Source organism: Ochotona curzoniae, unplaced genomic scaffold, assembly GCF_017591425.1.
Source record: "Ochotona curzoniae isolate NIBS_2020 unplaced genomic scaffold, NIBS_Ocur_1.0 contig_2294, whole genome shotgun sequence".
NCBI lineage: Eukaryota > Metazoa > Chordata > Mammalia > Lagomorpha > Ochotonidae > Ochotona > Ochotona curzoniae.
In genome coordinates this window covers 4730582-4963403 of record NW_024465405.1, presented here as the reverse complement: position 1 = coordinate 4963403, position 232822 = coordinate 4730582, and the positions used below count along the sequence as shown (strand labels likewise).

The window sequence follows — 232822 nt, the reverse complement described above, 5'->3', positions numbered from 1 at the left end:
TGGTCACTTAGCGAGATGAGTTCATGCTTTCAGGTAAAAAGTTCCAGCAGAGAACTTAGGGGTGTGTGCATGACGCTCTGTGGCTGTTGTATGAGAAACCATGGTTTCTGGAACCTGTGACTACGTGACTTTGCACAGCAAGACGGACTGCAAGGCTAACAGCAAGTGGAGTATCTCGAGATGAGACTGGTCCAGGTGATCCAGATAAGCCTGACTCACTCGTCTGGTGCTCGGCACGGACAGGCCGGTTGGTACCTCTGCAGGAGCTGCGAGGCTGGAGACAAAGGTGGGCTGATGTGGAGAAGGGGCCCGAGCCACAGGGTGCAGGTGGCCTGCCGCAGTGGAACACCAAGCACCCGGACGCTTACCTGAAGCTCTTGGGAGCGCGGCCTTGCCGTGTCGGGCTGAACCGTCTCCCCTTGAAGTGTGCATCTTCAGCTGTAAACCCAGCGACCTGTGTCAGCGGGTAGGGCCTTTGGAACGAAATGAGAGCACGATGAGCTTGTTAGGGGAAAGTTCCAACCCCATTGGATCCAGTGCCTTTACCAGAAAGAGTAAAGAGAAGGGGGACTCCCCGGGGACACAGGGCGAACTTGGCCGGCCAGAAACTGGGCAGGATTGGAGCTGGCTGTGCCCAAACCCGTAACGTCCAGCACAGAGTCCAGTTGAGCGGGTTTTTGGTCAAGGCAGCTCTGCAGTCAGATACCTCTTGATACCTTGCCTCAGTTCTGCTTAGAGAATGTGCTGTTTTAAGCAGCAGTTTCTTCAGCAGCCAAATGAGGCAAAGGCCCTGTGTGTCCCACAGAGCATCCCTGGTGAGCTGCGGCTGGGGGCTCCAGGGGCAGCCTAGGAGGCAGGGGAAGGCCCTGCACCTGCCATGGGCCCTCAGTAGGCGGCTGAGACCACCATTCCACGAGGCTCTGCCACCCAGGGTTTACACTCCGTACATTTCTAGGTTGTTTTTTTTTTTTTTTTTTTTTTTTTTTAAGATTTCTTTTTATTTGAAAGGCCAATTTTACAGGGGTGAGCTGATCTGAAGCCAGAAACCAGGAGCTTCTTCTGGGTCTCCCACGTGGATGCAGAGTCCCAGTGACTCTGCTGCTTTCCAGGCCAGAAGCAGGGAGCTGGACTGAAAGCATTTGTGACATGAGCCAGCACCCTAGGACAGAGGATTAGCATGCTGCACTGGACCCTTCTGGAATGTCCATTGGCCAGTGGTGGTCACCAGACTTGCCCACTCCAAGGGGACACTACAGGTAAAATGCCACAGGAAAGTTTTTCCCTTTGAAGTGCATGGCTGAAATTGCCGTCTGCTGGAGTTTCTGAGAACACTCCACCGAACAAGGCAGGCCCACAACTGGAGCACCCGGGGCCTAGCGGTGTCACCCGCTGCAGCCAGTTGACCCCTCCAGGCGACCTCCCTCTGGGTGACCTCCAGGGCTGCCCGTACATGCCCTCAGGCTGGCCTGCAGGGGCACCTGGACAAGGTGGCAGGTCCTGCTTGGGAAGGGAAGGGGCCTGGGCCTCTGCTTGCCGTGCTGGCAGCGACTGGCCTGGCACTCCCTCCTCAGCAGCGCAGCAGACACCCCAAAGCCATGGATTGTCCAGAAGTCTTCCAGACACAGAGCCCCTGCACACACCTCCACCGGCAGCAGGCGGTGTGGCGGGCACTCGAGTGGCACCGTGCTCCGCCGGGGGGATGGCTGCAGAGCCGTGGGTGTGCTCGTGGGCACATGATGCAGTGGGTGGCATCGTTCAGACTGTGTGGACTCAGCAACGGCTGCAGCTGACAAGGAGCCGGGCAGACTAGAAGCTGTGACACGGATCCGGGCCGGGGTGAGTCTGTGGGGTGAATGCTCTTCCGTTGACACTTTTGTTGACATGTGGTGCGCAGCAACACCAAGCTCTCTTTTGCAAACGTGACTGATCTGTGACCCAAGCGCAGGTCTCAGGTCGAAGGGGCGACTTCATGCAAGGGAGACTTCCAACAGCTCATGGGAAATGCTTTAAGTGCATGCATTTAGCCCAGTGCAAAGGAACACTTTTGGATTCCCTAGTTTTATTTTTTCCCAGTATTTTTTCCTTAAATTCACAAGAAAAAATGTACCAGAATAAACTCAAACTTCGAATTCCCCCACACAGGTGTTGAAGTACCTTCGTATATAACTGTCTGGAGAAGTGTGAGGCTCGCCTGGCTGATTAAAACAGGCCACTCAGTCTCGTGCTGTGGCTCGGCAACTCAGCCTCCATGTGATGCTTCCACCCTGGCTGGAGTGCCAGTTCGAGTCCTGGCTGCTCCATTTCTGATCTGGGAAGGCAGTGGAGGATGGCCTGTGCTTGGACCCTTCACCCAGATGGGAGACGTGGATGGGGCTCCTGGCTCCTGGCTTCATCCTGGCCCAGCAGACCCGGTTCTTGTGGCCACAGGGAAGTAAACCAGTGCATAGAAGATCGATCTCTCGCTCGCTCGCTCGCTCTGCCTTCAAATAAAGGAAAAGAGGCTATCCAAATCTCATTCGAAAGCCTTTTAAAATCCCAAGAAAGCAAAATCATTTTGAAACAAATGCCTCTAACCGATGATTTTGGAGATAGTGTATTCACTATGTGTGAGCAGAAGTGTGTGAAGAGGGGCTGAGTACAGAAAGATCCACCCAGCGAAACCCTGAGCATGCATCTCTCCGAGAAAGCAGCCTGCCTCTGGCACCCTCCCCACATTAACACAACCCTCGCCTGAGAGGCAGGAGAACCACCCTGTCGGGCACCGGGTCAGGTTTCCAGTGCGTCCTATAGAAACTTCTGGAAGTGACCCTGGGGGCATGTGTCAATACCCTGGCCATAGCCAGAGCGGCCCTTCTTCCCTGGCATACTGCGGATCTCCGCTCCTGCCCTCCTCTCGCCACCAGCCCTGCCTGAGTGGGCACCGCGGGCTCTGGTGCACGGGACGAAGTCCCCGCCCAGCGGTGTCGGCCAGCGGGACACTGGGTCGCCGGCTGTGGTGGAAGAGGTGTGCAGAGGGCGGCATCCCTTCCCGACTTCCCACAGGGGCGCGGCAGCCGAGCGAGACCAGGGCTCACCGGGAGGGGTGCGGCTGGTGCAAGGCCGGCCTCCAGAGGGCATCCCGGGCCGCGCAGAGTCCGGCCGTGGGCGGCGCGGACTGCGGGTGTCCGAGGAGCTGATGCGCGCAGCAAGCCGGGCTTCGGATACAGACCCGACAGTGACGCACAAAGCGCCAATAACTCGCTCCGGTGACTTTGAAACCGAGAGCGTCTCTGCGCCGGGCGACACCAGCTAGACGGGAGCACCAGTCGCGGGGCACGGAGGGATGCTCCCACTTCCCCCGGGTTTAAGTCCCACACCTCGGGGTCTGCAGCTCCGCAGCAAGGCTGGAGTTCCCACGCCCATCCTCTGGCAGGCTTTTCCCTGAAGACCTGCGGGGCGCGCCTCCTCGGCCAGCGGGAAGGACACGTGGAAGCGACAGCGTGGCTTCACTGCGCCCTGTCACGGAGGGGCAACGGGCAGAGGAGGGCGGGGGTGTGGGCTGGCCGCCGCTCTCACCATGACCGCCTTTCGGTGAAGGTTGGGACAACAGGGGTGTCCACTGACAGGGACAAATGTGGGCTTTCCAGCCACCGCACATTCCTGTCTGTCCCGTGCTCAGCGATGCCAGCTCCTGGCACCGGGCAGAGCTGCTTCTTGGGTGTGTGCGTTAAAGGACCCAGGCGACACACCAGCTCCCCCACTCGCTCACGTGCCCTTTCCACAAGCCCTGCCTGTGGTGCTGGGTCGGAACTGCGTGCTGCTCTGCTGCCTGTGTGTTGGTAGCAACCAGCTGACACCCACAAACATTTGCTCCCTTCCAACAGGCAGCTCCCACAGCTGGGGCACAGCCCGAAGGCCTCTGGCAGCAGACGCCACCTGGGCCCTGGGCAGCTCCTCCCTCAGACCCCCATCCCTACTCAATGCTGGCAGTGTCCACCTGTGCCCCGCTCCACACTGCTGTGGTTCCCTGCGTCTTCAGGAGAACGTGTTGGCAGAGGGACGGCTCTATCCACTCAGCACACCGAGCACAGGGCAGACGGCCCTAGGCTGGGCACTGCGTTGTTGAGAAGGGCGAGGTGGCCCCTGGCTGGGGCACCAGGGGACAGGCAAGTCTCGGACAGGAATCAGGACGAGACTGGCTGCACTGTAACTCCCCGCTCGGGGGTCCTGGTGGCCCGCCGTTACCAGCTGCTGCGGGCTTCATCTCTGAAGAGCTCATGGGCACCGTGCAGCCCTTTCAGAAACAGACACGACGAGGGGCAGTCGGAAGACGGAGAGCAGCCCGAGGTTCCGGCCCTTCTGAAAGGCAGTGAAAACCACTGAGGCCTGTATTCCTGGACCCCGGGAGTTAGCCCGCCGCGCCCTGAGTGGGAAGCACTTCTCAGGGCAGTCGGCTGCTGTAAGAACCGAGCATGCGTGCCGATGTCAAGCACCCTCGTGCCAGGCCTGCTCCATCCAGCTCGGTGACCGAAGGATGGTGCCCAGGCCACACGCAGCAGCAGCCCTGTGGCCTACAGCCTGCGGCCACCTGCCCAGCAGCCTGGCTCCTGAGGCCGGCCTGCAGCAAGCCAGGCTCTTGGGAAGCCACCCTGCTATCTGCACGCAAGCCAGCAGGGGACTCTCTCGTGGCCAGAGCTTGGGTGACAGTGGACGGGGCCCGCCCCTTCATCCCATCATAAACAGTGCATCGCGGATGGCAGATCCTACTCCATCACATTTTTGCTTCAGGAACTTGTTTGAATTAAACATGATGTTTGAACAGCATTATAGTAACATCTGCGCCCTCCCCCCCCAAAATTAAAAAAACTCAGAAAAACTGTTGATCTTAGAAGTTAAGGCCTGGGGCTGGCACATGGCTCAATGGCTAAATCCTCACCTTGTGAGCACTGGGATCCCATGTGGGCACTGGTTCGTGTCCTGACTGCTCCACTTCCCTTCCAGCTCACTGCTCATGACCTGGCAAAGCAATGGAGGATAGGTCAAAGCCTTGGGAGATCTGGAGGAGGCTCCTGGCTCCAGGCTGCAGCCTTGTCCAGCCATTTGGATAGCGACCCAGAAGATGTAGCCATCCGTATTTATATGAAGCTCAGCGTGCCTCTGTGCTAACGTTTAACTCATCACCGTGTTCATCCTTCTAGATCCTTCCTCTTGGCCTTTGGGGAAGCCCAACGACCTGCCATCCACACACGGAACTGTCTAATCTGATGCGATGCCGCCACTCCAGGGACTAGGGGTCTCTGAGAATTTCAGAGAACAGCTGGGAAACACCGGGTGCTGGGACCAAGTCCTGCCTCAGCAGCAGCAAGGCCTTGGGACATCCTCCACTGCTTTGCCAGGCCGTAATGGCAGCGCTGGAGAAGTGGCACAGCTGAGACATGAACCGACACCCAGATGGACGCTGGCACCGCGGGCTGGAGGATCAGCCTGTGGAGCCTCGTGCTGGCCCCAAGGACTACACATTTCCTTAGAAGCTCTATTTTTACTGCATCCAGATATTCTGATGAGCTCTATTTCATGTAATTGCGAGTATTTCTGGAATTACATGAGCCTTTTCTCTGAGGGCTTCTTCTCTGACCCGTGTGTTACTTGGACGTGTCCTGCTCCCCTTGGGATTCCCAAACTGGCGTGCTGGCCTCCAGTTTACTTCTGGGATCTGAGAGTCCGAGGCAGTTCAACTGGCCTTCATGAAACACCACGGCAGGGAGGGCGCGGGCTGGGCCGGCGGGGCTGGGCCGGCGGGGCTGGGCCGGGGAGACCCTCACACCGCGGGTCTGGAAGCTGAAGTCCCAGGCCATGGTGCTTCCTGCAGGGTCCTCCCGGCACACAGCCAGCCACCTGCCTGCAACCCGACACAGCAGTGAGACTCCTGGGGGTCTCTCTCTTTGAGGATGCCCAGCTGCCCCCACCTCATCTCTACTTGGTCACCAGATGCTAGCACCCAGGGGCAGGGCTTCCTGTGCGCCTGTTGCCCCCGCCCCCAGCCTGCTGCGCAGAGCCCAGTTGGCACACCCGTGCTTTCTGTGTGTTTCACAGCCGGGAGCTGTCCGGCGCGGTGACTGCGGTGAGCATGGTGCTGCTCCTGGGGGATGGTTCTAGAAGCGCATGGCAGCTGCATCTCCTCACATAGTCCTTTGCAAGTGGAGTCTGTCGTCAGCTGCTCTGACGTCATCCTGTCAGAGGCTCTGTTTTTGCTGGGCTACGAGGTTTCCCTTCCAGAATCCACCCTGGACACATTTCACAATCGCCCTTGCTATGTTATCCTTGGCCATCACCGCTTGCTGACGCCTTCCACGCCCAGCTGTACAGCTCGAGAGCGGGCCGCCTATTTTGGAACCAAGTTTCTATTTAAGATGGATTTATTTTTGAAAGTCGCAGGCACAGAGAAAAGGAGAGGGGCGGGGGAGGGGGCTGTTTCATCCACTGGCTCAACCCGCAGATGGCTACAGTGGGCAGGGTTGGACCAGGCCAAAGCCAGGTGCCAAGCGCTTCCTCCAGGTTGCCCGCCTGGTTGTAGGGGCCCAAGCCCTTGGGCCATCCTCTGTTGCATTCCCAGGCACACCCAGGGAACTGGAATGGAAGTGGAGCAACAGGGACTCAAGCCAGTGCGCGTATGGGATGGCAGCTTGCAGGCAGTGGTTTAGCGTGCTACGCCATGGCACTCACTCCTGACATCAACCAAGTTGTAAGCCTTACCCATGGTTCCCAAAAAGTAAAAGTTCCAAAAAATTGAAAATGAAAACTGTATAGAGAACAATCATCCCAAAAATACACTGTTGGGGAACTTTTCTTCTTTTTTTAATTCTGGGAACTCGCCTCCTGGCCCTTGGGGTACTGAGTGATCGCTGAACAGGGAAGTGGCTGCATGAGAGGGGCACCTGGCTCAGTGTCTCCTGCTCCCCGCTGGAGTGCTGACTGAAAGGGGGCAGAGAAGCAGCAGGGCATCCCAAAGCGCCAGAGCCGAGAGCGTGTGGGCCTGTGGGCGTGTGGGCCTGTGGGTGTGTGGGCCTGTGGGCGTGAGTGTGGACGTGTGGGTGTGTGGGCCTGTGGGCGTGAGTGTGGACGTGTGGGCATGTGGGCCTGTGGGCGCGTGGGCCTATGGGCGCGTGAGCGTGTGGGCCTGTGGGCGTGAGTGTGGACATGTGGGCGTGTGGGCGCGTGAGCGTGGACGTGTGGTTAGTTATTTAAAAGAGGTTAGAGTTCTAGTTCATACGATATTACGATATTATTGCGCGCAGCTAATTCCCACAACCTGGTTCTTTACTGTGAGCCGAAAACACCAGACGCAACGGGGTATCTTGGGAGGTTTATTCCAGCAGGGCGGGAACGGGGTGGAGGTGGCGGAGAGAAGGGGAAGGGGAGGGAGGCCGGAGGGAGAAGAGAGAGCTGCACCTGGGCCTTTTTGTCTGCCAGGTGTGGGGGGTGGGGATTGGGGGCGGGGATTGAGGGCAGGCCCAGGGGACTGGTGCCTGCAGGTGAATGCCTAGGAATGATTGGTGAGTGGGCGGAGTTGGGGAAGGGGCTGGGAAATTGGGGCTGGGATTCTCAGGTGGAATGCCGGCTTACATCTGATTGGTGGACTGCTAGACCAGCACGAATTTCGTGAGCTGTGAGGAAGAGGAAATGGCCCCTCGGGAAGGGTGGAATATTCAAATAACTCCTTACAGTAACAAGTAACAATGAGTCAGGTGATTTAAAGATACAGCGTGGGGGTGGGGAGGTGCATTTCATAGGGTGGCTCAGACAGCATTCAGAGCGCCTTGTCTGGATCCAGCCCTGGCAGCTTTGCTTCTGATGCTAACGATGTGTTCCTGGGGTGGCAGGTGGCAGTCCAAGCTGCTGGGTGCCTCTCACGCACTGGAAGCCCCCTAGCCACAGCCTGGCCCGGGCCTGGCTGGCATGGCCGTTGGGATAGTGAGCCAGAAGATAGGAACTCGTCTGCCTCCCTCTCTCTCCCTCTCTCTGTCTTTCCTTCTCTCTGCCTTTCAAATCAACAACAGGGAAGGGCAGCATGCAGGAGGACACATACTTGCTTTCACAGCCTGTGAGGTACTAGAAGTGAGCATGCGTGTGCAGGCTGCCTGCGTGTGCTGACCGTGCAGAGCAGGGCCTTGAGCATCTCTGCTGGTGAAGGCAGTACCCTGCGGACGCTGGAGAATGACCGAGAGGGACACTGCTGTGAATCGCCCCTCCCCCAGCTGCTGTGTGCTTGCTTGTGGAAGCTGTGGTTCATGCACACCTGCAGGTGCCCTGGCTGCTTGCTCAGGGGAGGAGCCAGCTGGCCAGTGAGTGCTGGGGTCCGTGCAGTGGATGTGGGGGACACGAAGGTGTGAAGAGAACTGTCCCATTGCAGGCAGGGCCGCAAGGAATTTCCCGGTGCATGGCAGGGCCTGGCGGATGTCTCTACAACCACCTGAAAGCAGTTCCAGAGAATTCTGTAATCTACTTAGGGATTATCTGTCACTGCGGAGTTGGTTTTACTATCATTGTGAGCTTGGAAGTTGATCTTGCTGATGTTGTCTTGCAAAAGGGTCTTTTACAATTCATGCTGTCTCTGTCTCTGCTGCCCCCATTGACCACCCTTGATCTTTAGGACCCTCCTGTGATGCAGTTCCTCCTCTAACTGATTCATGAGGACTGTAGTAGGAATGTGTTACTGATTGGTATGCACTGTCTATTGAGAACTTCCTGACCACAGGGTCAGGATGGACAACATCCTGCTTTAAGGAGAAACAAACAGCAGAATTACCCTTGGAAACACCCACTTGACCATGACGTCAAAAGTCTGAGCCGGAGTTTGATGGCTTCTGTATAAATAAAGTGGACAACTTTCTTGTGTTGTCCGTTACGATCCTGATAGTGTAGGGGTCTGTTTCTTTTCTCTACGCCTACGCCACGCACGCTTCTCGAGTTCTGAACTCGGCTGGAGCTGGACTCTGGCATGTGAGGTCCTCGGGGCTGCTTCTCCCCCCACCCACGCTCCTAGAGGGCCAGAGACCCACGGCCTGCAGATGAGGTCGGCTCTGTGTCTGCCTGCCCAGGAGAGGCTGACACGCTTTGATCCCGAGTCGTGCCTTCACCGTCGGCCTCCGGCTGGCCTTTGCGCTTAGGAATTTGGGGTCCTGGGTCCCTCCTGATCCCTTCCCTTGCACCCCAACCAGGAAGAGCTCAGGTTGTCTCAGGCTGAGCTCCGGCAGCTGGGGCCAGTGCCACCTGCCCGGCCCGTCCTGGAACACAGAATCCACGGAGTGGCTGTGTGAAGACAGACAGCTCCATAGAGAACCTGCTGGAGATTTGCAGAAGGACATTGTGACCCTAGACGGTGAGCGAGCACAGGATTGCAATGGATTGGATATCATTCCTATGAGAATAACTGAGTGAGTACCTTTTGTGTAAGAACAGCTGAGTGTGCACCTTTCCTATAACCAAATGGCTGTCATGTGTATGAGAACAGCTGAGTGGACAGCATGTGAATGACAACGCTTGGTGGGATATACAAAACAAAAGGAGCTCCAAACACAGCAGTTGATGGTTTGTTGATGAGCTCGATTCCTCCTCCCTCATCTCATAGGACCCTCAGCGGATAAAGCCTGATGCCACTAATAAACTTCGGCTTTCGACCATCAGTTGGAGTCCATGAGTGTTGTTATCGGCTCCGTGCACCAAGTCCATCGCTGCAGGACAGCGAGAGACGCTCCCTCCCAGAGGACCCCTTTCGGACAGGGCCCTCCAGGGGACCCCTTTGGGACAGGCCCTCCAGGGGACCCCTTTGGGACAGGCCCTCCAGGGGACCCCTTTCAGACAGGGCCCTCCAGGGGACCCCTTTGGGACAGGCCCTCCAGGGCCTTTGGCATTCAGCTCCGACTTCCCACCTGGGCGCCTCTGCAGTCTCTCTGTGCCCTGTTGCTTTCCCTCGGCAGTGCGCAGGGGCGCTGACCCCGGAGCTGACGGCAGAGGGCCAGCTGGCTCTCGCCTTTGTAACATGACGTGCCGATCCTAGATGACCTTCAGATCTCCAGAGTGCCTACAGGGAGAGCACCCGCGAGCCCTGTCCCCGGCCCCTTATGTTAAAGGGTGTGTTACAGCAAGTCAGACAACGGTGCGACCCCATGTGATTGTCCTGTTCCCCGGTGCTCACTCCAAGCTCCCTCCTGCCTCACACTCCCTGAGCCGGCTCCCATCTTGGCCTTCCTTTGGGTTGGGCGGCCTGGACGGTTCTGTGGACAGAGCTCTGACGTTTGGCACTTTGCTGTTTCTCTCAGGGTTAGGCCAAGGGTGTGGATTTTGGGGACAAAGATGAACTACCCTTGTCCACGCACAATATTAAGAGGACACGCTGACAACACTCATTCCCCCACCTAACACTGACCGCTGACATCTGGCCGGACAAGTGTCTGCCGGGGCTGTCCACTGTCAGATTTTATTTTACCATCAGCCTTCGCCCCTGTTTTAAAAGTGGCATAACTTTCACCCTGTTAAGGTCTCCCCTTGAGCTGCTCAGGGCATGTTCCACTGCTGTGCAGCCGTCCTCACCGACTCGCCTGGCACCTGTCCATCGTCACGGCCACTGGCGAGCATCGCTCACTGCCCACCGTCTGCTTTCTGGGTCTTCCAGGTGTTTCTGGGAATGGAGCCGTATGCTAGGTGGCCTTCTTCCCTGGGCTTGGACCTTCCTGTCTGGGTGAGTAACCGCTTGCACAGACGGGTGACATGTCATGGCTCCGTCCATCTCCCGAGAGGCCGTCCAGCTGTCTCCCCTCTGGGGCTGGGACAAGCAGCGCCGTTGTGAACACGCGGGAGCCCAGGTGCCTCTGGACGAAAGCCCTTCTGCGGGAGCTGCCTCGGGGTGACTGTGTGCTGGGTCCTCCAACGGCCTGGTTGTTCCAAGCTGTAAAAATTCTCTATGGATTCTGGCTAGGAACCCAGTAACAGACGTAAGACGTGCAAGTATTTCTCCTGCTCTGTAGAGTGTCTTCACTTTCTTGACAGTCACCTTAGAGTTATCAAAGTTGTGATTTTGATGATGGTGTCAGCTTCATTCTGTCTCGAATGTCCGCCCAGTGGTTCCACCGACGCTCGCAAACTTCCCCCACTGGAACTTTCCTGCCTTTTTCTTGCTTTGGCCTGGCCCAGCCTTGGCTGTTGTGGCCATCTGGGAAGTGAACCAGTCAGGCGTGCTCTGCCTGACTTGCAAATAACAAACAAATCCAATCGAAACCAGTTGCGATCTAATTATAGCATGCCATGAGCGTGTTTCTCAAATCCTGCGCTTTTATTCGCCATCCTTCATTTTTGATGAAATAATTCTCATTATAAGAACTCCATCATACTGCAACACGTGATGTAAAATGCGGACTGACTTGCCAGTGCCCTGGCCTTGGATCTGGCCTCAAGGAGCCGTAATTTGCTCTAAGTCCTGCTCAGTCTGAGACACAAGGACATGGGCAGCCATTCCTTTGTTCTCGGGGTACTGGGTCCAGGAGCCCTCATAGGAAGTGGTAACCCTTACCCACTGTTTACCCAGAACTCAGAGCCATCCCTGTGTGTTTGAGGCATTTCCAGGTTTCCTGTTAACACCCAGTGCCATGTCAACGGTATGTAAATCGTTGCCATAGCATATCAACTAACAGTAAAAGACCGTGTTCAGCACAGATCCGGAACATGCCCTGGCTGTTTTCAGTCCAGGGTTGGTTGACTTCCGGAATGCAGAACCCACACGGCGGCGAGCTGGCTGCGTTCCCGTGGATCGGATCGAGGACAACTCGGCTCTCGCTCAGCATGGAAATCCTGCTATATATGGGCATGCAGGCAGTCTCGCTGTACGGCCGCGTCTCTGCCTTTGCGTGGCCGCGCTGCAGTGAGTCAGCCACCCGCTCTGGCTGGCGTCTTGGCTGGCTTCCAGCTTTTCCTCTGTTTCCATCAAGACTGCAGTGTCTGCGAGAGGAGGTCCTAGAGGAGGCTGGACTCGGGCCAGGTTAATGCGAAGTCCACAACTTCGTGGGCTCAGATCCGTTGCTCCTCCCAATGCGTAATTCTGTGTATGGATTTATTTATTTCTATTTGTTGGAGAGGCAGAGAGAGAGAAAGAGCGTGAGCTGAGAAATTTCCCGTCTCATGGCTTCCTCCCCAGATTTCCCAGAGAAGACACTGAGCCCTGTGGTGGCCAGCGGGAGTGGGGGACACGGGGCCCCGTGGCGAGCCGGTGGAGCCTGCAAGGCCGCAGTCACGGGGCCCGTGGCGAGCCGGTGGCCAGCGGGAGTGGGAGACACGGGCCCCGTGGCGAGCCGGTGGAGCCTGCAAGGCCGCAGTCACGGGGCCCCGTGGCGAGCCGAGGCCAGCGGGAGTGGGAGACACGGGCCCCGTGGCGAGCCGAGGCCAGCGGGAGTGGGAGACACGGGGCCCAGTGGCGAGCCGTGGCCAGCGGGAGTGGGGAGACACGGGGCCCCGTGGCGAGCCGGTGGAGCCTGCAAGGCCGCAGTCACGGGGCCCCATGGCGAGCCGTGGCCAGCGGGAGTGGGGGACACGGGCCCCGTGGCGAGCCGGTGGAGCCTGCAAGGCCGCAGTCACGGGGTGGGCACTGCTAATGGAGAGTTTAAGGATCTCCTTGACCCAGATGTCCTATTTGTAAACATTTGTTTTAAGGATCCGAGGAAGTGCACAAAGCAGCCCTGTTTATTAGCAGCGATAAACAAAGCGGGCAGGCCTGCTGCCCTCAGGGTGGGCACGCCATGCCCTTGGTGGGGGCCCGTGTCTGTTGTTCTAAATGAAAGCCTGGCACACAATGCCGACAGCTGTGCCAAAGCCTGTGTGTTAGCAATGAGGCTTTGTGCTTAGTTTGCTTTTGATTTTTTGAAAACAAATTTATTTTTATCTGAATGGCAGCGTTACGGAAAAACAGGGAGATCTTCCATCTGCTGGTTCACTTTTCACAGGACCACAGCGGCCAGAGCTGGGCCAGTCCAAAGCCAGGAGCCAGGAGCTTCTTCTGGGTCTCCCACGTGGGTGCAGGGTCCATAGCTCGGTGGCTTCTCAGCTGCCTCATCAAGAAGCTGGACTGGAAGCAGAGCAGCCGGGATTGAAATCAGCACTCCGATATAGTTGGCACGGTGAGCTGAGCTATAATCTACTGTGCCACAGCACCAGTCTCTCACCGACCTACTGGGGTGCATTTTGGACACCATAAACGAATTCAGGTGTGAGGGTCGGGGGACAGAAAGCCACTGGAAAGGCCAGTTCTGCCAGCAGCCCTGGCTTAGGGTGCGGTGTTATGGACAACAAGGGGCCTTGCCCTGGTGGCTCCCAACCCCGGGGTCAGCTGCTGCGGGAGCAGAGGTGTTTCTCCTAGGGATGCTGCAGAGTCCTCCATCAGCGGAGCGCTCCTCCTGGGTCAGGGTGGAGGTGCTGAGCCACTCGGACCTCCAGGGGCGCCCGGGGCAGAGGCAGCGAAGCGGTCAGTCGAGCAGGTGCAGGCGTCCACAGTGGGTGTCGCTGCTCGTAGCACAAGCTCTGCTGAGAGGCAGGGTGGGTTAAACAGGAAAACCTTCCCAATTCTTGTCTTAGCTACGAGTTGTACACCCTTGACCCTGCCAAGGTCAGCTGTGGGAGCCACTGTGCTGATGCCCCCAGAGCAGAGGTGACCCAGGAAAGCTTAGGCAGGAAGCACTTGGGTCCTACCGAGGGGAGTCCACTGGAACAAGAACCCCAAGTTCCTGACTGGACGGCAGGATGACTGCATGGGGAATCTTGGGTCAGACCCAACTTCAAATCCTGGTTCTTGCACCTATATCAGGAGATACCTGGGCTGCCTCTCTGTGCCTCAGTCTTCCAACCCATAAAATGGGCACAGCCTCTAGACTGAAGCCTAGAAGAGCAAGTCAAGGGAAGTGCTGGAGCCCTCTCTATTCCTTCATTGCAGTCTCTCCAGCCGGCGCAGGAGGCCCAGGGTCCCTGCCTGAGGTCAGGCTGCAGGAGGCCAGCCCAGGGTCCCTGCCTGAGGTCAGGCTGCAGGAGGCCAGCCCAGGGTCCCTGCCTTGAGGTCAGGCTGCAGGAGGCCAGCCCAGGGTCCCTGCCTGAGGTCAGGCTGCAGGAGGCCCAGGGTCCCTGCTTTGAGGTCAGGCTGCAGGAGGCCCAGGGTCCCTGCCTTGAGGTCAGGCTGCAGGAGGCCGGCCCAGGGTCACTCCATGCCTTGAGGTCAGGCCGCAGGAGGCCCAGGGTCCCTGTCTGCCTGAAGTCAGGTCTGGCCGTGTCTCTGCCCTGGCTGTCCCCTGCCTGCTGCCACTGAATCTGCAGTCTCGCACAGACAGCCTCCTCTCTGCCTTGCTCTCCCAGAGGTTGACCCAATTAGAACAAGAAAAATGTCTCTCATAGTCTCCCTTAGCTCTGGTTTCTGGATGAAGGAAAAAGGCGGAAGGCGGGAGGGGAACAAGCCCTGAGTTGGGGACAGAGCCCTTGGAGAGAGGCAAGCCGTCCATTTTCCCAAGAAAACAAGCCAAGATGAAAAGACTCTCAACTGGCAGTGCCCTAGAATGCACCAGCCTGGCATTGCGACCACTCTGCCCGCGTCACCCTGCACTGGCCGGCTTGGCCGCAGGGAGGGCGGGCATCTCCTGCTGCCACGTGCCCATCAGAACCAGCTGCCTGTGTCGCAATGTCTTGTGCCCCTGCTTGTGTGGTCAGCGGCCACACGGTAGCTCACGGCCAGCGGGGCCAGCTGCCCCCTGAGTGGCATTCGGGGGCTGCAGTGAGGGGCAGAGTGGTGGCAGACTGGCACAGGCCCTGCCCTGGGGCCCCGAGACCTGGGTTCATATGGGCACGTGAGGCCATCAGGCAGCCTGAGCTGATGTGACTGTCCTCGGGAGGAGGTCAGACACAGACAGGGTCAGGGGGATGAGGTGTGGGCACCTGGGGGTGGGGAGCCGGCCTTTCATGAGCGCAGGGGAGGTCCCCTCAGAGTCAGGGTGGACCCTGAAGGTCCAGGTCTGCCCAGCAAGGAATTCCCAGCTCTGTGCCTGGTCCTGGGCCCCGGAAGGAGGACTGCGTCCCCCTGCCGTCACCACAGAATGTCACCCCCCCTTGGGATTGTTCCCAGCCGTGACTCTGCCACCCCCTTGCCAGCTGCTCAGACAGAAACATCTGGCCATGTGTGCTCAGTTGTCACCTTGTGGTCGCCAGCGTGTTCACGATGTGCCAGGCACTGTGGCCCACAAAGATTTGCCGTTTGCAGGTGGCGAGATGACATCCGGCAGGTGGCACAGCTGCAGAGCTCACATCTGAGCTGGATCCAGGCCTGGGGCCTCCAGGAGCTGGGCTGTGTGTGAGCACGGGAAGGGAGCAGTGCCCCTGCCCTTGACCTTGTCCACAGGCTGCTGTCCGGGCTGGTTCTGGAGCTAACCCTGTCTGTCACCCTGGCCTGTTGCGCATCCCCAGGAAAGATGGGCAGCAGTCAGACCAAGTTCACTTCCGGAATCGCCTTGGAGAGAACGGCAGGGCGCTCTTAAGAATTCACTTATTTTTCTTGAAAGCTACAGAGAGGTTGGTCCTCCATCTGCTGGCTCCTGCCCTGAATGTCTGCAATGGCCAGAACTGGACTGGTCTGAACCGGAACCAGGAGCTCCTTGTGGGGGGTCTCACGTGGGTGAAGCCCCCGAGGCTTTGGGTCACTTTTCACTGCCTTTCCAGGCCACCAGCAGAGAGTCAGACTGCAAGTGGATCAGCCAGAACTAGAACCGACACCCATATGGGCTGCTGGTACTGCAGGCAGAGGAGAAGCCTACTTCGCACTACACAGGCCCCGAGGGCTCTCTTAAGAGTCAAGGGCAGCGCTGTTCAAAGTGTGGGCCAAACCGTCTCAACCCAGTGTCCGCAGCTCCTGCCTCTTGCCGAGCCTGCCGCCCCCATCCCGGACACGCAGAGCCCCTGGCTGCCGCCTGCGCCAAGGGAGGGCTGAGACATGGTCCTGGGGAAGGCTCCGGAGACAAGCAACAAGCACGGGAATGGTCAGAGAGGCGAGGGGGGCTTGGCCTGGGAGGTGAGTCCAGCTCCGAGCCTCCCACCCGGTGTCCGCTGGAGTCCCTGGGAAGTGACGGCTCACCGGGGACGGGGCTCGATCCCAAGTGCAGGGTCATGTGGTTGCTCTGCTTGGCTTGGTGTGCCCTTCCACCAGCTTGAGGTGGCCTGCGGATCACATCTCTCTCTCTCTCACACGCGCACATGAACACACACACACACATACACTCTGAATTCATCTCGCCCTCCTGTTGTGCAATCTGCCCTGCCTTCTCCAGACAGCCCTGTACCATGGGAAGCTTCCCGTGCACTTCATTTTAGGAAACCTTTTTCCTGTCCACAGGGCTTCAGCCACCAGACAGCCCCTCGTTAGTGTGGGCCTGGGGCCCCCGCTGGAGGCAGCCCACCGGGCCCTAGTGCTGCTCGTGTTAAGTCTGAGAAGGGAATTCACAAGAGGAAGCATTTGGCATTCAGTCTCGGTTTGTCTTTGCTGGACAAGTGGCAGACGCCGTGCCTGGGGCCTGGGGTCAGCACCCACGCGGCTGACACCTGCTCTAGTCAGTTTCCAAAAGGCAGATTCTCTCTAGCTCACCAGGGGTTTCGGTTCCCAGGGCAGTTTTACCTGAGGCTCGTGGACCCATCGCTTGGGACGCACAGCCTGCTGGCCAATCCGCCACTCAGGCAGCACTCTCCCCTCCTTCCCGGCTGCTTGGGAGTGTCTCCCTGGGCATTACCGAGACGAAGCCCCGGAGAGGGGCACTCAGGGCTCAGGGCGAGAGCAAGACCAGCCTTGCGGCTCAGCGTGGAGCTGGCCTTGGCTTCCCAGCTGAGCAGGGCAGGGAATCCAGCTGCCCCCGTGGTCCCTCACGTCCCGGCTGGCCCCGTGGGAGAGCGGCATTTCTGTGCAGACTTCCAGACCTGCTCAGCACCCATGGGAGCTGCAGACTCTGAGAGCCGGCACCGTGGAAGCAGGGCCAGTTGGCAGGTTCCAGTGCCCGTCTTCACCGCCGGAAGGACTCCTGTGGAAACACCAGGGGCTGGTGACACTCCACGTCACCCCAACCCTGCCCCTTTCTGGGGTGCTGGGCCTGAGCTGTGGTCCTGGGTGAGGAGGGTCCCCCACTGCCAACCTCTGCCCCCCCCCAGTGGGCCGCAAGCTCCTTGGGCAACAGCGGCCTCTGCTTTCTGACCTGAGAGCGGGCCTGGGGCACTTGACATGATCAGATATGGCGCTGGCTGGTGCCTGCCTCACGTGATGACCACAGCTAGTCGGATCTGCAGGCTTTCTCCCGCCCCGCAGCTCCAGCAGGTGCGCCTGTGGCTGATGACTGGGTCATCAGATGAAGCTAGCTCCACAGAGAGGACAGCTTAGCACCTCATCGCCACTCCACTCCCCAGGGCCCCACCAGGGCAGCTTCAGATGCTGGGGTACAAAGCCAGCACCGGAAAGTTCTGATTCTGGACCCAGTGTGAAAGTCACTGCTCTGAGGTCAGCGGTACCGTGGTGGGAGGCACACTCCGCTCCAGGAAGCATGACCCACGTCACCCCCGTCCGCAGCCCGGCCGACTGCTGGTCAACCAGCAGGACTCACGGGCAACAGTCTGCCACAAACACAGGGCAGAATGGGAGTGACAACTGCTGTCTGCACGTGACTGCGTGCACACACACACACACGTGTACACTCACACAATATTGTGACGCAGCAATGTAAGAAGGTGAAGGGCCTGGTCCTGGGACACTGCCCAGCCCCGCGAGCATCTTAGGGGCCCAGGAACCGTGGGGCACTCTGGTGTTGGGGACAGCCTCTAGTCTCATGCCATGGCCTGGGAGGGCCTGGGCCTCCGAGGGTCTCCTTGATCACATGGGGAATGACCCGAGACACAGTGGCCCCCGTGGGCACCCAGGCTGCACCGGGTGAGATGATGTGTCATAAGCTGCCCACCGGGAGCTGGGCAGGACATAGCTGGGTGCCAGGACACAGCTGACCTCCTTAATGACGACCTCCATCCTCGGCCACAGGTGGACCTGCTGGAACTGCGGCCAGTGTGAGCCCTGCAGGGGCTGCCTGGGTGGTGGTCTGTCACCAGGCTCCAAGGCCCGTCCAGCCCACCTCAGCAAAATGGTGGTTGCACAAGCAGGCAGACAGGCGGCTCACCCAAGACAGCCTCGCTCACCCTCTGTGTCCCCAGAGAGGGCTGTGGTCCCTGCTCCACATCGCCCTCCCATGGCAGCTGTGGACACTGGGCAGGCCTAGAGTGGCCAGGCTGGGCAGTGGGTTAGGGGTCGTGCAGGGTGGGAGGTAATGGGAGCTTCAGCAACACGAGCCCCGGGCCCACGGGAAGCACCGTGTATGTCCCACTGTTACGTCTGCTTCCTTGTGACTGAAGCTTCTGGGGCCTGTGGCCTGTATTCCCTGGTGGACGCGTCCTGGAGCTAGGCCCTGGTGTGGCTGTGGCATTGTGTGGCTCCTGGACACGGATGCCGGAAGCTCCAGGGAGCAGAGGGCAGCCCGAGGTCATGGCCTGTTGGTCCCTGCCTGGCCACACCATTTGCGGCAAGGGCCCACCTATCTTGGGGATGCTGACTACCCATGGCTACCATTCCACAGAGAAGTCCAGATGGAATGTTCTAGCCCCTTCAGGCCAGGGATGTCTCTGACTGGGTGGGTTGAGGCAGGGGCACCGGTGGCTGTCCCAGGTGAGGCACAGGGAGGGTGGTCCTGGGGTGGCTGATGGGAAAAGCACCTGCTTCCAGGCAGGGACAAGGGGCAGAGGTCCCAGTGACCCTGGGGACCCGTGGGAGAGGCTGGTGAGGAGCGACCAAGTGGCAAGGACGGCCCTGTGCCCTGGCTGGACCGTGTCGTGGGACTGGGGGTTTCCTGCTCTCTCGGGGGGCACCTTCAGGGTGCTGAGGCTTCTGATGCCATCCCCGCCAGAGGTCCCGTCACAGGGCTGGCATCTGCAGGGTGTCTCAGGCCTTTGTCGTCCCAGTGGCAGACACTTAGGAATAAGGATGCAGCCCACACTCACGCACGCCCTTTTAATTGCACGCTGCTACCCTCCCTCCAGGTGGCTGTCGGTCCAAGCGAGCAGTCTGCAGGGGGGCCACGGGGCAAGTGCCCAGCAGGCCAGCAGCCAGCACGTGGGGCTGAGACACTGCCCCACGGAGGTCGGACTGGGCGTGGCTTCCCTGCCCAGCCAGGGGGCTTCGAGGCCCATGCCCCGTGAGTTCTTGGCTGCGGGAAGGGGGACTGAGGACCTGGGCCTGCTTTGCCTCTGGGAACTGTGCCAGGCTGGCTCGGCTGCACGCGACGGGCAGCCCAGGCCGCTGCCTACACGATACCCTCCGTGCGCTTGCTCCTCCAGACCACCAGGGCGGTCATGAGCAGGGTCACCACGGTGGGCAGCACGATGAAGGGGCAGAGGACGCTGCTGGGCGGGTCGTGCACGGTCCTGCCCGACACTGGGCAGCTCCGGAAGTAGTGCTGGTGGACAGCCACGAAGAACTTGTCCACCTCGGCGTTGGGCCAGAAACAGCCCAGATGCTTTGTCACCTGTTCAGTGCAGTTGGTAAGCTGGCCGTAGCTCCTAAGGAGGGAAAAAAGGGGCTCAGCAGGGCACTCTGCACCGTCCCCTCGCCTCCCGGGGCAGGGACCCCACCACAGAAATGAGGGCTTGGGCAGCAGCACCAGTGGCTGTGTGTGTCCCAGTGGACAGCAGGGCCTCTGGCCACAAGAGGAAGTGATTGGCCGGGCTGCTGGAGACACCCACTCCTCAGCTGCCACAAGGCCTAGCAGTGGGGTGACTGGGGGGTAGCGGGGGCAGGATGTGAGTGAATGCCAGCAGGGAGAGTGGGCGGTGTAAGGGGGCACTGGAGTTTAGGAGCCTGAAGGGAGGGCTTGCCTTCCGGGCATGACTGTGTGTGAGAGAGCAGGACTGTGTGTCTCTGTGACCTTGGGGGTGACCCTGTGTGATGGTGGCATCATTGCTGTCACAGGGTGGTGGTGGTGTCACTGCTGGCAGAGTCTGACACAACAGGCCACCTCCCTCTGGGGAAGGAGCACCCCAGTTTCTGAGTGGTGTTCTGCATGGCAGGTGGGTCACCCTCCGACACGCATCCTGCCCTGGTGGGCTCCCTGTTGGCGCCATTCCAGGGCTCCTGGCAGGCCGGGGTGCAGGAACACAGGGCTCAGGCTGCACGGCTCCTCCCATCCGCAGGAGCCGGGGAGTGTCTTAGGGGGCCCAGGCAGCCCCTCAGCACGGCTGCATTCCATGACAGCTCTCTGGAGCTCACGTGGGCCGGGCTCTGTGCAGGACCTTGAGCCCTTGGGTCCTTGCAACTTCACAGATGGGGAATGACTACAGCAGGTGCAGAAAGCCACTGGGCCACAAGGTCTGTGGGCCAACTGCACTCTAGCCCTGGGTGGGAGCAAGGGTCCTCCAGGGCGGCCAAGCCCCCTTCCCTGGCCCCCCAGTCCCTCAGCGTCTGCAATTTCCTGTTGGCCTTGCGTGCCTGGGGGAGCAGCACAGCTGTACCCAGAAGTTCCCAGTGGGCACGGGCCTAGGAGCAGCCGCCAACACGTGTCTCTCAGCTCAGCCCAGAGGCGGCACCCGCAGCCACAGCACGCTGTCGTCCACAGCCCAACGGAATCTGGGCGGCCAGGGCCCCAGGAACCCCAGGAAGCTTCCTGAGTCGCTGTGACTTCTGCTTAGCATGGGGAAGTGCTGGCTCTCGCCCCACCCACCAGGACGCTGGAGGGTCCTTGGCTGCTCAGGCTCTCTGCAGCGTCCCTGGGAATGGGGCTGCCATGCAACCAAGTCACCTGTGACACTCTGCCGGCCACGTGTGGGTCGGGGCTCCTATGGGATCCTGCCTGCACCCCCCACACACTGGCCTGTGACTCAACACTTTTTCTCCCCAGGCTCCCTGGGGGGGCTTGTTGTGAGAAAGACGGCAGCAGGCAGAAACCCCACGCATTTCCCAAGCCATCTTCTCAGAGGAAGCGCAACCTTGGCCCCCACTGGCGCAGCGAGTCCCCCTTCACTCTGGGCTGCCCCTGGAGCGGGTGGGACCAGGCCCCCAGCCTGTGCCCCCTGGGAACCAAGGCTTCCAGCTGCTGAGTCAAGGATAGCAATGCCTGTGGGTCACCCCAGGGAGATGGGCGGGGGGTGTGTGGGGAAGGCTGGCAGGGGCTCCCTGGGCACAAGATGCAGCAGGACCCAAAACAGAGGCCCCTGCCATGGACAGGGAGCAGCAATGTATGGGTGCAGGGCACCTGAAGTGAGACCCCCGACCCGGTGTAGGAGACCCGGATGAAACGCCTGGCTTTGTGCTGATGCAGCTGTGGCCGTGGTGGTCAACTGGGAGTGAACAGCCCTGGCTTCCCCCCCTCAGGCCCCCCGGGGGCTCCAAGGAGGGAGAGGAGCAGGCAGAGGCAGGGGAGGGTGTGCATCCAGCCCCACCACTCACTGGCACGGGGAAGGCGGGCTCCCCAAGTTTGAACAAGGATTGGGGCTTTAAACAGAAAAAGAAGCCCCAGGTAGTCACAACAGGGGGGCCTCGCCTGGAGACCCCCAGCTTGGGCCTGGGCCTGCAAGTGTCTGTGGACAGAGGGTCCTGAACTGAACCTGTGGCCCACTGTGGTCCACAGAGTGGAGCTGGGAACTGCTTGGACGGGGGTCCACGGGCAAGCTGGCAAGTCGGAGTGGGAGGGAGCCCCCTGCCCTGGGGGGGTGCGGCTGGGCACTGGTGCTATTCTGGGACAGGGCACTCTCTCCTTGATCTGCTGGTCTCCTAGCTCGCAGAGCTGCCTCTGGCTAAAAATAGTTCCAGTGTGCCCTGGCTGCCCACTTCATCCTGTTTATTATCCCGACGCGACAGCTGCAGCTCTGGATAAACGCCGCGCCCCCTCGGCCGTGCCCCCTCGGCCAGGCAGGGATGAGAGTCACGCCTCGGGGGCGGAGCCCCCTGCCCAGACACCACTGACCCACGAGAGGCTGAAATAGCCAGGGAGGAGCTCCACTCCCTCTCTCCCAGCCCTGGGGATCACGTCGCTGGCTTGCCACCCCTCAGGGCTGGCACCTTCTGTCCTGAACCTCTACGTGGACCCTGCAATGGTCCCCCGGCCCACCATGGCCGTTTCCAAAGCCCACCGACTCTGCATGATTCTCAGCTCTTGTGGGCAAGAATGGGTGCCCGCTGGTGCTTGCGGGAACCACCTGCTCTGGTTTCAAATGCCCTGACATGGAGAGTTGGATGGGAGCTGCTGGCATCCTGGGGTGCCGCGATGGTGGGGTGCCTGCCAGGCACAGTGACAGAGCCCTCTGAGGTGGCATCTGGAGAACAAATGACCAATACGCAGCTGAGCAAAAGTCTAGCCTTCATCTCAAGGGGAGAGAGAAAAGACAGCTCCATGGTGCCAGAGGCAGGTCAAGGGTGTGGGCATCTCCGGGGGGACACGGGGCACACTGCTCTTGAGCAGCAATGTGGGCAGCCCTGTGGAGCCCCCAGCCTAAGTCATAGATACCCCTGGTCCATGGGTTCCATTTTGAGAAGCAAGTCTGAGCCTTTTTGCCCACGCAAAGCAAGGTGGGGCTGGCACAGTGGCATAGCCGTCTAAGCCTCCGCCTGGGGCACCCACACTCCACATGGCCATCAGTTCGCTTACCGGCTGCTCCACTTCCCACCCAGCTCCTTGCTAATGCACCTAGAAAAGCAACGAAGGACAGTCCAAGTGCTTCGGCCCCTGCACCCACATGGGAGACCCGGAAGAAACCCCTGGCTCCTGGCTTCAGACCAGCTCAGTTCCTGCCACTGAGACCTTTCAGAGAGTGAACCAGAGGGTGGAAGACCCCTCTCTGTCTCTCTGTGAATCATTCAAGTAAAAACAAACCAATCTTAAAAAAAAAAAAAGGAATCCTGCAAGCACATTCAAAAACCAAGCAAGATGACAGTGCTGGCACAGCAGTGGGACATGACCCAGCAGAGGGTCAGGGAATGACTGAAGGGCGTTTAGGGTGACGTGGGGTAATGCTGGCTACCATGCTCAGAAGACCCAGAAGTGCCTACATCCACAGCCAACGTGGACTCCATGTGGAACGGCCTGCAGGAGGAGGGGGCACCTTAGGGCCTGCTGGGGCTTCCCCCCACAGAGCTGCAGCGCGTGCCCGGGTCTCTGGCAGTGAGCGTGCACTGTGTGATGGTCCAGCTAAAAGCACACCCTGGGAAGAAGGGCGGGGCAAGCCAGAGGCCAGTGGACTCCTTTTCGTGACCATGGGGGCCTCTCGTGAGGGGGTTCTGTGGCTGCTGTGCAGTGCTGGGGGCTTGGGCTCTCCACCAAGGGTGCCCAGGAGCTGGCCAGGAGCTGGGGGACAGGCTCCCCATTCCTGGCCCCAGGCGTGGGACAACATTCCAGGCCACCCAGATTGCAGGCAGCTTCCCTGGGGCCCTAACAGGGATGCAAGGCACTTTTCCCAGGGGAGCCCCACCTTGGGTGCAGAGCAGGGAGGTGCCCGAGGTGGAAGGGGATGCCAAGTGGGTTCCAGGGTCAGGACCCCCAGCCTGCTCACCCCTCTTCCTGGCCTAGGACTGAGGGGGAGGGAGAGGGTACCAGATGGTGTCCCCATACCTGGCACCTCCTTCCTGTGCCTCCTCCTCAGGCCAGCAGTCCCAGGAGATTTCCCCAAAAGCCTGCTCCTGCCCTGGACTGCATGGCTCACAGGGGTGTCCCCTCTCCTCCCCTGCCACCTCCTGACCCCCTGTCCCTCACCCCTGGGGCTTGGGTGCCTCCAAGGCCCACCAGGGTGCCTGGTGCAGGAAGGAGGGACCAGTCTCAGAGGTTATTACAGCCCTTACCCCAGCTTCTGCTTCTCAGCACCCCATTTCCCAGCTCCCCCGGCTTAGCTGGGAGTTAGCTCTCCCATTCCCCCTGTGTGCCTGAGCCAGACTCACCCTGGGCCCTCAGGCCACAGCTGGTGCCCAGGCCCACCGGGAGCCCAGGCTCTCCCTGGCCACACTTGGCTGCCCTGCCCAGGTGCCCATCTTGGGCTCCTTGCACACACGCCCCTCCCCGCTGACCAGTCTTCACAGGGTCAGCCTCTGTCCGCCCCCTCTGGTCACCTCCCTATTGCACTTGGCTCCTTGGTAAAGAGCGGTCCCTTCCCTGGAGTCTATAACTGTGAACCCCATGAGGGCAGGGAGAGCGGCAAGAGGAGACCCACCAAGCCTGTCTGGGCCAAGGGAAGCCCCAGCCGAAGGAAGGCGCTGGAGTGAACCAGAGGCTGTGGGCTCAGGCTTTGCGTTCGCAAAAAACAACCTTTCCTGAAGTCCCCCAATTCCTATTGGGCAGCAAAGAACTCACTGGATTCCCAAGTCATTAAAAACAAGAATTAGTAGAAAAAGTGTGTGTGTTTAAGTTCCCAGACATGAAGCAGCATAGACAATTTCAGAGTCACACAAGAATTTAAAAATCTCAGTTAAGGGTGGGGAGTCCGTCTGGCGGTTGGCAGGTTGGCATGCCTGTGCCCCACATGGGGGTGCCTGAGCCCATCTCGAGGTCCAGGGCCCCCTCCAGCTGCCTCCAGTGCAGACCCTCAGGCAGCTGGGCCCCCGAGTGTGGGAGCCGTGGGAGCCCTGCGTCACCTCCCAGACCGGTCCTGGCTTTGTCCTGGCCCAGCCCTAGGCTCTGGGGGGGCTCTGGTGAATGAATCCGACAGCTCTCTCTCTCCCTCAAAATCAAACGTAAACACTCAATTACAGGCTAACACAAAAATAATATTGACAACAGTAAAAGTTAATGGGATAGGACCAAAACTGGACTCCGACAAAACTCGCAGCTGTAAATGATCTTGCTGTCGGATAGAAAGAAATGAAAATAAGCATGCTAATTTACACTGTTTGTAAAGAACAAAATAAAGCAAGTAACTTTGAAATCCACGGCTAATTACTAAAAATCAGTACATCCTAATACAGAAAAGAACAGAATCGACCCACAGATTCAATAGCTTATGTTTAAAGAAAAAATTATTAGATCCATTTCTAGACAATTGAATCTAGAAACCAACTAGAACTGGGAGACCCTTGAATGGGGACGCGCTGGGGAGCTTTTAAATATTGCTTGAAAGTGGAAAACCTGCCAGGCGAGGCAGAAATGCTCTTGGAGAATCACTTTGACAGAAGGCACCAGGCACAAGCGCTGCTGGCAGCTTTTTATGCTTTATTTTTATTGGAAAGTCGGGTTTATAATGAAACAGAAAGAAAGATCTTCCACCCGATGGTTCATTCACCAAATGGCCACAATGGCTAAATCTGAGCCGATCTGAAGCCAGCAGCCAGGGGCGTCTCCTAGGTCCCAGGGCTTAGGACCGTCCTCTGCTGCCCTCCCAGGCCACAAGCAGGGAGCTGGACGGGAAGCAGAGCCGCTGGGACTTGAACTGGCGACTGTATGGGATGCTGGGACTTTCACATGGAGGATTAGCCAACTGAGCCATCATGCCAGTCCCTCTGGCAGCTTTTGTTTTTTTTTTTTTTTTAAAGATTTATTTACTTTTATTGCAAAGTCAGATATATAGAGAGGAGGAGAGACAGAGAGGAAGATCTTCTGTCCATTGATTCACTCCCCAAGTGGCTGCAACAGCCAGAGCAGAGCCAATCTGAAGCCAGGAGCCCAGAGCAGCTTCTGAGTCTCCCACATGGGTGCAGGATTCCAAGGCTTTGTGCCATCTTTGACTTGTGGCTTTTCCAGGCCACAAGCAGGGAGCTGGATGGGAAGCGAGGCCCCAGGGATTAGAACCAGGTCTCATATGGGATCATGGCACATTCAAGGTGAGGACTTTAGCTGCTATGTTACTGCGTAGGGCCCGGTGGCACAGTTATAAGATGGAGTAAGAGGATGAGTCATTAACCTTGGACCAGGCCCCTGGCCACAGGCCTGTGATGTGTCACACACAGGGACACTTACAGACTCCAAGCCCACGTAGGCCAGCAGATGGAAGATCTCTAACTGCCCCTCCAATTCATACATGAATCTTACACACACACAAAAGTACAACCTTGTTGACCGTGAAGAGGCTCTTTTCTTCAGGTGACTAAAAAAACCCAGCTGTCAGGGTGTAGGCCAGAGGTCTGCTCATTACCTTGGGAAGGGGCAGGGTGTGACCGTGGAGGGGGCAGGGTAGAGAGGGCAGGGTGGACGGCAGGGTGCAGGGGTGGAGGGTGCAGGGTGAAGGGGGCAGAGTGCAGGGGTGGAGGGGGCAGGGTGCAGCCGTGGAGGGGCAGGGTGGAGGGGGCGGGGTGGAGGGGGCAGGGTGGAAGAGCAGGGTGCAGGGGCAGGGTGGAGGGGGCAGGGTGGACAGTAGGGTGCAGCCATGGAGGGGCAAGTCTGCCTTCTGCCATGGTTTCCATTCCCACCAAAGATGCCACAGTCAGGCAGGCAGGACCCCTGAATAGCATTTGGGGCTAGCCACTCTTGGGCCTTTGTGCTCTGTTTACCAGAGCCCTGCAGCCGCCTGGCCTGGTAGCACTGGGCATGGAGCATGCGTGCCAGGGCCAGCTCATCTGCGCTGGGCCTCAGCCCAAATCCCAGGGGTGCGAAAGCGCACACAGCCATGTGTACATACAGACTGGAGCCTGGCTCCTTGAAGGGCGAGGGCGACTGCGTGACGAGGTGTCAGAATTCACTGCAGCCCGCCATTAGGGGCCGGGAGCTGTGCCAGCTGTGCACACCTGGATCTCGTGCCAGTGGCAGCTCCCTGGCTGGGGCTGCAGTGGGGGTGGGGAAGAAGGACCGTGTGCCAGCAAGCAGGGCAGAGCCCCCTCCCTGGTTCAGGACCATACAGAGCACCAGTGGGCTCTTGGGAGCTGCAGGAAGACACACGGAGAGGGCCCGGCTTTGCAAGGCTGTGTGAGGGCAGGCCCAGTGGGAACACTGCGGGGGGCTGGAGCAAGCTCATGGCTCTGTGCTGGCAGAGGCAGTCCCGTGCTTGGCACAGGAAAGGTCCCATGGGGCACCTGCCAGCAGCCAGACACGCACAGGTGCTCTCATCCTGAGGGACTGAGGGTGGTACCAGCCATCCTCCATGCAGGCTGCTAGCACACCTGTTCCTGGGCAGCCCCGTTGGGGGTGGGGATATGCGTCCCTCTGCCCCCCCAGACCTGGTCCCCTCTCCTCTTCCACACCCCCGGCTCTGGCAGCTCCAGGCTGGCAGGAAGTGGGAGGCTTCTAAATCCATCCCTGGCTCCACATGTAGGCAGCCCTGGCACAGAGCAGGCAGAGATCTGCCAAGCCAGGCTCCCCGTGGGGCAAGTGGGCACAGTGCCACCTCTGAGAACAGGCCCAGGGCTGTGGGGAGGGGCAGGCTTAACATTCAGCAGGCATCCACAGCAAGGTTAGACCATGCTGTGTTAGTGCCTGGGCCTGGGCGGGCATGCAGGGGCTGGCCATCGAGCTGTGCCCACTGCAGACATAGCATCCATGACCCTGGGTCCTCCGTGGCCAGTGCCCCAAGCTGTGCCCATTGTGGAGCCAGCACCCATGATTCCAGGGTCCTTCATAGCCAGCACCCCATGGCCACAGGCCCTTGGTGCCCAGACTCTGCAGCACCCTTCTCTAGTAGGCGTCCTGGGGGGCAGGGGGTGGCTGCTCCCGTCCCTGGCTTCTTGTGAGCACGTCCATTGGTCTCTGAAGGGGCCTGAGCATGCTGGGTGGCACCAGTACCCTCAGAGGAGAACAACTGAAAGCAAGCTGTCACTCAGAGTCAGCCCGGGACACAGAGCGCCTGCGACATGGAGCAGCCAGGACATGGAGCAGCCTAGGACATGGAACAGCCTGGGACATGGAGCAGCCTGGCGGCATGGAGCAGCCTGGGACATGGAGCAGCCTGGCACATGGAGCAGCCTGGGATACGGATCAGCCTGGGACACGGAGCAGCCTGGGACATGGAGCAGCCTGGGACTTGGAGCCTCAGGCCAATCTGATCTCCAGGCGTGGATGGCAATGAGGGGATGGAGTAGGGGGCCCCTACTTCTCTGTAGGGGTTGAGTCAGCCATGGCAGGTGAGGAAATCATTCGTGGTCCCCACTCAGTGGCCAGCCTTGGGGGTGGAGGGGCATCGTGTGCACAGCCCCTCCAGGAGCATGGCTGTGCCCTCCTGCCCCTTCCCCGTGGGGTCCTTGGCTCAGCAGTGTCCATAGGGAAGCCAAGTCCGGCTCCTCCTGCCCACCCTCGCTGGCCCCTCAGGTGTGGGGACGACCTGATCACCCTACTCCCTCTGTAGTCTCCTAACCAGGAACTGCCTGGAGGAAGAGCTGCAGGAGTTTGTCCCGGGGCCAGCACCCTGGCCCCCACCTGGGGGAGGTGGGCAGCTGGGTGCTCTGGTTCTGACACAGCTTCCTGCGGTCCTAGTTCAGGGCACCCAGCCGCCCAGGATGGAGGAGACGTGGGTGGGTGCGGCTCCTGGTTCCTGGCTCAGCCCGGCCTTGGCCCTGCTGCTGCTGCGGTCATTTGGAGAGTGAACCAGTGGATGAAATTTCTCTCTCTCCTTCTGCCTATCCAAAAAAGTAAAGCTTTAAAACAATGTTTCACAGCAGAGAATAGAACAGGCTATCTGGAAAGATGTGTGCACACAGGGCATGCGGCCAGAGGGGCGGTCTGACAGGATTGAGTGAGGGGACAGAATTGCCGCAGGGGACCCAGGCGCCCGGGGAAGGAGGCTGGGGTGCAGACTCCTTAGCTGATGGCGACACTAAAACATCCTGGCCCCTGGAAGATTGGAGGGGTAACCCCGGCACGCACTAACCCAATTCCCAAGTTCTCATCAGAAGCTTGGGTGAGAGGCGCCTTGCAAGCAGGTGCGCATTTCAAAAACACCTGCCTGTCCATCAGAATCACTTCTGCCTCCGCCCACACACCGCCCATACATGGAGACCGGAGGCCGCGGGAGCTCCAGGACCAAGCCTGTTCCCCACGGCCTTGTCATCCTGCCAAGCTGTCACTTGCCTGCAAAGGCAAGCTCCCGGGAGGATGGTGAATTCTCTGATTGTGTTAGTCACACTTTATTTCTAGGATCTACTGTAAATAACGACCTGATGATGTTAAGAAACAGAAAGACAGGCTTGAATTAGCAGCACATCGGAGCCAGCGTGATTGCTGAGGAAAGTATGCAGATGGGGGCGGCAGTTAGCTCAGGGACCAAACCGGAAGATGCAAGCGCGGGCCCTGTGCTGGAGTGCTGTGGCTCCCGGCACACACAGCCCACGCAGTCCCCAGGAGGCCGTGGCCACAGCCCAAGTAGCTGGGCTCCCACCACCCGTGTGCAAGATCCAGATGCAGCAGCTGGACTGCAGACATCTGAGGAGAGAACCCGAGAAGAGCTCTCTGTCTCCAATAAACAGGGCTGCCTTTAGAAGCAAGCAGGAGTGAGTAGGCGCGACGCAAGGGGAACCAAACGCAGGCAGAGAGGAATAAGCGCGGTTCAGAGCCAGCCGCCATCAACAGGGAGAGGGGAGGGGGGAGGGGAGGGGAAGGGGAGGGGAGAGGAGGGGGGGAGGGAGGGGGAGGGGGGAGGGGAGGGGAGGGGGAAGGGAAGAGGGAGGGGGAAGGGAAGAGGGAGGGAGGAAGGGGAGAGGGGAGGGAAGCGGGAGGGAAGCGGGAGGGAGAGGCGCACACCCAGAGACTCGGTTCTTTCAGGGGAGGCCAGTCTGTCCCCACACCCTGGACAAACACAGAAATAAGAACATGTTGTTGCACATTTTGTAGCTGGTTGAGAGAAAAGCCATCTGCCAATATTTCAACCTCATTTAACAAAGGAAAAGGCACTATATTTCAACAACGAGCAGTAAAGAAGCACAAAAAGAAAAATCAAGAAGGGGCTGGCTTTGTGGCAGCACAGGTTAAGCCACCACCTGGGATGCTCTGGTTCGAGTCCCAGCTGCTCCACTTCCCATCCTGCTTCTCACTAACGGCCTGGGAAGGCAGCACAGGAGGGCTCAAGCACGCGGGTTCCAGCCAGCAACGTGGCGGGATCACATGGAGTTTCCGGTTTCTGCCCGTGGCTTGGCCCAGTCTCGGCTACTGCAGCGTTAGAGGAGTGACCCAGCAGGGGGGGGTCTTCTTGCTCTGTAACTGCCTTTCAGATAAATAAATACATATTCTTTACAAAGAAGGCAAAAGATGGAGTACCTGAAGATAAAAAAGGGAACAAATGTGATGTAATTTCTCGTTAAAAGTCTTGTCATTCTTGAGATAAAAAAGTATCCTGCAGCAAGAAGCTGTTTGCAAGAGAGAGCACCAGAACAGAGACAGGAGACCCAAGCAGTTACCAGTGAGCCGCTAGGAGTCAAAACGCTGGGATTCCCACGTTCATTTGAGGCAAACAGTTATCTTAAGCAGAGGCCAGGCCAAGGGATAAGCAGGCGCAAGGAATGGCCGGGGGCTGCACACGGTGGCTCGCTGAATCTGGGCACTGCAAGATGGAAACCCCAGATGCAGACACCGGCTTGGCAGGTGAAGCAGGCGAACAGGAGCGAAGGGCCCGCGCCTTCCTGCTCCAGTGCACATCAAGACAAGAGGCTGAGCAAGACAGCAACGAAGACGCACTGCTGCTGAGGTGGGACTCAACAGAACGCAGACACACTGAACTGCATTTCCCAGTGTATGTTCCAAAGCAAATCTTCATTAAAAAACCGGCAAAAGCAGAGGTGGACACTGGGCACACGGGTAAGCCACCAGCTGAGACACCTGCGTGGATAGCCAGTGCTCCTGGGAGGTAGCAAGGGACGAAGGCTCAGGTGCTGGGTCCCTGATGCCCACGTGGGCAACCTGGCCCAGCCTGGCCGTGTGGGCATGTGAGGGGTCAATCAGCAGACGGATGACTCTCCCTCTCACTCTTTCAAACACAGTAAAAAGACAGCAGCCCTGACAACCCTCCCCAGGATGAAGAAGATACCTTGACTGTGGTTTTGAACGGTGAGAGGAAATCTGATGGGACAGGCTTCTAAATTGTATCACAGGAAAGAAGTGAGAGGAAAAGACCAGGAAAAGTGATGACAGAAGTTACAGCAAGATATCAGAAAAAGACACTGCTATACGATGCGTGTTAGGGCTGAAGGCTCCAACCGGGGCCACGTCCCATCCCGGCAAGTGGGCGCGTCACGCCCCTCTGGTGAATGCGGCAGGACTGGTAAAGCACAAAGAGCCTGAACACACACGGTGTGTGTAAAGATGACCGCACACCGTAGCTCCTCGAGACCTCGGGAGGATTCGAATCTGCTCATCCCAGGTGACGTGCAAACAGGAGAAAGGGAGGGAGACAGGAAATGCCCCAGCTACACCCATGAGACCTCTCCGGTCGCTTGCAGGGAGCCGTCCCCTCGCGGTCCCCCAGCCTGTACAAACGGCCCCACCGCGCAGCCAGGACACGGCCCCACCGCGCAGCCAGGACACGCCCAGGGAACCAAAGCGCCAAGGCAGTCCTGGGGGGCGGAGCCCACGGGGTCAGGTAGGCACCAGGCTGACAGGCTGTGTGCCCGAGGGAGGGTCCCACTCCAAGCTCCATTAGTCCTTCATGACTTGCTAGCCATTACTGAAAGATAATGTAGGCAGATAAGGTAATGACCCAAATAAAATCAGGCCAGCTACTGGAGCTGCCTGTCACCAGCCTCCCCTACAGGTGCGTGTTCAAGTCCTGGCTCCTCTGCTTCAGATCCAGATCCCTGCTAATTGGACTAGGAAAATTAGTGAAGGATGGTCCAGTTGCTTGGGCCCTGCACCAATGTGGGAGACCCAGAAGTGGCTCCTGGATCCTGCCTTCAGCCTGGCTTAGCAGTGGCTGTTTGTTTTAAGACTTTATTTATTTTTATTGGAAAGGCAGATACACAGAGAGGAGGAGAAACAGAGAGGAAGATCTTTTGTTCCGATGATTCACTCCCCAAGTGAACGCAACAGTTGGAGCCGATCTGATCCAAAGCCAGGAGCCAGGAGCCTCCTCCAGATCTCACACGCAGATTCAGGGTCCCAAGGCTTTGGACTGTCCTCGACTGCTTTCCCAGACCACAGGCAGGGAGCTGGATGGGAAGCAGGGCCTCCAGGATTAGAACCAGTGCCCATATGGGATCCCAGTGAGCGCAAGGTGAAGACTTTAGTGGCTAGGCTGCCACGCCGGGCCCTTAGCATTGGCTGTTTGTTACACAGTGGGTTAACATCTGGGTAGAGCCAGCCACCCAGCAGTGGCTGTTGTATAGCCAACCAGTGGGTAGAGGCTCGCTCTCTCTTTGTAACTCTGACTTGCAAGATAAATAAATACATACATAAATTGTGAAGCACAAAAGCAGAGAGCCAGGTGAGAACCAACACGTGGGATTCCCTCCGAGCTTGGACGGGCGGGGTGCTCGGTGACCCCAGCCAGCACCCAGGGACTCGGTCTGGAGTTTGGCAAAAATGGTTCTTAGGTTCTTCTGTTAAAATAGGCAGGAAATATATCAGGCAAAACAAAACACAACGCAAAATATGATGAAAGGGAGGCGCCATCAAAGGCCTTTCCACAGAAAATTCTAAAAAATTATGGAAGTTTAAATGGCTAAGTAAAAATGAATGGAAGTGGACTCTGACGCACACAGTGTTAGTCTGAAGCTACGCTGGACCAAGAGCACGTACAGGAAACATCAGCTAACAAATCAGGTTTGGAGAACAGAGGTAGGAAGGGAATACATTTCAATTTACGTCTTAACGTAACAACCCACTGGGTTAACAAGATGAATATTATTTCCAAACTGAGAACAACAAAGCAGAAATGGAGCACGATGCTGTGGCCACACCGAGCTCGTGAGACTGTGAGGACCACAGCCCGAGTCCTCTTCGCCTCCGGGGGCAGCCGGAGCACGCGCCTGTCTGTGACCCATCCCCTAAACCACAGGAGGCAGACACCACTGAAACCAACACAGTGAAATAGATCACGGTGACAGTAACATGCAGATTCCTCAGGAATTCATAACAAAAGATTCTGAAAGCCTTTAGTGGGTACATCGGAAGTCTCTGTGACTTCCTCTCCATTTTGCCAAGAATCTGAAAGTGCTCTAAAAAAAAAAAAATAAATAAAGCCTTAAAAGAAAGACGTGACTTGAAGGACAAACTGGAGAGGTCACTGGTGGAAGAATTTGCACTTGGCAAAAACCAAACCAGATGTAACTGGAGAGGACTAGCTCGGGCATGTTAGGAGCCCCAGGTGGGCAAACTGGAGAAGCAACCCCTCGGCACTTGCCAGCGTAACAGTGCAACAGCCCGACCCCTGGATCCGGGAGCAGCAGCTCTGTAGCGTGCTGGCACCAGGATGAATCAGGCGCTTCCAAACGGTGATGGGACACAGAGCCCTAAGGAAGCCTGTCTGCAGGAACTCTGACTGTGCCCGCACTATTCATTCTTTTAAAGCAAAGAAACTAATTTTATAAAAGGCAGGATGACTGGGGCTGCTGATGTGCACTGGGTGAACCTCTGCCTTCTGCTGACGTCCCACGGGGCGCTGGTCTGAATCCCACTGCTCTGCTTCCCATCCTGGCAAAGCAGCAGAGGCCGGCCGGACGGCTGGGGCCCCTGCCACCTGCAGGGGAGGCAGGGATGGAGCTCCTGGCTCGCGGCTTGGGTGTGGCTCAGCCCCAGCCCGTGAGGCCGTCTGGGGAGTGAACCAGTGGATGGAGAATCTGTTGTTATGTGTCATTCTGCCTTTCTAATAAATAAATCACAAAAAAAGAAAGAAAGCGGCAGATTTGGAACCACTGCCCCTGCTGCCCACCACGTACGATGTGCCACGTGCATGAGGTTGCACACAGCGTGGGGAGAGGGTTCCCACCTTCCCTCTGCCTGTGACCTTCTTGTCCCTGTCACTTACACAGCTGCAGGAGGGGCCAAGGCCCTGGAAGCCCGGGGCAGGCTGGCCTGGCGTGCCTCCCGGGACAGCCACTTCCTGTCTGCAGCAGCGGGGGCCGCAGCGAGCCCTTCCCCAGGACACATTCCTCCTGCCGTCCCGGCTCATCCTGGCTCTGGTCTGTGTCAAGCCTTGCTGACCCTCTGACACATGGGCTCGGTTCCACCCCAAACCGAGCAGCAGGAGAGCTCGGCACCTCGTGGTCCCCGTGGGTGCTGTGCCAGGGCCCTGGGCTGTCTGCTCCTCACATCCCACAGCAGTAGCGGGCGGGGGCGGGGGGGGGCACAGAAAGCTGTGCAGTGATCCCCTGCGAGCTTCCTGGTGAGGGAAATGGGGCTCCCCCTCCTCCGTCCCTCAGCGCTCCCCCGCAGGTTAACATCAGCAAGCCGGTGGCATGGGCCAGCTGCGGGGTGCCCCACCTTGGGAGGGCAGCAACAGGGTCCTGCGGCTGGCATGGGCTCTGTTCCCCGCCACAGCTCTCCCCACATGGGCCGGCCATGGGCTGCCTCTGGTTTGTGGTTAAGGGAGTGTCTTTCTAGATCCTTCTGCGCAGCTCAGCTCTGGGTGTGCAAACCTGCCTGTGACTTCCTCCTCTAGTGCTCCCTGCCCTAACTCCTGTGCCACCACTGCCCCAGGCCCTCGGTGCATCCCAACCCCTGCCCCCACCCTGGTCTCTGGGGGCTGGCAGGTGCCTCCCAGGTGGGACCTTGGGAAGGGCTCTTCAGAGGATGGGGAGGGACCTCGTGCCTCCTGCCCTCTGCCCGCCAGTGCCCCAGCACTGTGCTTTTGGCCTGGCTAGGGCTCCACCCCCATGCTCCTGGGGCTGGCTGCCCAGGGCTCTGGACCAGCTCAGTTCTACTGACCACTCTCAGCATGGCTCACCCAGGCTCACATACACCAGGGAGACTCAGGGCAGGAATGGAGGAGGAAGCCGAGAGAGCCCCAGGCAGGGCCACAGCAGGTACCCTCAGCACCAGGGTGCAGAGCAGGGGCCAGCGTCATGAGCAGGAATCCCTCTGGAGCCGAGGGAGCTGACACCCCCAGGCTCCCACCAAGCGTTTATAGAGGGACTCTGGCCACCTCCACAAATGCCAACCTGCCAAATCCACTGACCAGGTAAGTGGCTGGCAGGACGAGTAGCCCAGGGTCACTGCCCAGGGTAATGCATGCTGGCTGGCAGGGCAAGTGCTAACTGGCACCCAGAGAATGCAACGCTGAAGCAGCCGACCGGCTGAGGCCTAGCCCCTGGCCGGGGGAGGCCTCACTGGGACATCTGTCCTTGAGCAGGTGCCCAGAGCTGCCAGGAGGTCCAGGCCCTCAGCTGTGACCTCGTGGACACAGGCCTCACAAGTGTATCTTTGTAGAAACCAAAACCAAACACCCACATATACTTATTCAGATGGAAGGAGAGAGAGAGAGAGAGATGGGTCTTCCAATCACTCCCCGATTGGCCACAACGGCCTGGGTTAGGTCCGGCCGGAGCCAGGAGCCTCCTCAGGGCTCCCATGTGGGTGGCAGGCCCCGGGCACAAGGGCCACCCTCCAATGCCCTCCCAGTAGCAGGGAGACGGATCAGAAGGGGAGTGTCCAGGACTTGACCTGGTGCTGTGCAAGCAGCGGCTCATCCCCCGTGCCCTGATGCCAGCCCCAAGGGGTCCTTCTTACATCCACTCTGACATCAGAGGCAGACCAGCGGCCTGGGGCCCGGGAACCAGCTGGCAGGGGAGACGCCCAGTGCTGCCCATGTGCGCTGAACAGGCATCTGACCCCACCCAGCACATCGGTGGGGGCCAGGGCTGAGCGGGCACCCACCCAGCACACCAGTGGGGGCCAGGGCTGAGCAAGCACGCGTGGATCTTTCTCCTAGGTTCTGAATGATCTTAAAGAAAAGAGACGCCCAGCTCCTTGTTCACCACGGGGCCAAGGCAAGGGTGGTGGGCGGCCCTCTCTCCGGTGGATGAGCCTGGCTGGGGGTAGGGACGAGAGGCTTTCCTGTTTTAATTCCGAACCTGGCCATGCCACTCCCTGTTGTCTGGAACCCCCACCCGCTCCCAGCAACCCTCTACACTAATTAGCCACCCCTTACCCAGCCTCTCACCTGCCAGCTCTCCCATGCATACAAACGAGCCGGCTGCAGCAGGACAATTAGCTCAAGCAACTTTAGCTCCAGGGACTGGCTGTTCTGGATGTTATACCCTCTCCCCCTCCCTCATCCCCAACTCCTGACTCATTCCTGTTAGAAAGCCAGGCTTCCAAGTCTCAAAGTCAGCCTGAGAAGAGTGTGGGGAGGCGTGGGCGAGGAGAGCCCCAGGTCTGGGTTCTCTCAGGTGTCCCCCACAGAGGCCACTGCATCTCCCACTGAGGCCCCTGGGCCGGCAGGCACTGGCACAGTGGGATTCCCTGGCCAGCAGGCACAGTGTGGCTCCTCCAGGGCATGTGGCAAGAGCCCTGGGGCTGCACACCCCACCCTGTCTCCTATGGAACCATGGGGTCCCCAGGTGGACGCGGGCTGAGCAGAGTCTGCACAGAGCTGAGGAAGGGGAACCGGCCTCGGGTCTCATGTGGCTGGCACATAGAGGGAGCCAGCTGGCCAGGTGGCTTTGGGGAGACAGGCCTGAGCCCCCAGGGTCCACAGGAGCAGTCCCCACCTGGAGGACAGCGAGGACAGAAGATGTGGCCACTGTGTCCACCCAGAGCCAGCTCCCTCTGCTCTCTCAGGTCTGATGCTGCAGGGGCAGGGTAGGCACCAGGACTTGCAGACCTGCTGTGTCCTATACCAGCGTTGCCAGGAACCCACGCACAAGATTCCAGAGGGCAGGAGACCCAGGCCAGGAGGAGTGGCTCACAATGAGTGTCGACAGTGCCCAGCCCGTGATGCACCCAGGACACCCCTAAAGCTTGGTTGGATGAAGTGGAAACAAAACCCCGAACAGGACTGCACACAAGCAAGTTATGTCCACGGGCCAGGAGGTGGAGGAACCTGGGCAGGCGTTGGGAGGGGTGCCCCGGGCCCAAGAGGCAGAGGGAAGCAGGTGGCACTGAGCGCCAAGGGCTGGGAGGGAAGCAGGGGCTTGGCCCAACTGGCCGTCATGGTGGCCTGAGCCTGGGGACAGCCCACTGCCCAGTGTCATTCATGGTTTCCTTTGCTTCAAGGCGGTCATGCTAGACTATGGGAAAGCGCCCTTCTGGTGCCCCCAGCCCCTCCGTGGTCTCCCCTTCTCTCCCTGGCCTCCCTGGCCCCGCCCCCGACTCACCGCATGGTCTTTTCCCAGTCGCACCACACGGTCCTCCCGGCAGCCTCCATGTCCAGCTGGAAGGGGGCAAGGCAGTACTCTTGCAGCAGCGTGCTGTAGTCCACATCCTGGCAGGCTGTGACCACGAAGAGGTGGTGAGCTGCAACAGAGACGGGCATGTCACCTGCCAGCCACCCTACTCCCCCCATCCCAGCCCCCTCAGAGCACCCCAGGACAGCGTCTCTGGGGTGGCCAGGAGGCCTGTGCCCAGCTCCAGCCCTGTTCTATCTCCGTCGGCCATCGTGTCCATGAAGGTCGTCCCGAGTCCTACAGCAATGGGGTCACTGTCCACCCAGCTAGTGATGGCCACACAAGTGCCTGAGCTTCTGGAAGTAGGCTCTAGGGGTCCCTGCCACCTACCTCAGCCACCCAGGCTCCTGGCTTCAGCTGGTCAACCCTGGTTGCTGTGGGCATTTGGGGAGATCGCTCTGTCTGTCTGTGATACTCTCAAGAGGAAGGCTCACATTCACAGGGAACTCGGGAGGGCTCGACCACCCCAGGAGTTCTCCAGCTCCAGCATGCAGGGCCAGCTGTAAGCCTTTCCCTGGCAGAGCCCAGCACCTAGGGTGAGCTGCCTCCTCCATGCAACCCTGGCCCCCTGCCTCAGCTGCCCTACAGAAAACCACCCCGGCCCCTGGCGCCTGGCCTTTCTGGAATGTTTCTTCTCTCAGAACTGCTTGCAACACCTTCACCCCCACTTCCTCCTGACGGCTGTCCTGGCATCCCTGGCAGGCAGGCTGGCACCACAGGCTGGCATCTGCCAGAGGAGCGAACAAGTGGGTGAGGTGGCCGCACAGGTGTGCCCCCATCTGCTACACCCCCTTCCTGTTAAGGCGCTCCTCTTCATCCCACTCAGGCTTGCCTCCTCCCCGACCCTGACCCCACGCCGCCCAGCCTGCTGCCCTGCCAGCCCACCAGCTTGCTGCTCCAGGCATCTGTGAGACATCCTGTTCTGTGTGCTGCAGCGAGTTGGCATCAGGGCCTCAGTCACAGCTGGGCTCTGGGCTGCCCCCTCCCTTCTCTGCCTCCCATGGACGCACCTGCTATGGCCAGCCCTGTCTGGACCTCTGCTCTCACCCTGGGCAGCAGGAGACTCGGGGTCACGGGGTCAAATCTCAGCCATCCCGTTTTAGGCATGCACCTTCCTTAAAGGGTCACAATTTCTTATGCCAGTTAGGAGGGCAATATGACCATTTTGCCAATGAGAAAGAATGGCCCTAAGTCTCCAGGCCACTCAACTGGGGCCCAAGAGGTCCATGCACCCCAGCGACTGTTTCCCCTGTGGCTGCTGTTTCAGGTCCAGAGCAGAGAGAGGCAGTGGCACTGGGCCTGTGCCCCACAGTGCACATGGGGAGCCGTGAGCCCTGCAGAAGCAGCAGCTTCCCTAGGAGCACCAGCACCTTCAGGCCAAGCCACATTCAGCTTTCCACGAACCCTGGCTCAGCCTGGCAAGGGTGGGCTTGCCCAGGAGAGGAGGGGGAGTTCATCTTGCAAGTGATCCTGTTGTCCATGGCTGTTCACCCTTTAATGCTGGCATGGCGCAGCTCACTGTGGTCCTCTCGGCCAGCAGGGACCCCGGGACTGCGGCACCCCAAGCCTGTGGAGAAGGAGCAGTCCCCAGGGCGTCTCCCACCTGCTGGAGCAGCAGCTTCCATCCGTGACACGGGACGGGGCCTCTCCTGGGCTGGGGCGGCAAATAGGCCAGGTGTTGGGGGTCACCTGTAGGACCCACAGCCAGAGACCAACAGAAGGGGTGGGCCACAGGGCGTCCTGGAAAGTGTGCCAGTAGGGCGGTTGGGGCTTCAGGGTCAGTCACAAAAGCATAGGGTGGCTGACATGTCCTGGCCCACCCTGAACCTCTTCCTGCCCACCCTGCTCCCCAGAACCGGTGTGCCTCAGTGTCCTCAGCCGGCCTCAGCAGGGTCAGACTCACAATCCAGCAGTGCCCAGCGGGCACCCAGTCCTCTGTGACCCTGTGTGCATTCTTTCCAGTTTTTAGGATTAATTAATTTATTTGAAAGAGTTACAGCGATAAAGAGACACACACAGGAGAGAGAATCTCACATTCACTGATTCATTGCTCAAATGGCTACAATGCCAGAACTGAGTCAATCCAAAGTCAGGAGCCAAAAGCTTCCTTTGGGTCTCCCACGAGGGTGCAGGGTCCCAAGGGCTTGAGTCATCCTCCATTGCTGTCCCAGGCCACAAGCAGGGAGCGGATGGGAAGTGGAGCAGCTGGGACTTGAACCTGCGCCCATGGAAGATGCTGACATCATAGGTGGTGGCCTTACCTGCTACGTCTGCTCATGGACCCTCTTGCACATGTGCCGACGGCAGGGAGGAGCCCTCTGTGCAGCCCACACGACGCCTGTCCTCAAGGGTTCCCACCAGCTGAGAGCGCTCACTGCTACTAAGAAGCCTACCCACCCCTTTGGCGACAGCTGCCAACCTCCAGGACGGCTCTGCCTTCTGGAAGCTTCCAGGCTCTCCTCTCTCCCTTATAGATGTTGCCCATGTTGTCTGGCGCCCTGGGACCTGAGGCCATGCCGTGTTTTGGTGGGTTCCACACCCACACCTCCACCCATGGGTGGTGACCATGTTGCCCTGGGGAGCAGGATGAGGACAGATGGACACAGAGTGGACAGGGCTCCAGGTCAGCTGCTCATTCCTACCGGAAGACTTTCTGGCCCCCCTTCCACCAGGAGACCCTCTCCCCTGGCCCACACACCAGCCTACTGAATCCTTGCAATACAGCGGGAAAGTGGAGCCCAGAGGGTGGACCAGCCTGCCCAGAGCCAGCCAGCCCCAGAGGGGTAGGCCTGAGATTCAAGCCCAGGCGTGCTCATTGCAGAAGGCACGGCAGACCCCAGAGCCTCTGACAGCGCCATAGCCTGTCCCCAGTGGTCAGCCTCGGAGGGCTGCCTGGTCTACTCATCTGAGTGCCCAGTCACGAGGCCTCAGGATTGCCTGGCGTTTGCTAGGATGTGTGGCCCCTGGCGCCTCCCCTGTGCCATGCTTTCCATGAATACTTAGGACCTGATGACAGTCGCCACCCACCCAGGACCCCCTTCCCGCCTCTCCTCTCCTGGTCTCCTTTGGTTGCCTGCCACTCATGGGGATTCGGCCCATAGTTGATGGACGCCATCTCAAACTGACGACCCAGGTGATGGCCACGTGGGATTTCATAAGACACAACACAAGGCTCAATGGGAAACAGGACGGCAAGGAAAGGCCTCTCAAGAAAACCAGCACGCCTCCTAAGAAATCAAAAACAGGGCTAGCAGGTTAAGCTTCCGCCCCCAGTACCGACATCCCACACAGGCACTGGTCTGTGTCCAGCTGCTCCACTTCAGATCTAGCTCTCTACCAATGGCCCAGGATGGCAGCAGAGGGCAGCCCAAGTCCTCAGACCCCTGACCTGTGCGGGAGACCCAGAAGAAGCTCCTGGCCCCTGGTTTTGGCCTAGCTTAGACTCAGCCATTGCAGTCATTTGGGGAGTGAACCAGAAGATGGAAGATCTCTCTCTCTCTCTCCTTCTATGTAATTCTGGCTTTCAAATAAATAAACAGATCTTATAAAAACTGAAAATAAGATGTCAGCACCAACTGCAGTATATTTCCTCAACCACGCACGCAGAGCGCTGGCCTGTGCCAGATCCTGCACGTTGCCCAAGGGCCTCTCCAGGGCTCAGGGCTGGCCTGCAAGGTGCAGGTACCTAAGTGCCTCCCTCTCATAGGCCAGGAACCACAGACAGACGGCTGCCACTCGCCACAGATCACCAGGCCCCCAGGACAGCACCCAGTCGGAAGCCAGCAACACGAGCTTGCCCCCTCAACAGGGTCCCTCAGGAATATCTGCCAGGTGGGCAGCGAAGGTCAGAGTAAAGATAAAGAATGAGAGACCGCACACTGCTCCCGACGAGGCTGCACTCCACCAAAGACGCTGTCAACGGCCTCTCCCGGCAGCTGGCATGCCTCAGACCAAGCAAGTGAGAAATTGAACAGAGAAGGAAGTGGCATTGGTGAGGACGTGGGAGCAGTGGCCTTCTTGGGCACTCCTGGTGCCACGGTAAGCAGTACAAACGGCTCCAAAAGGGAAACCTACAATTGTGGGATCCTGCCCTTCTGGTCTGGATATGGAAACAGGGTCCCCAAGAGGTGCACCCCACCATCACAGCAGCCCAGGGGGGTGGCCGCCTGAGTGTCATCTGAAGACTGGAATCCGCACGCAGAGTAGGAGAGGAAAAGCACAAACAGAACATGTTAACATTAGGCCCGAGACAAAGGAATTTGGGTGACGGAGCCAAGACAGCGAGTAGAAGACTGGCTGAGCAAGCTTCATTCCTCAAGCAGAACGAGAACCAGCAGGCTCAGCATCCGGGAAGCAAGCCGCCAAAGGGAACCTGGGAGCTGCTTCCTGGAAAGGGCGTGGAGAGAGTCATGCCCCTCTGTCCAAGAACTGACACGAGGCTCCAAGTGCGGCCTGCAAAGGGCAAGCGGACACAGACACAAGGAATGGGAAACACGAGCCAACTGTCTGCACCCCTGCTCCTCCCCGCCACGCAGTCAGGCCCTGAAAACCCACTCCTGTGCGGAAAGTGGCTGCCACCATGGCGAGACAGGTAAGGCCAGGGCCTGCTCCCCACTGACAGCCAGGGGAAGCAGCAGGGGAGCACAAGTCCCTGGGCCCCTGCAGCCACATGGGAGACCCAGAGGAAGCTCCTGGCTCCTGACTGCTACCTGGCGCAGTGCTAGCTGCTGTGGCCACCTGGGGGGTGAACCAGAGGGGAGAAGGTTTCTGTCTCCCTGTAACTCTGCCTTTCAAAGAAATAAATCTTCTTCTTCTTCTTCTTCAGAAAACCTTGTAAGTGGGATAGTGGACATACACCCTAACCTGCAGGACTTCCTGGCCCCGTGGCACCTTGGGGGGCTCCCCTGTGACCATGGGGGTGATAGAGCTGTGCCCCCTGCCTCTGCCTACAGCAGCAGATGATGGCACAACACAGCCCGACCTGGAACAGACCCAACCGCAAAAGGCCAGTCGCACTTCCCCCTGAGCAGAGCCCTGGGGGTCACAGGTGAGCGCCGAGTCCCCTCAGAGCTTCCGGAAATGGCTCCCTCGCACCGGCACGCCCCCCTGGATGGAAGGAGAGAACACCCACACCTCTGGGAGAAGGAAACATCACAGGGCCGGCAAGTGCCAGGTGACCCTGCTTAGCAACAGCAGGGCAGCCCCGAGATGGCTGCCAGGGCGCAGGGCGCAGGGCGCAGGGCAGGAGGGTGCGCACAACACACGCGTGCCCTGCCCTGGTCTCCCCAGCTAGGGCTGTGCCCACCATGTGGTGAGGCCTCCTCTGCTGGAAACAAAACAGAGTTTGAATGCGGCAGAGAGACGTGTCCCCACCTCTCTGCAAACCCTGTGGACACGAGACAAGGTGGACAGTGTTGGGGCTTGTGGTTGCCGGCCTGCAGCACGGGCAGCTGCTGTCACGCCCCCCCCCCCCGACATGGGGGAGCACGGTCTGCCAGGGGCACTCCTAGGCACACACAGCACACCATCACCATGTGGGTGTGGTTAGGGAGAGCATCTTGGGCCCCGGGCTGGACCTCATTGTGCCATCTGCACCTCAGCTGGAGCACCAGGTCCCAGTCCTGGCTCTGTTTCCCACCAGCTTCCTGGGAATGTGTGCTCTGCGGGATGGTGGCTAACAGCTGACCCACGCTGAGGCCCTGGCTACCTGCTTCGTCCTGACCGTCGTGGGCATGTGGGGAGATGACCAGGAACGAAACTTCTCTTTCTCTGCATGTCAATTAAGAAAAAAATTAAGAAAGAAAAAAGGGCCCTGCATAATGGCTCAATGATAAGCACTGGGATCCCTTATAGGAGCCAGTTTGTGACCCAGCTGCTTCACTTCCCATCCAGCTCCCTGCCTGTGGCCTGGGAGAGCAGTTGAGGACAGCCCAAAGCCATGGGACCCTGCACCTGTGTGCAAGACCTGGAAGAAACTCCTGGCTTCAGATTAGCTCAGCTCCGGCGGCCTTTGTGGCCACTTGGGGAGTGAACCAGCAGATGGAAGACCTTTCTGTCTCTCCTTTCTGTAAATCTGCTTTCCCAATAATAATAATAAATAAATGTTTAAAAAAGAGGAAGACCAGGAGCTCCAATGCCAGCAATGAGCAGGCAGAAGTAAACCAGCGGAAAAGACCACAGCTGGCAGAGCAGCACCAAAGCCCGCTGGGCAAGAGGACCCAGGGGACTGCAGGGCCAGGACGGGCAGTAGGGGCACTGGGGGAGGGACAGGGGCAGACGATGCGGTGGTGATCTGCGTCTTCCTGGGACAGTTAGCTGATGCAGTACCATCCGCACCGAAATTCCAAACAATGACAGCAACTGACAATGTCCACCTGGAAGCCAGGGAGGCCCAGGCCATTTCAGGTCCGAAGGGAAGGGCAGGGCCACGCCCTCCAGCTGGGCCGAGCCTCCAGGTGCATCTGCTGTGTCCAGGTGCCCAGTGACATGCAGCTGTGACTGTGCCACTTCTAGTCGCCCAACGCCACATGCACCTTCAGGCACCTTTTTCTGTGCCTCTCGCCGCCCTCATGGGCCCTGTTCCTCCGGCTGCTCCCAGGCTGTCCCTTCAGCACCCACGAGGGTCTGGGAACTGGGGGTAGGGGTGTCCTATCACCTGCTGTGGACGGGTCACCGGCCGCAGGCGCACACAGCATACCTTTCAGGGAAACAGCTCCTCTTGCTGTCCTGAAGGCTGCACCACGACAAACCGTGGCCTCTCCTGGACTCCGGCTTGGCTAGCCTTGGCCAGGCGGCCCCTTCCTGCTCCGTCCCCACGTGCTGCTGGGGCCCCTCAGAACCCTGTCACCACGCTCAGCGCGTGCGTGCTCCAGGGCTCTCTGAGCCCACACATCCAATCCTGCCATTCCATGCTCTTCCTCCCTCCAGCACCAGCCTCGGCTGGCTGTGCACTCTCATTCCCACCCAGTCTTAAAAGCTTCCAGCAAGTTTCAGGGACCAGGGCATTTTCACGGCCCTCCCAGGGCTCCAGCCCTGCCCCCAGTGCCACTCCTGTGGTCTCCTGCTGTCTCCTGTTTATTTCCTCTGCATAAACATCAGCCTTATCTTAGCCGGCAGAGCTTTGCTGTGTGCAACGGGACCAGCTGGGGCTGTGCAGCAGACAGAGGTCCCAGAGCCGAAGGCCTCACACAGAGGGGCGGCTGTGGTCAGCACCCTGGACACCCGGGAACCCGCCCGTCCGCTCTCCCTCTGCTGGCTCGTCCCACCTGCCCCCTGCCCGACCTGGACCAGGAGCCTGCCCTGCACAAACGCTCTGGTAACAGCATTCCTGCAGAACCCAGCAAGCCTAGTGTGCACTCAGTCTTCTCTCCCTCACATGACGCAGACAGGATGCCATCACCACGGCGTCACACTGTGGGGGCACAAAGGGATGACTACGGATGCTCGAAACAGATGAGCCTTTTTTAAGGCGGACCAAGGGAGAGGGAGGGGGAGGGCAGGGACAGAGAGGGAGGGGGAGGGCAGGGACAGAGAGGGAGGGGAGGGCAGGGACAGAGAGGGAGGGGAGGGCAGGGACAGAGAGGGAGGGGAGGGCAGGGACAGAGAGGGAGGGGAGGACCAGGGACAGAGAGGGAGGGGGAGGGCAGGGAAGGAGAGGGAGGGAAGGGCAGGGACAGAGAGGGAGGGGAGGGCAGGGACAGAGAGGGAGGGGAGGACCAGGGACAGAGAGGGAGGGGGAGGGCAGGGAAGGAGAGGGAGGGGAGGGCAGGGACAGAGAGGGAGGGGAGGGCAGGGACAGAGAGGGAGGGGAGGACCAGGGACAGAGAGGGAGGGGGAGGGCAGGGAAGGAGAGGGAGGGGAGGGCAGGGACAGAGAGGGAGGGGAGGGCAGGGACAGAGAGGGAGGGGAGGGCAGGGACAGAGAGGGAGGGGAGGGCCACCTGCTGAGCTGCAGGAAGACTGCTGGGGCCAGACTGAATGCAGGAGCCCAGAGCTCCACCCAGACTCCCTGCTGCCCTGGAGTGTGCCTTAGCAGGCAGCTGGAGCTGCAAGCAGATGCTCCTGGCATGCCGGCACCATCACACAGAATGTAGACACCGGCACCGCAGTGCCCCCACCCCTTGGCAATCGTAGGTCTGCCTTTGAGCCCAGCGTCCACCGCCTACACAAGCACCATGGCTCTGTCCTGTGCCAGTGCAGGGCAGCCTATGCAGGCAGCTCAGCCGCAGGCCTCCCCTCACCCAGCCATGGCCCTGTGTGACCACTTAGACGATGTGACATAGAAGGGACCAAGAACTACTGCATGATGTCCTCCCTTACCGGGTTCCCTGGGGCCAGCCACACTCCTGCCCCCCTACCACGCAGTGAGCACCGGCCTTGCATGTCGGTCCTAGTTTCTCACTCCAGGGTCCGTGCTGTCCAGCCGCTTCCTCTCAGCAGGTAACTGGTCAGGTGGGTGTTGACGCTCAGGGCTCCTGACACCTTGAGCTGGGCGGTCAGTCCCTGGTTGTGCCCTCCAGAGGGGACCTGGCTTGGGGTGATCCTTGCTGGGTGTGTGCATGTGGTGGTGAAGGGGTGTTGGCATGTCCCAAAGTTCCCTTGTAGCAATGGATTGGCCCCCTAAGTCTCGCGTGAATCATGAGTGGCTAATAGACAGATGTTAAAGGACCAAAGGCAGAGATCCGATCTCTTCGGGGGTGTGAGGGTGCCCGGGTCCCTGGGTCATTGGGAACACATCTTGCTCCGGAGACACACAGACACAGAAGCCAAGCTGGGCCTGGCTGTGATCCCTCCGCCCACTGGTGTGTCACAGGATCGATTCCTGGCACATGCCCTGCTATCCCCCAGCTGCACCAGAAGGCAGGGCAGACGGCCTTGTGAGGCCGAGACTGGGAGCCTCCAACTCTGAGGCCAAGTAGCAATGGAAAGCTGCGGGGACGGGGACGGAGCCTGGCTCCATGCTGGTACGGTTAGCACCCCATACCCTCCGTGGGAGTCAGCCAGCCCCCAGACCACGGCTGCTGCGTCCACTGCCGTGTCTGCTGACTTGGCATCTGGGACGCGGCCTGTGCACGGGTTCTAGTGGTAAAGGGTCCTGAGGCAGGGGCTCTGACAGGCGGCTCCCCAGGCCCCATGTACTCTCAGGGCCCAGTGTGGTCCCTGAAGTTCATACCATATCTGCCAGACACCAGTTTTAACTGATGAGAAACGAGACCAAGGAGTCACGAAGAGCCTGGCTAGTTATCTGATTGAAGCAAGGACTTCCTCCTGCCCCCCACCCCTACTCGTGGTGCTGCCCACAGGGGTGGGGCAGCTTCTCCAAGCCCTGGCTGCTCGCGGACAACACCCTTCCCTGGGCGCAAGAAGATATCTGGAAACTTCCCCCTGCAGCTACACATGCAGAGGATAAACAGACTTGATTAGCAGACACGAGGGACTCGGAGCTGGCCTCAGGCATCCGAACTCTCAGAGCCTGACGGCGCTAAGCTTTCCCGTGCTGCATATCCTGGAATGTTCCAGTAATTTCTAGTTCTTCCTTCTATTCCCGCAGAGTTGCACATTCCCGTAAATCTTCCAACTGTTCCAAAAGTCCCCAGCCCCAGGCTGGCGGCCATGGGAGGCTGCGTTCCCAGGACAGCCGGCTGCGGAGGCCACCTCACGCAGGACAGACTGGCAGCACGCCCGAGGGAGGGCAGTCCCGGTGGCCGGAGCCTGCACTGGGCAGCAGGCCTGGAAGGCTGCAATGCGATCTTCCAGCATCCGTGCAGCCCGGCAGGTCTTGGGGATACCCAGAGGGAAAGGACCTTCCAGCTCCATGGAGATTTTAACAACAACACGCAGAAGGTGAGCAGATGGAATAAGTCAAACGGCCTGGTGGTAAAGTTGTCACAGAGTTCTGAAACCTGTGGCTTGGCAGGGCCTCAAAACCTCCCAGGGGGCCCTTCTGGGCAGCACAGTGGGCATCGCCAGGGAGGTGTGGGCTGCTGCCATGGCCAGGCAACACAGCAGTGTGTGTGTGTGTGCAGTTATTCCCACGCAGCGGCTCCAAGCTCATCAACACGCCCATAAGCTCTCAGGCCGTGTCTGCTCTTCCTAACGTTAGCCAGACCGCTGGCGATGAGGCTCACACCACAGGACTTTGGACTTGCAGCTGAACATGAAATGTTCTCTTGGTAAACAAGGGGAGTTCTTACATGTGGCTGAGACAGCATGCTTTATTTATACGGGCGCCAGCGGGTGCCGGTCCCCCTTCGCCCCAGCTCCCGCCGGCTGCACAGACCGCTCAGCTGTGCAAGGAAGGCAGGATGCCGTCCTTCTGCCTGGCTCACAGGTCTCTTAGGAAACTGAAACAGCAAATTCCACGACAACCCGGAGGGATCCCGAGGCAGGAGGGGGAACTGGCACTACTACACGCAGCTTCTCACACGATGGCAGGCAGAGCACCTGCTGGGCAGCCAGATCCGCTCAGACCAGGACGCTGGCGACCACCCAAGAAAGCTCATGTCCACCCGCTGCCCCTCGCAGGCTCCAGCGCCCAGCCTGCCCGGGGAGCCTCCACGAGTGGCCACTCCGCCAGCAGCTGCTTCTTGGCGACAGTAACAGCACGGGCAGCACGGCCATGTACAGCAGGTGCCGGCAGCCACGCCCCGCTCTGGGAAGTGGCCAGCAGGGCCGGCAGCACCCACAGGGTGCAGAGAACAGGACGGGCTCCTCCCACCCGAGGAACCTGCTTAGGCACCTTCAGCAAAGGTCAGCGGCACAGGAAGCAATCCACAAGCTCACGGTTGACACAGTCTTGACGCAGCATCGTGGGAAAACATGACAACAGGCCGGCGATAGCGATCGCTTCTTGCTAAACCTGCCGCGGGTCCCTAAGACCACAGGGTCTCTCCAAGCACAAAGCAAATTCTGCTTTGCCAAGTCTCTGCCTCTCCGGCTTCCCCAGCAAGCAAACAAAGAAGAACTTGTAGCCCTACCCTCTTCCCTCTGTGCCCTTCCCACCTCCCACTCCCCCCGCCCCCAGGAGACAGCTGGGCTAATTCTTGCAAGGACACCAGTTAGCAAACAAGAAACAGCTCAGAGCAACAGTCAGACACTCCTGAGCCACTAAGCACCCAAGGTGCTCGCTCAGATCCTGCCTGCACACCGTGGCCTCGGGAAGCAAGCATGGCTGGGGCACCTGGTGTTCCTGGCCGCGGGGGACAAAGTTGCACTGCCCTTCGTAAGCACTCTGCCCCAGCTCTCCTTCCTCTGGGGAGGGTGCAGTCCGCTTCCCCCTCCCCTCGCCTCCTCCTGGAGGCTTGAGATCTCCTGCCCAAACCCCGACTCCCCACGCACGGACTGCTCGCACCCTGTGGGGGGACCCTTGCGCACGGACGCAGCGTGGGAAGGCGGCCCCCGGTGTTCGCAAGCAGGAGGGAGGGCGCGCTTGCAGTCTCCCACCGCCTCCTCTGCCTCTGAGCACGGCGCGCAGTCGATCTGGACCCCCGCGCCTACTCACCTAGCAGTAGCCAGAGGCCCTGGCAAGGGAGGCCACGCAGGTCCCGAGCCATGGCGCGCAGCGAGCCGAGTGGAGTCCGCCCGCCCGCCGCGCGCCCCGCCGAGTGCTGGGGACGTCGCAGCCCGCCCCGCGGAGACGCCGCCGGGGGCGGGAGCGCGGGGTGGGAACGCAGCGTTGCCCGAAGCACCGCGGCTGGGGGGCGGGGAGGCACTGGGCGGGCGGCACCTGCTGGGTGGAGGCTTGCCCAGAGCCGGGAAAACGCTGCAACCTTCAGAAAAGTTCGCCAAATTAACCATTTTAAAATTGGGGAGGTGGGGCAGGTCGAGGCCACACGCCAATCTTCACCTGGCTCCCTGCCCCCTCTGGTCCCTCCAGGGGCAAGTATGGGTGCGCCTGGGGTGGCGAAAGCTGGCGGGGGGCCCAGCGCACTGGAAGGGCTGGAAGGGTGGCAGTGTTGCAGGGCGAGACAAGGCAAGGCGCTGGGAAAGGACCTGGGACAGGAGGGGAGGGTCCTGTGAGCCTGAAGGTGGCATGGGAGGCCTAATGCTCAGGGTGGGGTGGGGGGGACTGGACAGTACCTCCTCGCCCCCATCAGTCCTGACTGCACGCGGGATGAGGAGCGTCCTCCTGGGGAGTGTGGCCACAGAGAGTACAGGTGCAGGAGGCTGAGCCTGGCCTGGAGGCACCAGTACCCAGCCCTCTCTGCACTTCCTTCTTTAGCCTCCTCTTCCAAGGACTCCAAGCAACTGGTAAGATCTGTTGATGTGCAGGAAGCAGTGCCGGCCTCTGTCCCGCAGCTCAGCACTGTGGTATTTGGGGGACACCCCAAGGACTCAGTTCTTTCCTGCAGGTGAACTGAGCCTCTGGCGGAGAGCCTGCTGCCACCTGCTGTAAGCTCCAGGAAGGCCACTGACAGCTGGGTCAGCATGCCTGGGCCTGTGGCAAGCGGCAGTGGTGGGGGTACATTTCCTGGACTTGATTAGACCCTCTTGAACCCATTCTGTGGCCCGACTTCCCCACTTTGTTCACCAAAGTCCTGTCTTCAGTTTAGCAGGACTCTAGTGTGGGTGACCTCAGCTGTAGGGTAAGACAATAAAGGAAACCTCTGGATGAATTTCAGCCGCAGCCCACCGGAAGCCTGGCTGAGAGGGGCCAAGCGCACACCCCGCAGGGCAGCCCCGGGACAGGTCACCCGAAGGGACCCACAGCTGCTGCCGGGTGCCCTGGGCTCAGGTCCCACCTGTGGCTTCACCTGGGGCACCTCTGCTTTCAGCAGGAGCCTTCCTTTCTGGCATTTTCTCTGCGGGGATGAACCGCAGGCTACAGGGAGGGAGGCCCGTTGCTCTGGCCTGCCCACTCCCCCGAGCAGACACGCTCCTCACAGCGCAGCCTCACCCTCAGGTTCGAGTGCCGCACACGCACTTGTGTCGAGAACCCCGAGGAGGGTTTGCACACCCACACTGCCACTCCCTCTCCCCACGACGCGTCTGTCTACGCCCTGGACCTGAGTGGGAGTCCCTCCAGGGGACACTATGGGCATCCTCTGCACAAGTGATCAGGTGGGACAAACTGCATCACAGGAGTGGAAGAAGGCACACCATGTGTTCCCCCTGACTGGCATCAGGAAGCAGGGACAATGCTGGGACCTCCGCCTGGAGGGATGAGGGAAGACAGAAGGCAAGGACACACGGCAGCAGGGCCCACAGTGCAGACAGGCCAAGGACACACGGCAGCAGGGCCCACAGTGCAGACAGGCCAAGGACACACGGCAGCAGGGCCCACAGTGCAGACAGGCCAAGGACACACGGCAGCAGGGCCCACAGTGCAGACAGGCCAAGGACACACGGCAGCAGGGCCCACAGTGCAGACAGGCCAGCACCACGTCGGCCACAGACTGCCCGGTTTCTCCTTCCCCAAACCCACGTGTGGACAAAACACGGCAGCCGACAGCTGCCCTCTCACTGCAGGCAGCGACACTGGGAGGGAGGGCAGTCCTCGAAGGCCGCGCTGCCTGGACCGCGCCTTGGGGCAGGACAGCCAGAGGAGCATTGCAGAGAACGCACAGGGAAAGAAGCTGGGGCAGGCGCAGGGTCCTCCGAGGCTCACGTGGGGGCCCAGGAACACACACCTGGCCAGGAAGGGCTCCCGTTCCCACACACCATAGCAAAAATCCTGGAAAATCACAGAACCGTCAGAGTAATCAGAAAAAATATGAAGTTTACTCTGGTGTTGTTTTTCAAAAAACCTTCAAAGAATTAATAAAGTCAAATAGTTTCCAAGTAGCTACTGTACCGCAGGACGGGCCCCAGCAAGGCTGCAGCCCGCGGCCTCCTCCAGGTGCAGCGGGCACAGGGGACACGCGAAGGAGCACTGAGGGACTTGCGGGCCGTGAGCCTTGCTGTAAGGGTCTCAGCAGAGGAGCCCACACTGAGGCAAGCACAGCCACACCGGCTTGTCCTACAGGAACACAGAGCAGGGCGCAAGTGTCTTCTCCCAAGACAGTGTCCACCAGAACACGCGGGGAACAGCCTCAACGCTGCAGACGGAAGCCCAGAGCACCAGGGCTGCTCCTCCCAGGCCTGGCCGCGACCTGCCCCAAACGCTAACACACCCTCAGCCAGCATGAGCTGAGTGCTGAGCAAGGGCACACACAGAGAACTTGCTGGAGCAGCCCAAGGGTGGTGGGGCAAGCAGCAGCTTCAACGTCAACACGGTGCACAGGAAGCCTGCAAAATGTCTCAGCAGCATCAACCATCGAGAGAACGGCCCGTGGGAGAGAAGCTGCTGCGGGAGACCAACAGGCGAGGCTCGCACACACGGCAGGCCTCCCCGAGAGCGCTCACGCGTAAGATGTAAGCTCAGTTCATTCAGAAAGTCAGACTTGGCCTAAAAACCACAGAGCAAGCGAGCGGATGCACTTCTCACAGGGCTGCAGTCTGCCGCTTCCTGGTGACCTCACACGGAAGGGAGACTCAACAAGTGTTTTGGGTAAATGTGAGCCTGGTCTCTCACCACTAAGAAATAAGGGACATGAATTCCAAACATCAGTGTGCGCACGAACATACAACGCCCAGCGACTCGTTTCAAAGAGAGAACCAACAGCTGAGAAGGCACGAGGATGACAGCGGGTACCCGACGCCTCAGCTGGACGCGGGATGGCAGGGACCGGCCCCACAAGCACACCTGAGCAATCTAGCTGCTGCTTTTTTTTTTTTTGATTGATTGATTTTTTTTTTATTAGGAAGTCAGATTTACAGAGAGGAGAGACAGAGAAACATCTTCCCCCTGCTAGTTCACTCCCCAAGTGGCTGCAATGCTGGAGCTGAGCCTATCTGAAGTCTGGTGCTTCTTCTGGGTCTCCCACAGGGGAGCAGGAGCCCAAGGCTTTGGACCCTGAAGTCCTCGACTGCTTTCCTAGACCGCAAGTAGGGAGCTGGATGGGAAGTGGAGCAGCCAGGACATTAACCAGCACCATACAGGATCCTGGTCCTTGCAAGGAGGTCTTCAGCCACTAGACTCCGGCACAGTGCCGGGCCCAGCTGCATTCCTAAGCATCACTCTGGGACTCATCAGCTGGAGAGGGGGTTGATGCCAGTGGGCTGGCACAGAGAGAGCCAAAGATAAACCAATGATAACCTGTGGAACCACAGAATAAAAGTTCTCAAGAAAGCATGTTGTTTTCAAGAGGCAACTGCCTAAAGAGCTTAAAGCTGGAGTGGCATGAGTAACAAAGTAACGTGGCAAGGTACTCTAGATCCAGATAAGAAAAACAGCAGGTTCCTGCCCTACAACAGAGCAAGTAAGCAGACAGGGAAGCTCTTCCTTGTTAGGACTCAATCCTCAAAAACACCCAGACTGGGGGGCGTGGGCCCTGGACAGGACTCTAATGACCAGGGGGGCATGGGCCCTGGACAGGACACTAATGACCGGGGGGCATGGGCCCTGGACAGGACACTAATGACCGGGGGGCGTGGGCCCTGGACAGGACTCTAATGACCGGGGGACGTGGGCCCTGGACAGGACACTAATGATGGGGGGGGAGGCATGGATGCTGGACAGCTCCCAGATTTCCCCGACCAGCAGAGCCAGTAACGTGGACAGGGAGAGGGTCTGGGGATGAAGCACAGACAGGAGACCAGTGATGGTGGAAGTCTCTGTGAAGTCTCTCTTTATCGCTCCTTCACCTCTCCTTATATACTCTTCCCCCACGTCCTCATTTAACCAGGAAGCTGGATACAGATGGGTCCAATTAGTCTAGGTATTTTTAGCCACAAGCCCAGTTCCTATTCCTGCCTATCCCAACCAGCGCTAATCAACTCCTTAGCCCACAACACCTGATGACCGGGGAGCCATGGGCCCCGAACAGGACTCGGACAGAGAGAACCCTAGGAAACTGCAGAGACTAGCAGGTCTGTGGTTAACCACCCCAGCCAGCCTGGCACCCTGGCCGGCTAATTTTACCAGGGGTGTGCATGTCGCTAACAATAGACAAGTGGAATGAAGACCACCATGACTATTCCAGATTCCCCCAATGTTTCTGTACATCAAATTGTTGCTGAGCACCAAGTACAGACAGCTGTGTAGCCAACACTGCCCTCTGCTGTGGGACTATTGCCCAGCTGTTTTAGTGAACAGGTAGGCATAGCCAGTCCTCGTTACCCAGGATGAGACTCCAGAAGGCTGACGACATGTTATGTTGAAAGAGCCTGACTGTTCCTGTATCGTATGTGGGTGTGGATGCAGAGCCCACATGCTTACAGACACGCACACAACTGCAGTCTCCAACGGAGAGGCTGTGTGCTCCTGGAGACGCCTCCCTCCTGCTCTGTGGCACCCTTTGTCTCGTGGCGTGTATCCACACGGCTGGGATGATCAAACAGCCCAGTCACAGTCCTCCCTGGCATGCCACACCACTTGTAAGGGCACTTCTTCCTTCTAGAACAGTCACAGTCCTCCCTGGGGCGCCACACCACTTGTAAGGGCACTTCTTCCTTCTAGAACAGTCACAGTCCTCCCTGGGGCGCCACGACACTTGTAAGGACACTTCTTCCTTCTAGAATAGTTACCTCTAGAAATCAGACAAATCACATCAACCTATCTAGGCCTGCCAGAAGATGATGGCCCAGACACGGTCTGTGTGCCCGTGCGGGGCAGCACGACGCGGCTTCAGCCGGCCCAGTCCCAACCACGGAGCCACTGTGGAGCTGACAGGGATGGTAGTCTCTCCTCCCCTTCACCCTGCGACTCCGCCTTACAAACAAATAGAATTTTACATGTGACATTCAGTCTCATGGCTACATCTGTTGGCACTGGCACCAGCAGAGTTCCAGTGTTGAGGCACGCGTTCTGCTGATGCTGTACTGGCAACACCCCCGATTTCTGGCTGTCCCCCCACACATGATCTTTGATGTCCTGGCATTGCAGCATGAAAGAGAAGCAGTTCTGAACAATACGTAAGCACACAGCGGCTGAGACTTTTCTACATATAATATTTGGAAACAGGCTATCTGCTCAGTTTTTAATTTGTGCAACTGCATACAGCTGTCAAATATTAAATCAGAGAATACGATAAAGATGGATTCTTCCCAGGGCAGTCTAGAAATACGAATGGACAAAGTTCACTTGGGAAGTTCAGTGACGGCTGACCCAGCTGACTGCCCCTCAGTGTTAGAAAGCTGCCTGATCTCTACTCAGGCTTTGGAAGAGAATTAGAAACACAACAAAACTGAAAGCTGTGAATTCAAAAGATGTTTTCTTATTTCTCAAATCAAAACAGTACAATTTTATGTCTATATTTACAGGGAATTACCACATCACCATTTCCTTTATAAATAGATGGCTGGAGGTACAATTCTTATTTCTGCTGGTATACTGAGAATAATGCATACTCCACACTCCAGTTTCACGTGGTGCTGGCAGCCAGGCGAGAAGACCTCCTGCCCACACGGTGGCTCAAGTGACTGAGCGTGAGCCGGCCATGCATGTGTGGGACCCACAGGTGCCGGCTCCGCTCCTTCCCTGGCCAGTACAGGCCTCTGGGGAGGGAGCCCCTGGGTGGGGCTTGTCATCCCTGCCTGTGTGTTTCTCTCTGGCTCTTATATTCAGAACAATTAAAATAACCCTATCATTTAACATACAGGGGACAAAAACCTCCATTATTTAGGAATCCACTAATGTGATATATGGCCCCAAATCTAATGATTCTCAAGTCCTATTTAATCGGATCCTTACTAATTTTTTCTACACTTAGAACCCAATGCTTGGTAAACACTTGGGGTGGATTTGGTAACAACTGGAGACAACATAAACATTGGTAGGTTGATTTGTACTTGGAAAATGTCATGGAGAGTGCAAAAAGTATTAATCTTATGCTGTTACTGTAGGTCAGCTGTTTTATTAAATACAAATGTTAAATGGATAACTTTTACTGCAATGACACCACCTAAAAGCTGATTAAGGATTTTAAACAATGGGACGTAATATTTAACTTCAATGTCAATCTATCAATAAACTTTTTAAAAAGTAAACAATTGGAGAAGTTTATACTCTATATTTTTCAGATAGGGCATAAAATATGACTTTGGAAATTATTCCAGTTCACTCTCTCACCTTACACAACGTACCAAAAAACAAAATCAGAGAACCAAGATGGCGGAACCGGTAAGGACACGATTAGCAGACAGAGAAGCATTTTCCAGGGTGAAGCAGAGTGGGCACATTCCAGGAAATAGGAGAGGACAGACAGCAGAGGGTACCTGGAGACTGACAGACACAGGAAAGCAGCAGACACAACGGCATGGTGTTGTAGTGACCGATACCCCACTGGCGTTCAGTGGACAGCCATCTGAAGTCTACCAGCAACAAGGTGGGAAGGGGCATTCACCAGGAGCTCAGGAGCTGAACCCAAAGAACTGCCCATCCTGCTGCTCTGTTTGCTTTACCCAAGAGCAGAGACAGCAGCAGGTCCCAGGAGGGTGGTGTAGAAACAGGGTGGATTTCACAGCCCAGTCTGCCCCCTAGAGGCAAATTGGGCGCCATTTTGTTTAAGGAGGCAGAGGCTATGGGAAAGGACTGAGCATACACTGAGCTGGGAGTAAACACATTTTTGGCTCAATGAACTGCAATAATGTGACATCCTACAGGTTCCACCAAGATAGATCTGGGAAGCCCTCAGACTAGATGGCCAGCAGATCAGAACTCTGGTTCTGCCACATCAACCACCACTTTGTACAATCTGAAAAAGGCTTTACGACTGCAGGGACAAGAGTGAGCTGCACATGCGCTGAGCTGGAAGTGAACTCACTGAGCGCAGTGCATTGCACTGGTCCCAGAGGAAAGTAATACCGACTTCAGCATCTTGCAAGTCAAAATAGGTGCGTGTGGTCCCTACACCTAACAGCCAACAGGTTACGCCAAGATCAGCTACCGCCAACCGAGCTACATCTGGTGTCTCCCTAATCCTGGGAACTGCTCTAAAAGGTTGCAGAGACAACAGTGCAGCCTCAGCACAGTTTCACAAGAGGTGGAGACTGGTGAACCAGGAGCTGAGACTACAAAGACCATGGTGGAAATCTAACATAAGAACCCATACATGGAACTTGCTGAAGGGAGTGGCACAGGTGACTACAAAGAACCTTGTACCAACTGCAACAAGTAAAATTGAATTGTAGACCTGTGGGTGACACAGCTTAGAAACTGCCCCAAGGAGAAGACTCTGCTAACCAGAAGTACAATGACCAAGAGCAAAAGAAGACACAAAGGCACAAAAAATATTACTGAAGACTCCCCTGCAAAGGAGCAAAACCCTATGCCAACCTCAGAGTTAACTGCGGAAGACATCGGGAAAATGGGGGACACAGCATTCAGAAAACTCATTATAAAGCTTCTTATCAACAATGAGAAGCACATAAAACAGAAGTTCAAGGAATTTAAGGAACATGTCACACAGGAAATGAATCAAATGAAAGCTGATGTATCAGAAATGAAGAACACAGTAGGGCCAATTAAAAGCACAGTGGAGTCTCCAAAGTAGAATGAAGGAGGAAGAAGAAAGAATCTCAGGATTGGAAGATATTTCCTGTCATTGGGGGAAGCAAACAAAAAGCTGGAAGCAGAGCTGGAGCAGGCAAAAAAAATATTCAAGAATTGAAAGACACTATTAAAAGGGCAACTGTGAGTTATGGGAGTCGTAGAAGGTGCAGAAAGAGAAGCTGAGTTTGCAAATGCATTTAATGAAATAATAAGAGAAAACTTCCCTAATCTAGAGAAAGAATTGGGAAACAAGATCCAGGAGGGGCACAGAATTCCCAACAGGCTTGACCAAACGTGATCTTCACCATGACACATGATAATCAAGCTCTCTCCAGTCAAACATGAGGAAAAGATCCTTAAATGTGCATGTGAAAAAATCCAACTGACATATAAAGGAAGGCCAATTAAACTCACAGGAGATCTCTCACAGGAAACTCTACAGTCAAGAAGAGAATGGAGTGACATATTCCAGATTCTAAAAGAAAAAAATTGTCGGCCCAGGATAACATATCCAGCAAAGCTTTCTTTTGTCTTTGAAAATGAAATAAAATCTTCCACAGTAAAGAAAAGTTAAAAGCATATGCCTCTTCCAAGCCTGCCCTACAAATGATACTTCAAGATGTTCTCTTGACAGAGAAGAGGAATAGCACCCACCAAAACCAAAGGCAAACGGGAAGAACATCCCAGTAAAATGACAACAGAAGACTATATCTCATAGATTTTGATTTTAGTTTTATCTTTTCAAAACACTTTCTCATTAAATTCTTTCTGACTCATAGGTTATAAAGTAGCCTCATTTTCTGCAAGAAGATTCTTGATTTTCTTTTTCACTTCTTCAGTGGCATATTAAGCATTCAGTGGCATGTTATTTAACTTCATGGCATTGTTAATTTCTTTTTTCTTCCTGTTGTTGATTATGAATTGTGGATTTTCATTTAAGGGGAAGTACAGTAACTGTGAAATGGAGACTGTCATATCCAGATGTGAGGATACAATGCAGTATGCGTCTCTACTTCCAGTCAAAGATGGACTCCCAATGAAACTGTTGGATATATCTTGACAGTAGGACGCTGGACTCTGCCATTGTCCATGCCCGCAATGATGGGCATAACTGTGCATGAAGAACTATACTATAGTAATGATATAGGGAAACTCAGTGGGGTGATGGGACTCGGGTATGGAGGAAGGGAAATCCCAGGGCCTAGAGAACTGAATCATAACATGATAATAACATAAAACAAGTTTTATACTTATAAAAGTTTTAAATTTTAAAAAGACTAATCATGAAAAACAAGCAAGCAAGCAAGCAACGTTGTGAGCACTGACGGTGACTTACCAAAGTGCTCGGTCCCCAGTCCCGTGAAAGCAGACCACAAGTCTGGATATTTCATAGAAAGGTACAAATGCACATTAAATGTAACAATAATTCACCTATGGGGAGGCATAAAATACTGAATTCCAAAATACTGCTCATCTCCAGACTCACTGTGTTTGTTATCCTACGGTCCACTCTTGAGATTCCTTAAGGCGACTGAAACTAAGCCACGGACTTCAGGTAAGCCACACGTTTTAATGTATGAAAATGCCTTCATACTAAGAGAACAGTACCAAACAGTATTTTAAAGACAGTGACTTAACAAGGGTTTAAAGTGGACATGGCCATTTTTTCTGACCTAGATTATGAAGTTTCAAGGGTCTAATAAGTTTGAAATATAAAGTTTATAAACTTATTAAAGTCATCTTTTTAATTTTAGGTGTAGTAGACCTTTAGAGAAGGCCACAGCGCCGGCCTCGCTGTAGTTTGTCGCCGTAGTTCGTCCCCGCTCTCCTCTGTGCTGTAGACCGTGGCATCCTACAGGGTCAAAGGAAAAGGAGACGTTACGTTGATTATGCCAAATCCACCAGTGCAGAAGTCGCCACACCACTTGCTCTGCTACCAGCCAAGCATTTCACCAGAACTGACTTAGACTCAAAGTCACCATGACACCTGCCCCTTGACCCATCGTATCACGCAGTCTTAATACTGGATTAGTTGCAGGCCACCAACGGCACACAAACAGAACGTTTTCCAGATTTTTAAAAAAATACTTATTTTTATTGGAAAGTCAGAAACAAAGAGAGAGGAAACAGAGAGGAAGATCTTCCGTCTGGTGATTAATTCCCAAAGTGGCTACAACACAATAGATGGAGCTGAGCCAATCTGAAGCCAGGAGCCAGGGACTTCCAGGTCTCCCACGCGGGTGCAGGGTCCCAAGGCCTTGGGCCGTCCTCCACTGCTTTCCCAGACCACACCAGGGAGCTGGATGGGAAGCAGGGCTGCCAGGATTAGAGCCGCCACCCATATGCAACCCCAGAGTGTTCAAGGTGAGGATTTTAGCCGCCAGGCCACCTTGCTGGGCTTCTTTTCCAGATTTTGATGCAACCAAAGGGAAAAAAACACAACAGCCTGAATTGCCATGTAGTGAAAATCGCCAAGAGGAATTACTTGAAAATTCAAGTATTAATGTGCTTCCCCCACTCCCTAGTTGAGGTCTGCCTACCTGCCGACAGCCCCTGGGGCAGGCAGCACTCAGCACCCACCCCGGGAGATGACCTGTCCTTTGTAGAAGCGCAGGCACCCAGCATCAACGAAGCCGCCAGCCCCTGGCAGGCAGTGTGGGGAAACGGGACAACTGACCAGGGCCAGAGCCACATTCTGTGCTGCTGGGACCTAACGCAGCCCAGGCTGAGGCACTGGGTGTGGACAACACGAAGGTGTGAAGAGAACAGCTCCCCTGCTTGGCAGGGCCCGGGGAGCTTCCCAGCCACGGCCACGCTGCTAAGAATTCTGTACTCTATTGAGGCATTGTTGTTTGTCCCTGCGAGATGGTTTTTACAGCTAATGTGAGCTTGGGAGTTGATGTTGCTGACGTCTTGTGAACCGGCCTTGGACAATGTGTGCTGTCTCGGGTGCTCTTACGGCCCTTTGGCTGGAAGAGCTCAAGAATGTGTGTACTAACATGACTTAGGGCTGCCGAGTGCGTAGTTGTAGTGTGAATTTGTTTGTAGTTTTTCTGTTTCTGATCTTTATCTTTTCCCCTCTGTGACATATTTTCTCTTCTGATAAGTTGTAGAATGAAAATTGTAATAGGAGTGTATTACTGATTAATATGTGTTTCCTGAGGAATTCCTGGCTGCAATGTCAGAATGGATAACGCCCTGCCTTAAGGTGAAACAATCTGCAGAATTACCTTTAGAAGTACCCATTTGCCCATTGTAGAGTTAAAATCAAAACGGAGTAAAATGGTCCATTGCTAACTGCAATTCTTTTCACCTTTATAACTCCTGCTTTACTTGCTTAGCTAACAAACTGTGTGAGCTTGCAGGCCTAGTGGCCAATTAGTGCCAATGGCCCCAATCCCCATAAACCAAGGCCCCGGCCCTATTAACCCATAGGGAATTCAAGGCAGGGTCTGGTTGTCACGGGTGGTGCCAAGGTTAGAGCCCAGACCCGGTGAGAGCAGGCAGCGGCTGGCAGGCCGAGATAAGCAAGGAAAGCGTAATCCTTCCTCACTCACCTGTTGTAATTGTGCCCCCCTTGAAGCTGTGTCAAACTGCCCCTAAAGAAAACCGTAATTACACTGCTCCGGGCCGCACTTTGCGGTCGAGTGGATGCAACCCCATGATGTAAGAAGTCCCTTGTGACTGCTCCTGTGTAAATGAAGCAGACAGTTTTCTCGCATGGTCCATTACGATCCTGGAATTGTACTGGTCTGTTTCTTTTCTCTCTATGCCTATCTCACACACCCTTCTCGAGTTCTGAACTTGGCTGGAGCTGGCCTCCAGACCCAGTGTGGAAAATCTCACTGTGCTGTGCAGTCAGGGGTAGTGTGCCCAGCTGTAACTCTCCCGTCCCTTAATTTAGAAGAATTAAGAATCCTATCAGCAATGCATCATGTTTCTGATTTCTTCCCATTCTTATCAGCACTGACTGTGTCTGGATAACAGCTGCTCTAACGTGTGGAGTGGTTTCTCACTGTGGTTTGGATTGCTTCCGCAAGGGCCAAGGAGGCTGAGCCTCTTCCTGTGCTCTCACTTGCACTTGTGTGTCTTCGGAGAATCGTCTACTCAAAGCCCGCAGCCATCTTCACTCAGCCTGCCTTGCTGCAGTGGAGCTGCAGTTCTTCATACGCTCTGGATTCTAACCTCTTGTCAGACATGATTTATAAATATTTTTCTCTCATTCCATGGATGACTTTTTAATTCTATTGCTAATGACTCAATACAAGCTTTTACTCTCAACCAACTTCCTTTTTCTTTTGTGTCTATGTCATATACAAGAAAAAATGCCAAGCCCAGCGTTGGGAAGGTCCCACAGGCTCCCCAGCCCAGCGTTGGGAATGTCCCACAGGCTCCCCAGCCCAGCGTTGGGAATGTCCCACAGGCTTCCTACAGCTTCAGCTCTTAGTGTGTTATGTCCTTGGTTAATTTTGAGATAGGGTTTGTATTAATTTATTTGGAAACGACAAAGAGGAGCAAGGGGAGAGATACATGTGCTGGTTCATGTCTCAAATGCAGCAGCTTGTGTGGGCCAGGCAAAAGCCAGCAGCCAGAGAACCAATCACAGCTCCCCGCACTTGAGCCTCCCCACTGCTTCCTTGGGTCTGCACTGGCCGCCAGCAGGAGTAGTCACTGAATTCTCTCCTACCCCCTAGGGGAAGCACCTGCTCCACTTCCCACAGTTCTGACACTTGCTTTTACTGCTGCTCCAATGACTGCAACAAAGTACGCTCTAGTTATCAAAGTCTGCTTTCTAATGCAACTGCAGAAACAAGAGTTAGTGTAGCATGTTTGAAATAGCTATTCTCCAGGCTGCTTGCAAAATTGGCCCCTCACTGGTGTTCTGGGAGGCTGGGCTTGGACAGGGTTTCCACAATCCCCCAAAGTATCAGTGCTTGGCTGGGCTAAAACTGTTAGCCCAAGCCTAGGGTATGTGCAGGCACGAAGATTCCACGTGAAAGACCCCAGCAACCTCAGGCTGAGTCTCCAGAGCACTTCTGGGCAACTCCCTGCCCTGCCGCGCTGCCCTGGGAAGGGGCCTTGGGCGCACACGCCGGGCTTTGCAGAGATGTCCCTCAAGTGTCATCCCCTTCACTAACTGTCCTTTCTACTCTACTGTTACAACAACCATGGCCATGAGTGCACTTACACACGGGATCATGCAAGTGCTGCAGGTAAATAACAAGCCTGGGTGGTCCTGGGACCCCTGCAAGGCAGCACTCAAGTATTATCATTACAGAATATGTTCCAATGACACCAGACCCTGTAGGACACTCTTTCTTGCAGTTAAATACTAGTCGAGACTTTGCATTTATTTACTTTGGGCCTTCATTTCTCCGGTACCTTTCAGCTGTCACTTGGAAAGCACTTCCCTACTTGTTAAAATATTCTGTCATGTCTAAATTCCTCAAAGTGAATCTCCCTAGAGTGACACACTTTCCTTTCGTATTGACACGGAGACAGATCTGTTCTACACGTCCTTCTGCGGAGTGGGGTGACATGCTGGCTTCTGTGTGAACTGAAGGCCAGGCGTACACTCTGCTCACAGGGAGGCTTCCCCACCTCTGCTCTTCACAGATTTTCAGCCTGGGTTTGGGTTTCCCGGCAGCTTCTCTCCAGTGCACGGAGTATTCTTTCTCGCCCTATTTTAGCTGTGAAAGGCTTCACTGAATTGATTTCAATAATTGTTTTTCATCTTTGAAAAACACTGCAACCACGATTTAGAAAGAATACTGTAAAAGGGCTAGTGTTGTGGCATAATACGTTAAACCACAGACTGCAATGCCAGCACCCAAGGGGCTGCCAGTTTGTGTCCCAGCACCCTGGCACCGGGCCTGGAAAACAGTGGAGAACAGCTCAGGCTGTGGGCACCTGCACCCAGGGCCGGATCAGGCTGTGCAGCCATTCAGGGAGTGAACCAGCACATGCAGGATTCATCCCAATCTCTGTAACTATTTATCAAATGAATACATCCTAATACATATTTATATAACTGTATATTATTTATATGTACTATACTACATACATATGTAATACATGTACTGTCTGCTCTATTTCCTTTCTCCTCTTTGGCCAAAACTCCAGTTGCAAATATTAGAGCTCCTGCCTGTATCTTCACAGTTGGCCTCAGGCCTGATCTCCACGCCCTCTGAATGCATCTTCCCGCCATCTGCCTGTATCTCTTCACGCCGTCTGGCTGTATCTTCACACTGTCTGCCTGTATCTTCACACCGTGTCCTGTATCTTCATGCAGTCTGCCTGTATCTTCCCGCCATCTGCCTGTATCTTCACACCGTCTGCCTGTATCTTCACGCAGTCTGGCTGTATCTTCACGCCATCTGCCTGTATCTTCACGCAGTCTGGCTGTATCTTCACGCCGTGTCCTGTATCTTCATGCAGTCTGCCTGTATCTTCACGCCGTGTCCTGTATCTTCATGCAGTTTGCCTGTATCTTCACGCAGTCTGGCTGTATCTTCACGCCATCTGGCTGTATCTTCACGCCGTCTGGCTGTATCTTCACGCACTCTGTCTGTATCTTCATGCAGTCTGTCTGTATCTTCACGCAGTCTGCCTCCCCTTGTACTATCTGTCCTTCCCCTCCCATATCCCCTCTGCACAGTGCTTTGACTACTTTCACTTCAACTAGCTATCACAAAACCAGAGTTTCCAATATTTACTTATTTTTTCTTTAATAGAACTTCATTTAAAAAAATTTTAACCCATCTACTGATATTCACAATCACATCTTTTGTGTCCTTGATCCAATATATCCGAGTCAGTTAGCTTTTCCTGAGGCAACAAATCACTTTCAAAACTTAGTAGCTTAGGATAGTAACCATCCCTGGGATCCTGATTCTGCTGGTTAGTGAAGGGCACCTGTGGCTGCTGGTCCGTGGGAAGGTGTGGGAAGGTGGATTCCTGGGTGTCTGGGCGGGGGCTGTCGGGGGAAAGGCCACGCATGTCCCTCAGGAGGCTGTGGGTGGGAAGGCCCTGTGTGTCTGCCAGGGAAGTGTCTGCTCTGCCTCATTAGGCCGCTGAGCTCTCTGCTTAGAAATGACAAAACTTCTCAAAACCACATTATGAAGAGCAGCCCAGCTCAAAGTGGGAGACCCCTGACCTGAAGAAGAAGTTGCAAAGAGGTCTGGATACAGAATAACTGCTGCTGTTTTTGCAAACAACCACAAGCAGGCCCGTGCTTTGCAGCAAAGTGGGCCTGGGAGACACGTGGACTCCAGTTTCTATTGTTAGTGCTTAAGCTGGGTTCCACTCATGAGACTGCACTATTTCTAATTACATACACAAATATAAAATAAACTAGCACATACAGAATTTCAGGCATAAATCATCTGAGGCCTAAAACGGCCCTCCTCCAGAGCACACTACCTGGCTGCACTGGTCCCTCATCAGCAGAGTGCAGGGCAGGGAGCCAGGCCTGACACTGGGGGACAGCCTCCGTGGGACTGTCTGTTTCTGGCTCAGCAGGACCCCCAGGGTGCAGCCCTCCGAGTCAGCACCGTGGCTGCCAGACGTCTGGCCTGGCCACAGCCCTCAGAAGGCCCTCCCCAGCTGCTGCCCCCCGCACGAGGCCCACATCTCGGGAATCTTCTCTGCCCTGGCCTCTCACTTCCTCCAAGCAGCCTGTTGCCATTTACTCAGTTGTTCTAGCTGTCTTGGTGGAAGGCTGGTTTCAATTCCCTCAAAATCTATAACTGAGAGCAGAAGTTGCTGTTGACTTTTTTTAGGAAGGGATTCTGTGGACACATGCGTGTGCACACACACACAGTCACAAATGTGCGCACGCACACACACAGATGCACACACACACACGCTCACACACGCACACACACACACCACTCCTAGCTGTGGATTACTTTCAGACATGGAGCCTACTCTTCTCTAAGCAGCAATGCTCATCTAATACAGCAGGTCCCGAAAGACCACAAAGCTCCCACCTTGTTTGCTCTGGTGAGCCACTAGCCACAAGCAGATGTTGAAGGACCCCTAAAAAAAGGCCCACAGAGTAAGGGATCTCTTGGCAGCCACGATGTAAATAAGTCATCTTAGGGGCAGAGCCACCAGTTCAAGTCCCCGCTGCTTCTCTTCCAACCCAGATGCCTGCTAACGCACTGGGAAAACAGACGAAGATGGTCCTAGTCTTTGGGCCTCAGCATCCCCAGGGGAGAACCAGACGGAGTCACAGGTCAATGTGTAGTCTGGGAGGTGGCCGATGATAGAGACCAACGTGTGAGACCCAGAGTTCCTGGCTCCTGGCTCTGGCCTGGAAAGCCCCACTGCTGTGGGCGTCAGGGAATAAATAGCAAACGGATCTTTCTGCTTCTGCCTCCCATCTTTCAAATGAAAGAGAAAAACCAAGACTGCAAAGCCCCCCTGGAGGCCCCTCCCAAATCCTGATGTGTGAGATGCCAGTCAGGTGTAAATTCTGCACTGACAGAAGAGATGCTCTACATTTTATAGCATTACCGTGTAAATTTAAACTTAACATTGCTTACATGAAAATAAAATAACAGGTTAACACTGGAAGCAATACTGAATGCATAGAATGGTCCACTCGCCTCCTCACTGCCTCCTGGGGGCCTCGCGGGAAGCCGAGCTCTGGAGCTTGGAGGAAGTCATCTCCACGATCGTGCTGATGGACAGGCCGTTGAGGAGGCCACAGCGGTCCGCGCGCACGGCCTGCAGCGCATCCAGGAGCTGGTCCCTGTGGAAGACACGCGTGACACATGGCCCACCCCAGACGACACACGTGACAGCCGGCCCACTCCAGACCACACATGTGACACCTGGCCCACCCCAGACGACACACGTGACAGCCGGCCCACTCCAGACCACACACGTGACACATGGACAGTTCCACACACATGTGACACCAGGCCCACTCCAGGCCACACATGTGACATGTGGACAGTTCCACATATGTGACACCCGGCCCACTCCAGACCACATATGTGACACCCGGCCCACCCCAGACCACACACGTGACACCCAGCCCACCCCAGACCACACACATGACACATGGACAGTTCCACACACATGTGACACCGGGCCCACTCTAGGCCACACACGTGACACCCGGCCCACTCCAGGCCACACACGTGACACCCGGCCCACTCCAGGCCACACACGTGACACCTGGCCCACTCCAGACCACACATGTGACAGCCGGCTCACTCCAGACCACACATGTGACAGCCGGCTCACTCCAGACCACACACGTGACACCCAGCCCACGCCAGACCACTCACGTGACACCCGGCCCACTCCAGACCACACATGTGACACCCGGCCCACTGCAGATCACACATGATACCCGGCCCACTCCAGATGACACGTGTGACACCTGGCCAAGTTACTCAACTAGACTTACACATATAAAGCTCACATGCAAGTAGCTATTACCTACTGACTTCTGGATGCAGCTCAGCCAACTTCCTCATGATCTTGGTAAAGCTGCGAAGGTTCAAGGTATTGGGAGGTATAAACTGCACGGGGATATGAGGAGCTGACTTAGCAGACTCAATCTGCCTGCAGTTCTTCTTGACCTGCTATGAACGAATGAACAGAGGAGTAAAGGTGGAGAAGCTGACAAACTGACAGATGATTCAAAGAACCTGAAGTTTAATAGAGAAGGTAAGGTAACAGGCCCTGTTCACACCGTCACTCCCAGGCAATGCCTGCCTTCCACGGCGCAGCACAGCCTCAACCCACGCCTTCCACGGTGCAGCATGGCCTCAACCCACACCTTCCCACGGTGCAGCACGGCCTCAACCCACGCCTTCCCACGGCGCAGCACGGCCTCAACCCACGCCTTCCCACGGTGCAGCACGGCCTCAACCCACGCCTTCCCACGGTGCGGCGCGGCCTCAACCCACGCCTTCCCACGGCGCAGCACGGCCTCAACCCACGCCTTCCCACGGTGCGGCGCGGCCTCAACCCACGCCTTCCCATGATGCAGTGTGCCCCCTTTATGTCACCCACCTGTCAAGGCCATGGCCATGGCCCCAACACACTGAATCATTGTCTGCTAAGCTAAAGAACATAAGCTGGCTCAGTTAGGTTTGCTATCTAAACGAAGTGCAACTATAACAAATGAATGGATCAAGTAATCACAGGTTCTTGAATTGAGAATAGTTAGAATTTTCAAAAACTGTACAATTTTTAAAATTATTATTATTTTATGATACAGTTCCATAGGCTCCTGGCATTTCCCATATCCCCTCTCCAACCCCCCTCCCACTTTCCCCTATATCACTACACAAGTACAGTTCTTCATACACAGTCATATGTCCATCACTGCAGACATGGACAATGGCAGAGTCCAGCATACTATTGTCAAGATATACTAAACAGTTTCATTGTAAGTCCACCTTTGTCTGGAAGTAGAGATGCATACTACATTGTATCCTCACATCTGGATATGTTAGTCTCCATTTCACAGTCTGTACATCCCTTAAATGAAAAGTCACAATACGAAATCAACAATAAGAATAAAAATAGGAATTTACAATGCCATGAAGTTGAGTAACATGACTACATATGACAGTCTCCATTACACAGCTACTATACATCCCCGTAAATGAAAAACCACAAAACAATATCAACAGGAAGAAAAAAGAAATTAACAATGCCATGAAGTTAAATAACGTGCTACTGACTGATTAATGTGTCGCTGAAGAAATGAAATAGAAAGTCAAGAACCTTCTTGAAGAAAATGATGCCACTGCATGATCTATGAGTCACTGAATGATTTAATCATAAGAAGCTGTTTTGAAACTAACAGAAACAAAACCATCAAAATCCGTGAGACATAGCTTTTGCTGATTTTTATTGGTGAAGTGTGTCTCTTCTAGAAAATAAATAGATGGGTTTTGTTTTTAATCCAATCTACTAATCTATGATGTTTGATTGAGCTTAAGCCATTTACATTCAGAGTTAAATATACATGGGTGGTACTTTGGTCCTGTCATTTTAGGAATGGGTTGTTCATTGATTTAGTCTTCTGTTGTCATTCTACTGGGATATTCTTCCCGTTTGCCTTTGGTTTTGGTGGGTGCTATTCCTCCTCTCTGTCAAGAGAACATCTTGAAGTATCATTTGTAGGGCAGGCTTGGAAGAGGCATATGCTTTTAACTTTTCTTTACTGTGGAAGATTTTATTTCATTTTCAAAGACAAAAGAAAGCTTTGCTGGATATGTTATCCTGGGCCGACAATTTTTTTCTTTTAGAATCTGGAATATGTCACTCCATTCTCTTCTTGACTGTAGAGTTTCCTGTGAGAGATCTCCTGTGAGTTTAATTGGCCTTCCTTTATATGTCAGTTGGATTTTTTCACATGCACATTTAAGGATCTTTTCCTCATGTTTGACTGGAGAGAGCTTGATTATCATGTGTCATGGTGAAGATCACGTTTGGTCAAGCCTGTTGGGAATTCTGTGCCCCTCCTGGATCTTGTTTCCCAATTCTTTCTCTAGATTAGGGAAGTTTTCTCTTATTATTTCATTAAATGCATTTGCAAACTCAGCTTCTCTTTCTGCACCTTCTACGACTCCCATAACTCACAGTTGCCCTTTTAATAGTGTCTTTCAATTCTTGAATATTTTTTTTGCCTGCTCCAGCTCTGCTTCCAGCTTTTTGTTTGCTTCCCCCAATGACAGGAAATATCTTCCAATCCTGAGATTCTTTCTTCTTCCTCCTTCATTCTACTTTGGAGACTCCACTGTGCTTTTAATTGGCCCTACTGTGTTCTTCATTTCTGATACATCAGCTTTCATTTGATTCATTTCCTGTGTGACATGTTCCTTAAATTCCTTGAACTTCTGTTTTATGTGCTTCTCATTGTTGATAAGAAGCTTTATAATGAGTTTTCTGAATGCTGTGTCCCCCATTTTCCCGATGTCTTCCGCAGTTAACTCTGAGGTTGGCATAGGGTTTTGCTCCTTTGCAGGGGAGTCTTCAGTAATATTTTTTGTGCCTTTGTGTCTTCTTTTGCTCTTGGTCATTGTACTTCTGGTTAGCAGAGTCTTCTCCTTGGGGCAGTTTCTAAGCTGTGTCACCCACAGGTCTACAATTCAATTTTACTTATTGCAGTTGGTACAAGGTTCTTTGTAGTCACCTGTGCCACTCCCTTCAGCAAGTTCCATGTATGGGTTCTTATGTTAGATTTCCACCATGGTCTTTGTAGTCTCAGCTCCTGGTTCACCAGTCTCCACCTCTTGTGAAACTGTGCTGAGGCTGCACTGTTGTCTCTGCAACCTTTCTCCCACTTCCAGTTGAAGCAGGGCCCCGGATTGTGGAGACACCGCGTATCCTATATTGCTAGGTTGCTGGTGGCACTGATCTTGCCAGAACCTGCTGGACATTTAGTCTGGGTGCCACACAGACCTATTTTGACCGGTATGATGCCACAGTAATATTTTCCTGTGGTACCAGCGCAATCCACTGAACTCAGTGAGTTCTCGTGAGCTCAGCATATGTTGTACACTGTTGTCCCCTGCGGACACATTTTGTACACTTTTGCCATAGTGTACAAAATGGCTCCTGACCTACCACTGCTAGAGCTCTTGATCTGCTGTCCGTCAGGTCTAAGGGCTACCCAGACCTGCCCCGGGTCGAACCTGTAGGAATATGCCACTGCTCCGTTCCCCGAGTCTGAAATGAGTTCACTCCCAGCTCAGCGCATGCTCAGTCTTTTCTCTTGCCTTTGCCACCTTAGGCAAAATGGGCGCATAATTTGGCTCTAGGCAGCTGACTGGGCTGCAAAATCCTCCCTGTTCTTACACTCTCTGGGATCTGCTGCTCTGTCTCTGCTCCTGGTCAAATCAAATGGACCAGCAGGAGGACAGTTCTTTGTCTGGGTTCACCTTCCAAACTCCCAGTGAAAGTCCCTTCCCTCCTGGTTGCTGGTGGAATTATGGCTGCTGATGGAGGTCAGATTGCCATTAGCTGAATGCTGCTGGAGTATCAGTCACTGCAACACCACACCATTGTTTTCGCTGCTTTCCCGCGTCTGTCAGTCTCCAGGTTCCCCTCTGCTGTTGTTCTGTCCTCTTCTATTATCCTGGAATGTTTCCCGGAATATTTCTCTTCCGGCCTCATCCTGATTAAATGTTTCTCCGTCCATTTAAACGTGTCCTTACCCTATTCCGCCGTCTTTATTCTCAAGAATAGTCAGAATTAAGCAAAACAAGCCAAACGGGAAGAGAGCAAGCAGAGGAAAGGCGGGCGCAGAGCTGAGGAGGGGAGAAGCTCGCAGGGCCACAGCGCTTCTGGGAGGCCGGTGCTGCGCTCTGTCCCTGCTCCTGGGATTAACCGAGTGTTACTCAGATGGAAAAATTCCAACATCAGCACAGTGACACGTGAGAACCTGAAGCAGTTACTTGGACCAGGATAAGCTGGCCTATGAACTGAGCTTCTCGGGCGGAACTCTGCCCTTGGGAAGTTAAAATACAGGACAAGTTAGAAATGAAAGATCAAGAGAAAATCTGTGCGGCTGCCATGGCAGCACATCGGGCTATGCCAGTGTTCCTGACTCTGGCATCCCATATAAAGTGCTGGCTCAATTCTATTTTTAAAAAGAAAACTGGGCCTGCTGCGGTAGCCTAGTGGCTAGATCCTCCCCTTGCTCGCTCTCGGATCCCATGTGGGACCAGTTAGTGTCCCAGCTACTCCACTTCCCATCCAGCTTCTTACATGTGGATTGCAAAAGCAGCAGAGGATGGGCCAAAGCCTTGGAACCCTGCACCTGCATGGAAGACCTGGAAGAGGCTCCTGGCTCCTGGCTCAGCTCAGCTCTGGCTACGGCAGCCACTTAGGGAGTGGATCAGTGGATGGAGGATCTTTCTCTGTCTCTCCTTCTCTCTGAAAATCTAACTTTCCAATAAAAATAATAAATAAACCTTAAGAAAAGAGAAAAACCTTTTTGTACACTGATTTGAAAGACACAGAGAGAGAAGCAGTGTTGTGTGTGTGGGTTCGCTGTGCAAACGGCTTCAGCAGCTGAAGCTGGGTCGGGGGAAGGCTGGGAGTCAGGAACTGTGCTGGGTCTACCACTCGGGTGACCCAAGCCCTCGGGCACCTTCGGGCTGCCTTCCCAGGCCCTGGAAGTTTAGGGTGATGGAACAGCTTTAACCCGGCGTGCCACGGTGCCTGCCCCTCAGAGAACAGGTGCAGGAGCAGGAGGCTCAGTGCTCGACTACGAGCAGGGAGAGGCCTGCACTGGACGCTGACGGCTTAGAGAAGGAACGTGACTAAACAGCCCTGGGGGCACTGTGGGGAGGACATGGCTACAAGCTCCCCTCGCAAGGCAACCTGCAGCTTCAGTTATTAAATAAACTCATATTCTCTCAGCTCTTATTTCAGGGGAATTAGGTTGATCTGTAGATTCAGAGTAATTCAAATAAAATTCTAAGCAGGATTCTTTTTTGGGTCTAAACAAGTTGAAGTATAACATTTAAACATAAAAGGTGGGGCCGGCATTGTGGTGTTGCGGGTGAAGCCCCCCGAGAGGTTTGCATCCCACCTGGCAACTGGGTCCCATCTGGCTGCTGCACCTTAGTTCCCTGCCTACAGCCCGGGGAAAGCAACAGAAAATGGCCCGACGCCTAGGCAGCCATCACCCTTGTGGGAGACCTGAAGAAACTGCCTTCAGCCTGGCCTAGCCCCGCCACTTCGGCTCTCCAAGGAGTGAATCAGAGGATGAAAGATCTTTCTCTCTGTGTGTGTACAATTCTGCCTTCCAAATAAAATTAAATAAATCTCAAAAATGTATACCAAAAATCAGAGAGACCAGAACAGCCAGAACAATGTTGATAAAGAACACGGCGGATGCCTTCCACCTCATCCTAAGACTTCCTCTGCAGTAACGACCAGGACTGCATGGACATGCAGAAGGACAGATAAACAGACCCCGAGACCCCACGGACACGGTCAGTGCAGCCACCTGGACCCCATGGACACGGTCAGTGCAGCCACCTGCAGCAGCCTGGACCCCACAGACACGGTCAGTGGAGCCACCTGGATCCCATGGACACGGTCAGTAAAGCCACCTGCTACATCCCAGGACCCCACGGACACGGTCAGTAGAGCCACCTGGACCCCATGGACACGGTCAGTGCAGCCACCTGCAGCAGCCTGGACCCCACAGACACGGTCAGTGCAGCCACCTGGACCCCACGAACACAGCCATTGGAGCCACCTGCTACATCCCAGGACCCCACAGACACAGCCAGTGGAACCATCTGCTACAACCAGGACCCCACAGACATGGTTAGTGGAGCCACCTGGATCCCACGGACACAGTCAGTGCAGCCACCTGCTACATCCCAGGACCCCATGGACACAGTCAGTAGAGCCACCTGGACCCCACGAACACAGCCATTGGAGCCACCTGGACCCCACAGACATGGCCAGTGGAGCCACCTGCTACAGCCTGATCCCCACGGACACAGTCAATGGAGCCACCTGCAGCAGCAGCCTGGGACCCCACGGACACGGTGAGTGAAGACACCTGGGCCCCATGGACATGGTCAGTGCAGCCACCTGCAGCAGCCTGGGACCCCACGGACACGGCCAGTGGAGCCATCTGCTGTAGCCTGGGACCCCATGGACATGGTCAGTGGTTCCTGACCAAAGCACAATGCACTTCAGTGTCAACAGGGCGGCCTCTTCTTCAGTGATACAGAAACAATCCAGAGGAAACACAGAGACATTGAAGCAAACAACTCAGAGACAACAGGCAGGAATGGACTGGAGCCTCAGTAACGGGCAGCGTCTGGCGCAGCGTTCAGGGTCACTCCCCACCGGAGCACCCAGGCTCTGGTTCCAGCTAGCCCAGCCTCAGTCGTCACAGGCACCTGGGGCATGAACTAGCAGGTGGGAACATTGTCTCTGAACTAAACACTTAAAACTCATTGTTACTCTGAGTTATTCAAAGATTTATTAGCAATATCACTACAATCTTAAGTTATAAAGAAAAAGTGATGTTATATCATTAAAGTTAAAAATTCCTGGGGTAGGTATGTAGCATGTAAGTCAGGATGCCATCTGCTGTAAGCCATGGCACTGCATTCCAGGCTGGGCACCTGGTCACGTCACAGCCGCCCTGCTGCTGCTCCAGGTGACAGGCCAGGCTGAGTGCCTGGTCACGTCACAGCCGCCCTGCTGCTGCTCCAGGTGACAGCTCAGGTTGGGTACCTGGTCACGTCACAGCCACCCTGCTGCTGCTCCAGGTGACAGGCCAGGCGGCAGATCAGCCTCCTGGCTGCTTGTTCTGCTCTAGCCTAGCCCTGGGTGCTGTTAGCATCTGGGAAAAGAAGTAGAAGATGGAAAATTGACAGACCACTCTCCTACTCTGCCTTTCAAATAAATCAAAACAAAAACTCCAGCTTTGAGAAAGGTACAAGCTGAGAAAAGCCATGCGGAGACCACATATTTTCTGATAAAGAAATCATTATCTGAAAAAATGTTTAATTTCAGTAATTATAAAGAAATGGAAAAAGGGACAAAATATGAACAGGTGACATGCTAACACACACAAAAGCAAGCGAGCCAGAGCAAGGGCTGCATGGGGCATGTAGGCAAGGAGACGAGGCTGACCACGACAGAGGCTGTGGGACACAGAACTGCTGGACCTTGGTTGTGGTGGTGGCTACTGCCTATATGCACTTGTTGGAGACACCCAACAGAATATTTTTTGCATTAAATTTTCAGGAGCCGTGTGGAATCCGAGGTAATCACTGGGCATTTTGCTGAGCACTGGGGTGAGAGTGAACAAGACTAACTACTTTTTACCAAGTGTTTAACGTCACTGAATTGAACTCGAAGGCATACGGATGCTAACAAATTTTTAAAATATATATTTATTTTTATTGGAAAGGCAGATATATAGAGAGGAAGAGAAACAAAGAGGAAGCTCTTCCGTCTGATGCTTCACGCCCCAAGTGACCACAATGGCCAGCGCTGCACCAATCCAAAGCCAAGAGCCTCTTCTGGGTCTCCCACGCGGGTGCAGGGTCCCAAGGCTTTGGGCTGTCCTTGACTGCTTTCCCAGGCCACAAGCAGGGAGCTGGACGGGAAGTGGAGCTGCCAGGATATGAGCCAGCGCCCTTATGAGATCCTGGCGCGTTCAAGGTGCCAAGCCCTGGTGCTAACACTCTGGTGACAAGCTGTGAAAGACAGTGACACGTCCCTTCCCCCTTATGGAGCACTGCTCTGCAAAGGACTGGTAAAGGAGGCGTCCCTGTCAGCTAGACCCATACAGACCTGGAGGTCTTCACCCCATCATCCTGGAGCAACTGGAGGTGTGTAAACAACCAGTCAGAGTGAGGATCCACAGTGGGATCACTTACTGCACAAAGCAACCTAGCAACAGGAGCACTCACCTGGGCCAGAGGGCAGCACTCGCTGTCCGGCTCGGCTCCCGTCGGCCGCGGCCTGCTTCTGGGCAGGCTGGAGGCACAGGGCACTGAACCAACTCCTCCGTTGGGATTTTTCTCTGAACTCGTCAAGCTGACTCTGTCCCCATGCTGGGAGGACAGTGGGGACGTGGGATCCCCGGGAGTTTTGACAAGCCGCACACTGACGAATTTGCCATTTATTTCCGTCCCGTTCATTTCCTTCACAGCCATCTTGGCATCATTGTTTTTCTTAAAAGCCAGAGATGCATATCTGCAATCAAAAGCAGAAAATCAACCAGCTCTTCGTGAACACATTCAAATTACTTCACACTAAATTTTGTAATTACTGGCTAAAATATCACAGGAGTATCTACTCTTAAAAATTAAAAAGGTTATTTTTACTAAGAAGCTTTAGGAAAATTAAAGCTAAACTAAACATAGGAAATAAGAGCTAGTACATATCTATGATTATTTAATAATCTCTTCAGTTTGTTTCTCAAGGCAGAGAAGGAGCAGGTGCAGAGTTGGGGAGGAGAGATGCTGTTCCTACTGCCTGGATGGCCGCAGTGGCTGGGCATCTGGAGCCCAGACCATGTCCCCACAGGAGGCGGGGACCTGCCACCTGCGCAGCCCACAGGAAGCACAAGTCCGGAGCGGGGGACATAAACCCAGCGACTCCCCTTGGAGTGCAGTTGCTCCTTGGCACTGCGATTCCTGGGCCAAACGCCTGTCCCGACTTCCCTTCACTCGCCCATCGGCAATGTTGAGCACATAGCCCTACAAAGGCCAGTGGGCTAGACGACTAGCTAGCTCCACAAACACTTAAAATGCATTCCTTTACACAAACGTGTATACTCCAAAGGACTAAATGTGAAAAGCAAATTTTAAGAACATACAGCATAACAGTATGCTGTTTTTATAACTTATAACAAGAAAACATTGACCAAGACCAAAGTTTGACTTTTAACCAAAAAACTGAGTTGGGCAAGAATTACTCTACAAACCACCAGTGCTAGACAGCTGAAGCGCATTTCCAAACAAACCATCACAGTTTCCTTGTATTTTATACTTCTAAATTTCCACATGGAATGTGCAACACTTCAGCAAGAAAAGAAGTTTCTAAGACAACCTTTCACATCAGGTAATGCTCCTGGGGCTGTAACGCTGCTTTAATATAGCTGAACCCGTCAATCTCACATAAAAAAACAAATAAAACAGTGATCAAAACTTGAGAGTAATAAAAACAAATACCTATTTATAACATATTCCAATACCAATGACAATTAGGGCTATTTAAAAAAAAAAAAACGTTTTACTGGAATGGGGAGGGAGAGAGGGAGGGGTCCTGGTGTCCCCATTTGCTGCCGCCAGGGTATGTATTAACATGCAGAGAAAGGCGAGTGGTCAGGACTCAGAACAGGTGCAAGTGAGACGGGAGGCCCATGCACCGAGGTCTGCGCACAGCTGTCGCTTTTAATGATATGGAAGTGCTGGCATTTTCACAACAGGATCGCCCTTGCTGTTTGATACTTTTGGATGAGCTGGCAATGTCAGCAAATCAGAAGTGACTATAAATGCTGCCACGAAACACTGAAAGCCAACCACTAACCAATAATTAAATGCCATGTTCAGGACCCAGCCCTGAAGGAGCGGGGAACGAGCCAGCCACTTGCGCAGGAGCCCACCCTCTGAACTGGCACACCCCACTCACTTCCCCTATGAAGTGATCTGTAATAAGTACCCAGCATGTCCTCACTATACCAGTAAGTTACAGCACCAGTTCCTGACTGTTCCCTGCCTGGCGGAGCGGCCCTGACGTGGGGGGCTAACACAGCCCCCGGCCCGCCACCCGACGCACACAGCGGGAGGCACACTTACGGAGCTTGGGATGCATACCTGTAATCAGAAGAGTCATCAATTGAAATTTCAGAAACTTGGTACTTCTGGAAATAAGACCTTAAATCAGCCTAAATGAAGACAAAGAAATGCTTGGAAAGGTTAGAAAAAGTAATAAGACAATTTTAATATTTAAAAATGAAGCTGAACAGAGGGACCCTGGCCTACCTCAGAGACTGAAGGGCAGAGACCTCCGACGTGTATTAGAAAACCTCTGTCTCTCCCAGCTGGCTCAGCAGCCTTCATTTCTGCTTACACAAATGCATAATACACAACATACATGGTCATAATTCTACACATTTTAGGGGAACGTGACAAGTATCATACATTCATTTTATTCAATCATGGCAAATCTTACTACAGTGATTACACTAAACACCAAGAGCCTGGAAGTTTTAGGATTTTTGCATTTTGGGCCTGGCATGGTAGCCTAATAATTAAAAGTCCCTGCTTTGCATGTGCCAGGATCCCATATGCGTGCCAGTTCCCATCCAGCAGCCCACTTTGCACCCTGCTCCCTGCTTGTGGCCCGGGAAGGCAGTAGAAGTTGGATCAAGGCCTTGGGACCCTGCACCCGTATGGGAGACCCAGAAGAGGCTCCTGGCTCCTGGCTTCGGATCGGCTCAGCTCTGGCCATTGCAGCCATTTGGGGAGTGAATCAGTGGATAGAAGATCTTCTTCTTTGTCTCTCCTTCTCTGTATATCTGACTTTCCAATAACAATAAATAAATCAAGACTTTTGGATCTTAATCATTTCATCTTGAAGAGGTTGACATTCAGTCTTTTTTTCCTTTAGGTTTATTTATTTTTATTGGAAAGGCAGATATATAGAGAGGAAGAGAAACAAAGAGGAAGCTCTTCCGTCTGATGCTTCATGCCCCAAGTGACCACAATGGCCAGCGCTGCACCAATCCAAAGCCAGGAGGCGGGAACTTCTTCTGGGTCTCCCACACAGGTGCAGGGTCCCAAGGCTTTGGGCCATCCTTGACTGCTTTCCCAGGCCACAAGCAGGGAGCTGGATGGGAAGTGGAGTAGCTGAGATTAGAACCGGTGCCCACATGGGATCTTGGAGCGTTTAAGGCGAGGACTTTAGCCGCTAGGCCACTGCTCTGGGCCTGATATTCAGTCTTCTAATGGATGCACAAATGCTTGCCCACAATTTCTTTTGGCTCAAACATACATCACGAGGCCTGCCAGAGCTGAGGCAGCCACCCCACTGTCTGAGAAGTACCACCCAGAACATGGGTGCCCAGAGGAAGAGGCAGCACCCAAGTCCCAGTGGCAACGCTAGCCAAAGCTCAGAGTCCGAGAGCTTTCTTTACCCCTTTCCCTGCTGGGAACACACACCGAGAAAACCTTCACACCAGGCCGCTCGCAGTGTGTCAGAAGTGTGTGTGAGGATGGTATGCTCATGTGCGCACAGGCGGGACGACCTGGCTTACACAGCACAACTTGGGAAACCACAATGCTAGGGCGACAGATACATGTTCCTTAGTGTTTATAAAAAGTCGTATAATGAGAAAGGTACAGTGTGAGAGAGAGAGCACACAAGCACACTTCCTTTCACTGGTTCATTCCCCAAGCAGCTGTAACTGCAAGGGCTGGCCAGGCCCGTCCGAGAGCCTGCAACTCCACCTGGGTCTCCCACATGGCCGCGGGCCCCAGCGTCCAGGCACAGCAACAGAGACGGACTGGAAGGGGAGCACTGGGCCTGAAACCAGGGCTGTATGAGCTGGCCGCACCACAGGTGGGGCTTCACCGGCGGCTGCACAGCTCTGGTCCTACAGATACATACTCTTTCTTACTTGTTAAAACAAACAAAACAAAACATTTTCCTGAAGACAAAACTTTTGTGAAGAGAAGCTAACCTAAAATTAGAAGGCATCCACTGAATAGAATTCCAATTATTACATAATTCTATACCTAGTACACATGGAGGGGTGGAAATGGATGGATAAAAATTGATCCGATGTAGTCTCTGTGTAAGTTCTGCTCATATGTTTCATCATTCTGCTAAACAACAGCGGAGCAGCTTCACAGTGGTGAATGCTTCTCGCGGCCAGGCGCGCACGCAGCAGCACGCCCCTCATCCAGGTCCTTCCCCCACGCACCCCACCCCGAGGCCGCGGGGCTCTGCTGGCTCATGAGGACGTGGACGCCTCAGGAGTTCAGGCCCAAGTCTGAGCAGTGGCAGCACAGCTCAGGCAAAGCCCTGCATCTCCAGGGAAGAACACTCATTTACTAGCATTCTGACTGGAACATATTCTATAGAAAAAACAATGAAATGATAGCTTCTATTTTTACACCAGAGTGAGGAAGGAGTAAAAAATGACATTGCATGAGGCGAAACCCACGCGGCTTTCCATGTGCATCTTGAAGACTCCTCGGATGCTTGGTTTTCAAATATTTTTGCACCAAAATAAAACCTTTAATTCCAGTTCCCATCAACTTTTTGAAGTAGCTTCCTAGCTAACACAGGGATAACAGGAAGCCATGCAACCCACCTGCTACCTCTTCCTTCACTAGTTCAACAGAGTACCTGCTAATCCCTCGGGGACTGGACACTGTACCCGGTCCTAAAGACAGGCAGTGCATAAAAACTGTGCACACTAAATCCTGACCCCACTGAGCCACCACTTGGGTGCAGGAGAACAATCCAGAGATAAAGTCAGGGCCCAGCACAGTAGCCTCGGGGCTAGTCTTCGCTTTGGATGCACCAGGATCCCATTGGGGGCTGGTTCATGTCCCAGCTGCCCCGCTTCCCATCCAGCTCCCTGCTTGTGGCCTGGGAAAGCAGTAAAGGATGGCTCAAAGCCTTAGGACCCTGCACCTATATGAGAGACCTGGACAAAGCTCCTGGCTTTTGATCAGCTCAGCTCTAGCCGCTGCAGCCACTTGGGGAGTGAACCATTGGATGGAAGATCTTTCTCTCTGTCTCTCCTTCTCTATGTATATATGACTTTCCAATAAAAAATTAAAATAAACAAATCATTTTTTAAAAGATAGAGATGAAGTCAGTAAAATATGCAGCATGAAGTGATATGGAAAAAATATTCCTGGAAAAAATATGACAAAAAATGATGTAACAATATTTATTTCAAATTCTATTTATGTGAAATATATCTTATAGAAACACACAAAAAATAGCATTAGCAATGTAGCTCAACAGACTAATTCTCCACCCTGTGGTGCCAGCATCCCAGATGGGTTCCACTTCTGATCCAGCTCCCTGCTCATGGCCTGGGAAAGTGACAGAGGATAGTCCAAGTCCTTTGGGAGTCCAGAAGAAGCTCCTGGCTCCTGGCTGCAGCTCAGATCTTGTAGCGGCTTCGGGAGTGAACCAGCAAATAGAAGACCTTCTCTCTATCTTGCCCTTTCATGTAAACCTAACTCTCAGATACAAATAAAAAAATTTAAAAAGCACATAAAAGAATGGTCAGTAAAATACTCATAGGTTATACAAACGTGGAGATACTTCAAATAATTTAGATTTTTGTATTTTCTACTTTACTTAAACTGTCTGTCCTGCTGGTCCATTTGATTTGACCAGGAGCAGAGACAGAGCAGCAGATCTCAGATGGCTTGTGCAAGAACAGGGTGGATTTTATAGCCCAGTCAGCCCCCTAGAGCCGAACTGGGCGCCATTTTGCATAAGGAGGCAAGGGCAAGGGAAAGGATTGAGCATGTGCTAAGCTGGGGGTGAGCTCATTTCTGACTCGGGAAACTGCAACAACATGGCATTCTACAGGTTCCACCCGGGGCAGGTCTGGGTAGATCTCGGATCTGAAGGCCAGCAGATCAAGAAGTGTAGGCCAAAAAAAGTATTCAAGAATTGAAAGACACTATTAAGAGGCCAAATATAAGAGTTATGGGAGTCCCAGAAGGTGCAGAAAGAGAAGCTGAGTTTGCAAATGTATTTAATGAAATAATCCAAGGAAAATTTCCCTAACCTGGAGAAAGAATTGGAAAGGAATATCCAGGTGGGGCACAGAACTCCCAACAGGCTTGATCAAAAGTGATCTTCACCACAGCATATGATAATCAAGCTCTCTCCAGTCAAACATGAGGAAAAGATCCTTAAATGTGCACGTGAAAAAAACCCAACTGACATATAAAGAAAGGCCAATTAAACTCACAGGAGATCTCTCACAGGAAACTCTACAATCAAGAAGAGAATGGAGTGATATATTCCAGATTCTAAAAGAAAAAAATTGTCGGCCCAGGATAACATATCCAGCAAAGCTTTCTTTTGTCTTTGAAAATGAAATAAAATCTTCCACAGTAAAGAAAAGTTAAAAGCATATGCCTCTTCCAAGCCTGCCCTACAAATGATACTTCAAGATGTTCTCTTGACAGAGAAGAGGAACAGCACCCACCAAAACCAAAGGCAAATTGGGAAGAATATCCCAGTAGAATGACAACAGAAGACTAAATCAATGAACAACCCATTCCTAAAATTACAGGACCAAAGTACCACCCATGTATATTTAACTCTGAATGTAAATGGCTTAAGCTCAATCAAACATCATAGATTAGTAGACTGGATTAAAAACAAAACCCATCTGTTTAGTGTCTGGTGGAGACACACTCCAACAAAGATCAGCGGAAACTACATCACATGGGTTTTGTTGTTTTCTGTTGGTTTCATCTCTTTAAACTTCTTCTGATTAAACACTTTCTTCTGATTAAATCATTCAATGGCGTGTAGATCATGCAGTGGCATCATTTTCTTCAAGAAGGTTCTTGATTTTCACTTCTTCAGCTACACATTAGACATTTAGTAGCATGTTATTTAACTTCACGGTGTTGTTAATTTCTTTTTTCTCCCTGATGTTGATTTTGTTTTGTGGCTTTTCATTTAAGGGGATGTATAGTAGCTGTGTAATGGAGACTGTCATATGTAGTCATGTTACTCAACTTCATGGCATTGTAAATTCTGATTTTTCTTTCTATTGTTGATTTTGTATCATGACTTTTCATTTAAGGGGATGTACAGTAGCTGTGAAATGGAGACTAACATCCAGATGTGAGGATGCAGTGTAGTATGCATTTCTGCTTCCAAAGCTGGACTTACAATGAAACTGTTTAGTATATCTTGACAATAGTATGCTGGACTCTCTGCCATTGTCCATGTCTGCAGTGATGAACATATGACTGAGTATGAAGAACTATATGTTAGTAATGATATAGGGGAACTTGAGGGGGGAGGTCTTTGGGGAGGGGATAAGGGAATATGGAACTGTATCATAAAATGACAGTAATAATAATAAAATGTAAAACAAATCTTAAAATAAATAAATAAATAAATTTCATGCTAACAGCCAAAAAAAAGAAAAGAAAAGAAATGACAGATCCACATAAGCACGGATTCCAAAGGGAATTCTGTATCAGCATTGAGGGCTGTGTACGGATGAGCGGATCCTGAAATGGGTCCCAGAGCAGGAAACACAGGCAGCAATTACTGGAACCCGCCTGGCTGGCACAGTGCGCCGGGCAGGGAAGGTGGCTGGCACACACACACAGTGCTTGGCAGGCAGAGGGAGAGGAGGGCCTGCAGGACTTGCTGCCTGCCTCCCGCAGGGGAGGGACTGCCAGGCCGCCACCTGCTGACTGAATCCTCCAGGTAAGTGGGAGAAAAGCGAGCATTCAGTGCTGGTTTTCTCTTCAAAAGCTTAGGCTCAACTGGCCAATTTTCTTGTTTTGTATTTATAAAGAAAAGCTATAAACAGGAAAAATATTACAACAGCTCAGTTCCTCCAAGCAACACACAATGGGAAAGTGCTTTTTGCAAGCTGGTAACCCCCGCCCCAGAACCAACCAGGTGTGCCCTCCGGAGCCCCCTGCTCAGGGTCCACTTGGCTGCCTCGTGTTCCTGAGGGGTCCACTCCCGTCAGGTTCTCTCGGGCATCAAACCAGCTGTCACCCATTTCTCGGTAATGTCTGCAGTCTAAAAGATTGAAGACAAAGAGGAGTTACTTATAATATTTAAGCTACTCCGGTAAGCTAGAATGAATTATGTCTGAACCACTTGATCGATATTAACAAAATACAATCAACGCAGAGCTTGTCTCTGAAGGCATTTTCACCAGTCCTTGAAACAGAAATTCTTCTCGGTCTAAGGGACTTGTGCCCTTTAATAAGACCTGTAACTCACTAGAAAGTTTACTTCTTTGATTACTGAATTGCTCGTTACTGAAGAAAAGACACTATTACTCTATACAAATGCAGTGAACATCTTCAAAGGGATTGAAGAGCTGCACTGGGCCACACTGTGGCATGGGGTTAAAGCTGCTGCCTGCAGTGCCAGCCTCCCATAGAGGCACCAGTCCACAACCTGGCTGCTCCACCTTCACCCAGCATCCCTTACGGGTGCCAGTCCACGTCCTGGCTGCCCCACCTTCAGTCCAGCTCCCTGCTCCTGGCTCTGACTCTGGCTTCAACCTGGCCCAGCCCTGCTCACTGGGCCATCCAAGGAATGAATCAGTGGGTGGAAGATCTCTCCCTCTGTGTAATTCTTCCAAATAAGTAAATGTTCTTTTATTTTTAAGGAATTACTGTATCTTTATTTCATTGATGACTTCTTTAATACTTTTGCATTGAGGGAAAAAGAGAAAAATATACACAATTTATAGACATACAGGTTATATGCAACAGACTTTTACATATTGGAAATGAGTGGAAGTATAAAGGTCGGTATTATAGCATGAGATTATCAGCTCTATGACTTTAAAGATGTCCAACACATAACCCAGGAATACACTTAATTGTGATCCCAAGAATGCCTTTCATCTGTGGGCTGGACATTTGGGAACGTGCTGAGGATACCCCATGGGTGCCACCCTGCAGTGCCTGGTTCAGGGCCTAGCTCTGCCTTGATGCCAGCGTCCTGCTGATGTGCACACTGGGAGGAGTGCTCAGGATTGAGTCCTACTGCTCCCAGGAGAGAATGAAATTGGGTCCCTGGGTGCTGTCCCTGGCTACTGCCCAGGACCTGTCTCGGCCCTGGCTGTCCCTGGCAGCTGGCCAGAACCTAGCTCAGCTCCAGCTGTCCCCAGTTGTCCCTGGCTGCTGGCCAGGACCCGGCTCAGCCCCGGCTGTCCCTGGCTACTGGAGGTATTTGGGGAGTGAAATAGAGCATTGATGTCTGCTGTTCAAGTAAGAACAGATGAAAAAACCATTTGAATTCCCTCCCCGCATGAAAGTTTATACGCATATTTACTTTGATTTAATGAGTTAACTGCACTGATTTTTGGTACTGACCTTCATCATCAAGTTTCAACTGACTAAATTCTACATTTATATCACCAGTTTCTAAACCATCTTTATTGGGTGATGTGTCTTGTTCAGCCAGTAAGGTCACCTGAGGAATAAAATAACAGAATAACCATAAGGACACACATTGCATAGACGACCAGGACTGAACCCTGCCCGCCCAGGCTAGACACAGCATGAGCATGGACCACCAGGAATGGGCTGTGCCCGCCCAGGCCAGCGCACGGCATGGCCATGGACAACCAGGACCAGGACTGAACTGTGCCCACCCAGGCCAGCACACACCATGAGTATGAACGACCAGGACCAACACTCAGCATGAGCATGGACCACCAGGAATGGGATGTGCCCGCCCAGGCCAACACACAGCACAGGCATGGGCGACCAGAACTGAGCCATGCCCCACCCCCCAGGCCGAAGCACAGCACAGGCATGGACAACCAGGACTGAGCCATGCCCCCCAGGCTGACGCACAGCACGAGCATGGATGACCAGGACTGAGCCATGCCCGCCCAGGGCCGACACACAGCATGGCCATGGATGACCAGGACCGAGCCATGCCCGCCCAGGGCCGACACACAGCATGGCCATGGATGACCAGGACCGAGCCATGCCCGCCCAGGGCTGACACACAGCATGGCCATGGATGACCAGGACCGAGCCATGCCTTCCCAGCCCAACACACAACGTGGGCATGGATAACCAGGACTGAGCCGTGCCTCGCCAAGGCCAAAGCACAGCGTGGCCATGGACGACCAGGACTAAACCTAAACTGACCCCTCTGCTCCCCTAACGAGTAAATGAGGGCACATCGCAAGCCAGCTGGGCAGACAGAACACACGTTTCTGACTATTACAATTCAGTTAAAATGAAAGATTTACACTAATGAGCTTTAAAATGTCTCACTTGTGAGAGTGTCTTTTTCAGGCTTGAGGGTACGTCACCTCCATGTGAATCCTGAGCACTTGGTGCCACGTCTGCCACTGGAGACCTAAACACATAAACATTCCATTAGACTAATGTTCTAAAACAGAACACTTGAAATAAACCAAAAGAATTAAGCATTTTTAAGACCCAACATATTTTAAGAGATGAAACCATAACTTACACCTGTGAGTCTTCTTTCATTAACTGAAAGAGAACAGAAACATCTTTGTTCAAAGGGTTTTACACCTGAGCGTGGTAAGCGTCCTTCCCGGGAGGTGCACATACCCTGGATGCAAAGGCCGAGAAGCCGGACAGCAGCTTGGACTCGATCGAGAGCGGCGGCAGCTCTTCCAGGGGAATGCCCTGCTCGACTTTGTCTTTCAAACACGCATATCTAACTTCCAAGGCTCCCAAAACAGACTGCAGGGCTGATCCGAGCTCCTTCCTAGCAGAACCACTTGGCAAATTCCTGTTCCAAAATTCAAAAGGCTAAGTTACTTAGGGACAAGCCAGCCATTTAACATTAACGCTTTATTATTATCCTTAGTTCTAATTCCATCGGTTCTTAAACTTTCAAAAAATCTTAAATGTTGAATAAAGGTGTTTTTCTAGAAGTACAATCATCCTTTCTATAAGCCGAGAATGCTGGAAATTTTCCGCAAAACCCTCTAATTTCTCCCTTAGCTGGAATTTAGAAACATCAAATCCCGTCTTTCTGCTAAACTCATCATGCCAACCCTGTGCTCATGTAGAACTTGTAAAACCCCATCATCCCTACTCCAGCTAAAACATAGCTACAACCTACCACTGATTTTGCCCTTCAAGAAAGAAAAATCGTGTTTAAGAACAAACCTAGGGGCCTACAACACGGTTCAACAGGCTAATCCTCCACCTGCAAGTGCTGGCATTCCCATACGGGCGGTGTTCCTGTCCTGACGGCTCCATTTTCAACCCAGCTCCTGCCTGCAGCCTGGGAAAGCAGTGGAAGATGGCCTAGAGTCTTGGGACCTCGCACCCACATAGGAGGCTCAGCCTTTGCAGCCATGTGGGGAATAAACCAGCAAATAGCATACCTTTCTCTCTCTATCCTTCTCTCTATAAATCTGCTTTTCAAATAAAAATTTTTTTTTCAAAACAAAGAAAACAAACAGTAAACAAAAGAAAACCATGAACAAACGTAAAGCCCTGGGAGGTCGTAACAACAGGCAGATGGCAGTGAGCCCGCACCGGCCGAGCGCTGCCCCCTTGTCGGTCAGCAGCCTCTGCAGCTCGCAGCAGTGGCGATGGCACAGCTGGTAATGGATGTCCAGGAGGTGCAGCTCAGCGCTCAGGGCTCGCTGCTTCATCTTCTCACAGCACACTGAGGGCAGAGTCCTCTTCGTGTCTTTACAGAGCTGAAAATCCCTTTACAACACAAGTCAGAATTAGGTCAGAGTCCAGAAAGTTTCTACAGAATTAACATATCTGCCAAAACAGATGTGAACTACTCCCTGCACTGGCTGGTACACACAGGAGTCAGGCCTGCGGGTCACCTCAGGTGAGGTTTCTTTCAGAACCTTAACTAAATCATTAGAAGCAAAACTCAACTATGGGGAGAACCCCAGAATCCGTGGTCTGACCGAGCACGTGTCAGAGCGGGCCTCCTTGCTTGCTGAAGACGGTGCAGTGGATGGCATGCCCAGACGCACGTGGGGGACATAACAGATCACTGGGGCTTGCAGAGGACAGCTAATACCATGGAAGGCTGAACAAACTGGGACAACTCTCCTGGTTGAGCTTCAACTGCAGGTGTCTGGCTGAGTGCAGACTGAGGTGAACTGTGTCAATGGACATGGGTGAGTGGAGGCTGAGGTGAACTGTCAATGGACCTGAGTGAGTGGAGGCTGAGGTGAACTGTGTCAATGGACCTGGGTGAGTGGAGGCTGAGGTGAACTGTCAGTCAATGGACCTGAGTGAGTGGAGGCTGATGTGAACTGTCAATGGACCTGGGTGAGTGGAGGCTGAGGTGAACTGTCAGCCAATGGACCTGGGTGAGTGGAGGCTGAGGTGAACTGTCAATGGACCTGGGTGAATGGAGGCTGAGGTGAACTGTCAGTCAATGGACATGGGTGAGTGGAGGCTGAGGTGAACTGTGTCAATGGACCTGGGTGAGTGGAGGCTGAGGTGAACTGTCAGCCAATGGACCTGGGTGAGTGGAGGCTGAGGTGAACTGTGTCAATGGACCTGGGTGAGTGGAGGCTGAGGTGAACTGTCAGTCAATGGACCTGGGTGAGTGGAGGCTGAGGTGAACTGTCAGTCAATGGACCTGGGTGAGTGGAGGCTGAGGTGAACTGTCAGCCAATGGACCTGGGTGAGTGGAGGCTGAGGTGAACTGTGTCAATGGACCTGGGTGAGTGGAGGCTGAGGTGAACTGTCAGCCAATGGACCTGGGTGAGTGGAGGCTGAGGTGAACTGTGTCAATGGACCTGGGTGAGTGGAGGCTGAGGTGAACTGTCAATGGACCTGGGTGAATGGAGGCTGAGGTGAACTGTCAGCCAATGGACATGGGTGAGTGGAGGCTGAGGTGAACTGTCAGTCAATGGACCTGGGTGAGTGGAGGCTGAGGTGAACTGTCAGCCAATGGACCTGGGTGAGTGGAGGCTGAGGTGAACTGTCAGCCAATGGACCTGGGTGAGTGGAGGCTGAGGTGAACTGTCAGCCAATGGACCTGGGTGAGTGGAGGCTGAGGTGAACTGTCAGCCAATGGACCTGGGTGAGTGGAGGCTGAGGTGAACTGTCAGCCAATGGACCTGGGTGAGTGGAGGCTGAGGTGAACTGTCAATGGACCTGGGTGAGTGGAGGCTGAGGTGAACTGTCAATGGAAGTGGGTGAATGGAGGCTGAGGTGAACAGTCAGCCAATGGACCTTGGAGGGGTTTCTGCAACCTTGGAGCAACAAAACCAACAGCATCCCAGAACTGACCCTGGGCTGACATCAAGCGGCCATCCCACACGCTTGGACACTAGTGCAGGTAGACTGCTGGGAGCAGCTCTCTCCCCCTCCTCCCTTCCCCCAGATACAGGAAGAACAGGAGATTGGAAGCAGTCATCTCATCCACTTGCCCCATTCCTGGGCCCTTCCCACCCTACTCAGTGGTCCACATGGGCACGCATCCTTCTCAACACGTAAACATCATCAAAAATCTATCATGAAAAACAACTCATTTTTTTGGGTCAAGTTTAAATTCTTACTAGGTAAAGCTATAGGAATAATAGCTTCTGAAAATAAAGACTTCAAAAGTCAGTTAAATGTATTTAATGAGCCAAAGAAATTTTTGAAAATCCTCAAATTCATATTTTAATAAAGATTTACTTATTTTTATTGGAAAAGCAGATGTATAGAGGAGGAAAATTTTGTGTCCACTGATTCACTCTACAAGAAGCCACAATGGCTGGAGCTGTGCCGATCCAAAGCCAGGAGCCTCCCCCTGGTTTCCCACATGAGTGCAGGGTCCCAAAGTCTTGGGCCATTCTCAACTGTGTTTCCAGGCCACAAACAGGGACTGGAAGCAGCAATGCTGGGACACAACCCAGCAGCCATATGGGATCCTGGCATGTGCAAAGTGAGGACTTTAGCCACTAGACTACCGCACTGGGTCCAAATTTATACTTTCTTTAACAGCAACAAAATCTTTCTAATTTAAGGCAGTAACTTCATTTATCCAGAATCAATGGATTTTTCAACCTAAACTAAGCTTTGGTCAAGAGCTTTTTTTAAAAAAAATTTTTTATTATTGATAGTGTTTACACAGTCAATGAGGGTGGGAAGGGTTGAGGATCAGGGGGCCGTGGGTGAGACCCCTGTTTACACATGTCCTTCCTGTAGCCAGGGGAGAGGGGAAACCACGCCCGGGCTCCTCACCGCTGCATTACCCCGGGGACTGGGGAACTGCCACCCGATGTCACCCCAGGGTCCCCACTGCGGAGCGTTTTCTGAGGGGTCTGTTCATGTGTTTCCCAGAGTTCTGAGATCCTGCTCATATCGCTGCTCCACGGATGAGAAAATCCTTCCGAGGTCGTCTCGCTGTCACACTCCACCTCCGAGTCTCCACTGGCCCAGAAATTTGCTGTCAAGTTTCACTGGGATAGTCGACCAATTTGTTTTACCCTCCAAGTCAATGGGTGCTGTGGTCCAGCCCAGCCCAGCCCTGCCCAACACGCACCTGGCCCTCATGTACCACGGGGGAGCTGCAGCCCAGCCAGAGTGACCCCCAATAACCCCCACTGGACCGGCCCCCCGCTCCTGTGCCTGCCAGCATGTGCAGTGGACTGGTCCAGTCTGCCCTAATCCCATGGAGATCTCGTGTCCATCACTGGACACTGAAGTCTAACTCAACCCAACTGACTCCACACTGCTTTAGTTAAAAATTGTTCTTAAATGTCTCATCACATATTGCTTACATCTTCCTTAGCAGCTGTTACATAAACAAACACTTTGCTGTGCCTCTTTGTTTCAAGGTCCTTCCTTATTGCTGGCTGCGACAGGTCACCTGCTTCTGGAACCCAACTCGGGGGATGCCACAGGGCAATGACTGGGGCTTTCCCTGTGCCCCTGCAAGCTGCTTTCCAACATACCTCTCCGGATGCTTCTCGAAGTCCGTGGTATCAAATGTATTCCTCAGTTCTTGAGAGTCCTGAAAGCAAGATTTACAATGATAGTGCCTCATAAGCAATTCATGTTCTCCTTGAAGCTCCAACCTTGTAAGATGTAGAACCCAACCCCAGTGAGCTCCGTGGGAACAGCTGCCAGCACATTGCTCTGCGAGCCACTTCTCACAGAAGCCAACTGCATTAACAGACACTCTATAAAAAGCCAAAGAAAATGTTATTAACCATATTTACTTTACCTTGTTTAGGACATTTCCATTAGGTTTTAAACTGCCCACTGAGGCCGATGTTCTGGGTCCTTCTGTGGCAGCCATGTGTGGCTCCTGACCGTACGACCACTCCGTATTGCACGCAACACTCCTTTGTGTCTCGCGGCGACATTCGCTAGGCCGCTTTTTGTTCATCATCGTGATGTCCGTGTTGCACGACGCTGACGCCACGCGAGGCCTGGCACTCGTGGCCCTGCTGGTTGTGAAGCAGGCCCTGAAGTCCGTGCTGACGTCCACTGTCTGGTCAACGGTGACCGTGTAGCTGACCACTCTTGGCCCAGCGAGGGGGCGTGCCCCTGCTGTGGCAGGACAGCAAGCTGTGCTGGTACTGCGGCTGCCAGCTTCTGGGGAGCTCGCCTCTCGCGCGGCCTGGCCGTGTCTGGCTGCACTCCTCGGCGCGCTGACAGAAACATCAGGGCCGCTCTGCACACTTCTGTACCGTGAATATTCACGGGCGGAAATGACCGACTCGTCCAACCTGAAGGTCCAGGAAGTCGGGTGCTCGTCATGCGGCTGGAGTGAGGCCTCTAAGGCTCTGGCCTGTGCCAGTGTGCTAGCATTTTCAAGGTGCTGTAAGAGTTTGTTTTCAGCAGTTGTGTTTCCACAAAAATTTATAATTTCAGTTATTTGGGCTTTCACTTTTTCAGCATAAATTTTCGTTTTTAATGTGTTTTGAGAGTTCAGAAAAGCAGTCTCAGATGCAGATGCGTGGTTTCCAAAGCTGCCTGCTGGTATGACGTCATCGCCCACCGCGTGCAACGCCGCACCAGTCTCCCGCGCCTGACACTGCTCATGCTTCTGTTCACGGCATCCTTTCGGCCTCGCAGCATCCTGAAAGGCGGAGCCACTCGGCGAGTCTTCCTGTTCGCAGACTTCTAGTGAATCTAAGGACAGGACAGAGCCTCTTCCCAGCCCAAGCACATGCTCTTCCAGAGGGCTGGCGCGCTGGGCCTCCCAACCGGAGTCCCCCGAGTTCAGCATGTGAGACCCGCACGGCCCTTTCGTCCTGTCGGGAGAGGCATGGTCGCTCACGCACTCTTCCACACTGTGGTACTCCTGCCGGGAGTCCTCCTCTGGGGCACGGCCCTGCCCGTCCTCGTAGGCTCTCTCTAAGCCGACCATTTCATCACCTTGATGTTCCAAAATATCAAAACATGCCTCCTTTCCTTTCTGCAGTCCAGGGTCTAATTGTAAATTCAACTGACGAGACCTTCCATTCTTTAGTTGTGAGTTTGAAAAACGTATAGAGTATGTTGCATTCAAGCAAATACACTCACTCTTGTCTTCAAACTCACTCAACTGAGAGCAAGTGCTTTCTGCGTCACTAACTTGACTCCCCAGAGAGGAGGGCTCTGACACACTGACTCTGTCTGCTCGCCTCATTTCTTTGTCGTCCCAGGCGTCACCAGGGCACGGCAATGTTGATGTGACTTCATTACAACCCCCAGAAGACAGTAACGCATCTCCTTTCTTTGTACAAGGAGCTCTGTCTGCTAAAGAAACAAAGAAATGTCCATAGCATTTTAAAATGTGGACACTAGGCAAGACCTGAGCCCTGGTTTGGTCCAAGCATCTCCCAGTGTCGGAGCACTCTGTACATTAGCCATGAAGCTACCCTTGCGGGAGCTCCAAACGGGGGTGAGGATCCCCACAACTCCCAAGTGGAAGCTCAAAGCCCCACAGTGTTGGTGCCTGGTGGCGGGGCCTCTGGTCAGACTGAGGCTGCCCACTTCCCCTAAGGTGAGGATACAGCAAGAAAACTGCCAGCCCCATGCACAGGATCTGATCCTGTGAGTATGGGGACCTCAGACTTCCATCGTCCCGCAGTGAGAAAAGCATCTCTTGTTGGAGCCATTTGGTCCACTGCATGCAGTGTGTCACGGAGACCACTGCAGGACACTGAGGCCCCGGCACAGCACACAGGTGGCAGGAAGACCACTGACAGCACGCTGAGTATCGTAACTATATGTCCAGATAGTCACATTTCACAATGGGGCTGGCATCCTGGCACAGTGTTCATACCAGCATCCCACACAGAGCTCTGGTTGGTCCCGGCGGACCTGCCTCCGACCCAGCCTCCTGTTCCTGCTACCAGGCATCCCACCCTGCTATGCTCTCTGTATCAGTCACAGGCTCTTACTCGTTTCTTCATTTGCCCAGTTTCAAGCCTTTCTGTTTAAGATGTGTCTCATGAACAACGCAGGGTGGGGTTTCTGTTCCAATCGAGGATATCTTAATAAAGTCACATGACTCACAACGGAAAAAGTGAGCAGCTTTCTATGTTCTGGTCATTTCTTATTTTCTCTTCTACAACCAGATTTGCAACAATCACAGCCTACATGTCTGTCTCTCACCACTGGCACCGGGAAGCTGTAGCTGCTGGCAGCCCTCAGCGGTGGCTGGGCAGGACCCTCTTCACTTCCTCTTCCCTGAAAGATCCTGTCCATTCCTTCCTATTCACTCATAAGCCTGCCAACTGGCCAATACTCCGAGTCTCAGCATATCACTGGGGGAGACGATCTAAGAGCAGCAACCCTGGAGAGAGAGCTGTCTACACCACCCACCTGGGCCTGCCTCCCGGGGGCTCCCCTCCTCCCACCTGGGCCTGCCTCCCGGGGGGCTCCCCTCCACCTACCTGGGCCCTGGCCTTCCCGGAGGTTCCCTCCACCACTGGGATGGTGTTTTCCAGAGATTGTCTCCATCACGGCCTTGGCCTGTTTGTTCAGGACTGTTATATAGTCTAGAAAAAGGTATAAACATAAAACTACTACAACACACATACAAGAAAAACTTGACCAAATAGTTAGAGATATCTAACATGAGATGGCTACTAAATAATGAATACAACGACCGAGTAACGTTTTTCAAAGCATAAATAACAGTTACACAAAGGGCAAGATGCAGTCTTTTTTTTAAGATTTAGTATTTATTTTATTTATGTAGAAGGCAGAGAAAGATTGATTTTATCCACTGGCTCACTCCCGAGATGGCCGCCACAGCTGTTGAGCCAGGCCCAAGCTGGCTCCCTTGTGTGTGGCAGCTGCCCAAGCACTTGGACCCTCTCTGGCCCCTCCCCAGGGGCACGGCGGGTAGGGGGGAAGCTCTGGCCCCTCCCCAGGGGCACGGTGGGGAGAGAAAGATCTTCCATCCACTGGTTTACCCCACAAGTGACCACAACTGCCAGAGCTAAGCTGATCCAAAGCCAGGAGCCAAAAGCTTCTTCCGGGTCTCCCAGGCAGGTGCAGGGTCCCAAGGCTTTGGGCCTTTCTCTACCACTTTCCCAGGCTACAAACAGGGACCTGGATGGAAAGTGGAGCAGCTGGGACACAAACTGGTACCCACGTAGGATGTCAGTGCATGCAAGGGGAGGATTTTAGCCACTGGGCTACTGTGCCAGGCCTTAACATTTTGTGGCTGACACAGAAACAAAACCCCAGGGAATTCCTGTAATCTGAGTGCTCTGGGAAACACCAGAGGCTGTGGGAAACAGGAGGCTCTAACTTAGGTTGTCAGGAAGGCCTTCCTGCCTCTTACAGGTAAGAACTGAAAGACTGACAAATGCAAAGGTACTTGAAAAATAGAATGAGAAGATGATTTTATTTTGGAACAAAAATGTGAAATTCAGGTATAGTATTTCATGTCACACGCTTTCATAAACTTAGAAAACATTTACTGGGTCCAGCTTGGTAGCCTGCTGGCTAAATCCTTGCCTTGCATGCACCGAGATCCCATATGGGCACCGGGTCATGTCCTGGTGGCCCTGCTTCCGAACATCCAGCTCCCTGCCTGTGGCCTGGGAAAGCAGTTGAGAATAGCCCAAAGCCTTGGGACCCTGCACCTGCGTGGGAGACCCCAAGGAAGTTCCTGGCTTCAGATTGGCTCAGCTCTGGCAGCTGTGGTCACTTGGGGAGTGAACCAGTGGATGGAAGATCTTCCTCTCTGTGTCTCCTTCTCTCTCTAATCTGCCTTTCCAAAAAAAAAATAAATAAATTAATAAATATTTTTTAAAAACTCATTTATTTCAGGCTGGTGCTGTTGCATAGTACGTTAAACCTCCATTTGTTGTGCTGACATCTCATATGGGCACCAGTTCAAGTCCCGCCTGTTCCACTTCCAATCCAGCTCCCTGCTGATGGCCTGGGAAAGTAGGAAAGGATGGTCTAAGTGCTTGGGCGAGGCAGAGTTCCATGTCGGGGCCATTTGCAGTGAGTCAGTAGATGCAGGTCTTGGCTCTCCCTCCCACCCGTGTGAGTATGGGGGGGCCTGGAACTTGAGCCACCTGCTGCTGTTCCACCCGCCCCCCCCCCAACTGGTACTTGTCTCGGAGGCTGGCGGCACAGGCAGCAGATCCACCCAGCGGGAACCTCTGAAAGCCCTTTGTGGGAGTTAGCCAAGGAGCAGTGACTCCCTTAACCCTGATCTTGACAGGAAACACACACTGCCACACACGATTGTTGAGTTTGAAGAGTCATTTTGAAAGCACGAGGCTGGCCTTGTGGCCCTGGGCAAAGCTGCCTCCTGCAAGGCCAGCACCCCCCAGGCGCACTGCCTCACCTCCAGTCCAGTGCCCCCAGCAGCCTGGGAGAGCAGAGGGTCCCAGTCACCCACCAGGGAGATCTGGGTGAGCCAGCAGGTGGGAGATCTGTCTCTCCCTCTTCACCTTCCTCTGTAACCCTTTCTGAATACACAAACAAACCTCAAACTACCAGTTTACAAAAACTGACATTAGATCAGTGGTTTTCTTACAGTATAGACTCAGAAATTCCAGACATTAAGAATATTCACCATTACAATGAACACTTGATTCAATCATGGACTCATTACTTAAAAGGCTTGTTATTTTCTTACTTGAATGCACAGCTAGGGAGAGGGAGTGAGAGAATGAATTCTGCACCTGGCAGTTCACTCTCTAGATGGAGTCACCACTGGGGCTGAGCCAGATGTAAGTCAGAGGCCTGGATTCCTCTGCACCCCCCACGGGCTGCTGCTGCTGCCCAGGCACGTGAGCAGGCACGGAACTGGAAGCAGGCACGGGAGCCGGAAGTGGGGCAGTGAGGCCTCAAAGCGGCGCCCACATGGCATGCTGCTGTCCAGGCACGTGAACCGGAAGCAGCCATGGGAACCGGAAGCAGCCACGGGAACCGGAAGTGGGGCAGCGAGGAACTCAAACTGGCACCCATGGGATGCTGCTGCAGGGCAGGTTTTTTTTTTTCCTAAGAGTATTTTTATTTAAAAGTCATAATTACAGAAAGAGGGACACACACAGTTTCCCGCCCTCTAGTTCACTCCCTAAATGGCTGCAACGGTCAGATCTGAGCTGGTTTGAAGCTGGGAGCCAGGAGCTCCTCACGCAACTGTCACATGGGCACAGGGGCCTAGGCCACTGGCAGGGCAGTCGGGACATGAACCGGTGCCCACCCGGTATGCTGGTCCCACCATGGGTGCAGGGGCCTAGGCCTGGCAGGGGGCAGTGCGCGCAGGGGCCTAGGCCACTGGCAGGGGGCAGTGCGCGCAGGGGCCTGGCCCACTGGCGGGGCAGTCGGGACGTGAACCGGTGTCCACACGGTATGCTGGTCCCACCATGGGCGCAGGGGCCTAGGCCACTGGCAGGGGGCAGTGCGCGCAGGGGCCTAGGCCATTGGTGGGGCAGTCGGGACGTGAACCGGTGTCCACACGGTATGCTGGTCCCACCATGGGCGCAGGGGCCTAGGCCACTGGCAGGGGGCAGTGCGCGCAGGGGCCTAGGCCATTGGTGGGGCAGTCGGGACGTGAACTGGTGCCCGCACGGCAGGCTGGCACCACAGGTCATGTGCAGCGTCACTGCGCTGGCCCCAGCAGGAAGCTGTTTATCATGATGCACCACAACACAGATCTCTAAACTCAGTATTTAAGTAACATTCTTTTAAAAGATGTATTTGTTTGAAGGGTAGAGGCACAGAGGTGACTTCCATCTGCTGGTTGCCTCTTGGGATGGCCACATCACTGGGTCTGGGCCAGGAGCTCCTCCTAGGTCTCCCACATGGGTGCAGTGGTTCGAGTGCCTGGGCCATCCTCCACTGCTTTCCCAGGAGCGTCAGCAGGGAGCCTGACTGGAAGTGAAGCAGTGGGGTTTTGAACCTGGCATCCATATGGGATGCTGACACTGCAGGCAGTGGTTTAACCTGTTACCACACAATGTCCATTCTTCAGCAACATCCTTAATTTAAAATGTTTTTTAAAAATTGGGCCCGGCACGATAGCCTATTGGCTAAAGTCCTCGCCTTGAATGCACCAGGATCCCACATGGGTGCCGATTCTAATCCTGGCAGCCCCACCTCCCATCCAGCTCCTTGCTTGTGGCCTGGGAGAGCAGTCGAGGACGGCCCAATGCCTTGGGACCCTGCATCTACGTGGGAGACCCGGAGGAGGTTCCTGGCTCCTGGCTTCGGACTGATGCAGCACCAGCCGTTGCGGTCACTTGGGGAGTGAACCACTGGATCCCTGGACAGATCTTCCTCTCTGTACATCCGAGTAGCACTCTGCTTCGCAGACGCGCTGAGTCTTTGCTTTCAGGTGTATTCTCACTCGTAACCGATTCTGTATTCAATGTGTGGCAAGCTGCACTTTGCAAAGCATATGTATGTAGGTACAGAGCTATTTGAAAGGCACTGTGCCAGGCAGGAGGGTACAGGGCCCTCAGCAGCCAGAGCCAGGGTGGGGTACACAGGCAGAGCACCCGATGGCCAGGGGGACACCACGGGAGAGAAGGCCAGCTTCCTTCTTCAACATGACACAAGGCAGACTGAGGGCTTAGAACGCCAGTACTGACAACCAACCCTACGAGGTGAGCAAAGGTGTGGAATAAACACACCCACACAGACGTTCTCATGCTCGGGAAGCTATCACTTCTAGGTCAATGCAAATCCAAACCACAGGGGCATCTTCAGACGCCCCACAAGTCAGCAAGTGAGTGCCCATCACCCAGGGTGGCAGCCTCAAGGTCACCTCGCCATGACCACGGCGCCCAGCACCTGCATCCCAAGCACCCATCGCCCTCCCTGCTTCTAAGTCGGCGAGGGGGAGGAGAGGAAGAGAAGTGGTGAGAGGTTAAGAGAGAGGAGAGAACTCCCGCTGCTCCACTCCCCGTTCTCCCCTAACGGCCTGCACTGTCCCCGCCGCCCGGCAGGTGCTCTCCTAGCTGATCCAGCACGGTGCTCCTCAGTGCCCAGGGCTGTCCTGCACGCTCTGCTGTGCCCAGCGGTGCCCGCGGGCATCACGCCCCGAGGCCCAGCACCCGCCGCGGGCTCGCGTGGCCAGGGCCCTGGAGGCCCTCCAAGAACCGCCCCCATCCCGCTCAGCCCCCCAGGACATGGCTGCGGTGGGAGGCCGGGCTGAGACTGGCCTTCCCCAGGCTTTCGTGGGGGACGGTGCTGGGGGCCTGTGAAGCCGGCCAGGCCCGCTGGTAACAGCGAGCCAAGGGCCCCAGGAACCCGCCACCGCGCGGCACCCGCTCACCGGGCCCCTCCGAGCCGAGGACACCGCGCCGTGGACGCCAGGCCGTGGACGCCTCACTGAGGATACCGAGGATACCGGGCCGCGGACACCGCGCCGTGGACGCCTCACTGAGGATACCGGGCCGAGGACACCGTGCCGTGGACACCAGGCCGTGGACACCAGGCCGTGGACACCACACTATGGACTCCGCGCTGAGGATGCCCCACCAAGGACACCACGCTGAGGATTCCGACCTGAGGACGCCGGGCCGAGGACGCCTCACCGAGGACTCCGGGCCCTGTACGCCTCACTGAGGACACCGTGCCGAGGACACCGTGCCGTGGACGCCGGGCCGAGGACGCCTTAGGACACCGTGCCGAGGACACCGTGCCGTGGACGCCGGGCCGAGGACGCTGGGCCGTGGACGCCGGGCCGAGGACGCTGGGCCGAGGACGCCGGGCCGAGGACACCGTGCCTGAGGACGCCTGAAGACACCGTGCCGAGGACGCCGGGCCGAGGACGCCTTAGGACACCGTGCCGAGGACACCGTGCCGTGGACGCCGGGCCGAGGACGCTGGGCCGAGGACACCGTGCCGTGGACGCCGGGCCGTGGACGCAGGCCCAGGACACCGTGCTCTGAGGCTCCCGGAAGAGCCCGCCCCTAACGGCTGCCAGGGGCCTGCCCTCTCGCTGACGTGCAAGGCTCCCATTGGACAGCACGAAGAGAGCTGCACTGTGATTGGGCGGTGTGAACCGCAAAAGCGCGGGACCGGCTCCTCCGCCGGTCAGGCGCCAGGGGCTGCGCGAGGTCAGCGCGGTGTCCTGCAGCGCGGCCTGGCCTCAGGCTGTGGGATGACTGCCCAGGGCACAGCATTCCTGATCCTGCGTTTATTCAGACTTCAGATTCTCTTGTTCTCTGAGGACTTATCTTGCATTCATTGTCAGGCTACCTTCTCCAGCTTCCTCAGGAACACTGGCAGGGAGCTGGGTCAGAAGGGGGCACTGGGACTAGAACCAGCGCTCACACGGGATGCCGTGTTGCACGCTGTGGTATAACTCACTGTGCTGGGAATAACCGGCACCTCCTGTGTCAGCTCTTCACGGCGGGCCTCGCTCCGCCAGCTCCCAATAGCCCGAATGGAATCAACAGGACCTGAATTGTAACACAGACCAACACAGAGAGCATGGATCCTGAAGATAAAACAATTCGTTTTCAATGAAGAGATGATGAAGAGATTTATTCTGGAAAAATCCTGTGAGAAAAATTATGAGGGAAAGACTAAAATGTGTTGCATACAGTGAAAAACGCTCAGTAAGGCCACCGATTGTCCGCGATGGAAGAACTTTTTAATAAAACCAAAGCTCAAGCAATTCAAATGTTTTAAAATGTCAAGCACTTCTCGAGTTTTAGAGGAGTTATGTAAGAATGACAGTTCACTTAATTCTTTAGGCATATTTTGTTCCAAAAAAACAAAACAAAACTTCTAAATGTACAAGGAAATTCCAGTTTGCAACATAAATATCTACGGCACAAATTCAGTTTAACAATTCTTTCCGTCAGTCAAGGCATTTTAGCCGAGTTTCTGCCGTGATCAGCGGCGATCGAGCTATGTCCGATGGACAGACCCGGGTCTCTTCCATCTGCTGGTGTCTCAGTCTCCGCCTCTATCGCTGCGCCCCACTCTCCCGAACCTGCACCCTGGGCAACAGCAGCTCCCATTGGCTCGGCCACGAAGAACTGGCACAGGGACTTGCTTCCTGCTTCACTGCAAGGCTCTCTGGAAGCCAAAGGAACGCTTGCTAACTATTCAGTAATGGTTCAGTGCTGGCAGGGACTCAGGGACCCCTGGAGAGAGAAGGGAGAAGCCTACGACTGAACCCTCCAGGGCCTTGAGGGAGGGATGCCGGAGGCCAGCTCCAGAAGGGGAGGTGGAGTTGGAGTTTTACAAGAGATAAAAGATGGACCCCCAGGATTTCAGGATCATAATGGACCATGCAAGAAAGCTGTCCCCTCGCACGGACTTTATGTCACGATCAAGTGGGTGTTTCCAAAGCTAATTCTGCCGTTTGTTTCACCTTAAGGCAGGACGTTATCCATTCTGACCGTCAGTCGGGGAGTTCTCAATAGATAATAGACAATATCAGTCAGAAACCCAGGCCTGCTACCTTCCTCATCCTACGACTTTATCTTATCCGCTAGAGGAGAAGACGCATCACAGAAGGAAACCTAAAGATCATAGACAACCTTAAATACAGATTCCCACCACAACCACGGGCCTAACAACCCTACATTAGTCAAAGCACGTTGTACAAATGTTAGCGTAAACATTCTATGGTCAAAGGGGGCGGTATGAGTTGTTAAAAGACTTTACCAAGCCCATATCAGCAACAACGCCCAAGCTCACATTGGTTGTGGAGACCAACTCGCAGGGGCAAACAGCAATGCCTAAATAGATTACAGAATTCTCAGCGGGCGGCCGGGTGTCCATGCAGAGTGTGAGTGGCTTGAGGTGGCTGGGCAGCCATCGCCCAGGCCTTGCCTTGCAGCAGGAAGCTCCTCAAGGCCTTGCCAGCAGGGGAGGCTGCTTCGCGCCTTCACGTCATTCACACCCACTGCACGGGCCCCAGCAGAGCGGAAGGTGAGAGAAGCACACACAGGGTAAGCTTCAGCTGTGGTTGAGTCTGCTGATTGGATCTGAGAACTCAAAACAGGTTGCTGCAATGTCAGTTCCCTGATTGGTTCGGGAAGCATGCCTCATTAGCATATACCTTCAGGGCTCTGGGTATTAATCTAGTCCTCTAGTCCTCCCTGATTGGTTAAATCTGGAGCCGGTTTTCAGAAACTGGCCAGGGGACTGATCTGAGAGTGAGCAGCTCCGTGGCCAGCCGCTCCCGTGGCGTCCCCTGCCCGGCTACTGACGCGGGGATTTCTCGCTTCAATAAATCTCGCTTTGCTCACTGTCCCTGTCTGCAGGGAAATTGTTTGGTGTGAAACAAGGTCACATTAGTCATCGTGCAACAGGCGACACTGTGACTCTGGTTTGACGCGGGTCAGCAGTGGACTGCCTTGTCAGGCCTTGAGACTCGGTCAGGCCTGCTCAGAAAGGCTGGATGAGTTGCCCTCAGCCAGCCAGCTTCAGGAATGCTGGGCCCGTTCTCAGGTTCCTTATGCGGGGACCTGCCCATCGCGTGGCACTGGGAGAAGGTGAGGCGGGGCAACAGTCTGGGGTTTTCACAGGCTGCTTGGCTGGCCCTCAGACCGACAGCATGAGGGTGCCACCTGAGAACTGCGCTGCCCTTCCCGTGGAGGTGGTCTGCCAATGAGCCCTGGAGGCCGTGGGCGCAGCACCCCATGCCTCCGTTCTGCACCCCACACCTGACATGATCCCCATCCCCGGGACACTGTGGCCTCTGGGCACCTCTATCCTGCCAGCTCTCCCTAACTTTAGGATCTTCATTCCTTGTCCCTCTGTTCATTATTGCTCACGGCATGCAAGCTCTTTTACTTATTTATTTTTTAATTGGAAAGACAATTACAGAGAAAGAAGGAGAAGCACAGATCTGCTGATTCACTCCTCAGTCACGAAGGCTGGTGCTGAGCCAGACCAAAACCAGGAGCTGGAAGCTTCCTCATGGTCTCTTGCAGAAGTCTATGGGTCCATGGGCCCGGCGCGGTGGCGCAGTGGTTAAGGTCCTCGCCTTGCACGCCCGGGATCCCATATGGGCGCCGGTTGGGAAAGCAGTCGAGGACGGCCCAAAGCTTTGGGACCCTGCACGCGCGTGGGAGACCTGGAAGAGGCTCCTGGCTTCGGATCAGCATAGCATCGTCTGTTGCGCTCACTTGGGGAGTGAATTATTGGACGGAAGATCTTCCTCTCTGTCTCTCCTCTCTGTATATCCGCCTTTTCAATAAAAAAATAATAAAAATAAATCTTTTTAAAAAAAGAAGTCTATGGGTCCAGTCACTTGGGCCGTCCTCTGCTTTCCCAGACACATTAGAAGAGAGCTGGGGTGGAAGTGGCACCATGGCACAGGAACTGGCACGCACAGGGCACAGACTGCTGGACCACAGCCCAGCCCCCTGCTTTCACCTTTTTTTCAGAGCATTTTTCATCATCCAAAATTGTATCCATTGTTTATAATATAATATAATATAATATAAGATAATAGATATAATATATAATTATTATATATTATTATATATTATATAATATACATTTTATATTATATTATTATTATTATATTATAATTATAATAGAACTGCTGCATCCCCAGGGCTTGAACAAGTGGATTCTAAAAAAGCCCAGATAGGCTGTCTTCCAGAAAATTTGACATTGTTCTTAATACATACACATGCATGCGTGTACACACACACACAGGTGTTTAGGGTATAAACAGAAGTATTACGTACCTTAAAAAGTAACAGCAGAGTCACCGGCTTCTAACATGGCAGGGATCCCTGGGTACTAAAAGCGTTTTCCAGCAATGACACACCTGCGCCCCAGCTGCTTCAAGTTGTTGCTGTTGAGCCAGCTCCTTCTGAGATGTAGCTTGGCACAAGTGTTGCAGCTGAACTGGGTACATTCTGTTTTCAAGGTGCCCTCACTACTGTGATAGTGTGTGTTTCTTTGCCCGTTTCAACTTTGCAAATGGTGGCACGTGGGATCTGGTCTTTTTTTTTTTCCGTAGTCAATGCAAAGAGAGAAATCACGTGCTTTCACGTTACCCCATACAAGGTCTGCACGGTCCTGCGGGGAGGGGGGGTCGTGGGAGTGGCCATTGTCTGGTTCTTTCACGGTCCCTGAACAGAACTGAATCTAGGTTATACAGAGCTATCGTCAGTGGTGTAAGGAGTTATTCCAATAGCCCACCCTGGACCCTCTTCCTCACAGCTCATGAAATTCGCCCAGTCCAGCCGATCACCAATCAGATGTAACCTGGCATTTCACCTGAGAATCCCACCCCAATCTCCCGGCCCTTCCCGCCACTCTGCCCACTTACCAATCATCCTTAGGCAATCACCTGTGACAGTCTCAGGCACCAATCCCCTGGGGCCTGCCCTCCATCCCTCCCAGTCCCTGCCCCCACACCTTGCGGCTCACCTGAGTGACATAACAGCCCCAGGTGCGGCTCTGGCGCTCTCTCTTCTCCTTCCTCCCCCTTGCCCTTGCTGCTCTGCCACCACCCAGTGCCGTTCCCACCCTGCTGGAATAAACCTCCTAAGATACCTCGCTGTGTCTGGTGTTTTCGGCTCACAGTAAAGAACCAGGCTGCGGGAATTAGCTGCGAGTAATAATATCGTAACAACTAGAACTTTAACTGTTTTAAATAACTAACAAGTGGCAACAGTTAAAAATTTTAAAGTGAATTTATTTGTGAAGCACGCAGAGGTCCCATCTGATTCACTGCAGACCCACAACAGCAGGGGCTGGAACAAGCCAGAGGCAGGATTGGGGAGCTCACTCCAGGTCTCGCAGGTGGCTGGCAGGGATCCAAGCACTGAGCCATCACGTCGCCTTCCAAGATGCGTTAGCAAGGGACCTATGTCTTCCTTTCTTCCCATTGTTTGTGACATGTCCTAAACCGTCGGGTACCGCAGGCACCAGGCTCCCTGTGAGGCATGTTCTGGTACTCCCTGTCTAACCTTCCCCTCTTCCCCAACACATCCCACCCTCCAGTGATTCTGGTTTTGTCTGCAGGAGAACGTGGGTCTTTGTCTTTCTGGGCCTGCCATACTCCACTGGACCCGTCCTCGGGCACCCACATCTCCATCCGGGGCTCTAACGCCTTTTACAGTCGCGATCTGGGGCGGACACTCTGGGATGAGACACTGGTACCCCAACAAGTGTCTTATCTTCTGTGCCCCATGTCTCATTTTTCAAAGCTTGTATATTTAGATCTCTTCACATTAAGATGTTTTAAGATGACAGTCAGCCACGGTGGGTAGAGAATGAGTGCGTAAGCCACCACCTTGTAGCCCAGTGGAGGCAGGCCAAGGAGAACCAAGGCAAGCAGCAGGTCTTGCGCAGCTGTTGGGCTGCATTTTGCCTGGCACACCTGCATTGCATCTCAGAGTGCCAGGTTGGAGTCTGCTTCCCTGCTTCCCTGCTTCCAGCTGCTGCGCACCCTGCAAGGCATCAGGTGATGGCCCAGGCACCTGCACCTCTGCTTGCCACGTGGGAGACCGCAAAAAAGCTCCAGGCTCTCATGGTTGAAAAAAAAAAAATGATGTATTTTTATTGGAAAGGCAGAATCACAGAGAGAAGGAATGGCGTGGGGAAGATTTTCCGTCTGCTGGTTCACTCCACAAATAGCCACAACTGCTGGAACTGAGCCAATCTGCAGCCAGGAGATTGTTCCAGGTCTTCCAGGTGGATATAGGGTCCCAAGGCTTTGGGTCGTCCTTGACTGCTTTCCCAGGCCACAAGCAGGGAGCTGGATAAGAAGCGGAGCAGCCAGGACATGAGCTGGCGCCCATATGGACTGTCAGCACTTGTGGGCCGATCATTGGCCAGTGGAGCCATCACGCAGGCCCCAGGCTCCGTGTCCCTGAGCGTGGGCTGCTTAGGCCTGGCTACTGTAGGCATTCAGAGGAGTGATCAGTAGAATGAAAGGTTTTGTCTTTTTTTGCATTTCAGAGCAAATGAAAGGAAATTAAAATTAAGAAAAGTAAATCCGGGTATGGAAATCCAAGCAGGCTGGAAGCTAGAGCTGAGGTGGCCTTCCCTGCGGTCAGCATGCTGGCTGCTAGGGAGAGACAGGGCCAGGCACAGAGCTGGAAGCAGGGAAAAGCAGGCACTAGTGGGAGTCGGACTTAGGGCTGTCCTCAGGGGCAGAGCTCAGGGGCGCCAAGCATGCCTGCTCCCCACTCCCCTTGGCTGTTGCTGCCCACATGGCAGTGGCAAGGAGCCCCTTGGTCTGAGAAGTGCCTATGTCACGCTTCAACTCTTGCTAGCCCTGTAGGTTTCCTGCCCAGGCTGTGATGTTCTTATGCCACGGAGCCATGCGCGAGGACTGGCATTTGTAAGAGGACTCGAGCTGGCCACAGGGTGACTTGGCTTGGACTGCAGCAGGCTGTGTGAGCCCAGGTTACCACAATCCAGGACCTATCCAGACATGACATTCCCTCAGTGGAACCTTAAGGCCTCGTGACAGGAACCCTGGCCCCTGTCCACAAGCCCTCTGGGGCTCATCTCTGAGCCAGAACTCCTGTCCTCCCTCCTGCGTCCTCGTGGTGTGGGGCTCAGTGACACTGCCCCAGCAGGACACAGAACTCAGCAGGCAGCTACACTGACCTCTGCCCGAAGTGTGCTCATGGTCTCTCGCCTCCGTTTACATTTTATCCCGAGTGCGCCAATTCTGTGAACTGACCCTTAAAACAAGCAAGGAAAGCAAACCGGAAGAGAGGGGCCAAGCACCCTGGCACGGGTAAAGCCGCGTGCCTGCCTGCGATGCTGATGCCCTAAGCGGGTGATGGATTCATCCCAGGCTGCCCCGTTTCTGAGCCGGCTCCCTGCTCACGCACCTGGGAAAGCTGTGAAGGATGGCCCAAGACCCCCAAAATCTCAGCTTTGGAGTGGCCCAGCCCTGGCCAGTATGGCCATTTGGGGAGGAAACCAGCAGGCGGAATAGTTCCTCTCATCTCCTCTCTGTGTTTCTTCTTCAGTGTAACTTATTCACATAAATGGATAAATCTTTAAGAAAAATAAAAAGGGTAAGAAGAAACAAACCGAACTGCTGTGCCTGAACGCAACTGGGTCGGGCGCACGCAGGAATTCGCAGGGAGTCAAGCTCTTTTTTCTCAGCAGAAGAAACAAGCCACGCTGCTCAAAATCTCCAACATTTTATTTTTTTTTTAAATTTGTCTAACAGTACGTTCTTCAAAAGAGGCCAACAACTTCAATTCCAAATAGAAGGATTAAATAATGCAAAAGAAAAGCAGTTGCTCTCAGTGACGCAAACGCCTAAATACCCTGGAAAAAAAGTATCTTTGTGACAGAAGTGATGCAAAAATTCCCTAGAAAAACGTCATTTGTTGCCCGACGAGAGTCATTTTAAGGTCACTTTTATGTCTAGACCATCTCGTTGTTTCTGGCGAAAGAGTTCGGTGTGGTAATGGCTTGTGGTTCCCCGGCTCTCGTGTAAAGAGTGTAGACTAAGAGACACTACTAAGGAAGTCCCATTTCACCTTCATCGTGAGCGCGACCCCTGGGCGCAAGACTCCAGTTCCCTTCATCTTCCCTGGCCTCCTCCTCCCACTGCCTAGGAGAGGTCGTGGTGCCTGCGAGGCTGGGCGGCTGCCGGGCCGTGTGCTGAGCGAGCCTGGCCGGGCAGGGTCTGCAGGCAGGCGCATGGCGGCAGAGGGGGCTCCCACAGGTGGGCCGGGGAGCAGCCAAGAGTGGCGAGTGCTCCCCGCCTGGTGCTCTGCTCCTGGAAGGCTGGGGAGGACAGAGAGCCGGCGGGCAACTGGCCGGCTGCCTGCACAGAGCCCATGCTTACTGCTGGGACAAGAGTGCACTTCGGTTGGCTTTCATTTTTTCTAGACGCTTCACTAAGTGGCCATTGCTGACCTCAAGCTCCTCTGTTTTATCCAAGGCAGATCGCAGCTGAAAACAAAGAGGAAAGGTTGTGAACTTGGGGGACTGTCTCTCCTCCGAACCTCACCCGAGATACGGTCCCTGCTAGGAATCCAGGCCTGCAAAAAGGCACTCAGCCCCACCGACCTCTGGGCAGCCAGAAGCTCTGAAGGCCAGGGAGGCCACACCTGGGGGTCAGGCCTCAGGCTGTGGGACAGGGCAGGAAACCATGTTGGCAGGAAGCCATGCTGGCAGGCAGCAGAGAGATGCAGGTGCCTTGGGTGGTGGGATGTTGTGGCCCTGTGGTCCTGAGGAAGTGCACCACAAAGAGGCTAAGGCTTCAAGCCGTCTGGGCAGGAAGTGTCAGGCCTGCAGGATTCCCGACCCACACATCCTTACAGACACCAACACAAAGCTCCCCAGCAGCCAGTGAGGCTGAGCGGGCAGTGAGGGCAGGCCCGGCAGGAAGCCTGGAGTGTGGGGGCGGAGCAGCAGGTGTCCACGAGCAGCTCCCTTCCCCAGGGTACTCACCCCGGCTGTCTCCACCCGGCTGGAGTCTACTTCTTCCCGGCCGTTCCCCGCCCCGGGCTCACCCTGCACAACCCAAACCACAGGGAGCTAAGAGGCCTCAGGAATTAGGATACGCATGGATGGGTCTAGACTGATGCCTGACCTGATGGCTCCCAGCAATGGTGCTGACCCTGCAGCCCTGGCTGGCTTTCCAGGTGGGTTTGCATGATCTGGCTGGGCACGCTGACTCCGGGGACATAGGTCATGCCCTCTCTCCCTAGAAACAGTTCCGGAATTTACCTCTCTTTGGAGTTTCCGCTTTTCAGCCTTAAGTTCATCTTCTATTTTTTCTGCATTTTCAGCAGCCGATTTATAACGTGATACTTGACTCTCTAGCCTTATTACCTGGAAGGGAGGGGAAAGCCAGGTGTAGGACGGTGCGGGGCGCGAGCCTGCGGCAGCAGGGACAGTTCTGCAGGCTTGGCTCCACGGGCTGTTTGTCCCTCTTAGCGACCTCACTCTGATGGGGTCAGGGACCCGCGGCCCCCTGAGCCTGCTCTGCCAGGGTGGTTTCCCTTTGTCCACACTCTGGCAGAGTGGGTCCCGAAGCGGCAGCCAGGAGCAGGGGCCCAGCCAGGCATGCGGTCCTGGGCATCAGAGCCTCAGGCCACGGAACAGCACCTGAGGGTACCACGCTCCTACTAGCTCCAGGAAAATTCATAAACATTCCTGTTGCCTACACTGCCTGCACAGCTGAAGTGGGTGCTGGGCATGGAGTCCCCATGAGAGAAGCAGGCTGGCGTTAGACGGGCCGTGGGCCTGGAGCCTGTCTGGGGACAAGGCTGAAATTCCTGTGGGAGAGGCATGGCCTGGCACGCAGGGCCTTCCAACCAACTGAATTCTTTTTAAAGAAACAACACATCTTCAAAACTCCCAGGCCACACCGGTTGTTCTCTACCAGGGCCAGCAGGAGCCAAGGGGAATGGCTCAGTCCTGTCCCTTGCCTCTCCTCCCTCGGGCTCCCTGCACTTCCCCTGCTGGGACACCATGGGTCTGAGCAGGGCCGCTCTCGGCGCAGCAGCGGGGCCGCTCTCGGCGCAGCAGCGGGGCCGCTCTCGGCGCAGTAGCAGGGCCGCTCTCGGCGCAGCAGCGGGGCCGCTCTCGGCGCACCAGCAGCAGCGGGGCCGCTCTCCGCGCAGCAGCAGGGCCGCACGGCCGGCTGAGAGCTTGGCACGTACGTTTTGTTCTAATGTAGTTATCTCTTGCTCGGATTTTGCAAGTTTAAATTTGAGGTCGCTGATCTGTCTGTTGGCGTCCCCTAAAGGTTGGGAAAGAAAGAGAACGTCAAGCTCTGGGGATTTTCCAATGTTCATACAATAATGATTCCTGGGAAATGAACCCTCACTTGGGAATCTCTGGCCAACCTGTCTGCTCCTGCCTGGGGCACCACGACGTGCCGGACCTGAGAAGGCACCGCCTTGCTGGGCAGCCAGTCGGGACAGGGTGTCCACACCCCTGCATGGGCACGGCAGCCGGCCACATGGTGTCTGAGTGCAAACCAAGGAACAGGAGGGGCAAGGGCCGCAGTGTACACTCATCTCCCTTAGGCTGGAGCTGTGCTGCAGTGAGGTCAAACCCGTTGCCCACACCAATCCGGCTACCCACAGGTGAGTCTGGGAAAAGTGCAAAAGGTGCCCCAGGTGTGGGGCATCTGTACCCACACGAGAGACCCAGATGGAGTTCCAGGCTCTCAGTGTCACCTGGTCCAGCCACCGCCCCAGCTTTGCGCCCATCTGGGGCGTGAACTAGCAGAGGTATGGTTGCTTTCTCTCTGTGGCTGTGCCTTCCAAAGAAATGCATAAGCAAATAAACACATCTTTAGAAAAATCAACTAATTTCCTTTAGGCCCTTTTCCATATTAGTGGTATTAATAATCATCTTAAGTCTTTTAATGCCATCAGATGCAAAGCCTGATGGTGCAGCAGCTGGCGAAGGTGATGTGGTTACTCCCAGGGCGGTGTCCGGAAGTGACTTAGGGACGCCTGGGTCTACTTCACAGCTTTGTGCATATATCCTCATGCTGTCCCTGCACATTCCTGTCATGGCCCTTCAGGGACATCTTTGTGGCATGGGGGCTGGACAGGTTCTGCCCTGTGGTCCCTGTCTCCTGGCACAGGAGAAGGAGTGCGCTCACGTCCCCTGGGGACTGGCCATGGGCTCCAGGGACTGGCATAGGAGTTGGACAGGTTCTGCCCTGTGGTCCCTGTCTCCTGGCTCAGGGGAAGGAGCTTGCGTCCACTGGGGGCTGGCCTTTACTTTGCAGATCTGCCACATGCAGGTCCATCCCATTCTCCAGGATGTCGCCTTCCGGCCGCAGAGTGTCCAGCAGCTTGCCGTTCTTCTGCTTCCCCTCCAGCTGCCCCTGGAGTTTCTTGATCTGAAAACGCCCGCAGGCAAAACAGGTGAATGTCCAGTCCGCCCGCTGGAAAGGCTGTGTGCACATCCGCTCACAGATTGCAGCAAGGAGCTGAAACCAGACCCTTTCTTACCCCAGGCTCATCAGCTACTGGGGCCAGGGCCTGGGTACCCGGTGGGGGGCACAGTTTGTTAGCACCAAAATTGTGGTAAAATCGTGGTACAAGGTCCCTCCCCACCACCTTCCACACGGGCAGTGCCTCTTCCTCCTAAGAAACACTGCGAGTACTAAAGCCCTCGGGCCCCCAGGGTCCCAGGAAAGAACCTGGGACATTTCCACCACCCCGGAGGTGCATTATCCTGCAACTCCATGGTAGGGCAGATATTTGTGCTGCGGAAGGACTTTGGGACTCACAGAGGTGATTCAAAGGCGGCTTGGATTCTCGGAGTTAGCAAGCCAGCCCCAGGCTGCCACCTGGAAGCCCACACCAGGAGGCTGCCAGGCCCAAGGCATCGGCTCCGGGGGGCGGCTTCATGGACAGGGAGTGCTGGAGGTGGTCTCCTGCCTAGGGAGCCCTGGGTCAGGAGCCTCCTGCAGGTGCTGCGTGGGCAGTACAGCGGTTGCTCGAAGACCATGGGGACCTGGAGGGCACTATCTCAGGGTGTTTAGTGCCTTTTCCATTTCTGAAAGGACTTTCAACCAAAGGGTTCAACTCGGGCAAATTCTGATTGGGCTTCTGAGGGCAGACCAGCAACAGTGTCACCCTCAGGGAGTGGCCATGGAAGGACTGACACCACACACCCAGTAGGACAGTTGTCTGCTGTCTCTTGAGGTAGGAGAGGAGAAGAAAGGCTATGGGGACAGCAACCCGGGGGTCAGGGGGCCAGGGGACACCTGCCAGACAGGGCTGCTGACAGCCGAGACAACACTGTGTCAACTCAGGGCACTGCACGGAAGACGAGAGGTGACCAGTGGCTCCTGCACGCCCTGCTCGGCCGACCCGTGGACGCCTCTACACGCTGCTGGAGGCAGGACCAGCACTGATGCTCCACACACCCCTCTGGCTTCCCTCACTGCACCTGCCAAGACCTCGGGCATTCTGCTGATCTGACAGCTACTTCCAGGCACCTGGTCTAGAGGCCTGGCGTCCTGGCCCAGAACCTGCAAAGTAACAAAAAGCTCGTTACCTGTTCCAATAAGCCTTCCCGTTCATCCATGAGCTTTTTCAACCTAGTGTCTGGAGAGAATCAGAGAGACACGGTATGTGAGGCTGTGCAGTTTACCCCTCCCACGTGGCCGAGCTGAGGGACGGGTGTGGGGTTAGTGAGATGGAGGATGAGGGGTGAGGCACGTACCGTGGATGAGGCCACAGACAGCACTGGGGGCGGCTCGGCCCCCCAGGCATGCTTCCGAGCAGGAGCAGCGTCCGGCTGCGTGCAAACAGCCTAGTCTTCTACCTTAGGCAGCATGCAAGAACGCTAGGGCCACAGCACACTGCAACACAAGAGCTCACAGCCTCACGGCTCAGCGTCGCCGGCCACCGACAGACCTGTCACAAGAGCGCCGGCCACCTGCGAGCTGCCCCTCTGGCCGGCACGTCTCTCACACACTCACAGGCGGCAAGGCTCAGACTGGACATCCACAGCGCTTAAGTCAGTCTGCACACAACACGTCTGCTACCTCAGCTACCAAAAGCTGTTGTTCTTTTGAGGAAAAAAGTGCAGGAAAAGTTGATTTCTCTGACGGCCATAGGCCCAGGCATTAAACTCTCCACCCACCCCCAAACGTCAGCGCCCGGGGCAGAGCAGACCGAGGTCTAGGGAAGGCTCAGGTGTCTGCGGGAATCCCACACCAGTCTGAAGGCAAAGGACACGTGATGGTGAGGATGCCGGGTCAGCCAGTGTCCTGGCAGCTCCCATGGCACGGGCTCCCATAAAGTGCTTCTATCAAGATGTGGTCCGGGGCCCAGGATGGTTAACCAATTTCCCTAGGGGCTTGTGGGGCTCAGGGCTGCTGGTTGATCACCCCTACATGCTGCTGACTTTCCAGGTCCGTGCCTGTACCTCAGAGTGGAAGCCAGCCAGGGCCCTCGCTCCCCCAGGAGCCCCGCACTTCTGCGGGCTGGCTCCACACTCCTGGTGGCCTAAAGATCCGCTCTGACTAGCCACAAGGAAAGAAAATCATTCCTAACAAATGTTTCTTGTTTGCACTTTAAAAATCTAGGTATGCTATAATCCAAGTCAACAATCCTTCCGCGGTCATTTTTGCAAAGACCCTAAGCTTGTCATTTTGTGAGGCTAATAAAAAAGTCGTACATAATATAAGCTTATGTGATTCCTTTAAATTCCATCTCAACTTGCATGGAGCTCAACAGCTTCTGACAGGCGCGCCGTTCCTTCCCCTCAAAGCTGGGGCAGAGGGCTCTTATCCAGTCCCACTTTCCGATTCATATGTTTTACACTTCAACACGCAAAAACTAAAGGCATCGTAGGAGACAGTAATCGCGAGGCTAGTGTGTGACTCCTTTATTCTTTTCCTCGGAAACATCCAACGTCCGAGATAACCAGCAGAAGATGCCCAGTGAAGTGACAGCCAAGGTCACCTGACCTTCGGTTTCAGGGCAGGAAGAGCAGGACAAGCAGAGAGGCAGGACTTGGAAAGGACGGAAGAAAAGGAACAGCTACACAGCTTTGAGCAAGTGGGAGACGGAAAAAGGCAATGCTGTTTGATGCGAAGACACAAAGAGGTTGTGTTTTACAGCCCCAAGAGTCAACACGTCTGACTGAATGCGGGGCAGCAGTGACACCATGGCACATCTGGCGGGAGGGCTGGAGGCCCAGGCTACGCCATGCTCACTCCATCAGCTGCGTCGGTCTCGAGCTCAATGTGTGAACAGGCATAACCCGTCCATTTAAAATGCCAACATGTCAGAGATCCTGACATGGGAAACAGACAAACATGGCCTTTCAGAAACACCCTGGGATGGCCAATCCCAGGCAAGGTAGCCCCTCGTCCTGGACTCCCACCACTGTCCAGGGAAGCGGCTGCACACTCACCAAGCCCGGCTTCTTCAAACACTTGTCCCTGAGCTGCAGTCCGCCCCGTCCTCGGATGGCCGGGTGAGGCATGGCGGGGTTAATCACGACTTCGTAGGTGGAGTTGGTCCTCTCCACCACCCAGGGCTATCACGGAGCCACCTGGGGAGGCTTCCCCATTCCCCACCCCCTGTAGCTGGGCAAGCTGAAGAAACCAACGGGGGGCTTGGGGGGGCTCCCAGCTGTGCCCAGGGACAGCCTGTCACCCTGCCGTCAGCTTTCCTCCTGCCCGCGGCCATGCTCTCTCCTGCCAAGCGCAGCCAGGGCCCAAAGGGATCTCGCTGCCACCAGCCGCTCACATGCTCACATCGTAATCCCAAGTGCAGGGTGGTGGGTGGGAGGAGGAGGAAGAGCAGGGCGAGGTGTTCTACAGGCACCCACGGTCCTCCAGGCAGCTCCTGGGAACCCAACTGGCAGCAAGGCACCGCTGCTGCCGAAGTTTTGAAATCACATTTAGGAGTGGCCTTCAAAACACTGTTTTGTGAAAATGTAAAAATGTATCATTTAATTCCATTTTCCGTGCAGTTTTGCAAGTACCAGGGCAAACCTCACTCTCAAACACCCGCCTGCTTTCCAACCTCGGGAATCTGAGCCCGTTACTGTGCTCTGTCCTGTGCACGCGCACACACACTGGCCCTGCTGGTGCAGCAGCCACGCTGGGGCCTGGACCTGACTCCAGGCAACAGCGGCCAGCATCTCAGTCTGTTACAGCGACATCGGAATGGTCTCGGTTCCCGGGGTGGGGGTGGGGGGCGAGCCTTTGATGCAGACTTTCTGAACGCCCGCATGTATCCGCATGTGACCTTAACCCCAGCCCCTCGCCCCTGCAACGATGGCCTCCTGGTAATTTACAGGCCTTTGCTGTGCTTGCTGGTCATCGTGTGGGCGTCTGTGTCACTGCCCCTAACAGGGAGACATGAACTGCTGAGGCTCACCAGGGAGGGTCTATACTCACCCAGCCACGCTCAGCCCACTGTTCTTTCTCAACACAGCTGTCTGCAGTCCTACTCTGACCACAGCCGATGCTGAGCGGTGTGGTGGGACTGTTGGGTGGCTGACATGAGCGCCTGGAGCAGCTGCGGGCCTCACCAAGTGCCTGGTGAGTGGCATCCCCAGAGGGCACGCAGCACAGGAGCGAGAATGGCTGTCTAGGGCACATCCCGGCAGAGGCAGGCTCTGCTAAGGACACGTGGACTAAGGCCCTTCAAGGTGCCGCAGAGACCTGGGCTGCAGTCTCCAGCAAAGCGTGTAGTTTTCTATTTACGTGGCAAAGAGGGGAGGGCTCTCACCCCATCCTCCCTGTCACTGCAGGACACCTTCACAGAAATGCCCAGCCTCTACCCGCCTGTCCCCTTGTACCCTTCAAACCACTCTAATGCTCAGTACAGCTTAGCACAGCTCCAGGACAAAGACCCCTCAACTGGGCTCCCCGGCTCTCGCGAGAGGACCAGGGATGGCCTGGCGGCTCCCTGGGGCAGCCCCGCCCACAGAAAAGCTGGAGGACCGAGCGAGCTGGGAGGCAGCACTACTTTCTGGTGGACCACAACCAAAGCTAGATTTCGCCCGAGCAGTCCAAAGACTGGAGCCACAGGCTTGTCAAATCACAAAACACGTTTATTTCATTTGCATCGGAACACAGGGCTCGCCTTCCATCTTCCTGAGGTACCAGCATTCTGCACCCCGTGACGCAACAGTGACCTGAGCTGGCATCACCCCCACGGTGCCCACACCACTCACAAAGCACGTTCCACGGTGCCCACACCACTCACAAGGCACGTTCCACGGTGGCTTTATATTTTACAATGATTTTTTTAAAATTTACCTTTACAATTATTTTTAAATGTTTCTTTATATAGAAAATATATGTATTTCCTGTAGGCAGTTCAAAACAATAGTTTTGCAATAAGAATACACTGAGAAGCAACAAATAAAAATATCTATGCCAAAATACCAGAAGTGATTCAACTTTTTCCAATGTCCTACAATGGACTCATGGGCAGACTGCGTGGGGCCGATACGCTGTGCCCGGCCTCTCGGACAGCAGACGTGGCTTCAAAGGTACAGCACAGCTTTAAGCAACTTAGCCCATCTCCACACCACAGTCACAAATGCAAGTTCGAGACATGTCGTTTCCACACAAAACTTAAAAGATTCTGTGTATAAAATAGATTTGGTCCAGCATCATAAAGTGAAGGCAAAAGCATCGTACCATCAAATGCGGGCAGGTACGCAAGCGCAGGGTGAGCCGTGACCGTGGGAGGGGGAGAGGCCAGCGCCGCCCCCCAGGTGCGTCTGGGCACGCGCCGCCCCAGAACGGTTCACTGCTGCTCTGAGGCGCACGGCCTAAGGACACGCGGCCTTCTCACCTTTACAGAAAACAACACACACACTGAAGTTAAGATGAACGCACACACGTTCCACTGAGACCTTTTTAAATACCCGTGATACCCAGGAATGTCGTTTGGCCATTTTAATATATTTGGTCAAGAACTTCCACACTCTCAGCATAAGGCGATCTTCCCATCTAAGCTGGAGGATGCGCGGAACACACTGCTGCTGGAATGTTCTCTGTCCGAGCGCGATGCCGAGTGCCGTACTGCTGCCTTTCTGACCTGGGTGACAGGAGCTCCCCGCAACAATGGGGAGTCAGGTGCTGATGGTCAGGCAAGGGGTTCTGCCATCGGAGGGACCAGGCCCAGCCTCCAGGGCATGCCTGCCTCTGCCAGCCTCTCAGCTCACGACAGAGTGCAGTCCTCCTTGGCGCGGCCCTTCTCACTGACCCCCTTCGCACCCACTCTGCTGTTCCCCTCCTCTCCTTCTGGGGCGGACAAGTTGCCGTCTTCCACACTGCCGTGGCCACCTGCAGCCTTCCCGGCCGTCTGACTCGGCTGATCACACATCGCTGGCGTGTCTGCACCTGCTGTGTGGGAGGTGTCGCGGAGCTCCTCCAAGGGACTCGCGTCTTCCAGCAGGGTGCTGCCAGCCCCATCCTTTTCAGTGTCGGCTTTCATGGCATTTCCGTTGAGTTCTTCGTCACTAGCTCTAGAGCCCGGGGCTTGCGCTGTGTCACTGGAGAGACCACGCGTGTCTCCCTCAGCTGTGATGCTCCCTGCTGTGGCTTCTGTGTCACCATCTTCTTGGTGAAGCTTTCCATCCGGCGTACTTTCGGGAGTTCCTGGACACTCGGGATTTTCGCTGCTTCCCGCTGTGGTCTCCTGCTCTGGGTCTCCCAGCGGCTCCTTCTGCACTTCCTCGGCTTGGTCTGGGTCAGCAGGTCCGGCCTGCTCGTCCCCAGCTTGACCGGGCTCCGCTTCCTCGCAGGCTAGCTCCTTCCTAGTGTCTGCCTGGGATTCTGCAGCAGTCGCTGCCTTCTTCTTCTTGTTCTTCTTCTTCTTGTTCTTGACCTTCTTCTGCGAAGGCTCCATGGCTTCTCCCTGCTGCTCGTTCTTGTCCTCGGGCTCCTTCGTGGTCACTGCGCTGCTCTCGGCACCTGTCGCTTGCTGCGCTTGCCGGTGGCTGTCCCCAGCTGCTGGAGAGGCAGCGACACCCTGGACCCTCTCAGCCTCCACTTCTGCCTCTCCGTCCTCCTCGGCACTGTTCTCCCTGCTGACGCCTCTGCCCTCCACGGGGCCTTCCTGGGTGGCAGGCTCTTTCCCTGGACCCTGCCCTGTGCTGGGGGCCGGTGCCTCAGGGCTGCCATCATGACTGGCCATATCTTCGCTATCCCTGGAGGAGCCTGTGGCCTCTGTGCCCCTGTGCCCAGCATGAGAGGCCCCTGCCTCCTCCATGGCCCCAGTGTGGTCTCTGCTCTGCTCCATGGGGTCCAGCCTGCTTGTCCTGTCACCTCCAGACGTCTCCATGGCAATGGGCTCTGGACACAGGTTGGGGTCAGCTCCACCAGAGCTGTTTTTCAGATCCTCTAGTTTCTCTTCCTCCTGCATGCCTGTAGAATCTGCACTGTGGTTTTTGATGTCTGGCCTATTCCCAGCACCTGGGACTTGATTCTCTGAAGCCCCTGCCCAGCTGGGCTCCTCTGAGGACGCTCCGGGCTCCTCCGGGGACGCTCCAGGCTCCTCCGGGGACGCTCCAGGCTCCTCCAGGGACGCTCCGGGCTCCTCCGGGGACGCTCCAGGCTCCTCCGGGGACGCTCCGGGCTCCTCCAGGGACGCTCCGGGCTCCTCCAGGGACGCTCCAGGCTCCTCCAGGGACGCTCCAGGCTCCTCCGGGGATGCTCCGGGCTCCTCCGGGGACGCTCCAGGCTCCTCCGGGGATGCTCCAGGCTCCTCCAGGGACGCTCCGGGCTCCCCCAGGGACGCTCCGGGCTCCTCTGGGGACGCTCCGGGCTCCTCCGGGGACGCTCCAGGCTCCTCCAGGGACGCTCCAGACCCCAAGGCTGACAAGGTCGTGGCCTCCCTCCTCTCGGCTGGCTCTGGACGTTCGGGGAAAGAAGTGTTATCTGGAATGTGGTTTTCTACCTGTTCCTCATCTCTGGCATTTCCTAACGACCCTGGGAATGGGGCACTGTCCCCCGAGGTTCTCTGGTCCTCCACACTGCCACCGGGCTGCAGCACCCCTCTGTCCACACCATCCTGTGCTGCGTCCTCTCTGGGCCGGGGTCGCTTGGGATCCTGCGCCATTCCGCTCTGCCCCACATTGTCCTGTCGCACCTCCACTCCACTGGTTCTCCCTAAAACACCATTGAGAGAATTGCAGCGATCCTGTCATGTGCTGACCCTTCAGTACACATTAAAACATAAACCCGGGCTCTGCTTCCTTCCCAACCCTGTTCCTGGAGGGACGCAGAAAGAGACAGAGAGAGTCTTCAAAGAGCCACAGGAGACAGGTGCCCTGGCCAGCGGCACGGCAAAACAGCGACCAGCGTGAGCCCCGTGTGCACTGGCACAGCTCCGAGGCAGGTGGGCTGGCTCCGGAAGTGCAGCTAGACAGAGGGGAAGCGAGGCCGGCTGGGAGAGCCCAACTTGGGGCTCGCTGCTGCAGGAACACCAACTGCTCACCCCTCCACAGGTGTCAGCCTCCCCGCCTCCCACACAGCCCCTTTCTTAAAAGGCTATTCCAGTTGGCTTTTAGGAACTCTACCTCAGGTCACCTACATGCCAGCAGGAGTCTCCCAACCCCGCTCCAGTCAAAGCAGCGGCCAGCAGCTTCTGAAAACCACTCAAGCCGCACGCTTTGTTAAAGCAGAGGTCACCCCCGTCACAGGGCACTGGTGGCTCTGGAGCGACTTCCTGCCAACAGCCCACCTGCAGGCTCAGTGCCTCCACTGGGGGCCACTGCCCACGGCGGAGGACATCTAACCCAGCCAAAACGGAGACAAGTGTTCCTAATCTTTGTAGGTCTTTGAAGTAGAGAGGTCTACTTCGCCCGTCACAGATTTCTAGCTATAACTGCATTTGTTTTAATGAAGCAGTATTCACTTGTCAATTGCACTACTACTGTGTTGGGAAGTCCCCAGTCTGTCACTGATGGAATGTGCATTAAAACACCCAGAGACCGCTTACAAAACCGGTTTCCGATTTCTGAGTGTCTCACGAGATATTTAACATGCATATTTGCATCACAGCACGGTCGGAAGAGTGTAACTGCCATGAATTCATTTATCCCTTCTCACCAGCTTCAACACAATAGCTAGAGCTAAGGTGATGCACTACCTCCCTGGGAGGCAGGCCCTAAGAAGCTGGGGCCTGCCGGTCGGAAATGCAGACACGGAAGCCCCTACAAAAGGTAGGACTTTGACCTTACTCCCAGCCTTGCAGGGGGTCACCCTAAAGTCAAGTCCTGTGACAGACATCAAGAACTTGTGTCCCATCACCGAAAACTACATTCCTGCCATCTAGCGGGCTCTTTGTTTTCTGTTCTTGCAGAAGCAAGAGTGGCAGAGGAAGAAGCACCATCCCCTGTGACAGGTGGGTGTGGTCTGTGACTGACAGGTAGGTGTGGTCTGTGACTGACTGACAGGTGGGTGTGGCCTGGCTCCCACTGGGAAGGCCCCCCACTAGCACTGAGGCTGCCCTGCCACCCTGACACGGCCAGGCCTGAGCACCAGGCTGGGGTGTGCACACCCCTGGCAGCTGGGACTGCGGGATACATCTGGGTAAGGTGAGCCCGCAACCGTCGGCTCACCTCCCTGACAGCTGCAGTTTACTCAGCTCTCTGGACAAGTCTGCGACAGGGCAGCTCAGACAGCCACAGTCGGCCACGCATCTCGGGAAGGCTAAAGGGGCTGGTGGGCGCTGAGGCTTGGGGCTAGTTTTGCTTGGCAGCTATGAAGAGCGAAGGAGACGTGTTCTCGAGCTGTCGGTGGTAAGCACTACATAGAGTTGCATGCCGGACGCTGCGTGGGTGACCACGTCAGTAGGCAAGAAAATGACCATGAAGTGACGGGACAGCAGCATGCTGTACGGCTGTTAATGGATGCATGGAAGGTGGGGTCAGTGCTGATGGGAGAGGGAGCACGCAGCCACAGCAAGACACTCACCTGGAGGCCCGTCCCCCGGGGACCTGAGGGCACTCAGCTGTTCCGTGGTCACCTTGGCAGGGCCCTGGTGGCCCGTGTTGTTGGGCAAGTCAGGAGTCTCTCCATTGGTAGCTGTTTCTGAGTTTATGATGATTCCATGTTTCTGGGAAGAAAAGCAGTGTGGCTGTCAGCAGTAAGATGCAAAAATGCTGACCCTGAAGTGACCAGGGACAACGAGCTGGCCCTACACCTGCTGATACCCCACGCACATCCACGCTTCGGGAAGCCTTCCTTCTCTTGGGGCCCTGTCTGTGGCTGAGATAGGCCGCATGACAGACTGATGACAGGTGCCTGGTTAAACCCGGGGTGCATCCTTCAGGCAGACAGGGCCGGGTGTGGCCCTCAAGTGGTAGGGGTTTCCAAATGCTGCCTGGCTTGTGCAGACTACACAGTGACAGACAGCGCTGTGCCCAGGCCCCCGGCTTGCTGTCTGTCACTGGCTCACCGCTGTGCCCAGGCCCCAGGCTTGCTGTCTATCACTGGCTCACTGCTGTGCCCAAGCCCCAGGTCTGCTGTCATTGGCTGACTGCCACCACTGTGCCCAGGCCCCAGGTCTGCTGTCTGTCACTGGCTCACCGTTGTGACCGAGCCCCAGGTCTGCTGTCACTGGCTCACCGCTGTGACCGAGCCCCAGGTCCGCTGTCATTGGCTCACTGCTGTAGCTGGCATGGCCCTGGCCTAAGCCTTCCCCAGTGCTGCTCTCACGGCCTTGGTGAGCAGCCTCACTGTGGACCTCAGCGCTGGGCCCTGCTTCCCGCTGCTCTCAGCTCAGGCTCTCAGAACACCAGGGTCACACGCTGAGATGTTTCTGGGGACCATTCGGGAATTCCTCCTGGTCCTGTGAGAGCCACTTGGGGTGCTGCTCTCTGTGGGGTCTGTGCTCTGGGTCACTCCCTAACAAGGCCCCCGTCCCTGTGATTTGGGTCATAGAGCATGTCTTGGTCTGTCCCCTCGGCCTTGTGCGCTCTGTGGCTGCGTGGGGACCTCCTGCAACAGGCTTTAAGATGTACACGCCAGGTCCCCAGCCCTGAGGAGCATCCTGGAGAACCTGCTAGTGCATGTAGAAAGAATGCAGGTAAACGAGCAAAAACATCCTTGGAACAGAGCTATTCTGCCACCTGTCACGTGTGCAGGCAGCTCAAGGTCGTGAGCGGATCCTGCTGAAGCCACACTGCCGACCCAGGACCTGTCAGCTGAGCCGGCTGAGGGAACTGACATGGATGATGCTAGCGCCAGGACGCTGTGCGTGCAGGGAGGCCCAGGACCTGCGCGGCCTCCGCAGCTGCTCCGCGGGGCCTCCGGCTCCATACCTTCAGTTCCTCTTTGAGTGCCACTGCTTCTTGTCTAAGATCATCGCGCTCGCTCCTTATGGAATCAAAGAACTCCTTCTGCCTCTCTAGCGCCTGGGCGGGCAGCAGCGGTGAGGGAGACAGAGAGGTCGGCAGAGGTGAGCAGGGCACTTGCAGCTGAGATACTGGCCGAGTCAAAGGGCTAGAGAGGCTGCGGTGAGATGTGGCATGCACGGATCCAGCTTGCCAAGGGAGCATGCGCCCTGAGCCCCTGCCTGTCTGCCCACCCGAAGACACGCCTCTCCAACCATGCACACTCCCAGGCTCTTCAGTCTCCTGCCCTGCTCTGCATGCAGACTCACACCACAGCGCTGGGGAGTTCAGGGAGCAGTGAGCACCCATTTCAGAGAAGGGTAAGTAAAGAATGGGCATGTCCACACAGGGGATTGGCTCTTGTCACAGAGCAGAGACACACCGGCACCCAGGCACTGCTGCTGGCAAGTGAGGGCTTGGTGTTACCCTGTGGCATCCACCAGCTCAGGACACACTCGCACGTCCCCTGTGGGGCTCTCTGTATGAGTTACAGGTTTCTTTGTCATTATGAAGCTCAGCAGCTCCTCCGGGTGGGCGTGGGGACCCCGTCCCTGGTCTGCACTCGCCTCCTTCTGCTATGCAGGGAGAGGGGGCCCAGGAGGTTTATGGGGAGTTCTCAGGGCAACGCGTGGGGCACAGCTCCTTCCACCTGCAGCCCCATCTAACCCTTCCAGGGAAGTGCAAAGGCCTGCCCCTGGTGCCTGCCAGCACAGTGCAGGCTGAGGGGCAGCCACAGACTTCCAGGTTGACATCACAGTCAAGGTAAGAGCAGTCTGGGCAAGCTAGCACATCCACCCGCTGTTACTTGGGTGTCCCGAGGGGCTTTTCCCGCAGGCCATGCACTCATGCGCGTGCCTTTGCCAAGAGGAGGCTCCGTGGGACGCACGGGCCAGGCGGCCCGCCCGCTGGCTCACGTGTCAAAGGCGTGCAAGTCCTACCCCTATCTTTTTGTCTTTCCACTCTATCGTTTCCTGAAGGTCAGAAATCTCCCTGACATAGCTCGCCTGCTTCTGCTGCAGCTGTCGGATTTCCTGAGGAGAGCAACAGGAGAGAAAGCAGACCGAGGGTTAAGCAGGGAGACTCCGAGAGCGCCACGGACTCCCCGACACAGCCTCGGGTCACCCCAGCACCCCAGCGTTGGGGAGGCTGTGTCCTGCTTCTCATAGGCGCCAGGGAAAGTGTGAAGAATGCCAAGCCAGCTGTGCAAGAGGGACCCGCGTGCACGGCAGGTGCAGAGGCTCAGAAACGCCACCACGAGGGGCCTGAAGTTCTGGGGGTCGGAAGTGCACGGTGAGTCCCGAGGTTAACATTGAGGCTTTCTGCAGGCTCCGAGGGAGCTCCAGGTGGAGGTCTTTCCCGGCAGCCTCTGGAACTCGGCTGTACCCCTGCCCCACGTCCCACACCCTGCTTGTGTGGTCACCTCTCCTGCCCCTCCTGCAGGTCCTTCCTCTTCCAAGGACCCTGGTGACCTCATCAGCCCACCTGAAGCCAGGAAGACCTCACCCCAAGGCCTGGAGCCCACTCACATCTCCCCAAGCCCCTCCCCCGGCGGTCATGTGGTCCAGGCTCCTGCGGCTGGGAGATGGACATACTCCCCAAACTCAACACCGCAGACAATGGGAATAGCCAGCCCTGAGAGGGTGGCCGGGGTGGGGCGGCCAGCCTAAGCCTGTGGGGAAGACAGGTGATGCCAGTAACCGCCACTCACTGACCCGGCCCCCTGTCCAGTGTGACTATTGAGAGGTGATCAGGGTTACTGGAGGTCGTAAACGTGGGGTCCTGGTCCCATGGGCAGGACACACCTGACAGCTGGCTGCCTCATGGGAACAAGGCCCCGACTCGGCATGCCCAGCTTCTGTTGCCGCCGCCCAGCAGCCCAGGGCACCTGCACGCGGCGGCCCAGAGACGGGGTACACGTACCTCCAGCATTTCCTCGCGTTGCCTCAGGGCCTCCTTCACCTCAGCAAACTGGAACTGCAGGATGCTGTGGGCGTGCTTCTCTCGCTCCAACTCCTGCAACGGGGAAAAGAGCGCAGGTGCTGGAGAGGGCCAGGACAGGAAGTGAGGGGCGGGCACACGGGGCAAAGCTGCTCTGGGGGGCCTGGGCTCTCTGTCCTGCTGGCTACCTAGTGATACGCTGGGACTCAACCAAGTGCCCGGAGCTCAGGGGAGGGACAGCAGGAAGCGCCGCTGGACCGTGCTACCTGCCCCCGCCGTCTCCCAGCAGAGACGGGCTTCCCTGCTGGCCTCAGCTCAGCCTGCCCCGCCCACTTAGTGCCCCTTGCAGCTCCTCTGCAGTGAGACCTGGGTGCCTGGTCTCTTAGTAATGTCCAAGTGACGCCCGTTACCCACCCAGGCCGGGCTGGGGAAGCAAGCTCTGCCTGCTCCCCGCAGCACCTCAATGCCGACCCCTCTTGGCTCTCCCGTTCAGTCCTGCCACTGCGCAGAAGCAGCCTTGAGCTGTGTGGTCACCTGGCTCTGAACGCCTGAGAGCTGCAAGATTTTTCCCGTGGTTTCTTAAAGGACAATGACACGTACTACGTTCTCCGTTATTTCAGAACCTTTCAAACACTGGAACAAGATTCTAGGGTTCATAGCTAGCTTCCCTAAGGATGAAAAGCCAGTGCCCGCTGCTCTGTAACTCCACAAGGATCATCTCCACACGGGATTGTGACTCCCGCCCACTGTCACCTCCTACGGATGAATCAGTCCAGGTGTTCTTAATGGAACCTGCACCAAGACTCCTTTCCTGGCGCTTAAGGAGCCTGCCCTGCTCCTTTTCTCAGTCAGCAGCAAGCAGGCCTGCTGTCCGATGGAGAATGCGTGTGCAGGTGTGTGCACACCGTGCACGGGGATGCCCACGTTTCTAGCCCCCCTGACCCAGGGCCCCGCCCTGCACGCCCCACACTGCACCTTGTTCTTCTCCTCGTACTGGCGCCGGGACTCGGCCAGCTGCTCCTCCAGCTCCAGCAGCACGTCCTTGAGCGTGTCCACCTGGTACATGAAGTTGGTCTTCTCGTTGTCCAGCTGCGCGTTGGAGACCATGGCCTTCTTGTACTTCTCCTCCACCTCGGCCAGGGAGTCCTGCGGGCGGAAGGCTGGAGGTTGCAAGAGGAAAGCCAGCACAGGGTTGTTGTCATGCTTGAGAACAACCCCCAGAGTAACTCAGGCTGGAAGGCGGGCCATGTTCCCTAGCACAGAGAAGTCACAGGACGGAGTGCACGGCCTGATCGCCCCGCTCCCGGCACTGAGGACGAGTTGCTGGCGATGTAGCAGTGAGAGCAGAGCAGGTCAGAGGAAACGGGGTCCGGGCTCCAGAGAGACCTTCCCCGCAGCAGGCCAGGGCTGCCGGACAGCCGCAGAAGCCACCACTCAAGGCAGGCAAGTAGTACTCGGCAGAGTGCCAGTGTGTGGCGGCAGATGTGACGAAACACCTGCCCAGCCTGCAGTGGGCCATGGACCACCTGGACAGCTCAGCAAGGCTGCCATTGGGCCTGGAAAGTCAGTGGTCATCCCTGTGAAAGGGCAGCCGAGCGCATCCTGCAGAGTAAGCATGGTTGAGCCCGGACAGGTCCCGAGACAGCCATCAAGGGGGACGAACCCTGGAGAACCCCCTCCAGGGCCCCAGCAGGAGGAGGCAGGGCCCTGGGACAACCTACCCCTCCTGTGGTCCAGCAGGAGGAGGAAGAGCCCTGAGACCACCCGCACCCCTCAGAGGCCAGCAGGAGGAGGCAGCTGCTTGGTGGGGGACAGGTCCACAGAGCAGCCTTCATGCAGGCCATGGCTGCCCTCGCCTTGCGCTTCCAAACCCTGGGGATGATTCTGAGTGCCATGTTGGCTCTCAGTGGGCTCCCGTTCCAGGAGAGGTGACCAATAAGAGAATGATGAATCCGTAAGGGACAAAGCCCCAACCCTGAATTCTATTTCTCTGGGAGTCTCTGGGGAATGGAAGAGGCAGTGAGCCATGGGTGCTGCAAGCTGTCACAGTCCGTCTCGGGTGGCACAGTGACACCACAGCATGCCCTGAAGGCATGAAAGCCAGACAGCACATTCAGATGCCATGTCAGTTAGGAACGTTTGGCAGGAGGCAAATCCTCTGCATATTTCCAAAGTGCAGTGTGTCACACACCCGCCTTCCTGGGGGGCAGCAGGCAGGCAGTGTGAGAAGTGGACAGGGGAGGGGCACCTGGACGCAGCCACTGCACATGCAGAGAGCCCTGCCCTGTCCTCAGGTGTCCGAGGGCTGGGGTGGGCAGTGAGCACAGGACATGCAATGGGGCTGTTAGTGACCACGCCCCCAGGAGGTGGGTGGAGAACTGCAGTGGGACTTCCTCCCTGCCCGCAGCCTCCGTGGAGTGGGCATGCACTCGCCACGGGGCTCCGGGGGCTCCTGGAAGGCCAGTCGGGTTAATAGCACGAGCCCACACTCTGGAAGCCGGTACCTTCATCTCTTTCAAGCCCTGTATGTATCTGCCTTCTACGTCCTGAATCTGGTCCTTTAACTCATTGAGCTCCTGGGAAACGGCACAGAACAGGGCAGAGGACGTCAAGGGAGGTGGCGATGGAGAACGTGTGTGCAGACACACACACAGCGGTTCATTCACGGCTCCCCAGCACCACACACTTCCTGCTGTGTGCACAGCTCAGGGAGAGGCCTGGGGCCACGTCACAGAGCCCCATGCCTCTCCCTCACTTGTCCAGTTCACTACAAACTCCTGGCACCCAGGTCAGCGTGTGGCATGAGCTGAACGCTCCAGCAACACACACACCAGAGCAGGGACACACACCAGGAGTCCTGCTTACACATGGCAGAGGAGCATGCCACGTGTGGGGAGCCACAGGTGGCTGGGACCTGGGTCTCCCAGCTGTTTGCCCTCACAGCACAGCAGCCCCTCCCCCGCAGCTGCCTAGCCCTTCCCTCGTCCCCTTCCCCTGGGGCAGAGGTTCCCCAGCTGCCCCCACTCCAGTGAGGCAGGATGGCTTGGCAACCAGCATCAAGCATCGGAAGACTGTGCAGAGATGATGCTGGGTGCCCGGGTTCCGGCTCCGCACTCTGGGGTCACAGGGTGCTGAGTGGGACCCCTCTAAGGCCTTGTCCCAGCTCCACACTCTGGGGTCACAGGGCCCTTCTGGGTGGGACCCCTCTAAGGCCTTGTCCCAGCTCCGCACTCTGTGTGGGTGCGACCTCAGGCTGCACCCTCTCTGGGTCAGGGCCTGGGGGACCCCTCTAAGCCCTTGTCCCAGCTCCGCACTCTGTGGTCACAGGGTGCTGGGTGGGACCCCTCTAAGGCCTTGCATCAGCCTCTACACTCTGGGGTCACAGGGCCCTTCTGGGTGGGACCCCTCTAAGGCCTTGTCCCAGCACTCTGGCACAGGTCTGGGGGGTCAGCTCACTCTGGGGTCACAGGGCCCTTCTGGGTGGGACCCCTCTAAGGCCTTGTCCCAGCTCTGCACTCTGGGGGTCACAGGGTGCTGGGTGGGACCCCTCTAAGGCCTTGTCCCAGCTTTGCACTCTGGGGGTCACAGGGTGCTGGGTAGGATCCCTCTAAGACCTTGCCCCAGCTCCGCACTCTGGGGTCACAGGGTGCTGAGTGGGACCCCTCTAAGGCCTTGTCCCAGCTCCACACTCTGGGGTCACAGGGTGGTGGGTGGGACTCCTCTAAGCCCTTGTCCCAGCTTTGCACTCTGGGGTCACAGGGCTCTGTCAGTGGAAAGGCCCTCCATTCTGATGCCAGATGTGCTATGGCCTAGGTTAGCTATTCTGTGCTTCGCACAGGGGATGAGCCTGAATGCCTGGTGCCATCCTGGAGACCAAGGATGTGACAAAAGGACAGACACCTGCAGGAGGAAGACAAGACACACGGACGGCCACAGGTGTGGCACCCCTAGAAGCAGAGTGCCTGTTCTCGGCCGAGGGGTCCAGGCACAGGGAGTAACCCCACATCTAAACATTCCCTGCCAGTCCCCAGCCCCTGCAGACTGCTTGTCTGCACGTGCCAGGCCTGTAGGCATGATGGCTTGGGTCAGCGCTCCCAGGGCGGGCCAGGGCACGGGGCAGCCAGCAGCAGGCACACACATAGGGCTTCTTGCGAGGTGGGGCCGGTGGGTCCATTTTCAGCAGGAGAAACTGAGCTGTGTTTTGGGGGGTGGGGGGCACTGAGCTGAAAGCTCTGGAATGTTAGGAACTGAAGCTCTCATGAGGACTGACGTTCACCTGGCACGGGAGTAAGCCTCTTACCTTGATCTCCCTGATGGAGGGCTCAGTGTCCAGCGAGATGGACGTATCTCCACTTCCCCTCCGGGAGGAAGTCCCGCCCAGGGAGGCCAGCGTGGCCGCGGACAGTCCCGGCATGTTTCGGGACCCCTGGAACGACATGAGGACGGAACGTGAGTGCAGACAGAGGCTCAACGTCTTCTGGGTCTCATGGTGCCCTGCCTCTGTGCTGATAGCTGGGGGCATCTTCAGGCGCTCCGGGGTCCCTTGTGGACAGCTGGGGTCAGCTGGGTTGACCTGAGGCTCCATGGCGGGCTGGTGCTTGATGTTGGCTCTGTCCTGCAGGGCCTCCCACTCCCCTCCCCCCGCTTGCCCGGGACAGAGGACGTGGCCCCTGGCGATGACCCTGTGCTGGGTCTGGCCAGCATATGAAAGGCACATCCTGGTGACCTCTGTCTGTAGCTGGGGACCTTGAAGGCTTTCATGTGGTGTCATACAAGCTTGTCAACAACTCCTACCTTCTCAGTGCAATCCTTCTCTGGCTTCTCTTCAACCTGTAGAGGAAAACAGACGCAAGGTCAATACCTCAGAGCACCACGGCGACAGGAAGAATCCAGGGGGCACGGGGCAAGAGAAACAAAACCCCGGGAAACGCGGGGCTCCGAGAGCTGGGCTTTCCTGATGTTCCCGTGCGGGGGTCTCCCTGAGCCTTCCCTCGTGCCAGGCTGCACCTGGAGAAACCTGATGGAGTGCTTTTGCAAACGCACAAACGGAGCATGATCGGGTCGGGGCAAGGAGGCCACCGGCTGCTGAGCGTGGGCGCGCAGGTGTCACACTCACGCTCAGCATGATGGGAAGGCTATGCATTGCTGCCCCTGACCGGAGGGCCGCCGAGCACCCTCCTCTCCAGTGGGAAGGCACAGCACAATGCAGCTACAGCTCCCTGGCTGAGGAAACCAAGCAAAGATCATTCAAAGAGTTCCACAAACAGGAACAGGCCGATTCCAAACCCAGCTTTATCTTAGGATGCCAGTCCAGGGCCTCCCATGGGACAGCTCCAAGTTCAACGCCATGATCTGATGCTTGCACCTGCTGCACCAACTCACCTACCTGCCTGAAGGTCAGGACTTACTCCCGTCTGTGTGTCCCTGGTGCCCTATGAGCAGCAGAGACACAACCTGGGCTCGCTCCCTGCTTTGCGCATGCCTGAGCCAAAATGGCCTTAACTAGGGCCCCAGGCAGGAACGCAGACGCCAACACGACTTCGCGTCCGCAGCCCTGGCACAGCCCCAGCTCCAGAGAGGCTGTCACACAGTTTCTCATCTCTGAAAATGATAAATGGAAAGAAGAAAGGATGGCTGAACCCTGCCCTAGTGGTACCTGCTGTTGGGACCACTGTCGGGGGACGGGGGCTGGTGGGGACTGTGGGATGCCAGGGAGGCCACGGCTGCTGGTGGCTTCAAGGCCTAGCCTCACCCGAGACCTGGGACACAGGGGGCTACTAGACCTTGCAGACACTGACAGGGACAGGCCAGCCACAACAGTCTCTGACTTTGCTACTCTGAGCGGGCAGAGACCTGAGCTTGCTGCCCAGGAATTCTCTGAATTGACACAGTGACACACGGAGCTGGACCGTACCCAGCACATTCCTGCCAGGGGCTTCACCCTTGGGGTGGCGTCCCTGGGTTTCCAGGCCGATCTGGGGACACGTGGGGACCCAGGGGTGCTGGCTTCCAGGTCCCAAGGAAACTCTCAGCCAACACACCCCTGCACTGACACTCTCCCATCCAGAGCTTCGCGTGACAGGTAACTCTCACTTAGAATGCCCAGGTCGGGGGCGGGGGCGGGACTCAGCAGCCAGGCTCCTGGGCGGGACTCTCACAGGCCACGTGTAGGTGCCTTCTTTGAGCCCTGGCCCTGCTCCCTGCTGCTGGGTTCCCAGCATCCAGATCCTGCGTTCCCAGCACCCGGCTCCTGGGCTCCTGCCACCCTGAGGCAGACTGGGACTGGGTTCCCAGCACTGCATACCACGGAGGGCAGCACACAATGGCTAGAGTAGCTGGGTTCCCAGCATCTTGAGACTGACTGGGACTGGGTTCCCAGCACCCGGCTCTGTCTTGCATTCCTTGCATTCGGGGAGACGCACCAGGCGGGCACTCTCTCTAGCTCCTTAGATAAACAAATAGCACTTTTTTTTTAAAGCTGTTTCCTCCCAATGCTCTTTAACATCTCACCCAGCTCAGCTGTGCTGCTCCGCCCGCGGGCTAGATGCTGGGTACGGACACAGACTTGAAGAAGACACAGCAGCCAGGGCGGGTCCCTGGGGATCCTTGGCTCACAGCTACCGCCCCTCCAAGATCTGTCTGACAGCAGAGAGCTCCGGCCAGGAGAAACTCCGGGCTTCTGTGCTCCTGGCTGCGGAGGCTGAGCCAGGCACGCCCTGGACCCATGTGCAGCTCATCCAAACCCGGGCCACACAGTGAGGGGTGGAGCTGGGCACCTGAGCTGGTGGCCACACGGTGGCAGCTAGAACTCCACACACCGAGGGACAGAGTAATCTTGTCTCTCATGCACCTGCCACAGGTCCTCAGGGGATGGGGACCAGTGAACACACACCGAGCCGAGCACCAGCAGAGGACAGATGAGGCAGGACTTGAAATACCACAGCATTTGCAGGCCCAGACTGTTCCCAGACTCTGGGTCTGGGGACAGGTGACACAAAAGCCAATCCTTCAAAAGCCACACCCCATGCACTGTGGCTCCATGTCTCCTCCTGTCGCACACAGTGTCCCACCCAGGGCCTGTCTCTAATTATGGTCAGCAGCGTCTTGTGTTTTGGGGAAACTCAGCAACACGAAGCCATCACCCCACAGTGCCAGTGCAAACATGCAATTCCCTCATCCCAGCCCCACTCTCACTTGGACCTGAAATAAAACATAAGGGGAACTCTTGGCAACCTGAGGGAGGATCACTCACAGGACAGGGGAGGAGCAGCCGGGCAGCGGCACCCCGAGGTTGACTTACCACTGGGCTGGCACGGGCTGAGCTGGCCCTGGAGGAGGCGCGGGAGCTGGAGGTAAGGTGGCCGCTGTGCTCTGAAGGCTGCCCACACAGCAGCCACCACCACCAGGAAGCACAGAGAGAAAACAGAACAGGGTCAGCAAGAGGTAGAGGAAGCAGGGCAGCCGAGAGCCCCCGGTCCATGCAGGGGGAGAAGCAGAGGGCACAGGGTAGCCGAGAGCCCCCGGTCCGTGCAGGGGGAGAAGCAGAGGGCACAGGGCAGCCGAGAGCCCCCGGTCAGTGCAGGGGGAGAAGCAGAGGGCACGGGGTAGCCGAGAGCCCCCGGTCAGTGCAGAGGCATCACACTCCCGTGAGGAACAGGGCCAGCATCAAGGAGCTCCATCAAGCATCAAAGGAGCCAAGAGAGCCTTGAGCTAACAGGAGGAAGGAGATACCATTGCCCATTCATCTGGGTGTGTTGGGAGGCCACCCGAGTGTCCACAGATGGCCCTGCGCCCCACGCATGCATGGACATTGGCTGCCTGTCCTGGCATCCGTCCACGCTCGCTCTGTGTGGCTGAAGGAAAGTGCCAAACGCCCACTCCCTGGAAGCCGTGCCCGCCTGCCTTGCCTGGCGCGCCCTTGGGCGCTGGTCATCGCTGGGTTTGTCCCTGTTGTGGGAAGCTTCACTTTCCTCTTGCAAGGCAGGGTGGGAGGAAAATGTGGACAGCATCCAGGGTGATGGGTGCTGGCGCACCTGCCGTGTCATCAAGAGAACATCTGGAGACCCCCGTCCCACACCCAGACCACCGCACTGTGTCGGAAGCTTGATGGAGACTTGGGACGCTGTTCTTGGCGCGAACCACAGGGAAGCCCAGCTCCCTCAGGGTGGCCACGGCTGTCACCCCAAGTGCCACTGGCAGACCTTCCCCTGCGCTCACTGGAGGTCTGTTCTGCTTCCTGAGGAATGCTCCATGGCCCGAGAAAACCGAGCCCACCCGGGAAACACACGCCCAGCGAACAGACCGCCGCCAGCCACCCAGCACTGAGCGCGGGGCACTCTCAGGGCTCCGCCAGACGGGCTGGGGTCAACGGGGTCAGAGGCAGGACAGAGGCAGGCTTCATCCCCTGGACAAGTCCTACCAGACTCTCCGTCCCTCGGGTGGTTCAAGCTAGCCGGTTGTGGGGGACTGCTGGCCCAACAGCCCGGGCCCCAAGAGCTCCCGGACCGCAGCACTCGGCAGGGAGTAAGTACTCAGTCTGTGGGCACCTCACATCCCGGAGTCACGTGGCCTAGGGGCCTGATTACTCTGTGTTGGTCATCACTCTGGACACCGCGATGGGCCTGCTTTCTCTGAGAAGGGATGGGGCCCACACGTGGGTGCCGGGGACACAGCCAGAGCATGCACACACGGCTTTTTCTGCAGAGGCCTCAAGCAGGCATAGACGTGACCCCATGCCAGAGGGCCTGTCCCTGTGCATGCCGAGGAAGGGCTGGTGTGGACCCTCAGGCTGCGGCCACCTGAAGCGGATGCCCGCAGGCTGGGGGCAGCTCCTCTCCTGGCCCCTTCCCCTGGTCTGAAGCAGCAGGTGCCGGAGCCACAGCCTCCACCTCAGCCTGTCCTGTCGGCAGCCACCCCACAGTGGCATGGGAGGCTGCTAGGTGAGGCTCTCTCTGCAGGCTCGCCCAGAAATGAGAGATATTCAGCATTCCCTCTGGGGGTGCCAGCAGGGTTCAGGGACGGTTCTGCTGGGGTGTGGGTGTCACCCAGGGGTCAAGGACACTTGTCCAGTCCAGGAACTTCCCTTGGAGCTCCCTGCTGCAGGGCCATGAAGCCCCCAACCCCCCGCGTATCCTGTTTCCGGCACCTTTGTGGCCTGGACCAGGCAATGCTTCCTTCCCTCACCTCCGGTGGCGGCGGGCCCTCCCTGGGGAGTCCCACAGAGGCTGAGAGCACAGAAACCACCAGTAACACCCTGCCCTCCCAGAGTGCGTGCACGGCGATCTTGACAGGGCATCCAGGAGACCCCTCCCAGGGACAGCAGGTACACCGGGGGCTGCCAACACCCTCTCCCCACTGAGCGCTGAGGAAAAGGCTCCTCTCCAGGCCCTATAAGCTCAGGCTTTCCTGATCAAACAGTTGCATCTTTTCCACCTGATGATGGATCAGGGCTGGCTTGGCCCTTGGCCTGGCTTATGAGTTTTCTAGGATTCTACAGCGGTATTTAAGGGCAGGGAAAAATACTTCATCCCACGGGCTTGTGTGACACAAAAACTCATCTAGGCTTACTTAGATGGCCATGACCGACTGACTTGGAAGGAACGTGTGGGCAGCTATGACACCAGAGAAATGGCAGAGCCAATCAGAAAACAAGTTACCAACTGGGTAGCTGATTCCAACAGCTGGCTCCTGGTCCACGGGAAAGTGCTGGCCAGCACAGGATACTGCACTGAGGCAGGACAGGTGGGCTCCCCTCTGGCTCCCACGGGCTCAGCCTTGGCTTGCTTACTGCCGGCCCCACTCACAAACCAACCAACACCGTACCCTGACTGCCCCTTGACTGCGATAACTGACGTCTATTAAACGTTTACTTATTTTCATTGGAAAGACAGATTTACAGAGAAAAGGAGAAAGATCTTCCATCTGCTGGTTCACTCCCCAAAAGGCTGCAGCAGCTGGAGTTGAGCCAATCCAAAGCCAGGAACCAGGGGCCTCCTCTGGGTCTCCCATGTGGGGGCAGGGTCCCAAGGCTTTGGGCCATCCTCCGCTGCCTTCTCAGACCACAATCAGGGAGTTGGATGGGAAATGGAGCAGCCAGGACTCAAACCAGTACCCATATGGGATCCTGGTGCTTGCAAGGCAAGGATTCAGCCAGAGCCCATCATGCCTGGCCCCGATTATCTTGTGTTAGAAGAAAGAAATGAGAAGACCACAATATTTTCAAAGGAAATGAAACATGTAATACTCTGAGTATTCAAATCTGTTCACTGTGGGGCCGGTGGTGTGGTGTAGGGGATTAGGCTTCTGACTGCAATACCAGCATCTCTGAGGGGAGCACTGGGTTCAGGCCTTCCTGATCTGCTTCTGATCCAGTTCCCTGTTGATGTGCCTCAGAGGGCAGAGCAGGACGGCCCGAGTCCACGGTCCTGTCGCCCACGAGGGACACTGGACAGAGTTCCTGGCTCCTGAGAAGGCAGAGCAGGACAGCCCGAGTCCACGGGTCCTGTCACCCACGAGGGACACTGGACAGAGTTCCTGGCTCCTGAGAAGGCAGAGCAGGACGGCCCGAGTCCACAGGTCCTGTCGCCCACGAGGGACACTGGACAGAGTTCCTGGCTCCTGTCGGTCCTCCCTGGCTCCTGTCAGTCCCCCCTGGCTGTCACTGCCATTTGGGGAATGAACTGATAAATGGAAGATCTTAAGACTCTGTTGCTTCCCTGTTCTTTCTTTCCAAAACAAATAATCTTTAAAAAAAACTTTTTAGCCTTCTTGCTTATCCAGAGGCAAAAATACTCGGTGGCCTGTTAAATTCTGTCTCCTTTTATTGTTTTATGAGTCCTCCACTACACGACTACCAGCGGATGCAGGGAGAGAGGAAGACTCAGTTAAGGTTATTGTCCCTCTGACCTGGATGCGAAATGACGCGTGAGGACGCTACCAACCAACAGTTCACATCACCCACAGCCTGCTGAAACGGACGGCCTCCACCCTGAGGCGGTCAGTCCCTGCCCTCGGCTGCAGCCCACCCGCGAGCATTCCCAGGGTCCCAGAACCGACAGGGTGGGGAGTGGGCATGACGGTGCTTACAGCGTACGAGCCGCAGCCGCTGCCCCGGCGCACCCTGGCCAGGCTGCTCTCATCCAACACGGACGCCTGCGACCAAAACAGAGCATCAGGAGGGGTGCCCTTCTCGTCTCCCAGAGCACACACCAGTTGCTGACCGTGCCAGCCATGCCCGCGTGCAGCAAGGCCCGAGGAGGCCACCATTCCCAGCTCCTTTCCAAAGAGCTGCCGAGCAGGCCAAAGCGAGAGAAGTTTTGGCGGCTGTTAAGCCCATGCGACAACCACTAGTGTGTGTGAATCCAAGACACTCGCACACACCCACGCCAAGTCCCACTTCGCGTTTCCAGGTTTAGTGGGTAACTGACACACACGTGGCATTCTTACACTTGATGTTTAAAGAATTCCCCTGTGTGATGCGGCTTCAAAGCAAAACGTTTAATTGTGTTAATGGTTTTAATACTTCAAAACTCTTCAAAAGTTAAGAAATCGAAGGCAGAGTAGTTGAGTAAGTAGCGAATGCTATTAATCTAGTTAGTCGTTACGGGTGATCAGGAGCTTACAGCACCACCAATGGCCATGTCAGACTGTTCAGTTGAAAGGAACTTGAGCCGTACTCCTTTCCCCTGAGAACACAGCAGTTCGCTCACCCGTGTGCCGATTCACCAGCCAGTGAGCTGATGGGAACCCCCAGTTCACAGCACGGCTCAGCTGGCTTTGAATACTCAGGTCAAGTTTCCTGCGCGGCATAAGCGTGTGAATTCACAACTGGAAATTTCCCAGGTTTAGACGGTGACAGGAGCGAGCAGAGTGCGGTGTGCCGCACACCCCAGCACACTGAAAGCCAGCTTGCCTACTAGTGCTGACCACCGCAAGCCTCACGGGCGTGGGGGCAGCGAGGTGCGGGAAGCCCACATCTGGCCTGAGGGGGCTGACAGCCGGTGGCTGGTGTAAGCTCCGTGGGACGTGCAATCCCCCGCGGGCTGGGAGGCACACGCACGCACCCTGTACCTCCCGGCGGACCAGGCAGCGCCGTACGCACAGAAAGGCTGCAGGATGGAAACAAACGGCAGGTTTTAAAAGCCTTGAACTGTGCCAGGGAGAGGGCCACCTGATGGCTTCAGTTCCCGTGAGAGCTGAGTCACGGTGCCATCGCAGGCAAAGCCGGCCGGCTCGCACCTCCCACTCCGAGCACCAGCGCAAGCGGCAAGCTCGCGGAACGGATCCCTGCGCAGCGCGCTGCCAGTGCTGGAGACATGGCTGTGCTCTACTCATTCCCTTCAAGGACCAAGGGCTTGGGGAACTGGCAGGTCAGCACTGTCGTCCGCAGCAGCAGACCCTGCTTCAGACAGCGCCCAGGAGGTCTCAACACAGACGTCCACACGGGGAGAGGACGGGGCCACTGCAGCACGGGCCCTGTGGAAGGGCAGCCTGGGAGCCCAGCAGGCGGGCAGTGCCACGTTCCACTGGAGCACCAGGCAGTTCACTGGGGGTGCAGAGGCCCTGTTGCTACGTGGTCAGGCTGGCACGGCTGAGCACGGCTGGGCACCGGTCACTTGGCCTTGCGAGTCGACACTCAGGGACAGGAGAGGGTGGGAGATTCAACCTCCAAAATATGAACCCCTCTGAACCTGGCCTTGTACAAACAGGAAATGAGCGAGAGCCAGGAATGGCTGTCCCTCCGCTTCTGCAGCACGGGGTGGCCAGAACTCCTCCAAATTGCTTCCTGCACACATTTGTGCAAGAAAAATATATTTAAAAAAACAAATCAAACCCCAAATGGAGAACAATTGCTGGAAAAGGCAGCAAGCCGCGAGAGACCAGCTTCTGGAGCTAAGTGTTTGGAAATACCCCTGTGGCCTCACACTCGCCGTGCCCCGTGGCTGTGCTGGGGCCTCAGCTGCTGAGAAGAGTCCAAGCCCACACAGGACAACGAGGCTGCTGAGATCCACGCAGGAGGCTGCTGCAGCCACAGAACGCCCTCACCAGCAACCCCGACAACACGTGGGCGGAATGAGAGACACAACACACCAGGAGGCCGAGGCTGCACACCAGCAAAGGCCACGCCCTTGCTGCAGCAGGGACAGGAGGAGGATGGCCCGAGGAAGCACAGGGGCCCGGGCAGTTACCTGCCATAGTCTACAGCCTGAGGAATGAGGCAGCACGAGGCCACGTCCAACAGGGCAGAGCACGGAACCCCCTGGCAGCAAGGCCCCGGGGCCTAGGAGGGGCCCTGTAAGGCGAGCTCTGACCTCTGAGCGTGGTGCGGAAAACGCATAAGAGACGGCAGGGACGTGGCCGCCATGTGGGGGACAGAGCACACGCATGGCTTCCTGGGGGGGTTCAGGCTGAGGCTCGGGTGGTGGGCAGAGTGGTGCTGTGCAGGAGCCAGCTGGAGGCAGTGTGTGGCTCCTGACAAATCTGAGGGTGCAGCCTTGGCAGGCGTGTGAGAGCAGGTGGGCCCTGAAGATGGGGCTGGCACAGGAATGGCACTTGGCACACCTGAAGGTGTCCCCTTCAGGGTGCCGCCACCCGAGCTCCCCTCCCAGGGCCCAGGATAAGCCACAGCACGGTGGGGAGGCAAATGGTAATGCGGGGTGCTGTGGAGATGCCACCACAGTGCAGAAATGCATTGTACAAGCTGGAGGGCCTGCCCTGTGTGGGTGCCACACGGCCGGGGCCGACGCTGTGGCATTGAGACTAAAACTGTTGTAACTGCTTTGAAAACAATAAAATAAACCTTGCAAAAAAAAAAAAAAAAGCAGCAGCAACTACGCCGGTCCCACTTGTATAGAGTCAGATAACAGCAGGGCAGGCAGCTGCTGCGCTGTGCTGTCCAGGGGCTGCTGACCACGCTGCACAGCCACAGCCTCTGCACCCCAGGCGACCTCTTTGGGATACAACTTGCACGACAGACCAAGACAAGGGGCTGGGCAGGAGTGGAGAGGAGAATGCTGAGGGTGGCCGGCCGAGGGGGTGTCAGGCAGCCTCACGGGGTACAATGGGCCGCGTGGCCTCCACTAGGCTCCCTGCATAGATCTAACTGTGACCTTTGACCCTTTGGACACAGGTTCTCTATTGCATTTAAGGGGGTCAGACCTAATCTGAGCATGGGTGGGTCATTCACGCGCGAGTGCTGCCCGCTCAGCTCCACCTTCTCGGTGTCTAGGAGAAGTCCAGTTCTCTGAATGACCGAGTGCCCCCTGCAACAGTGATCTGCCTCATGGATCAAGGAAATGGGCCAACTCCTCTCGTAGGTGCTGTGATCCACAATCCTCGGGCACGTACAGGGCAAGGAGTAGGGACAGCTACCCGAGGGGTGGGGCGCTCCAATCCAGTGCCCGGGGGCAGGACAGCAGGCGAAGCTGCAGGGGGGTGAGGGAGCTGGGTGCTGGGGCCCCCTTAAGGGGACATGGCATGGAGCGCGGGAAGGGAGGCCGGCCTCTGGCCCAGGAGAAAGCCAGGGCTGGAGGAGGGGCGGAGGTCCAGACTGGTCCGCTGGGCTTGCCCATGACGGCACCCTGTTGACCAGCTGCGGGGCCTGTCCCTGGAGGTGACCCTGGGCTCCTGGCCTTGGCTTGGCTCCATCTGGGCGGTTCTCACCAACTGTTCGTTGCCTTTTGAGTCAGTCTAAGAAAAACCAAAACCAAACAGAACAAAAGCCATGCAGACCTTTCTGCTACACAGTCGACACTACGAGAAGGGAGAGCAGCAGTCTCTCTCTGTCTCCCTCCGTCTCTCACACACACATTGCATGCTACAAAACCTGCAATTGCTGAAGAGAGGATGTGAAAGATTTAAATGGAAACCAACCAACTTGTCCTCCCTGGGTGAAGACACAGTGGGGAATCTGCCATCACCACCGTAGCTCGAGCTCTGGCACCGAAGGAGAGAAAGGTGTTAGCCGAGGGGCACCTTCTCCCCATCCCCGGGCGTGGCCGGGCCGAGGACCAGCACAGAGTCCCGCAACCCAGCGCAGACCCCGGGTGCGGCCGGGCCGAGGGCCAGCACGGAGTCCCGCAACCCAGCGCAGACCCCGGGTGCGGCAGGGGCCCGCGGCACGACCCTGGGGCACAGTGCGTTAGGCGGCTGTCTGGTGCCAGTGTCCTGTATCAGACTGGCAGCTGCTCCACATCTGATCCAGCTCCCTGCTGATATGACTGGGAGAACAGCGGAGAATGGTCCACCTGCTTGGGCCCTGCGCCCACGTGGGAGACCCGGAAGAAGCTCCAGCTTCGGTCTGGACCTGATCTCTCTCTCTCTCTCTCTAAGTCTGCCTTTCAAATAAGTAAATAAGAAACGTGTAAGTGTAGACATAAGGTGGAGACCACCTGATGAGGAAGCTCTCCTTGTGAGGAGCCCCGGAGCCCCCAGGAAGGGCATCTCCCCACAGCCCCGGGCTCTGGCCGGCACTGGCTCACTGCCTCACGCCCGGGAGCTCCTCTCTGCCTGGGGAGCTTCCCAACACACCGCTGACTTAAGGGAGGGGTGCAGCCCCACCCCAACACCACGGCTCCGGTCCTGAGCGGCTGAGCCCAGGGAGTGGGACTGTCACTCACCATGGCCTGCTGGAGGCTCCCACCCGGGGCTGCCCCCTTCACACACTCACAGCAAGTGTCAGCCTGAGAAGCACTACGGGGGCCGTGGGCTCTGAACCGCAGGCTTTGGAAAAGTTGCAATGAGCAGAGCGTGGGGGAAATGCAGTACAGTGGCTTCCGTGGTCCCGAATGGACAGATTTGGACAGCCGAGTCCACGCGCAGTCATCCATTTGCACCCTAAAAATATCCCTTAAGCGTACGTCTAATATATCAATATAATGGAGTTAAGGGAGATTCAAATACGTACTATTTTACACAATTAGTCAAAGAAAAAAGCCAGCGGCTTTTGGACCATTTAATACTGAGTAGTCCTGTATGAATGAGACCAGGAAGCCTAATCTCCCTGGGGTGCAGTCCAACCCCAGACACGGTGTGGGGCCCCGCCTGGCCCATCCCAAGGCCTGGACGGGTGGGTTGCATCCCCGCTCCTCACACAGACGGGCTCTGCTCTCCATGCAGCCTACCCCTCTGTGGTGGGCACCATTCTGGACAGCCCAGGCTCGCCTGCCATTCCCGAGTGTGAACATCCACATCTCGTGACGGAGCTGGGCAGCGTCAGATTTAAGCACGACTGTGAGCTCTGGGCACGCATGGTACACGTGTGCCTAGGACGAGGCAAGCACGAAGCAGCTTGAACTCCAGACCCTTTCCAACTAGTAGGGTGTTCTCCATGCGCTGTCCCCCAGGCAACTAACATGCGGAGGGCATGGTCCCTGCCCTCCCACCCCACGCCAGGGAGAGACAGATGCTGGGACACCAAGCAGCCAGCCATGGTTGAGGCTGTGGCCACTGCCTGTACTAACCCTGCCAGATCTTCTGCTCAGGGGCTGTGAGCTGCACAGGTCTCCATCGTAACCGTTGGTCTGTTTCAACAGGAGAGAGAGAGAGAGAGAGACATCAGTGTGAGCAGCAAGGGACAGGTGGGAATTGGCAAGCAACAGCAAGCTGGGGGTAGAGCATGCTTTCTTGGCAGAGCACGGCAGCAACAAGCACCCATGGCCATGAGCTCCTCGCTGTCGGTCGGCTGAACGTCCCCTGCAGCCCCGGGCCCCTCGGCTTTAACGTCCCTTGCCCCGGAGGTGTGCCAAGCGTGGCCCGGGCAGCTGCCTTCCTGGCGGTTTTCCTGTGCCTGGGTTGCTGGCAATGCTGTGAAAGTTCTAGCCTGCAAGGAGCCGAGTGCTAGGGCCAGTGTGGGCAGGAATCCAGCCTGGGCCGAAGCGGTTTCCTTCCCGGGTCAGGGCCAGGCCCTTGAAGACCATGGCCCGGTGGGAAGCCACCTCCAGGGAGCCAGAGATGGTCCCTGCTTGTTGCTCTAAGTAAATATTCAAGTTCCTTGGGGGGGGGGGAGGGGTGAAAGAAAGCTTCCCAGAGCTCTTTTGTATGAGGGTCGCACTCGCCCACTGCTGCCTGTTGGTTTTCAAAAGGAATTGCCAGGCACCTCCCAGCTTGTCTTCCAGGAGGGGACACGGGCTGGCTTGCCGCCCCCTCCTCAGCCCCAGCCCCAGGTCCTCCACATGGGGAGGGGGGCCTCCTTGCTGCGAAGGGTCCCTTGGATGTTTCTCACACCATTCGGGGGTCCCACAGACCGACCTGCTTAGAACAAGCCTGCCACTGATGCTGGGCTCCGAGTCCCGCCTGCAGCTACCAGATGAGCTCACGGGCCTTAGCGCTTTAAACAGGCTCTCGCTGAAAACGCTCTGCCCAGCGTGCATGGAAGTCAGTGATTCCAGGCAAAAACAGTCACCATGCGAGAGAGACTCAGCTCAGCCCGTGTCACACAGCCATCTGTTGCTACACGGGCGTTTGGAGCATGCCCAGACTGCTGCCCTCACGCAGCTCCTGCCAGCACTGCACAGTGGGGAGTGTCTGCACGGGGGCCAGTAGGTGCGGGGGGACGGCTGTGGGCCCCAGCTGGGACTAGTACAGGGGCTCTGGCACAGCTGTAGGTGCGGGGGCGGGCTGTGGGCCCCAGCTGGGACTGGGAGAGGGGCTTTGGCACAGCTGCAGGTGCGGGGGCGGGCTGTGGGCCCCAGCTGGGACTGGGAGAGGGGCTTTGGCACAGCTGTAACATCAACATGGAACAAATGGCTGAATGAATAGCTAGAGGAATTCTACGTCCGGATCCCTGAAACTCTGGCTACAGAACTAGATCAACTTTTATAATGACGTGAAAACTGGGACGGGGAGGACCACCGTGCGGGGGTCAGCTGCAGTCTCCCAGTAGAAGCCGCTGAGGTGGGCCCAGGGCATGTGCTTTAACTGGCATCCTGGCTGGACTTTCTGGTCAGGGACTCCGAGAAGACAGAGGATGTCCTGACGCTGGAATGTTCTAGCAGAGGGTAAACGTGGTGAAAGCGCAAACACCTCAGTGTGGCCAGGTGTGCTGCAGGCTCCAGTGGGCAGTGCCACCTGAGTGCAGGCCAAGGGCAGCCCACACCATGGCCAGGTGTGCTGCAGGCTCCAGTGGGCAGTGCCACCCGAGTGCAGGCCAAGGGCAGCCCACACCATGGCCAGGTGTGCTGCAGGCTCCAGTGGGCAGTGCCACCCGAGTGCAGGCCAAGGGCAGCCCACACCATGGCCAGGCGTGCTGCAGGCTCCAGTGGGCAGTGCCACCCGAGTGCAGGCCAAGGGCAGCCCACACCACTGCCAGCGTTCTCCCTATTCTCTACACGCATCAAGGGAGTGATGAGAAACCAGAAAGACAAACGTCTATTGAATTAGAAAGGAAAAGAATGAAAATAAAAATAAAATGTGCAATGCGACCATGGCTCTCCTGTCCGCTCTGATGCAAGTTCCCTGAAGGCTAGCACCTTGGTCCCTGACTGGCCGGCAGGTGGGGGCATCGACCCACACACACCCCACTTTGCAGAGCACACCTGGTGAAGCTACGCCCAGGAACATTGCTCCAACAGCAGCCTGCCCTCCTACCCTGCCAGCTCCCGGGTGAAGGCTAGCAGGTGCTGGGCACAGAGGTGCTGCCGGGTCGTCCCCGTGCAGTGGCGGCCCTGAGTCCAGCCGCTTGCTTCTCATCCAGCTTCTTGCTGAGGCACCCTGGGATGCAGCACATTACAGCCCAAAGCTGTGGGAGAGCCGGGCTACTGGGCTCCTGGCTTTGGCCTGGCTCTGTCCCAGTTGCTGTGGGCCAATGCAGACTGAACTGGCATCTCTGTCATTGCCTTTCAAATAAAACAAAAATTCAAAAAAAAAAAAAATCAAATTGGTAGGTGGACAAAGACGAATGCGGCTTCTGAGGAAAGCACCATGACCCTAGTGGGAATTCGTGGTTGCCACCTGCCACAGCACACAGTGGGGCCCACGGCAGCTCACCCAGACAGGGGCACGTCCGTACTCCACGTCAGGTTGTCACTGTCAGGGCATGTGACAAGCCGAGGAGGAATGAACAGCAAGGAGGGTTGCAGAAAGGCGATCAGAGAGCTATGCAAAACATACAAGCAAAAAGCACACTGTGGCATCTTGCAGAAGCACAGCCTTCACGCCTTCCGTGAGCCTCAAGTACAAACCCAGTGACACTAAATTAAACTCCTTGGCAACAGCCACCACCTGCATGAGCAAGGCCTCTGATGCTGTGAGATCTCCCCAAGTTATCATTCCAGTGGTGCCAGGGAAAAGGCACAGACGCTTCAGTGCCCATTCCTGCGCGAGGAGCCCTAAAACCCTGCGAAAACCCGAATCCTGCACACCCACGCCTCTGGGGTAGGGCTTCCCATCCTCACCAGCTGAGGGCAGGAGACCTGGGTGTTGGCAGCCGGTGATAAAGGCTGGGATGGTGACCACAAACAGTACTGAGTGATGGTGCTGCTGCGTGAGACCTGAGAGATGCCAAGTCCCTCCAGGGCAGTCTGGTCTGTACCAATCAGTAAGGGCCAGGATTACGGGCCAGTGTGTGGACGGCAGACAGCCTGGGCCCCTGCTGCGGGCCACTGTGTGGACGGCAGACAGTCCCGGTTCCTGCTACAGGCCAGTGCGTGGACTGCAGAAGGCCCCGGCACCGGCCCCTGCTACAGGTCAGTGCGTGGACGGCAGACAGCCCCGGCCCCTGCTGCGGGCCAGTGCACGGACGGCAGACAGCCCCGGCTCCTGCTGTGGGCCAGTGCATGGACGGCAGACAGCCCCGGCTCCTGCTACAGGCCAATGCATGGACTGCAGAAGGCCCCGGCCCCTGCTACAGATCAGTGCGTGGACGGCAGACAGCCCCAGCCCCTGCTATGGGTCAGTGCATGGACTGAAGAAGGCCCCGGCCCCTACTACAGATCAGTGCGTGGACGGCAGACAGCCCCAGCCCCTGCTATGGGTCAGTGCATGGACTGTAGAAGGCCCCGGCCCCTGCTACAGATCAGTGCGTGGACGGCAGACAGCCCCGGCCCCTGCTGCGGGCCAGTGCATGGACGGCAGACAGCCCCGGCCCCTGCTACGGGCCAGTGCGTGGACAGCAGACAGCCCTGGCCCCTGCTACGGGCCAGTGCGTGGACAGCAGACAGCCCTGGCCCCTGGCGGCCAGACTGGCCCGGTCACCAACAGCAGGGACCCTGGGCTTCCACAGAGAGGAGGAAGTGAGCATGTCATCTCCAGGCCCGCCTCCTCCAACAGAGATGGGAGAGCCCAGCACGCGCTCTGCAAACCCAGCTCTTCTCGCCCCTTCTTATCACAGAATTCCTCAAGTGCACTCAACGTTGCCTGGCCAAGCAAGGCCACTTGCTTCTGATTATGCTGACTGATAATGGAACGGCATGCCAACACCTCATTGTAAAGTACCAGGGCTGCAGAGGCTTCCAGCGCTCTGGGGTCAGGAACCCCTCTGGGAATGTTCCCCAGGAACCCCAGCTGAGAGCTCAGAGGATTCTGATGAGGCCGCATGTGGAGTCCGGCTCTGCATGGGTCCTCTGCTCTCTGCTCTCACCCTCTGCACACGAAGTGCTCTTGCTGTAGTCACCCACGTGGTCCCCACACGTCCCTGGCCGTCCCCACACGTCCCCCACCGCTCCCACATGCCCCCCACCGCCCACCCCCACATGTCCCCACCGTCTCCACACGTCCCCCACCATCCCCACACGTCCCCCACCATCCCCCACCGTCCCCACACGTCCCCCAGCATCCCCACACGTCCCCCGCTGTCCCCACACGCCCCCCACCGCTCCCACACGTCCCCCACCGTCCCCACACGTCCCCCAGCATCCCCACACGTCCCCACACGTCCCCCGCTGTCCCCACACGCCCCCCACCGCTCCCACACGTCCCAGAACAGGCCTGAGGTGTCGCTGTCGTGCGGAAGCTGCCGGAAGCTAGTGACCCATGTTTCCGGCAACGTCACCATGGTGATCCGGTCACAGAGCTAGTGACGAGAGATGGCGACGCAGGCGCCCTAACCTATGTCACAAATCTGCAAACTGCCCATTTCGTGCAGATAAAGAAGCCACGCAGGGGCAAGTGGCTTCACGGTCACAGAGTGGACAGGAGCCCGGCCCTCTGCGCTCCCTACAGACCAGCACGTCCCTGCCCTTGGCGACAGACTCACCACGCCCCACACACTTTCCAACACAAGATGCACAGCTTGGGAATGCTCAGGGCCAATGGCACGTGTATGGTCATCACCCACCATGCTGTCCGTGGGCAGATACCCCCAGAGCTGGTGCAAGGAGGGGCTACTGCGGGCAGACAGGTCTCAGCATCAACTCCTGGTCCCTCCCCATCCCCTAGGCAGCCCGGGGCAGCCCCACACCAGGTGGACAACCTCATTTTGTGGCCACCTTCACTGCCACTCCCACAGTTACTGTGGCACGCAGCGTGCTGGCACCTCCTGTCCATCACAGCCATGATGTTGAGACCCGTGGGATCAAAGCACAAACACAGAAAAGCCACCAGAGCCATTCTGGGAGGAGGGTGACACCATGATGCCTGGGACACCGTGGCCGGCCACCAGGAGCCAGCCCCTCCAGTCAGCTCTTAAACAAGCACTTTGATGGCAGGGGCCGTCAGAGCAGAGGGGCTGCGGGAGGGACCCGCAGGCAGGGGTAGAGGAGCAACCCCGTGCCCGGCGCTGCTTACTGACCCACAGGCTCCCGCGACTGCCCACGGACATGTGCTCATCTTCATCGGAAACCTACGGAGAGCAAAGGACGGAAGGAGTGGTGAAGTTTATGCCCGCAGGACAAGCGGTGGGGCCTCCTGCCTGCCCCCACCCGCCTGAGCGGACTGCATGAGGACGGTGTTATTCACACCCCAGGGCCACACACGTGAAGGTATTCACACCCCAGGGCCACACACGTGAAGGTATTCACACCCCAGGGCCACACACGTGAAGGTATTCACACCCCAGGGACACACACGTGAAGGTTACTGTGCAAATTATTGATGGGCACGGCACGGCAAACCAAATGTCCTCCCTGCATGCCACACACACCCCTTCACCGGAATTACAATAAAATCTTCAACAAACTGAGTCCAGGCTCTCTCTCGGCCACAAAGTTCACAGAGAGACACAGGGACAAGCCGTGCAGGCATCTCACACTTCCTTGTGCCCAAGCAAGCTCCGCTTTCATTCCACAGTTTGTCCGCAGTGTTTTAAAGCTCCCCCCGTGACCCAGTCTCCGAGGAGTGTTAACTGCACAAGCAGCAGGGGGGGTCTCAGCCGAGAGACACATGATGCACGCAGTACTGACCGAAGCTGTCCTCCTCGCTCTGCGAGAGCAGCGCTCACTGTCTTCCTGCCGGGGCAAGGAGGAGACAGCAGAGATTACACACCTGGGAAACGAGCCACGGAGATGCCCCGAGCTGGCCTAGCGACGCAGCAGCCAGAGCTGCTGGCTTTGGGTCCATGGCTTTGGCCGCACCTTGGAGAGGCGCCCCCAAGTCACTGTGGGGCAGGTGCTGGCTCCCTCTGTGGCATGGCCCATTCCAACCCACCTGTCCCTCCACCCCCTTACTCTCTTGCTGGGGGAGCTGGAGTGCCTGCTCCCAAAGGCCCAGCAAGCTTGTGGCTCAGCTACTCCGTCTTATAGCTGCCGAGGCACGTGTGGGTGCCTAGCTATGCGGCCCGCTGGTACACACCCAGGCTGTGGCTTTCACCTGTGTCTGGAGGTACCCGCTGTCTCAGGGGCCTCAGAGGACGGCTGTACCTCACCACCCACCACGCTCAGGTGCCTGAGGTTTGGGGGTCCCCTACAGCTCCCCAGCTCATCTTGGAAGGATGCCCAGGAGGCTACTGCAGGGAGGAGCACCTGCCACTGCCGGGCCTCCTAGAAAGGGCTAGAAGATCAGGAGCGTGGTCAGGTGGGCAAGCTTGCTGTCAGCCTGGAAAGGCTTTTCCACAGTCAGGAAGGCCAAGGAATTTTCTCATCAAAGAGCAGCGGAAGCAGCCCAAAAGGTGGAGCACAGCAGCAACGGTGGACGAAGGCTGGAAGGGGCCCGGCTGCTGAGGCAGCCAACAGAGTCGGTGTACCTTCTGGGTTCCAAGTGGAACCTGAGGGCTCTGGAAAGTTCCGGAGCCTGATGGTCTTCACCCGAGAACACAGGGAGGCTGTGGGGCTGCAGTTTTCTGCGGCTGGATGGCCAGAGGCCTGGCCAGCTCTGTTTCTAAGCAGGCTCCCCATAGGGACGTGCCAGACACAGGCATCTCTGGAGGAAGTCCTCCTGATATTAAATTATGGTGCCACAGAAGTCATGGCGCTCATTAAACCGTGCAGGAATCGCATTATAAACCAGTTAAGCCTGGAAATGGTAATCAGGGCCTACCATCCACTGCTCGATGTCGCCCCATTTCGTATCCAGCCCGTAATACTTCTACGGACAGAAGGGAGAAAGAGACAGTTAGGCAGGAAGTGAGGGAGGGCCACACAGGCACTGCAGGAACATGCATTTCTATGGGAAGGGGGCTCTGCGGGGGGGTGAGCCCTGCCCCCGCTGGTCCAGGCACCTGAGGACAGAGCACTCCCCGGGCAGCGGGCAGCATGGCTGGGTGAGCCAGCTGCAAGCTTGGCTATCAAGCTGTCACACATCTGCAAAGCTAGTGTGCCCAGGAACAAAAGTGCCGGCAAAGCTAAAGCTGACAGCCCTTTCTGTGTCCCGACGTCAGCAATGCGCAGACTCAGTGCACGGGGAGGCTGCCCCAGCCCCGGGCCCTGGACACCAGGGGGACCTGGGAACAGACCTCCTCCACAGGTCGACCCAGCCCATTACGCATGGTGGCAGGCAGAATGGATCCTGCATGGGACAAAACCATGCAGCCCTCCAGGTCGCTCAGGGGCTAAGCCCTGAAGCCCGTCCTTGCTCGGCTGGGCCACAGCAGTCCCAAGAGGAGCCAGAGGCAGGCTGGGGGCGGGGGCGGCAGTGGGCAGGGACCAGCGGGCAGGCACCCACAGGGTGTTCCGCAGCCCGGCGGTGGGCAGGGACCAGCCCTCCTTTTCCAATATCACAGAACCGACACGGGCTTTTCTCTTTACACACTGAACTCTTATCATCAGAAGGGGAAAGCAAGGCAACCTGGAAGCCAGAAGAACGAGAAAGCGTCCCAGGACCCAACCGTGCGCCTGCTGCCGAGATGGCTCTAACTTCACCCTGCCGGCAGGAAGTGGGGAACCGGAAGAGCAGGGAGGACTTAGCACTGAAGGGACCCACGCCGTGAGGTTCTCACGTTGCTTATTGCACTGTAAGTAGCACAGGCAGTGTCCCGTTCCTGCGCTGGGCAGCCTGGGCTCAGAGCCTGCTTCTGCCCTTACCGTCCACTTCCAGCTTTACCCTCTGGCATTTTATGGCTTAAACGGCAAACAATATCCTTATTTTAGAAAAAGGAGTGGAACCTGTGCTAACTGGAAATTCAGCGCTTCTGAAAGAACTCTGTAGCACCCCGGTTGTTTGCTTCTCTTCTTTTGCATGCCCCTTGGGCCCGACTCGAACCCTGCACGGCGTCCTCTGCTCTCTGCCTGACCTGACGGGAACCGGGCTTCGAGGGCTTTCACCCAGGGCACGGGGTGGTCTGACGAAGGCGTCCACAGGCCTGGCATCTCGCATCCCTCGGCAAACACACGTGCGATTAGCGAGCAGGCCCTGTGTTAGCAGCAGCGGTGCTGGGCACGTCCAGTGTCAACAGTGTAATTAGCCCGTGAGCCATGCAGGGGGAGCAGCACCACACCCCGGCGGGAGACGGCGGCCTGCAGAAACAGCGTTGAGTTCGGAGAAGCCATCATGATGGGCGGCCGAGGGGCTGGGGCCATTTCCTGCCTCCCTTTCCACCTCATAAACCACAGCTGGGGAGGCAAAGCTGCCCTGGATGTGCTGTCACTGCCCACTGCACCTCTGCCCTGCGTGGGGAAGACACTCCCGTACTGCCCACTGTGTCCAGTCCACACTGGACAACATCCTCTCACGGTGTGTCCTCATCACCAGTGGCAGGTGACGTGGTAGTGTGGCCAGGAAAGCCTGCATGGCACTGCACACTGCAGGGCAGGCGCAGCTCCCCGCTGTGTCCTGGGAAGGCAAGGGCAGGTGCAGCTCCCCGCTGTGTCCTGGGAAGGCAAGGGCAGGTGCAGCTCCCTGCTGTGTCCTGGGAAGGCAGCAGATGAAGGCACTGGGGCCCCACAGCCACGTGGGTAACCAGGATGGAGTTCAGGCTCATGGGCTTCTGGCTAGCCCAATCTGGCTGATGTAGCCATTTAGGGAATGAAGTGGGACTTTTACTGGAATTTTTTTTCTTAAAGAAATCATTTTTCCTTTTGGAGGACAGTGCAAAGAGGAGTGGGAGGTCGTGGGGACCTGTGAGCATGCATGCCGATCGGGACCCATTCCTGCAGCTCCCCAGCAAGTGCGCCCACGCGTCCGCAGTGCACCGGCCCTTCCCAAGGGAGCAGGAGCGCATGCGAGAGCGCCAGCCGACAAGAGCCTACCTTCTGCACCTGATAGATCTACCCAGGCGGACCGAGAAAAAGAGAGACAAGTCATTAGAGCAGCAGGGACATCAAGAAGGAAGGCCGAGGAGGGTGTCGTCACGTTCTAGAACTGCACCCATGAGCCACAGCGGATCCGTTCTCTTTGTGTTCATATCAGACTAACACACCCACGCAGCCCAGAACCAAGGCCTGCAGGCAACCAGGACTGAGATAAAAGCTGCTGCGCAGGTCAACAGCGAACAGTGGCGAAACAGGAGCGAGCATGTCCAAGCGATGTTGAAGAAGTGAGTGAGCCGTCAGGAACTCACGGGCAGGCCCAGGTGAGGAGACCCGGCCTGTCCACCTGCCTGCCGAGTGTGGCCCTCTGTCCTGCTGGTGGACACCTGCGCTGTCCTCATCATGTGCGGACAGCCAACGACAAAGGCCACAGTCAGGCTCACGACAGTGAGCACGGCGTCTCTAGCCAGCACGCTCACCAACTCGGCAGAAACGCTGGGGGTTGGACCAGGGCAATGGGCTGCGGCTGGGTCGGGGTCATGGTCAGCACCCTCCCCAAACCTGCTAACAGCTAAGCACCCCGAGGTGCCTCTCAGCACCTCTCCCCTACACACAGCCCTCAGGGATCCCCACCCTGTCACCAGCTTCCCCCCTCTTCAGCTCCTGAAGGTGCTCGCAGAACAACCCCTGCCCCTTCTCCAGGAGCCTCTGGCTTGCTCGGCCACACCTGTGTGCAGGTGGGTGGGCTCCCACCCCAGAGGGCAGGATGGGTCCTGCGGCCCCGCTCGGACCCCAGGGCACCAGTCCTCCAGGTCCAGCACGGGCCGTGTGCAGCATATTCATTTCCTCTGAATCAACAGTTTAAAATGCCAGCGCCCCAGGGACCTCAGATTGTATAACCTCAAATTGTGTTAGCTGCTTCTAAAAATAGCCAGGCCCAGAGACCTGATAGGCGAGCAGGAGTCAAGAGGCGAGCTCAGTGCACCTGCCGATCCCTCAGTGCAGGTCCAAGGTCATGGCCTCCACAAGGGTGTCCAGGAGGGCCCACCCACACCCTGCTCATGGCCCCATGCCCCGCCTTCCTGGCAGCCAGATGGATTGAGAGCAAAACCCTTGCTGAGAAATGTGTGCTTTGTGTCGGCATCCGTGCTGCGGTCCCAGCGTTCAGACAAACCTGCTTTTCAAGTTACTGCCCGGATTGGATCACATGTCTCACCTGCCCCCACTGGCAGCGCTCACCTAACTGCAACCCTGTGGTCAGGGTGCTGACACCACCCCACGGTGCGCACTGCTCCCAGGTCAGGGTGCTGACATCGCTGTGGTGTGCACTGCTCCCAGGTCAGGGTGCTGACACCACCCCGCGGTGCGCACTGCTCCCAGGTCAGGGTGCTGACACCACCCCGCGGTGCGCACTGCTCCCAGGTCAGGGTACTGACACCACCCCGTGGTGTGTACTGCTCCCAGGTCAGGGTGCTGACACCACCCCATTGTGTGCACGGCTCCCAGGTCAGGGTACTGACACCACCCCGTGGTGTGTACTGCTCCCAGGTCAGGGTGCTGGAAGGTCCCAGTGTGACCCACCAGCAGTCACCTTTCTGGATCTGGGAGCACGGATTCACTGAAGGGCTGTGCCTCCTGCCTGTAAGACTCAGTGGCCCTGCAGGCAGGGAGCTCTCTGGCCACCTTCCCTCACTGCCAGAATGTCATCTTTAGGTCATCTGAACCCTCCCAGCTCCCAGCAGAGCTGCGGTGCCTGTCTGCAGACCCGGAGGACGGCAGCAACAGAGCTGGGGAGTCTGCCGTCTCCAGCTGCCTCCCATCTCCCAGGATAGCTTCCTGCCCGCCTCTCAGCCCTCAGCCCCAGGAGCCGCTGTTCTCTCTCAGCCCCTGCCCCAGCACCTCCTGCCACGTGTCCAGCTGAGGCAAAGCAGGGCAGGGGAGCCTGGACCAGCACAGGTCCTGCTGTGACATCACAGCTGAGAGAGAGGCCGTGCCAGGTGCGCAGGTGGCAGGGGTCCACAGAGGGCAAGTGCCACACTCAACTTCTACACCTGCTCCTCCAGGTCCTCACCCCACATGCAGAAACAACACTCCCGTGGGCCGAGACAGCACCGGATCCCCAGAAATCGCCATCCCCCCGGCTTCTGGTCCCAGGATTTTAGTTTGAATGCCTTCCAGCAGGCAGCTGGACTGGCGGGTGTGGCCTGGGGAGGCCAGCTGCGGTGTCTGTGGCTCTCCCTGGACTTGCCGGGTAACCTCTGTGAGGCTGTGCTGGGCAACAGCAGGCCTGGAACTCCCCGGGTCAGGCTGCACAAGCCCCTGCTGCTCGCACCCTGGGTGTCTGCTGTGTGTGCAGTGGTGGTGGGGCATCCCTGGGCCTCCTGTGGCTGCTGGGAGGAGCCTGGAGAGCCAGCCAGGTCCCCGGGCCTCGCTCCCACCCACAGCTAACGCTCACTTGCAAGCTGTCAGAGTGAAGTGGCCCAGGCCCTTTCCCATCTTTGGTAGTAAGGGTGCTTTTCAATGGCTGACATGCCTGAGTTCAGACGCTCGCTTTTCTCACGCTGACCAATCCAAATGCAAAGCCGGGTTTCCCTGGACACCAGGCGGAGAAGGCCTGGTCAGCTCTGACCATTTCTTGGCTGAACTCCTCTGAGTTTTTATGGTCCAAAACAAAAACATTGGCCCAGGAACTCTGTGTTCCCATGGATATATTTCATGAATTCTGCCATTAACTGAGTAGGGTATGAGATTCACCAAAAGCGTGATTTGGAACACTTTTTGCACATGCGAGACGCCCGGCACAACCCTGCAGGACCGGGCATCTGTGCTCTGGTGGAAGTTACCTCTCTTTGCCCTGAGACGGGGCACTGTTGCAAACACCGCTGCTAAAGCTGGGGCAGTGGGCTCCGTGTGCAGCTCCACTGCCTCCCGTGCCTGATGCCCCGTAGCAGCCCTCATGGCAGAGCCACGGGCCACCAGGCCACTCGAGTCCCATCAGTGTGGCAAAGCTCAGCAGCGCCACAGAACGCTCCCTCACAGCCCCCGTGGGCTGCCCCCTCACAGACTGGAGGGCTGCTGAAGAAGCAAGGGAGGCGCTCCAGGCAGGGGTGATGGCTCCAGGCAGGGGTGCTGCTGGACATGCCCACATGGGCAGCTCCCGCCGAGCCCTGGGGAGTGGGCTGCCCACAGCCACTGGCACAAGCTGGTACCGCCTAACCAGCAGTGTTCTGATGCCAGCCAGAACAGGGTGGCCGCTGCCCACTGAGCAGCCCACTCGGCACCCCTGGGGTGTGCCAGCCACGCGAGTGCAGAGACCAGTCGTGACCGACATGCTGTGGGCTCTTAGTGTCTGCTGCATGGGCTGCAGTGTCTACAGTGGATCAACAGCCCGAAGCAGTGACTGGGCGCGGTCATCTTATAACACAAACACTTACTGGCCAGTCTGGAGTGAACGGGCAGCTGCTGTGTGTGGCGGAGTGGGAGCCTGCAGGGCTCAGGGCAGGGGTGGCGGGGCTCAGGGCAGGGGGCAGGCGGCGGGGTGCCAAGGGTCTTGGGGGGATTGCGGAGAAGTGTAGCATGAGAAGCTGTGTGGGTTTCATTTCCTGGCACCGACATAAACTGGCCTGAATGTTCCATTTTCCTGTGAGCGGCATGAAGCCCCCTGGTGTGGGGCAGAGGTCTGCTCCTCTCTCCGGGGGCTTCTCCTGACTCCAGACCCCTGGGCAGGGGACCCCTTGGCAGCAGAGCACTGCCCTACCAGAGTGTCCACCACCCCAACCGTGGGCAAGGAGCTCTCCGGTCAGGGTGGCGTCTGCCTTCTGCTCAAGGTGGAACGTCAGCAGCCAAGCGCACGCACAGGTGTGCAAACAAATCACCTCCCACTTTCTCACCCACGACGCTTGTCCTGTGCTCTGCCACATCTGGGCGCCAGGTGGCCTGACACCTGCTCAGTGCTGTGGAGACCACTGGGGAAGTACTTGTAAATGAAGCCGAGTCTGAAAGCTGTTAACCCATTCATCTTCCCTGTTTTGGTTCACAGTTCAACAGTCAGATCCGGCACCGTGGCACCAGGGGGAAGCTGGGCTGGGCGGATCCACGCAGGCCACCGGCCTACGCGCTGCACTTAGGGTTACGTGGGCCGGGCCCACTGCCCAGGCATGTGCGCTCGCTGCAGGACCCTAACCCACAGCCACAGGTGCGACATTAACGGGACAGGTGCGTCCACAGTGACAGGTCCTCTGTGCCTGCAGCCTGTGCCAGGAGTCGGAAGAGCTGCGCAAAGACCCCCTTCCCCAGTTCCCGTTACCTCCTTCTGCTGCCGCTCCAGCTCCTTCATGCGGATCTCGCGGGCCTCCGCTCGGGCTGCTCGCTTCGCGGCCAGCCTGGCCTCCGCCTGGAAAAGATGCAGAGGTGGCATGAGCACAGGCTGCTCAGCAGCTTCCCGAATCATGACTGATGGTGCTGGGAGAAACCCCCTGCAGCAGCACACAAATCACACCTGTACGTGTTGGGACGGTCGCAGGAGGGGCGGCCGGGTGCAGCATGCGGGCTAAGCCGCCATTTGCCAGGTCCCCACGGCAGAGCCAGTTCCCTACCCACATGGGAGTCCAGACGGGCCTCTAGGCTCCTGGCTTCGGCCTCCCAGACCCGGCTGTTGGGGGAGTGAAGCAGTGGGTGGAAGACGCCCGCCCTCGCCACTCTGCCTTTCTAACAGTCACAGGAGAAACGGCGTTCTGGTATAGAGGCGCCCCAGAGTCCACGGGAAAACGCTGCTGAAAGAGACGCTTATTTTGCCAGAAGAAACACTTGAAAGATGTGCAGTGCTTTTCCAAAAATTCATTTCCAAGAAAGTTTAAAAAGACTTTTTGAAAATTTATTTATTGGAAAGACAGATATACAGAGAGAAGGATTGAGAGGAGGATCTTCTGTCCACTGACTCACTCCCTAAGTGAGCGCAACAGCGGGAGCTGAGCCGATCTGCAGCGGGAGCCTCTTCGGGTCTCCCGCGTGGGTGCAGGTCCCAAGGCTTTGGGCCGTCCGCCACTGCTCTCCCAGGCCACAAACTGGGAGCTGGGTGAGAAATGGCAACTGGGATACAACCTGGTGCCCACATGGGATCCTGGTGGATGCAGGGCAAGGATTTAGCCGCTAGGCTACTGTGCCAGGCCTGTTCTTCACAAACTTTTTGAAGACCTCTGGTGTGCAGGGATGTCACCATGATGAGGTGGCACCAGCTTGCCAGGTTAACTGGCAGTGCACCCTTCCTACCTCTTCTCTCACTATTCAAGCTAATCAAATGTGCAGTGCCAGCTCTGGAGGCTCCTCAAGTGTGCCCGCCCCTCCTGTCTCCCTTGCTATTCAAGTTAATGGACAGTGTGGAAATGGCTGGAGATAGCTGAGTCCTACTGTGCTATGCTGCATTAATAAAAACTGCAGGGAAACTTTGGGCTCCTGCAGCTCTGTTTGCCCTGTATGGCTCTCAGTCTGATTGGAGGGTGAGAGCTTAAACACCCCCGACGTTGGCGGCTGGCGCAGTGGCTCCTGAGTGTCGCGGAGCTGCTGTCTCCAAGCTTGGGACGTGAAGACTCCTCCTCACATCCTACCCTGGGTCCAGCGCGATCTCTCTCGCACTGTGCAACATCAGAACTTTCTGCACCAGCACAATCACCTTTAATCCCCTTTTCCATGAGATGCTATGCACCCCTTCCAACAGCCCTGTTAGGTAGGCTCTATGCCCATACGGCTTATACACTGTGCCCACATTCACATGTCCTAGAAGGGCTGGGCTGTTCCCCTACTCAGCTGGCCCTGCAGAGGCACGGGTGGGGCCGGACCTGGACCCTGGACATGCTGTGGGCCCCTGCTCAGCTGGCCCTGCAGAGGCATGGGTGGGACCAGAACTGGACCCTGGATATGAATCCTGGACATGCTGCTGGCCATGGCACAGGCCCTCGCCTCTCAGTTACAGAACAGGAAGCAAAGGTTGCCAGACTCCAGCCTCTGACCCCAGTTTCTAGACTTCCCTTCCAGTCACTTCTCACCCCACCCTACTGCCCTCAGCTTCCTCCTGGGCACTGAGGAGAACATCTCCAGCAGAAGGTCATCAGTTGGCTGCAGGCCGTGCCCCCACCCTCGGGGAGTTACTATGCGCCCTGGGGACCCCGTGATCTCCTTGATACCAGGCCAGGCCTCTGCCCACGCATCCCCCAATGCTGCTCACTCAGTCACTGTTCAGGGAAGCAGACGGTACAGGGTCCATCCTTCTGCCAACAGACCCCTCCAGTCCACCCAAGGTTGTGGGGCATACGCCTGCCTCTCTACCCATGGTTCCCCAGATGGGGCCCGAGTGTGGGGACGGGGCCTGAGCACACGGGGGGGGGTGCACCCCAGTGGAGGATCTCAGCCGCTTCCCATGCTTACGCTGTATTCAGCTTCCTCCTTGCTTCTGTTTCCGAGGCTGGCCTGCTGATGGCCACAAAACAGCCTGGCCCCATGTCCGTCAAACCAGCACTCCGCCACCTCCTTGCCATTTCCCAGACGCACCACGCGGTGCAAGGAGCCTCTCAGGTCTCTAGAAGATTCCAAAGCTGGGTGGGGAGGGAGGCTCAGCAGACTGACACATGGTCTCACTCCCTCCCTTCAGGCTCGCCCTACTACGATGACTAATTCACAGAGCAAAGCTGTCTCCCCGCCCTGCCAGGGGCGCAAGAGGCGGGGTGGGTGCCTGCTGCGGTGTCTGAGCCAGGCCAGAGACTGGGCAGACTTCCTGCAGCTGCCCGAGCCCACCAGCATGGCTGAGGAGGAGTGCAGCAGGCTGGGCAAAGAGGAGAAAGGCCAGGGGAAGGGTGGGGTGCAGCAGAATGTGAGAAAGCGCGGGTGCCCTGATTCTGGGGGAGTTCCCAAGATTCTCCCCTCCTGGAGGACATGTGGTGAGGCTCCTGATGGGGCGCCTTCATCAGCTCATTTCATGATGAGGGGAAGGCTGAGCTGGGGGTCTGCAGGTGGAAGACCCTTGCTGGCCTAATGAGTGCACGCCGCTTTGCGGGAGCCGCCAGTGTGCTCAACAGGTGACAGCCAGCAGGGTCAGGGACCAAAGTCCACAACCACCACAGGTGAGTTTTACCAAGAGCCAGGAACACTCAAATTCCAGAAAGACTGTGGCCTGGCTGACATCTGGCCACGCCCCGTGAGAACCCAGCAGGGGATTCCCCACTCAGGCTGCCGTGCTGAGGTGAGAGTGTGCTTGTGTGTGTGGGTTATATCCCTACAGGAAGTTGTTTACAGCTCACGGGAGGCGGTGAGGGCCCAGGGCAGTCCCCGGCACCTGCCCGCCTAACCGCCCCAGCCCCTGGTGCAGCACCCCACCACATTCTGGTTTAGCTCTGCCTGGGACTTGCCCAAAGGCCCCACTGCACAGATAGCTCAGCTGACCAGGTAGTGCCTGCAGCCTGGGGTTCCCCAAGGTGGCCTCCCCAGACTGGAGCCCCTGTCAGGAGGTCCCCCCACACTGCAGCGCCCTGTCAGGTCTCCCCACACTGCAGTGCCCTGTCAGGAGGTCCCCCCACACTGCAGCGCCCTGTCAGGAGGTCCCCCCACACTGCAGCGCCCTGTCAGGAGGTCCCCCCACACTGCAGCGCCCTGTCAGGAGGTCTCCCCACACTGCAGCGCCCTGTCAGGAGGTCTCCCCACACTTCAGCGCCCTGTCAGGTCTCCCCACACTGCAGCGCCCTGTCAGACGGCTTCCTCAGGTACACTCTGGGTGACCCTAGCAACGAGGCCAGCTCTCTGCCCAGGAAAAGGCTGCCCTCATGGCCCCCACTGGCCCTGTCTGTCCTCCACCCAGGGCCCCCATCAGCCCCACCTGTCCCCACTGTCCCTGAAGACAGCAGTGCTAAATGAACTAAAACCGACAGCCTTCGTTTTATGGGTCATGGGCTGGGTGGGGCAAGGCAGCCATGTGACAGGATTAATTCCGTTTAAGGACACAAACCAGCCAACCTCCAAGACAGGCCAACACCCGGAGTTTAATACAATTTCCAACCCTCAGGAGCCCCCACCTCTGAAAGCGCCCATCTCAGCTATGACACCGGCCTGACCGAGCGAAACCAGCGAAGTGGCCGCTGTAACACAGGAAGCAACAACACTTGGTCCAGCTTTTGGAATCTGTCTGCCAAGCCACAGAAATGGGAGCCAACGCTGAGGCCCTGAGGCTGGGGCAGCACCCCCGAGGGCAGCACCTCAGCAGGACAGGGCTCTCCACCCCCCCACGGGCACCTGGTATGACCACGTGGGGCTCCCATGGGCACCTGGCATGACCACGTGGGGCTCCCAGGGGCCTCCTGGCTTGCCACTCACACGGGTCTCACCTCTCCCCTTCCTGCAGCAGCCCAACTGGAACTTGAGTTGAGAAGGACCTGGGCTTCAGGGCTCCAGGGAAGGGGGCATTTGGAGCCCACAGGCCCCTCGCTGCCCCATGCCATCTGGACAATTACGGAAGACATGCCTGAAGCCCCTAGGAGGACAGCTGTGGGGGCTGGGTGATGGGAGCGGGGGAGGCCAGCAGCCCAGAAAACCTGTTAGGCTGTGGTTCTCAACCCAGCCCTACACTCTGCCTCCCGGGGTGAGGACCCCTGCTGTGTCCCAGGGTGAGGACCTGGGCCCAGGGCGCTGACAGTGTTTGCACAACAAACACGGCAGGAGGAAGGAAGTGGAGTGGTCTGAAACCCGCAGCTCTCGGTGCCTGCAGACAGCTGGGGCTCAGCTGCAAACGCCTGGCTGCAGGCCAAGCCTCTTCCCACTGCTTCCCGGAGGGCTGCGTGGGGCTGAGAGGTGAGGGGAGAGCAGGCTTCTCCACGCCTCCCAAGGACGCGGAGTTTTACAGAGGGTGGGCACGGCCTGGAAGGAGGGTTCTCCCTCAACACTGTGAGTCCAGTAATTCCACAAAGTGGAGCCTTCACCACATCACTATACCATATGGAGATGTACGTATGTACCAGCTTGGATGCTGGTGTGATTGGACGATGTGCCCAAGTGGAGCCTGGGGTCTCCCGCCCCTGTCAAGCACACGGGGCCCAAGGCTGGGAGGCACCTCTCTGGGGGTGAACGTGAGGCCACAGGTCCTGTGTGTGGTGTCTCAGGGAACAGGGTGGGGAAAGAATGGTCCCAAGTTACAGACTAAGGCACTGCTCGGAGGTCACTGATGGCATGGGGTGCAAATACCCAGGGTGGGACCCAAGGATAGGGGCCCTGTCTGCCCTCCTAGCCCCCCCCCACACCCCACTCAGAGTGCCAGAGAGCACAGCCTGTGATGGCTACTCCTTGTCCACGGTCAGGTGGCTCGGGGACAGCTCAGCTGGCAGCGGCCCAGGCAGAGACGCAGGCACCCAGACACAGGGGGCAGGTCTCGGGGAGGCAGCGGCTTGGGCAGCACAGCGTCCCTGCCTGTGGAACAGGGACTGGGCAGGAGACACGGCCAGGGTGGGTGCAGCCTGGGACCTCGGGGTGTCAGGCTCTCACAGTCCCTCGCTGTGTCCCTGAAGTCCCCACTGGCTACAGGACACAAAGACCAGGCCTGCTTCCCCCCCGGGAGTGAGTACAGCCTCAGCTGCCACTGGGACTCTGCTGCACACACGACCAGTGTGTCTGCGGCGGCCACTGCAGACGCACTAGGACACCGGGGTGCCCTGACAAGGGCTGGAGAATGGGCGGAAAGGCCCCGAGGGGCCGTGCAGGGAGAGGCGGTTTATCAGCTGTGAAGTGGTCCCCAAGGGGGAAAGTTCCAGACCTGGACACACAGCCCTCATGGTCTCCCCGGTATAGACCCAAGCAGAACAGAAATCTCGTGAGATGTTACTCTGAAGAAAAGCTTTGAGGATGCCAAGTTCACTCTGGTGCTGGGACAGGGCCGGGCAGCACTGAAGCCGGGAGCAGCGATGAAGACAGCGGTGCAGAAAGTGGCAGAGCCTCGGTCCCTGTGTGGCTGGTCCCTGGGGTGCAGGGGGCTGCAGCCCCTGGCAAGGCAGCTCTCAAGTCCTGGACCCGCTGGAGCCACACACAGGGTGTGGCCCAGCTACATACAGGTGCCCGAGGGTGCCTCTCCTGCCTGGTGTGGGTGGTGGCTGGACTGGTCGCGGACGAGGACCGACCCTGGTCTCTGGCCTGAGCCACTGTGTATAGAAAGTGGCCACAGCTACCGACTTTTGTCTTCAACAGAAGCCCCCACCCCTCACGCAGGGACTCCAACAATAGTTTGCTATTCAAAGCTGCTGAGTGGAAGGGGTGACGTGGCCGGGAAGGGGTGAGCCGAGGCCGGCCACTCTTCCGCAGTGGATGTGCCAGTGGCAGGACCTACATGTCACTGTGGTCTCAGACTCCTAGGTCCCCCAGGAACCATGCGGGGGCCGTGCTCATCGGCCATGACTGAGTACTGCCACCCTTCGATGCTGGCTGCCATGGAGATGCACCAGCTCTCAGGGCAGAGGGCCGGGGAGAGCCCTGGAGATGGCGGAGGGTCTGGGGTCGGTAGTGAGCTGTGAAGTTTCCCATTGGCTACTCCATAAAGGTACTGCTGCAAGTGACTGTAACTCTATATTATGCCAATGAATACGGCGGGCTCAGGACGCACCGGCATGGAAACCAGGGCAGAGTCCACCTGGCTGGGACCCACACCTTCCCCAGCTAGTCACCGGCTCAGGCTGGCACATCACCGGCAGTGACGTGACGGGGTGGCGTGTGGGCCCCGGGCCAAGGCGCTGCCTCACTCTGTGCTCGCTCCTGGCACCACCTGTGGGCTCGTGCTTCTGCCTCACCTGGGCCCAGCACATACATGGCAAAACCCCTAAACTGTGATGGCAGCCCTCCCCGAGCTTACTGCTTCTCAGCGCTGCGGCCAAAGCCTCGTGCAGACCTGAGCTCACGGGTGCTGATGTGGGCAGCCAGGAAGATGTCAGGAAATGTGGGGCAGCCCTGGGCGGCAGTGCTGTCCCCCAGCTCATGATTGAGCTGGCATGTGGCCCAGCTGCATACAGCTGGAAACCGGCAGACAGGGGCACGGGCACTTGGGTCCCACCACCCACAGGGCAGACTCGGGCGGAGAGCCTAGTTTGGCCCTGGCACGGTCTCAGCTGCCTTCTGGAAGTAAGCAGGCAGACGGGAGAGTGTTCGTGTGTGCTCCCATTGCCCCATTCTCTCTGCTTTTCAGATAATAAATAACTAAACCAACACAGGGGGAGGTGGTGCAGTGGCCTGGCAGGGTGGGAACACAGCTTTAAACCTCTGAGTGGAAGAGGGGCGGTGCCCCTCTCTGTACGTGAAGACAGATGCCCGAGGCCTCCATGCCACACAGAGCACACTGAGCCAGCACACAGGAAAGCTGCAAAGACATGGAGCTGAATCACCCTGCAGCAGGTACACAGCGAGCAAGCACCTGCCTGAGGCGCTGCCCTCTGCGCCTGGGGCCTCACTGGGGGCTGTGGCTGCAGCATCCTTAGCTTTGTAGCAGACCGACCAGGGAGGACTCCTGAGGCCCTGCAGCCAGCCAGTTACGAGGGTCTGAATGGGTTACCCAGTGTCTGGGGGTGAGAGCCAGGCTGCGTGGCCTCCAGGATCCTCATCACCCTCTGTGTCCTGATGCAGGGGTGGACCACCTGCTGCTGAGATGGGCTGAGGTTCTCCCTCCCCACAGAACACTAAACATCTCTGTATGCCCCACGGCAAGCACACTGACCGGCACAAGTGGTGCTGCTCTGCTGAGTGGGGTGGCAGAGCCCGCCGCCTGCCCGCCTGCCCGCCGGCCCAGCACAGTCCAGCAGAGCACTGCCCAGAGACCGACACGCCAGGGAATTCTACTCTCACCCTTTACCCTTTGACCGAGATGAGGTCAGCTGTTACTAGCATGGGCCACGACCACCTCTGGTAACCATGTGCAGGGCAGTAGGGACAGCCAGGGCGTTGCCCCTCCAGGTGAGGGTCTCCTGCCTCTGGGCTTCACCCCTCCCTCGCCAGCCTGCAGCGCTCCCCAAAACACTCCAAGTGCTCCTTTGCGGTGACCTCTCCTACATCCAACCTCCACTCCAGCACCAGGAAGGAAGGGCCAGATGCCATCGCGTCCATCCTTGGTGGGCCTGCCTGTCTGGGTGGTGGCAGGCGAGGAGTTGCACAAAATGCAGCAAAAAAGAAAAAAAAAAAAAGCAAACCGCAGCAGTTGCTGGGTGTGCGCGGCTGACCTGCTAACTCGGATGCGAGCACAGGATGGCGGGGAGCACACCGCCTGCCGCCCTCCTCCCAGCTACTTTTCTCCTTATTTAGAAAAACAAAGTTGATGGCATGCTCTCCTGTCTGAAAGCCACCAGACGACAGCGTCTCCCTGTGCCTGCCAGGCAGGGCCTCCTGTCCTGGGCAGTGGCCTCAGACAGAGCTCCAAGCCCTTGGCTGACACCCTGCAGGTGGCAGCGGGACACTGGTTAGGTCAGCGGGCCCGGGTCTGAACGGCTCCCCTGCCTCCTAGGTGTGGGGGCCTGGAAAGTCCCCTGGCCTTTCTGAGGCTGCATTTCCTCTTTATCAGTAAAAAGGAGAAAGCAAACTGCCCACACCCCCTGCGGTCAGCGGGCGTCAAGAGGCATCCAGAAGGACACAAGGCCCCCGGCGCTCCAGCCAGTGTCCCACCCGCATCACTCGCACAGCCCCCTCCCCCGGCACTGCACACCCAGAGGGGGTCAGGTGGGAGGCACCGTGGGAAGATGTGGTTGTGAGGGACCCACACCCCGTGGGAGCAGCGGGGACCACTCCCAAGGTGGCTGGATGCATGCCCCAAGCCCACCCCAGTGTCTCCAGGAACTGACACACGCACTGGCCACAGACAGAAAAAGAAAAAGAAAAAGAAACAGCGATCAGACTCAGAAACATTGTTGCCGTAATAATTTCCACTCTACAAACACACAAGGGAAGCATTTCAGCTAAAATTAGGAGCCAACTCTCCTTGCGGTGACTTAATAAATTATCTTTCCACCGCAGAGCACCAATCCAACAGCCTGAACTGGGTTTAAGGGTGCCGCGTTACGGAGTCCAGGAGGAAGCACCCCAGTGTGCCCAGCCTCCAGGACACCCCTGGGCTGGGGGGCTGGGGGGCTGGTTCTGGCAACTGTGGGCTGCGCGCCCAGGCGGCGGACAAGCAGGAAATCCCGGATGTGTTCAAAATGACGCTTTGGTTCACTGACTCAACTTTACAGAGATCCTCTGGCAGTTCCAGTGAGCAAGTGGAAAATCCGGTGGCCTCCAGTAAAAACAGCAGTTAGGTAATAAAACCCCAGGATGTGGACGGTGGGCTGTGAGCTGCCTCCTGCCCGGGTGCCAAGCTGAACCCAGGGCCGCCGCGTGCTGAGAGGAACAGGCTTCCAGGAGACACCGGTGGGTAAGAGCCACCGACCATGTGGCTAGGTACCACCCCCCAGGGTCAGGGCATCCTCATGGCACACAGGCCCCTCCTCAGCTTGGCACGTGGAACCCCACGAGAGGCAGGTCTGCAGCTATAAACACCACAGCTTCCTGGCCTGGGCCTGAGGGGCCGCCAGGGCAGCAGGGTCCTCCGACAGGCACGCAGGAGGCTTCCGTTATGTGAGCTCAGGCTCAACAAACCAGTTCCGAATGAAAAGGGGAAACCCAGGCCCAGCCCCACTGCCTCAAAGAGCCAGCCGCTGTCCCGAGGGTGCCGGGGAAGGGACCAGAGGCACACGCCAGGCTGAGCCAGGGGCCAAGCACCTGCTGCTTCGCTCGCCAGCTGACCCGTGCGCACGGGGCCAGCGCCTCCCAGGGAGGACACTCCTGGGTACAGGATGGCCTACACCGGGGCAGGGTGCTGACCAGGAACTACCGACACCAGAGGTGACACAACGGGTGGCGAGCATGGGAAGTTACACAAGGCAGAGGGCACGGTTTCCACACCGTCAGCGCAGACGCTGCCCCCTCCCGCGGGCCTGCTGGGACCTGCTGAGGCTCAACCCCAACTAGGCCTCCTCTTCCCGGCCCAGCCCCCTGAGTCCCTGTTCTCCACCCGGGACCCTGGCACAGTGCATCGGAGACGCCTCCGTCCAGGGCGGCTGCCAGGTGACTGCCCACTCCACATCCTCCTCACCCTGGGCAGGGCCCATTTCCTTCCCATCCAGGGGCCACACTTCTGTCCTCCAAGTCCCCAGCTCACACAACGTTCTTGACTTTGGAAAAAACCCTGTAGGCTCACAATTTCTTACAGGAAGCCCCAGAGACCAAACGTGTCCCAGAGTTCACCATTTCCGGAGTATAGGGCCTCCCCCACAGCCCCCCAGACACGGCCTATAACAGCCCAAGGCAACACAGCCAGAAGCCCCGAATGCACCCCGCACTGTCAGGGGAGGCCCCGCTCGCTGCCCACCACCAGCTCCGCCCAAGCAGGACTGGGACCCAGGCGTGTGTGGCCACACTGGGCCCTCCCCTCTCGGCTTCCGGCAGCACTGAGTCAGGAGCTGCCCCCTCGGCCTGCACATGCAGGTGCATGGCTTGCATGGCGCCCCCTCTGCATCCTGCCTCAGTGGGGAGGTGTCCCGGCCAGGGCACTCTCAGCTGAGCCCCACGGGTGCCCAGGCACCCGAGCCTTGCCCGGGGTCAGCATCCGCTGGGGCCTGCCTTGTACAGCTTGCCAGGGCTGCTGACTTCCCAACACCCCTCTCCTGGATCCTGCCCTGACCACATTCCAGGGTCTCCCGGCAGGTTCCCAAGCCCGAGGGAGGAAGCAGCTGCCCAAGCCTGACGGCCCTCCGAGGGGCCGATCCCAGACACAGCATTAGAACACACACTAACCCCCCAACAAACCACCCCCAGCCAGACCCTGGGAACCCTCTACATCCACACCTCTCCCGCTGGCATTTCCTGGTCAACTTCTCCAAGGTCAGGGCACCCTTCCCTTTCCAGAACCTTCCACAAACGCCCACCTGGTGAAGGACCCCGCAAACACCCAGGGGCCTCGCCCTGCCGGGCCAAGTCCAAGGTTTCCCACGGGTCCCACTCCCCCAAGGGAGGTACAAGGCTGCCCCACCTCAGCCCCGCACACTTTTCCCGCCAGCCGCTGGCGGGGCACACCCCACGCGGGATCCTGTCCGGGTGTGGTCCGGATCACAGACCCCCGGGTGAGCCCTCTGCGCCCCGGTGACCGGGGGTCGCCCCTGGCCATCTCCCCCCACGCCGGGGACACCGGGGCCCGCACAGCCCGGGCGGAAGGCGCTCACCAGCTTCTGCGCCTCCGGGCTCAGGCAGTCCACTTCCTTCTTCGGGGCGGCCGCGGGGGCGCTCATCGTGCCGGCGCCGGCGGGACCTCCCGGCCTGCGGTGTCCAGGACCCGCGCTCTCAGCGCCGCCACATCCCAAGGAGCCTCGCCTCGCCCCGCCCAGGCCGGAGCCCTCTGCCCTCCCAGGGCGCGCGGTCCCCGGCGGGCGCGGCCGGCAGGGGCGGGGCGCAGGTGGCCAAGGCCGGGCGGGCCCGGGAGCGGACGGCGCTGGGGGAGCGGAGGAGTGGACACAGCCCGGCCCCGCCTACCCCGCTCGACCCCGCCCCCGGCCGCTCGGCCCCGCCCACCCCGCTCGACCCCGCCCCGGCCGCTCGGCCCCGCCCACCCCGCTCGACCCCGCCCCGGCCGCTCGGCCCCGCCCACCCCGCTCGACCCGCCCCCGGCCGCTCGGCCCCGCCTACCCCGCTCGACCCCGCCCCGGCCGCTCGGCCCCGCCCACCAACCCGCTTTAGCGGGCCCATCCCCAGGGCGGAGCCCCGCCCATCGGCGCGCCCATTCGGCCCCGCCCACCCCTCCGCTTGGCCCCGCCCTGGGCTGCACCCCGTCCTCCTGGTGCGCTTGGCCCCGCCCCCCAGTGCGCTTGGCCCCGCCCCACCCGCGGCGGCCCGGCCCCGCCCCGTTCTGCCGAGCGGGTGTCAATCACACCCCACCCGCCGGGCGCCCCGAAAGGCGAAAGGCGCTGCGAGACATGGCCGGCCCCGCCCGTCCTCTCGTCCTCCCGCAGGGCCCTGGGTCGGCGGGGCTGGGGGCTCACGGGGAGGCCTCGCGGGGACAAGCAGCGTGCGGCCGCCACAGGAACTCCTGAGCAACAACCTATGGGCTAGGGAGGAGGACCAGAGCCGTGTCCACTGCACCCCCAAGTGTGGACCACAGGCCCTGTGACAGGTGCATCTCCTGACACCTCTGAAACCACCGAGCAGAGAGGTGGGAAACTGGACTCTGGAGTTAACCCCCCTGGTTCACATCCTGGATCGACCACCCTCCTACCCCAGGCACCTGGGTCTCCTGTGTCGTCCACGAGCTGCCAGGGACAGGGACACAGGGACGGCACCCCGCCAGGTGAGGACCAGGGGCCCTGACACGTACCTGCATGGCCCAGGCAGGGCGAGCTGCCCAGTTTGCTGCCAGCCCTGTGCCAGGGGACGTCCTGGGAAAACCAGCTCAACGCCACAGTGCTGTGTGTGTCCCTTCCTCCTCTCTGGTGCCCAGGTGTCCACACACAGGTGCCCAGGCCCCTCCCTCCCTCCTCAACAGCAGGAAGGCAGCTGGACAGCAGGTTAAGATGGCTGAGAGCTGGGGGTCAGGGAGCCCGAGCCTAGGGAAGGGCGCTGCCCGTAGCCCCCCAGCTGCAAGGAGGCAGGGAGATAGGCCAGGTGGGACACTGGCTCAGAAGGACTACTGCTACTGGCGACAGAGCAGCTGTTAAAGCACAAGGGACCCCCAGTTCCACGCAGTGGCAGCACCTTAAGGAGATGGGCACCCTGGGTGGATCGCAGAGGGGCGGGGAGGCTGTCACAGCCTTCACCTTGCAGGGTGTGAGAAAGCCCGTGGATGCTACCCTCAAAAGGGTCACCGCCAGAGGCCCCAGGAGGGCACCTTGCAGATGCCCGAGAGTGGGCAGGGCCCGGGGTTCTTTAGAAAGAGCTGTGAGGTCCATGGCAAGGACGGAGGACCGAGGGACAACTGGGTGTTTCTGGCCATTGCCCGGTTGTTGGGTATACCGTGACCCTGCACCCATACCCCCACACCTGTGTGCCCCTTAGAAATTCTGCACCAAGCCAGCACTTGTGGAAGAACCCATGGTCTCCAGCTTGCTCTTTGAAAACCAATATTTTGAATGGACACACGACATTGTGCATATTCATGGTCTAATTTTATTCTAGGAACGCCAGAATCACAGCTCCCTGGCAAATGCCAGGGCGCTGACCAATGCAGGGCCGCACCCAGCGTGGGTTTACTTTGTCTCCATGGTGCTGGGTGGTTGCTAGGCTTCCTGGCTTTGTCTGCGTCTGTGGTTTGGGTCTGAGTGTGAGCGCGACAGGGACAAGCCCTCTGGCCCGCAGCACAGGGCAGACGGGAGGACCCCGCTCACTGCCATGACGTCATTCTATAAAAGCACGGCCAGGGTCTGCGGCTCTCCAGCACGAACGCCCGGGACACCCACTCCCTAACTGTGCAGGGAGTCCCGAGTGTGGCTGAGCTCTAGAACCTCTGCTGTTACAAATAGAGCTCAAGCATGGCTCTGTGGACACCCTCTGCTGTCTCCCTGAGCCTGAGCTATTAAGCCCCCTCCCAGCTGGGGGCGTTGGTGAGGCCCCGGGCACACCCAGGTCCTCCAGGAAGACTGGCATTTGGGGAACATCAGGACGGGGGTCAGACTGCCTGCTGTTTCAAAGTGGCCATCCCATGGACTTGGCGACTGGGCAGGGTCCTGACCGCCTCCACTGGCAGAGCGTAGGCAGCAGGAAAGCATCTGTGAGCTCCACTCGTGTGGCCTCGTGGACAAGAGGACACGTCCATGCTCTTGGCCGCCCACAGCCCGGGGCCACTTACACACCCCAGACGGGGAGGGGGATCCTTGGCAGTGGGGGCAGAGTCCTGTTGCTTGAATGTGGTGGGCACATACGTCAGTCAGTGACAGCTGGACGCACGGGTGGGTGGGTGGACATGGGAACAGATGGACAGACATGGACACAGAGGTGAGTAGGTACAGATGCATTGATGGACTGACGGATGTGTGCAGGATGTGAGGATGGGTGGGGCCACGAATGGATGGACAGACGCAGGAGTGAATGGATGGGCGTGTGGAAGGATGGTTGGATGGATCAATAGTTCTTCTAATTAAACGGAAGATTTTGTAGTTATCACTGAATCTTGTCATATTATGGGTTTTTATGGCAGTTGGGAATAGAGATTCTCTGTAAACACCATGTGTGTAGGCACTGCGTGTCAGCAGGTTAAGCAGCTTTTCCCGGACGACCGCAGAAGGTGGCCTGAACATCTGGGGCCCTCAGATGGAGTCCTGGCTCCTGGCTTCCGCCTGGCCCAGCCCTGGCTGTTGTGGCCGTTTGGGGGAGTGAATCAGTGCATGGAAAACATTTCTCTTTGTGTGTCACTCTGCCTTTCAAATAAATAATTTAAAAATGACATATATTGCCTAACTACATAGCACCCAGGTATTTATAAGGTTTCTTTTTAACTCTTTATTAAAGAGTTTTTTTTTTTTTATCTATTTCCATTTTCTAAGGAGGTGAAGTTTGATTCTTGGTTAAAGTTGAAGCAGTGGCAGAAAGGCTCCTGGGAGGTGTCACTGGCGGGGCTGGGTATCCGTGCAGTGTGATGAGGAGGCGGGGCGTGTCTGCAGGAGGTGGGCAGGGCCGCAGTGACGGAGCAGAGAAGGGGTGTTGGAGAAGCAGGGAGCAGAGGCCTGCCCCGGGAGCCTCCTGGCAAAGAGCAAGGTCTAGGAGACCTGCACTTTGCATCTGCAAGTGCAGCCCTGGTCTCCAGTGGGGGGCCCTGAGTGCTTGGGCAGAGTGCAGGATGAAACACCTGGATGTGATGGCAGGCAAGGCTGGCCAGGGCGCAGGCAGAGCTTCAGGAGGTGGCTCCCTCCTGAGCAGAACCGAGTGTCCAGGAGGGGGCGGCAGACAGAGGCTGGTGGGGCTGTGCCAGGCCTGAGCCGGCCAAGCCAAATGGAGTAGAAGTAGGGATGGTGTGGCCCAGGCTGGCATGGGCACCCCGAGGACCTGCTGGGCAGGGGCCCTTGCAGCAAAGCTGACCCACAGTGGGAATATTTTGTCCTCCATTCTGCTCTGTTATTAAATCCACCTCCCACAGAGTCCTCTCCAATCCGTGCTCACTTCCCCAGCCCACCCCTGGGCGTTGGTGGTCCTGCGGCCAGGCCAGAACCAACCCCCCCACCACCCTGGCACGGCCCCTGAGGTGATGGCTCCGGGCACATCCAGGAAGCCCACCGCTGACACGGCACTCAGAACCAACCCCCTCCCCACCACCCTGGCACGGCCCCTGAGGTGACGGCTCCGGGCATATCCAGGAAGCCCACCCCTGACAGGGCACTCAGAACCAACCCCCTCCCCACCACCCTGGCACAGCCCCTGAGGTGATGGCTCCGGGCACATCCAGGAACATCTGTGCCCAACACGGCACTCCACAAGCAGCAAATGACTTTGCCCTCAAAACGACTGAAGCCAGGACAAGCAGTTTGTCACCCACACGAGAGCAAAGCCCCCACAGCCCGAAGCCCACACCGAGACGGCTGTTTCTCCCTCTTGGAAGGCCCCTGAAAGGAGCTCTGCTCACATTTGCATTCTCCAGGAGACAGAAGACCTCACCGAGATGAAACATTGCAGCATATACTTGGGAACCGGAAATGGGAGCTTCAAGGTGAACAACACACAGACGCTGCTCTGGCTCAGTAATCCCACCAGCGGGTTAGGCTCCTCATCCTCACAGGCGTGCAGCAGGTGCCTCACTAGCCAGAGAGCCCAGAACCCAGCGAGGCTGTGCGCATGATCGACAGGTGTCCACACAGTCGGGGAGCGTGGGAGTTTATGATCTGAATGGCCGCAGCGTCCAGGGGAGACAGGGAGGCTTCAGAGTTCTTGGGGGGGTGGATTCTGAGAGATCTACACCCCCAGCCCTGCTGCGGCCGCCACTCTGATTTGCCATGAACCGACTAAAGCTTAGGAAAGCGTGCAGCTTCCCGGCCTCGGGTAGAGCAATGCCAAAAAACACAGCCCCCAGATCACCCCCCCAGGCAGCGACTTTCTCTAATGGAACACAAGGAGTAACAGTGCCACCAGCCGCCGCAGCTTCTGCTCACGTGGCGGGGACGGCAGGGTCAGGGCACCCTACACTCAGACCCCTGAACTGCAGTTCAGAGACAGTTCGCAAACCACCTGCCCTACAGAGGGTGCCGGATGCTGAGCGGCTCGGCTGCTGTCCCCACTGCACGAGACAGACACATCCACACACAACACAGCACGAAAGCCTCACCTTGGGGATCCGAGGCTTGGAGACGCACCTGCGGAGGAGCTGGCCGACCAGCGCGGTGCAGCACGGCAGCTGCCGGGAGAGACGTGTTTGGCACAAGAGTGGAAATTCTGGAATAACTAGACATCAAATAGCTACTCCTGACCACGTCACCCCTGTACCCCACTGCTCGCCCCACTGCTCGCCCCGCTGCTGCCGCCTTTGTGTAATGGGAAGGGCGTGGTTCCAGACCTGCCCGAGGCTATGGAAGGTCACCTGAAAGCCCCTTTCCCTTATGTCTGCAGGGGGAGACGTCAGGTGTTCTGGACAAACTCTTCATACAGAGTACAGAGCAGGGCTTCCCTCGGCATGCGGGACAAACGACTCTTTGCTGAAAGGGCTAGTGGCACTGCTGGCCTCTGCTCCACCCGCGCACTGACAGCTCACACTGACCCCCGGATGCTGCCAAAGGCCCCCAGCTGACCACCCCTGATCAAGAGAGGCTTGTGCCTGCGAGCAAGGCGCCCACATGTGCAAACACACACCCTTTCAGCCAATACACAGTCTCAGCAGAGACAGAGGGAGGCTAATGTGGGAACATGCCCTTCAGGCCTCCTGCCTCGGTGCTCCGTGACAGGGCTAAGTGGACCCTGGGAACATGGGGTGGGGGTGGGGAGGTGGGGGGATGGTGAGGCAGAAGGGGCTCGGAGGGGGATGGCGTGGCAGGGGGGACATGGAGGGGGATGGCAAGACGGGGCGGGGCACAGAGGGGGATGGTGAGGCGGGGGGCACGGAGGGGGATGGTGAGGCAGGGGGCACGGAGGGGGATGGTGAGGCGAGGGATGGCGAGCGGGGGTCAGGGGGATGGCGAGGCAGGGGGATGGTGAGGTGGGGGGATGGCGAGGCGGGGCGGGGCACAGAGGGGATAGGGATGGCGAGGCGGGGGGATGGTGAGGCCGAGGGGGCACAGAGGGGGATGGCGAGGCGGGGGGATGGTGAGGCAGGGGGATGGCGAGGCGGGGGGGCACGGAGGGGGCTGTTGGGAGCTGAGGTTTCAGACGGGCTCGGTGCTCCCAGGCAGAGCAGCGGATTGGCAGGGGTGTCAGGAACGAGGAGGAGAAGGTGCTTTCTGGCACCTCCAGGCCCAATGGCACGGGACAGGCTGGGCAGAGGGCATGGAGCCCCACAGAGACCCACGTGTAGAGTAACGTGGCGAGAGACACAGCCACCATCCAGGGCAGGCCTCACGGCTGCAGAGAGCAACCACAGCGTGGTGTGAGCACGTGCAATGGCCAAGAGCTTCCCTGAGAGGCCCTGGAATGACCATGTCGGCACAGGCGAAGGCCTGGTAGGGGGTTTGCGGGCCTCGGCTGGGAGCCAGGGTGTGGCGATGGTGCCAGCGTTCAGTTAAGCACCTGGAGACCCCTGCTGCCCTCTGCCCCGAGCTGGGCCCCTGCCCCAGAGCTGTGCACCAAGCCAGGCTTGCAGAGGGCTCCGGTTTTAGGCAAGCACATTAGAGCACGCTGTGTCAAAGAGGCACGCAGCCGGCCAAGCAGCTACAAACGTGATCCTGCGAAAACACCGGCAGGCGGGGCACCGGGGCAGGCAGAGAACAAAGTGCTGCTGATTCTGTGCTGGAACCGAGGAGTCTGGGGGCTTAGCGCACCCCTCCCCGTGTTGCTAGAATGTACTGCTCACAGTGATGGCCCAGGGAGCCCCGGCGGCACTGAACAGGTGGGTCCGCCGGAGGGGACGGAAGTGAAGACTAGCTGAACTACAGGAACTGGAGGCCACGAACAAGCTGAAAGGCACTCTGCTATCCATGTTCAGGAACTTCCTGGCTGGCTAATCTCGTTTATTTTTCCAGGTTAACGTCTGTCTACTTAGGGACTTTAAGGCAACCGTCACCACCCTGTCTCCCCTGCCAACGTCTTCCTGGAACTGGGTTCTGCCTATGAACTGCCTGGGCAGTCGGCATTCAGCTATCTCAGTCAGAAACAAGGGGTCCCTGGGGATTTGGGCTGCTCTGAGTACACAGATTTTATTCAACTGCAGCTTCAGGATTAGACGGACACCTCAATTCCAGGGAGTTACAATGTATCCAATTCCAGGGAGTTTCAATGTGTCCACTTGGTCCCTAGGTACAGGCATGCCATTGCCCTCCCTGCTAGGACGGCTGGCAGCCTAGCAATTTTCGTCTCCCAGGGTTGGATACTCCACAATTTGGCAGGTAACAAGGATTCGGCAGCTTTGTGAGGGAGCGTGGGTTTTGCCAGCTCTGTAATCACACGGTACGGATCGAGGCTTGTTGGACTTTAAACAGCATTTAAACATGCCCATGAGGGAAACAGAAGTTTTGTAAGGCCTTGACCGGGCGCTTGGATGGCAACGCCTCGCAGGTGTCACAAGACAGCCCGCTCCCAGGCTGCAGGCTGCAGCTGCCCGGACAGCAGCAGGACAGGCCCCCGCAGAAGGACAGATATGCTGACGGTGGCTGGTGGGTCAGGGCCAGGAGCCAGGACCCACACTGCCACGGGGGGATCCTCCCGCACCCCGTCCCCACCCAGCACCATGGTGGGTGCATGGGGGACCAGGAGCCAGGACCCACACTGCCACGGGGGGATCCTCCCGCACCCCGTCCCCACCCAGCACCATGGCGGGTGCATGGGGGACCAGGAGCCAGGACCCACACTGCCAGGGGTTGGGGGAGGAATCCCTCCCACACCACACCCCACCCTGCCTCAGGGCGAGCTTTGTGTCTTTGCTCACACCTCAGTTTATCTGAAATGGCAATAGAAATGCTACCTGGTTCACAGGGTTCATAAGACACAACAGGGCTTTTAGCCACAATCATGATTGAAACAGACACAATGTTAAGTCAATACCTGCTACAAGAGGTTGGCAGCACCTCGGAGCTGAAGCTAGGGCCCCAGGCAGGAGGTCAGCGACACAGTGCAACATCCGTCCCAGACAGCCTGCCCCTGCTTCCTGCCTCAGCCCAGCTTGGCCTCAGCCGGTGTGATGTCCCCTTGGCTCACAACCCCAGGCTGCTGAACGCTGCGAGGTGCGGGAACATGGGCGAGCTTGTGCGGATAACCACGCCACAGCCCCAGAGCAAGCCCTGAGCGGGTCAGCAGTTGTTTTCTGCAAGGCCTTGGTCACTTCCTGTTTGAGTTACTAGCTGGCTGGCTGGAGTTGACCGCAGTGAGTCCGACGGGAGGCATGACCGTGTTAGCGACAGGAGTTCATGGGCTTCAGCTCTGGGGTGAGGGCAGCATGCCTCCTCTCCTAGTGCAGGCTTTAGAAAGATGGGCAACCAGCCTGCACTCGACCCGCTCGGAGCGGAGACGCGCACTGCTTCAGCCGTCAGCTCTGAGGTCCCAGAGCTGTCTGAGGCACAGCACCCACCCTCCGGAGACAGCCAGAGGCTGCAGGCAGTGTTGAGAACTGGACTCCAAACACACACAGCCCGGAGGGGCTGTCCGAGTCGCAGTACGAGGCTTCATGGCTTTGTCATCTCCCATAAGGTAAGCAGCAGCAGGCCATGTTAAAATCTCAGGTAAAGCTCACGACACATAAAAGCGACTGAATCCATGCTCCCGCAGGCGGAAGCCTCAGGGCTGGGCACAGGGAGAAGCATTGTCCACGCAAGGACCAGCAAGCGGACCTGGAGCCTCGCTCCAGCACGGCTAGACCCAGGAGGCCTCACACGAAGTGAAGTGAGCCAGGGAGACAGCCCCCTCCGCAGGAGTCCACTAACCGTGGCCCCCAGAGGAGCCGGATATACGCTGAGGCTGGGGAGGAGGACCCGGAGCCAGTGGCTAACAGGGACGGAGTTCACTTCCCAAACAGCTATAAACGTGTTTACGGTGAGCACTGAACAGAATGCAAAATGCTCGTGACACAGGTGTGTGCACAAACACGCCCCAGTTACTTCTCTGGGAAAGTCACCAACTATAAAAGGGAGGAAGGAGCTATGGTACGGCAGGGCTACCGACGTCTGAGCCCAATCCCGGAAGCTCCTGATGTTTTCAGCTGTGTTTGGATGAGCAGGTACTATGTCCAAAAGAGGAGAAACGGCGCTGAGTTCAGCTCCTGCCCCAACTTCCCTGGAGAAGAGAATGGGCTGGGGACTGCAGGCAGCTGGAGCCCGGGGCCACCCCCAGGAGGTACGGGGACTGCAGGCAGCTGGAGCCCGGGGCCACCCCCAGGAGGTACGGGGACTGCAGGCAGCTGGAGCCCGGGGCCACCCCCAGGAGGCCCTGGTTGATGCACAGAACCCCAGGCACAACCCTGGGCCTTTCCAAACCCTGCTGCCACCGGACAGGGCACAGGTAGGGAGAAGGCCAACTCTGACTGCCATTCGCACAGGCATCCCAGAACCCGAGGGTGCAGAAGCAGGTGTCGGGGGCTGCACTGTCCTGGGACACAGAGGCAGAGCTGTCAGGAACCCTGAGGTGTGCTGCCCGGGCCCCATGACCTGGCCTCTGAGCAGGGGCCGGGCTGCGGGGGAGGGCGGTCAGCCGGGACTGCAGGCAGTGGTCCCTGAGAGCACGCAGAGCTCAGCAAAGGGGGCAGCAGGTGCAGCCAGGGCCCAGGCGGGTGCCGGGGTGACGGCCACAGAGACAGGAAGCTGCAGGAAGGGACAGGCTCCGGCTCTTCCTCCCGCCTCAGCAGTGGCCTCCAGGCCCTGCTACCACAGCTCAGTGGGCACAGAGCCCTGGCCCTCCAGGCCGGCTAAGGGAGGGAGCAGGGACACAGCTCAGTTACCGGATGGGCGTGCACTCCTTAAGAAGGCAGCCTGGGCGAGGGTACACTGAGGCATGCACGCACAGACGTCGCCACTTCCCCAGTGGCAGGGACACACCATGGTCCCTCCCTCCACTGCTGGCCTTGGCTGCCTGTGTCCACACCGTGGTCCCTCCCCCTGCTGCTGCCTGCCGTCCTGGGGGAAGGTACTGCTGACCTGAAGTCAAGTTCCCAAGACTCTTGGGGCACTTGGGCTTTCTGGGTCTCTCAGAGTGTCAAACATGTTTGTCTTCTTTAAGACAATTCTGCACAAACCAGGTTCCCGTGCCTTTGGCCAATGGGGACGCCACGTGGTGAACATAGCCTTACTGTTGGCCCCATGCCGACTTCCACACAACTGCGCCGACAGCCGGGCCCCCACTAATCCGAGGGACACAGGCAATGCCAGCTGCCGCCTGGGAGCCAGCCACTCTGGCCCTTCGTACCCCGGGCTTGGGCGGTACTGGCCTCCTCCCAGCTTCGGCCCCTGCCCCCCAGGGGTGCTGCAGGTCCTCGAGGTGGGCATCTCGAGGTGGGCATGTCCGTCATGGAGCTGCTGGGTTCAACCCCTGGGGTCCCAACCTGGGCAGGCAGAGATCTCATAGCAGGGCCCTGTGCCGTGAGGGTTACAGGGGACAGCACTCGTGGGCATCAGCTTGGGGAGCAGGGGGCACCCCCATACACTGTGCTCCTGGCCTCCGCTCAGGACACTCCATGGCAGCCGCTGTCTTTCATCGTCCCCTCAGGATGACTGAAATGGCCCCCGCCTGTGAGTGGGGGCTCTGGCACAGGCGGTCAGTCACGGCCGCAGCAGCCACAGCGAACAGCAAAGGGCAGCCCACCATGTCACAGCCCTAACAGGTGATGGCTGTCAGCTGGCGTGTGCCCCACCCTGGGTGTGCCAATAGACAGGAAAGCAGATGCTGGCCCAGGGCGGTAGCACGGATGGACCCTAGAAGGCTCTGCCCAGGGCGGCCCCAGAGCCCCTGGCACACATCCCAGCTCCTCAGGCCCACCCGGACCCGGCCTCTCCCAGCTGATGCCCGCAGCCGCAGGGCCCCCTGTGGAGGCTCAGGCTGTGGACAGTGTCCCCCTTTCCTCAGGGTGCAGAGTCGTCGGCGCCAGAGCTTGGTTTATGCAGACTTGGGATTTCCCTTCTCTGTCCTGAACTGAACGAGCCACAATGCGGCCTTGAGGACACACTTCACGTCGCGTTTGAACCCTCCGCGTGTGGGGAAACCCACCCAACTTTCTGAAGCATGGAGGAGCTGCAGCTGTGCACTAAGGGAACTGACATCCCGCGTTTTATTTCTTTTTAATATTTCTTTTTATTTTTTCTTGGAAAGGCAGATTTACAGAGAAGAGGCAAGGCAGAGAGAAAGATCTTTTTTTTTTTTAAAGATTAATTTTTATTATTTTTCATTGGAAAGGCGGATATACAGAGAGGAGAGACAGAGAGGAAGATCTTCCGTCCGATGATTCACTCCCCAAGTGAGCGCAACGGGCCGATACTATGCCGATCCGAAGCCAGGAGCCTCTTCCGGATCTCCCACACGGGTGCAGGGTCCCAAAGCTTTGGGCCGTCCTCGACTGCTTTCCCAGGCCACAGGCGGGGAGCTGGAAGGGAAGCGGGGCTGCCGGGATTAGAACCGGCGCCCATATGGGATCCCGGTGCAAGGCGAGGACCTTTAACCACTTGCGCCACCGCGCCGGGCCCAGAGAGAAAGATCTTCAGTCCAATGGTTCATTCCCCAAGTGGCTGCCACGGCAGGAGCTGGGCCGATCCGAAGCCAGGAGCCAGGAGCCTCTTCCAGGTCTCCCACGGCAGGTGGGTGCAGGGTCCCAAGGCTTTGGGCCATCCTCGACTGCTGTCCAGGCCACAGGCAGGGAGCTGGATGGGAAGTGGAGCAGCTGGGACAGGAACCAGCATTCATAGGACTTCAGCAGTTACAACAGGAGGATTTAACCACTAGGCCATTGCGTTGGGCCCCAGTGTTTTCTTATCAAAGCAAGATTTACTTATTTTTATTGGAAAAGCAGATTTATAGAGAGAAGGAGAGACAGAGAGGTCTTTCATCTGCTGGTTCACTCCCTAAGTGGCAGCAACAACCAGAGCTGAGCCAAGCTGAAGCCAGGAGCCAGGAGCTGGTCTCCCACACAGGTGCAGGGTCCCAAGGACTTGGGCCATCCTCTGCTTTCCAGGTAACAAGCAGGGAGCAGAGAGGACATGAACTAGCATCCATTTGGGATCCCGGCCTTTGAAAGGGGAGGATTAGCCAACTGAACCATCACGTCAGGCCCGAAATGCAGTGTTGTGTGGCTCATCTGTGACAGTTCCTGAAAACACAGGTGACTCGCACCCAGAGGAGATGCCCGGAGCTCCAGCCCAGGAGCAAGGTGCTGACCCAGATACCGCCTCTGGTCAGATCCTGTAAGGTCTGTGCGCACACACACACACACACACACACACACACACACACACACACACACAATGTTGGGAAGGAAACTGAACAGAGTGCAGAAAAGTTATCCAAGAAACAGACAGATCTTGTGTTACGGGAAAATCCCCTGCTTTCCATTTGCAACTTGAACTTCGGCCACAACAGATGGCTGAGAATGAAAAAATTATAATGAGGTTTAAAATACTACAGTCTCCTTGAATTCAAAGGTTGATCTCTTGTGTGGAACAGACACACTTCCTACTCTTTTAAGAGGTCTTCTAAAACAAAATCTTGTTTTGTTTGATAGACTAATGAGAGAGACCTTCCATCCGTTTGTTCCCGCCCCAGATGGCCACCATAGCTTGGGCTGGGCTGGTCCGAAGCCAGGCACCTGGAATTCCACCGAGGTCTCCCACGTGGGTGCAGGGTCCTTTGGGCCGTCCTCTGCTGCTTTCCCAGGCCATAAGTAGGGAGCTGGACGGGAAGTGGAGCGGCCGGGACCAGAACTAGTGCCCCCTAAGAGGTGCCAGTAGCCCAGGTGGTCCTTAACCTGAGGCATCAGGGTGTTGGCCAGAGATGTACTGCTAACACGTGGTGGCACGCACGCTCGCCGGCCATTGTCACTGACACAAAGGCAACTTGGGGCTTGACTCAAGTAATTAGAGGTCTCTGTGTCTCTGCAGAACTGTAGAGGGGATGAGAGGAGCGGGAGGGAGGGGGGCTGTCTGGTGCAGGCCGACGGGGGCAGGGACAGGGAGGGCGGAGTGGGGGCGGTGGCAGCCGTGGCGGGTCCGGCACAGCCCTGCCACGAGCCGGGCTCCCACGAGGAGAGGGTAAGCTTCTCAGACGAGAATCTTAACTCACAGGTGCTGCCTGCGTCCCAAACTGCTCCAGGCGTGAGCCAGAGGCCCTGCCGCGTGTGGACTCGCTGCTGAGTTTTAATGGCTCCGACTGCACACTGGGATGAAACCTGCACTGAGTCAACGCCAAGGGCATTTATAAGGTCCTGGCGGGCAGTTTCACAGGCGCGCACACGGGACAGACATCAGTGTGGTCACAGTGTTAGAATGAGAGCCTGCTCCACCCCACTTAACAAGCGCTGTGCTGACCACGGTCTCTGCAGCCATCCGGGCAGGCGGTTCCTCATCCAGAAGGTGGGAGACGCCCCAGGCACCTCTGGTAGAAGCTCTCTGTTTTATTATCAGTCTATTGGAAGCAGGCACTTGGAAAAGTCCCAAGGAGACTTCATATCTATATTTTAAACCATTTATTTCTACTGGAAAGGCAGATTTGTAGAGAGGAGAGACAAAGACCTTCCATTTAGTAGCTCACTCCCACATGGCTGCAATAGCCAGAACTGAGCTGATCCAAAGCCAGGGGCCAGGAGCTTCTTCCGGGTCACCCACATAGGAGTAGGGACCTGAGGCTTTGGGCCATCCTCTGCTGCTTTCCCAGGTCAGCAGGCACCTGAAAGCAAAGTGGAGCAGCTGGGACACAAATTGGTGCCCACATGGCATGCTGGCGCTTGTGGTGGAGGACTAGCCCACTGAGCCATCACGCCGGGACCATATTTTAGTTTGTTTTCATGTACTTGAAAGGCGGAGGGACAGAGACCCACAGAGATGTCTCCCTCTGCTGGCTGCTTCCCAGATGGCTGTAACAGTCAGGGCTGGGCATGTCGCCTGGCTGTCTGCAAGCGTGCTCACATGTACATGCTCACCAACACATACACACAGAGGCACAGCTGCCTGCATGCATGTTCTCTCACACACGTGCACACATGCGTGCAAAGCCAGCACTGACAGACTAAGCAGGTGCTGGTGGGTCTGCCCTGGCCAGTCTCTCCCTGTGAGCTCACTGCCAGCACCTGGAGACACGCAAGCCCCCTCCCCAGCCCCACCTCGGCCGGCTGGCACTCCTGCCCTCCCCACTGACCTGTCGGCTCTCAGCCCTGTCAGCTCGACTCCACCCCTCCAGTTCTCCTTAGTGGAGGCTACAACACGAACGACTCACGTGACAGCAAGTGTCACTGTTGTGGGTTTGTCTCTGCTATCAGAGTGTGTGAGTTCAGCAGGCTCACCAAGCAGGTGTGTCTGGTGCCATGGCTAAGATGCCATCTCACAGGGCGTGGGTTCAAGTCCTCGCCGTGCTCTGGTGCCATGGCTAAGATGCCATCTCACAGGGCGTGGGTTCAAGTCCCCACCATGCTCTGGTGCCATGGCTAAGATGCCATCTCACAGGGCGTGGGTTCAAGTCCCCACCATGCTCTGGTGCCATGGCTAAGATGCCATCTCACAGGGCGTGGGTTCAAGTCCCCACCATGCTCTGGTGCCATGGCTAAGATGCCATCTCACAGGGCGTGGGTTCAAGTCCTCGCCGTGCTCTGGTGCCATGGCTAAGATGCCATCTCACAGGGCGTGGGTTCAACTCCCTGCCGTGCTCTGGGGCCGTGGCTAAGATGCCATCTCACAGGGCGTGGGTTCAAGTCCCCACCATGCTCTGGTGCCATGCTAAGATGCCATCTCACAGGGTGTGGGTTCAAGTCCTCGCCGTGCTCTGGTGCCATGGCTAAGATGCCATCTCACAGGGCGTGGGTTCAACTCCCTGCTGTGCTCTGGGGCCGTGGCTAAGATGCCATGTCAAAGGGCGTGGGTTCAAGTCCCTGCCGTGCTCTGGTGCCATGGCTAAGATGCCATCTCACAGGGCGTGGGTTCAAGTCCTCGCTGTGCTCTGGTGTCGTGGCTAAGATGCCATGGTGACACCGCCATCTCACAGGGCGTGGGTTCAAGTCCTCGCTGTGCTCTGGTGCCATGGCTAATATGCCATCTCACAGGGCGTGGGTTCAAGTCCCTGCCGTGTTCCCGGTTCCAGCTTCGTGCTGTCTCGCACTCTGGAGGCACTTGGCTTTCTGCACTGTGGGAACCCTGGACGGCGTTTCTGGCTGTAGCCTGGCCCAGTCCCGGCCATGGCGAGCCTCTGCCAAGTAAACCGGCAGCTTGTAAGATCTCCTTCTGCCTCTCCGCCTTTGAAATCACAAAGATCAATAAAGAAATCTGGGAAAGTGCTGCCAGGATCCGTGAGCCAGTGAGCCTCCCAGTGTGCGTGTGTGTGCGTGTGTGTGCGTGTGTGTGTGTGTGTGTGTGAAAGTCTATTTACTGGGAAGCAGAGCCTAAGCCCTTGGCCACCACCGGCTGCCCTCCTGGGCACACTAGCAAGGAGCTGGGCAGAAGCAGAGCAGCCGGGACCTGAGCTTGTGCTCTGGGTGGGATGTTGGCGTTTCTCAGAGACCTGCATGGCACAAGTCGTCACGAGTCCAAGGATCAAACAAGAGCGGATGCTGCCTGACTGCCGCTCCTGCCTAGAGAGTGGACTCCTGGGGTCCCCAGCACCCACTGCCACCCATGCCCCACGGGGTGCTGCAAGGGCCTCTGCGGGGACCCAACAGAGGGTGGAACAGGATCTGCAGGTGAGGGCTGACCTCTGCTGGACGCTCATGGGAAGTACATCCAAGGGAGGAAGAGGCGGCAATGATCCTATGACCAATAGCGCCCGCCAGGGGTCGCTAAAATGGCAAGTCCGCTGCAGGAGGAACACTCAAGCCCTCAAACCTAGCAGGTGGAGGCCAACACTGCATGAACAGAGGGGCCACAGGTGGAGGCCAACGCTGCATGAGCAGAGGGGCCACAGGTGGAGGCCAACGCTGCACGAGCAGAGGGGCCACAGGTGGAGGCCAGGTCTGGGGTCTGGCCCCCATCATTACAGGCAGCTCATGGAACATTCTCTGGGCCTTCTTAGGTCTTGCCTGATGCCAGTACTGACAGCCTCAAAATCAGGAACTGCTGAGACTCAGGCATCTGTGTGGAAGTTGAAGCTCAGGGCTGAGAATTGCGTGAGGACCAACAGGCTCAAGAGGGCACGGCCCTCCCCTCCTGCCTCCTCCCGCCTCCTCCCTGTGCCCTTAGGGCCACAGATGGGCAGGGGCCTCTGTGCGGGACCTGGTCCGCTCATTACTGCCCAGCAGGTTAGCGTCCTTCTCCCATCCTGACAGGTGGCCCAGGAAAGGCCCAGCAGTCTCGGTGAGGAGGGGACTCCCTGGGGCAGGTGGCCTCCGGTTCCACCATGTCTGATGATGGCGATGGCCAGGAGATTTATTTTAAGATGTTTCAGGCACTTTCAGCTGCCAGATCACCCCTGGGGCCTGTGTTCTTCTTTCCCTTTCAAAGATGACTGTGCTCGCAAGTTCAAGGAGTCAGGGAAACCTCCTCCCCCTGGCTAGTCTCCACACGTTGGCCAGACCTCGGCCAGCTGCTGGCTGGACTGCTCTCTGCTTGGTGCCAGGCGGTGCTTTGGGTAAAGAGCACAGGGGCACACATGCACTCGTGTGGGCAAGCTGATGGGACCTGCAAGGTTCCTGCTGCCCAGCCATGACCTGGCCACAGTGGGAACACGGTGGCCTTGCAGGCAGGGAGGAGCCGCTGCAGCCCTGCCTGCCCGAGTGGGCCTGACCGTTCCGACTCTGCCACACTGTGGCTCTCACGCACCTGCTCGACACGCCGTGCCAGCTTCAGCAACAATGCCTGGCAGAGAAACCGACGCTAGGATTAACAGGCAGTGGCTGGTGGGGCATGGGGTGAGAGTGGGGACTTGAGAAGGTACTTAAGAAATAGGATTACAAGATAAGCTTATTACAGTGCAAAAAAGCTTTGGATTTCATGCATTTTCTCCCCCATAAAGCCCATTTTCCATGACTTTACTTATGAAGACTCATGTGTTTCCTTGTGGCCACAAGAAACACGTCCATCTGCTAATCTACATTAACGACAGACACACGCAGTGAACGTGAAAAGGCTCGCAAAGTTACTTGGAAATCACTTGTCTCGGAGCCACACACGGGGGTCAGGAGGCCCCTCTTGGGGCCACACTCAGAGGCCGGGGGTCCCTCTCGGAGCCACACTCGGGGGTCAGGAGGCCCCTCTCGGAGCCACACTCAGAGGCCGGGGGTCCCTCTCGGAGCCACACTCAGAGACCGGGGGTCCCTCTCGGAGCCACACTTGGGGCCTAGTAAAGGTTTTCACTAAGTGTTTATACAGGGCCATGCCGGTTTGTTTCCTTTGGAAAAGAGGATGAAAGATCCACGCAGCATTTCCAAAGCGGCAGGGCGAGCGGGCTCGGGAGCGTCACGGCTGTACGGCGCGGAGAGGAATCTAAGAGAATGCCAATGGGCCTGGCACTCCATCGCAGATGGGCAGTGCCCACTCTCCAGCATTCTCTGGGTTTTGCTTATCCTTGTTCTGCCATAACCGCATACCATGTGCACTATAACAAACAACCTTTCACCCACAACTGCTTGGTCAGCAATTGCTTCACTTCCTCAGAGACCTTGCTGTGACCCAAGCCTCGGACACCTGCTGAGGGGACTGTGTGCCCCCACCCCAGTCTGAGAGCCCAGAGGACTTCCTGGAGGAGAGGGGGAAAGAGCCAGGTGACACTGCTGTGTGGCTTAGCACGCAGCACGGCCAGTGCCCCAGGAGGGAGAGTGGTGGCCGGGACCCTGGCTTCTTTGACAAAGATGCCATGCTCGCTTTGGCCAGGTGGCCACGGCCTTGGGCCTGGGGTCCACTGTGGCAGGGTCTGGCTGTGGGCCTGAGGCTGGGGTGTCATCAGGTGGAGACGCACACATCACTGTGTGTATCCGAGGCCCCTGCACCAGCCCTAAGGGGCCCTGAGGCAGGACCCTTCTAGGTGCCACAGTGAGAGGCTAGGCAGGGCGGGGTGGGGACGGTGGGCAGAGAGGGGCGTGCAGCCAGCAGGCAGGGGTAGGTCGTGGGCCAAGTAGCGGGTGTGTAGAAAGGACATGCCACAAATATGACCAGGGTGGGGAGTAGAGCCTTGGCACAGAGTGCTAAGTCTCTGCCTGTGGAACTGGCACCTCATATGGGCACCAGTTTATGTCCCACTTCCCATCTAGCTCCCTGCTGGTGGCTTGGGAAAGCAGCAGCAATGTCCCAAGCACTTGGCTCCTGCACCCATGGGGGAGACCTGGAAGAGGCTCCTGGCTCCCAGCTTTGGACCAGCCCAGTTCTGGCTGTGATGGCCATTTGAGCAGTGAACAAGAAGCTGGGAGTTCTTTCTCTGTCTCTACTTCATAACTCTGTCTGGCAGATAAAACTAAAATAAAAATATGACCGAGGGGACAGGACAAAGAGAGACATAGCTGGTCCCCAGGGTGCCACTCTGGGACACACAGGAGCCCAGAACTGAGGGACTGTGGTGGGAGGAGCCAGGCCAGGACGGGGTCAGGAGGCTGGGCACTGGCTGGCGCTGAGCGGAGGAAGGCTGTGGCGTCTCAGCATGCCGAATGGCACCATAGAACCACCCGAGATGGCAGCAGTGATGGGAGGGACACCATGTGCCCCAGCCACAAAGCCGGGCAGTCATCTCTGCCTATGAGGCCCTGTGCTATGGCCGGCACCTGCTGGTTGAAGTCACTTATTTCCAAACAAAGTCCGTAGTCCCTTTTTATGAATGGGAGTCCTGGGCTGTGCTGGATTCTGTCGCATCATGGAAAACTAAATTAGGGAGGCAAGGAAAGTCGGCAGGCCTCAGAAGTCTTAGCAGATGGTCACGTTGCTGGAACCCAGCCAGGCCCTCCCGGAGAGGAGAGGAGAGGAGAGGAGAGGAGAGGAGAGGAGAGGAGGGGAGGGGAGGGGAGAGGAAGGGAGGGGAGGGGAAGGGAAGAAGACGAGGGAGGCCCCTTCTTCCTGGGGCACCTGCACCAGCCCCAGGCTCTGCTGTCACGGCCCCTGTCCCAAGGCCCAGCTCCCACTGCTGTCATGGCCCCTGCACCAGCCCCAAGGCCCAGCCCCCACTGCTGTCACGGCCCCTGGCCTGCCCCAAGGCCCAGCTCCCACTGCTGTCACGGCCCCTGGCCCCTGCCCCAAGGCCCAGCTCCCACTGCTGTCACGCCCCTGCCCCAAGGCCCAGCTCCCACTGCTGTCATGGCCCCTGCACCAGCTCCAAGGCCCAGCTCCCACTGCTGTCATGGCCCCTGCCCCAAGGCCCAGCTCCCACTGCTGTCACGGCCCCTGGCCTGCCCCAAGGCCCAGCTCCCACTGCTGTCATGGCCCCTGGCCAGCCCCAAGGCCCAGCTCCCACTGCTGTCACGGCCCCTGCACCAGCCCCAAGGCCCAGCTCCCACTGCTGTCACAGCCCCTGCCCCAAGGCCCAGCTCCCACTGCTGTCATGGCCCCTGGCCAGCCCCAAGGCCCAGCTCCCACTGCTGTCATGGCCCCTGCACCAGCCCCAAGGCCCAGCTCCCACTGCTGTCACGGCCCCAGCCCCAAGGCCCAGCCCCCACTGCTGTCACGGCCCCTGGCCAGCCCCAAGGCCCAGCTCCCACTGCCGTCACGGGGAATGGGCGAGGATTTCCGCACGGAAGCTGCCGGCAGCACACACGCCTTCGGTAGGGAACACGCATGAACATGATGAAGACTTTCCCAGTCCTGGTCGCTCTTCTTGCAAAGCCAGAATCTCAGACCCGCCCTGTGAACCCGCTGCAGGTTAACGCTGACCAATGCGTCCTCATCCAGGTAGAACAGGTTTCACTATGGGAGCAAACGCTGGCCCAGCTATGGTTCCATCTGAGGATCTGGCTACGGCAGAGCACGTGTTTTGGGTGGTTTATGTCACATTGTTGGATACCTTCAAACCCCAAGAGAAAGGGGAAAAAATACCCTGAACTTGGACTTGAGGGTAATGAGGTCCTGTCCTCCCTGTGAGCAGGCAGTGGGCAGTGTGGACATGACCTTCACCTGCACGTGTCCCTCAGGAGGGGGGCTGGGTCAGCGGGGGCACGGCCTCTGCATGGGGTTCCCTTGGCCCCAGGCAGAGACAGGGCAAGTCTAGAGTGGGCGTTGACTACACCTTCGTCAGGGTGTGCGGATCTGAGCTCTGGTCTGACTGCTGATCCAGCTGCTTGCCAGGGTGCACCCTGGGGTGGCTGGGTGATGGCCCGAGCACCTGGGTCCCTGCTCCCTGTGCGGGAGACAAGCATGGAGTCCTGGCTGCTGTGGGTCCCTGCTCCCTGCTAGAAACAAAACACAAAGACTGAAGCAGCCGAGTGGGCCTGGCTTCTCTCCACCCCACATGCCTGCGATGGTCGGGACCGGGCCAGGCTGGAGCCAGCAGTCACAGCTCATCCAGGTCTCGGTGTGGGCAGCAGGGCCCCAGGAAATGGGCCCTCGCCTGCTGGTTCCGGGGTGTGTGTGAGCAGGAAGGGGGGTCGAGAGCTGAGCCGCCTGGACTCCAAGGACTCTGACATGAAGTGTGGGTGTCCCAAGAGAATGAACCACCAGGCCAAACACACCCCACGTTCTTTTTCTGCTGTTACATGTGGGTTTTTGTTTCAAGATTTATTTTTTATTGGAAAGGCAGATTTACAGAGAGAAGGAGAGACAGAGAGAAAAATCCTCCACCTATTGGTTCACTCCCCAAGTGGCTGCAATGGCCAGGGCTGAGCCGATCTGAATTGAAGCCAGGAGCCTCTTCCAGGTCTCCCACGCGGGTGCAGGGTCCAAGGCTTTGGGCCGTCCTCCACTGCTTTCCCAGGCCACAAGCAGGGAGCTGGATGGGAAGTGGGGCTGCCAGGACATGAACCGGCGTCCACGTGGGATCCTGGCACATGCAAGGTGAGGTTTTAGCCCCTGAGCCGTCACGTGCCACCTACAAAGGTTTAAAGAGTAACAGTGTGTGCTGTGGAGGCGGTTCCGTTCTAGTTGGAGTCTCATCCGTCAAGGTGGGTGCTGCAGCCCAGAATCCTGACTTCTTACACCAGCCCCTCCGTAACCCTGTCTCTCACTACAAAGGCAGCAACCTCACGTCCTCAACCAAGAGACCTGGCGGTGCCAATGAGCTGCTTAGGCAAACTTGATTTTGCTTTGGTCTTAGACTTTTAAACCTAGAATATACATAACCCACCAGAAAGTGATCTGATTTTATTTCTACTTATTTTTAATTCTTTAGCTTTCTACATAATCTCCAAGGAGATCTCCCCAACCTCCCATTCCCCCATGCCCCACGCGAAAGCTACAGGGTCGGGGCGCTAAGGCCAATGGCGCCAGGGAAACCTCAGCAACAAACTGGCCGTTTGTCACAGGATCAAACATTTAGACTGGAAACCAGCCACATTCCAGAACACAGGAGAAGACCGGAAAGCAATGTGTACCCTGACTGTGGAAGGCTAGTCTTTTCCATAGGCAACCGATCGGAGAAGCGCAGGAATTCCTCCAGTGTTGGCCTTCAGCATCTTTATGGGGCATGCACAATTGTGGGCCTTCTCCCCTTTGCTGGTTTTCAGTCAACGCTGAATGGGCGTGTTGCCTCCTACAGTGACTCCAGCCTGCTTCCGTCCGTGTCGTGATGCGACATTAAGATGTTCTAAGCGTGTGAGGCAGGGAGGGGGGCCAGGCACCACCAACCCTAGTTCATGCCCCCAAACGCCCACAGTGGCTCAGGGGCCTGGAAGTACGTGCAGGTCTCCCATATGCTGGCAACCGCACACAACCAGTGAGCAAACTAGCTCTGTGTGGCTTCCCGGGTGGCCGACCTGGCCCATCCACCACAGACGGTGGACTGGTCGCTCCTCTGTCAGCACTACGAATTCAGTCTCTTAGAAACGGCGCACATGTCCAACTTCTATAAGCATATGACCCCTCTGCTAAAGAGTGAACAGTGGCCACCCATGGCCCATGCCTCACTCTGCTCCTGACCCCAGCACCCCGCTAGCATGGACACAGTCCTGCGGCCCAAGCTGGTGTGTCCCTGCACCTTCAGGAGAGCCGCACTGAGCCCCAGCTCCTGCGCAGAGGCCACTGTGGCCATCCGGCGAGTGAGCGAGCAGATGGGAATGTCTCGTGCTGCCTCTCAAATAACTGAAAAATTAAAAAAATAAAGTGAATGGTGTGGAGGGGACTTGCCTCAATAGGCTTCTTACGAGACAACCACAGCTCCGGTGTGTGGCCAGTGACAGGGCTTGCGATGTCGTGCCCGTCCAGCCCTCTGCGTGCAGGCAACATGCTTCTTGGGGAGAGGAGTGGGGGCAAGGGGCAGAACCCCAACACTCGGGAAAGCCTTCACCAATTCTGAAAACCCAGGGACAACACAGCACTCAACTACTGGGGTCAGGGATGCTTTATCCCAACTAGTGCCATGCAAGAAGGAAACTTCGGCTCCACTGGAAGGGGAGATGAGCCATTTCACAACTGATGGCCCCAAATCAGCCGGCCCGTGCCCTGAGATCTCTCAGAGCAGCCAGCCCTCCGCACCTCTCGGGCCCTGGCTGCTCCCAGCCTCCCTCGCAGGGCCAGGGAGCAGGCCTGGGCCCTACACTAAAGGGCTCCACAGGCCAGGGCTTACACACAGAGAAACGGGGGACAGACCCTTGGGACTCCTTCAGCCCGGGCATCCTGGGACTGCTCTGTCACATGCTGGCAGCTGTGGTTGTACAGCCTCTTCCCAGAGGTGGGCCCTGAGGCTGGGGTGAGGGGCAGCTGTTCTCCAGCCAGCGCCAGGCAGCCCCTGCCTCACACACACGGCCAGTTCTTGTGCCACTCTTGTGGAGGCCTGGGGAGTGACCAATTGCGAGAATGAGGTAACACACAAATGACGCTGAGACTAAATGTGTGCTCAGGTCTACTCCAGATGATGCATCATGAGGCTGTGGGGGGTGGTTTCATCGGGACTGGCGACCCACGTGGCCGCATGGCCCTCTGCGCACTCGTATGCCTGAGCATGGCCAGAAAACCTGGCCCCACTTGGAGGGCTGGGAGCCCCATCCTGGGCTTCCAGGGCCTCTCCTAACCGTGCCAGCCTGTGGCTGGACGTCCTCTGGCGGCCCCCACTGCAGGAGCCCCAGGCAGTACAGGCTCCTGGGCCCCCACGGAGTCACCCATCGCCAGATGAAAATGCTTTCACGTTCTAGAACTATCACAGGAGGGAACAGACAAGGCACCTTGCAGGCCCACAGCATGAAACATCGGCTCGCACCTCCAGCGTTGACATGGAGACAGCTGGCCCCGGCAGTGGCCTCTGTGCAAGGGCCGTTCACAGAGGGAAGGAGGCATGCGTGCACACGTGTGCAGGCACGGTGTGTATGTGTGTGTCCGTGTGTCTGTTGGGACAGCCGTGCCAGTTGTCATGTCCATGCCAGCAAACCCAGCTGACCAAGCGAGCAGTTCCAGGGCGTTTGCTGAGCCCCCCCACCGGGCCCCGTGTGGCTTCTCCTGACCACAGGTTTCTGCAACAGAGGCCATGTCCCCAAGTTTGCCCCCTCAGAGCCTCTGAGTCCTGGACTTTATCTCCAAGTAGCCGCAAACCATCCTTAGCTGCCTTAGTGTGATAAGCATCCCCATGCAGGCCCCATTTTCACTGGCTGCTCACTTGAACTTTTGACGGGCACCCCCTGTCTCCCCTCCCAGCCTCACCTCCCACTGGGCACCCCGCTCCTGCCCCCCACTGTATTCCACCTTATCCTGCTCTCCTCTTTCCTGGTCTTTGGAAATGTGGTATTCACCTAAGGCAAAAGCCAAACACACCTGCAACCGGCCGGCCCCGAGAATCCTGGCAGGGATTCAGCCTGCACCTGAGGCCGAGGAGCCGGACGCCATGCGTGCTGCTGAGAGGGGCTGATTTTACCTCCCGACCTCTTCAAGGCTCCCCGCTGCAGCCAGAGCATGCATCCATCCCCTTCCTCTCAGGCCGGAAACGTCCCACTGTCTGCATGGACCTCCCTCGACACCCCTCGCACTGTGGGCGGCACCCAGTCAGTCCCCTGGCTGTAAGCGCTGCCATGCAGGTATCCCGTCAACACCCTATTTCCCGTAATTTTTAAAGAACCTGTTGATTTAGGGGTTGGTGTCGTGGTGCAGCACGTTAGTATCCACATCGGAGTGCTGGTGCGCGTCCTGGCTGCTCTGTAATTCCAATCCAGCGGCCTGCTGTGTGTCCATGCAGGCAGCAGAGGGTGGCCCAGGGACCTGGGAGACCCAGAGGCAAGGCCAGGCTCCTGGTGCTGGCGCGGCCCAGCTCCGACAGCATGGTGTCTGGATACACCTACGCCATGGCATGTCTGAGCAAGTTCACAAACTGATACCTTCCCTCTCCTCTTGATTCTTCTGGGTGGTAAGATCAGTTAGAACTACTCCCCTGGGACTGGTGCAGTGCAGGGGGACTGCCGGGGCACTGACGCCTTGTATGGTGCTGGTTCGAGCCCCAGCTGCTCCATTTCCCATCCAGCTCCCTGCTTGTGGCCTGGGAAAGCAGTCGAGGACGGCCCAAGGTCTTGGGACCCTGCAGCCATGTGGGAGACCTGGAAGAAGTTCCTGGCTTTGGACTGGCTCGGTCATTGTGGCCCTTTTACAAGTGTGGCTGTTCTAGGCTCCACGGATTAAGCGAGACTGCTGGTGCCTACCATCCGTGCCTGGCCTGCCATTCACTGTAACAGCTTCCAGGTTCACTTACACGAACAGCAGCCTCTCCTTCTTTCTTCAAGATTTATTTATTTTTTTTTATTGGAAAGTCAGATATTCAGAGAGGAGGAAAGACAGAGAGGAGGAAAGACAGAGAGGAAGATCTGTCTGATGGCTCACTCCTCAAGTGATCACAGTGGCCAGACCTAAACCGATCTGAAGCCAGCAGCCTGGAGCTTCTTCCGGGTCTCCCACATGGCTGCAGGGTCCCATGGCTTTAGGCTGTCCTCCACTGCTCTCAATCAGGGAGCTGGATGGGAAGAAACTGCAAATAGGGCAGAGTGGCTGGACATCCCCCTGAGCTGCTCACCAGTGGCTTGTCTCCCCGAGGGGAAAGCCCACGTTTGAGAAGGCCCTGGGCGTCGGGCCTTTGCTGTCTGCTCCTGTACCTCCACTCCCTGAATCACCCTGTTCAGCGATGCCTTCCTCCTTGTCAGGACGGGGCAGGCCCATGTCATCCTGCTGTCCCTCAGCTGGAGGCAGCCCTCCTCGGCCCCCATCCCGCCCCATGCTTTCAGAGAGCTGTGCAGTGTGCTGTGTCTGGCTGGCAGAGGGCTGGATGACCTTGACACTGACCTGAGGGCCCCAAGCACCGAGGGAAGAGGACAACGTATTGCCACAGCTTGCCTGGTCCATGCCTGCACAGCCCAGAGCCACGTGCTTGAGCCCACACTTTACCTTACTAGGTCGACTGTCACCTGCAGGGGTGACACACCATCTGATCTCAGTAAGTGATGGATGGGGCACTGAGAACAATGGCTGCCAGGGCACCTGCGGGGCCAGGCACCACCAGCCCCTGTGGACATGCCCAGCCACAGCAGGCAGAGGAGGCAGCGGCCTGGGCAGGAAAGAGAAGGCATACGCTCTCTGCTGCTGACAGCAGCTGAACTAAATCTTCTCTTTAGGAAAATCAAGTCAAGAGGCTGGGCGGGGCACAGCAGCTCAGGCTGCCATGTCGGACACCTGAACCCCTCTGCCCCCTCTCTGAGGGCCCCCCTCTGCTTGCTAACACACCTCGAGCAGCTCACGGCTCCAGTACCTTGCTCCTCACCCAGGTCCACACAGGTGGCCGCTCTCCTGGCCACAGGCACGGGGTGCAAACAGAGGCTGCGTCCCGGGGGTCACTCCGAGAACTCTGCTAAGGAGCAGTGGGACGGAACTGTATGAGTGCAGCATCCAGGGAGACGCTGACATGGGCAAGGGACCCAGGCAACTCAGGGCATCCTCCTCCTCCTCGCAGCTGGGCCCCTGCGACCACCGTGGGGGACCTGGGTCCCTGTGACAGCTCCTTCAAGTACCTGGACCCCTGTGACCCCGTGGGGACCTGGGTCCCTGTGACAGCTCCTTCAAGTACCTGGACCCCTGTGACTCCCGTGTTGACCCATGTCTCAGCAGGTCATGAACAACAAAGATCCAGAACATTTCAGGCCAAAGTGTTATAATGACAGCATGAGAAGATGCAATGCAGGACCCTGGAACTCCAGACCTGTGGGGGATTCCTCCCAGAGACCGGCACGGTAGGGGAAACCCTTCTGAAGGCAGCAGTCAGCTGAGATGCCAGGCCTTCCTGCCTCCTCCAGCCCCCACCACACCAGCCTTCCACCCCCACATGCTGCAGTCATTCCAGGGGCACAGTGCTGCGCGACGCAGGGCATCCAGGCCCACAGGGCTGAGGTTAAGGTCAGGCAGACACTCCCGGGGCATGGTGCTGTGCGACGCAGGGCATCCAGGCCCACAGGGCCGAGGTTAAGGTCAGCAACACTGTGTGTTGCTATTTCTGGTGCCTGGCAGGGCATATTAACACACCTGCATTCCTGCTGTCCACACCTCTTCTTCCACAGGGAGGCCACCCTGGAATGTTCCACACATGAGCCGGTGACTTCAGCTCCTAGGCAGGCACCACCACCCACACAATTTTCCTGAACACAGACAATGCCTTTTTTGGGAACCGGCAGTGCCCACTGCAACCTGGCCAGCTCCCGACACCCAGCGGGGCCAGCGCCTCATGCCAGGACCATGCGAGAAAGAAAGAGTTTCCTTGTGGCTGTGTCCCCCGGAGCCAGAGGAGAACCCCCGAGGAAAAGGAGTGGAAGCAGGGCCTTGGAAAGCAAGAAGACCCCAGGGGCGCCCAGTCGGCTTCTGGCTCCTTGCTTTAACTCTCCTGTTGGATCCCATTACGTGAAAGGCGAGAAGGCCAAAGAGCAGCCTGGTCCAAGCACAAGGAAACCAAGACACCCATTTCCAGGAATCAGCCCACTGGACGCTCGCATCCCGCGCGCTGCGGGTCCCGTGTAACCCTTCGCTTCCAGCTCACACCTGCTGGTTCACGGCCCAATCACAGCACGAGGTGCAGCACAAAGTCCACTCATGCATTCACATGGTCAAGCGTGCGTTTGTTCAGCTGTCCGCTCTCTGCCTGCCCAGGAAGACTCCGGAGCTGTGCACCGAGGAAAGAAGTGTCTGGGGAGAGCGTTGCTTGTCAGCACGCCGCCCAGCAGGGGTTACGGCCACGCCGATGAAGACGGCTAGGCTCAGACCCTCCGCAAGGAGCTAGAGGCATCTGAGTATTTCAGAAGGCCTTTCCAACATCCTGACAATCCTCTTTTTTGAAAGTATTTATTTATTTGAAAGGCAAAGTGACAGAGAGGAAGCAGCGATCTTCCATTTACTGACTCGCTCCTCAAATGCCAGCAACCGACAGGGCTGGCCCAAGCCAAAGCCGGGGATCTGGACCTCTGTGTGGGTCTGCCATGGTCAGCGGGTGCCCCACCCACAAGTCCACGTGTGCTGGGGTTGGGTCTGTCCCGGATACCACACGGGCGCATTTTTGCCTCCATTCTACAGCTGGGAGCTTTGAGGCTCAGTGACACCTGTCATGTGTCCAAGGGCTCACAGGGTCTTTGAGCTGCACTCCCAGCTCCTCGGGACTGTCCCGTCTCCTGATCTCCTGGAGATGTCCCTGACCAGGGAGTGAGGGGCAAGGGACATCCACCAGGAGGAAGCCATCAGGCACCCAACACAGGCCTGGCTTGGGACACAGCCAGGTTGCCTCCCACTCTACCTCTGATGGCCACCCACCAGAGGACAGGGCAATCATACCCAGCTGGTCAGTGGTCAGCTGTCTGCCCAGCCTGTTCTGTAAACTCCTGCAGGAACCCCGAGTGGGTGCCTGAACCACCTGGAGGAAAAGCTACCACAGCCAAAGCCCCCAGAGGGAACAGGAGTCTGCAATGGCTGACACCCTGTACAGCAAGTGTCATGGAGCTGACAGGCAGCCCTCGACTGACCGCTGTGTGCCAGGCCCTGGGGACCTGCCAGCAGCATGGTCAAGCAGGCCCCAGAGAGCACCGTGTTCACAGAGAGGGAGCGAGGACACCCATGGAAAGCCACCTGTCACTGAAGAACTGGGCAGGTGCAGGCCAGGCTGGGGGACAGCAGCAGGCTAGCCTCAGGGACAGTGCCACCTACTGAGACCACAGGTAGGACAACCAGGTGAAGTGAGCACCTGCTGAGGGGGCCTCGACCTGGGCAGTGGCCTCCACAATGCTCCAAGCATCCTCATGGCTCTGTCTTCACTCCAGGATGAGACTGACCGAGGACCCGTGCCACACACACAACGAGCAGCAGCGGGAGGCTCTAAGAACTGGTCACCCTGAACCTGCAGGGGCCCGAGGGAGGAAGCCCAGGCCCTCACAGGGCAGGTGGGTCCCCAGCTAGAGCAACTGCGAATGTCACGAAGCAAGACACAGACCACCCTGTCCCCCTCCACAGTGTACCCCAAACACTAGGACTTCCATCTGCCCAGAAGCCACATGAAGGCAGGCTCCTGGGCAGTGCAGCGCAGCCCGCTGAGGGGCAGGGCTGCCCTCTCACCATTTGTCACATGCATTGTGTGTGCCACCCGTGGGCTCTGTGTGCACAGATGGAGGCAGGCAGGGAAGTTGAATCGAGAGGCAAATAAAAAGAACAGCAACACGCCAAGACCTCCCTCCACAGGAATACGAGATCTGAACGTGCAGTTAACGAGAGGGCCTTGGTGCCCGTTTTCCATTACCAATCGTGCTTGAAACAGAAGCAGGAGGGCCAAGCCAGAACTCCAACCTGGCCATTAGCCCCTGGGGTGTCTGAAGGGGGGCGTCCATGCCCAGGGCAGAGAGAACAGAGGGTGAGCAGGGCGAGTGAGGTTGCCAGGCCAACATGCTGACTTCCTCGTTTGGTCCACCCAGCAGGGGGTGGGCATAGAGCATGCCCAGGAAGATGGATCTGTAGAAGAATGGGGTGGTGGCAGGGCAGGTGGCAGGCTGAGCTGCTGCAGGGACCCAGGCCAGCTCGGGAGGGAGGGGAACCTGCCCCGGGCAGTGACCCAGCATCTATTTCGAGAAGCACAGCTGCCTGCCTTTGTGGGAGACACGGGGACGGTTTTAATCCTGTGGAGATGTGGCCTTGACTGGTCTTCGTGCTGTCCCATGTCCCTTTTCTTCTCCCCGCAACAGGGAGACGGAAGTGGGCGGGAGCCTCCCTGTCCTCCCTCCACGGGCGCGCCTGGCGTTCCCGTGAGCGGCTGCTGAGGACTGATCAAAGTGTCACATTCATGGTTGACAGCTCCAACTCCCGGGCTGGCAGCTGACCCCAATGAGGCTCCCCCAGACTGCCCGCAGGAGGCTTCCCAGGAGGAGGGAGCCCCAGAAGTGCAGGCTGGCATGGCTGGTGCCTACTGCTCCTCCTCCACAGAGCAGAGCTGGGCACCAAGGGCTTTTGTTTGGGGCTCAGGATACAGTGCATGCAGTGTGGCTGGGAAAGCCCAGAACCAGGATTCCTAGCAGGTTGTTTGTCCCCAGAGGGCATGTGTCAATGCTGGACACAGCTCTGGCCACCGTGGCTGGGCCATGGGGACCTCCGGTACCTCCTGGGTACATGGCGGCATGATGGTGGCAGGTGTCCACCACCGTGCACCGCAGCAGGGACCCCCGTGCCTAGGCTGAGCAGGCCCCACCTGAACAAATGAGAAAAACCAGAGACAGCACAAGGAGTCGTGATGCTGTGGGCCCGTTGCCTCACTGCATGCAGCCACTGCCCCAGAGCTGGCTCCAGGCAGGGGTAAAAATAGGTCAGTAACTCAGTAGCCTCTGGGAGGTCAGAGAAGCCACAGATAGGCAGTGCAGGGGGGCCCGGTCTCTGGGAAGCTGACCTGGCCCCCAGCGCTGGCAGCCTGGGCACATGCAGCTTCAGGACCCTGCTGGCACCACACTGCTGGTTCTTCTTGGTAAAGGTCTGCTTGACTTGAAAGGCGGAGTGAGAGACGTGGACCTTCCACCAGCTGGCCCACTCCCCAAATGGCAGCAGTGGCTAGAGCTGGGCCATGCAGAAGGAAGCAGGCCAGCAGTCCATCCGAGTCTCTCGCATGAGGGCCAAGGGCTCAAGTACCTGCCCAACATCCCACACCTTCCCAGGCACGCTAGCAGGGAGCTGCATCGGAAGCACAGTGGCTTGGACTCCAACCAGCACACACACCTGTATGTGGTGCCGGCATCACAGGGGATGACTAAATGTACTGTGCCACGGTGCTATGCACCACACTGCCCAGTGCTGTCCCCGCAGGGCTGTCCCCACACTGCCCAGGGCTGTCCCCGCAGGGCTGTCCCCGCAGGGCTGTCACCACACTGCCCAGTGCTGTCCCCGCAGGGCTGTCCCCACACTGCCCAGTGCTGTCCCCGCAGGGCTGTCCCCGCAGGGCTGTCACCACACTGCCCAGTGCTGTCCCCGCAGGGCTGTCCCACACTGCCCAGTGCTGTCCCCGCAGGGCTGTCCCCGCAGGGCTGTCACCACACTGCCCAGTGCTGTCCCCGCAGGGCTGTCCCCACAGGGCTGTCCCCACAGGGCTGTCACCACACTGACAGTGCTTTCCCCGCAGGGCTGTCCCCACAGGGCTGTCACCACACTGCCCCAGTGCTGTCCCGCAGGGCTGTCCCCACAGGGCTGTCCCCACAGGGCTGTCCCGCAGGGCTGTCCCCACAGGGCTGTCACCACACTGCCCAGTGCTGTCCCCACAGGGCTGTCCCCACAGCGTACTGCTTAAACACAGACCATAAGCATAATTGGCAGTGAGCACGGAGGGTTCTTTCTGTCTCCAATGTGACAGCCATTAGCGCCTTTGTTCCATGCTCCACTTAGCCAGTCCCAAGGGCCATCTGCGTCCTCTCTGTGGGTGGATGATGGTCCTTCTCCTAGTTTCTTCCCACCTTTCCTCTCCCCAGCCCCAGCCTCGAGCCAGGGTTCCCGCCCAGCCCTGGGACTCAGCCTCTGGAGGTCAGGAAGCAGCTCTGCCTCCTGCTCGGGAAGACGCCGAGGTGGCACCGATGGAGAAGCTGACCCCTGCCCTGCACGGAGCCCCTGCTGGGTACCTGCTGGCACACTCTGCTGCTGCTGGGCCCTGCCATCACCACAGCTACCCTGGGATGCCAACGCTCTCACGGAGGAAACACAGCAGGCTTGGGGCCCGTAGCGTGCTGAGGTTACACCCCTGAAGGCTGGCCATGCTCCTCCATGGGCCTGCACATTTTTGTCATGTTAGCCCCAGGCTGTGACCCCATGCAGGTGCCCAAGCTTGCCACAGGGCCACTGCTCTGTTCCTCCCCTCTGCCCATCACACGTGACTGACAGCCCCCTGGAAGTCTGTGAGCACCCACATTAGAGCACGTGCCTACATTGCAAAGCGCTTCTGCAGCTGCACCCCAACGGACGAGGCAGCTACCACCACAGCCATGTAGCCATTTCAATTTCAATCAACTGAAAGAACACTTACAATGCAGTTCAAGGAGTGTGTGGCAGCCCCTGGGGCAGCGGCTTGTGTAACACACGCATGGATTTGCCACCTGGGAGACGTGGCTGGGGCCACGCCAGGGTGTGTCTCAGATCACCCACAGCAACACCCTGGGACAGGCAGGGGGCTGAGTCAACACAGAACCCCCCCTCCAGGAGCTGTGGCCTGTAGCAGGGGCCTCATGGACCTGCTAACGCAGGCGCAAAGTCAGCCTGACAGGTGTCAGGGTCAGGGGGCAGCAGGGATGGACGGAAGGGCAGGCTGGCGGCTGGAGGAGGCAGCAGCTTGGATCTCCTGGAGGTGTGTCTGGCCAGGACCCCACCTCTGTTGGCCGCTCTGTTCCTGCCAGGACCAGGAGGCAGTGCCAGCCCTGGTGGCTGGGCTGCTGAGCTATTTGCTGACCCCGCGGTGACCGGCTGCCAAGACCATATCACATTCTGCCTACCCGGGCTCCAGGTATGCTGCACTGGGGTTAGGGAAAGGAGCTCTCAGACCTGGCAGAACCTCCAAGCAAACGCACGCGTATTCGTGACGCCCGAGGCTCTGAAAACGTTGCCTCTCACAGACGCGTCTGCTCCCTAGTTTGGACATTTTGTTCAGCCCGTTTGGGCTGGATGCATGGGGAGGTTCATTCATTTTCCCTGGCAGACGTCTGAGATTAAATTTGAACCTTCCTCTTTATTCCCACCACTGCTTTAATCAGAAGCAAAGCCCTGGCCGTTGGCATCACCCGAGAAGCCTGGCTTGTGAGCAGTGGGCACTGGTTCCTCCTGGCACTGGTGCCATGGCTGAGGAGTACCCTGCTACCTGCCATGCCTGGGAAGGTGTCTTGCTCACACCTGGGACACCTCCCCTCCTGGCCCCTGCACACATCACCGTCACCTCACTCTGACACAAACGCCTGCCCCCACAGCTGGGAAAGGTGGCTGCCAAGCTGAGGGGCGTGGTGGGTCATGAAGAGGGCACACCAACCCACAGGGCCTTTCCAGGAGAGGCAGAGAACCCCAGGAAATGTCCTCAGAGCAGCCGGGAAAGGCACTGAGTGAGCGAATCGGAAACAGGCTCTGAGAAAGGCAGCGCCACCCATGGGACTCCAGCAACTAAACTCAGAGGTGGCCAAGCTGGCGGAAGAAGTGAAGACACCTGGGAACCCCAAAAGCCAGGACTCAGGAAGTGAGCCCAGGAGGCCTGCAGGATGTCAGCATCGTGTCCCTGGCCCAGGGAACCAGATGGACACACCACAAACACAGTCGAGAACCTGGAGAACAAGGCCCCGCCACGGTCTTCCGATCGCAGACCCTGGGGACACAAGGCACCAACTGCTCCAGCAGCCCCGAGAGCTGGAACAAAATGGGGGACACAGCCAAAATTGTTGGCAATTTTATGTTATCTGAACTTCCTAGGTTCTTCATTATTGAATACATAATACAGCCACAGGGCTCAAATATGAGGAGCACAAAATGTGACAGAAAATGGACATAGCTGCTTCTGCCTGGCCCCGAGCTTCCTGTGTGCTCTGCTGCTGGGCCTTTCCACACAGCACAGGCTTGACTGAGCCAACGCTACATTCTGCTTTCCCTTTCTGCATAGCTGCTCACCTGATTAACATCACACTGGACACAAGGCCCGCGCACACGCAGGAATCTTCCACTCTTTGGAAAGCTGGTTTTACCCAACCATCAGGTGCACGAGGGGGTGGGAGAAACATCACTAGACACGTGGACTCCCGGATGAGGCATTGTTGCTCAGACAGTGACAGGGATGTGCTCCAGCTCAACGAGACAGCAATCCAAGAGAGAAGTCAGCAGGAATCCAGGACACACAGATTATGGATCCAACTCCCACCCCGGCCCCCAAAAGGCAGAGGGATTACCAGAACAGTGGCCAAGGGTGAGGCAGCCACAGCAAGCCCTAGAGCTCCCAGCCCCGGAGGCATCTCTGGGCAGAGAGTTCCGGGAGCACCAAAATGGAATTATATTGAATCTGACTTGCTGCATGATGCCATAGAAAAGTGGCATTGTGGAGACCCAGAGATGACAGTCAAGTAAACAGACTGGCAAGCAAATGCTGCACAAGGCCAGAGGGGTGTTGGCCACGCACTGCTCACCCTCAAACGTGCTGCTGGCCACGCATTATTCACCTGAGGGCTGCTGGCCATGCACTGCTCACTCCTAAGGGCTGCTGGCCACACACTGCTCACCCCTGAGGGCTGCTGGCCATATACTGCTCACCCGAGGGCTGCTGACCATGCACTGCTCGCCCCTGGGGGCTGCTGGCCACACACTGTTCACCGAGGGCTGCTGGCCACACACTGTTCACCCAAGGGCTGCTGGTCACACACTGCTCACCCCTGAGGGCTCTGGTCATGCATTGCTCACCTCTGAGGGCTGCTGGCCACACACTGCTCACCTGAGGGCTGCTGGCCATGCACTGCTTGCCCCTGAGGGCTGCTGGCCACACACTGTTCACCTGAGGGCTGCTGGTCACACACTGCTCACTCCTGAGGACTGCTGTCCATGCACTGCTCACACCTGAGGGCTGCTGGCCACACACTGCTCACACCTGAGGGCTGCTGTCCATGCACTGCTTGCCCCTGAGGGCTGCTGTCCATGCACTGTTTGCCCATGAAGGCTGCAAACGCCCCATCAACTTCACTGGCTGCAAGTTGCCCTTACTGGCACTGCTTGCTCTTCTGAGACCTTGTCATCAAATGCCTCAACTACCCTCACAACGATACTGCCAAAAACCCTCTTTTAAAAAAAATTGTTTCAAAAGTAGAGCCATGGAGATAAGAGAAGGATATCTTCCATTCACTATTTCACATTTGAAATGGCCACAACAGCCTGAGCTGGACATTATCTGCAGCCTTGAGCCTGGAGCTGCTTCTGGGCCTCCCACATGGGTATAGGAGCCCAAGGACTCGAGTAGTCCTCTGCTGCTTTCCCATGTGCATCACCAGGGAGCTGGATGGGAAGTGGAGCAGCTGGGACATGAACTGGCATCTCTATGGGGTTTTAGCATCACAGGCAGAAGCTTAGCCTACTATGCCATTATGTCAGGCCCTGAGCCACACATTATTGGCGTTTTCCCATGTTATATGTGGGAGTTCTAAGGCACAAGTGGGCATAATCATGGAACAAGGGGCAGAGGAAGAGGCATTCCTGGGCAAGCTGACTCCGACCCGTCCCATGTTCCTCGGGAAATGCTTCCTTGACTCAGAACAACCAGGCTGTCGCTGGAGCGTGATGGTCACCCGCAAGCACCAATCCTCACCCCACAGGCCGGGAAGTCAAGAGACAACACCTGGAACCACTACACCGGTGAGCAGCAGGTGAGCATGCCATCTGTAAACATGGAGACCCCGCCAGGACAGTGGGGAGCTTGGGCACCCATCAGTGCTGGGCTCTGCTGAACCCAACCAGGGGCCACTGCAGCCCAGTCCCCAAGGACAAGAGCTGACTTCTAAAACAATATTTTCATTTTCTTTGCAAGGCAGAGCGACAGGGAGATCTTCTAACCACTGGTTCACCTCTCAAGCACCCACAACAGCCAAGGCTGAGTCAGGAGGAGGCCAGGAGCCCAGAACTCAGCCGGGGTCTCCCCTGTGGGCAGCAAGGATCACGTACTGAGCCATCCTCACCATTGGCCTGCCAGCTGCCCAGCAGCCCGAAGCTGGAATTGGATTTGCAGCTGGGGCTCAAACCCAGGCACTCAGATCTGGCAGGCGGATGTTCCAACGGGCACTGCACTGTGGGAACAGCGGGAAGTGTGGGGAGAGAGCTGCACTTAGGCTAAGAACATGGGTTGATCGCACAAGAGGCCATGCCCCAAGGCCTGGAGGTGAGCTGGGGACCAAAGCCTCAGGGTTGGACAGGGAGTGAGGTGAGGGTGGTGTGGTCCCCTGCAGAGCACTGCCTGGTGTTCGCTTCCGTGGCAGCCCAGGAGCAGATCCAGGAAGCCATGTGCACCGTGGAGTCACACCCGAGTCACAGGGTGGCCTTTGTGTCCCTGAGCCTTTTGCTACACTACCAGTCCTCCGGGAATTCAGGGCAGTGCAACCCCCACAGGCAACCTGCTTCCCAGCTCTCCTTTCTTCCCTGACAGAGCTCCCGGGTGCCGGGCACCAAGGGGCCAGCTGCCCTGCTGCCTATCACATCACGAAACCGCCCCACAATGCCTCACGGCATCCACTGGCAGCACTGGACTGAGGAATCCCTGAAGACCCTCTCCAGGCCCCACTCACAGGAGAAGGAAAGGCAGCCAGACAGCTGGCTGGGACAGAAATAGCCAGGGTGGGGACGCAGGCCAGCAGAGACCCGCGGCATCGTCCCCTGCCTTCTGCCCCAAGAGACATATTCTGGGAAAGACATAAATAGCCTAAGCTTACGGACACAGGATTTGCTCAGACTTGATGAAACCCCATGGGGGACCCCAGCCTCGTCCCAATCCTGATCTACCCAGATGTGGGTCTGTCTTGAGCATGGAAGGTTGGTGGGGGCAGGCCCTTGGGGACCCCTGGCAGTTGGGCTGGGCAGCTCCTTGCACCAGACATCCCCATGTCCTGCTGGGTGGTTGGGATGGGTGGGCGGCTCTTCACACTGGACAGTGCTGTGTCCTGCTGGGCACTCAGCATGCCCCTAACTTATCCTCCCCGACACCAGGTGTCTGAAATAACTCCTGATGCCAACCATAGGCAACACCACTCAGCCAGGGACTGGCCTGGGAGATGCCCGTACACGGTGAGGAAGGGGCAGGAAGGACCCAGTGGAGGTCCAAGGGGACAGGCTGGAGCCCTCGGCAGGAAGATGCCGCCCCTGGCTCTCACCCAAGGGCAGGGCCGCAGCTGGAGCCGGAAGTGTGCATCCTCGACGCTCACCAAGGTTCCGGGCTGAACCACACTTCCAGGGCTGACCTGGAAAGCCCCTGCACATGCCATCCAGCTTGACAGCCCTGACCGGCCTTGGGGCTGGGCAGCAGGGGCCCAGGGCCCTCCATGGGCAGAGGGCTAGGCAGTGCATGGGGGTAGTTCATCCACTCTGAGGGCCTGCCAGAAGGGGTGGGGCTGGGGTGAGACCAGGAGTGGGCACCGCCCATGGGGCTGTCACAGACATTCTGTGCCCGCTCCCGGCTCGGCCAAAGACTCAGGTTGCCCCTTCCTCCAGGAGGCCATAGGCCTTGGTCCAGCAAAAGGGGTGGGAGCCCCGGACAGCACATGCTCACAGGCCAGGCCAGGACACGGGCAGCAAGTGGGGTTTGTGTTGCTGCAGGCGCGTTCGCAGCCCACGCTCCTGCCCCAGCCTCCAGGCCCAGGGACCCCTCCACCTCTCAGCTGGACTCTCTCGTTCCCTTTAGGAGGCACATTCCTGGCCACCTGGCCCGACTTCTACCCTACTCCCTGCCACATTCCTCAGGGCTCATCCCTCTGGTTCCTGCAGGGAAGGCTGGCTCTCCTGGCTCCAGGCTGGGCCTGCCACCGGGTCAAGTGTCCTGGTCCCTGGATGTGGCCGGGGAACTGCCAGGGACACATGGGTGGGTGTAGCAGGAAGAGCTTCTGGGCCCCCCGGAGCTTCCAAAATAGGCTCAGGGTGGCTCCTGGAGGGCAGCCAGGGGGAGGAGGCAACCCCACCGACAGGAGGGCCTGGGCGGGTGGGCGGGCCGTGGCGGATGGACCCCTGTGGGCCCAAACGCTCATCAGGCAGCCGAAGCACCCTATCACAAAGGCTGCTTTGCTTCTTCCAGCAAGCGCCTGTGAGCCCCCTGGCTGGCTGTGTGAGCCCCTGGCTGGCGGTGTGAGCCCCCGGCTGGCTGTGTGAGCCCCTGGCTGGCTGTGTGAGCCCCCGGCTGGCTGTAATGAACCCCTGTGATGGCTGTGTGAGCCCCTGGCTGGCTGTAATGAACCCCTGTGATGGCTGTGTGAGCCCCTGGCTGGCTGTGTGAGCCCCCGGCTGGCTGTAATGAACCCCTGTGATGGCTGTGTGAGCCCCTGGCTGGCTGTAATTCTCTTCCATCTGCAAGCCCCCAGGGCCCTGTACCACTCCACCAGGTCACCTCCCGTCATCCAGGGCCCCTCCCTCCCTTGGGACAGAGCCCTGCGGGAGGGTGCCTCCCTGACTCCATGTCCAGTGGACACAGACACAGGCATGGGACTGGCATCTCTCCGCCAGCAGAGCGTGAGAAAGGCCTGGGCTCTGGGCGGTCGGGCTCACTGTCGTCAACACGGCAACTGCTTTATTTTTGTGAATTGTTGGGACCTGCACGAGTGGATATTTGCCTCCTGAGCAGCAATGCTCACGTCCTCAGCTGGCAGCCACGACATCGTGCACTCCAGAACGTGGACAGCACCGCTGCCACCGCGACAGGCCGCCTCCACGGGGGTCTCACCCTCGCCCTCTCCAGCCCTGCCGCCCCGTTCTCTTCTCCCTCCGGCGGGAGCACACGTGCAGAGGAGGCAGGGGCTCGCTCCCGGGACTGCGGGGCCGGGTCTGACTCAGGTCGGCCTCGGCCACAGCCAGCTGTGTCTCCCCGGCTGGGGCGGCACCGTGGCCTGGGGAGCGTTCCTCCGCCTGCCCTTACATCTATTTTTGTAAAAACAGGCTGATAAGAGGCAGGCAGACTGGGGAGATTCTCATTCCTCTCGTTCCTGCGTCCCACAGCCGCCAATCGGAAGCCAAGGCCCAGTTCCCCAGGCAGGGATCTTTGGCTGGGGGTCGCTGCACAGATGGCTGTGGGATGTGGGGTCCAGGGTGTCACACTCAGGCAGCTGCCCTCGGCAAGCGTCAGCAGGCAGCCCAAGGGTCTCTAAGTGCTTACAGCTTAAGAATCCGTCATGCACCTGCAGTGCCCGGCTCATTGCTGAGCACAAACATGACGGGCTCACCTGCTATCACCTTCTGCAGGTGAGCACATGATGGCCCCGGCAGGTGTTAGGAGCTGTGGGAGGCAAGGATGCATGGCGCCGGGGGCGGGGGGAGCGGCTGGCCGCGGAGTTTCAGTGTCCACAGACACAGTCTTCCATCAGGTCATACTGACCAGCAACGGGAGGTCGGGGACTGACAGCAAGAGACACCCAAGAATGGGCGGAAAGTCCGTGGCACCGCGTCCCGCTGCAACCTGACCTGCGGCCTGGGCTGCCAGGAAGTTTTTCCAGGTGAGATACGACTGGAGCAGGGACAAGGGTGCACGTGGTTGCCCACTCCTTAGTTAACCGGCATACCTGGCACCTAACTCCAACAGTGTAACGGAAAAAGCAGGCCTCCTTTGTTCACCCTGGCCCCCAGCCACCCACTCCCCGTCCCCAACGCTGCTGCTCTCACCCTCGCACCCTGCTGCCTGAGGCTGACTCCTTGTGAGCCCAGAGAAGGAAGGGGGCGTTGCAACCCACATGCACAGCCGGGCGCCTGGCTTCGTCACGGGTGAACTTCATAACTGAGCAAGCCCTTTGCTAAACTGCCCAGCTCTTGTGGACACCTGAAGACCCTCAGCAGGGACCCCCACAAATCCAGCACGCACGTCAAACCTTGCATGACAATCACTGCCAACAGTCACTGACCACCCGGGGTTCTTGGGCAGGGCCACGTGGTCTCCGGGACTGTCCACCAGACCTCCGGGTCAGCTCAACACCCCCAGTCCCACGCAGTGCACAAAGCTCTCCCTGACAGCCAGCCGCCCCGCCCCGCGCAACCTCGCCCGCTGGCGCACCGCCCTGTCCGGGGCTGGGGAGGTGCGGGGTCCCGCAGGCCGCCGGCCACGAGCAGGGGCGCCGGGGGACCCAGGCCCAGCCCGACGCGCGTCGCCTCACCTCGCGCGCGATCTGGTTGAGCGCGTCGTCCTCGGCCGTCAGCCGCTCCCGGTTGGGGAGCCGCTTGCGCCCCGAGCCCTGGGTGCCCATGTCCGCGGCCGCGCCGACCGCAGCTGCCCGGCGCCCGGCGCTCGCCGCCCCGCGCCGCCCCTCCCTCCGCCGCGGCGTCATGGCGTCAGCGGGCGCGGGGACGCGGGCGCGGGGGACGCGGGGACCGGGGGCCGGCGCGGGGACGCGGGGACCGGGGGAGGGGCTCGCCGGGACCCCGCGGGAGGGGCTCGCCGGCGCGGAGACGCTGGGGTCCGAGATGGCCGGGGCGCGGGGGGCGCTCGGGGACCACAGGCACGGATGGGGGGACCAGAGCTGGTGGAAAGCCACCCCTGGGGAGGTGTGGTGGCTGAGCGGCCAGCACCAGGGAGGTGGCACAGTCTGGAGGGCTCCCGGAGTCTCGGGCTGCAGAGGAGCCGTGGGTACTGCGGGGTGGCATGGGCGCAGGCGTGGGCCAATTTGTGCACCTATCCGCCCCACCTAGGCGCTTGGGGGGCACGCTGCCGAGCTGGGTGACCTGAGGCCAAGCCCTAGGAATTTTGGAGTCTGTGTGCCCCTGGCCTCAGGGGTGACCGCAGGTGCCTTCCTGGCCCTTGTATGGAGCTGTCAGGAAGGCATTGTGGACATGAGCCCAGTGTGGGAACTCAGGAGGTGGTGGGCTTAGGAGAACTCGGGGGAGGGGGCTTGGTTTGTAAAGCCCCGCCTGTGTTGCCCAGCGCTGTCCATCCTGGAGGCAGCACTGCAGCGGGGGACCTTGGGAGTGATGGGGATGGAGGGCCGACTGGGGTGTCTGGCCCTGGGGGAGCCGTGCTGGCAGAGGGGAGGGGCGGACTACTGAAGTCCCAGAGGGTTCCCTGCAGAGATAAGGGTGCTTAATGTTTGGGCGTAGTTCCAGCTGACCAGGTCGGTGGAGGTTCTTGGGAAGGTGACCTGGGAGCTGAATGCAGGAGGGAACAAGGGGACCCCCCTGCGGTGACAGGGGAAAGCTGAGTGATGGGGTGTGGGGGAGATGCAGGGCGTGCTGCCCAGGGCGCCCATGGGGACTGAGCTGGGGTGGGTGGCTAGGTGGTAGATGCTGCCCCTGACACGTGGTGGTGCCTCTCCTTCAACTGGAAGCAGCATGGCGCCATGGTGTGGCATCGAAGGGGCAGCCCCTCCTTCCTCCTCCCCCTCCCTGCCCACCTGTTGGGCACATAAGGGGCCTCAGGGAGTGACCCGGGGTGTTGAGCCCCCAGGGGAGGAGGCCCGGCACCCTTGGGCCTCTCTGCTGATTTATTTATTTAGTTAAGAGGCAGAGAAAGAATGCGCTCTCACCAGCTATCCTAGGGTTCGGTGCACAGCCAATCAACAGTCCCTTAGCTCCTGCCCGCAAAGGCCCTGGTCTACAAAGAGTGTGCGTGCCGGGTGTGGGGGCAGTGGGCAGGGGCATCAGGCAGCTTTGTGGGATGGCCCTTAGGGGGACACACACCTGCAGGAGTGCACCGCTGTGCCAGCCTCTCCTGAGGGGCCCTGGCTCAGTCAGCCACGGTGCTGCCACGCTCCTCCGGAGGTCTGTCCGGAGAAGGTGCTGGAGAAGGCCTGTCACAGGGCGTGGAGTCCAGGGCTGGATGCCCAGCTCATCTCCACGCTCCTCCGGAGGTCTGTCTGGAGAAGGTGCTGGAGAAGGCCTGTCACAGGGCGTGGAGTCCAGGGCTGGATGCTCAGCTCATCTCCACGCCAGGTGCTGCCACCTTCAGGAGGGGTGTGTGTGTGTGTGAGAGAGAGAGAGACAGAGAGAGAGAGAGAAAGAGACAGAGAGAGAGAGACAGAGAGAGAGAGAGAGAGAATGGGAACCCCTGCACGGGGACTAGGATGTGGGGCCGGCATGGTGGCATATCAGATTAGGCTTCTGTCTGCGGTGCCGTATTCCATTGGGTGCTGGTTCGTGTCCCGGCTGCTCCCCTTCCCACCCAGCTCCCTGCTGATGGCCTGGGCGAGCAGCAGAGGGTGGCCCAGTGACGGCCCAGCAGATGTGAAGAACTCGACCTCTCCAACTCTGACTGGAAAGTAACTGGATCTTTGCAGAAAGACGGATGTCTGTGAATGTGTGTGAAACCAAGAAGTTGGATGACGTTTCCCGTAAGGTCCCTGTCATCTCCGGGGAAGCCGCGCTGCTGTGAGGGCTGCGCTAGGCTTGTCATTAGAGCATTTCCAGCCTATTTTGATGTGTTTGCATGGCTCAGGTTGATTTATGGGTAACCTAATTTTCACTAAAACTGAGAGTCATTACCCCTAAAAGCTAGTTTCCCCAAGTGAAAAGCCGTCAGGAACACGCGAGGCCGCCTCCTCCCGCTGGAGGCTCTCAGTTGACCCCGAACCGGGTCATGGCGTAGTGGATGGTAGTAGATGTCACCAAAGTTCTCTGAGCTGGGAGTGTGTACTTCCCGTCCCAACGACCAACTCATGCTGAGTGGATTAAGCCCTGATGGCAGGGTGCGCCTAAGTCACACATAAGTCGGCACAGTTGTGGTGGGGGCCTTTCGCCGTGTGTATCGGTGTGTGACTTAACGATGAAGACGCCGTGTCTCATTCCAGGGTTCCTGGGTTGGAGTCCCAGTTCTGGCTTCTGCTCACGCAGTCTGCAAGGTGGCAGGCGATGGCCTGGGGTGCTGCCACCGCAGGAGACACTTGGACTTGGTTCCTAAGTCCCCAGCTTTGGCCTGGCCTGGGTCCTGCCAGGAGAGTGAATCAGCAGGTGGACCAAAGCCCTGGCTCTTTCAAATGAAATTTAAAGAGGCAAAAGCTTGAGTATATATTCACTAATTGTATTCATCATGAAGAACATTTGGGTGGTGAACCAGGGTTTCTTTAATTCTTGGATCAGGGTGATTTAAGATCATCTGCTCCGTTCATCAGATCCTCAAGGCAATACGGAACAAGCGTGTTGTCACAGCTGCTCTGCACACGAGCAGGGAGACCAGTTTTCTTTCAACCAGGAGGGAGATGGGCTGCAAATGCATACTGACCAGTGGGAGAGTCTGTCTCCCTCTAGCTTGGGGTTAGTAGCTCTGAGTTCAGTTGCTTTTTAAAAACCAAGTGGCAGAGAAGAAGTGGGCATCAAGCTAACCATCCCACCAAGTACACGGAAGAGCCGGCAAGTATGAACAGGTGTGTGAAGGGGGGGTGTCGTGCATGGCTAGGGATGGCAGTGGACGGCAGTGGACGGCAGTGGACGGCAGTGGACACAACCTCTAGATGAGGCAAGCCGGGTGACGTCAGCTGGCCAGGTGATGAGTCGCTGTCTCCATGGTGCCTTGAGAGCCAGTTTCTACCTGTACTGGCCTGAGGAGTTAGCTGTCACATCTGGGAATTTGCACAGTAACTCGTTCAGAAGCCGTTGCTACGTCCAGAACATTGTGAGTGTGTCGGGGGGAGGTGAAGCGCCAGAGCTAGTGTCTGCAACACTGAGCTGGAGTGCAGGACCTTGGCAATGTCACTGTCTCCCAAGACCCACGCTGATGCTCCTCAGCAGAAGTTAGCCGGGTCCAGATCTCTGCCAAGTGTTGCCCAGCACGTCGATGCAGACAAGCGCAAAGCCAAGGCAGATGACTCGGGGTCAAGGTTCGTGAACTTAGAGCAACCAGTGGGAGTGGGCAGGCAGGGAGCGTGAAGTACTGGGAGAGTGGGTGTGGGTGGTGGAAAGACAGGGAATTTCAGCAAAGATGTACGAATTCCAGAATGAGCCGCCTAGGTGTTATAAGACACTATTTATAACTAAGGCTTCCTGGAGACGCAGATGCCACCTGCTCACTGAGACACCTTGGCCCCACATCAGAGCCTCCAGGCTCAGTCCCTCTGGCTCCCTGCTCCTGCCGGCCCCAGGAGGCAGCAGGGGACGCTCGGACCCTGGCCTGCTGCTGCCAGCCCCGGGAGGCGTGGGACGCTCAAGGAGTTGGGCTGCCGTCCCCAAGGGAGACCTGGGCTCACTTCTACCTCTCAGCTTTGGCTGGTCTGGTCCCAGCTGGTTTGGGCATTGGAGGAATGCACTACCCCCTCGTGGCTCTCAAGTAAAGTGATTTGTAAGGAGATAAATGAATTAAATAGTATCAGATCAGACTGCACCACGTGGGCCAAGTGGCAGACTGTGCCAAGCGGAGGGAGACGCCAGGCAGTGTGCACACTGAACAGCTGTGCTCATGGGAAGTGCTGGAGGCTGACAATGAAGTCAGAAGAAGGAATCTTCCGGCAAGGAGGGGGTGGGGCGCTGCAGAGAGGCTGGGGAATCTAGCAGGTGACTGAGATGTTCTGTATCTGTGAGGTGGTTATCACATAAGATGAGAGAGAGACAGAGTGGGAGAGAGAGGAAGGGAGAGAGAAGGAGAGAGAGGAGAGAGAGACAAGGAAAGAGAGGGAGAAGGAGAGAGAGGGAGAGAGAGGAAGGGAGGGAGAGAGGAAGGGAGGGAGAGAGTGGGAGAGAGAGGGAGAGAGAGGAAGGGAGGGAGAGAGAGGGAGAGAGAGGAAGGGAGGGAGAGAGAGGAAGGGAGGGAGAGAGAGGGAGAGAGAGGAAGGGAGGGAGAGAGAGGAAGGGAGGGAGAGAGAGGGAGAGAGAGAGAGAGAGAGGAAGAGAGAGGAAGAGAGAGGAAGGGAGGGAGAGAGAGGGAGAGAGGTCTTGAGTTCATTAGCTCGGCTCCTCAGTCCCCAGGGCTGGGTTTAAGCTAGGGTCTAGGAAGGCAGTCTGGGGACGCCACGTGGGTGGCAGGGACGTACCTGGAGTCACCTTTTGCTGCCCAGGGTCTGCTTTAGCAGAGAGGAGCCGAGACTCCATGCTGGGCACCCACGTGGCGGCTCAGCTGTGAACCAAGCACTGTGCCCAGTCTTGAAGACCTTGTGTTGACACTGGATGGGTGCATCCTGTTCTGTGTAAATTGTGCTTCTGTGAGAAAGACCTGCTCTCGGGCAAAACAGCCAAGCCTGGGAACACAGGGAGGCGGGAAGGAACCTGTCTGCCTTACGGCACCATACTGAACCCACAGTCTATGGTGACAGTTTTGGGAAGGGCCGTCACTGAGGACGGCATCCGACATACCACTTCCTCCAGGAGGTGTAGCCCTCAGTCGGGAGGATGGGTACCGAGAGCGCGTGTCTGGCGTCTAGCATATTTGCCACCTGTTTTTTCAGAGTTGAAGTTGTTCCACCAGTCAGCACCCCTATCTTTTGTTGCCTCAGATACATGGGTGCTGGTTTTCCACAGAGAAACCACAGGCTGCATGAGTCACAGAGATGGGGGTCGCTGACCCTCATGCCCACCAGTGCCAGGCTGGCTAGATACCCGTGCAGGAGAGGAATCACGAAGCTCTCTGCTTAGATTTCCACTGTCACTCTCCACTATTCTGGCCCTCTGTAACGTTTCTGCTGCCCAAGTGTCTGTGACCTGCAGGGTGGAGCCAGTTGTTCTGGGCTGCCCTGGCCACTGGGCACCTGCTGGCAGGCTGGAGCCTCTGCAGCCAGTGGTCAGGCAGGCCAGGTGAGGACCCAACGGTCTCCCCAGAGCAGTGCTGTCCTCACCTGGCGCTCCGCCCTGGTCCTCTGGAGTGGAAAGGGGACACACATGTTTCTCATCTCTTGGGGTTCTGGGAAGATGTGAGCGTATTTTTGGCTGTGGCTTTGAAGAGCATAGCATGTCCTTGATTCGCCGGTTTTAAAATAGCACGAATGTGTCATCAAATCCTTTGTTGAGCTGAGTCATGATTGCAAGATTTTCTGTGAGAAAAATCACTCGAAATTTCTACGTTAAGTGAATGGACACTGGATAAGCCGCCGTTTGAGACACCAGCATGCTGCAGGAGCGTTACTGGTTCGATCCTGGCTGCGCTGCTTCTCCAGTTCCCTGCTGGTGCCCCTGGGAAGCCTGTGGGAGATGGCCCAAGCGCTTGGGTCCAGCCAGCCAGGCGGGAGACCGGAAGGGAGTCCCAGGCTCCTGGCTTCAGGCTGGCCCAGTGGTCACCGCAGCCTGGTGGGGAGTGAAACAGCATGCGAAGATCTCCCTCTCTAACTCTTGCTAATACTAAAACTAAAACTAAAATTAATACTAATACTAATACTAACACAAGTACAAAGAAGAACCCCTTGCCACGGTCTTACCTGCACCCTGTGTCAAGCTGAAGCCTTTCTATCTGCGCGCCCAGCCACAGAGCGTATAACGCGGGGTGTGGAGCCACGCAGTGTGTGAGCAGATGGCCGTGTAACGCGGGGTGTGGAGCCACGTGATGTGCACGGGCAGACGGCCATGTAACGCGGGGTGTGGAGCCACGCAGTGTGTGCGGGCAGATGGCCGTGTAACGCGGGGTGTGGAGCCACGCGGTGTGTGAGCAGATGGCCGTGTAACGCGGGGTGTGGAGCCACGCGGTGTGTGAGCAGATGGCCGTGTAACGCGGGGTGTGGAGCCACGCGGGGTGTGCGGGCAGAGGGCCGTGTAACGCGGGGTGTGGAGCCACGCAGTGCGGGCAGACGGCCGTGTAACGCGGGGTGTGGAGCCACGCAGTGTGTGAGCAGATGGCCGTGTAACGCGGGGTGTGGAGCCACACGGTGTGTGCGCGGGCAGACGGCCCTGTAACGTGGGGTGTGGAGCCACGCGGTGTGTGCGGGCAGACGGCCGTGTAACGCGGGGTGTGGAGCCACACGGTGTGTGCGGGCAGACGGCCGTGTAACGCGGGGTGTGGAGCCACGCGGTGTGTGCGGGCAGACGGCCCTGTAACGTGGGGTGTGGAGCCACGCGGTGTGTGCGGGCAGACGGCCGTGTAACGCGGGGTGTGGAGCCACGCAGTGCGGGCAGACCGCCATGTAATGCGGGGTGTGGAGCCACGCGGTGTGTGCGCGGGCAGACGGCCCTGTAACGTGGGGTGTGGAGCCACGCGGTGTGTGCGGGCAGACGGCCGTGTAACGCGGGGTGTGGAGCCACGCGGTGCGGGCAGACGGCCGTGTAACGCGGGGTGTGGAGCCACGCGGTGTGTGCGGGCAGACAGCCGTGTAACGCGGGGTGTGGAGCCACGCAGTGCGGGCAGACGGCCGTGTAACGCGGGGTGTGGAGCCACGCGGTGTGTGCGGGCAGACGGCCGTGTAACGCGGGGTGTGGAGCCACGCAGTGCGGGCAGACGGCCGTGTAACGCGGGGTGTGGAGCCACGCAGTGTGTGCGCGGGCAGGCGGCCGTGTGGCGCACGTTTCCCTTGGAAGATTGTTGTCTGTTGCAGTCAAGTGTGATCACGATGAAGTTAGGATGCCCGAAAGGATCAAGTGCCTGGTCCCAGTGCTCGTGGTGTGTGAGTGTGAGTGTGTGTGTGTGTGAGTGTATGCGTGAGTGTGAGTGCGTGTGTGTATGTGTGTGTATATGAGTGTATGTGGTGTGTGTATGTGTGTGAGTGTATGTGTGTGTGAGTGTATGTGTGTGTGAGTGTATGTGGTGTGTGAGTGTGAGTGTGGCGTGTGTATGTGTGTATGTGAGTATGTGTGTGTATGTGTGTGGTGTGTGTGTGAGTGTGTGTGTATGTGTGTGAGTATGTGAGTATGTGTGTATGTGTGTGTGAGTGTGTGTGGTGTGTGTGTGTATGTGAGTGTGAGTATGTGTGTGTGAGTGTATGTGGTGTGTGTGTGGTGTGTGTGAGTGTATGTGTGTGTGGTGTGTGAGTGTGTGTGGTGTATGTCGTGTGTGTATGTGTGTGTGAGTGTGTGTGTGGCGTATGTGTGTATGTGAGTGTGTGTATGTGTGTGTATGTGTGTGGTGTGTGTGTGAGTGTGTGTGTGTATGTGAGTGTGTGTATGTGTGTGTATGTGTGTATCTGTGTGCTGTATGTGTGAGTCCCAGCAGGAGTGTACAAGGAGCCCAGCCTCCCCCTGTTTACCTTTGGCCTCCCCGTGCTGGGTGAACAGCGCGTGGGACAAGCCCTGCGACGGCTTCGCTTCCTGGGGAAGGTGTCACTCCCGATGTCCTCGGCTGGCTGCTGGAGTCTGTGCCACGCTTGCACCCCGGGGGAAAGCGGCTTCCTGCCTCCGCCCACTCACCCACAAACTCAACAAATAGCCGCTGAGGGTCGCTGGGGACAGGGTCCAAGTGCCCATCACCAATCAGTGCCCAAATGGGAAGAAGGGCCTGGATCGTGTCATAATAAACGTTTGCCTTCTTGGCCCTGCTTTCTGTGGGCTGTGATCTGCGTGGCTGGCATGGCCATTTTCTTTTTTAAGTTTTTGTTTCAGTTGGCGATGCTTCCTTTGGCCTCCTCAGTTATTCTGCGCCTCCCGCAGCCCCAGCCCCGAGGCCTGGACATTTCACAGGGGAAGGTGCCCAGCTGCCAGGACAGGTGCAGTTGGAAGCTGAAGCTTGGCACTTGCCATGTTGCTTCTACTCTCCAGTCCCAGGAAGCCGAGGCTACATCACGAGCAAGCACCCTGAGTTTCCTGTGGGGAGGCACCAGCTGTAAGAGCTGCGGGATGGGCTAGCCCAGGGGCGCCTTGTCTCCTCATAACAGAGAAACTTGGAGGAGAAGCACACGCCTAGGCCAGGAAGGCGTGGAAGGTGATGAGCAGCTCGATAGAACCCCAAATGCCCCGTGTGTGCCCAGGGCATGCAGGGGCAAGGCCTCCGGGGAGTGGGATTCCTCCTGGGGGTGCGAACTGAGCAATGTTACAGGGCACAGGCCTCCCTGGGGATGCTTGAGAGGCAGGGGTGGGCGCGGGACCCTCTGGCCTGGAGAACACTTGGACACCCTGGTGGGCAGCACCTCTGATAGGCAAATATTAGGTTGTTCTAAGACAGCTTAAGCCCCTTTCCACACCAGCTTCCGTTCTCTCTTGGTTTTTCTTGGTTTCTGTCCTGTCTCCTGGGTCACACAGCCAGCCTGGGGCAGAGAGGGCTCCGCTCCACGGCTGCGAGCTGGGACTGTGTTCACTGAGCATCCTTGCTTTCACAGGATGGCAAAGTCAGGGAGGAAGTTGCTCGTCTGTTCTCGGGGCCACACCTGCAGGGGTGACAGAGAGCTCACCATCGCTTCAAGGGCTCCCCGGACCCCACTTGTCAGGAGAGCTGGGAGGCTGCAGGGAGAGGACCCCATCGCCCCAGGGACCCTTGCAGAGCCAGCTCAGCCCCTCCCACCCCAGCTGTAGCCTCCTTGGTCCCTGCCCAGTCAGCAGGGACAAGGCCACCAGGCTGTCACCTTGCAGCTGGGAAGGAGGGGTGGGGCGTGGGTGTCAAGGGATTCTGGCCACATCATGTCACGGTCAGTCTCTTGGGACAGAATACCGGGTGCGTGGTGCATATACATTTGTGTTGTGCCCGTTCTCCCTGCATGGCTGGGAGCTGGGGTCATCACCCACACAGTCCCAGACAGCAGCTGTTCTGCGCTGACCGAGTCATGGCCTCCTGGTGCCACCCTAGGAACCACCACAAACTGTAGCTTCAGTCAGAGAAACAGAGTCTCCCAGCCCCCATGCCAGAGGTCAGGGGTCGTGGGACAAAGACCCAGGAGTGGCATTGGAGAGACTGGGGGTGCCCTGCTCCAGCTGCAGCTTGAGGGGTGCCAGGCAGGCACTGAGGGCAGAGGGCCGTGGGTCACCCGCAGCTGATGAAGTGGGGGTGGAGGTGGCAGGCCACGTAGCCATTCCAAGCACCTATGGTCCGGCTGGCCGCTGCCATGAAGCTTTGCGAACTTACCGGTGCGTGGTGTTAGCCGCAGGATGTGCGAGGGGAGGGGAGGTCTGGGGTGTGTGTGTGTGGGGGGGGGGGTTCCTGCGGGAGTGGGGCCCAGAGCTGCGGGGGCCCAGAGCTGCGGCAGCCCAGGCAGGACATGGCTTTGCCCAGCCTGGCAGGGAGCCACAACCAAGATTGCTGAGCCGTGGAATTTAACTTGGCCGGTAGAAACCCCCACTGGAATTTTCCATGGAGATAAGCCGGGGTGAAGGTTTCAGCTTATCTGGGAAGTGGTGGGAGATAAGGTTGTGTCTGCTGGGGGCTCAGCTAACCATCCTGCTCTAAGCCCCGCACCCAGCAAGTCCCCTAGGAACTTGGCCTGCTGCGGGCTCATGGCTGCTGCTTCGGGAGGGGATGTGGAAGCCCTAACAGCCCGAGCCCTGCTGGTCGCTGCGTGTGGGCAGGCAGCCCTCTCTGCAGAAGCAGGGTTATCAGCCGGCAGACCCTGGGGGAGCCAAGGGCTCGGAGAGGCCCCTGTGGACGGGGAAGACAAGCAGCCATCCCTGGTCGCTGTAGATGCTCCAACTGAGAGGGGAAGTGGGCTGGCAGAGGCTGGAGGAGCTGGCTGGGGTTGCAGAGTCGGTCTCTGGACACTAGGTGGGTGTCCAGGCTGGAAAATCCCTACAGTACCTCTGGTTCCTCAGCTCCGGGCTGCTTGCCCCAGGGAGTGCCGTCCAGTGTGGCATGGTTAGGGGGCAGTGTGCACCACCCACCCCAACGCTGCACTGTTAGGGGCCACAGTACTGGGTGTCACTGACCCTGCTGACATGAGGCTGTGCGGTCCCTTCTAGCAGCCCTGCTTGCTCCACTCCAACCCGCTCCTGGCCCAGCCACAGATAACCAACGTGGCTGCTGCTGGCCATGTCCCCTCAATGATTTTGTGAGAATGAAACATCCCTGATGGACGCTCCAAGTCCCTCCATGCACCTGAGGCTGGGCACAGCCTGATTTCCACGAAAGGAGGAGCTGAAGGCAGGCAGTACTGGAGCTCTGTCCCAAGCCCCGCCCCCTGTGGCCCAAGACCCGCCCACGTACAACCAAGGACCTCCCCTTATACCCAAGCCCCGCCCTACACAGGCTCCACCCCCTGAACTCCAGCCTACCCTGACACCAGACTGCCCTTATGCCAAGCCCTGCCCTGCATCCAACCCACCCTGTACACCCAAGGACTGCCCCTTATGCTCAAGCCCCGCCCCTGCACATCCAAACCCACCCTGTAGCCAAGGACGCCCCTTATGCTAAGCCCGCCCTGCACATCCAAGCCCACCCCTGTGCCAAGACTCCCTTATGCTCAAGCCCCACCCCTGCACATCCAAACCCCACCCCTGTACACCCAAGGACTGCCCCATATGCTCAAGCCCCGCCCCTGCACATCCAAGCCCCACCCCTGTATGCCCAAGGACCACCCCTTATGCTCAAGCCCCACCCCTGCACATCCAAGCTCCACCCAGTACACATTCAGTTAACCCCTACCCCAGGCCTACAAGCTCACTGTGGCAATGCCTATACTGCATCTCGAGTCATGTGTGTCTACTTTCCTTTCTTTTTTTTAAGGTTCACTGATTTATTTGCAAGGTGTTAGAGACAGAGAGAGATTTTCTGTTGGCTGGCTCACTTGTGCAACAGACGGGGCTGGACCAGGTCAGAGCCAGGAAGCAGGAGCTTCCTCTGTGTCTTCCATGCGGGTGCGGGGGCCCAAGGACTTGGGCCGTCGTCTGCTGCTTTGTCAGGCACATTAGCAGGGAGCTGGATCAGAAGTCAAGCATCTGGGACTCCCACTGGCTCCCTAACGTCGGCTTCACGGATGGCGGCTTACGCCGGCCCCCTTGCACACGCTGACCCCGGACTCGGACTTGCATCTGCTGTGGGCATCAGTCTTGCTGCCCCATGGGCCTTTGTTGCATCTTTGAAGATTTTCCTTGGATTGGAGGTGAGAAGCTGGACACGGCCCCCAGGACACTGCCTGGATTTGTCATCTCCCCTCTTTCCCATTCCTCCCTATGGAAGGTCCCTTCTGATGGACAAGGGGGACCTTCCAGGTCTCAGGGTGCTGGGGCTCAGCGTGTGGCTAGAGGAGCGAGAGGGCTGTCGGGGGCCTGCTGGTCCAACGCCTCACTTACAGGGCAATGGAGAGGTGTTGGAAGGGCTGAGTGTTCCCAGGCTCCCGGGGACAGCTCCTGCCGGTGGCAGGAAGTACATTCCTGCCCGCTCCCCACCTCCCCGGACCCTGCTCTGCCATGGCCACTGCCGTGCAGGGTGCGCTGAGCCCAGAGCAGCAGCGCTGAGTTCCCAGACTCCTCAGATTCTGCTCATTCCAGATGCATCTGGGAAAGCAGTGGAGGATGGCTGGAGTCTGCAGGACCCTGCACCCACGTGGGAGGTGTGGAAGAGGCTCCTGGCTGTGGGTTGTCTCAACTCCAGTCATTGTGGCCATTTGGGAAGTGAACCAGTGGATGGAAGATCTTCTCTCCTTTCAAATAAAAAATAAGTTTCTAAGGAAAAAAGGGAAGGAATGATGTGTCACCACACTTAAGACCCTGTGAGCTGACCCCATGAGCTGACCCCATGAGCTGAACCCATGAGCTGACCCTGTGGGTCTGTCCTGTGAGCTGACCCTGTGAGCTGACCCCGTGAGCTGACCCTGTGAGCTGACCCTGTGAGCTGACCCCGTGAGCTGACCCTGTGAGCTGACCCTGTGGGCTGACCCCGTGAGCTGACCCCGTGAGCTGACCCTGTGGGTCTATCCCGTGGGTCTGTCCTGTGGGTCTGTCCTGTGACTGATGACAGAGGCCCGGTCACCTGCTCCAATCCCACCTCCACCACGGAGTTAGACGGGCAGATGGCAGCTCACCTGCCCCTGAGGCTTCAGGGCTGGGAAAGACAAGGACGTCCTTCAATAGGGGAATGTCCGCTAGGCCAGGCCCAGGTGCTGGCACAGCAGGGATGGCCACACCCAGAGGAAATGGTTGGTCAAGGGAAATGCTGCTGTCTGGGCAGAGATACTGCAGGGGGTGACGGGGTGGGGGGCCAGGACAGGACACGGAGCCCCGGGAACAGCCAGGCGTCAGGAGCACCTGCAGAGGCCCTGCCTCCTGCACACGGGTTTTGGGGGCTGACAGTCATTGTCAACTTGTACCCCCTGAGGGCACAGGGGCTCCTACCCGGAAGACACGATGATTCTTCCTTCGACAAGCCTGGGAAATTCGGGAACGGAGTCCAGTGAGGACTCAGAAATAACCAGAGGAAGTCTGCCTGCCCCTCCTACCACAGGGGGCCACGCCCCCCGCCCCGAGGTGGCACCCAGCCCTGGATCTGACCCCTGGGTGGACCTGCCCCTCGCAGGGCGGCTTCTGGGTCCACTTGCAGGACTCCCAGCGAGCGGCGGCTTCCGGCTGGCTGGCTGTGACGGCTTGCATTCACTGCACGGGCATTTTCCAAACGAGGCAGCAGTCAGGAGCGACATACCTGGGCGAGATCCCCTAAGGGGCTGACCAACTGGCTTCGGGAGTGGAGTGACAGCAAGCGCCCGCGGAGTGCAGCTTCCGCCGGGCACCGGGCAGTCACATGACCACTGTGAACTTTGCCTTGCAGGAAGGGAAGAGACCCGACTTGGGGCTCGGGGCAGGGGTGGGACAGCTGCTTGCTGGCCCCTTGACTCTGCTACCACTGGAGAGGAGCCTTCTTTTGGTCCTGCCACGCCACTGCCCAGTCGGTGGTGCAGGGTTGTGCCAGCCTCTCTAGGACAGGAGGAGCCAGGCAGGGACCTGGCAGGACCTGCTGATGGGCAGCTGTGTGAGCCCCAGGCAGTGATTGTCTGGAGAGAAGGTGAGTCGCTCTGTAAACTGGGCACCTTGAGGGGACCTGGTGTGTGTGAAGTGGGCACCTTGAGGGGTCCTTGTGTATGTGTAGTGGGCACCTTGCCAGGGCCTTTGTGTGTGTGTGTGTAGTGGGCACCTTGAGGGGACCTGGTGTGTGTGTGTAGTGGGCACCTTGAGGGAGTCCTTGTGTGTGTGAAGTGGGCACCTTGGGGGGACCTGGTGTGTGTGAAGTGGGCACCTTGGGGGGACCTGGTGTGTGTGTAGTGGGCACCTTGGGGGGACCTGGTGTGTGTGTGTGTGTGTGTGTGTGTGTGTGTGTGTGTGTGTGTGTGTGTGTGTAGTGGGCACCTTGGGGGGACCTGGTGTGTGTGTGTGTAGTGGGCACCTTGCCAGGGCCTTTGTGTGCACCTGCTGGTTTGATTCTGGGTCAGAGAGGCCCATGTTTGGGTGAGCTGCTAGCAGCTCAGGCTCCTGGGCAGAAGTCCCGAGTGAACTTTCCTGCAGGGAAATTCCAGCCCTGGCAATGCAGGAACACGCGGTGCCTGCCCCGGACGCCATTTCAGGTGCGCCCGAAAGCGGGTTGAGCTGCCTAGAGCTAACCAGATGCTCAGGAAACTGCATTTGAAAATGCCTGTCCTGTTGTTTTTCGCATTCCCGGGGCCACCCTGTTCTGACAGCCACGGTGCTGGGAATACGCAGCCACAGGTGTCCCAGGGGAGGGGAGCAGAGTGGGGACCGCCCCTTGCCTCCTGGTTAACGATGGGTTTGGGTTTGCTCTCCTTTCTTGGCTGTTTGGGTGGAAGACAGGTGGTCTTGGGCAGTGGGGGGTGGTAGAGCAGGATCAGAAAGGACACCCTCAGGACCCCCGTCTCCCTATCTCGGTGAAGCCCCCCGAAGCCAGAGCTGGCGTTGTTTGTTCCCCCAGTTGGCTCTACTTTCCCATGATGCAACCCTGGATCACGACCCAGGATCATGAAAAAATGGCAAAGGTGCCGGCCATGGCTTTGTGTGTTACAGAGAAAGTGAAAGCTGAGTGGAACATTCCAGCCACAGGGAAATGGATGGGCAGCTTGGGGCAGGTGTGGGCGGAGCCTTGCGTCCTGGTGGATCCCAGCTTCCACTGCTGCGTGCTGCGCAGTGTGCGTGCGAGAGGGGATCTCCAAGTTTCCCTGAAAACATAGCTTTGGATTTTTGTTTTTGCAGATTCATAGTAAGAGGAAAAAAGGTGGAGGGGAAGAAACCAGAGAAAAAGTCCCCTGTGGTTATATCAAGGGCATAGAAAAAGAGGAATTTATTTTATGACATATTATTCATAGTAAAATGATTTTTAAAACTATTTATTTCAAAGTCAGAGAGAGAAGGAGAGAGGAGATTTCCATCCACTCTTCTATTCAAGCTGCAATGGCCAGGATTGGGCCAGATCCAAGCCAGGAGCTTCCTCCAGGTCTCCGTGTCGGTGCAGGGGCCCAAGTGCTTGGGGCCTCTTTCACTGTGTCTCCAGGTCGTTAACAGGGAGATGGATGGAAATGGAGCCTCCAGGAGTCCAGCTGGGGGAAGGGTTGCTGTCTGGGGCCTGCCTGATTGCTTGGAGACTGTTTAGGCCAGGCCGTGGCTGTGGCTGTGGGCATGCTATTGCTGCGCCTGTGGCTGTGGCTGTGGTGCCTGTGGCTATGGCCGTGGCGGTGCTATACCTGTGGCTGTGGCTGCATGGCGCCTGTGGCTGTGTGGTGCCTGTGGCCATGCTGTGCCTGTGGCCATGCTGTGCCTGTGCCTGTGGCTGTGGCCATGCTGTGCCTGTAGCCGTGACTACGTGATGCCTGTGGCTGTGGCTGTGCCTGTTGGCTGTACCTTTACCTGTAGTTCTGTGTCTGTGGCCGAGGCTACTGTTGGGAGTGTCTGGGCACATAGCTGCGGCTTCTCTTTACCTTTTCAAAATTCCCCTCATTCCTCCATTCACGCTGAGGCCTGGAGAGGGGGCCGGGGCGGCACTGGCTGCCCACCAACCCGGGCAGCTGCACACACTGACAGGAGAGAGGGAAGCAGAGTGGCACCGTGTGCAACGCCTAGCGCCTGGGCAGAGCTGGCGATGGCCTTCCAGGGCTGTGACCTGCCTGCTGCGGGAAGCTTTCCTGCCATCACATCTGTTCTGAGCCTCCAGCCGTGGGGCGTAAGTGCTCCCGGGAGCACACTCCCCAACCACATGGAGACACTGTGAGCCAGATCCGGACAGCCTGGCATCCTCGCCCGTAGCCTGGCTGAGATCTTAGGAGTTGGGAACCGGAGCCGGGAGTGGGACCAGGCGCCATGACAGGGAATGTGGGTGTCTGACCACCAGGCTAACCGCCCACCCCACTGGCAGATCCAGCCAGGGTACGCTGCCATGGGAAGGACAACGGCTCTGAGATCCTTCAAACACCCACCTTGTGTTTTATTTATTGACAAGGCAGAGAGCGAGAGAGATGCAGAGATCTCCCTGACGCTGATCCACCCCGCCTCCCTCCTGCTCGTGACCAGCTGCAACTGGGGCCCACCAGGACCGGAAACCAGTCTCAATCCAGCTCTCTGTGTGGGCGGCCGGGACCCAAGGACCTGGACCGTCACCGGCTGCCTGCATGTTCGCAGGAAGCCGGACTTGGGGAGTCCAGGCGGGACTCCAGCCCAGGCATTCTGCCCCACGGGATCTCTCACCCCCTTTCCAGGAAGGTTTTTGTACTTGAAGCTGTGACTTTGATTCCTGAACAGCCAAGAACAGCTCAGACACTTTGTGCTGTTGTGTAGGTTTCAGGTAAGCCCTATGTACACGTGTGAAGGAGGAGGGGTGGGGCTGAGGGCAGCGTGGAGCAGTGGACCTGGCCGCGGGGTTTGCTCTGGGCTGGCTGAGCACCCCCACTTTGGCCCTTGCCACAGGTCTGACAGTTCCTGCTCGCCACCGTTCAGAGATGGGGAGGGGTCTGGGTGCAGAGTGGAGCCAGTTCCGGGCAGGTGGCTCCGACTCAAGGTGCCTGCATGGCTGGGAAGCAGCCCCCTGGGGGGGCTGGTTGTGGTGATGGAGCCTCAGGGCCCGTGCTTCCATGCAGATCATGCAGCAGGTGGATGGGGCCCCACGGCCCCCCAAGGCCCAGGGCCAGCAGCATGTCTTCAAGGTGGTCCTCCTGGGCAGCAGCTCGGTGGGCAAGACCAGCCTGGCCCTTCGCTATGTGAAGAATGATTTCCAGAGTGTCCTGCCGACCGTGGGCTGTGAGTGACCGTCTGCTGGCTGCGTGGGGGAGGGGCAGACAGGGACCAGGTCCCCTGGCATCCTCGGGTGGCCCAACATATGTGTGGAAGGGACTGGGTGTGTGGTGGTCAGGTGGGCAACGGGAAATCCAGAGGACAGACTCAGGCCAGATTCCAGTCGGGGTCTGGGGGGTGCTGGGTCAGGGTCAGCGTCCTGGACCCCTGAGAGATTGTGGAGGAGGGGCTGAGTGGGGGCGGGGCAGTGGGTGGCTGGGGAGACTCTGTCCTCCTGGTGTGGCCCACCAGCAGGGGAGCTGGGGAGGGAAGACCCTCACCTGTGCTTGAAGCGATGGCTGCCCACTCCTCCCCAAGCCCCTCCCCTCGCTCCTGGGCACCAGAACAGTATACCCAGAGCAGGGAAACGCGGTGTGGTTTGTGCCAGGCCCCAGAGCTTCGGTACAAGTCCACTCACTCCTGGGATGCGCCCATTTCACAGCCAGGTGCAGTGCACATCTGTGGAAAGCAGAGGTCAGAGGTGGGGGCCTGGGCAAGCCCACAGGTGGATTGGGATTCAGGGTGGGAAGACATGGCAAGTTCAGCCACGGGGAGTGGCTCTCGGGGACCTCAGCCCAGGAAGGAATGGCTATGGTGGCCAGGCAGGGCTCATACCACGGGGGCCCCAGTGGGGAAGAGCCTGGTCTGTGTCCCGGAGCTGCCAGCTCCTCCTGGCAATGTCTGTTGGTGGCATGGTGACATCCGGTGCCTGTATGCACGCCAGCTGAGGGGAAGCCAGCTGGAGCCCAGAGCAGCGGGCTGTGGGGTGGCAGGGGAAGGAGATGGGTGCCCAGGCCGGTGTGGTGCCCTCGCCCTCCGAGCTGAGACCCCGCCTGGTATCCTGGAGCCCCCGTTCAGTACTGCAGACAGCGCCTGAGGGCCGACTCAGCTGCGGGCTGGACTGGAAGGATGGCAGAGCAGGACTGCAGGACGCACGTTGTAACAGCCTGACCCGGACTGCAGAGCAACCTCTCCTTAGTGCCTGCTCGTGGAGTTTTTGGCTTTTAAAGACTTGTTTACTTATTTTGAAACTCAAAGTTACAGTGAGAGACAGAAAGCGATTCTACATCCACTCTTCCATATGCCAGCTGGCGCATTAGCTAGGACTGGGTCGGGCTGAAGCCAGGAGCCTGGAGCTCACCAGGTCCCCCATGTGGGAGCTGGGGTCTGGATACTTGGCTTTCCCAGGCTATTAGCTGGGAGCTGGACTGGAAGCGGAACAGCAGGGACTCGAACCAGCATTCATATGGGATGCAGGCTTAACCCGCTATTCCACAGAGCCAGTGCCTGGGTCTGAGCTTAGGGTGGGGCTGGATGGACTCCTCCCACTGAGGCCCTTGCTGAGGAGGGAGTAGGGAGGACCCCAGCTTATGCCATGATACCTGTCACCTGCACCAGCGCATTTCAGGAATGGTGAGAACCGTGGAAAGGCAGAAACAGGGCAAAGGGTTTCTGATGAAGGAACAGAAGGAGCAGGGCGTTCTTCCGGATCAGAGCGTCAGGTGCACAGTGCCGGGCCTCCCTTCTGGGGGCATCTGTCACTTCCAGGCCCGACTGGTCACCTCCACGGTGGGAACACAAGCTCTTTCTCCCCAGGTCCGGTTACCAAGGGGCCGGGACGCTCAGACCCCACAGCCACAGGCAAGCGCAAGCGTTGCCTGCCACCTAGTGGTGGCACCGTGAAACACGAAACACGTGCAAATAGAGACCAGGAAGTGTGGGGCAGGGCTGAGGTGCTGGGCAGGGAGTGCAGGCACCGGACCGGAGTCCAGGTACCGTGAAGGAACAAGGGGACGGGACGGGGTGCCAGGCTCTGCGTTCCTCTCTTCTCTTGGATCCGAGCACCACCCCGGAACAGGTGCAGTCGGGCTGCGTGAGAGAAGCAGAAACCGATTTAGGAAGCGCCAGGTGACTTGAGGCCCTGCAGCCGACGGCTCTGCGTGCAAGGCTGGGCACAGCCTTCCCCTGCTCAGTCTATGTGTGGTGGCCTCGGAGCTGCAACCCTCTGTCCACCCACTGCCTTTTTCGACCTGAGTCCAGCTCCATGTCCTGGGCCTGCAGGAGTGCCGGTAGACGGCCCACCCCTGGATCTGCTGGGAACCACCCGATTCTCACTGCACTGCGGCAGGAGTCTCTGCCCAGCCCCATGCCTCGGTCTCCTTCCATGGTGGAGTGGCCAGGCCCCCAACCTCAGATCCTGTGCCTTTGAGGGGATGGGCATCTGTGGGGCTGGCGTGCAAGGGCATGAGAGATCGCTCAGGGTTGGGGGCACTCCTGAGTCCAGTGGTGAGGGTCTCCTAGGAAGAGAAGCCAGAGACAGAGGGGAGGGCAGCAGAAGTGGGGGCGGCATCCCTGGGGTGTGAGCCACAGCAGAAGCCAGAGGGAGCCCTGGAAGGGATCTTCCCCAGTGTGCCCAGGGAGGACAAAGCCTGCTGCCACCGGGAGCGGGCGGAGCACATCGGCTTTGCTTGAAACCACCTAGTTTGGGTGGCTCTGGGTTACTGGAGACCCCACATGGGCCACAGTGAGGGCCCTGGGCCACAGCCTCTGTGCCTGGCTCTCGGTGGTCACCCCAACCTTGGGAAGAGGTGCAGGCTGGTGGGGGAGTGCCGTCTGCCCTGCATGTCTGGCCCAGGGGTGGCTGGTGCCGACCGCCGCCAGCTGAGCCTTCCTGGGTTTCCGGCCGCAGGTGCTTTCTTCACGAAGGTGGTGGACGTGAGCACGGTGCCCGTGAAGCTGGAGATATGGGACACGGCTGGCCAGGAGAAGTACCACAGTGTCTGCCACCTCTACTTCCGGGGTGCCCACGCCGCGCTGCTGGTGTATGACATCGCGTGCAGGGTAGGGCTTGTCTGACGACCCCCAACTGCTGGCGGCCTCCCCTCGTCTTGGCTGAGGCAGCGGCACCTTGTTCTGTCAGCAGAGTTAGGGCCTCCGCCTTTGCAGGTGCTGCTTGCTTCCTCCAGGCAGCCCCCTCCACTGCTTCCCTGAAAGCTCACAGACACACCCATTCGGTGCGCACAAGCTGTGGTAGGGCGGAGGGGGTGCCTCACCTGGGCAGGTGCAGGGATGACGGGGGCCAGCCCGGGCACAGGGGGCAGCCATGGGCATGAGAGAGCAGAGTGGGTCCATGCAGGAGCGTGGAGCAGACCTCCCAGGGCTGGGAGCAGGCAGGGGCTCCGGGAGTACTGGGGTGCTCAGTCAGGTCAGAGTTTGGGGACCCCTCTCCTGCTCAATCAAAGGGTGCCTGGTGAAGGTCCAGCACTTCTCCACGAGCATTCCGTGGCCTCTGGTGTCCAGGGCTCTGTGCCGGGGTCACTGAAGGCCCAGGGGTGCTGCCCTGGCTGCATGAGCACCCAGCAGGGGCCCAGAGTGGCCGGAGCAGCCCATGTGGGCCGCTCCAGGGCCGCTATGGTGCCGTCCGTTTCTGTCTGGGAGTGGTTGGGGATTAGCACCGGCTGGCAGGCCCTGCTGACGCTCAGTTCTTGGTTTTTCTTAGAATTCCTTTCATCAGGCCCAGCGGTGGCTGGAGGACCTGGAGAAGGAGTTCCGTCCAGGAGAAGTGGTGGTGGCACTGGTTGGCAACAAGACGGACCTCAGCCTGCAGCGGGAGGTGGCCGCCCAGGTACTCCAAGGCCTGCGCACCGGCACAGACCCCACCTCCCCTCACCAGTGTCCACTCACACTCACAGCCTCACGCTGGCATGTGCGCACAGCCACGTGCCCAGCACCACAGGGCATCTCAGATGCTGTGATGACCACGCCTCTGCCCACACTCACCTGTGGATCCCACACATGAGCAGTCACAGCCTTGAAACACACGCACACACTATGCTTTAGTTTCCCTTTCTGCCATTATTTCTGGTTTTTCTGTTGGTGCATGGGGAAAGACCAGTACCCTCCCACATGCTGGACTCCCCTGCTAGCGGGCTGCAGGGGGTAGCCTGCACCTGGCACGGGGCGTGGGGCCCTGTCCTGGTCACCTGGTCGCCTGGTGGCCCTGGCTCACATGGACAGGGCAGCCCTTCCCACCCGTCCACTCCACACTGACGTACAAGGCTTTTCAGTTCTTTCACTTTGGGCTTAATTGCTTGTCAACCAAGAGTCCCATGGATTCCCTCCACCCCTGTGCTGGGGCCGAGCAAGGGCTGCCCAGCTGGACAGGCGGCTCTCCTGCAGAGAGAGCACGTGGCAAGGGTGCTGGGGACCCTGAGTGTGGAGCAAGCCCTCTGTTGGCATGTCCAGGAGGCAGGTGGGCACATGTGTGTGCACAAGAGGCTGTGTGCCTGCATTGGTGAGCGCAGAGGAGGGTGGGCGCGTCCTCAAACGTGTTGGGCAGGTGTTACACTTGTGCGTGTGTCCAGGTATGTATGGTATATGAAGATGGGGCACATGTATTTACACACAAGTGCCACAGGAATGGTGGTACACAAGGGCTAGAGGTCCCTGGCCTGGCAACCCTCTTACCCTAGACCCATGACTGAGGTTGTCCCCACAGGAGGGACAGGCACTGGCAGAGAGCAAAGGGCTGCTGTTCATGGAGTCCTCGGCCAAGCTCAACCAGCAGGTGGTGGAGATCTTCAATGCTGTGGGTGAGTGACAGGGCTGGGCAGAAGGATGGGGGCAGGGGGCCAGGGGGCAGGGAGACGGGGGCAGGGGGATGGGGGGCAGGGGGCCAGGGGGCAGGGAGACGGGGGCAGGGGGATGGGGGGCAGGGGGCCAGAGGGCCAGGGGGCAGGGGCAGGGGAATGGGGGTGGGTCGGGGGCAGGAGAGCAGGGGGATAGGGCAGGGGGCCAGGGGGCAGGGAGACGGGGGCAGGGGGATGGGGGGCAGGAGGATGGGGGCAGGAGGGCAGGAGGCCAGGGGGCAGGGAGACGGGGGGATGGGGGGCAGGGGGATGGGGGCAGGAGGGTAAGGGGATGGGGCAGGGGGCCAGGGGGCAGGGAGACGGGGGCAGGGGGATGGGGGCAGGAGGGCAGGGGATGGGGCAGGGGGCAGGGAGACAGGGGGCAGGGAGACGGGGGGGGCAGGGGGATGGGGGCAGGAGGGCAGGAGGCCAGGGGGCAGGGAGACGGGGGCAGGGGGATGGGGGGCAGGGAGACGGGGGCAGGGGGATGGGGGGCAGGGGGATGGGGCAGGGGGCCAGGGGGCAGGGAGACGGGGGCAGGGGGATGGGGGCAGGAGGGCAGGGGATGGGGCAGGGGGCAGGGAGACAGGGGGCAGGGAGACGGGGGGGGGCAGGGGGATGGGGGCAGGAGGGCAGGAGGCCAGGGAGCAGGGGCAGGGGAATGGGGGTGTGACGGGGCAGGATGGCAGGGGGACGTGGCAGGGGGCCAGGGGGAAGGGGGAAGAGGGTAGGGAGATAGGGGCAGGGGGATGGGGGCAGGAGGGCAGGGGGAGGGCAGGGGATGGGGCAGGGGGCAGGGGCTTGTGCTGCTGGAGGAGCCACAGGAGCTGCCTGGGGACAAGCCTGGGAATGCCCCAGGCAGCAAGCTGGGCACACCTGGCTGGGCTCTGGAGGTGCCCTGGTGCCTTGCTCCTGCGACTGGCATCTCCTGCCCTTGTCATTTTCTCTAAAAGCTCCTGTTCCTGTTGTCCCCCGCCCCCTGTGCCCCCTGTGCCCTCCCAGGCTGGTGGACTCCCAGCTGCCTTATCTAGGGACCCTGCAGACTGGGGCTGGGGTTGTGGCTGTGGGTGAATGTCAAGGAGGGGCGTGGGGATGGGGGCAGGCCTTCCCTCCCTGTCCTCACGCCCCTCCACCGTGTGCTTCTGTCTTTCACAGCCCGTGAGCTACTCGAGAGATCCAACGACAGGGAGGTACAGACCCAGCAGGACCAGCAGGGCCAGCAGGCGGCTGTCGTGCTCAACGAGAGGCCTGGCAGGCAGGCCGGGTGCTGTGCCCACTAAGGGGAACCTTCTAGAAGGCCTCCAGCAGCCCCCGACAGGGAGGCACTGACTGAACCACTGTGCATCACTGGTTTGCTGCTGAGCCCTGAAGTTGTGTGTGAGGAGGCCCTGCCTGAAGCCAGGGGGCATTGCTGGGGTGAGGGGTTGGTGTGGAAGAGCTGGGCAAAAGCTCTCCAGGGGATGTTGGCCCTACCTCCCCAGACACTGAGCCAGGTGACCTGCACCCACCAGGGCTCTGATGTAGGTAGGAGGATTGAACCAGCGGGTTCTGCAGGAGCGCTTTGCTCACGCTCCGGCTGGGGCAGGGCTGCTGGCCAGGGCTGAGCCCGCCTGTTCCTGCGGGTAGGAGAGACAGGGAAGCTGTCCTGGGGAAGGTGGGGCCTGGCAGGGGTGGCAGGGGATGGGGGTGTCGGTCCCCCCTTGCCTCTTTCCCCCCTGGGATTTGGAGGAGGGCCTAGGGCTCAGGCTCAGACAATGAGCCTGGCTCTCAGCAAGGGACACAGTGGGCATCTCTGTGCATGTTCTGGGGCCCTGGGTGGAGGGGGCAGAGGCCATGCCCCAGTGTGGCAGGGTACAGCTAGGTGAGGGAACAGGAGGGGGTCAGCGCGCTGGCACAGTAAGCACGGCTATTTGCCAGCTGATGGAAATTGATTATGCGCCAGTCAAGTTGACTGATTTGTAATGCACACCATCTGAGCTTCATGGCATATCCCTGCTGCTGGGCCTCAGTGGGAGCTTAACAACCCCTGGTTTGGGCCAAGTGGGGGCACTGGTTCCTGGGGTGCGGCAGGAGCTGCCGTTGCCAAGTGCGCTAATAATAAAGACTCTTCTTCCGTCCTGCCGTGGTGTGTGGTGCCATCTCCTCTCTGCAACCCCAGGACAGGAAGTTCCTCTGCAGGGTCCCACTTCCTGCCCTTGCAGTGAAAGCGATTGCACCCCACCCTGCCCTGTTGGGGCTCTGCACTCGCCACGTGGTGAGTCGAGGGGCTCCACAGGCAGTTCTGGGGTGACGCTGGTTTTGTCCTTGCCTCTGGCCTAAGATGAACAGGGGCACTTAAAAAAAAATTACGTGATGTGCACGTAGTTGATCAGGGTGGGAAGGATGCTGGGTTAGGGAAGTGGGTGTGATCATTGGTTCCAAGCTTTCTATTTCATCTTCCCACTTCTGGGGGGGAGGGGAGGGAGACAGGTGGAAAGGGCGACGGCCTCCCAACCATCCCAGGACCCCAGGATGGGGAAGGGTCACCAGCTGGCAGCGTCTGAGTAGGGCTGGGGACATCTCAATGGCTAGAGGGCGAGCTGGCTCCACGCAATGCCATTCCGGCCAGAGCCAGGCTGGTGTCTGGGAGGCAGGGAGGGAGGTTCCTGGGGTGCCCTTGAGTGTGACTTCTGTGTCTGCTGTGCTGGACGCTGGTCTGCCCACTGTGTGGGCATGCTGGGCCCCGACTTAGCCCCACCCTAAGCTGGAATCATCTGGGTGCCCTACATCTGACCCTGGGCCCTGGGAGATTCTGTCCCTCCCCAGTTGGTTGGGGAGGGCAGATGAATTGTCCAGGAAGGGTGGTCACCTGGGGCTGTAGCCCTGTGGGGTCCCTGGGCCAGGGCCAATGTCTGTCAAAGCCAGTGCTCCCCCTAGCATGTGTCCAGCAGAAAGGCGCAGTCCCTGCTGGGGCCACCAGGACATAGTCGGCACCTGCCCCCTTTGCTCCCACCCTCCTCCCCCAGCACACTGGGGGCCTGTCGGCACAGGGAGGTGATCCTGGGGTAGGGGGCTGCCGGCTGGGGCAGCACAGCCACAGGGGTCTTCCCCAGCCCCTGCCTGCCGCCTGGGAGCTGAGCCCACCCCTCTCAGGCTCGGTCTGTGCTCTCCTGTGCTGTTGTGTGGGTAGGAGCAGGGAGGTGTGGCGAGTCCTTCCCCTTCCCACTGGCAGCCAGGGGACAGAGCCTGTGCCCGGAGGTCCCTGCTTGGCCTGCCCTGTCCCAGTGGGGGCACGACTGAACAGTTCACACCCACAAAGCCCCGGTCTTTAGTAACACTACAGGTGAGACCATAGTCCAAGGTCCCGGGGCTGGGGCTTCCCTGGGTGAACTTGGGGTCAGAGCAACGTCGCAGCTCAGACCATGCCAGCAGGTGTGGGTGAGGAGCTTCTTGGAGCTCCCTGGTTGCCCAGCCCTCAAGGCCCTTGCCTTCCCCCGCCCCCGGCTGGCAAGGGCAGGCAGGGCTCCTTCCCTAAGTGCAGTGCTGTCTTGTTGAAGTCCTGTCCCCAGGGTCACGGTGCTGGGTGGGACCTGAGAGATGTGGGTGAAGCCCCGGCTGGCAAGGACAGGCAGGGCTCCTTCCCTAAGTGCAGTCCTGTCTTGTTGAAGTCCTGTCCCCAGGGTCACGGTGCTGGGTGGGACCTGGGAGATGTGGGTGAAGCCCCCGGCTGGCAAGGGCAGGCAGGGCTCCTTCCCTAAGTGCAGTCCTGTCTTGTTGAAGTCCTGTCCCCAGGGTCACGGTGCTGGGTGGGACCTGGGAGATGTGGGTGAAGCCCCCGGCTGGCAAGGGCAGGCAGGGCTCCTTCCCTAAGTGCAGTCCTGTCTTGTTGAAGTCCTGTCCCCAGGGTCACGGTGCTGGGTGGGACCTGGGAGATGTGGGTGAAGCTGTTCCGAGAAGAGATATTTAAAGTTTCTCTCCTCTGCGGGTGGGGGATGCCAGGAGAAGATGACCACCTGTTGCCCGCAGCTGATACCAGCTCTGTGGACGTGGGACCCTCCTGTGTCCTCACCTGTGGCATGGGTCACCTGGCAGGAGTCTTGCAGGACATGGTGGCCCCCACCTGTCTTCAGTCCTCTGTTTCTAGGAGTGGCATTGTGGGGGTCACTGTGCAGGTCTGAGCTTTTGAGGAGCTGCTCAGCTGCTTTCCTGGGCTGGACAGAGGCCTGGTGGGGTCCCCTCTGGCCCTGGGAGCAGGGCTGACTGCTGCAGGTACGCCTTCAGGACCCCGGGTTGGGAGGCACCCCAGGGGGGCTCAGGATATGAAGCTACCTTGGTGAGGCCCTGGTGGGAGCTCGGGTCCTGGTCCTGTACCTTCTGGGAGTGAGTGGCCAGGTGGGCCCCTGGAGAGCTGGGGTTGGGCTGGGTTGGGCTGGGTCTGGGCTGGGTCTGGGCTGGATCTGGGTTGGGTCTGTGCTGGGCTGTGCTGGGCTGGGCTGGGATGGGATGGGGCTGGGTCTGGGCTGGGTCTGGGCTGGGCTGGGCTGGGCTAGGAATGGGTCTGGGCTGGGCTAGGACTGGGTCCGGGCTGGGTCTGGGCTGGGTCTGGTCTGGGCTGGGCTAGGACTGGGTCTGGGCTGGGTCTGGGCTGGGTCTGGACTGGGTCTGGGCTGGGTCTGGTCTGGGCTGGGCTAGGACTGGGTCCGGGCTGGGTCTGGGCTGGGCTAGGACTGGGTCCGGGCTGGGTCTGGGCTGGGTCTGGGCTGGGCTGGGTCTGGACTGGGTCTGGGCTGGGTCTGGGCTGGGTCTGGGCTGGGTTCGGGCTGGGCTGGGCTAGGAATGGGTATGGGCTGGGTCTGGGCTGGGCTGGGTCTGGTCTGGGCTGGGCTGGGCTGGGTTCGGGCTGGGCTGGGCTAGGAATGGGTATGGGCTGGGTCTGGGCTGGGCTGGGTCTGGTCTGGTCTGGTCTGGGCTGGGCTGGGCTGGGATGGGGCTTGGCAGTGAGGAAGGAGCTCCTGAGCCCTTAAGATCCCCAGGCTCCTTCGTGTGTGTGTGTGTGTGTGTGTGTGTGTGTGTGCGTGTGCTGGGAGTGGGGAGGAGGCTCATTCATGCTTGTCAAGGGGATGGCCATGCGTGGGTGGGGCAGGGGACGTGGTGGTGGTGTGTTGCGAGATTCTTTGGACTTCTCTCTGTGGACTTCAAACTGCTCTTGAACAGCAAATCTGCAGAGGGGAGGCCAGGGGCCGAGAGGCCCAGTGCCTAGCCGCCTTCCTCTGGGAGTGACCGTGGCCAGTTCATGCACAGCCCAGGCACCCCTCCTGGGTGGCTGGGGTGGATGGAGGACCATGTGCTACAGGTGACCAAGGATGTGCCAGGTGACCTCGGCATCCTTGGAGCCCTGGCCTGCCTTTGCTTCTGGGCGGACCTCCACTTCCTCAGCAGGCAGTCACAGAAGTACAACTAACAAGGCCAGCGTTTTTATTAGAACTGCAAGGAGAGGAGCCTGGGGAGGAGGGGGCGGGGCCGGGCGGGGAAGGTGCCTGGAGGAGCTGCTGTCTTGGTCAGCTGTGCGATCATCTGGCCATCCGTGCTGGGAGGAGAGAAGCGGGCTGGCTGGTGTCGCAGACCACCCTTGGGCACGCCCCTTGGGGCAGCCCTCCTCCTGCCGAAGCGGCCCACTGGCCTGATCCTGCGGCTTGCGTACCAGGCGGGGTTGATGTCTGGGGCTGCAGAGGCAAGAGCAGTGGAGGGAGGCTGTGCTCACCCCCAGCTGGCTGCTGCCTGAGGGTCTCCACCACCCCCAGGGTGCCCTGGCAATGGGTGGCTCTCGGGAGCTGAGCTGTGGGATCAGGGCTCCCTTGCTGCCTCACCACCAGCCCTCCCAGGGGTCCTCGGCAGGAGTGTGCAGGGACATCGGGTAGGGCTGGGGGCCCGAGGCCTGGCCTGCCCAGCGTGTGGACACTCACTGCGGATCTCCATGGAGTGTTGCTGGGCCCTGCTGGCTGCCCCCCACAGGGCCAGGCTCAGCAGAAGCAGCAGGCACAGGAGCCAGGTCCCAGGCGACTTCATCCTCAGGCTGTTCGTCTGGGCCCTGGGCAGGTAGGAGCCTACAAGCGAGGGCACGTCTGGAAACAGAGGCGCGGGGAGCAGCGTCACACTCGGGGGTTGGGGAGGCGTCAAAACTGAGGCCTTGGGCCGTGTGAGTGTGTGTAAGCCTAGGGCCGTGTGAGTGTGTGTGAGCCTCGGGCCGTGTGAGTGTGTGAGCCTCGGGCCGTGTGAGTGTGTGTGAGCCTCGGGCCGTGTGAGTGTGTGTGAGCCTCGGGCCGTGTGAGTGTGTGTGAGCCTCGGGCCGTGTGAGTGTGTGTGAGCCTCTGGCCGTGTGAGTGTGGGTGAGCACGAGTGAGCCTCGGGCCGTGTGAGTGTGTGTGAGCCTAGGGCCGTGTGAGTGTGCGTGAGCACGAGTGAGCCTCAGGCCATGTGAGTGTGTGTGAGCCTCGGGCCATGTGTGTGTGAGCCTAGGGCCGTGTGAGTGTGCGTGAGCCTCGGGCCGTGTGAGTGTGTGTGAGCCTCAGGCCGTGTGAGTGCGTGTGAGCCTCGGGCCGTGTGAGTGTGCGTGAGCCTCGGGCCGTGTGAGTGTGTGTGAGCCTCGGGCCGTGTGAGTGTGTGTGAGCCTAGGGCCGTGTGAGTGTGTGTGAGCCTCAGGCCGTGTGAGTGTGCGTGAGCCTCGGGCCGTGTGAGTGTGTGAGCCTCGGGCCGTGTGAGTGTGTGTGAGCCTCGGGCCGTGTGAGTGTGTGTGAGCCTCAGGCCGTGTGAGTGTGTGTGAGCCTCGGGCCGTGTGTGTGTGTGTGAGCCTCAGGCCGTGTGAGTGTGCATGAGCCTCGGGCCGTGTGAGTGTGTGTGAGCCTCAGGCCGTGTGAGTGTGCGTGAGCCTTGGGCCGTGTGAGTGTGTGTGAGCCTCGGGCCGTGTGTGTGTGTGTGAGCCTCGGGCCGTGTGAGTGTGGGTAAGCCTAGGGCCGTGTGAGTGTGTATTCTGTACACATGTGTATGTGTGCCAGAATGTGCATGTGTGTGTCTTCCCCTGCTCCCTGCTGGGGTGGGATGGAGCCCCGAGGTGGTACCACCCTGCTGTTTGGCCATCCCTTGCCTCCCTGGGACCCCTCCTGTGCTCTCCATGGGATGACTGTGTGAGATGCCTGCTGCGTGTGGGCCTCAGCTGGGCTTGAACATGTCTGCTCTGTCCCTAGTGACTGCAAAGGGTCCCTCTTTGGAAGGCCCCCTGGTGCGGCAGGCAGGCCTCCCCGCACAGGTGCACACTGACCTGGGCAGGGCTGTCTGGGAGCAAGCGTGTTCTGGGAGGTGGGCGGGGGAGGGGTCAGCTCTGCTCCGAGGGGCTGCAGAGACGGTGCAGGGCTGGGGTGCTTGGGCCCAGCGTGTGGACGTCAGTCAACAGCCACGTCACGTCCTTTGTCCACAGCAAGCCCAGTCCTCGCGTGCACGAGCCGGCTCTCGTCTGCCGAGGTCCCCAAGGAGCCTGAAGTGGCTGAGGCATCATGAGGCAAGACGGCCATGGACGGAGCCAGGGGCCCAGGAAACCCTGTCCCGAGCCTCTGAGGTGTCCTTGGGGCACCATCAACAGAGGCCCAGAGCCCTGGCTGTTTGGGGCAGGGAGTCCTCTGCTGACCTGGGCTGCCCACCCTGCCCCAGAGCCCCATGGCAGTTCTTCATGAGGGCAGCTGGAACATCCAGCCCACCTCCGAGAGACTTCCTGGGGTGTCCCACAGAGGAGTGGGGTACCCCCAAAATAGCAAGTGGATAGGCCACAGTCTCCAGATGCATCCAAACGGGTTTGCCCGTGTGTCCCCTCACCTCTAGATGAGGGACCCAGCCAGGTGCAGGGCGTTCCAGAAGAGCCAGGCGTGCCTGGCTCCTGATCCCAATGGCCCTGTTGCCCTCAGAGGCCGAGAGCTGCTGGCTGCCCACCGGATGTTCTGGCTGTGCCTGGGCCGGAATGCCATGGGGCAATGCTCAACATCAGGGACCCCTCATAGGAGGTGATTGTGGGTGCAGGGACCCCGGATTGCTTGGTGCCCAGGAGATCAGGCAGGGCCCGTGGGAAGGCAGTGCCCGCCCATAGCCCCCCAGACCCAAGAGCTACTCACCGTGATCTGAGCGAGGAGAGGCTGCCTGGCCACCGGGGAGACCGTGGCCAGCACCGGCTCCCTCTTTATAAGCCCGGGAGGAAGCGGCGGTGCCTCCAGAGGCCCTCCCCATGTCCCCACATCCCCGGGAGGGGGTGGGCACCAGCAGCGGGCTTCTCTTCTCTCTTTTTGATGTGATCTGCTCCTTCCTGTGTTATTGGATTTCAATTGGGCCAAGTGGTTTTAAAGGACATTAAGCCCCCTTCGCTCTCGCCTTTGGGCGCCGGGCTGGCCGACTGCGGTCGATGACATGGCACGGGCACGTGTTCCGCCCTCGCCCCTGCATGCTGCAGGTCTCAAGGCACAAGGGCTGCCCCTTCCATGCCCTCCGCAGTCCCCACCGGCTCCCTGCGTCTGCTCCCTGCGAACCCCCTTCTCCTCCCGGTTTCCTGGGCTCACAACTCCTCAGGTAGTGTCTGACAAAACAATGCATCATCTTTATTACTGAAGACGTGGTCGAGGTTGGCAGGTTCGCCCTTAGGAGCAAAACACTCCTTGCACATTTGGGGAGAAGATGGGGCAGCCAAAGGGACAGGCAAACCCTAGAAGACTGGTGGCACCACTGATTCTCCACTGTCTCCCGGGGTGAGCTGGGTGGGTCTCCTCCCGGGGTGAGCTGGGGGGGTCTCCTCTCGGGTGACCTGCGTGGGTCTCCTCCCGCGGTGAGCTGGGTGGGTCTCCTCCCAGGGTGAGCTGGGTGGGTCTCCTCCCGGGGTGACCTGCGTGGGTCTCCTCCCGGGGTGAGCTGCGTGGGTCTCCTCCCGGGGTGACCTGCGTGGGTCTCCTCCCGGGGTGAGCTGGGTGGGTCTCCTCCCAGGGTGACCTGCGTGGGTCTCCTCCCGGGGTGAGCTGGGTGGGTCTCCTCCCGGGGTGAGCTGGGGGGGTCTCCTCCCGGGATGAGCTGGGTGGGTCTCCTCCCAGGGTGACCTGCGTGGGTCTCCTCCCGGGGTGAGCTGGGTGGGTCTCCTCCCAGGGTGAGCTGCGTGGGTCTCCTCCCGGGGTGAGCTGGGTGGGTCTCCTCCCAGGGTGACCTGCGTGGGTCTCCTCCCGGGGTGAGCTGGGTGGGTCTCCTCCCAGGGTGACCTGCGTGGGTCTCCTCCTGGGGTGAGCTGGGTGGGTCTCCTCCCGGGGTGAGCTGGGGGGGTCTCCTCCCGGGATGAGCTGGGTGGGTCTCCTCCCAGGGTGACCTGCGTGGGTCTCCTCCCGGGGTGAGCTGGGTGGGTCTCCTCCCAGGGTGAGCTGCGTGGGTCTCCTCCCGGGGTGAGCTGGGTGGGTCTCCTCCCGGGGTGAGCTGGGGGGGTCTCCTCCCGGGGTGAGCTGGGTGGGTCTCCTCCCGGGATGAGCTGGGTGGGTCTCCTCCCGGGGTGAGCTGGGTGGGTCTCCTCCCGGGATGAGCTGGGTGGGTCTCCTCCCGGGGTGAGCTGGGTGGGTCTGCTCCCGGGGTGAGCTGGGGGGGTCACCCTGAGCTGTCCTGTAGCATCCCCAGTTCATCCAGCTCCCTCACTACTACCTTGCAGATAGTTGGCGTACTGCATTCTGCCGAGGAGCGTGGCCCCCGGACCCTCCCCCAGGTACTCAAATAGCTCCTCCTGCAGGAAGGAAACAGGATCTGCTCCCCTGGGGGAAGCTGCCCTGCAAACCTGCACCCTTCCGGAGCCTTCTTCCTCATTTGACTGCTGGCGGGTTTAGTGTCACTCCATGGAGAATGGCGAGGCTGGCGCCGCCCATCACGGCAGGAACATGCCGGT

At 57.9% G+C, this 232822-nt stretch overlaps 5 protein-coding genes across 5 annotated transcripts; 1 reads left to right on the top strand and 4 right to left on the bottom strand.

Annotated features, from left to right (window-relative positions):
* Positions 1-19067: 19067 nt before the first annotated feature.
* On the bottom strand, positions 19068-48888 carry RAMP1 (receptor activity modifying protein 1). The gene is made up of 3 exons (XM_040972355.1): positions 48776-48888; positions 37208-37346; positions 19068-19629 (listed from the first exon to the last, which is right to left on the bottom strand). The coding sequence occupies exons 1-3, from the start codon at positions 48825-48827 to the stop codon at positions 19374-19376; spliced, it is 447 nt and encodes a 148-aa protein (XP_040828289.1). The 5' UTR covers positions 48828-48888; the 3' UTR covers positions 19068-19373.
* A 16534-nt stretch (positions 48889-65422) lies between these two features.
* Positions 65423-105092, bottom strand: RBM44 (RNA binding motif protein 44). Its single transcript, XM_040972434.1, has 15 exons — positions 104999-105092; positions 91902-92006; positions 89237-90651; positions 88965-89023; positions 85579-85755; positions 84637-84820; positions 84533-84555; positions 84331-84415; positions 83413-83512; positions 81971-82099; positions 76321-76400; positions 76153-76223; positions 74242-74527; positions 66263-66408; positions 65423-65564 (listed from the first exon to the last, which is right to left on the bottom strand). The coding sequence occupies exons 1-15, from the start codon at positions 105090-105092 to the stop codon at positions 65423-65425; spliced, it is 3096 nt and encodes a 1031-aa protein (XP_040828368.1).
* On the bottom strand, positions 104567-162228 carry LRRFIP1 (LRR binding FLII interacting protein 1). Its single transcript, XM_040972433.1, has 23 exons — positions 161999-162228; positions 151051-151137; positions 146745-146762; positions 144598-144645; positions 143526-143570; positions 142916-142966; positions 137503-137711; positions 135377-135614; positions 132277-132513; positions 128492-128569; positions 125986-126021; positions 125492-125617; positions 123696-123767; positions 122167-122337; positions 121174-121266; positions 120192-120284; positions 119182-119274; positions 117833-117974; positions 109429-109478; positions 108142-108262; positions 107064-107143; positions 106126-106230; positions 104567-105345 (listed from the first exon to the last, which is right to left on the bottom strand). The coding sequence occupies exons 1-23, from the start codon at positions 162062-162064 to the stop codon at positions 105235-105237; spliced, it is 2370 nt and encodes a 789-aa protein (XP_040828367.1). The 5' UTR covers positions 162065-162228; the 3' UTR covers positions 104567-105234.
* LOC121151129 (leucine-rich repeat flightless-interacting protein 1-like) lies at positions 113110-117807 on the bottom strand. The gene has a single exon (XM_040972354.1). It carries the CDS (start codon positions 115971-115973, stop codon positions 114072-114074), a length of 1902 nt encoding a protein of 633 aa, XP_040828288.1. The 5' UTR covers positions 115974-117807; the 3' UTR covers positions 113110-114071.
* A 55854-nt stretch (positions 162229-218082) lies between the features above and the next one.
* Positions 218083-224471, top strand: RAB17 (RAB17, member RAS oncogene family). Its single transcript, XM_040972483.1, has 5 exons — positions 218083-218239; positions 220962-221113; positions 221772-221897; positions 222771-222864; positions 224056-224471. Exons 1-5 carry the CDS (start codon positions 218083-218085, stop codon positions 224178-224180), a joined length of 654 nt encoding a protein of 217 aa, XP_040828417.1. The 3' UTR covers positions 224181-224471.
* The last annotated feature ends 8351 nt before the right edge of the window (positions 224472-232822 follow it).

Coding starts and splice junctions, on each gene's coding strand:
- RBM44 (XM_040972434.1), bottom strand. CDS start 105,092: ATGCGCCTGCCTGCAGACCCTGCCCGGCCAGGCTCGCTCAGCACACGG. Junction 82,100..83,412: donor GTTGAAACTTGATGATGAAG/GTCAGTACCAAA, acceptor TCAATCTTTTAG/ACTGCAGACATTACCGAGAA. Junction 66,409..74,241: donor AGTGCTGCCCTCTGGCCCAG/GTGAGTGCTCCT, acceptor ATTCGTTCATAG/CAGGTCAAGAAGAACTGCAG.
- LRRFIP1 (XM_040972433.1), bottom strand. CDS start 162,064: ATGAGCGCCCCCGCGGCCGCCCCGAAGAAGGAAGTGGACTGCCTGAGC. Junction 120,285..121,173: donor AACGCGAGGAAATGCTGGAG/GTACGTGTACCC, acceptor TGCTCTCCTCAG/GAAATCCGACAGCTGCAGCA. Junction 108,263..109,428: donor GGGAAGGCTTATTGGAACAG/GTAACGAGCTTT, acceptor GGGCGTTTTCAG/ATCAAGAAACTCCAGGGGCA.
- RAB17 (XM_040972483.1), top strand. CDS start 218,083: ATGCAGCAGGTGGATGGGGCCCCACGGCCCCCCAAGGCCCAGGGCCAG. Junction 221,114..221,771: donor TGTATGACATCGCGTGCAGG/GTAGGGCTTGTC, acceptor GGTTTTTCTTAG/AATTCCTTTCATCAGGCCCA. Junction 222,865..224,055: donor GGAGATCTTCAATGCTGTGG/GTGAGTGACAGG, acceptor TGTCTTTCACAG/CCCGTGAGCTACTCGAGAGA.
- LOC121151129 (XM_040972354.1), bottom strand. CDS start 115,973: ATGGCGCAGGATCCCAAGCGACCCCGGCCCAGAGAGGACGCAGCACAG.
- RAMP1 (XM_040972355.1), bottom strand. CDS start 48,827: ATGGCTCGGGACCTGCGTGGCCTCCCTTGCCAGGGCCTCTGGCTACTG. Junction 37,347..48,775: donor GGGCCTCTGGCTACTGCTAG/GTGAGTAGGCGC, acceptor TCTCTGTTGCAG/CTCACCACCTCTTCGTGGTC. Junction 19,630..37,207: donor GACTGGGAAAAGACCATGCG/GTGAGTCGGGGG, acceptor TTCCCTCCTTAG/GAGCTACGGCCAGCTTACCA.